The sequence below is a fragment of the Chelonoidis abingdonii genome, chromosome 25 (genome assembly GCF_003597395.2).
Source record: "Chelonoidis abingdonii isolate Lonesome George chromosome 25, CheloAbing_2.0, whole genome shotgun sequence".
Classification (NCBI taxonomy): Eukaryota; Metazoa; Chordata; order Testudines; family Testudinidae; genus Chelonoidis; species Chelonoidis abingdonii.
In genome coordinates this window covers 6959500-7214237 of record NC_133793.1, presented here as the reverse complement: position 1 = coordinate 7214237, position 254738 = coordinate 6959500, and the positions used below count along the sequence as shown (strand labels likewise).

At 47.3% G+C, this 254738-nt stretch overlaps 8 protein-coding genes, 1 long non-coding RNA gene and 1 pseudogene across 19 annotated transcripts; 5 read left to right on the top strand and 5 right to left on the bottom strand.

The window, feature by feature from the left end:
* Nucleotides 1-22478: 22478 nt before the first annotated feature.
* On the top strand, nucleotides 22479-52375 carry FNDC5 (fibronectin type III domain containing 5). Its single transcript, XM_032787765.2, has 6 exons — nucleotides 22479-22746; nucleotides 39467-39582; nucleotides 41056-41254; nucleotides 43901-43990; nucleotides 49454-49587; nucleotides 52163-52375. Exons 1-6 carry the CDS (start codon nucleotides 22650-22652, stop codon nucleotides 52202-52204), a joined length of 678 nt encoding a protein of 225 aa, XP_032643656.1. The 5' UTR covers nucleotides 22479-22649; the 3' UTR covers nucleotides 52205-52375.
* Nucleotides 52376-60471: 8096 nt separating this feature from the next.
* Nucleotides 60472-79705, bottom strand: S100PBP (S100P binding protein). 3 transcript variants are annotated; one of them, XM_032787764.2, is made up of 6 exons: nucleotides 79610-79705; nucleotides 70393-71816; nucleotides 69953-70047; nucleotides 68932-69038; nucleotides 62701-62800; nucleotides 60472-61333 (listed from the first exon to the last, which is right to left on the bottom strand). In XM_032787764.2, exons 2-6 carry the CDS (start codon nucleotides 71656-71658, stop codon nucleotides 61189-61191), a joined length of 1713 nt encoding a protein of 570 aa, XP_032643655.1. In that variant the 5' UTR covers nucleotides 71659-71816; nucleotides 79610-79705; the 3' UTR covers nucleotides 60472-61188. The 3 variants fall into 3 exon arrangements, with proteins under 3 accessions (XP_032643655.1, XP_074916828.1, XP_074916827.1); XM_075060727.1 differs by lacking the exon at nucleotides 79610-79705 and adding an exon at nucleotides 79404-79475; XM_075060726.1 differs by lacking the exon at nucleotides 79610-79705 and adding an exon at nucleotides 72941-73040.
* Nucleotides 79706-79753: 48 nt separating this feature from the next.
* Nucleotides 79754-93555, top strand: YARS1 (tyrosyl-tRNA synthetase 1). 2 transcript variants are annotated; one of them, XM_032787771.2, is made up of 14 exons: nucleotides 79754-79899; nucleotides 84008-84098; nucleotides 84819-84965; nucleotides 85158-85333; nucleotides 85711-85840; nucleotides 86268-86348; nucleotides 86962-87054; nucleotides 87445-87580; nucleotides 87953-88038; nucleotides 89025-89160; nucleotides 89760-89857; nucleotides 91070-91263; nucleotides 91458-91599; nucleotides 92594-93555. In XM_032787771.2, the coding sequence occupies exons 2-14, from the start codon at nucleotides 84042-84044 to the stop codon at nucleotides 92702-92704; spliced, it is 1587 nt and encodes a 528-aa protein (XP_032643662.1). In that variant the 5' UTR covers nucleotides 79754-79899; nucleotides 84008-84041; the 3' UTR covers nucleotides 92705-93555. The 2 variants fall into 2 exon arrangements, with proteins under 2 accessions (XP_032643662.1, XP_032643663.1); XM_032787772.2 differs by having other exon boundaries at nucleotides 79774-79872.
* A 967-nt stretch (nucleotides 93556-94522) lies between these two features.
* On the bottom strand, nucleotides 94523-147533 carry NHSL3 (NHS like 3). 3 transcript variants are annotated; one of them, XM_032787767.2, is made up of 7 exons: nucleotides 147093-147533; nucleotides 105710-105865; nucleotides 105028-105083; nucleotides 102618-102738; nucleotides 101349-101465; nucleotides 97561-100839; nucleotides 94523-96778 (listed from the first exon to the last, which is right to left on the bottom strand). In XM_032787767.2, the coding sequence occupies exons 1-6, from the start codon at nucleotides 147373-147375 to the stop codon at nucleotides 97562-97564; spliced, it is 4011 nt and encodes a 1336-aa protein (XP_032643658.1). In that variant the 5' UTR covers nucleotides 147376-147533; the 3' UTR covers nucleotides 94523-96778; nucleotide 97561. The 3 variants fall into 3 exon arrangements, with proteins under 3 accessions (XP_032643658.1, XP_032643659.1, XP_032643661.1); XM_032787768.2 differs by lacking the exon at nucleotides 147093-147533 and adding an exon at nucleotides 137266-137507; XM_032787770.2 differs by lacking the exon at nucleotides 147093-147533 and adding an exon at nucleotides 111065-111460.
* Nucleotides 147534-147786: 253 nt separating this feature from the next.
* LOC116829132 (uncharacterized) lies at nucleotides 147787-149239 on the top strand. The gene is made up of 2 exons (XR_004374684.1): nucleotides 147787-147906; nucleotides 148977-149239. It is a non-coding gene; the product is annotated as an uncharacterized LOC116829132 (long non-coding RNA).
* A 28407-nt stretch (nucleotides 149240-177646) lies between these two features.
* SYNC (syncoilin, intermediate filament protein) lies at nucleotides 177647-186946 on the top strand. Of its 2 annotated transcripts, none has more exons than XM_075060817.1 (4): nucleotides 177647-177845; nucleotides 180621-181590; nucleotides 184931-185055; nucleotides 186362-186946. In XM_075060817.1, exons 2-4 carry the CDS (start codon nucleotides 180628-180630, stop codon nucleotides 186420-186422), a joined length of 1149 nt encoding a protein of 382 aa, XP_074916918.1. In that variant the 5' UTR covers nucleotides 177647-177845; nucleotides 180621-180627; the 3' UTR covers nucleotides 186423-186946. The 2 variants fall into 2 exon arrangements, with proteins under 2 accessions (XP_074916918.1, XP_032643668.1); XM_032787777.2 differs by lacking the exon at nucleotides 177647-177845 and adding an exon at nucleotides 177890-178178.
* Nucleotides 186947-188076: 1130 nt separating this feature from the next.
* Nucleotides 188077-199207, bottom strand: RBBP4 (RB binding protein 4, chromatin remodeling factor). 3 transcript variants are annotated; one of them, XM_032787773.2, is made up of 12 exons: nucleotides 199059-199207; nucleotides 197658-197805; nucleotides 196777-196922; nucleotides 194191-194364; nucleotides 192829-192944; nucleotides 192543-192703; nucleotides 192312-192438; nucleotides 192111-192188; nucleotides 190757-190833; nucleotides 190595-190652; nucleotides 190383-190493; nucleotides 188077-189187 (listed from the first exon to the last, which is right to left on the bottom strand). In XM_032787773.2, the coding sequence occupies exons 1-12, from the start codon at nucleotides 199192-199194 to the stop codon at nucleotides 189122-189124; spliced, it is 1398 nt and encodes a 465-aa protein (XP_032643664.2). In that variant the 5' UTR covers nucleotides 199195-199207; the 3' UTR covers nucleotides 188077-189121. The 3 variants fall into 3 exon arrangements, with proteins under 3 accessions (XP_032643664.2, XP_032643665.2, XP_032643667.1); XM_032787774.2 differs by having other exon boundaries at nucleotides 197658-197802; nucleotides 199059-199194; XM_032787776.2 differs by lacking the exon at nucleotides 199059-199207 and adding an exon at nucleotides 198495-198720.
* Nucleotides 199208-203378: 4171 nt separating this feature from the next.
* ZBTB8OS (zinc finger and BTB domain containing 8 opposite strand) lies at nucleotides 203379-244580 on the top strand. 2 transcript variants are annotated; one of them, XM_032787780.2, is made up of 8 exons: nucleotides 203379-203506; nucleotides 207243-207267; nucleotides 211459-211580; nucleotides 211846-211928; nucleotides 212331-212383; nucleotides 220920-220960; nucleotides 242884-242991; nucleotides 244513-244580. In XM_032787780.2, the coding sequence occupies exons 1-7, from the start codon at nucleotides 203419-203421 to the stop codon at nucleotides 242970-242972; spliced, it is 501 nt and encodes a 166-aa protein (XP_032643671.1). In that variant the 5' UTR covers nucleotides 203379-203418; the 3' UTR covers nucleotides 242973-242991; nucleotides 244513-244580. The 2 variants fall into 2 exon arrangements, with proteins under 2 accessions (XP_032643671.1, XP_032643672.1); XM_032787781.2 differs by lacking the exons at nucleotides 220920-220960; nucleotides 242884-242991; nucleotides 244513-244580 and adding exons at nucleotides 213961-213997; nucleotides 215096-217410.
* On the bottom strand, nucleotides 222690-231079 carry LOC116829133 (zinc finger and BTB domain-containing protein 8A-like; annotated as a pseudogene).
* Nucleotides 240374-252340, bottom strand: LOC116829134 (zinc finger and BTB domain-containing protein 8A-like). Of its 2 annotated transcripts, XR_004374685.2 has the most exons (5): nucleotides 252071-252165; nucleotides 250068-251033; nucleotides 246876-247045; nucleotides 246099-246264; nucleotides 244687-244772 (listed from the first exon to the last, which is right to left on the bottom strand). XR_004374685.2 is itself a non-coding variant. In XM_032787779.2 (4 exons), exons 2-4 carry the CDS (start codon nucleotides 251002-251004, stop codon nucleotides 244440-244442), a joined length of 1440 nt encoding a protein of 479 aa, XP_032643670.1. In that variant the 5' UTR covers nucleotides 251005-251033; nucleotides 252071-252340; the 3' UTR covers nucleotides 240374-244439. The 2 variants fall into 2 exon arrangements, 1 of the variants encoding a protein (XP_032643670.1); XM_032787779.2 differs by lacking the exon at nucleotides 246099-246264 and having other exon boundaries at nucleotides 240374-244772; nucleotides 252071-252340.
* Between the last annotated feature and the right edge of the window lie 2398 nt (nucleotides 252341-254738).

Genomic DNA, 254738 nt, shown 5'->3' with positions numbered 1-254738 from the left:
TGGCACTCTTGTCAAGGAGCTCCAGGAACCAGGGAAAGCTAATTCACCACTGGAGTCTGGCAGGTGCTGAGTGCCCTCAGCTATCCCAGAACACATGGGGAGCTGCAGGTGCTTGGCACCTGTGAAAGCCAGCCCTAATGAGGCCCAGATCCTCAAAGGTCTTTAGGAGCTGAACTCCCACTGAAATCAAGTTTGGGACCCACAAGCTGAGACACCCAAAATTAGGGGACTTTTTTGAAAATGTTGACCGCAGTGACTTGCTTAAGGACACACAATGCAACAGGACCAGAGCTAGAGCTAGGACCCAGGAGTCCGGTCTCCCAGTCCCCTGACCTGACCCGCATATAGATGACAGGCCAACTGGCCTTCCTAGTGATCTGACAACACCCATATGCCTAGCATCTTTTTGCGTTTGTTTTATATTGACCATAGTTGAAGGAGGCAAGACAGGTTCTGTAGCAAAGTGACAAGACCAATATGAAGAGCAACGTCCATGACGAATGCAAACAGAACATCAAAACAGCCTTAAAGGCCCTACAAAGAGAATAAATGACTCGTGCCCTCTTTAACTGTAGCATACAGAGAAAGCCTCGAAGGGCTTGTCTGCATGGGGAAATTGACCAGCATAGCTATAGCAGAATACTTACTAATTATAATGTTTATAATTAATTATGATTCCGCTATAGCTATGCCAGTCAATTTTCCTATGTAGACAAGTCCTAAGGTTGGAATTTATTAAGTGTTTTTTTCTCCCCATTGTTTTAAATCCCCTTAGAAATGCACATAGCTTGTCCTCCCTGTTTTTCACTGGAGAACCCCTTGGATGTCCAGAGATCTAGAGTAGGCGCTTTCTTGGCCCTCAGTTGAATCTTTTCCATAGTGAACTTTTCTCTCTAGTGTTTGTTAGGTGTTTGACTTAAATATCATCACCTGTACTGCGGTAGTGCCTAGGACCCCTAGTCATGGAGCAAGGCCCCATTGTGCCAAACACTGTACAGACACAGAACAAAGAGATGGCCTCTGCCCTGAAGATCTTACAATCTAAGTATAATAATAGATGATTAATAAAAACAAGCCGGGGGGGGGGGAGGAATCAAAAGCACCTAAGGGATTTAGGCACCTAGTTCTCATGGAAATTAGGCATCTAAATCCAAGTGGCAGGTTTGGAAATATCAGCCTAAAAGCTTTAAATGGTCTGTTTCAGGAGCCATGCTCTCCTGAGGTCAGAATCGCTCTAGTTTGCCAAGGAGCAATGCTGCAAAACAGGGGACCTGGGAGTGGTAACATAAAGCGCAAGCAAAAATCTGTCAGGCCTTTTTTCAAGCCCATAAAGCAGCTCAAAGAGACTAGAGCCATTCCCGCCCCCCCCCCCCCACTTCACAGACCACCTTAAAAAGGAAAATACTTATGAGGGGTTAAAACCCAACCTAGGCTGAGGGGCGGCGGGCGGGCGCACTTGATGTGGGTAAGGGCAAGGATGGCCGAGGATTTTAAAATAGATTGGGAGAGATTAGTATCATCTCATCTGTGACTAAAAGCAACCTGAAGGGCTGGAGTTGCTAATGATAGTGCTGGGGAGTCTCATGCCATGTGGATTAGGTTTGCACTTGAAAATTGGTCTAAGAATCTGCTAGGCCTTTGGAAGGAGTGTCTGCTGCTTGGCCGGAGGTGAGGAATAAGACCTGCACGGACTGAGTGTGGCTCCCCAAGAAGGTGATTCCCCCACCCTCTGTAATAATCTTCATATCTGTTTTAATCCACGGTTGCATGAGTGACAGAGCCACTGCTGACGCAGAATGATTTGAAAGCAACCCATTTCCAATTCAAAACCCTTCCCTAAAACCATGCTAATCCCCTGCGCTGGAATGGATTTCAGGAGGGAGATGGAGCTTTCTGCCAGGAGGATAATACGGGATGCGGGACGCAAAGACTCAGATACACAGGACTTTATTGTTCCATAAAATGCTAAGTGATTTACACAGCTCCCTGGGCACTGAAGCCGAGACGCTCGGATACAGCATGCCCCCTCCTCCCCCATGTCCACTTTCTGCTCTGCCTCTCTTTACTGCAAGGCTGTCTGGGAAAAATCAGGCCTCGGCTCTGCTCTCAGTTTCCTCAGAGTACAATTCCACATTGTCAACTGGGCCCCATCTGTGTGAGGGTCCTCCCAGCAGCGCCCTGTCAAGGTGTGTCCGCTTGCTCAGAGAGCAGCTGACACCTGCTGGCCCTGGCAGGCTGCTTGGGAACCCAGCAAAGCTTGAAATCAGGTCTCTCAGTTTTCAGCAGGTGCTGGCCAATTGTGGCCCGAGTCAACGTCCAGCAGGGAGTTCAGGCTTGGGGCTTCTCTGGTGGGGAGGGGACATTAACAGAGACACCATGAGGGAGGCCCAGCGCTGGGCTGCAGCCTCCATGTTCTGCTCAGGCTCAGCCCAGTCCAGATGCCTGATCCTGTCACTTCTGCTTTTTCCTGCCTGTCCATCTCCTGGGAGACTCTCTCCTTCGGGCTTGTTTTGCCCTGGCGACTGCAGGAGGGAGGCGAGGCACCTGGCAGAGCCCTGGGGGATGCTGAGGCTTCTCCCTCTCCCCCTCACCAGGGAAATCTGCAGGTAGTTCCTCAGTTGCCATGGTAACAGTGAAGCATTTGAGGCAGGGAGTGGCTTTGCTCCAGATTCTCCCCAGCAGCGAGAATTTCTGAAGGGGCAGCTCTCCGGCGTCTTTGCCAATGCAAAGGCATCTCCGGGCTGCACAGTGCACATCAGTGAACCTGGGTGAGCCAGGAGGCCGAGGCACGAACCTGAACACAGGGAGCAGAATAGTGCACACACACAAAAAGCCCATGTATAGGTGTGCATGTGCAGTGGCAGCTTAGCCAATGGGCCTATGGGGCCTTGCCCTGGGGCCCTGGCCAATTGGGGGGCCCTGGAAAAATGGGCACCCCACCCCCAGTAGACATGTGCTGGGGCAGGACAAGGCAAGCCCCCACACCCTGGCCCCTCTCCGCTCCCCAGCAGCAGCACCAGGTAGATGGGCGGGGGGAGCCCCAGCACCCGGACCCCAGCTGCGGCCTCGGGACTGGATGAGCTCTGGCTCCCTGCCATGGCCTCAGGGCTGGGGGCACTCTCACTCCTTGCTGTGGCCCTGGGGCCCTGGCGGGGAGTACAGAGCTTTTCCAGTCTTAGGGCTGCAGTTGGAGGGCAGAAAGGAGCAAATGGGGGTCACAGTGGGGGGTGGAATGGGGCAAGACTGTGGGTGGAACAGAGATGAGGCCATGAGGGGGAACGGGCAGAATGAGGTGAGGCTGTGGGCGGGGCCACAGGCAGAAGGGGCGGAACAGGGGCAAGACCACAGGCGGAAGGTGTGGGGATGGGGCCCTCCACTTGCTCTGCCCCAGGGCCCCATGAAACCTTAGCCCGCCTCTGCACGTGTGTGTGCACGGATCCATGTGCAGGAGTGCATGTGTGTGCATGCACTGTGTGTCTCTATGTTTGTGAGAAAGGTTGCGTGGTCTAAAGAACTGAGCATGGGGCTGGGAGCCAGGAATTCCTGACTTGAAGCTGAGATCCAGGTCTACCAGCTATGAGACACTGACTCCCCATAAAGTTATTGGGAACAGCAGGAACTCAATACATGTGCAAATCAGACCAGCAGTGGATAGGCCTGTGTGTACCTGCAATGTCCTGCCTGTGCAGGTGAACAGAGCTCCAGGCATGTCACATTTGCCGAATGTGTTCTTAACAGGAGCAGTTTTACAGGAGGGTGATCTTGTGAGCATCACGTGCCCCGGCAGTTGGTTGTGTGTGCAGCAGTACTAATGATAGGTGTGTGTGGCAGGTGCCAGTGAATAGGAGTGTGTGCAGCCCCAACAGACACAATGAATAGGTGTGTGGAGCAGATACTAGTGAATAGGTGTGTGTGGCAGATGCTAGTGAATAGGAGTGTGTGCAGCCCCAACAGACACTAATGAATAGGCATGTGGCAGGTACTAGTGAATAGGTGTGTGTGGCAGGCGCTAGTGAATAGGCCTGTGCTTGTATTTCACTGTATGAAGCTTGAAAAACCCTGCAAGAACCAGTCTTAGTAAGAGATCCACCAGTCCCCTGTGACTCCTCTGGCTGTTCCCAGGGGAGACAGACTAGCCTTTTGTCTTTGAAACAGAAGATAGGAAAATTGTGTAGAATCCCTGGGGGTGATCTCGCTGATCAGGCCTGAGAGACCCCTATACTCCCACCCCAGAACCCCTCCACCCCCAGCCCCTCTCCCAAATCCCCCCCTTTTTTCTTCATGTGCTTTTGCTCCACTGCACACGGCCCCACGAAGCCCAGAGACTCTGTCGAGGTAAACGGAACTCCGATGCCGGGTTGTGTAGAATGCAGCCTGCCCTGGAGGGAGACGGGGGCCGACAAGGAGAGGGGCTAGTGGAAGAGCGAGGGATTAAATGCAAATGCCCAGATAATGAGGATCTCTGGGAAAAAGCCCATTTGTATAATTTAAATCTCTAATGAGGCTTCCTGGAATACAAAGCCCTTTGTGATGTCCCTGTTCTCATCAGTAATGGAAGCTGTACTCCCAGTAAATCTAGATTTAGCACTGGAGGGAAGAGAGGGCCATTTAATAATGAACAATTCCACCCCCCACCCCCGACACACTTTGGAGCATTAAAAGTGCTTAAAGCTCACCTTGTGGGGAAGGCCGAGGTCAGACAAAGACAGGATGCTGGATGTGGAGATAGGAATCCTTCCAACCGCCGCAGGAGAACCCCCTTGCTTCCCAGCTTGGAAAGCCCCAGGTTAAAGGGAGGACTGAGTCATTAATACATCTGGGGAGGAAATCAGAGAGCCCAGTTCTAAAAGGGTGCAAGAGCCTGAGTATATGTATCTACAGATGTGTGTATGCATGTTTACACATGTGGGCATGTACTCCTGTGGGTATTTATATGAACATGCCTGCTGGCGCCTGTGCATGTGCATTCATGCATACAACAGCACATGCCACACACCCCCGCACACACATCTTGCTTTTAGAATGTGAAGGGACTTTGCATAGACTTTGATTGTATCCTGGGTTCCTGTCCCACTTGCAAACACTTACAACTCACCAGGGGAAATCCTGGCCTTGCGGAAGTCCCTGGGAATGTTGGCAATGGGGCCACGGTGTGGAACTGGAAAGCCAATCAATGGAAGTTGCCACAATCCCCTCTCAGGTACCGAAAGCCCAAGGTGCGTAGGTGATCAGGTGGGCAAGCACACGTGTACAGGTGTACTGCGTGAGTGTGCAAGAGAAGCACGTCTGTGTGTCTGTCTGTCAAGGTGTGGTGCACTGCAGGAGTCCGCATTTCCCATGCATCACATCAAGCTTCAGCCAGAGCTCCAGGAAGGCCCTTAGAAATGTCTCTCAGCTAAAGGGATAAAGAAGCCGGACACCAATAAGTACATTATGGATGAGGGGGGAGATGAAGCCATTTTGGCACAGATCCGTGGGGAGCTAGGTGCCTAAATACCTTTAAAGATCTGGGCCTTTCTGCCTAGCAGTCCAAGCTGTTTCCTAAAGCAGCCTCGTGCCAAAATGCAGCCTCCACTCTGCAACGCACCAGCTAACGGTGCCGCTTGAATCTGCATTCTGCTGGGCAGACGTGAGCGGCTCCACTTCACAGGGCCTGGTGTATTTCCTGAGCCCCTGCCAAAGGGCGTTAGGGTCCCATCCCCCCAGCTGTAATATGGGCATAGCTCTGGATAAGGACTCTAGCAAAAGAAAAACACGGTGAGATAACAACACAAGGCAAGTGGGCTCAGAGGAAGGAAGGCGTGGGATGCTGCCTTGGAAGCGCGCCTCGCCTGCATCTGTTGTGCCGACATAGGGAGCCTGCTGTAGATTGCCCCAGACACGCCGGATTCTGAGGCCCTGTTGTTCATAGATGGTGATTCGGAGGTTCAGCCGTCCTCCCCAATCTTGTCTCAGTGCCTGGGGTGGGCTGGCCAGGGAGGATGTGGTATGATCCTTTCATGCTGCCTACTGCAATAGCCCATTGAATCTGCCCTGCCCCATAACAGGGTGGCCTAGAGGGGCTGTGGGCAGATATCATGATTGTCTGGGTCACAGCAGGGATGTGGAACAGGTGAAGAGGAGACCAGCTCACCCCAGAGAACCCATCCACGTCCAGTACATGCTCAGAGGAGTCTCGGGAGTCCAGGAAATGTTCTGTGGGTGCATCGAAGCGCTGATCAATAAAGCTCAGGCAGGGAGTTCACTAGCTAGACTCAGGGCCACAGTCTGAGACCAATGGCGGCTACTTTAGTAGCTTTGGGGGTGTAAAGGCACCAAAGCAGCCCTCCGAGGAATTCCCCCAAGGAAACAAGGTGGTGTAGGGGCAGCGTAGGCAGCCCGATCCCACCATCCTGCGCAGCTACTGGAGTGGAACATGGAGCGGGGCGTGCTGAGAGCAGGGGGGAGGCAAGGCTGGAGGCTATTCCAAGCTACAGAGACACAGCACAGAATCTGGCCCTCAGAGCCTGGGTTGAAAGAGCTCCTTGTAGCTATTTTCATAGCAGTTGCCTCTGTTCCCCTCTCCCAAGCTTGTCTGTGCAGGAACCAGGGATATGGGGAGACAATAGGGAAGGTGCCCTCCAACGCCACTGGAACATGCGGGACTGGGAGCGGGACAGAATGGGGAAAGGACTATTTTTTGTTGGAAATTAGAGGCTGATCATCTAAAGCCGAGACACTCATCACCTCTCGCCGATTGATCCTGCTTATGTCAATAGTGCAGAGTTCAACTGAGTTCAGAGGCTGAGAAACCTGTGCTGGCAGTTGCCCAGATGCTGGCTTGGCTGCAGTGGCACAGTGCGGGCTGTGGTCCCAGGAGATTTCAGGGGCTCTGCTCCCCTCCCAAAGAGAGCAGAACTGGTCCGGCAAGGGCAGGGGAGTTCTTATCCCAAATGTGAATGCCGCCCATCCCCTTTAAAAACACCCAGCCCAGGTTGGGACAGAAGCGAGTCCGCAACACGTTACAGCAGGATGAGTGTGACATGCAGATGCTGCATGAGAAAGCTCTGCAGGGAGGCATGGGCACAGACAGCCCTCCAGAGTCCAAACTGAGCCCTGAGCCCAGCGTTGGGAGGGGCCCAGCGCTGGGAGGGCCCCACTCAGCATGGAGGCTAGCCCATTGCGCTTGCACATTTTTTCTTTTGTGTAATTTTTTTAACTTATTTTTTTGGAAAGAAGAACCTCATAAATAGAAGCAGAAGAAAATACACAGCCCGGGCCTGACACGTGGCTGTGAGCTCCAGAGTCACTCCTGATTACAGCGGTGTAACTCCAGAGACGTGACTCCCAATTGACACTGCTGTAGCACATCTGCTTTGCGCTGGTGCACGTGGCTACCCCAGGAGGGGAACCAGGTCCCAGTACTTCCTGGTGCTCACACAGCAGGGGGGACAGGTGCTGGCCGAATGCCTCGGAGAGGTAGGTTAGTGAATCCTGATGATCCCAGGGAGAGACCCTGTCCTCTCCTGATGTGGAGCTACGTAGGCTCCAATATTCATCCTCTCCTGCCCCCTGCCCCCTGCCCCCTAGGGAATGGATTCTCTGCATGCTCAGTGAACTGTGCCTGCAGCACCTGCCATTGCCTTAAGGAAGATTGCTTCTCAGCTTCCCGTTCCTTGCCCTGGGAGCAGCTGCATGTTCCCAGGAGCCTGCACGGAAATAAAGTAACCTGGACAAGGCTCCTGGCCCCCTTACACTCTCAGAAGAAAGCACGGAGGGTTAAATGCAGCCACTGCCTCAGTAGCTGTGAGCTCAGGGTTCCTCCTTCTGGCAGCTCAGGGAACCTCAAGGGTTTGGGGCTTGTGTTTGCAAGAAGATGGAGTCCCTGCTTGTCTCCTTTCCGCTCCGGCCATGGTCCCAGCTGGGCGCTGGGGTGGGGCTGAGGGCACAGAGCTCACTGTGTTGCAAAAGGAGCGTGCTGTGGCTGTTATCAAGCTGGGCTGCAGGGTGGAGGAGCTCAGACCCCTAGTGCCCTGATTGCCAGTAACTTCAATGGGATTTGGGAGTGGCCAGCCACTCTGAAAACCATCCCACTGCTCAAGAACATTACTTGGGAAGGGGCCTGGGTTGGGGGCACTGTTAGCTTACTCTGAGGTGCACAACTGAGCCCCTAGAAAGCCTTTCTCCCTTTATTTTCGCCTTGCTCATACGGACTGAAGACATGATTGTTCCTCCCCCTTCCCTGTGTAAGTGCTGATACCGCCTGCAGAGCAAACCTTCTGCAGGCTCCTCTCCCTGCTCCCAGAAGAGAGCTGGGGCCCGACCCTGCTCTCACTCACCCCAGTCTAAATCCGAAGTCTCCCCGCTGCAGTGAGCCGAGCTACATCGGGGAAAGGGATGGGGGAGACAGGCCTGTGGTGTCAGCTCTAGGGCGCTTGTGGCCTGTGAGTCAGATTTACCCCTGCAGGCCTTGGGTCCTGGCAGCAGGATGCCCACTGCAAGGAAGCTATGGCAGAAAGAAGCAGCTGCAATGGGGCCTGCAGGTATCCAGCCCAGCCCCAAAGGGGGTGTGGTGGGGGGCATGGCTAGGTCATTCCATCTATCGTCTTGGCAGCCTCCCTTCGTGGATCCCCTGGAGAACTGCTCTCCCCAGCTGAACTGTGCTGCCTCCATGAGCACAAACTGATGGCATATCAACTACTGCTCAGGACGCACCTGGCTCCCCCGGGGCTGTTCTAACACTTGTCCCTGGCAAAGAGCAAAGCAAGGGGAAGCATTGGGTGCAGGAGAGGGACACGGGAGGCGACGGTGGGACACTCAGCAGCTGCAGTGATGCCAGACTCCCCTCAGCAAGGCAACCCATGCGGCATAAGGATGAATCTGAACATCCTTGTTTCGCTCTCAAGATGGACCAGGCTTTAAGGGGCACGTTTTCAGGGGCCTGCATTAGCTGTGCCCGCAGGCTTGGCTGCCATATCGCTTTGCCTGTCCTAAAAGCAAAGAGCGGCCTCAAGCCCCTGCTTATTGGGCTCTCCATGTGCCTCCCTTGGCAGAAGTATTAGCATGGTTGGGTCTATGAGGTGTGTGCCCGGCTGGGATCAGTGCCCCTTTGCTGGCTCCAGCTGGCATAGCTGGGATTGGAGGGATGTGGTACATTTTACATTTGCTCAGCGTCTGTGCAGCTGCAGCCCGAGCGCTAGGCTGCAGGGGCATGGCTGGCGCAAACTGTGTTCACAGGGCTTCCTGCACATGTGCAGTGGTGAATGAAAACCATTAGTTACTCATCAGGGGGCAGCCGTGTTCGTCTGTATCCACAAAAACAACAAGGAGGCCGGTGGCGCCTTAAAGATGAACAGATTTATTTGGGCATAAGCTTTCCTGAAGAAGTGGGTTTTTTGCCCACCAAAGCTGATGCCCAAATAAATCTGTTAGTCTTCCAGGTGCCACCGGACCCCTTGTCGTTTTCGTTGAGTGAAAACCATCTAAGCAAACTTGGCATGAGAGCTGCAATAACACAATAGTGACAGCAGATGGCAGCAAATTCCTACCACTCATTCCGGCTAGGCAGGGCTCTGGAACAAAGGCAGGTGCTGCACCCACAGGTGTTTTAACCCCACAGTCCCCCCTGCTCACTCCCGAGGCTGGAGGGAGTCGAGGCCCCATCTCGACTATTCCAGGTGCCACACAGAGACCCATTGCCCAGGTAGGAAGGACAGGAGTCAGCCAGGACAAGGCACCCCCTTCCCTCCCACGAGCAGCACTTGCTGGGGGAAGGGGAAGGCCTCACATCAGCAACCATCACACGATCACAGTGTTAGCCCAGGGGAGGGCGCATGGCCTGGGACATTAGTGGGCCGCTCTGGGTGCCAGGAGTCCTGGGTTCTAGTCCCAGCTCTGCTGCTGCCTCACTGCGTGACCTTACCCCCTCCTATCCCACTCTATAAAATGGGGTTAATGATCCTGAGCTGCCTACTTGAGGGGTTCTGATGCTGGGTTCAGCCATGTCTGTGGAGGGGGTTGAGATCCTCCCCAGGAGGTGCTGCACAAGAGACAGGTATTGGTATAGCTTTGGACAGTCTCTGCACTGCCTCTCTGCTGAGCTGCATCACTTGGTTGCATGTGTGCACATAGTCAGGGGAAGTGACCAGCGTGCCAAGTTCTGACGCACTCGCCCAGGGTGCCTCCCACATCCACATTCCAGTCACTGTCGCCATGCTGAAAATGCACATGCTGAATGGAGCAGGAGGCAGCACACGAGGGAGGAGCAAATTAACCTTGGAAGGTTTTGGCCAGGGAGAGGATCAGGGATTTGCTGGCTGCCAATCCCTCCACACATTCTAGTGGGGCTCACTGTGGAGTCTTGGGGACCTTTTACTGGGGAAGGCTGTGAGGGTTCGTGGTACAAACAAATTATCCACCTCACTATGCTTTATCCAGCTGGAAGGTGGACACACTGTACCCCAGCTAGCAAAGACCACTGGCTTCTGTTCTGATGCAGCCCCAGTCAAGCAGTGTCTGTGCAGAAGAGGGAAAGCTTTTTTCCGCTCCCACTCCGTGTCAGATCTGTGTTAACGACAAAGCCACTCTTGGACTGCCAGCGTCTCCTTGGCTGTCTCCCCTCTGGCCCTGTCTCCCTCTGGCTGGGGCAGCTGCTGGCACTCTTTGGTACTGGGTCCCAGGAGTTCAGACGTGTGTCTGTCCACACTGCAGTTCAGCTCAAGGCATCCAACCCACGGCTGACGTAGACATCAGAGGCTGCAGCACTGACCATCCTGTTACCTCACGTCTGCCTTGCTTAGGTCAATGCACTTCACACCCTCCCAGAATCTTGCCCAGCTGCTGTGTCCCTGGTGCCCTCCACCTCTCAGAAATACCAACGCTCCCGATCCAAAGAGTAATGAACAGCCAGAGGCAGCAGCAGCTGCAAGGACCAAAGCACTGAAAGGCCCCTGGAGTAGAGTCTCTCTGGCAAATGATAACTGTCAATGCATTATCGACTGACCTTTGCAACTGGTAAAACAATAAAAGCAGAGGCTTTAAAGCCATCAAGTGAAACACAGCTCGCTCCAGATGGCAGGAGTCTGGCTATGTGAGTGGCTGTGTGTCCGCATGAGTCCATCAAACCCCAAAAGCCCCAACACAGCTGCCCTCTGGGGACAGCGGGGGTGGGGGGGTACAGCAACAGGAAAATTCCCCTCCTGGCTAGAATTGAGCCCAGCTCCCTCCTCAGCTGGCCTTATTCCGCCCACATCCTGTCACAGCCATCTCTGGCCCCAGCACTCAGCTAAGACCTGCTTCCCTTGAGCTGCTTCAGTGTCTGCCCTGCTTTCCACCTGCCAGAGGCTGTAGCACAGACACCAAGTCATAGCCTGGGACATCCTGTAGCCAGTACCGTTTACTGGGGTTTGTGTGACTGGCCCAGAGCAGGGTTTGAACCAGAGCCCTTCAGCGCTAAAACCATGAGCCTCTCCTGCTAGAGGGTGAAGGCCCAAAACCTGAGGTGTTTAGGCACCTCACACCTATTGAAAGAAATGGAAGCTCTGTATCGATCCTGACAGCAGCTACTCCCCTCCGGCAGGGTAAAGATTGCCAAGCCCATTTTTCTTTAACCTCTTGCCTTCTGATGCACTCCAATTTCCTGCATCCTTGGATAAAGAGCTCGTCCCTTGGCTCCTCACCTCTGCTGGCTCAATCACCCGGACTATCCCAAACCCCTTGTGCCTCACTGTGGGTTTCCTCATTTGCCCAAACCCTTGTACAAATCACAATGTTGGGTGGAGGTTTTAGCACAGACCCCTGTGCTTCTTCACCTCATCTCCTTCCCGGTGGAGTTGTCCACCTGGGGCTCCCTTTCGTCTGCTTCTGTTAGAACCAGCTTCCTTTGGGACTGAGCATGCCCAGACGCCTGGGACAGGAGTTTGTCTCACACTGAGTCTTGGGGCTTGCAGTCTGGGGATGTCTTTGCTGGGTTCCCCAAACAGGCCTGAACTGGCCCGGAGGTTTGCCAGGAGCTCAGTGGCTCCCTTGCTAACCTCTTGTAGGGCTGGTTGGAGATGTGTTGTCCAGCCCTCCTGCTTTGTCTGTCCTAGGAGTCTCAAATTCTTTTTTTTTAGAGCTCCCTTGTTATCCCAACACTCCTCCTCTCTCAGGCCCAGGAAAGCTGATCCCCGCCTGATCCTACAGAGAGACGGTGTAGGGCGGAGGGAGCTCAGGGACTGGCGAAGGAAAGGACAGCTGAGCAGCTTGCAAGGGATTGTCTCATCCAGGAGGCCCCATGGCATTCCAAGGGAAGGGGCAGCAGCAGTGTCTGGTGTCACTTTCCTTTCTGAGCAGTGGCAGCTGGGCTTTGCAGGGGGCGGGGAGGAATGTCCACAGGGGTGGAGTCGTGCTTCCCGCAGTGCCGCTGGCCCCTGGATGAGAGGAAATGCAGCTCAGGATAGAGACCAGCAGCTCTGGGTGCGACAGGGGGACCCTGCCAGCGAAAGAGGGAGGCAGAGGCTGTTCTCCACCTGGAAGGCAGAAGAGCCACCAGCTCAATCTAGGCTCAGCAGTGTTGAAAGCAGGTGTGTGAAGAGGCAGGGAGGTGAGTCTGGGCTGGGAGCTCTGGGGCCTCCTTTCTCTCTGCCCTTTGCCTGCATATGCTTCCCACAACCAGGGGAAGGAGATGAACAGAGGAACCCCAGGAGCCAGGGGGACCTCTCCTGTAAAGTCCCATCTCTTCTTCTCTAGCACCAATGAGGTGTGTGGGGCTAAAAGAGAAAACACTGGGCCATGTGCAGGGCTGGGGTAAATCTGGAGTGACTCTACTGAAGTCTTTAGAGTCTAACAGGCCAGAGCTGGAACTGGCCCAGCCTCTCTGCCCAAGGAACTTTGGCTGCTTTAGACTCATCCTCATCCCCAAAGCTAGTGCCATAAACATAAAGGGAAATCCCCAGGCAGCTGAAATATCAGAGGAATAAAGCCACCCCATGGCCCACCTCTTCCCCAGCACTCCACCTCCACTCCCAATACCCACTTGTAGAAGGTGGGAAGGACCTCCGAGGACAGTTCTCCAAGGGCTTTGGAAGGGCAGAGATGTCTCCAACAGCTGGTAGATCAGGGAGCAGCTGTCATGCACAGCCACTCTCCACCTGTGGCAGGGACTCCTGGCCAAGCAGCCTGGGCTCTCTGAGTCCTCTAGCTGGAATGAATGAATGAAGGAATGAATGAATGAATGAATGGGGATAGCTCTTTCTTGTCAGGGCTCTGTGGAAGCTCATTCTCTTCCAGATCTAGGTCCTGATAAGTGTTGCTCAAAGCCATGTGCATGTGGATCCACAGGGTGCCCATGTGGTGTATGTGTGTGTGCATGTAGGAGGTATGTGTGTATACACCGGATGTGCCTGGGAGGGTGTTTATACAGGGCGTGCAAATGTAGGATTGTGGGGAAGGTGAAGAGAGATTCTTTCTTTCTCTGGGCTGTTTGAGTTGGACGTTCTACTGAGTCTTTAGGATTAAGTATGACTGAAGGGGAAAAGGCCCAAGTATTTAATTTTCCCTGTGTCAGACACTTGTTAATTACTTCTGTTTCTCCTTCCAATTATCATAAAACTGCCAGGAGACGAGTGGGAACTGCCAGTTGTGTGCATCAGTCCTGTTCACTCCACTCCACGGTAGATGCAGCCTTCAAGTCTCGATTAATTGTGTCTCACTGCATTGTGAGACAGAGCTATCAGTCCTGGGGCTGCAGGCTCCTTCCTCTGTGGTTAGGGAAGGGAGACAGGAGGAGGTGGGGGCGGCTGAGCCTGCTGCTGTGTGTTCAGAGCATCTTCGTTAGATTGTCGTGAATTCTCATAAGCCCCCTCAGGCTGAACTCAGCCTTCACGCAGATGGGGAGGGAGCATGTGTGTCTCTGGAGCTGCATCATGTTTGTGTCAGCATCCTCCCTGTGCCTGCGCCAGCCAATTGCATAGTTAAGAAATGATGCTAAACCCACATTCCTTTCGCCAACGTCCCTCCAGGTTTGATATTTTTCTCATTCAATTTCTGGAGCTGGATTTAGCGCTCACCAAAGTGAAGGGCTACCAGACCTGCGCTGGTTCTAGCCAGGGAGAGCACAGCTGCTGTGCAAGACTCCTCCAAGTGCTCTGCTAACACAGCTCCATCCTGACTTGCACTTCCTACTGCTCTTCTAGTCTTGAATCTCCTACATGTGGCATGGACAGTGCCCCTAAGTCCCAGCCAGCAGCACCCTGTGATATTCCAGCCCTGGGTTCACACCCACAGTTCTGCCAATGCCCAGCATCCCAACCTACAGCAGCGTCTGCTGTCCCTCTCGCTTTGTTTTGTGATGTGGATAAATACCCAGGAGGATGGTTTAGGATGAGGCATTCACACCCTTTGGGCTAATCAGGATTTGAACGTAGGTTCCCAGAGACGAGAGAGAGAGCAGTAACTGTGCCATCTACATGCACTTCATCCATTTCTTTAATGCTCCGTGTGTGAGGCAGCCTGGGCCAAAAAGGGAAGGATCCTAATTGTCTTAGACTGTAAAAATGATTTACTCTCACTTTTTAATGTCATAATGAAGTGGCCTTGGCACTCAAGTTCTGCCTGTGCTGCTCCCAGCAGATACAGTGCAGCCCAGCCCCCTTGGAGGAGCTGGAGGGAGCAGATCTAGGCTCACCAGCTGCCCTGGGACCAGATGGAGCCATGCTCTAGGGGCACGTCTGGGAAGGCCCTGGTTTACAGAGGTGCTAAGCTCTTACAGCTCTCCACTGGAATTGTGGATAGGCTGCACCCAGGGCCGGTGCAAGGATGTTTCGCACCCTAGGCGAAACTTCCGCCTTACGCCCTCCTCTGTCCCTGAGCTCCCGCCCTGAGGTGCCCCCCTCACAGCAGCTCCCTCCTTCTGCCCTGAGGCGCACCCCCTGTGGCAGCCCCCCACCCTCCACCCTGAGGCACCCCCCTGCGCCCCAGCTCACCCCTGCCCTGCCTCACCCCGAGCACGCCGTCACTGCTTCACTTCTCCTGCCTCCCAGGCTTGTGGCGCCAATCAGCTGGGGCGGGGAGTTCCCCTGCGTTCCTCTCCTTACTTGCTGCAGGCGGCCTTCCCCGCGCGCCCCTGCCCCAGCTCCCTCCACCTAAATGTCGGCGGCGACCAGGGAGGCTGAAGATCTGTCCGCTGCAGTCACTGCCGAAGAAAATGACGCCTCCCAAATCCTAGCGCCCTAGGCGACCACCTAGGTCACCTAAATGGTTGCACCAGCCCTGGCTGCACCTCTGTGATTTGGATCCAATGACAAATTCCAGGGAGTTAGGTCGTCAATAGCTTCCACCCCCTTTGGGAGATGTGGTTCCCAAGAATGAGACTGAGAATCAGAAGATTTGGGATCAGGTCCCAGCTCTGCCATGCTGACTCAGGGCATGCCTTCAGGCAAGTCCTTGTGCCTTTCTATGGCTCAGTTTCCCCATTTGTACAAGGGGGACAATCTAACCTACCTCCAGGGGTGTTCTTGGGGCTGATCTATGGTGTCTGCAAAGCACGTTAAGACCTTTGGATGTAGTCTGAGGGAGAAGAACCAAGTATTATCCTTGGTCTCCTGCTCTGTCCTATACACACTCACATGATTCCTAATGACACAGCCCAGAGCTGTCTGTGCAGTGACGGAGCTGCAGGTCAGCAGATCTGCTTGTTTCCTCTGGAGAAACTCACTGAGATCAATTATAGAATCAGTCCCACAGGGAGAGGGTTCAGAAGGTTTCCACAAGGAGCTTCCCACACCCGCACAAAAAAGGTGACATAGAAGAAGCATAAAGTCCACCACTCATCCCTTGTGATCCCCACACCAGTTGCTGAGAAATCTGTTCCTGCCTGTCAGTAAGTGATCCAGGACTTGGTGGGGTGGGGCAGGGGAAGGGGTGGAGAAAGCCCTGGAGCGGATCAAATTAATCCCTGACTTCAATTAATCACCTTCTTCCCTGAATTTATACCCCTGAGGGTTTCAGTGGAGTTACACCACAGATGAGTTTGACCTATTTGAGCCTCTCTGTTTCTGAATCACTGGGGGAAAGGGTGTTCTGCTCTGCGGATCAGAGGCAACAGACTCCAATTGGGGACCAGCAGGGAAAGAGACATTTGACGGAGCCTTTGAGCAGCCAGGGAACAGCTTCTTGGGAGGTGTCTGCCAGACAGAGGGGGGCTCCATGGTTGGGCCTTAGGGACAGCAAGAATTCAGGGAAGGATCAGTGCTGATCTTCCTGCAAATGGGTCATTTTAACCATGCAACAGCTGAGCTGGTTCTCACCAGAAGCTTTAGCAGCTGCCATTTGGAGTCCTTCTTGCCAGACTGATGTGTCAGCTTCTTTGCCAGCTCTTCATCTCAGCCCCTCTGCAGCTCTCTGTTAACATGGGCAGGAAGGGCAGGGCTAGTCCCTCCATCTGCCTGAGAAGGCAGATCTGGGCTGCTACTATGTGCATGTGTTGCTAGTTTCCTGCAAACACATCTTCCTGGAGGATCTCCATCTCTCTGCCTCTCGGAGACTATCCGTGGGAGCCCTGACATGAGCTGTTCCTCCTGGCTGCCTGGCTTTGGGCACTGGGCACACCTCCCCACAGAGCTCAGGTCACATACCCTGAGGCCCCCAAACATCTACTCTTCCGCCCATGCAGCTGGAAAGGCTGGATTCCTGTCTGCCAATGAGCTGTTCTCATTCAAAACGACCTATGAGCCTCCGCTATACCCTCACTGCTGGGGAATCTAGTAAACTCGGCACGTGGATTACGTGGCCAGATTTGCCAAGCCTCACTCTCACCGATTGGTGCTCAAGGCCCATATTCCACAAGGCACTTAAGTCTGTGCCTATCTCTTAAGTGCCTGAGCACCTAAAGTTAAGCACATGCTTAAATACCTTCCTGAACTAGGGCCTAAGGGAGGGCCCATGCTCTCGGTCCCATCCCTACAATCACAGTGAGGCTTGCAGCGCTGTTACTGGCCCTGTGGTTTTACACTATCATCCATGCACAATGATGCAGATCACAAGGCAGAAGGAAGGAGCAGCCTGTGTTTACAAGGTAAGGTCCTTCTTTTGGTGGCGCAATTTGGGGTTGTTATATTTCTCCTCCTGAGCTGTGGCAATAAGTAGCCGCAGCCCTTCCAAACCCCGATGCCAACCTGGCTTGAATCCTCATGAACTCACCTTTTGGAATCAGTCATTGGCCTTCCTGGTCCTGTGCACTTGTGAATCTTCCATGCCTTGATGTGCCAGACTGAGCCCTGCTCACTCGTCACTAGGTAAACAACAGAGTTATAAGCTTCCATTCGGCTCAGCTGTCATATAAAAGCTTTGTCTGACAATCACAGGAATCCAAAAGATACATCTTGCAGTTAATACCGGATTTACAATTCTACCTAAAGAGAGGCGGTGGGCGGGCCACTGAAGTGCTTCTGTCAGAAATATTGGACGTACATTGTGCTGGGTGACCTAAATTGGTTTTAAGTTTTAATTGTCAGCTATAGGTGGGGGTGGTTTTAATTAAGCTTTCAGTCTTTCCTATGACACATTGAAATGTGAGGTAGTAAGTGGCTTGGCTTCTGGCTACTTCTGGGGTGGATAATGGGGATGGGAGCATAAAGTGGTGTTCACAAGTGGCACTGGTGTAGGCACTTTTTCTCTAGTCAGGCTGCTGTCCACATGAGCGAGATCTGGGGAGGTGCAAGATTATGAGTTTTACAAAGATCTCGGTAGAATTAGATTTAAATAAATGTGTAGTGTAATGAATGTGTGTGTGTGCGCGTGTGCATGCACACCACTAACCACAACTGGATAGAATCCAAACTGTGCAGCTGTGTGTCATAGGCTCTGCATTGCTAACAGAGAGTGGAGGTTCTCCTTTAGCTTGTTTGTCAGGTGCCTGTCCTTTCAGTGCAGGGTGAAGGCACTGAGCACTATTCCTAGCAATCGCTCTCCAGTTCCCAGCAGTCATGGTGCACAGCATCGTGACAGTTCTGACATTCCTAAGCAGCTGTGGATTTGTTGGGACGTATGTTTAACGTACCATCAATGATCATGTCGGGTGCCTTATCTCTATCAGGGGCAAGGATTGGAGCAGGTGGAATTCAGAGGCCAGTGGTACTACCAAGGTCACACTGTAATTAATCTATAAGGAGCAGGTAACCTTTGGGAACCACTTTGTAATAAAAAATCTCCTCTTAGAGACTGAACTTGCCAGGGGCTAAGTGCCCTCAACCCCTATTGACTTCAGCAGGGGCTGAAGCCCCCAGAGGCCCTGAAAGAGTAACAATGGACATATAGCACATCCAGACTGAATGTAGCACCCAGTCAGGAATTGACCCTCAGGCATATCTTACATTCATTCATTCTCTTCCACCATCCCTTCCTTGCTTTCCTTAATGCCTTCTCTTTGTCTGGAGCGCTGAAAGTTTAATCTGTTATCAGCCAGGAGATGAAAGGCATAATTGCAGTGCAATCAGCTGCAGAGCTTCTGAAAGGAGCCGAGCACCTCTGCACAGCTGTGAATCAGACTGGAGTGTGTGGAGGGAGATACGTTTTCTTGCAGAGATTAAGGGCTCTTCTGGGATATGATCCTTCACAAACCTTCCAGGTGGAAAGAGACTCACTCATGCAGAACCCAGCTCCCAAAGGAGGAGGGGCTGGGAGTGTTGCTGATTGTCGGGGTACAGTGCTAATGAATGAATGCAGGCTCAAAGCTTGGAGTAGGCGTCGGAAATAATCATTTACAGTTGAGGAAGGATGGTCTGATGGCCTGGGATAGGAGATCTGGGTTTGTTCCCTGGCTCTGCCAGAGTCTTTGTGCAAATCACTTAATCTCTCTGTGTTTTGGTTTCCCATCTGTAGGAAGGGGATGACTTTTCCTTTTCTTTCTGGAGACTGTAAGCTCTTTGAAGCAGGGACTGTCACTTACTAAGTGCATGTACAGTGTCGAGCATAATGTGCTCAGTCAGGGCATCTAGATGCTACTGCATTACAAATAACAAATACTAATCCAATATGGCGAATTGCAATACTGTGCTATTTGCTGTAGCATCTTTCACAGACATGTAGTCCCTAGTACAATTCTCACCTCCATTCTGAAAGGATGCAGAGGGAGGAAAGCAGCAGAGACCATGGCGCATTTGCTTTCTTAGGGCCAAGTTTGCTTGTCACTGGGGAACTCCATTGCACGGGCGTAAGTGAGAATCGCTACTGGCCCATGAGGTGAACGTCATCTAACAGAGAGATCTAGACTGACAATTTGCCGGGAGCCTGAGAGGCACATTTAATTTGCAACAGTGTCAAGATATTGTAGTTACTGGTGCTATATTTACCAACCTTAGACAGACAGACAGGAAGCAGCTGATTGCAGCTGTCCAAAGATGTGGTCCACAGAACCTGCAAGTCCCAGCATGCAGTGCAGTCTGGCTACTGCCCAAGATGGAGCATTGCATGGTGGGACCTGTAGTCTCTGCAAGCTGCAACTCTGCATTGAAAATTAATCTGGTCAGAGGGCTACTCTGGGTAACTCCATGAGCAGCATTAGACCATGTGTTGGCCACCCCACTTATAATCACTTGCCCACACAGGCATGACAACATTATGCCGGGGTCTGAAAGCCTGCAGGTCCACATGAATATGAACAGAACGTCTGCTCCTCTTTCTAGGATGCCAGCTGCTATAGGCTCTAACAGGGTGACCAGACAGCAAATGTGAAAAATCAGGATGGGGGTACAGGGTGGGGGTAATAGGAGCCTATATACGAAAAAGACCCCAAAATTGGGACTGTCCCTATAAAATTGGGACATCTGGTCACCCTAGGCTCTAAATCTTGTCTTCAGTTGGGCTCAACATATGAGGTTAACAGAGTCTGAAGGATTCATTTTTGTCAACCTCCTGAGGTTGCTACAGTACCTGCCATAACTGCCAAGAGCTGAGTCTGCCTATTCAGTGACATATTGCTGACAGGCTCTATACAAGTTTGGAAAATTGCCTCTGCTCCTTTCAACTAGTTACCATAAATCAGAACGCTGCCAGCTTCATTAACCTAAATGCACATTTAATTCTAGTGTCACATCCAATACTCGTAAGCTCTGAATTTGAAGTGCAGCTAATTGTATTGGCTAAATTAATCCTTGATAATAAAATGTCACCACCACTGAGCACCAATAGTCACTCGGGGCTAGGGCATCTTATAGCTAACCATTGGGGGCACAGGAGCCAGCCAGAAAATCCCATTGCAATAACTTGTGCCGCAATAGGCCAAATGCAATTCTGGTGCAACTCTACTGGAGTCTGTGGAGTTTCACCAGGAATGGATTTGGAATTCATCATTGTTATTTGGGTTAGAGTAGTGCCCACAGGCCTGAATCGAGATTGGGGCCCCATTGTGCTAGGTGATGTACATACACAGAGTAAGAGACATCCCCTACACCAAAGGACTTCCTGTCTGAACAGGGAAGAAGACAAAGGGTGGGAGGAGAAACAGAGGCACACAGAGAAGGAGTGACTTGCCCAAGTTCACACAGCAGGTGAATGGCAGAGCTTGAAATAGAAGAACCCTAGTCTGGTGCCCAATCCACAAGACCACGGTACATGAAATAAATATGTGAAATGAAGCTCGCGAGAAGGACTGGCACAGTCATGCCAGTGTGTGTGTGATGGTGGGGGGATGGTATCCATTTGACTTACTCAGCTCAGCTCCATAGCTGATTCTGCACCCAGCCATCTCCGCAGTACCCTCACAAATGATCCCCCAAAGCACTAGGAGAAGAGTACCTCAAGCTTACATGCCAGCTGGGATCTGGCTAAACAAGTGTACTTATTCTGGCCAACAGGGGAGAGAAAGAAAGACCAGCTGGTCTATCTTCGCTTGCAGTTCTCAGGTAGATGTTCCACTCCCCTGCTCTGGACCACGGCTTTAGGGATCTGCTGGGGGAAGGTCACGTTTACTCTACAGAGAGTTTGCTGGAGTTAGTCTTGATTGTGCTCCAGGATTTTGCTGCTGGGATGGCGAGAATAGTCATCATAAAGTTTTCATAAGCCCAGACGTTTCTGGTAGAATCACAGTTTTCTGGACTAAATTCAAGTGGAGGGGACTCAGCGGTTGAGTATTTTCCTCATTACAAATTCAGATTGCACCAACTGTCCTCAGAAAAGGGGAAAAGACCAGGAAATGATCGAGGTAAATCTATAATAATTCTTACTGCATTCCAAACCATAGGCAGGGGTCACCTTACCCACCTCTTAAATGCAACTACCCCTGGGGTGAAACACTGCATCTGCTTAACTATGCACAGCAGTTTAAGATGGGAAATGAATATCCCACCTGAATGACACTGCAGGGGAACAATTAAGAAGACAGAAGGTAGTGACCCCAAACTGAATTTGGCCAGGACACCAGGATTAACCGCCCCCTTCTTGGTTAGGACCTTGGTTTTTATATCTCATGCACTGAGGGACCTTGCCAAAGGCTTCCTGAAAGTGCATGTGCACTGTATTCATTGGTTCACCCTTGTCCACATGCTTGTTGAGCCCCTCAAAGAATTCTAATAGATTGGCGAGGCACGATTTCCCTTTACACAAGCCATGTGAACTTCTCCCCAAGGCAGCATGTTCAGCTAGGTGTCTGGCCATTCTGTTCTTTACAGCTCCAACCAATTCATCTGGTAATGAAGCTGGGCTGGCCTGTCATTGTCCGAATCCTCCAGAGGCTTTATAAAAAATCCTGTTACATTAGCTACCGGCCAGTCCTCTGGTACAGAGGCTGATTTAAGCCATAGGTTACATACCACAGTTAGTAGCAGGAGCTTTCTGGATAATTTTCCAGACCCTCTGAACACTGGTCTTTCTTGGACTGGAGCATCGCGCTGTCCCCAGCCCCAGAATTAGGTGCAGCCTGGAGAGGAGGCTGCCAAGCAGCCAGCGCCTGGGGATTAATCCCCGGGTTGTGCTGGGCTGTGACTACACAAGGAACCCTCCGGCTCGGCTCGCTCCCATCGCATCGGCCTGCGGGGGACCAGGCTGCGAGCCCCCAGGGGGGCCAGTCTACGAGCCCCCAGGGGGGCCGGGCTGCGAGCCCATTTTGCCCAGGCTGTTTCTGGTTCCTGCCTCCGAGCCTGCGGAGCGGCTGCGGGGCAGGGGCGGCGGCGCCCCCGGAGCTGGCCGGCGGGTCCGAGCAGGGACTGGCAGGCGGGGGGCTGGGAGGTGCCCGTCTCCCCTGCCTGGGAGGGGCGGGCAGGTTGCTGATGACGCGCTGACGGGGCTGGGAGCGGGTTGGGGGGGAGTTTTTTCCCATGAATGGAGCTGGCGGCCGGGGCAAGTCCCCCCGCTGCAGCAGCGGCTCGCGGCGCGTAGCAGCCCCATGGAGCTCAGCCCCTCCGCTCTTCTCTCCCCGCAGCCCGGCCGCAGCCCCGCCGACCTGCCCCGGGAGCCGGAGGGCAGGAGCCGGCCCTGAGCGGCGGAGCAGCGAGGCAGCCCCCTCCCGCCCCGGGCGGAGCGATGGATCGTGGAGCCGCAGCGCCGGGGAACTGTCCGCGGTCCTGAGATGCCCGCGCCGGGTCCCTGTCTGCGGGAAGAGGCGCTGGGCTCCCGCTGCCCCCCCTGAAGCGGTGCGGCAGGGTCTGTGCCCCCTGCGCTGGAGCCCGGGGCCTGAGCCGTCGGCACAGGAATGCAGGATGCACCCGCTCTGGAGGATGGATCACTGTTTCATCTACATCAACGCAGCCTTGCTGTTTTATTTTAGCTATGCCAGCCTGTTCCTCGTGGAGGCAGGTAAGGAGCAGACAATACCTGGCAGGAGAGCCTGGATGGTTAGCGGGGCTCAGTGGATTCTCCACATTTTATCTGTGCATGCTGGAAATTGCAAAGCTTACCCCCATGGCCCTTTGCAAAGCTCTCCCCCCAAGCAGGTGTCATTTCGCGGCAGAGAGATGCTCATAAACTTCCAGGTGCTCCAGGGTTCTCCTGAGCGTTAACGCATTTGAGAGACACCGTTCTGGTGTCGTGACTCAGTGTCCTGTAATGGGAGTTGGCTGGGGAGAGGTCTGGGTCACTGAAGTGTAACTTCACTGCTTTCCAAACACAGCGCAGGCAATCGAGGAACTCCTGGCCTTCTCCTGCCAACCTGGACAGAGGAAGAGGGTCCTCCGCGGTGTGTGTGGGGGAAAGAGGGTTGGGGCTGGAGGGGAGGGGATGCTGGGTAGACTCACTAAAAAGATGATTTAGTAATAACATAGGAGAAAATGAAGCAGTGTCTAGAGTCTGCAGAGTGTCTGTGTATCCCGTGTGGGCGGCAGGAGGTATGCCCTGTCATCTGCTCTGAGCACTAGAGATCAAGGACTATATCTGTCTTAATGGGAAACAATTTTCATTTATCACTAACTCTGACTCCTCCCCACCCCATCTAAGTAAGGGCTGAGGGCTAGTGATTTTAGAGGCCCGACTTGTGACACCGTAAAGGAGCCTGGTTTTTAGTCAAGTGCTGAGCCACCTGGTTTCTGAAGACCAAGGCCCTTTAAGGTGTCTCAAGTTGGGCACCCAAAGTCACTAGTCTCTTGAAAATGTAGGTCAGAGTAATAACCATATGGCATAAAGCAGTCAAGAGAGAAGTGCATAAAGTCTGACCCATTCTTTGGACACTCACAGCTGAGGACATTGCCATGGCAGAGAGTGTTATCTCCCTTAAGAAAGGTGCCTTCTCCAAATAACAGCCTGAACCACAACAGAAAAGGTAAAACCAGGTCCACCTTGTTCATGTCATGCTCCGTTAACTGTAGCTCCTTCCCTTTTCCCTTCCCCTCTAAACCTACCAGCCTATTCAAGGAGCCCTGAAGACACTCCGGCTCCTGGAAGCCGGATGGGCTTTAAGAGAATGAGAATAGCTGTTTTGGCTACTTGCTGCGGTACATTGTGCCTTGACCACACAATAACCAGGCCCCTTTTATCTGAAGTGCTTTTAGAGGCTGTTTTCTTTGGGATGTTGAGGAAGAAGCTTTCTGAAAGGAAGAGATCACCACATCATTAGTTCTAATTTTTTTTAAGAGGGCTGATGTGTCCTCAGATACGCTCCCCTTCTCTGCAGAGTTTTCCCTGTGTTTTCACCCCATAAACAGGCCTATAGGTGTCATTTTACTCTGGACCCTCACATGTACTGCCCACATGCCACACAGTTACATTTTAAAACAATCGTTACCAGTCCAGACACAATCAAAGGACTCTGTTAACTCATACAAAGGACTGTCGCACTCACTCATTCCATTGCAGGTAATATGGCTTTGGCAAAACAGCTGCCTTGATTTACAAAATGCTGATTGCAAGAAGATCTTGCACTCCAGTATTCTGTACACATTTGTTGGTGACACCCAGTTCCAGGAAGTGAAAATGCCTGTATCCAATCCAGACTGGTTAGTGGCTGTAGTTCTGAGAGTCCTTGTCCTATTTGTGCTGGGACAGAAGTGACCTCAAAAATATGTCTTTGGTTTTGATGCAATTGTCCTTGGCCATTGTTCATGTTGCCAGAAGACATTGCAATCCTGAAGTTATCACTCTGCAAATCAGAGGCTGGGTGACATGGTGGGATTTTTTAAAAATATTCCTAAAAGAATGAAACAATGGGGAAAATTCACACAGCACAATGAAGGCATTTAAAATTGAAATATCCTTCCCAGCTTCTTGTAAACTAGGACAATCTCCTCTCCTTCTTCCTATCCTTGAGCCACCTGAGTCAGCCAACTGGGAATAAACAAGGGGTTTTGTCCGGTTATAATGTTTTTTTGGCTTGTTTGTTTTAACTGTCAGTTGTTGTCATTGTTTTGTGTATTGTAAAGTGCCTAGGAGTCACTGGCAGAGGGGGTAGGTATACGAAGATAGCAGCATGATCTCGTGGGTAAAGCACAGACCTGGAAAGCAGAAGATCTGGGTTCTATTTCCAGCTTTCTGACCTTGAGCAAGTAACTTCACCTCTGTGACTTCTATTGATATGGCCCCTGTCCTCACAGTATCTGAGCCCTTCCCAGACATTATTGGGTTTCTTTTAACACCATCCTCATTTTGCAGAAAGGAAGCTGAGGCCACAAAGAGATTAAGAGATTTACCCAAGGTCACACAGAGAGTCTGCAACAGCTAGGAATTGAACTTTGGTTTCCCAAGCCATAACCACAAGATCATCCTTCCTCACCAGTCTTGGCTTCTCCATCTGTAAAATGGGGATATTTCCTTGCCTCACAGGAGAGTCCTAAAGATAAACCTATTAGTGTCTGCAAAGTGCTTTGAGATCCTCAGATCAAAGGTATGAGAGAAAGTTAGAGTGTTAATATATTTATTAATGGGTTAGGAGTTTACTCAGTCAAGTGAGCATATGGATTCTAACATTCCTCAGAAAATACAGCCCCTGTGAAATCCTATGTGTTCTTCAGCAAAAAGAAAGAGGTGGGTGTGGGTGTGCATGCCTGTGTGAAAAAAGAGAGACTTTTATTACATTACAGGGATTTTGTTTCTCTAAATTAGTATAAATACCTCACTCCCTCAGATGGGCAGGAACGGGAACGGATTGGCACAATCCTTCATGGCAATGCCAGGCCCTGCCAATGGATGTAGACACAAAAACAATCTGTCCTTGGGGTGCAGGTTCACGCAGACAATTTAAAAACACTCTTTTTTGACAAAGGACTGGAGAATAGTATTGGAAACATCCCCTACTACTTTAGCAATCAAGGGTAGTGTGGCATGGTCTGGAGCAGGGGCCCTGTAATGCATGCATAGGTGTGTCTGTGTAGGGGATTCTTTGCATGTGGCATTCTGCAAATCAGATCTATTTTGTTGCATGATCAGAAAGCTACAGCAAGAGGAGAAATGCAGAGATGACTGGAAAAAGAGGAATAGTATTGAAAAGGAAAGGCAGATGTGTAAAATAGTCTCTGAACTGTAATGCTGTTGGACAGCTGTGAGGTTCAGGCCAGCAGTTGCATTAGCAAAGCCCTTCAACTAATTTCTATAGCTGTCTGCACAGGGGGATCACTGAGAAAATATTTAAGTCATTTAGTGGGTCTGAAATATTCTTTAGCTTTATAAGAGCGCTCAACTTTGAGCCTGAATGGCCTGCTCTGCCTGGCCTGTTAGTCCCTGAGCTGCCATCGGCCTGTTCCTCATCACTCAGAGGTAATGAAAGAGGGAAGTGAGCTGTGCAGAACATGGAGTCACAGGGCTGCCATTATGGACTGCCAGAGCAGCCAGGGGATGCTATGCAAAGATGATAAAAGGCTTCAAAATAGGCCAAGGCCATTACAACTTCCTAGTGCAAACAGCTCTCCTGCCATCTGCTAGACACAGTGCATTTCAAGTCTGGTTTATCCCTAGGAGGAAGAGGAGGAAGACACAACACTTCCATGGGGCTACACAGAGCCACCCTGCAGTGTAACTAAGGGCCTGCTCCTACTGAAGTCAATAGCAAAACTTTCATTGACTTCAATGGGAGCTGGACAGGGCCCCAAGTCCTGTAAATTCAGGGAGCCGGGCTCTCTTTGCCATCCACTTCCCCTGTCAAAGAAAATCTGGCTGGATTCTGCACACTGTACCTGCTTCAAGGCAGCTCAGTGTTCTCAACATCCACAGACACCTATAGTGCCCTTCAGCTATTCCTAAAAGCTTTTAGTCTGCCCTCAGCTTCTCCCATGCATCCCCACTGACTACAAGGGGGCAGAAAATATGCAACTGAGGGCAGGTGTGGATCTTGATAACCGGCCCCGATCCTCTGAGGTGCTGAGCACTCTGAACACCCGCTGAAGCCAATGGGAGCCAAGGGCACGCAGCACCTTGCAGGTTCTGGCCCATTGTCAGAACCTTAAGTGAGCAGTGAAAGGAGGAATGCACTAGAAAGCAGTTGGCAGTCTGACACGTCAGATTACAGATAGCAAAGCGACCCACCTGAGTCTGCCCCCATCTCACTGCTGCCTTGGCATTTCCTGGCCAGCTGATGGACTCCATAAGTACTCTATTGATTTCTACATTTGGCATGAATGAGATTTAATTGAAGTGCAGCGATTTCTAACCTCAGCCTCTAAGCAGGGAACATATTATTTGAAGCAACCAAGGTTTTCATATGTTCCAAGCACCACCTCTTTCTGAGAACATACATGTGACAAATGGGGATTCATTCCACAGACAGACAGGCTCCGTTCACACCCATTTTAACCCCTCTCACACACACACACACACACACACACACACACACACACACACACACACACACACACACACACACACACACACACACACACACGATATCACTGCTTGCATAAGCAGCCCTCAATGGAGTTGCATCCACTTTGGTGCTGAATTTGACCCAGTACTTTTACTACTGGTTGTCAAGTAAAAACCTCCTATTTCATGAAGTACCCAGAAGCCAAATTAATGCCTGACACAAGAATAATTCAGTTAAAAGAATAAATTTACTGAGAACCAAAGCGTGCAAATTTTATCTGCTTAGTGAAGCCATGAGTGTCTGAGAGAGGAACAAACCTGTTTCAGATCTATATAGAAAAGATCCCTATCGTGCATCAGATACTGACATCAAGTAGCTGCAGAATAACCATTCATTACTCTGTGTAGGTACAAGGGGGGAGGATCCCAGAGCTTGGGCTCCAGCTCAACCCTGAATTTCTACACCGCAATTTTATAGCCCTGCAGTCCAAGTCCCATGAGCTCAAGTCAGCCCACATGGACCAGCCATGGGTGTTTAATTACAGTATAGACATACCCTGTGTGGTCTTGGGCTAATCATTTAACCTGCCCGTGTCTTTATTTCTCCATCTGTCAAACCACAATTGTAAGTCTTTCCTACTTCCCAGGCCTAGTTATTGTTCGTACAAGTGATTAGAAAGTGGACTGTGCCATTTGCATAAGTGCTCACTGTTGTTGGGCTGGAACACTGAATTGTGACGTCATGAAAATATGCTGAAAAATGCCAGTTGGCTCCTTCTTAGCAAATCAAAGCTGAAAGAACAGACGCGTAGAAGCTAGAGGCAGAGAAATCCTGCCCCAGTTCACAGCTTTGAGGATCAGGGCAGCAGTGTTCCCTAGAGTGCATCTTTTAGTGCCTTGTCCAGTTTAGCTGTAAATGTTAGTTGATTAGGTTAGTTCACTTACAGTGATCTGGGAATTACTGTTATTTCTTTCTTTGTTTGTTTGTTTGTTATCGTTTGTATTGCAGTAGCACTCAGGACCCCCAGTTATGGGCCAGGGCCCCATTGTGCTAGTTGCTGGACAAACTCATCTGTATAAATACTGCAGGTGGTGTCAATTTTAGGGCAATTCTGCATTGCTTGCTCACTCGGAGCTACTGCCAAAGTCAAGTTAGGTGTGCAACGAATGCAGGATGGGCTCTTTATTGGGAATTATGCAGGTGCTTTGAGAGAATATGCCACAAACTGACAACCTGAACCCTGAGGCTGAGATTTTCAAAGCTGCCTAAGGAATCAGGATGCTCATTTCCCATTCAAATGAATGGGACCAGGTATCCAAATCCCCTAGGTATCTTTGAACATCTCAGCCTTGTAGTACAGAGGACCCACTTCCATTCTTTGTTGTGCAGTAGCAGCACAGAGTGTTTGCTATGCTGGCCAGGTGATTTGTATTTTAAGTGCTAAGATACAAATCTTCTATCACAGGTATATTAAAAAACAAACAAACAAACAAACAAACAAACAAACAACACCTAACTAGCTCTTATGGGGGCAAAAAAGTATGTGAAAGAAGCAACAGGAGTAACATTAGCCAAACACTACATTCGAGCACAAGCTTTCATGCTTGTCATGTAAATCTTTGCCCTTCTGTACTGGATTTCAAATAATCTTTTGGCACCACCCCCTTGGGAGGCAGGTATATTATCCCCATTTTACAGATGGGGAAACAGAAGCACACAGTCACAATGCAGTGCTGCTGGCCTTGATCATTGGGTGGAGGTTGGTGCAAGGAGGCTGGTGTTTCGGGGATTGGGAGCACTGCTGCATTGGGGCAGGGTTCCAATCCCAGAAATAGCGTGGTGAAGTATGGGTAACCAGTGCCGGTTGTGCTGCACAATGTGGCTCTGCGTGCGGGAAGATGATGCTCATCAAGGAACTGTGAGTTGAGGGCTGGGGCGTGCTGGGCAGGTGGAGAGGAGCAAGCTCCTGACTCTACTCCCCAGCTGGGGTAAGTCTCTGACCCCACTCCCTGGCAGCAGCTCAAGGGCCAGATTAAAAGTTCTGATGGGCCAGACACAGCTTTCAGGCTTGTCCACCCCTGTGCTATTCTGTCGTTTGAACCCACTGCCTCTTGTCCTGCCCTCTGTTGCAAGAGAGAACAACTTTTCTCCATCTTTTTTATGGCAGCTATTCAAGTATTTGAAGACTGCTGTCATGTCCCTCTTAATCTCCTCTTTTCCAAACTAAACATACCCAGTTCCTTCAGCCTTTGCTCACATGGCTTGTGTTCCATCCCTCTGATCATCTTTGTCACTCGTCTCTGGATCCTTTCCAGTTCCTCTGCATCCTTTCTATACATTGGTGACCAAAACTGGACACAGTATTCCAGCTAAGGCCTAACCTAATCAAAGAGGAGCTGCTGCAGGTTGGAGTCTAGAGAATCCAGGGCTGGCATCCAACTGCTAAAATATGTGGTGGAAACTGACCCTGTGCATGTTATTAAAAAAGTGAGATATGGAGTTAATTAGAGACATGCTACTCCTTTCCAACCACGTAAATATTAAAGGGCAGTGGAGTCCCTTGTGTATCAGTGAGGGCTGGCAATTCTACCACTATAATCAGCTTTTTCTGTATCAGTGTCTTGGTTATCATGTGCTTACTTGTCCCCTAGTCTCTAAGTGTAAAAGAGCAAGTAGTTTATTACATTCTCCAGCTTGCTAAGAACACTTCTTCCATGTTACGTAGGCGCAGAAAGAAAGGGGCCATAAACCAGAACTTTTTACCTGAAACATGCTGAGTGTGTGGGCTCTGGATTAAATTGGCCCCTGGATCTGGCCCTCAGATTGCAAAATTAAAACCCAGATCATCCCCATTTCTTCCTGTCTCTAGGATTTAATCAGGTTAGGAGCTTATAAACAAATACGGGAGCATAACGAGAGGAAACATTAGGCTAGGGCCCAACCCTTCAGTCATGATCAATGCTCACTTCAAAGAAGGATCTGCTTGATTGCACTCTGCAAGCCAGATGCTGGGGAAGAGCGTCTCCTGTGACTAAGCCACTCAGTTCAGGAGATTGTGGGGCATCAGGGACTGGTGGTGGCATCAGCCCTGCGGTGAGTTAATGCAGCTAAGAAGCTACTCTAATTTATACATCAGCTGAAGATCAGCTCCGCCAGCTCCTCCCACCAGTGCAACTCTCATCTGGCCAGTTATAGCCGGAATCCAGCTCCTTTGTGCTGTCTGAATGGCACAAAATGACCTAGTCCAAACTGAGAATCTGGCCCAATGCCTTCACACATACACTCACAGCCCCCCATAGAGTTGGTGAGTGGGGCCTGTGGCGTTTGGACCATGACTGTAGCATTTTGTAAGGGGGTGGGTGGTTTGCAGGGAATAATTGACTCCTTTCTAGCTCTAAAGAATCACCAGTTGGGCTTTTTGTTCTCTCATGTGACTCAGAGCCTGAATGGCAGAGGTGGACAGGTCCATGCTCCTTCCCACTCCCTTGCAGGCTTCCATCATTAAAACACTCAAAAAAGCTGAAGACTGCTTCAGCCCTTGCTAAATACCCCATAAAGTTGACAAGCAATTATACCTGCTGAAGAAAATCCCACTGTGAGAGCAAAGAAAGGGCTCTGAGACGGAACTAAAGCAATTCCTTTCACACACCTCTCTCTGCGTGGGAGAGAAAGGACCCCCACAGAAGATTTAACAACAGCTCTTTCCGCTGCAGGTCATGTTCTTATGCCACTTGCTTCTGCTGTAAAGGTCATGGCACAGGGAACAAAAAGCCATGGTGATTTAATCCTGACATTTACCACTTCCCCTAGGAAAGAACATGCAGCTGGTAGGTCCTGCTTGGGCTCAAGGATGTGTTGAAGGGACCAGGTATTGATGGGAAGGACTGATCCATTTCAGAGCCTTGCCTGTGGCTTAGGTTCCTGGTCCTCTTGCTGGAGGCTGTGAAGAATTTAAGTCTTTCACAGCATTAAAGAAGCTCCCTGCAGAATAGGAACTAAGCAATTCAGAAATTACCCAGTGCAAGTCATGTTAGAGTGGGAAGAGAGTTCACTCTGCTCCATCTGCTTCCGAGGACAGTCACAGACCTAGTTGCAGCTTCAGAAAAAGCTGAGATCAAAGCAAACAGATTGCTTGGGAGATTTCTCACCTTTGCACCCCAAACCAGGGGAGACTAAACTTAGAAATGGGCTCTAATACTGTATCCGCCTTCTGAACAGATGACTCAGCCAGTGGAAGTGACCTCAAAGGATGTGATATTACCACAGATCCTCACTTCCATTGTTTAATTACTTCTTCCTGCAGCTTTCATGGCAAGGGGACACAAAATTGGCTTGTACTCTCAACTGCACAGTAAAGGCTCACTGCTAAAACAGGGGGGAATTGCTAACTGAGAGTGGCTTCCAAAGAAAGATCTGCAACAGCAAGAGTTGTGGTTCAAGCAGAGGAGCCAAGAATTCCTGAGCAAAGTGAACCCCTAACACTGACTCTCTTTGTGTCCTTGGGCACCTTATTTAATGCCTGCCTCAGTTTGTCCATCTGTGCAAAGGGAATGAAATACCTACATACTATCCAAGGGACAGTAAGGGACTGATTAGTTTATTTCTGTTTAACTGTGTTGGAGCCTATTCCCTTCTCCAGGTGGATCCTATAGGAGCCGGTAAACAGTTTGAGCCTGCCTTCCCTTAGAGAGGCTAGTGCTGCACAGTGTGTGAGCTCTTCTATTCACACATGCACACACGGCTTTTGTGACTCTTGTAGTAAGGCTATGAATTCCCAAGAGCAGACATCCCTATTCCAAAAACTCCCGTTACAGAAAGCAAGTGTGAGCTTTAAGAAATGAACCCCTGTGTCTTCTGGCTAGACCGCAATTCTTATTTTGTACATTTCTGACCCAGCATCTAAAGAGTCCAACATACCACATCTGATCTTTGATCAAAAAGTGCCTTGTGTCTCCCTTGCAAGGAAGCTACTGGAGGGAGACATAGGGCTGGATTTTCAAAAGGAGCTTAGGAACGTAGGTTCCATTGAGTTACAGTGAGACTTGTGCTTCTAAGTCACTTGGGAGCTGTTCAAAACCCCACTCTAAGACTTTAGCAGCCAGGACTCAAGGAACGTTAGCTGGCATTAAGGAGGGGTGATACCGCAGAAAGCTGCTGATGCATCGCAGTGCATACATTGAGAGGGAATGGAAACTGATCAAAGCTGAAGACAAAGGGATCAGACTCTGAGGGGGAGATCCTTCAGGAACTTGGGCTGAAGTAGGCAAAAGACATCACCCCTCTTAGGGCAGAGAGAAGGCAGAAGAGTGTTTGGGAGACCTGTAGCTGAGGCCAGGCCAGAAGTGGATACCTGATTGGGCTCCCAGCTTACATGGCTGGGCAGCAGGCACAGGGCTTTGGGTGGCTCTGGTACCTTTCTTAAGCAATTATCCAGGGGACCAAGAAAAATCTGTTTGATGGAGCAGAATTGCACTCACTGTATCCAAGGCTACTCTAGGCCAGACTGTAAGGCAGGATGCTGGCTAACAAGGATGGTCTCTTGTATTGGCTTCACTGTATCATTTATAAATAGGGCATTAGGTACAGTTAAAGTATTAGAGATCCATAAGCTATTAAGTACAGACCATATACTGTACATAGCACTAAATATACATATTATATAATATATAGAGATGACATTAAATATAGATCAGATATACTAGATAGGAGGTATGAGGTAGGCATAGTCAATCAGATATAGGTCAGGTACTATATTGGGTATTCTGCTCAAAGGGTATTGAATATAGATCCGATAGTGATGATATATAGGGTATTAGGTATAGATCAGATATTGATTAGGCATAGGAATACCTCTAGGTACAGATACATAGATAGATATGAGCTAGTAGGCATAGTGTGGGTACCACTCTAGCACTGGGTATGGATTGGCAGGGTAGTCTACAGACTGCTCATGGTGTAGTTTTTAGTCAATCTCCCTAATTAATAGATGTGCTGGGTGATTACTGGTTGACACCAGCAAGGGCTATGATATCAACCCCTGTGCAACAGCAACCCAACAGGCAGGGAGGGAGCTTCCCATCCTGCAGGAGCCGCTGGCAGTAAGGTGAGAGGCCAGCAACAAATTAGTCCAAAGACACAAATGTTTTCTCTCTCTTTAAAGAAAAAAAGCTGCTTAATAATCAGCAGAGCATTTAATGAGAGGCAAAAAGGAGTTCTCAGCATTAAGAGCATATTCATGGTAATCTTCACCGCTTGTGCCTCCTTGTTGCGTGGAGAAGGCTATGCCCTGCGTTCTCCAAAACAGCCCAGAGTATGCAGCTGTGAGGCATGGCTGTGACACACAGCGCCTGGGGTATGCAGGGCAAGGGTCCACCTTGTGAAAGCTCCCTGCTGAAAGGAAACAAGAGCGATCATGGTTTGTTTCACAGCAGCCATTGCCCATGAGAAACCGGCATGATTTTATTTTAACTAAACAAATGGGCACAAAAAGGAGAACATCTTTTCATGTGCATGCATGTCGCTAACTCAAACTCCACCAAACAGATGCTCTTTCAGTTTTGAGAGAGGAATTTGCTCCAGTGGGGTTATGGCCTACGAGTCGGAATGAAGTTAAACAGCTAAATCACAAACCCTGGAACATATGGTCTATTATTGACTAAAAGGCTGATGCAGCCATCTCTAGTGCATCAGGAATTAATGTGCCTGGGGAGGGCTGCGTGACTGTTGCATAGAATGTTCCCCAGATATCCTGCCTGCATGTTGAAATGAGTTCAGATGAACATTACCCTCTCTGCCTCTGGGGTCACTTTCTGGTCATGGTTTGAGTTTTACTGACATAAGCATTCACAGAAAGCAAAATTCAGAGCTGCATGCACTGTATCAGGGAATTCAACATTTGGATTTGTCCACCTAAGCATTCGTGCTGAAGATGCTCATACAGAGCCAGTCAGAGAACAGAAACTGGATCTCATCTATCTAAACACAACACAACTGGAATTCCAAAGAAAGTGTGATTGACCCAGAGAGTAAGAAAGTTTATGGAATAAATCCAACAGCAAATAGGTTCAAGGAAATCACAATCTCATCCTGGATCTTCCAGGACCTTCGTTGCAAATTATTCACTCAGCTCTGTCTGTGGAGAACTTACTTGCCTCACTTCACATTTCTGCAAATGGCCTCACATCACTTTTCTACTGGATTAACTCCATGATTTCAATGGCGTGCATCTTGATTTACAGGGGGGTAAAGGGAGAGCACTGGGCCCACTGCATTTGATTTTAGTGCATCTCCCTTTACCATCCATCTCTTGGGGTTTCTATTGTGCAGATGGAGGTAGTGAAGTATCCTTAATCCCCCTCCTCTCTCTCCTGGTCTGTATTGTGACTCCTGCTTTATAGGCTCCCATCTCTGTGGAAACGTTTGGGCTGCAACCTTGCAGTGCACTTCGCTGTCACGTCACAGCCTCGCAGTCTTATTTAACCTGCTCATGTTGAAGGTGTTTGCTCTGCTTCTCCGTATCTGCTGGCACTTCCCACCTCCCCCACATTTTATGGCATCGGAAAATTTAGGCATTTTTGATATTGTCCTTTCCTCAAGGTCATTAATATCCCTGCTAAACCAAAGGGATTCAGATGCCAGTATTGGTGCCACCCACATATTCCTTCTCCCCATCCTGAATGCTCTTTTACCCACACGCTCTGTTTCCTGGTAATTCACTTGTTTCAATAACCTTCCCAATCCCAGGCTGTATAGATCACCGCACGTAGCATCTCTCAACAACATCTGGGAAAGCACAACAGGCAGGGATTTAGCTGCATGGCTGTACTCTAGAAGGGGGCAGACACCTCACTCAAAGCACCATTACTATGCTGCAGTCAGAGCCTGTTTTGTCTGCTGCACCCTTCTCCCTCCCACCTCTCAGCTCAGTCATAGCCTCAATACACTCTAGCAAATTCATCAGGTGTAACTCACAGACCTTCCCTGTATGAAGCTCTTCAAACTACCCCTTACTAAAATAAGACCCTACTCTGATTTGCAGTTGGGTTTTTAAAGGGGGTTTAAGTAATAGTGGAAAGTGCTGGACTGACAACCCTGGAGACCAAAAAGTCTTCTCTTGCTGCCTCAGCTGAGTCCAGAAGGGACTGTGCTAGGGGTGAGAAAGCAGCACTGGCCAGTGACCCATCCTGTACTTGACCTCCCTGATGAGGCTGCCACCAGGGGCTCATTTACTGACCGTAATGAAAGGGATTTTTTTTTTTTTGGCTGCTGGGATTACAAATGCATTTCACATGGGCCACAAAAGAGATGACAACAATTTCTGATTGATGCTGACCTGATCGAATAAAGGATCTTCCCTCTGCAAACTCTTTGAGCCACCGATCATTAGTTACTGCTCCATTTCAAGCCACTGCCCAGCCTTTTGTGAGATTCCAACAATCTGGGCCAGGGACTTTCTTATTGCCCTTTTTGCTTCCTGAAGGACTGTGGGCTGGAACCCACCTGGGGCTGATGCCTTCTCTAGACCTTCCCATTTCTAATTGCCTGGTTACTGATTTCTGGAGCTTTTGAAGCACGATCACACCTGTTGGCAATGGAAGCACCCAGGTCTTGACTGAGAGTGTTGTTTGGAAGGGGGCACAGGGTCTTTGCTTTCCTGTTAGTTCGAAGCCAGGAGGGTTGGTTGGAAGTTCAGCCAGTCCCTCCCTTTGAAGAGCTCTGACCAGTCAGCCTGTCAGCTCATCAGCCTCACAAATGTGGTCATTTAAAATAAACAAATCAAAGGAAATCTAACTTCTGTTCACTCTGGCCTTGTGGCACCACCAGGGAGCTTGTAAAGCATCAGCATTTCAAAGCAGCAGGGAAATAAAAATAAAAGAAACACACACACCCAGGGCTGGTGCAAGGATATTTTGCACCCTAAGCGAAACTTCCACCTTTCACCCACCCCTCCCCCCACAACATTGCTTATTATAAACTTTCAAAAATGAATGCTTCATAATGTGGCATTGTTCATTAGAATAAATACATGTTTGGCTTGAAAAAATATTAATTTCACTATTTAGTCTACATATTTAATGACAATAAATTGCCTTAGGTCTCCTGCACATAGCTAGAGTCCCTCCTGCCACCCCACCCCACCCCATGGATCTGGAAAGGGCTGTTTTGGGGATCAGAGCACAGAGCTGAGAGTTGGGATCTGGCTGCTATTCTCCACCCTGGCACCAACTCACTGGATGACTTCAGGCAAGTTACTTCCCCATTCTGGGCTTCAGCTCCCCCCAGCACTAACGTGTGAAATGGTTCCTTGCTCCTGGGCTGGAAAGTCTAATGCAGGCAGGAGGGGGTGAACTGTCTTCCCCACAGGTGTGAAGTGAGGTCAAAGTTCCAGCCTTTCTCATGACTCTCCTGGTTGCTTTACTCTGCCTCACGTCAATCACTGCTGAAGCCCCTTACTCAGAGAGCTCTGGCCCAGGCCAGAGGCGTCAGTGTCATTCTGGGCCTGATTTTCAGAGATGCTGAGCACCTGCAGTTCCCTCATGTCTGTGGGAACTCCAGGGTTCTCAGTACTTCTGAAACTCAGGGCAATTTATTTCAAATGCTGGGCCAGGACTGAGCCTGCAAAGGCAGGTTCATATACACCCCTCAGTCCACAGCAGATCTCCAGTCAATAAAAATACAAGCAATCAGGAGAATGATGAGAGGCAGTTGGCCCAATGCTGGGAGTGGGGAGGATATGGCCCTAATGTGGTCACTAAACTTCTACCTAGTAAAGTTATTGGTGCATCTTCTGTCATTCAGTGGGAGAACAAAAAGCTCTTGGGTGCTGCAGCCTGCCCAGGGTTCAGCTGCACTTAACCTGAGTTGCTCGCCCACTTGCAGTGGCTGTGCACCAGGCAACTAGTCACCCATGTTACATGAAAATCTGGCTCTGACAGTGTCGTAATTAGACTTAACAGTTACTGCTGCATTTCCTAGACCTGTTGTCCCAGGCTGACTGCAGACTCAGGCAGACAGAACTGTGTCAGCTAGATGCCCATCACCTTTGGAAGATTTTCCTTATAGCCATAAGGGCTCGAGACAGCCGTGTTTCTTCACTGAAAGCTTGCAGTGTGCTGCCCCTGAATCCCAAATTAATACCTTGTGTGGGCAGGTGCACAGCTCAGGGCTTGAAGGCCTCTGGTCTAATGGTCTGAACCAGCGCAGAACTAGGAGTGTCAATCTTCTGTGTTCAAAGCAGGACTCCGACAATGACTCCCCGGGTGACCTTGGGCAAGTCACGTCCCTGTTCTCTGCCTCAGTTTCCCCCAAAATGGGGCTCTATTTATCTGCTCCACAAGGCTGCAGGGATGGATGGGGATGAAGCCTTGGAAGGTGGCATGTTCTGAGGACGGGTACACTTTTGGAGCTCTTTAACCATGTATCCTCTGCCAGGGCCATGTTCCACTCCTGCAGGTGGACCAGTGGCCATGGTCTCCTCCTTCCTTTCCCCCACTCCTCCCCCGCCCACCCCGCTGCTGCATTGCTGTCAATACGGCCAGCTGCAGGAGGGCTGATGTCACTCACTCCGATCTACAGCTGGCAGCCCTTGGCCAGCAGCACTGCTGCAGCAGGGGTTCTGGGACTGCCAGAGCCGGAGGGAGCAGGCTAGGGAGTGATGCGGCAGCCTGGGGGCTCGGGGAGGAGGCGTGCAGGGCACGGGCGGGCAGTGATGTGGGGCGCAGCAGAGGGAAGCGGCAGGGCCTGCAGTTGCAGAGGATGCCCACAGAGGTAGGTGCTAATGCGGCTGTGAGTGGCCAGTCCCCCCACTGGGAGCAATAGTGTAAAATAAAATTTTGGGGCACTGCTTTTTGGTGCCCCCAAATCTTGGCGCCCTAGGCGACCACTTAGTTCGCCTAGTGGTTACACCGGCCCTGCACCCCCCCTCTTCACTGCATGTGGGTTTCAAATCCCCAAGGGCGTTAACTAGGGCACCAGTGTTACCAGAGATTCTTTCAACCCAAAGCTCTTGGTAATTTTTACTCTGTGTGAGGTGGTGTCAGGAAATAAATCAGGGGAGACACAACCATCTGACTGATAGATGGCTGGCACAAACAGGACAACTCAAGAGTGCTTTCACCTAAAGCTAAACTTTACTTAGTTTCAAGCACTTACACATGTCCGCAATGGTTAATAAAACACCCTCAACCCTTGATCGTTACCAAAGCTGAGTGTGGCTCTTGAGTGACACAGCGGCAGGCTTCCGGTGGCCAAATCTTCCGTCTGCCGGTGGGGACCGCAAGATGTATCCAGACGGAGAGACCAAAAAGAGCCCAAAAGAGTCCCCAAACGAGTCCAACTATCTCAAGCTTTTTCCCTTATTTATACATTAGTAATAGAATGACATGTCCTTTAAAGAAAACTTGTTAACCGAGCAGTTCCAATGGGCAAGCAAGAGGCTCCTTCTGATTATTGATTAACCAGGTGTGGGTTTTTCCAGAGTTTCCAGCCTTGAGACCCCAATAGACATTCCTGGGGCACATCCTGCTCTTTTAAAATACATGTATCAGCAACTTCAACACAATTCTTATCAGGAAGGATGGGGGGTCAAGTTGTCCTTTCTGTGGCACCCCAAAATCCCCCCCCCCCCCACATCCTGGCTTGGTCAAGCTTAGACTGCTGAATGGCCAATTTACAGCTTGCTGACTAGGCTGCCTTTAACAATAAGCCACAGTGATTTCAGGGACTTTACTGGTTTGCCAAAGTCTCCCCATACACCAGCACTCCAGGACTTCCAACTACAGGCTACTCTTGGTGATGTGCTGAGTACCCAGTCAGGGTCCTGTTTGCCTTTCACTCTCACTGCAGTCTGGGCAAGCTCTAATGGAGAAAGCAGGGGTGTGTGTGATAGACTAGCTAGATGAAGAGTATGTGATGGTGTTGTGTGGCATAAAAGCTTTTTCAGCATGAGTTTGGGATGCAGTGTCTAAAGGGTTAAATATTTTATATGCAGGTTTAATGTTACTCTAAATCATCCAACGGGTCTGGAGAATTTAATGGCCACCAAAAACATGGTGTATCTGTGTCTCAAAGTTTCACACGCCTAGAGTCAGTACATAGATGAAGGGCATCTGCAGCCTCCAAACTCTCCTAGCTAAGGGGCAGTGGCTGACTTGGGTTAAATCCTGTTTCCTCTTATTGCAGGAAACCATGTCTGATGCCTTACAGGAATCAATTGCTCCTCTCTAGCTCCTTCTCTGTCTCCTGCCTGCACCAGTGACTTTGCCATAGTAAAGCTTGTGTTTTGTCTCCTTGCAGACAGCCCGTCCGCTCCAGTCAATGTCACAGTCAAACATCTGAAGGCCAACTCGGCTGTTGTGACCTGGGATGTTCTGGAGGATGAAGTTGTTATTGGATTTGCAATCTCCCAGCAGGTATCCTCACCGTATGGCCCCCTCATCTCCACATGTGCTGGGTCCCCCTCAGCTCTACCCCACCTGCTTTGGGCCTTAGGAGCAGGGAAGAAAGGGCAAACTCTGGATTTATCATGGTGCAGCCCGCCCCACCTGCAGCTCTCACAAGGCTCTTGCAGAGCTCTGACACAGAATCAGCCTCTTCCTTCACCTTAACCCATTTCCATGGGTTTGGATTTAGGACATGCCCCAAATGTATAATCCTGGGGACAGAGAAGAACTGCACACTGGCAGGAGAGTAGACAAGTTAGCATCAGCCAGGATGATTACACCCAGGCATAGGGGTGACCGTGCAATGCAATTCATGGTCTTCACCGCAAAGGGGCTGAGCGGGGGAATTGATCTATCAGCGAAATGCCTCCAGGGGATTCAATGGTTCGGGAGACTGGAGATGGGTAGGGGAGTCCTCCAAAGTAGCCCATCTCCACCTCATGCCTTACCCAGCTCCTAGTTACATCTCATGGCAGGGAAAGCAGTTATAGCTATGCACACAAATCTGCTCAGGGCCAGAGGCTGCCCCCAGTCATGTCCCTGGGAGTTTTGCTGCTGACTTCAGTGAGAGCAGAAGCAGGCCAGAACGATTTAATGCCTTCACGCTTCCAGGGCCCAAAGGTGACTAGGCAGAAAATGCAACCTGACAGAGCTAGCATCAGCCTCAAATCTCGGCAATAACTCTGCCCAGTGGGTAAGTGCCAACAGAGAGAGAACAATGAGAAGCTTCTGCATGGGGAAGATGAGAGCACATCTCTTTAAAGCCAGCATTGGGAGGTTGCCATTTCATTCACAGAGGATGAGATTCATGTAGAGGCCAGCACAAAACATTGGCACCACGTCATCTCTGAGGAGCCGGGGACACCAGAGGTGCCGAGGCCTTGTGCTGGGCTCTGCACAGGATGAATTTCACCCAGAAGCTCCAGATGCTTTGAGTGGAATTTGTGGCTCCTGCTCTGTTGTGACGTTATACAAGCTGAAGCTAGTGAGCGAGCTCCTGGGAGATGGCACGTGTTACCAGGTGATACGGGCCTTGCACACCCATGCCCTTAGGGTACGGATAAATACTAGAGAGATCCAGAGTCTGAACCATTCATCCAACTGGCTCTGAACCTCAAGGGAAATGGAACCAGTCCCTCTCCACCAAGCCTTTACCAGGTCACCTTCTCTACAAGGAGCTGGAGTTGGGGGAGCGAGTGGCTGTCACCTGCACTCGCTTGCATAAAAGCAGCTGTAGCTGGTCTCACTGCTTGAGAAGCCTGTGATCAGATTAGAGCACACGTCTTTCCTCCCACACACGGGCTAGGGGGACTTTAAGTGGCAGCACTAAGGTGCTGTCAGGGGCCCTGGGGAGCAGTGGAAAGCGTCTATGTAGCAAGGCGTCCATCACCCAGACAGAACCCTCCCTCTGAGCTCCTGTGCTTTCCTGCCTTGGGCTTGCAGAAGAAGGATGTGCGGATGCTGCGCTTCATCCAAGAGGTGAACACCACCACCCGCTCATGCGCCCTCTGGGACCTGGAGGAGGACACTGAGTATATTGTGCATGTCCAGTCCATCAGCATCCAAGGCCAGAGTCCAGCCAGTGAACCTGTTCTCTTCAAGACCCCCAGGGAAGCCGAGAAGCTGGCCTCAAAGAATAAAGGCAAGTGTGGGCGAGTTTTTACATGGCCCTTTGGGCTGCCCCAGATGCAGGGCAGTGTTGCCCAGCAAAGTGGGACACGGTGCCTGGTGCATTCAAAAATAAGACTAGCCGAGCTAAATGCAGGCAGGGCTAAATTCACTTGTTGCAGTCCCATTATAGTCAGTGGGATCAGACCCGTGTAACTACACACAGGAGTGGGCATGGAGGATGTGCAGACGTAACACATCAGCAAAGTGTATCGTGTCCTGGGACTCTCTTAGCCTGCATGTTACACACAGGTTCTAGAATTTCTGTTTACATTCTCCATGGGTGGTTGTTACTGGCCCACAGAAACATTTATGAGACCAAGGCTAAGGCTCAGGAGTTGGGAGTTCTTGGATGGTGGAAATACTGTGACAAGACCTGATCTCTGGTCGGTTCAGCTCCCTGAGGCAAAAACAGAACGTCAGTGAAAAACACCAATACACAGATGAGACCTTGGCCTAATCCTCAGCTGGTGAAAGTTGGTGTGGGTCTGCTGACTTGAAGCTATGCTGGTTTTCACCAGTGGAGGACCTGGCCCTCATTGTTTATTCAGGCTCTGCACAAATGCTGGGGAACAAACAAAAAACCGAACAATTCACGGGTGCCCATGTTAGTGAAAGTGCCTGAAGATGACATGAGGGGATCAGACACAGAAGTGCTCCTGGCCTCACCTGCCCCCTGAAGTTGCTGGCAGCTTCTGCTCATCTCTCACTCTCTCCCCATGACTGAGGTGGGGTCAGACTGGAAACTGGATGTAGAGGGAAAATCCTCCTTCTTTCATCCCACTGCCCCAGGCCATTCAGTCCCCTGTACCTGTAAGGCCAAATTCTGAGGTCAGACTGGGTCTACAGGGAGTGATGGCAATTTTATACCTTCAGATGGCTCCCTAAATGTGCATGTTACACCAATTTATGCTCCTTCAGACTCAGCCCCTCCCACTGGTGTGCAATTCACCCCCCCTTTACATCACCTCTGAGTCAATGCACTGGGTCTCGCTGAATGTGAATGAGAGTCTAGGAGAGGCTTAGCTGGTGTAACTCATGTCAAGAAGCCAGAAGTGAGGTGCACAGCATGGAAAGCAACTGACAGGGCAGAATAAGGATGTGTAAATTAAAGGAGGCCCCTTTCTTATTGCATCTTCCAGCTGCTGGGCAAGCAGGTTCCCTCAGCCTAGACTTCCTTAAACTCACACCAGTAAGTGGGATAAGCAGCACTAAGAGAGTTTAAATGAGTGTAGAGGAATCTAAGGCATACCAGCTACACATCTCAGACTGCAGTGTCAAGACTCGGATACTCCCTAATGGTAAAGACACAAGAATCCTTGCTGGTAACGTGACTTTTGTATATCACATTAACCACAGCAAGACTGGCCTGTTTAAGTAAAATTATGAACCCCAGTAGAACTCCAGCCGCTAGTGCTCCTAGCACCTGAATCTCCATTGCTCTTTCCTCAGGGGATAGCTTAGAGGCAGAGGGAATGAGGACTGTTCTCAGGACTAGTGTCTGGCAGGAGCATGCCAATCAGCCCAGCAAATGAAGAGTGCCAGGGGAAATTCTTGGTCAGACTCTGCACGCAGTTTGGGATAGAACTCCTGGGGATCCATGCCAGGGATGCTACAGCAGCATTAAGATGAGGCTGTGAGAGACTCACTAAACCTCCCTGCACTTGGATTCTAAGAGACACCAATGGATATTCTGCTTTTTTAAAATCTGAAATGTTTCTGCCAAATCAGTTACGGCCAGTCAGGGAAATGCTTTTTAATTTGTCTCTTCTGAGCAGACATCCAGCCAAAATCAGATGGTGCTAAGGCAGGTCAAAGAGATGTTCTGCAGCAGCAAAGCACTCTAAAGAACAGGGGACAGGGAGGAGCAGGAGTCCAGGTTATAAAGGGTTACTAGATGATTAGGTTAGGCCATATTGTATTGCAGGGTTCTCATCCACGGTTCCTAGGATGCTGTGAGTTCTTGACTCTTTCAGCTGAAATGATTTGGAGCCTGTCAATAGTGAATTGCTGTTCATTTGAAAACACTGAGAAGAGCATTGTCTGCTTCCCAGGAGATCTGAACTGCAATCTTCTTGGTCCTCCGAGGCCAGGGCTGTACATTATGGCTTGTGAAGAGGTACTATTCATTCCTGCATCCCGCAGCTCTGCTGAAAAAGATTATGCCAACCCTGCATACTACAGGACATAAATCCTGAGCCGGGCGGGCAGGAATTCTGCACAGAATAGTGATGCGATGGCTAGAATAGGCCATGTGGAGATACTCCGGTGATGGGTGCTACAGAAAACTCTAACAGAGAGAGAAAGGAACGGGGATGCTAGCAGCTGACTGAGGCATGATGACTCTGGACAATTCATGCTACTTTTGAACCTTGTGCACTCACCGTCCAAGGCTGGGGCACATAGTAAAATGGGTGTCCAGTGAGAGACTTTAATGTGGTCAGCTGGGGTTTACATTTCCAAATCTTCCAAGGGGTTTTCAGATCTGCAGCCACCCAGCTTTGCTCACTAAATATCAGTGAGTTTAGGGGGAGGGGAAGGAGCATGTGAAAGGAGCAGGCAGAGTCTGACTGAACTCATTACACAAATGGAACTCATTGTCTCTCTCTCCCCTGTGCAGATGAGGTGACGATGAAGGAGATGGGGAAGAACCAGCAGCTGCAAGCTGGGGAAATTCTCATCATTGTCGTGGTGTTATTCATGTGGGCAGGTTGGTAGCAGTCCCTATGATGAAGGCATGTAATGTCCCAGAGTCATGTGTGGGTTTGTGTGAGAATATACACCCATGATGGCCAGGAAGAGATATGCAGTAATCCCTACCCTTGCCCCTGTATACAGCATTGCACATTTGGATACAAGTGCATTTCACCTTCCTCTGTAGCATCAGGTATTGGCGACTGCTGGAGGCAGGAACTGGACTGGCTGAAGTAGTCTCATTTAGTACAGTAGGAGGTAGTATAATGGATTTAATGAACCAATTGTCTGATCTGCTGTGGTAAATCCTATATTCTCAATCCTTCCAGAAAAAACTTGATGGTAATCCCCTTAACCCCACACCAGAATCCAGCCCCTTCTGTTTCATTAACAGAATGCAGCCCAAGTGAAGTGTGCCACTGTCACTATATCTGGCCCATTACATGCCTGCAGGTCACACACAAGCCAGTAATTCTTCTGAAGAGGTGCGGCGATATTCTAAAGACAAACATCACAAATCAAGAGTGAGTTTAAACCTCCTGTCTCCCTCTCAAGCATCCGTCATCCTCTATTTACTAAAACCCATGTTTGAGATCTATTACGATTGAACTGTTAAAAGAACAAATGATCTGGAGCAGCCAAACATAAAATATCAGGTCAGCAATGAACCTGAATCCTCTTAAAATCTGGTATAAGAAAAAGAATTGTTTACAGAGCAAATTTCCCACACATCTGAGAGCAAAACTGGTCAACTCTGTACTATTATTGATGAGGCTATGGAAAGGATGAAGACTCTGTGAGCAACAATCTGCAAAGGTCTATGAGTGGTATAGGATGAAACTGTACAAGGAAATGCCCCAGTCTGGAGGGAGGGAGGGGGAGAGAGAGAGAGAGAGAGAGAGAGAGAGAGAGAGAAGAGAAAGTGAGAGTGTGTGTTGTGTGTGTGTGTGTGTGTGTGTGTGTGTGTGTGTGTGTGTGTGTGTGTGTGTTGTGTGTGTGTGTGTGGTGTGGTGTGGTTGTGTGTGTGTGAGAGAGAGAGAGAGAGAGAGAGAGAGAGAGAGAGAGAGAGAGAGCGTCCAACTACAGCTTCAGTGACATCACCCTAAATTAGATGATTTAATGTCCTTCTGGCCTTAAAATGTATGAACCTATGGGTGGACGGGCCAAGGCAAGGGAGGAAAAGGGTAAATTCGTAGCAACGACAAGTAAGCTAAATGCCAAAAGTAGCTGCTGAGTGCTCAGCACTTTTGAAGTCCAGCCATGTTTTTGCCCAAAACGTGACTTAGGAACCTAAACCATTTTTGAAATTGTGGCTTGATCTTGCAGACCTCATGCAACCAAAAATCCCATTGATTCAATGGGGCTTTCCTGCATCAGGGCTACAGGTTCAGGGCCCATATGATTTAAAAGGCAGTACTGTAGGGTCAATCAACAGCTGTGGCGAAGAGTGCTTGGTGCTGTGGCAGAATGGAGCAAAGATCCCCTCTGCACTTTTTCAATCCTGGAGCACTTTGCAATGGGATTGGGCCTAGAAGAGTGCCCAGCATGATTTCTTAGACAATAGTGGCTTGGAAGGGGCTGCTAACAGGTGGGCGTCATAAACTATAGAAACAAGGGAAACTATCTGTCAGGAACAACCTCTCAGCTGCTCAACATGCATGACCAACCACCTAATCATCCCAGCCAGGGCTTGTCAAGCCAGGCCTTAAAACCTCTTAAGGATAGAGATTCCACATGCCCTAGGTAACCCATTCAGTGCTTCATCACCCTCCTACTGAAATAGTTTTCCTAATATCCAACCTAGACCTCCCCACTGCAACTTGAGACCATTGATCCTTGTTCTGCATCTGCCACCACTGAGACCGCTGAGCTTCATCCTCTTTGGAACCCCCCTTCAGGTAGTTGATGGCTGCTATCAAATCTCCCCTCACTCTTCTCTTCTGCAGACTAAATAAGCCCAGTTTCCTCATCCTCTCCTCATAAATCATGTGCCCCAGCCCCCTAATCATTTTCATTGCCCTCCGCTTGACTGTTTCCAATTCGACCCCACCCTCCCTGTAGTGGAGGGCCCAAAACTGGATGCAATACTCCAGATGTGGCCTCACCAGTGCTAAATAGAGGGGAATAATCACTTCCCTCGATCTGCTGGCAATGTTCCTACTAATGCAGTCCAATATGCCGTTAGCCTTCTTGGCAACAAGTGCATACTCTTGACTCATATCCAGCTTCTCATCCACTGTAATCCTCAGGTCTTTTTCTGCAGAACTGCTGCTTAGCCAGTCTGTCTCCAGCCTGTAGCAATGCATGTGATTCTTCTGTCCTAAGTGCACGACTCCACACTTGTCCTTGTTGAACCTCATCAGATTTCTTTTGGCCCAATCCTCCAATTTGACTAGGTCACTCTGGACCTTATCCCTACCCTCCAGCGTATCTACCTCTCTCTGCAGCTTAGTGTCATCTGCAAACTCCACTCTGGCATCAAAATCCTTCCATACAATTTAAAAAAATAAATAAACCACCCAGGGACATCAGGAAAGCAAAGAATTCCCCATTATGAGTTTGAGATCAGATCTTCTGCTGGTGTACACTGGCATAACCCCTCTGAGCTGCATCAGTTTATACCAGAGGAGGACCAGGCCCATCTGTTTTAATCTAGCAAATGTATGAAGAGAGTGCACCCTTACTCCTTTGATCAGCCTGGAGCTTTCAGCATTCTCAGCAGCCAGCACTATGGCTTGCCCAGGTTGGGATCAGGGTGCCATGAGTTAACGGAAAAGAAAGTTTGTGCTTATTTGTTTTCTGTATAGAGCGCCAGCTTCCTCTGGCCTCCGTTCAGCAGCTGCCTCTGCTGCTGCTGCAACATAAAACATTCATGAAACAGCACAATGTTTTACTCGTGAGCCGCACAGTCACATTGGTTGGGGGAAGATATTTCAGGTGAAACAAGGGAACTGGCATGCAAGGAAATTTACGGTAAAGTAGATTATATAACCCATAAAGTACAGTCGGTATTTACTCCCATTGTCCTGATAATAGGAACATTCTACATAGTTGTGTGTGCAGAAAAACTGCAACTGTTGGAAAGAAGCCAACCAAAGCTAGAGATGTGTGGTTGAGGAGACAATCCCCAGCTATCTTTCAAGAAGATGCCAGGGGGCTCACAGGAGAGGGTAAAATGTTTCTCTCTTTTGCTTAGGTGTTAGAGCAATGTGGGATAGTTCTGTCCCTTAACTGTTGGAGGCTGGAGACTTTCCCTATGAAATATGGATTCTGGACAATAGGTTCATTTTTCAGCTGTGCCTGAGCTCCAATCAGTCAGGGACTGTGAGAACTGAAACCCCTTCACCCTAGCCATGCCATCAACATGCTCCCTATGCCCATAGCTGTAAAAGGGGGTGGCATAGTCTGCTATGTCAGCTCTGTGCCACCCTTGGATTTCCTCATGCTGGGTGAATCCTTGGCTGACTGCTGAAGCTGACTTTACAGTCCCTTTGCATGACTTGAGCAGGATCTGGAATGCTGCCTGGCTTTTGTAAGACTAACCACCTTAACATTCTTATAATTTTATGTAAAGCCCTGAAGATTGATAGGGTTTGAAGGGTTAAATCATGTCCTCAAGAGACTGTGGGCCTAAATCTCTGTGGTGTAAATTGCTGACTTCAGTGCTGCTGTGTCAAATTTACACCAGCAGAGGAGCTGGCCCAGGCCCATTTATGCTAAACTCAACTGAGATGAGATTCCTCTTTCCCGCCCCCAAGATGAAATTGGGTCACAAATCTGAGATCTGACAACAAATTTTGGTTAATAATCATTTAAATAAAAAGGCAGGGGTCTTAATGGTGTCCTGTCTTGTTCCCCTGGATTCTTTCCAACTGTAAGTGAACCCAGAGGGACTAGCAGCAACCAGATAAGATTCATATATAATTTTTTCCACTGGAAAAATCTTGAGTTTACCATGCATTGGTACCTGCTTTCCACAGGGCTAGATTGGGTTCCACTCATTGTCTCCAATCCCTGATCCTTTAAAATAGTTAGATAAAGAAGTTACTGTCTCTGCACATTAAGAACTAAATCTCCTGCCCTGGAAGAAACATTTGGGGAGTAAAATAATTAAGTAAGATAGCTAAAAAGGTTTAATCTAGACAAGTAATTAAGCTTCATCTTCCAAAACTCAGCTCATAATGTGAGCATAGAATTGTCCAACATCCTGAAAGAGGCTTTTAAATTCCCTTTCTAGACAAAATGACTGCCATTTACCAGACGTGGGTGGGTGAAAAAAATCTCAGTGGAGCTGATGAACTATTTACAAAGTTTCATTCTGACTATGACTTTTCCCAGCCCTGTGGCAGAGCCATCTGAGACTCAAGTACGGAATTATTGGTGAATGGAAACTACAGTTAATCTGTGTACATACATGTTCACTTTATACACTAAGCTTCTCTGAGGGCCCAGTGCAGTGGCCATGACTTGGTGTCAAGACCTGGGTTCTAGTACTGGCTTTGCCTCACTTTGCCTACATTTCTCATCTGAAAATGAGAATGATGATACTTTTATGCAACCGTCAGGATGTCTTCCCATGGCTGAGAATTTGCTTGCATGCAAGAAAGAACTTGTATAACAGCACTACCTGGCGACAACTCCCATAACAACACCTATCACTGTTAAGTGCTTTGAGATTGACAGATGAAAAACTCTATATACATGCAGAGTATTACTGTTATGTGAGTTGGATCCTTTTCCAGTAGGCAAGAAGCAATGGCCTTATCACTTGTCCTTCCTGCCACCTCTGTTACTTTCCACTGGAAACCGGCAGGCAGAAAGGTGGTTATTTGATCAGAACATAACACAAAAGCCGCTGTGAAAGACATTTTCACTCTCTTCATTTGTCATGGCTGCCCCTGCTTTGGTCTCCACACACCTAAATGTGTGGGAGGACATTTCCGTTGGCAGCTCATCCTGCTGTAGCTGTCATATATTTGCAGATGTTGTCCTGCTGAACAGGAGACCCTGGTTTGTTTCATCTGCAGGCAGACACAGGTCATTCATTACATTCTCCAGCTCAACTGCACCCCTCTTTGCTTCAGAAAAAGAAAGCTTTGAGGGCGCATTTCCAACTAATGGGAATTCCAATATGCCCCTGTGCTTGCAAAGCAAACGTCACACTAAACCTCCCAACATGGTCTGTGTAAACTGCTATCCAAAGGGGAAAGCTTAAAACATTTGTCCTGTTTAATGAGAGGGAAGTGGGAGTACAAGTTATCTCCTGACCTTGTCTGACTGGGTTAGAGTGGAATTTGGCACTGTGAAGGAAGCAGCCAGAGCCTGACTAGTCATATTAGAAAAGGATCTTTGGGACTTGGTATCAATGCTGCTGAGGTCTCTGCCACATGGTGCACAGCAGCAGGCTAGTGGGCTCTGATCGTTGCCGGTTCCAAGGGCTTGGCTCATTCATGTGACCTCTAACACTTTTTCCTGCTAGGAGTGATCGCCCTGTTTTGCAGGCAGTATGACATCATCAAAGATAATGAACCAAATAACAACAAAGAAAAAGCCAAGAGTGCGTCTGAGAGCAGCACTCCCGAGCACCAGAGCGGAGGGCTCCTGCGCAGCAAGGTAAGACGCTGTTGGCACACAGTGGGGGATGAGGCAGCCAATCAATTTCCAGCTGGGCTTCTGCTGAATTAACCTGAAAACCAACCTTCTGTTAAGGATCCCAGCTATAACATTCTCTCTGTTGGGCCAATGTGCAGAAGTGGGTCTCCCTTATGATAAGGGAAACAGCATGGGTTGAAAGTACAGCTGCAAGTCAGGATCCTGGGTTTCATTCCCAACTCTAGCACTCACTAGGTGGCCTTGGCCAAATCACAATCTCAGTGCCTCAGTTTCCCCTTCAGTGAAATTAGGGTAATAATATCAACCCACATTTGTAAAATATTTTGAGATCTTTGGATGAAAAGTGCTGTATTTGGGTGATGGACTATAATCTGAAAGGGGGGAGTCAACATTGCTGTTCAGAACCCCACAGCAGTGATTACAGGTCAGACTGCTAGTGGCAGGGGGATCTTATGGCTGTTCTCAGATAACAGCTTATCAGTTGTTTAAGAGAAGGAGCTGCTATGAGGTTTAAGATACATTGTGGCAAATGACATCAATAATGTAGCTAGAGCTGGGCAAATAATTTGCACCAAATCATTTATTCAATTAATTTAACTTTTTTTCCTGTGTCCAAATTGCTCAGGAACTGATCCTAATTGTCTTTCATTTATTTATTATTTGAAATTATTCACTAGTTCCTATTCCTGATCATTTTTGAGCAGTTCATTGTGTGCATTCAGAGTTTGAGCTGTGTTAGTTACTTCTGATTGGGCACATGGGTCAATATGAGATATTCCCTATTCCCTCATTGGATGGATGAAACTCTGTAGAAGCAGGCATGAATATGGATAGTTACGAATTCAAAACTCTGAACAAATATTCTACAGCAGCTATCCCACGAACATTTCTGACACTTGGATGAATAAAGACACTTGCTAGGATGTTGTCAGAAAGTGGATGCAGAAGTGGCTTGAATGCAGCCAACAAGAATTGGAATTTTAAGAGAATTTTAGCACAGCAGGGACTGTCTTCTTGGTGTGTTTGTAAAGCACCTTGCACAGTGGGGTCCTGATCCATAGCTAAGGCTCATAGGCACTACCGCAATACAAATAGTAATTCAAAATTTTATTTTTCTTTTACTATTCACCCAACTCTAAGCACGACCCTGATTTCCCATGAGATATAATCAAATCTGAAGCTTATCTTTTTATATTTATTGGCACCGCTGTTGAAAACAACTTACATTTTACACCACAATATGAAGAGGCCTGTGTCAAAAGGAGCTGTTCCTGATAATTCTTTGAAACAGGTTATGCAGAACCTCACCAGGATCAATTAAGTATGACATGAGCAAACCCTAGAGACTGAGGATAACTTAACAAGCAACAGGTCAAGGTTCTGATCCCGCAGCTGTGCGGGGCTCACACAGCAATACTGCAATCAGTGTGGTTCTGTGTGGGCAGAGGAATCCCTCCTCAGCCAGTAACTGGCAGGATCAGGGCTGAACAAAACAATAGCAGGGCTCTCTCTGTGAGCTGCCAGTTTAAACATGCCACTTTCTTCCAGATTCAAATGCTTCCCTCCACTTTAATTTCTATAGTCCTAGATATCCAGGATGACTGATGGGGATACCCATGGTTTGGAAAGTGAGCAGCAGCTCCGTGTTTAATTCCAGAGAGATAAGGAAAGGGCTAGGGATGCAACCAAGCTGCCTAACATTTTCGGTCCCCTTGGCTCTACGAATTTTGGTGACACTTTGTTTCCAGCTCTGGCAGACTGCCCTTCTTGCTGATGAACTGGTACGGTTTAGGAAAAGGTGCTCAATATTTTGTTAACTCTGCTGTTGTTGGCATTACTCCCGTCACGGTTCCTTCACCCTGCCCAGCGCAGGGGCAATTTACAACAGAGTGACAGCCTTAGCTCTATGTTTCACGATCCTTCTGTATCCACCCGCAATCCCTTGGGATCAAACATTTGCCCCAGCAGCACTGAGCAGGCAGTAGACCCAGCTAGCTGGTGTGGATTTTGCAGTTGTGAACCCTTGGCTTTCCCTGGATAGGCTGTGCACCATAACTGGGCAGCAGGCTGCCCAAAGAAATAGGATAAAATTCTAATCTCCATTTGCTAGAGTAACACTGGTGTAAACTTCATTGATAGCATCTGAATTTGAGGTTCCATGCAGTTTATCTATTTCAGAAACAATGCTCATTCTACTGAGTCACACCAAGATCATAACATACCCCTGGACTGGGCTGGTTTATCATTGTTCTACCCCTTGTGTAATCATTTACCTTTGTGCAAAGTGGGAGGAAATGCTAACAAAGCAGAATCATAACATTTTGCACGGGTGTAAACAAGGTGCAGACTGATGATAAATTGGGCCTCTAAAGTCCAGAGTCAAGTACGCAGACTGTTTCTTTGCCCAGCAGTTGTAGCCAATGTTAACACCAGCCCCAACCCTAACCCATTTTCATTATGCAGCAGGCGACAGGACCATTTACAAATTCACCACTGCACAGAACAAATCTCTGAGGGCTTTTCTTGAGCATTCTCTACATTTCTCCCTCTTTTCCCTCTTCTCCCCATCTTCTAGTTTCCAAAAAACAAGCCTTCAGTGAATATAATCGAAGCATGACGGCCTGCCATCCGATAGATGGACTCCATTTCTCGCTCTCCCTCTCTGCTTCTGAGCCCTGATGACTGGGGAAGTGAAATACTGTTGGAGTGGTTTGGAGAGACCTACTGGTTGTCAAGTTCTGGCATAAATCTCCTTGCCCTTGCTCTGCAAAAGACAACTGGAGAGAAAGAAAAAAATCCTGAATTAAAAAAAAAAACCCACGTAAGCTACTGTCTGAGAAGGAAAAGCTTCTGTGAAACTGATGCCTCAGGCAATTCTGTATCGGACTCACAATTCACCCAGGCTGTAACAAATCCTAACAGACTCATCTTCCACCCTCCTGCCTCCTCCCTCTCCTGGAGCGATTTGTCTCTCTTTAGAGATCACAAAAATTTAATTGTATTTTGCTTCACTGTTGCCACGTGTTGACAGCATCAACATGGGCTCAGGCTGCATTTGCCATTTCTCTTCAGAGAAACGAGAAAGAAAAACTAGATAGTGGCAGAGAAAAGGACTGTAGCTGCTGTGTACTCTAATTTCACTCCGTAGCACTCATGTTTGGTGTGTAATACATTTTACAGGTGGGATTTTTTTGTATGTTTGTTTTTAACAAAGGCATATTATAGTTTCCATCTGAATGGTCACTACTTTGCTGGCTGCTCTCCAGTTGAGATCTGCAGCACTTGTCTCTATTTTTGCCATCTCTCCTGTTCTCCAATGCTGTAATCCATCCTAGGTAAGCAGGGTGGAATTCAAAACACCGTGGGGCACAGATCAACAGAGACAAGAAGCCGACCGTTTTGATTCCAGGAGAACTTGGACCATTTCTTCATGATATTTACGATTGGGCCTGACTGATTCCACCTATAGTGTAACAAATGGCCCTTACAAAATGTAGTGTTAGTGGAAAAAACACCAAAAACAAAGTCATGATGATAATGGTTGCTATGCAAGGATACCAGGTTTCTAGTGCTGACAGCTATCCCATTCACTTCCGAAGGATCCCTGCCCAATGATGGGCAAGGACACTCCTTAAATAGTTACTTCCTTTACTGGGATTCCAGTGAGTGGATCTGTTCTCCTTCCACTTCATGTCTCCACTATTCATCATGACCCTGTGTTGCCAGGTGTCTGTTAAGAGTCCCTCCTCACTCCTCCACAAACGTGGGGAGGGAAGGGAGGAGTCTCCTCTAGTTTACTAACTGCTTTATGTTCATAGGTTGACAAGTTGCCTGTGACTTGCAGTGTTTTGAGACTGGTAGGGGAGAGGTCAGCAAATGGAAGAGATTTCCTATCAGAGCTTTGCCAGCACGCTTTTATATGTTTTTGTTTAATTACTCTACAAGGCCATTCCATACATGCTGGGGGATAACATGGGATCCTAATCACTCCATCAAATATTAAGATGGGTTGGCCCAAATGGGATTTAAATCCTCCCATTGCAAACAAATTTGCATTCAAGCAAGATAATGATTCAAAAACCACTGCAAAGAAACAGGCTGGCAGTCACTGTGTTCAGACATCTTCCCCCTTTGATATTCATTAGCCTCTCTCAAGTAGTCAATCCAGGAGAAAGGCACTGGGAGGTCTGCATACAGAGGCATTTTATAGACAAGGGCTTCCCCACTGCCAGTTTCAGGGAGGGGGGCCAGCCCAACTCAGTTTTCTAAATTGGATCCTTAGCCAAAAGCTACTCCCCACCACCAAGAGGGAGAGGTCAATACCTCTGATACAGCTGGAGCAATAGCCACTTTTTAATGTACAATAAAAGATTCAAGGCACATCTTTCCTTGTAAATACCCAAGTTTAGCGATGATTCCTCTTGGTCTACACTGGCGCAAAATGCATGAAATAGAAGGTGGGGACCTTCTACCCAGATCTGAGGGATCATGAATTTAGGTGTTGTCTCTCTCTTCCTAGTTGCAGGCACCAGTAAAGGTTCAATGGGGGGGGTTAACTTTCATTAGGCTGTGGGCTAAGATGAGCAAGAAGCTACAACGTAAGTAGAGCCACAGCCCTACTTAGTCAGTAGATGTCTACAGGAATGTCTCAGGCTCAGTACGCATCTTATGAGAAAGAAACGTCATTCAGAATCCATAGCCTATCTATAAAGGAAGACTTAGAACAGATGGTATGGCATGTACAAAATGATAAGAGATGTTCTGTCATAATCTTGGGGCAGACAAGCAAACAAGGCCCTAAACTCTAACCTAGCTGCTGCTGCAGAAAGTCAGCCTGGGTAAATTATCAGGGTGATGTTTTTTATACAAAAATGTTTCTGGGAATGCAGAGAACATTCCCCATTTTTGAAAGTAAGTGTTATTGTTTCCTAGTGACAGGTTTTTAAGCTATTTCTATTGCAACAGTGATGTGCTTGTTGTTCGTTAGAGATGAAGAAATTAAAATGTGAGGCATAGATGCTTGTTCACAGTTCAGTATTCAAGCCATGATATGGCAGCTGGCAAAAGGAGTGTATCATTATGCTCCATAACTGCAGGTTTTAAAGGTAAGGTAATAATGCTATTAGCGAGAAAAACAAATGTAGGCTAGGAAGCAAATCCACTCGTACTAGAAAGGAATTCCAAGCCATCAAATGCAGCTGACTCCCTTAGTTCCTGAAAACATTTGCATTATCAACTGAAAGTATATTCTTATTAAATCCCTTATCTAAAGTGGTGCTACATAAGGAAAGGAGAGAGATATAGAGACACATAGGCCCTTTTGAAAATTTTACTCATTTTCAAAAGCAACTTAGGTGCTTAGAAGCCCAAGTCTCATTCAATATAGTTTAGGCTCCTAAGCACTTGTCACTGTTGAAAATGGAACGCAGGCATCTAAGTCACTCAGGCACTATTGAAAATTTTACCCTTAATCAGAAAAAAGGCAGTGCATTAAGAAACAAAACAAGCATTTAAAAAAAAAAAAAGGTGTATGCTCTACAATCACCTTAAAGGATGCCCAGATTTTCCAGTGTGATTTTGCTTGCTAAGTGTAGTTTTTGCTGTATACTAAGGAGCAAGCAGGAGTGCACTAGAGTGAAGGGATTCCAAAGAGCCCCGGAATAAGTGATTTTCCACTGAACATAAAAAACAAAACAAAGCAAACATCTAAATGGCTCTGCTGATGGTGTGCAGTCGCTGGAGACCAATTCAACTGATTTCCAGGAACCAACTACGCATAGTCAATGTGCACAATAAAGGAATAAGAGAAAAGTACCTCCGGGCCAGCGTATGTCTAAAGTTAAGCACCACTTACTTTATTTCTTAAAAGCACTATAATCCTGTGCTTATAGGCACTAATTTAGTCAATATATTCCTCCCCCACATAAGGGTTTAGTGAAACTGTACCACAGAGGGCGATGTGGAGTAAACAATTCAAAACAGGGCGTCCTTCCAATTCACAATCATAACTGCCATCAACTTCTCAGTCACTTCCCCCGTACGCTAAGAAACAGCACAAACTCTGTTCCCTCATTCTTTTAAGAAAAATTAGAACATTTATGCATTTTAAACAGACAGTTAATTAGAGGAGAACACATCTACATGCCTGAAAGTGTTTGTAGAATCTCAATTGCTAACAATTTACTGGAGGAGATATGAATGGGGAGAAAACAGATTTTAATTCTAGTATTTGCCTAATATATTAAAAATCATGTCATTCAAAAGTGTATATCACAGCAGCACACGCATTTCAGAGATATAAGATATGGGCAGTTGTATGCTTCATCAGATTTCAGTTCCTAGCAGACAGAGGGAATGGAGTTCATTCTGCATGTTATGCCATATGTAATTTCCTCCAGATTGGGATAGTAAGCCTTATTGCCAATGTCCTAAACTATTATTGATTTACCTGTATAGAGACCACTAACAGACTCGCAAACTACTACATGTGGTGAATCTTGTTTGTTAAAGCAACATTCTGATCAACAAAATCACTATGTTAAAAAGTCGTCTACTTTCTCCATGGATCTCCCCCTGCTGTGAATTCAGTCATATCCACTGACCATACAGACTAAAATAAGCATTTCCCTACTTTTTAGTCCTCTTAGCCCACCCGCCTATGAGAAAGTGAGCTGGACTCCATTCTGGCTCATGCATCACCATCAGTTCTGTTTAACTAAGTTCCAACTGCAGAACCTTTATAATTAGTGACAGAGCCAGGAGAGGCACAGCTTGAATTTCGGATCCCAGATGGAGTCACAGGGCTGGCAGCTAGAACAGCCATCTTTTTCCTTTCAAGCTGAAGGAGTCTGATGTGGAGCCACAGAGAGAGACAATAATGACGGAACCTCGTGATGCCATTTTTCACTTTTCAGCATCTCACTGTCCTTTTAAACTGATAAGGAGAAACTCACTTGATGCAACCAATTGCTAAACATAATGTATTTATATCAACAATACCCCTTTCTCAGCTGGTGTAACTGACATTACAGTACATGCCCTTAAATCAGATCAGATTCCCTTGACTTTTAAACTAGAGGGAAGTGAGTGGTTAAAGGAGGGAGTTTATCAACTTTTACACCAGGTTCTAGTACACATTTTATTTCTGTCCTTTTAAAATTACACTGCAGCAAAAAGATTTGGCAGGAAGATCCGATCAACTGCTGAGAGAGGAGAACAGCTAGAACTTGTAGTTCATTAGCTTTGGGGGCCATTATTGTCTTGCTGTTGCTATAAAGAGTGCAATACAATGGTGAATGCTCTTACTAGAACTGAAGTTGTAAAACATTTATTCACAGGGCTCAGATCTTCCTTTGGGAGGAGGGAGTGTCTAGCACAATGGACTACTCCATTCCTCATTGAGGCTACTGGGCACTACCACAGTGGAAATAAAAGATAATAATAAGGCCCCTATCTATATTCCAGAAGTGAATATGTAATTTGTCCTGCCATGAGCATTACAAATACTATCTCTCTTTTTCTGCCCTTGCAGCACCTCTGAGGTACAGTTATGAAGAATTAAATCTTTAGCAATAAAACTGTCTGTGAACCTGGAGTCTGTAGAAAATGCAAAGCTGCCCTGTGGCAGCTCCAATGTGTGTGGGAGAAACATTAAGATCACAAAACACAGATTCAGAAGGATGTCCTCACATCCGCCTACTCTTCTCCAGCCCAGCAGAGCCAGCCCTAGACACAGCACATATTATACAGACACCACCATCCTCTCAAGTGAAAGATCTTACAATACGTTTCTTGTTCAGAGCCATTTCATGGTCTCGGCACGGCTAACTGGTAATAGAATAACTTCTTTAAGAAAAGGCTAATACAAATAGTCTCCTGACTGCTGTGTATAGTTTAATAGCTGCTTTACAAGAGAAACATAAAATCTAAGAGGGCAAGCATGAAAAATCTTTTTGGAAATCTTCATGCATAAAGGAGTACAGCTTCTAAGCATCCACTGTCTAATAGAACTGCTTGCTTGTATCCTTCCCACCCCCTGCCCCAGCTCTGAAGTGCCAAGGCTGATTGTTAGTGCCTATCAATCACTCGTTGAGATAGGACTGAAGCATCCTGGCTGTGCCAGTCTCAGCCTGACTCCTACAACATCGGCTAACCCAATGCTACTTCTTAGCTTTTTGGGGGAAGTATCATTAGCTGATGTGCCTTTGGCAGGGGAATGGGCTCTGTAATTTAACTCATATTACTATGGACACTACTTCCTCTTGCTTTCTTTTCCAAACACCGTAGAAAAAGATTAATCCAAGAGCCCTCCGCCTTCTTTATTATACAAGGAATAGGAACAGGTAGGCTTTAGCAACAAAATCCTCAGCAAAGGGATGTCTTTTAGGACCACACACAAATAACTCCCTTTTGAGATGCACAGCCAAAAAAATACATGGGGGACTCACTGGCTTACAAGACAATGGCCACTGTAAGAATGGTGCTAACAATCTCACCTCTCTGGTCAGTAGCTGCCAAGCGATACGACTTTCCCATTCTATGCAAGGCTCCCAACAAGTAGGATTTAGAGTGCTAAATTCACAAGAGATGTTATTTTGGTTTTGGGATACTTCTGATTGGAGAGATTTTCTAAAAGATGCGTGTTTCAGCTGTTGTCATAGCCTAAAAAACTGGGCACACTCCCACCTCAGCCTTTACAGAGTAGTGGCAAATTGACACACCCTTATAATAGCCTTCCTGGGACTCCATGGTGGCAGGCAAAATGTTCTCTTTGATTAACAAATGCAGTATATAGAAGTCAGAGCAGCGAGCTAGGAGTCAGGCAGACCTGGGTCCCAGTCCTAGCTCCACTGTTGACTCACTGTGTGTCTCTGGGCAAGTTACTTAACCTCTCTGTGCCACAGTCACTTCACTTATAAAACGATGATTAATAAGGTGAGTGAACTGTTAAGCCCCTAGAGATCCAAAATTGAAAGGTGCTACACAAGGGTAAAATATAGTACATGAACACAGAGAGAGAGACACTGAAAAAGAAAACCTGGGCATAGTGCTATTTTTTTTAAATTACATTAGCAAAAGCTGCCATGAGACAATCTGATAAACGGGGAAAGACTGAGATTTGCCAAATGGTTCTGACTTGTTCAATGCTTTGCTCTGGTCATTTTTCCTGTCAGCTGACAGAGAAAATCAGGGCGTGAAGTTGACTGCAGGTTGCTATTACTCCATGCACTGTACTCAAGAAATATTTTGTCAACCACTGTTGATGGATTGCTTTATAAATGCTTTACATAGAGCATTTAGGGGAAACAGTTATACAGTCTGTGCTTAATGGTCCTTTAATACAGTAGAAAAGAACTACTGTAACACACAAAGCTACCATGGACTGTATTGATACTTTCTCATTTAAAATGTATTCATAAATTCTAGTTCATTCAGCACCTTCCATGTAACTAAAAGAAAACAAACCTGCCTGAAGCAAACACTCATGGCTGGACAAAAATTGGTTAAGGGATGTGGAACAGAAGTGTACTCCTGCATATCTGAGGTGATCTCTTCCATTAGGAGTTTTTATAAAAAGGATGGTCACCCATGCACAACAGTCAAGTTTTTGTTTAGAGGGGTAAGTAACTAGCAAGAACAAGAGCAGCAAGCATAGGTGGAGGTTTAAAGACAGTCTGAGTATGTGTTTGAGGCTATAAAGTCCGCTGACAGAATCTAACATTGCAGTGGTCGAGTTGCCCTTCTCAGGGAAGTTGATTTTAGCTATAAGGGAACTACTTTTCCTCCTCCTCCTAGTTAAGCTGCCAAAGCTACAGAGAACTATGGGATATGCCTAGTAACAATGGGATTCCTATGTGTGTACTTACTACCACACAACTGACAAATTATGGAATAAGTCCCATTCCTCAATCCACAGCTACTACAAGACAGGTCTTTTGTGGAGGAATGGCGATAAGTGATGCTAGCTAAGCCTGGGCCCCTCCTTAGACCCAATATACCATACTGAGACAACAAATAAGGCAATATGAAGTCCTGCTCCTGAGGCACAGAGAGCTGCTCTGCCAGCTGCTCCACATTTGTTTGTTAAGCTTTTTAAAGTCCCTGAAGTAGTTTGTATGAGATACGTGTCACTTTAAATTTCTATAAATACCTAGATGGAAATAATAAATGTATTCAGTTCAATAAATGATCTTCATTTTTCACTTGTTGATGTTACAGTATGTTGTTGCGCTGCCCCACGGACTAGCTTAGAACTACACAATGCAAAGCAATAAGCAACTCTGCTATTTACACTGAGACAGCTGATGTGCCAAGAGCAGGTAAGGAGGCCATTGTTAATCATTCACTCCACCTCATCCTACAAGGAAGGAAGGTGCCAGTCCAGCAGCCCTTTGTTCTGGCACTTGCTAGATAGGGTGGTCATGAAAGCTTCATCTTTCTCCACTGCAGTGACTCAGGCTATCTTGGTTAACTTGCCTTTAACAAAAATAAAAAGCCTCCTTGAAGAATTTGTTAATCGTAAGGGGACATGAGACCAGAACATACCCACTTAACTGTTGATGGGGTCCAAGAAAGGCCTTGTGCAGCAGAAGACCCAATACAAACTCACCAGAAAATAGGTAGGTGACTAAGGAAGCATTCACATCAAGGCTGCTATTACACATATGGAGGAAGCTACACGTTCTCTCCTTGCTGTTTGTTCAGATCTCTCTACTGTCTTCACTTCAGACCAGCTCTCCAACTAGAGCAAGTTGGCTCCTTTAGTTACAGTTGCTGTTATTCCTGAAACATGGGTAGGAAACTACATGACAAGAAAGGGCAGAAGACAGGAAAGGGTCTGCTCACACACCCAAGCACACTGGGTAGCATCAAAACCAAGAGACATTTAGAAAGTGCAAATTATTTATAAACAAAGTGCAAATCTACATGTAACATTTTATAAAGAAAAGCTTATAACTGAAGATGACAAACAAGGGAGGCAAGTAAATCTGAGGAATGGGGAAAACAGGCTGTTCTCCAACTGGCTCTTAATTTATGCCAACTTGATGTGTCAACCCAGAACACTGCCTTTGTCAACCTTCATAAAAAGGACATCGACCACACAGGTGATTCCAACATTAATGGTGTCCAAAGGGAACCTAGCAGTTGCTCTAAAAAAAAAAAAAAAAAGACTTAAAAGCTTTGTTCTGAGCTCAGGCTCTGGCAAAAAGATTTCCATTCTAAATTGCATCATCCGGCTCCCGTAGCTGAAGCATTATATCCGTTAGATTTCTTGTTAGGTGTGACTTCCTTTTGAACAGTGGGGATACCTTTGCTTGTCAGCTGCTCTCTGGAAAGCTTGCTTTTGTTTCAAAGGAAAATACTGATAAAAAATGCTACAAAGTTACCTGTACCAAACAGATCACATATTTAACCTGTATTTAAAAGGAGGTTCTGAAGGTCTCCAAAACAAAGACAGAAAATCCTCAAACTGGCCTTATTAAAAAACAACAATCCATAGGTCAAACAATCAAGAGACAAACAGCTAAGCTACAGGACAGTTAAAAACTAACTTTAAATGGAGAAAAAAAAACAGAGCACACTCCCTCAGTAACAAGTAGCTCAGACATTGGAGGATGCTGTGACAGAGCTACGCTGGAAGTGATCAGGAATGTCCTGGAAGCGACGGTGGTGGGCCAAGTTCCGGCTCACCCATTGCTTAAGGCTGCACTTTTGGGTGGGTTTTTTGGAGAACCTTGGGTATTTTCTGCAAGAACAGAAGGGGAATAAAGGTAACAGAATAATTAAGGCAAATATGGTGTGTTGAAGCATGCATACAAGAGCAGCAGGAACAGTGGCTAATTTGCAAATGCCTTCCCTTGTCCCATGGCACTTGCAGTCTGCAGACACTTGTCTATTGCCAAAATTTTTAAAAGAAAGTTATCTTGCCACGCTGCCATGGTGAGTACAGTAGTAGAGTACAAGAAGATTCCTTCTAGAAGCATTATCTAGTGCTTTCTGTTACCCTCCTTGCTGAGATCTGTGTCTCCATGGCCTGCCAGAGAAGTCTGAAGGTTGCTCAGTTGATGACAGTTAAATGAGAAGTAAATTCCCACAGAAGGAGCTGTTGTCATGCAACTATTGCCATTTCTTGGATCTAGCATATTCTGAAAAAGCTGCTGGCTTTGTTCAAACAAAAACCCTCAAAAATACTTCCTACAATGGCTTAAAATAAAACAATCAAAAAAATTCCCACTACCCAATTCCATTTTCCTTAACTTGTTTGCAACACACTTTCAGATGCAGGAAAACAAAGCTTTTCCATATTAGCTGTCAGATGCTGCCTTCCCCCTTCTGCACATAGAGTTGGCTCCTCTTGAGTCTTTTCATTTGGCCTGGGCACATATATCAACATGGCTAGGAAATTATATTTATTAACTGCAGAGCCATCTGGGGAACCAAGAGATATAGGGTGGGGTCACACTTACAAAAAAATTAACTATCAATATAGTTATTTAGGAGAAGGAGCATCTGTCTGCCTCCGAAAATTCACACCAACAGCTTTTCACTTCTACAACAGTGGTTCAGCACAAGTTATCGTGATTAAAAAGGCCTAAAACAGCAAAGTGGCCTGGCAGTTTCAGTCCTGAAAGACACATGTCCATATTACAGGTCATCATCACAACTCACTCCTGTGTTGGAAGCCTCTCTGAAGAGTTGGAGATGAAGTGGGGGAGAACCTCCTCTAGGGAGGACAAAATTCAAAATAAGTGTTACACTGGCAAGATAACACAGAAACAGTGTTACCAGACACTTGTGCTGTCACCTTGAAGTTTTGTTTCCAACAGTGTCAGTCAGGCACTTCTGGTGAGCATTACATTCTGAATAGATATTTAGAATCCAGGAGACCTTCCGTCTCAAGTTATAACAATTTCAAACAAAGGTCAGTGTTCAGGCCTTAGCTACTGCATATTCTTACAGTGAATTTAAAAAAAAAAAAAAAGAGACCAAACAAAACACCTCCAACAAAAATAACGTCCTGAACAAGTTACTTTGTATAGCCTGTTTCGTTTCCCATTGCAAAAGGGGCTTTCCTCTGTTCCCGCCCCTCCTTACAAACATTTGATACCATACCTCATGGTGAGGTCTGATGGATGCTGCCATCTGCGGTCCTGGGTTCGGTACTCCCTGCTGGCAACCTTATTCATCAGAGCGTACAACTCATTTAATGCATCTGCAATTCAGCAAAGAAAGTAGTTAATGGGAGATCAAGCATGTTACATGAGGCTGGAAAAAAAGGCAGCAGCAGCATGGGAACTCTGGCCCCAGCTCTTAACGTTGCTCCTGGTCCTCAAGACAGATCTTACACCAACGGAGAAACAAACAGAGTCTACCAAAAAGACAAGAGGTCTACACATGTCTGTTTTCAGGGACACTTATGCAACATTTCCCTGGAAGCAGAGAAGCAGCAGACACCTGCTACTGACATGAGTAGGATATTACTTGCTATGCTGCTTTCCAGGTAGTGGACTCAGCTCCTCAGTGCAGCGATGGCCCACTGCAAGGATCCATTTGCACATATCTATAATCAGAGTGTGGCAAGAGACACCCTTGTCCACAGTCACATCTGAAAAGGATGTAACATTATTGCTCAGACAGCAGTGTTACCTACTGCACAAAACAAGCCCTTTCAGTAGTTCTCCAAAGGCCTCCCATCATGAATCCTTGGCAAGAGAATGCAACGGATGGTTTGGCAAGATACACGAGTGTGTGTGTGTCCAGGTCACAAGATAGCTCAGACCATATCTGCAATGCTTGTACGCTTGCCCACCCCACACTTCAGTATCTGGTAATGCAGGCTGAGACTACATACTACTCACTACCTGTGATGCACACTACAGCAGAAGCTCATTGTTATGATGTTGCTACCAACAGAAAACAGTGCCCCTCCTCAACCAACATGAACGCAGGTATTTTTCCATCTTGCTACTGCAGTCATGTTGCTACCACTAGAAGGGGTTCTACATGAGACTTCTTCATTCCACAGGAAGTGATGGCCTACTGAGTGCATCTGTGTAGACTGGCCGCACCTCTCCTTCACCCACTGGAGCATCAGCTTCTGTTTGAAGTGATCAGTTCCAAGTCTGACCAGAGGCCATTCAATTTTACAGCACACTTCCTAAAGATGACTCTATGAAAGTCCACGGTCTGTGTTCAGCCATTACTGTTTAGGGAGAAACGCAAACCGCCAAGAGGGCTAACAACATGAAGATACCCACCATGAACATGTTGCAGAGCTGTTCAGTCCAGACAGCAACTCATCCTTTCAATCCATTTAGATTAGATTACAAGTCACTGGAAGATTTGTGGTTTCTTCTAGTTTATCTATCTTTAGCAACTTCCCACTAGTTCTTACTCTTTTTACACCGGGGCCCCTGACTGAATTTCAGTCATGCCCTCTTTGGGCCATCCCCCACCCCCTCAAACCTTTTGCCAGTAGGGCTGATGTAACTTAGATCTCTTTTCTGTTCTCAGCTGCTGGGGACAGAGCGCAGAGGCACTCTGGCCAGATCTCCTTACCCGTTGAAAGCCCTAGTACGTTGGGGCAGTAACAGAAAACTGGTGTAGAGCTGTTAAGGCTTCTGTACACCAGACAGAGATTAGGGGAATGCAATAGTCTGTTCAGCTGGCTTTCCTTCTGCTTTACCCCAGCGTGATGTAAAGCCAGAAGAAAAGGTCAGAATCAGGACCGCAGTTTTATTTATAAGACAGAAATTGGTGATTGATCTTTTCCATAAGGTTTTTCTGTCCATCCCTAACTCCCTCAGGACCAGTGCAGGGTTTTTCCCTACAGCGGAGCATCTCAAAAGTGTCATAGCATGGGGCACATTTTAAAATGTTTTATGGACATTTCTTCCACCCATTTACAAAAACATATGCTACTTCTCTTTCCACTGGCAATCACAGCAATTGTTTCCCTAGAAGAGTAACATTAAGCAGCCACTTAAGTTTTGTAGCTTCTTTTAGCTGCTGAAAATGAGAGCCAACACCATGTAATTTGCCAATTCTCCAGACTACCAATGGTTCTTAGATCACAATGGAGAACCAATGCTGTACAGCAGAAATAATCCCTTGCACCTCTTTAGCAGCATCTGGTTTCCTTGGAATTTCTGGACTCTTCAAATAGTTGGCGCTTCTAGCACTATTTAATCCAATGATCTCAGAGTGCTTCAGAGAAAGCAATAAAAATTGTCATCACTATCTACAGACAGAGAAAAAGGAAGGGAGGCATAGAGACAAAGTGACTTGCCATGGTCAGTCTGCATGAGAGTCAAGAATAAAACTTGGATCTCAACTCCCAGGTCTGTTCCCTGACCGCAGGGTTATTGTCCTTCACCTACAGATATATTCCCATCCCCATCCTCCCAAAATAGCAAAACAGAGAGAAGCAATACATTTACATTCAGATTTTCGTAAGAGCTGAGCTCTCAGATACTAAGAATCTCCAACTGTTCTCAGTGGAGCTTCTGGACGTTGAGCTCTTTTGAAAGTCTGGTCACTAGTCTTAAACTTCCCTTTAGAAAAAATATCCAGCCCCCTTATTTGTTGCATTTGGCTTTCCACTAGAGAAGCTTCAGCTTTCACACTGACGTTGGCTTGGGAGAGGGGAGAGGAGGGATGGAGGTGATGCTACCATTGAACAGCTGACTCCCAGAAGCTGCCCCTACCCCAAACACAATCTAAGTCTCACTGCGAGTAGGCACTTTTCCCAACCTGCTGTACAAACAGAGCCCATACGCTCTAAAGTCCAAACTCATCCTGCTTCCCAGGATTTGAATTTATTATGGGTTTGGGTGGGGTTCATTTGTTTGAAAGAACCAGTTCAAGCCTTCTTCCCAGATGTGGTTGTGATTAGGATTCCTCCTTCAGGAATGCTCAGCCCACACCATAGATCCTCTCCCTAGAAGACCACTCCCCCATACTTTATATCCAAGAGCATCAGTGAAATCAGAAGAACCCACTTAACCTCTGCCATTAGATCCCCTGTATTACTTAATCCTCCTTGTCTGCAACACTATTTAATAAAGATAGTTAACCTTCATAAATTAAAGGAATTAAATAAAATCAGGTCCTAACAGTTCCCTATGGCACTTCACAAGTTGCTTCCTCTCTCTCTGCCCCAGAGGATCCAGCTTCATCATGTCTTTGCCAGGCTGCCAATGGCATGATCGAGTTGGGAAGCATTACAATGCAAATTATGCATTTCCAGAGAGGAGATAAACAGGTCACCTCCAAGTGGAGGCAGCCCTGTATATCTAACATGCTGTGTCAATCTGTCCTTGGACAGAACTCCTGGTACAGTTTTACTAGCAGAGGAGCTCTTAAGGAAAGAAGCTATTAGATACCCAAACTGGAAGAGCTAGTATTGCTTTCCAGGTATCAAACAGCTCACAAGTGTGAAGAGTGTCCACATGATGCCATGAAAGCTGTCTGAGCAGCAGGTGGTGCAAGCACTATTCAATATGCAAAATTACGTCATCAATACACTGCAAAGGCACATTTACTGAACAATGTTGCGAAAAGCAAGAGAAGGATATATAGAGGGAGAGGAAAAAAAAAACAACTCACCACTAAATTTGTTCTTCACCTGCCCTTAAAAAAAAAAAAAAAAAAAGGAGTGTGGTTTCTCTCTCTTCTAGACCAAGATGAAGTAACAATACTGGGTGAACATTCAATGCCAAGAGCCACTATAGTCACTTCCAGTTATGAAAATAGGGAACCTCATCACTAGTGACAAATGATTCCGGACCAAACAGAATCCACAATGAGGCTCTCATCAAGAAGGATGGATTCTATTTATGGTTGAATGAAGAGCAATATGAAGTTTGAATACTAAGCTAGTGGTCAGCTGGCAAATTTCTTTGTGGTCAATTACGGACAGTTGCAGCCAGTCATTTGGAAACAGATGTTCAAATCACATCACAATTGTACATCCGCTAGAACACAGCGTCTGCAGCATTTAGATTCATGTGGAAAGCTGGAAACAAATCTATTTCATAGGAAATATTCTGTTCCCTAGTTTTTGGAGGAGATGCATACACTCAAAGCCACAGGTTTATTCTGCACTGGGTCAGTTCACTTTGCCAGACAGGGAAAAGTTAGCTCAGAAAATGGACTCCTTCCAAACTATCCAATATCTATAAAGACTGAATGGTTGGCAGTTAGTGCAGCTGTTACCTCTAAGTGGTTTAGCCCACAAAAGCCACCAACATGAGCATAGAAAAGTTGTATTTGTATAATACTGTGCTAGGTGCTATAAAGACAGGTAAAAAGACAAGGTCCCTGCCCCAAACTAGCTTACAATCAGAACAGGCAACATACGAATGACAGACAAGGGATATGCTACAACAGAGAAGTGTGGGGGAGATTATGCAGAAGAGTGTGAACAATGAAGTTAAATGCTATGCTACAAAAGTACAAGTGACAGCCTACAATACAAAAAAAGCTTAACCAAAGTGGTGGCATAACAAGGTATTACTTTCAGTCACCTGTTTTGTTACCCCTTCCCAGCAAGAGGCAGTGGAAAGGCACAGATCTGGTGGGCTTTCTGGCCTAGATTCCTGGAAGAATTACTCACAGCTACAATACGTGTGCTGTGGCTCCTTGACAAGGTTTGATTATAAATTCTCACTGGGATAATAGGTGCATGGAGAAAGGCACCGCTCAGAATCAAACCCAATCAACTGAGAAGGTTCTTACGTGACCCAACTGGAAAAAATCCTCCTACCTGTCACACTACATTCCAAGCCAAAAGTTATTTGGAACAATATAGACACTTCCACTAAGAAGCAAAAAGATTAGGTGCATCACACACAACATTCTTCCTCAGTGAAATGGATCTTCCATTTCACCCACCAGCCTTGTTCATCAGGCTCCTGCCTGATTTCCTACGACTCAGAACATATGCCTTGCATTTTTAATTTGAAAGGAGGAGAAAACGGGTCATAATTAGCTTTCCTCGCATAGTCCCCTCTGCATTACTTATGCTATATTCATACACTGGAAAGCACCCATGTGGCTAGGCAGCTGTTTGCACTGCCCAGAGAAGTGGCAGCTCCATGTGAGCAGTGGCACAACTATCAGTTTCTTGAAACTCTCAAGAAAGGAAAGTTACCAAACCCATGAAAAGCCTGACAAATGAACACAGTTTGAAACCATCTTTGTAAGCCACTAGGGCCATCTTTAACCTCTGGAGTTTCTCAGTTCCACCCACAATTCCTTCAGGTGCAGCTCTTCATCTAATATTCAAGTTTGCTCTTTACGTGGAGATCCTTCTTTACCCTCTGTCAGCAATAGCTTTCGTACGACCCATCTGAGAGGGGCACAGCCTAAGCGGCTTGGAAGATATTAGCAGGAATTTCAAGTCTTACTACTTGGACTTAAGTTAAAGGTTTCACAATTTTAAGTTCTATGCTGCCAGCTGGAAAGAATGGCCTCCCATCCCTAAGCACCACCAGAGACAAGAACCCATGTCAACCTCTCCCATATTGCATTTTATAGTCAATTTATAAGTGCAATGCCCTCACTGCCCAAAGTGCCAGTTTTTGACAGTGTACCTGCATCTACCACACAATTTGAGCATGTGCATCAAACTCCTTGTCTATCCCAGCTTCTGATGTAGTCTCAAAACAGGGGTGGTTACATATTGAACCCTAAGTTCCCTCTAAGCTGCATGGTCACGCAGCAGCCTATTAAGCATCGCGCAGGTGCTCAGGGAAAGAGATGCCGCTCCCCCAGCCCCAACCCAGCCCATGCCCAGATCTGCCACGGCTGGAGGAGAGGCGCCAGGGCCTGTGGCCCCAGCCTTAGATTTGCCATGGCGAGGAGAGGCACCTCTCCTCCCAGCCCAGGTGCTGCTGTGAGGAGTCCTTTCTCCCCACCGTAGCCCCAGGGCAGCCTGCACTCCAAACCCCTCATCCCCAGCCCCACTCCACAGCCCGCACCCCTAGCTGGAGCCCTCACACTCAGCCTCCACTCCAATCCTCTGCCTCAGCACTGAGCCCTGTCCCACACTCTGAACCCCTCAGCCCCATCCCCACCACACGAATTTTGTTGTGCGCACCAATATGGAAATGATGTGTGACACATCACCTCCATATTGGTGCACATAAAATTCTGCACAACCGTGGGAAAAATCAGAGGGAACACTGATTGGATTCCATAGTCTCCATAAGCGGAGCAGGCGACATTATTCTTATTGCTGCCTAAAAAATGATACCATCTGAAACAACTTTGCTGAATGCAAACTAACAAATTTGGCCCCGTCTGTGCCTTCGCCACTTCCCAACCGTAACTGCAGGTTACCTGGTGTAGGATCCATGGAATTCTTTACATGGGCACGCACACATTGGATATAAATACGCTTCTTCTGCTCAAGTTCTGCTTCGGAAATGCATATCCGTTGTTTTGGTCTTTAAGAAAAAGCAAGTTAATTTTTCTGAAGCACCTGTCAAGCAAGGCTCCATGGAACAAACAGCACCATGATTCCCTGTGTGGCAAATACAGCCAGAACTTCCTTATAGCACTATTCTTTTGGACACACTAGTTGTAAGGGGGAGATCTGGCAAGCCGCTCCTAGGAGCAGGACAGCTGACGAGTCTGCTCTCAGCCTGTGGGAGGACAGGATGTTTGTCCCCCATTAGCAGTGAAACTATGGAAAGTTGAGGAATGACAATGGCAGAAATCACCATTGCGAGTGAGATGAAGAGGTGAAGCAGGTAGAGGGTAGAAATAGCAAATCTAGGGGTAAGAAAAAATTATGTTGGCATCTTCCCCCATCTCACAGACTGCCTGCTTTAAAGAGACAAGGTGGGTGAGGTAATATCTTTTTATTGGACCAACTTCTGCTAAATAAAAAAATATTACCTCGCCAACCTTGTCTCGAATTTCCTGGGACCAACAGGGCTATGACAGCATTGCATACTGCCTGCTTGGACAGTTAACATGCTCTGTCTTTGGCCAGTTGTATTGTTGCTGCCATCTGCTGGAAACCAAAGGGATAAAGGGGAACAGTGAACACACCAGGTGTTCTCACACATTCATAATATGAACTACATCCTAATAGTGCCTCAGACACCGCCTCTCAGACTCAAAACAGCTTGGATTCCCTCCCCTCCCATTCACAAGTAACCCTTGTGACAACTACAGCAATCGCTTACATGGAAAATATTACCTAACAGGGCATTAAATAAATTTACTTGCAATTTAGCAAGTGGAAATGAGAAAAGTTATTACCATGAGAGCAGCCAGCTCTTCAGACCCCCAGCAAGTGCTCCATAAACCAGTATGAGAACTGTTGAGCTAAACTGTGCATAAAAGATGTTACCTTTCTTCCACCTGTGGCACAGGAATGACTTTGCCTAGCTTCTTCCCACAGGTACTGTCTTCCCCACAGTTCCGGTTTAAGGCTACAGAGTTTAACTGGAGAGAGGAGGAGAAAGAGGATTAGCCTGACAAAAGACACTCCTGTGTCCATTAAGATGCATTATTTTCCTATAGAAAAGCTTACTTATTGTGCAAGGCTGCAAATCCATGTATGCACCCTGATATTGCTACTGACAACTGAACTATAATGTTTAAATAAAAACCATGTCTGACCCATCCATCCTACTGTCCATTTGTTCTGCTTCATAAGCTTATGGCTTTGTTGAAAGACAAACACATTTCACTTCTAACATTTTAAACAAATTAAAAAACATTTTCTATTAAAAACATTTAGGCAAGACTGCTTTATAAGAGTAAAGAGACAGAGGTATGTGTTGTTACTTTAGGATTGTCTGACAATTCTTCAACAGATGTGGATTCCTGGCTCAAATCTTCCTTCTGAGAGCCAAAGGTCCCCGATAATCCATTGTCTGTTCCTTTGGAAGGGTCCTGATTTAAGATGACATTAGAGGTTTTCGGATGCAGTAGCAGTACAGGTGCTGGATTCTCCATTTTATCCTTACTTTGACCACAGGCAGGGTCAGGAGAGTACGTGGAAGTTTTAATGTGTGCATCATAGAAGGGAGATGATTCTTTGATTTCTGATGGCAGCTTTTTCACACTATCCAGGTCTCTATTGTGGTGCTCTTTAGAAGCCAGGCACTCAAGAGACTCTTCAACAACCAAGCTATTAGAACTGATTTCATCACACTCTGTACTTTGCTTGCTTGCATTTTGTAGATGGTCATCTCTCAATACTTGTGAAGCTTTTTTGCTGGTTTCCTCCAAGCCATCATCCCCTTTTGGCTGATCTACTGAATCTGCATCAGTTGGGGAAAGATTGAGAGGCCCTTGAAGATCACAGTCAAATAGCGTACAAGTGACTTGATTTGATTTCAAGCAGTCCACATTCAAGCATCCTTTACCCTCAGGATTAGCTGTTTCATCCTCAAGAATTTGAAAATATCCAGGATTAACTGAAGAGCCAGTCTGAGAGAGAGACTCATTACTTACTAACTCATCTATGGTCCTGAATGATGTCTCTGTGTCTTCAGGGGGAAATGATGCCAAACTACAGTTGCTACTCACTTCCTTCTCACTTTGTCCCCGTACATCTTGATTCACTAAAGCACTCTCTCCAGTGGAGTTCTGGTCATCTCCTAAGCAATCATCTGCTAACATTTCCCTACATTCTTCCTCAGTGTAATTGAAGGGAGAGTTCCCTTGTTCATCATCTGAGGGTTCCAGCAAAGAGTCATCTGGCTCACTATCATCAAAACATCTGGCTGTATTCACAGAAAGGGCTACTACACTCTCTTCTGGAAGACTAACTCTGATGACAATGTTCTCCAGCTCAATATCATCCAGACAGCCTGAGGAGCCTAGGAAGCAGGCAGAATCTGGGGAGCACAGCGGTAGTTTCTTTGAAGGACATGGAGTGCTACAATAATTACTCAAGTGGCGCCGTTTCTTAGCATCTGATTGCAGGGGCTCATCCTCCTCCAGTAAGTCTAAGGGCCTTTTAGCCCTGGGGATTGTGTCATTAACAAGAGTCACTTTATGATTATATACACCAAGCCCAAAGGAATGTGGAGAGCTGTCTTCCATGATGCTGTTGGTCTCTGTTTTTAAGTGACCTCACTGCTTCTGCTTCGCCACTTGAAGCAAGGGCAGAACAGGTACCAGTGTTGCTGAGCCTCTAATCAGCCTATAATGTGTTTCACTCTTCTAGAAAGTCAGTCAGTCACAGGATGGATCCCACTTGCCTGCAAAGAGAGAACAATGTAAGTGAACTAAAGGAGTGTCTCTCACCTGTTCCCATCTCAGCTAATCTTACTTCCTTCTTAGTCCCCTCTGTCCTTCTCTGGAAAAAGTGATGTACACCTCTTTGGCAAGTTAAGTGTGGGATTTTCACTTGGTCCAAGACAGCTTACACTTGTCCTGTGACTGATCCATTTTAGAAATACTAGTCACTTTGAAATCTAGGGCATTCGGCTGCCTAACTTTTAAGGAAGAAAGTGTTGTATATATTTTGCCTCTGTTGTTTCTTTTAAATTTATTCCTGCTGACGCAGCAGCAAGAGAAGAGCCTATGAGCATCCACTCTTGGAGCAAGTGGCCCAATGTCTGAAGAAACCTGGCCTCCACTCCCGGCTATTCTGACTTAAATAAATGTTATTAAAGGTTATAACAGAGTGAGTTTGCTCAAGCTATTCAAATATCAGCTAGAGAATTAGAGCCAGTAAGCCAGACATGCTAATGAGAAATCCCCGACATAGAGAGGGCTCACAAGTCAGAGGTCTAATTTCAATAGCTATATTAGCCAGTACTAATGGAGTCTAATCATGACTACAGAGACCACTGGATGCTGTTTTCTTTGAAGCTGTTGACATGAATCAGTATAAGACACCCCAAAAAAGACTGTACAAAGAAATATTGTATGTTTTCATAGCACCTTTCATCCAAGGATCATAGAGCAGTTTGCATATTAAATGAAGCCTCAAACCTTTCCTCCCTCTCCAGTGAGATAGCATTATAACATTTTTAAATAAGAAAACAGTAACAAAAAGTTTAAATAATATAATATTATAATGTTACCTGATCCTTTTAATAGGTAGTAATACTTGTTCAGTTGACCAGAAGGTACTAAGGTTCTGGTCACAGAATCAGGCTACACAGAACTAAAACCAATGAGTTCAGTATCTTGTCAGGAATCTCAAGGGGTATAGCCAGGACACTCACACTGAGGTCAAAGCAAAGCAGTGATTTTTTATTTGGATCAGTAATAAAGCCAGAAAAGCTCTGAGCCACATAATCAGACAGGAATAATCCAGTATGGGGGATATCTGCGATATCATTCTTTGTATATGCTCTTAGATTTGCATACTTACACCCTTCTTTAAGACAAAGGACCAGCCCTGCCTCTGACATGCCAAATGAGTCTTATAGTCCAGCTTTCTCAATGCCACGATGGATGGTAGACAATGTTGCCTGATTTAAGAAGGTTAATATTCTTATTTTAAGATAATATGGGTTATAGGCTTACCAATTAATCTGATCAGAAGATAATAAGGTTCTTGCCCCAGAATTAGGCTACACAGAGTATGCAAGGACACTTGGGATGTATGACAAGGATGCTCACACTGAGACAAATGTAGCCTTAAAGACTTTTATTGCGATAAATGGAATAGTAATCAAATGGTAAAATAATCAGAGTTACAAAGGCAATGATATTATCTAGAGATACATGTGGTATTATGCACTATAAAGCTTTTGATTAGTATACTCACACCCTTCCTTGATAACCTGATATGAGAGAAAGGACTAGCCTTGCCTCTGGTATGCCAAGAGAGTTCAGGTCCAGGTTCCTCAATTCTTGAGTGGGAGATGGAAAGCTTAGGAGAAGCCAAAGAGCTAAGAGCTATAGAAGACTAAAGAAGCTAACTTAGAGTTTTACTTAACTCACTGACTTAATTCTTAATTGTAAGTTCTAACAGACTAATAAACAAAAGGATAATTAACTATGAATGAAGAAACTTCCTTGGCATACTGGGTCACCCCTCTTACAGAACTTGAACACTTGAGCCCTCCTTCTATGTCCAAACTTAGTTTCCTCACCCACAAAATGCCAGGGTACACTTGCCCCACAGGCTGGTGTGTTCATATATACTGATGACATACACATATATATTGGGGTAGGCATCCTATGGCACATGTGCTGAAGGCGGTACGCAAGCTGATTTTCAGTGGCACTCACACTACCTGGGTTCTGGCCACCAGTCTGGGGGGCTCTGCATTTTAATTTAATTTTAAATAAAGCTTCTTAAACATTTAAAAAACCTTATTTACTTTACATACAACAATAGTTTAGTTATATATTACAGACTTACAGAAAAAGACCTTCTAAAAACGTTACAGTAGTGTTACTGGCACGCGAAACCTTAAATCAGAGTGAATAAATGAAGACTTGGCACATCACTTCTGAAAGGTTGCGGACCCCTGATATATATCAATGACATTAAGTCATTCTCACATTTGTTATTTCCGTCCTACCCGGTTATTTTCAAGTTCTTTGTGGTGTACCAGTTAAGTTTCAAGAGGATATGAACTTAGGTAGCTCCCCTATACCAACCTGCTTCAATGCATCCTTTATCTATGTTAAAGATCGCAACTATATATGGATCTTACGGTTTAGCTCATCACCACATATCTAGGTGAAAGGTCTCAAACATATGCATGGCAACTTTGCCTTAGCTCAGCATACAGGATGTGGCCTGTAGGTCCTTTGTGTTACAGTCAAAAATACTCTTAATATAAATCTATAAACCTAGTATAATAAAACAAATAATCAAACCCATAAGAAAATAAGAAAACCATAAGAAAAGATATATAGGCAAGCAAGCAGATATAGAGGCAAGCTAGCCCTATAGGTTACAACAAACAATAGAGCTGAAGGATCAAATGATGGAAAAATGCACTAATTCAACATGCTAGTTTGCCCTATGCTAATGATCAGCCTTCCATGCCCAAGTCTAACTTCCTCACCCTCAAGATATTGGGGTGTACTTCTCCTATAGGTTAGCATATGAATACATAGTAATGCCATTTAGCTCACTGTCATATCCGTCACTTCTTGCTCAAGCAGGTTGCCGGTTATCATTTCCATGTTCCTTTGGTTACCATTTACCATTTGTCACAGACTCACAGATCGGGCCCACGCTTGGCCCCGTGCAATCCATGGGGGCTGCCCCTTTCAGTGAGACAGCCCTTCTCAGGGGTCCACTCTCTCTCAGGGTCAGGCCCCTCCACCTCCTGGATCCGCACCTCTCTGAGCCTTAGCACACCTGTTTCTTGCTGTGGGTCCCCTCAGGGAGTCCACTCGCTCTGGACCCCCAGAGCCTCCACTCCCAAAGGGGTTGATGCAACCCTATTCTCTAGACTCCCAGCCAGCGTAAAACAGGAGGGTTTATTGAGCACTGAACACAGCTCAGGAAACCCTCAGGGTCTCAGGCCTGGCCTCTCTCAGCACATCACATCCCAGTCTCCCTGCATCCATGTGGGCCCTGCCTGCTCTCCCTCTCCAGCCCCAAGCGCCACTGCTTCCCAGCTGGGCATCTGACATCAATGGCCCCAAGCCCTGCCTCTGTCCATTGTCTTCTCTCCAGGTAAACAGGGTTCTAAACCGGGTCCTCAGGACCTCCTCTCCTCGCTTCTGTCCTCTGACTGGAACTGGCTGGTTAGGTCACTGGGGTCCTCTCTTCACAGCCCATTGTCCTCCCACTGGCCAGAACTGGCTGTGACTCCTGAGCTAGACCTCTGGGTCACCGATCGCTGGGGTCTCCATCCTGCAGGCCATTGGCCGGGGTCTCAAGTCCCCTCACTGGTCCTCTGTAACAAACTCCCTCTCCCGTCACCTCGTTAAACCAGTAACACCCATGGAAACTGAGTCCCACCCCTCTGCATGCAAACCACTGGAAAACCACAGGAAAACAAGAAACTCCCCCACTTCATCATACCATTAGATTTCAATTCCTGCCACGAAGCAACTTATTCCTAGTTCCCCAAAATCTAAGGGTAACCCATCAGGCCATTTATCTGTGCCAAAGGTGGCAGGCCTACTATACTTATGCTAACTTTTTTAAGCTAATATCTTACAGGCTTAATATCTCCTTGTCCCAGAGCTGTGTTGGTTCTGCAGGACTAACTGAAGTAAAACAAATAAACTTGTTAGTAAAGTAGACCTGACTGAATACCCACAGGAAGTGGGTACTGAGTTGAGTCTACTGAGTTAAGAAGAGGAGTCAATTTTCAGAGTAGAACAGTGTTTTTAAATTGTATATAGAGCAATGTTTCAAGACATAATCTCTCTAGGTGCTAGTAAAGCAAGAAATAGGTACAGATATGGACTGGAATATCTCATTTTAGTAGCTCTGTAAAGTGAAATCCTACTCCTTTACATCAAAGCTATACGCAGTTCAGACCCTTACATCCCTTGCCTAAACTTCAGTTCTATTCACACCTTCTTACTGGGCTATTTCCTCCCTAAATACCTATTTGCCTTTGGAACCTTGATTTTTAAATGTTCCCAATTAATATTAAATTGTCAAAGATAAGGATACAATAAACCAAACTTAGTTTCCAGGTTTGAGGCTCTAGGCTGGGTACAGACAATTTAATTTAGCAGTAGACCCAGGATGACACTTTTAACAATAATTTATTGTTCAATTATTAGTTAAGCAAACAGACATACAATTCCCATTTACACAGGTACTACAATTATACTCACATTCAAAGATGGAATGGTGTATGAGCTGATCAGTCTACTGACAACAAAATGAAGTATAGCTTTCTCATCAGGTAGCCTAACTGTATGCTATTGGTGTTCATTGCTCCCCCAAGTTAGCAAGGCTACTCCTTTTGTAACCTATAAAAATACTAATTCACATTAAACCCATTACCATAGTCACATTCTGCCACCTCTTTATTGGCTCTTTACATTACAAATTATTTAAATTAACACCTGCACCAATTTCCTTTCCATGCTATCAGAATAGATAGCATTTTAATAACCCATTCCAAATTCTAAAAAACACCCATTAAAAACGGCTGCTAAAACCAGTTATAACCGCAACATAACCCTAGGTCATGTCCTTGGTACCTTCCATTTTCCCATCATACTATCTCCAACTTATCTCTAACTTTTACTCACACTAACAAGGAGTTTTTCATACTCCTCCATATTTAGCCCAATTTCTTTTTCTTTTTTTTTTTAACCTAGCACATTTTCTAGACTACATCTTCTCCCTTTTTAGTTTTCCTTTCACCCGAACAGCACCTACTTCATCATCACTCATTTTTGTTGTGCCTTTCCTCTGACGTTTTCCAATTAAACACCTGGTTTTCCACCTTTCCTGCCAGCTTTATCCTCATTTCTAAAAGCAGCCTCAAGGTATAAATATCACATCCATGTTTATTTTCTGTTTCTAGAGTCCACCCAAGGGAACACTTCTCTCTTACATTACCCAACCCATTTCTTATGCAGAAATTCACATACATACATACATACATAAAGGACACCCCCATCCCCCTACACACAACCAGTTTCCACACACATCCAGTGCTGGTATAACTAGGCAATTGCTGGTTTGAACATCTATCACCCCAGCTCCCTCTTCACCCCTTTAAAGAGAAATCTGTATCTCCGACACTAATATCAGGGGATGGGGAAATTCCTCTGCTACTCCATTTTGGGGACTCTCTCATTAGGCAGGGAATTCAGGAGAATGTTCAGTTCTCTACCCTCCCTTCCTCTCTAAGTGTATGTGGCAGTTAGTGCCAGAGGCTGAACCACACATGATGGATAACAGCCCACTGGAGGAGGGCATTAGTGGGCTGATCACTTACCTGCTTAGGTGGGCAGTGCTTCGCAGCCTCATAGGCCATCTCTGCTGTGACGGGCAACTCCCCACTTACAAGGTAGCAGGAGAGGAGTTTTTCTTCAAGCCAGACCCTGTCTGGGAGCAGAGGTCTCTAAAGGAATAGGCATTTAGTGCCCATAGCTCACATTCTATTTGGGGGCAATCAGGAAGGGGGAGGGAGTATCAGGAGGCAGTACCCCCCAGTCAGAGCCCTTTAGAGGTGGGCTCTAACTGGGGAGTGGGCCAGTTGTAGCCTTATTAATGGATTGGTGGTTAATCAATTTACATCAATCACTTAGACCACAATGGTCAATGAAGGTTTGGTCTCCTGAGGGCTACAGCATCAGGAATATTATCATCAGTATCATTAGAATAAAAGACGCTAGAAGAACATAGAAACAACTGCAATTTATTACAAGTCCCTTTATTAACAAGTCCACTAAGCAGATGAACAATCCCACAAACATTAAAATACGACAGAGAAAAAGTGTGAAGCATTTAGCCCTGTGACTAGCAACAACCACTACCACCACCACCAGCAGTAGTTGCCATCCTAGCATCTCTCCACTTCTTTGGCTCACCTTTTATGCTTACACACACTAAGGCTCATACATATGCATAAGGGTTCCAACCCCTTTTTCCCTCATCCATACTTCCACATCCCACTAATTTAGGGGCACCTCATTTCTCATTGGCTATCCCTTAGTTCCCCTTACTCTCATTATGCATTTCTGTAAACTAGTTTGCATGGTAACCTGCAGAATTTCTCACAATGTTACAATTGGGTGCCTCACAGTCTAGACAAGTACACTGTGGTATATTTTCCCTAACAACACCCACTGACACATTCTTTACAGTAACCTTGTAATTTCACTGGTACAGGGTTATTCCTGGGTCACCTACTTACACCAACCCTTCTAAGGCCTGAGGACTAATATGGCTAAGTGAAATGTGACAGGCCTCAACTTGTAGGCCCTGTGACCCCACATTAATTTTTATAATTTCAATCTTAAATATCATTAATATCTATTATTCTTGGCTGCACCCTCCCACCCAAAGTTCACCTCAGTAAGGTCTCCCTCTCCCCCATTACAGCCTATCCGGAGGGGGTAGTTGTGATTAGGAACCCCCATCACATCCCACCTGCGAGGGGTCAGCTGGGATCAGGGTTAGGGCCCCCCTGCAGGTCACATCCCACTCCTGCGGGAAGCCAGAGGGTCCTGCACCCCAACTTCACAGTCAGACGTGACTCTCAGTCAGCAGGTAAAACAGAAAGTTTATTACTCGACAGGAACACAGTGCAGAACAGAACTTGTTAGCACAGAAATCAGTGATTTTCGGAGAGGGGAGCCCACAGAAAGGACTCTGGTCCTCCCCCTGCACCCCACGACAGCCGAGAGGAACTCGCTTCCAGTTGCCTGGCCCCTCTCTCTGCACAGCTCTACAATGTCTTTCTTAAGGAGATGGGAACAGCATGGAGATGGCATATAGCCAAGTGGTCAGGGACTCACGGGCCTGTGCTCTCTCAGCTCCCCACGGTCCCTGGGAGGAACCCCTTCAGTACGACAGCCCTTCTTTGGGGGTCCACTCGCTTTTGGGGTTAAGCTGTAGGCTCCTCTGCCTCCTGGAACCAGTCACAGCCCACCTGGGGGCAGGGGGAGGTAAGCAATTGGGGTCTGGGCCCTGCCCAGTCACAGCCCACGGTGGGGGGGGGGGAGGGTGATTGGGGTCAGGACCCCGCCCAGTCACAGCCCACCTGGGGGAGGGCAGTGAGAGTCAGGGCCCCCACATCACGGCCCACACAGGGAGAAGGGCAGTTGGGGTCAAGACCCCCGCATCACAGCCCACGTGGGGGAGAAGATGCGGTCAGCCCCCCCCACCACAGCCCACGTGGGGGAGGGGCAGTTGGAATCAAGCCCCCCCCGTCACAGCCCACGGGTGGGGGGAAGTAGGAGTCAAGGCCCCCTTGTCACAGCCCACGGGTGGGGGGAAGTTGCGGTCACGCCCCCCATCACAGCCCACGTGGGGGAGGGGCAGTTCGAGTCAAGCCCCCCCTCGTCACAGCCCACGCGGGGGGGAAGTTGGGGTCCGGCCCCCCCCCCATCAGAACTCGCCCTCCCCCGGTGGGGGAGACTCACTCACCCGCCGCCATTCCGGACGCGACCCGGGGGCTCGAGTCGCGACTAACTAACGCGAGCTCCTTGGCGAGCGGGGGGCGGGAGGGGCATCACAGGCTCCGCCCCCGCCCGCCGCGAGGCCACGCCCCCATCGACGTGCTCTGGGCTCGACTCCCCCGCCCTGTCCCTGCGGCGGAAGCGGGGTCCGGCCGGGGCGGCTGAGGCGTCGCGCGAAGCTGATGCAACCCGGCGCCGGCGACTGGAGCAGGGCAGCGGGGCGCCTCGCGGGTGAGCAGCGGAGCGCGTCGGGTCACGGTAAGGGCGGGGTCACACGGGGGCTCCCCAAGCCCCCCCATAGAGCCCCCGCCCGTGGGGGGTCCCCCCGGCCCACCCCTTCCCGGCGTAGCGGCCTGGCTGCCCCCCCCGTGGGGACCCCCTCGCGCCAGGCCCTGCCCCGCTGGCGGGCTCGGCGGGAGGGGCTCTGCGAGTTAGTGGACCCCTCCCACTTCGGGACCAGCTGCCGGAGCTGCCAGGGGGGCGCGCTCACTGGCCTGGGGGAGCATGGGAGCGCTCCGCCACAGCCGTTATTATGGCGGAGACAACATGATCCAGGACCACAGGACAAGGCAGGAAGAACCCCCCCCCCCCCCATCTTTCGGAGCCGTGGTTTCCAGCGTGACCAGAGGGCAACTGTGAAAAATCGGGACGGGGCTGGGGGGTAATAGGAGCCTATATAAGAAAAAGGCCCCCAAATCGGGACTGTCCCTATAAAATCGGGACATCTGGTCACCCTGAGCCTGGGTGACAAACACAAGACATTGGGATTACGCTCATAGGAGCGTAAATTTCAACCTCGGTGGTGGTACTGAAAATCCGGAGGGATGAATCAAGCTACTGGCATGTTTAGTATCCATGGTAGTAACCTATTTAGGAAGGCTGGAAAGGGAGGGGCACTCCATGTCAGTAATGGCATCAGCTGTTTCCGAGTCCCTGGTAACTCAGAGGAAAATTATCTTAAATGCTCATGGATCAGTGTTCTATCAGATAAAACACAAGGTGGGATATTAGTTGATGTTTGCTACCGACCACCAAATAGCCCAAGGGAACAGGAGGACAGCCATATCTATAATATGTGTGTGTTGGGGGGAAAGCTGTGTGATCACAGACTCATATGGGGGATTTCAGTTTGAGTGACATATGGAGAGGTCTCATGCTACTAGTATTAAAGCATCGTTGGAATTTCTAAACACTATATATGACAATTTTAATAACTCAAAAAGTGTTGAAGCCAACACAGAGGAATTCTTTATTAGATCTTGCTTTACCAGATGTAGTAGAAACATAGGCCCTTGTATCAGAGGCCTGGTATAAGGCAAGACCTGCTCACAGAGTCTGGCAAGAACAGGGCTGATATTGCAGAAATACATATTCCTAAAAAGTGCTAGTCACAGAGTATTCACACAAACACATTCCGATATCAAGTAGTACCAGAACATTCCGACGCCAGGGAGGTACAAAAACATTCCCCAAGGATAACAGGAACACACTGACCCCCCTAAAAGATAAGGTCAGGATGACAGTACGTAACTTGTTTATATCAGGGTAAAAGATGTATCTCAGGAGTATCTTTGGCCAGTTGAGGGAGGAATGGAAAGCCCTGCCACTGAGTGAGCTGCGTCCATTGTCATGGGCTTACATGTCTTAGTATCCTTGTAGAGTCCGCCAGGTGCTATTACTGTGCTTCGCCTGGCACCTTCATAAACATTAACAGATCTTGTGTGTCATTGAGCGGTTCGTTCAAGGTCTGTTGTGCTGGCTGGCTGCGCACAGCTGGGGCAGCACACAGAAAGAACACACATGTAGCCAAACATCTGACCACACCAGATAAAGCTGTGAACAGATTTAGTTTTGATCACAGAACTAAAAAGTAATGGTGGCTTAAGTACAAGCAATATTGACTTGATCACATTTATAATGTGCAAGTAGAATAAAGTCCAAACCAGTAATATATATACTTGGTACTTTAACAGGACCAATATCACAAAGCTGAAAACAATTATGAGCCAAATCGTCTGTAAGGAAGAATTTAATCAGAAAAAAGTGAATGATAATTGGGAATCATATAAGAACACCTTACCAGATGTCCAAAAATCCATATTCTAGAAAGAAGGCCATAATGGGTTAAAAACAAAATCTTGGTTTAGAGGAGAAGTAAAGGCAGGTGTTTAAAAAAATATAGAAGAAGGGAAGTTGATAGTAATGAATATAATTCAGAAGTTGGGAACTGTACAAAATTGATTAGGAAAGTAAAGGGATACAAGGAGAAATCCATGACTAGCCGAGTTAAGGACAATAAGGAGACATTTTTAAAATATATTAGGAACAAAAAGAATCCTGACAATGGTATTGGTCCATTACTAGATGGAAATGGTAGAATTATCAATAATAATACAGAAAAGGCAAAAATGTTCAATAAATATTCCTGTTTTGGGGGGAGGGAGACAGAAACAGATGCTTATGCTCTCATCTGGTGATGCTAACACTCTTCGCATTCCATTAGTTTCTGTGGAGGATAGACACTTTTAAATCTGCATGTCCCAATATCTTGCATCCAAGAACTTCCTGAGGGTCTCCCTGGACTGTTCATGTTGATTTTTAATAAGTCTTGGGGCATTGGGGAAGTTCCAGAAGACAGAAAGAAATCTAATGTTGTGCCAGTTTTTAAAAAGAGTAAATGGGATGACCTGGGTAATTGTAGGCTTGTCAGCCTGACCTTGATCCTGGCAAGGTAATGGAGTGGCTGACACATTATTCTCCTTTAATTCATTATTGAGTGAGTCATGTAATTAATGTAAAGCAACAATGGATTTATGGAAAATAGAGCCTGTCAAAATAACTTGATATCTTTTTTTAATGAGATTACATGTTTGGTTGACAAAGGTAATAGTGTTGACACAGGATACTTAGACTTCTGTAAGGTGTTTGACTTAGCACCCTACGATATTTTGAATTAAAAAAATTAGAATGATATAAAGTTAGTGTGGCACACATTAAATGGAGTAAAAACTTGCTAACTGATGGTTTCAAAATATAATTATAAACGGGGAATCATCATCAAAGGAGTGTGTTTCCAGTAGGGTCCCTCAGGGATTGGTTCTTGGCCTTATGCTATTTAACATTTTTATCAATGAAACAACACACAAATTGGGGAGCAGGTAAATAGTGAAGAGGGCAGGTCACTGATTCAGAGCAATCTGGATTGCTTGGTAAACTGGGCACAAGCAAACAATGTGTGTTTTAATGCGGCTAAATGTAAATGTCTACATCTAGGAACAAAGAGTGTAGGCCACATTCCAGGATGGAAAACTCTATCCCAGGAAGCAATGACTCTGAAAGAGATTTGAGGGTCACGGTGGATAATCAGCTAGATATGAGCTCCTAGTGTGAAGCTGTGGCCAAAAGAGCTGATGCAATCCTGGGATGCATAAACAGGGGACTCTCAAGTAGGAGTGGAGGGGTTATTTTGCATCTGTATTTGGCATTGATGCGACCGCTGCTGGAATACTGTGCCCAGGTCTGGTGTCCGTGATTCAAGAAGGATGTTGATAAATTGGAGAAGGTTCAGGAAAGAGCCACAAGAATGATTAAAGGGTTAATGATAGACTCAAGGAGCTCCATATACTTAGCTTAACAAAGAGCAGGTTATGGGAAGACTTGATCACAATCTGTAATTATCTACATGGGGAACAAATGTTTAATAATGGGCTCGTCAGTCTAACATGATCCAATGGCTGGAAGCTGAAACTAGACAAATTCAGACTGGAAATAAGGTGTAAATTGTTAACAGTGAGAGTAATTAACCATTGGAACGTTTCACCCAGGGTCGTGATTGATTCTCCATCGCTGACAAATTTTTAAATCAAGCTTGGGTGTTTTCTAAAAGCTTTGCTCTAGGTATGATTTTGGGGAAGTTCTGTGGGCTGTACTGTATAGGGGATCAGACTAGATGACCTTGGAATCTATGGTTTCAAACCGATGGCTGGGGAGTGAAAGTCTCTGTGCCCCACTATCCAACCCTGCCTGCCCCCGCTCTGTGAGTGGGGAGGGGGGAGAGATGCCTCCCTGCCAGGGTCAGAAGGTGGTTATAGATATTTAACAGAGTCTGAACCGCCCCAGGGCAGGTGCCTTGCCCATGCCCTCTAGTGAGCTGTGCCAAGAGACCAGCAAGGGAAGTGAGCCCCACACAGCTTCCCCTCCCACTACACAAGGACATCAGGGTGTGTGCCTCTCCCTGTGTGCAGGGGCAGTGGGATCTGTGCCCTGGCTGAGCGGGAAACCACACTAGGAGTCCTCCCCCTATGACTATCAGGAGGGTTCCCCTCCCTCCCTTTCCTCCTGTGACATGTCTTCTGTTTAATCACAGTTTGTAACAGCTTGACTGGTCAAAGGCTGACGCAATGGGGGACGAGCTGACTCCGAGGGAGAAATGCCACCTGATCACCCGGAACCTACAGGTACCTCTGGAGTGGGGGCCTTCTCTGCCCAGTTACTGAGACAAGAAATACAAAGGGATATGTGCCTCGCTCTACTTATCTAATGATTATTACTTGTGTTACGGTAATGCCAAGGATCCCACTGCACCAGGGGCTGTACACAAAGCCAGTCCTTGCCCCAGAAAGCTCCCAGTCTAAGAAGTGTCCTGAGGATTGGGGTGCGCCTTGTGCACCCCTCCGTAGATGATTGTGGAGTTGCTGTTGTAACTGCGCTTCTGGGCTTGGTTCCTGCCTCTGCCGTACTGTGACCTTGAGAAGCCCCTTAACCTCTTTGTGCCTCCATTTCTCCAGCTGCAGTATAGGGAGAATAGTGAGCTGCCTTACAGAGGTTTTTCTTTATCTCTTGGCTCTTCCATAATGCTCATCAAGTGCCTCACAGTCACTAATGGATTTATCAACTCAGCAGCTCAGTGAGATCGATAAAGATCATTGTCCCTATTCTGGAGAGGGGAAACTGAGGCACGGAGAAACTAAACAACTCGCCCAAGGCTAGAGAGAGCCAGGTATAAAACCTAGATCCCCTGATCCAGAGTTTTAACCGGATGACCATCCTTCCTCTCTTGGAGTTACGAGCCCAGTGTATTGCGTTCCTTCTCCCATGGCTGGCATGGTCTCTGCTGGGTCAGTAGGCATGCTGAGTCTGTTGTGCTGTGTAACATGCAGCCTCTGGTTTCCTCGCAGGAGGTTCTCGGGGAGGATAAGCTGATGACCATCCTGAAAGAGCGAGATCTGAAGGTGTACTGGGGGACAGCCACGACAGGCAAGCCTCATGTAGCCTACTTCGTACCAATGTCCAAGATTGCAGACTTCCTGAAGGCTGGATGTGAGGTACCTGCTCTACCCTAGATGCTGAGACCTTGGGGAGGACAAAGAGAGAGAAGGGAAGCTTCAGACCCAAAGAGGTCAGGAGCATGGGATACCTTCAACTCCGTGCTGGGTGGCAGAAAGGAACCTGTAACACCTCTTATCTGTGTAACACCCAGCGTGACGTGCCCAACTCCCCCTCCCGTTCTGTGCCAGGTGACGATCCTGTTCGCTGACCTCCATGCGTACCTAGACAACATGAAGGCGCCGTGGGAGCTGCTGGAGCTGCGCACGCAATACTACGAGACCGTGATCAAGGCCATGCTGGAGAGCATCGGCGTGCCTCTCGACAAGCTGAAATTCGTCCGGGGCACTGACTACCAGCTCAGCAAGTGAGCTTGCGGCAGCCTGCTCCTCTCACAGGGAGTGTTCCCTCCATTGCCTGGGGGTGGGATTTGATGGCTACTATGAGAGAGAGGGGACAAGCGGCATGGAAGGAGTGAGCCTCGGCTATCTCACGTGCTGACCAGCTCCACAAAGGAATCCGGGGGTGGGGGAGACAAGTGGGATATTGAGCCAGCTGGGGGATCTGGCTGTTCTGAGCCAGTGTCATTCAGGAAAGGGGGTTTGGGGGGTAAGATAGCTACACACCTGATTTCTCTCCGCTGCCGCCAGTGTCCCCCTTTGCGTGCGGTGGCTATAGAAGAGGAAGGTTTGAAGCTTCCATTTGTCTGGCTTCAGCAGCAGCATCGACCTGTTCTCCCCGCAGGGAATACACATTGGACGTCTACAGGCTCTCCTCTCTAGTCACGCAGCACGATGCCAAGAAAGCTGGAGCAGAGGTGGTGAAGCAAGTGGAGCATCCCTTGCTGAGCGGTCTGCTCTACCCAGGACTGCAGGTACCTTTCGGGAGGGGGGCAGACACCCTGAAGGAACCCATTCCCATCCCTGGAAGGCTGCAATGCATGCACCAAGCTGATGGCAGTCCCCCTCCCCCTACTGCTGATTAGGGCAGATTTTCTTTCACGCTAATCAGCATGAGTATCTGATGTGCAGCCCAAATCTCGAGGACTTCACCTGGTGTCGGTGCAGTGCATGGATATAATGGAGGTTTGGCTGGTTGTTTTCACTGGTGTTTGTACCAGTTGCACAATATCCCTACGTATCCAGGATGGGTGTGGGATTCCACTTTCATGTGGAGCTGGAATTCCCAGCCCTGAGAGCTGGGTGGATTTCTAGGGTGTGAATGCTAAAAGTCTGATGTCAGCTGGGGTGTGGGAGTCCTCGTGCTGCAGCGTCATGCTCGTGGGTGTGTTCTCCCCACAGGCCCTGGATGAGGAGTACTTGAAGGTTGATGCTCAGTTTGGAGGAGTGGATCAGAGGAAGATTTTCACCTTTGCAGAAAAGGTTAGAACTGGGGAGTGTTTTGAACTTCCAGAAACGCAAGAGGGTCCCCCAGGTGGCTGGTTCCAGGTCTCTTTGAGCAGGGGTTGGACTAGATGACCTCCTTAGGTCCCTTCCAACCCTGATAATCTATGACTCTGTGAACTCTGCCTGCAGCTGGATGGCCAGCATTGTCTAATGCAGAGTATCTGTGAGGTCACCCAGACCTCTCTTCAGATTCCTGCTGCTGCCCATTGGTGCTCCGTGGCTGCTGATGTAGCTGTTCACAGGGATGCACTGTCAGGTCAATGTTTGCAGCTGGGGCCTTGCCGCATGCACGAGTGACAGTGACATGGCTTTTCCTTCCCTCTCAGTGTCTAATGGTGCCTGCCGCTCGCTCCCCCCTGCAGTTTGCCCACTGGCGTGTGCTGGGAGTGGGTCTGGGCTGATTGAAGAATGGAGCCTCCTCCAAGCAGAGGGGCTTGGGATTCAGCAACATGTTTTGAGCCCAACTTTCTGCATTGGGGGATGTCTTGAGCCCAGATGCTAGGGAGGAAGAATGCACTGGGGAGTGATGGTGAAAGCTGCTCCTCAGATGAGGATGCTTAAAGACTTTTAATTCCTTTTCCTTCCCTAGTACCTGCCCTCCTTGGGCTATGCCAAGCGCCTCCATTTGATGAACCCAATGGTTCCGGGGCTGACAGGCACCAAGATGAGCTCTTCAGAAGAGGTAGGTTGATGAACCACATCAGTCTGTGCAGCATTCTGCAGGGCGAGGAGTCTAACCCTTTAGGGCTGGTAGGAACCCCATTGGCTGAGAAAGGAGCCCTCCTCTCTTCTTACTGTTGGTGGTGGCTTGAGAGAGGTGGTACCAACTCCAGCACACCCTGCCTCTTCTAGGGCGGAGGTAGGGAAAGATGCTGAGAGCCCCAGAACAGAGACAGGCGCCCTCAGGTTCACTGAAGGTAGCTTGGCTGCAGAGCTCTGAACCTTACAACTGGGCTAAAGTAACACTCCTCTGCATCCAGGGTGATACTAAATTAGTGCAGGATCCTGAGTGGCTGCACTGCCTGCTTCTGGTTTCAGCTCACAGGTCTCCTCTTCTCCTCCCATGTCCTAGGAATCGAAGATCGACCTTCTGGATCGGAAGGAGGACGTGAAGAAGAAACTGAAGAAGGCATTTTGTGAGCCGGGAAACGTGGAGAGCAACGGCATTCTGTCATTCATCAAGCACGTCCTCTTCTCACTCAAGTCAGGTGACTGTCTCCATGCCCTGGAGAGGTGTGTGGCGGGAGTGTCTTTCATCAGAGCCCTTGCTGGGCCACGGCTGCTTAAATGTAGGCAAGAGGCAGGAAAGTGAGCATGTGTTTCTCTGCATCCTAATGCAAGGCACCCATTTGTGTGCTCCAGAACCTGGCACTGCCTCCACTTCTCCGAGAGCCAGAAAGGAGACACCATCCACTTATAGCAACGACATGACCTTTTCTGGTCCCTGCTGCGATACCCCTCATCAGTTGTTGGGGGGAGGTGAGGAGGGGGCGTTATTAGAGTTGCCAGTGGGGACAGTGCTTCAGCAATTTGTCTTCAGCTCGGTTAATCTGACCTTCTAAACCCTCCTTGTGTCACAGAGTTTGTGATATTGAGAGAGACAAAATGGGGAGGAAACAAAACCTACATGACTTACGAAGAGCTGGAAAAGGACTTTGCAACTGAGGTAACGCAGGGCAGGGGGTTGCTATCCACCTCCTCATGCCCACACTGCTTTGTGCATGGAAAAACTCCTGGAGCATGCAGAGAGGCCCAGGCTGTTTCCTCTGTCACAGGCTTTGAGTAGTGGGGAAAATGTTGATCTCTTGCACCACATGTAAGTCTGTAGGGTTGCATGGGGCATCAGTGAGGGCAGATTCTGGGCCAGTGAGTGTGGTGGTGCAGGTGCTATGATGATATGAGTCAGCTACACCCAGGAGCAGCCAGACAATCAGTGGCTAGTGCAGTATCCCCTGTCTGTAAGTCTAGTTGTTAATGATCTTCCATTTCTGGCAGTACCTTTCCTCTCTCTGAAGCCTCCAAATTTATCAATACACAGATCACCCACAGGGAAATGCAGCCATCTCTGGGTGGGAAAACATTGGCTGTTCAGTGGTGCAAAGCAGCACTGCCCAACAATTTAGGATAACAAGTGGAGAAGAATCTGGTTCCGGTTTAAGCCTCAGGGAAGTTTGAGGGAGATAGAATGTCATTATCAAAGCTAGAATTTGACCAGGGTGGTGGGGTAATGTCCCTGCTCTTTGCTGGCAGGGGAGGGGAAAATACCATGAGATCTCTAACTACAATGGTGAGGACTTCAGTTTTACATTTCCAGTGCCACAGCACCTCCTAGCACCACAAAGGAGCATTGGGTGTGGCCCTGACTCCCAGGAGAGCATGGCTGAGTCACCAACCCCATATCATGCAGCTTCCAGCTATTCCTCTGGGGGACGGGTCTCCCATCCAGCTAGTGACTCAGCCCTGTCCTTTTTAGGATGTGATCCCATTAACTCTCACAGCATAAGTCACTGGCTGACTCACCTTACAGCTTTCAAAGACACATTTGTCTAAATGGGCACAGTCATACAAAACTGCTCCTCCCTTCCAGTCCACTTCTCCCCATACCCCAGAGAAAATCTCCTCCACAAACCCTTTTCTTTATTCACGTGGCAGGTTGTGCACCCGGGGGACCTGAAGAGCTCAGTGGAAGTGGCTCTGAACAAGCTGCTTGACCCCATTAGAGAGAAGTTCAACACCCCAGAACTGAAGAAATTGACCAGCACAGCATATCCTGACCTGTCTAAATCCAGTAAGCGAATGCCATGAGCTTCCAAGGGAGGGGAATCCTTGTTACGAAGGCCTGGGCTAGGGAGATGAGTCCTCCTGGTGGAGCTAAGAACAAACAGAAAAAATTCTGGAACTTGAATTCTGCCAGCAATGACCACGGGTGGCTCAGAGTCTGGGTGATACAGGCCTTGGTCTCACCGCCTGATGCAGCTCTTCTTCCTGCCTCTCTTTGGCCACCATCTGTCACATCTGACTTGGCTTGCCCCCAGCAACAAGGGCTGATGAAAGAATGACCTATGGCCATGTGCCTACCCCAGAAACTACAGATCCCAGCATGCAGTGGTCCATTTCTATTGGAGCTGAAGTCAAGCTGGAACAGTACATGCTGGGATCTGTGGTCCGCACAGGCTGTATTAGAGATGAGGGTGGCTGCAATTTGCTTGATTTGTATGTGAATTGGTTGCTGCTGGCAAACTAGAAACAGTGACCCTTGTCTGAGAAGAGTTCAGGTTCTCCTAGTTCCTGCACCCCTCCCACAAATGCACCTTCCCTTGTGGCTGGGCACAACTCTTCTCAGGGCAGGCTGGTTTTACTCACTCACTCTTTCTTTTGCACATGCAGAGGCCTCAGTGAAAAACTCCACCAAGATTTCGAACCCTGAGGATGTGGTCCCGTCCCAACTGGACATCCGTGTTGGCAAAGTGATCAGCGTGGAAAAGGTACCAATGCTGTAGCAAGGATCCTGTGACAGGAGAGCAGGGATGGCAAAGAAAGTGGGGGCAAACAGTGGTTTGCAAGGAAAGTAAATCCTTCCAGGCTTGTCAGAACGGGTTTGCTCTGCAGGAGCAGCACCTTGCAGCAATTCTTCCCTGAGGTTTCTGAGAGTCCTGTGCCTGGCAAGTCCCCATACAGGAGGGACTGGGCTTGGGAAGCAATGAGATTAGTAACTGGGTCCTGTCCACCAGGAGTCCTGATCCCAATATGGCATCTCTGGGCTGCTTGGTACCAGAATAGGGGGCAGTGGGTTGGTAACATATTAGATGGCAGTTTTTTTCCACAGAGCTGTTTAATTATCAAGGCTTAATGAGCTCACCAGGTGCTGGGAAATAGGCCTTACCTTTCATCAGTGATGGTCATGCTCTGGAACGCAGCTGAGCGAGGCAGGTGGGGATCTAGAAATGATCACTGATGTCTCTGAATTGGAGGAGTGTTGGAACAAAGATGGTGCTGGGGGTGAGACCTGCCACCAGACAGCACGCTCCTCCCTTAACAGCTCTGTACTATTAACACAGGAAGGTTAACCTGGGGAACTCACTTCTGCAAGACCTTTGAGGCGAATAACTTAGTTTAAACAAAAAGATCAGATGCTTTAATGAATGAAAACCTTTTTGCAGTCACACAGCACAGGACTAATCAAAGCAAATTACCGGGGCCAGTGATCATGATGCTTCAGTGCCTTGGATGATCACCTGCTGGGGTCAGGAAGAAATTTTCTGCTCCCCAAAACTCTTCATTAGTGAGATAGTATTGTAGAGAGGGGACTTATCCCCAAAAGCAGTCAGCATCAGTCCCTGTTAAGGTCCTGGACTAGATGAGCTAGACAGGTGTTACATGCTCCCATTAATCTCATCTGATGGTGAGCAGCTATCAAGGAAATTGCCCCAGGGGAAATTCTCCCTCTTGGACCTGTCAGTTGCCTCTTCCTAGCCTGAGATGAGCGGGCAGGAATGGGGATAAGGATTTGGATCATCCAAAAGTGGAGGCTGCTCTGGGGGCCTTGTTTCCTCATGGAGTGACTCAAGCACTCATTTGGAGTGCATATGTAAACCACATGAGCACCTTCCTGGCCATGGGTGCTCTCAGCCTCCATTCCCGAGGGATGACCGTTCCCAGCTGCTCAGCTGTACCTGCATTGGCATTTGCATTGGCAGCACCCTGATGCCGACAGCCTGTACCTGGAGAAGATTGACGTGGGTGAGCCCGAACCCCGGACGGTGATCAGCGGCCTGGTGCAGTTTGTGCCGAAGGAGCAGCTGCAGGATAGGATGGTGGTGCTGCTGTGCAACCTGAAGCCCCAGAAGATGAGGGGAGTGGAGTCCCAGGGCATGCTGCTGTGTGCTTCCAGGTGAGGGGAGGCAGGGATAATGAGGCTGGATTTCAACTTGTTTCCCATATGGGGCAGGAGGGGAGAATACAGCCTAGTCCCCCATCACCACTCACAACATCCAGGCTGCCTGTTGACCCCTGGCTCTTTGCTCTCCTACGGGGAGAACAGGCCCCTTCTTTGAGGTGCTAGCTGGTCTCCCTGTTTCTCCGCAGTGTGGGAGAGCCCCGTCAAGTGGAGCCCCTGGACCCTCCAGCAGGTTCCTGCCCAGGGGAGCGTGTCTATGTGGAAGGCTGCGAGAGCGGGCAGCCTGATGACGAGCTCAAACCCAAGAAGAGAATCTTTGAGAAGTTGCAGGTAAGCGGGGGAAGCTTCTTGCCCACGATGGGACTGGCTGCTGCTGGGGACAGGGCCCATCTCTACAGTCGGAGCCCTCTCCTCACCCAGGTAGCCTACAGCAGCCCTCTCACAGCTTCAGGCTCTCACAGCACTTTATGGCCCCTGTGAGAGATGGGGATGTCGCCCCTCTTTCCAGGTGGGGAGACTGAGTTACTTTCATGCAGTGTGCCTCATGTGAGGGCACACAGAGGGCAGAGCAGAGCCTAGAACTGGAGTCTCCAGTCCTGTGCTCTATCCCCCCTGCCTGGAGAGAAGATGAACACAACTGGCACAACACTGTCTAATCCTGGCTAGCCAGGCATCTGCCAGCTGTCAGTTAACTGGCAGTGGGGCTGGGGTGATTGTACTCCCTGGGGAGGCCAAGAAGGCAGCTATTGGCAGAGACCTGTTTAGACCCAGTCCATCTCAGTGGGGTCTTGTTACCTAGGAGCTGGCAGGCTGTTGCCACTTAAGGCCAGTGTCCAGTGGTCAGAGAGGGTGAGTGGGAGTCAGGACTCCTGGGTTCTGTTTTCTGCTCTGCCACTTACTTGCTGCATGGCTTTGGGCAAGTCACATTCCTGGTGTGTACCTCAGTTTCCCCAATGTAAAATGAGGAGTGGGATATCCTGTAGAGAGGTAAGGAGGCTACTCGCATTGCTGGGAAAGCACTCAAAGATCATTTAGTGAAAACAGTGCCTGTGCCCCCACTTTGCTTCACCATTGGTGCCTAAAGTGAGGGTTAAGGGCCCCTTTTGCCCTTAATGAGTTACGTGGCAGCATTCCCTGTTAGACATTAGCTGGCATCCCTTCCTGGGGCCTGGCAGGAGCAGTGTGCCTGTGCCCAGGGATTTGGGAGGTTGTGGGGGCCTCAAACAAGGATTCCTAGCCCCAAGGCCACATACTGCAGGTGTGATCGGGATGAACAGGCATTGGCTAGCCAGTCTGACACGTCACCCCATCTGCCTCTCCCCAGGCTGACTTCCGGATCTCTGAGGACTTTGTTGCCCAGTGGAAGCAGAAGAATTTCATGACCAGGCTGGGGAATGTCTCGTGTAAAACCCTGAAGGGTGGGAACATCAGTTAACAAGTGCCAGCCCGTCCCCCTTGTCCTCTCCTCACCTGTTGCCATCCACTGCTCCATTTTGGGTTCTGTTCCCCCAACCTCCACCATGATCGCCGCAGGGCCACGCTCACCCCACTGCAGCATGCATCTAAGTGAGGGAGATTCAGCCCAAAGCTCCTGGGGCTCGAGGCTGAATGTGCGAAATGTGGTAGCCGGTTCACACCTTGCAACTGAACTTGGGTAGGTTTTGGTGGAGAACTGACCTCCAGAAGCAGCCTGTTTCCCTTCGAGCTGCTGTTGACCTGCTCCCACCCAGCTGATCTCTGGAGAAGGCCAAGCATGACTCAGGGACCATGTAGCTCCTGAGCACCCAGCAGGAGCTAGCGCTGCAACCTGTTGTCTGTCTCCCCTGTGAGTCCTCTTACGTGCAGCTCTCCTGAAATGTCCGAAGCCGGGGTAAAGTTATGATTTGTAAAAGCACAGGCTGGGTGGATTCCAGCCTCTTTGAAGGTTGCACTAGAGCTGGCTGGAAGCTGCTGCCATTGGAAAGCTCTGCTCATTTTAAATGCAAGTATTCCAGGGAAGAATAGTCGTTCAAACCTGTGTAGTTTGTAACGGGGAAGAGGGACTGCGGGACATCCTATGTAAAGACAGTCACCCTACATCTGCCTCAGCCCCCCCATGCGATCTGTGCAGGGCTTGAACTGCGAAGATGAGGGGGCTGGGCCTCTGGAGGGCACGCAAGGCTCTCCAGACAGGCAGGGCTGCTCTGCAAGCCTAGGGACAGGGTTGTGGAGCTCAGCCCATGGACCTGCAGGTGGGATCCTCTCCCTTTAGTATTGAATCTGAAGTCAATAAAGTGTGAAACTGCCTGAGGCGTGTGTGATGGGGACTGTCTTGCTGGAGCCAACAGCCGGATCTTTGAATGTGCGGGCAGGATTAACTGTGCTGAGCACCCCTGCCAGCCTCACTCCTGCATGTAGAGCTGGGTGAAGGTGCCAGCCCAGGAGCTCTGAGTCCTCCCTCCTGAAAGGTCTGGCACACGCAGGGACCTGCCTCTAGGAGCAGGAGGGGAGTTCTAGTCACTTCTTTCCCTCTGTTGAGCCATAGCCCAGTTGCAGCTGTGCTGGTTTCTTAGTGCTGTGGATATCTGTCCTGTTGCACTCACTGACTTTCCCCAGGCTCCCCTCACCGAGTACCACCTTTCAGATCTAGCACCTGTTACTGAGCCCTGAGTAGATTTGGTTGCCTGTGGAGATGCTAGAGCCTTTATCAGCAGTAGAGGCTGCTCCTACTTTCACATGGTGATAGGGGAACTGTGAAAGCAACAGCATGACTACAGGTGGATCTTAAGGTCCCTTATCCAGTGCAGAGCAGAAGGGGTAGCCATGTGAATGGCTGCAGCACCTCCACGATGAGCATGGATTGGGCAATTTGTCCCTCTGAACAGGTTTCAGCAGTGAGGGGGTTAACCCCTTGGACAGCTGGGAGGGGCAAGGCAGTTGTCTCCTGCCAGCTGCTTGATCCCTGCTTCAGGTGAGGTTAAACATCCCTCTGCTCTATCTCTGGGTTTTACACTGCCACCCTGCAGCGGGGGTACCTGGGCTCCTTCCATGTCAAAGCAATAGCTGAGGCCCTAGTGGACTCCAGTGAGGTTCTGGCACGTCTCCCTTGTTAGGGTGAAAAACTAAACAGCTTGTGTGTCTGTCTGGGTGACTCATCTGTTCAGGCTTGGGGGGAAGAGGGAGTTGTGTAAATAGAGGGTCTCACTGTTGTCACTCCAGCCATCCTCCAGGAGGGAAACCCCCAGCTGGTAGCCAAGAAGCAAAGGAGACAGCCAGTTTCAATCATCATCTTTAACCAAAGACACAGAGTTTGTAACGGTTACTCTGCATCTTCTCAAGGCAGATGGTTTTTACAATCAAGGAAATCAAAGCATGACCCCACATTTAAAGAAACAGAAATCAAGGTGCCTGGCTCTAGGGACCAGGGATGAATGTAAAACTCAGGCTTAAAGGATCCAGTGTCACTCCCTGCTACAGGGCATCTGAAAAGCTGCTCACCTCTCCTCCCTCCCCAGGGCTGTCCCTGTACACACAGGGCCTGGCTGGGATGAGAGCACAGCCCTGAAATTACAGAGCATGAGGGGAGTGGAATCTCTCAGGGTGGAGGTTATGGAACTTGGAGAGGCCCCTAAGGCCTGGCCTCAGAGTCCAGATTCTCCTCCTTGAGATCCAGAAGGCTGGCACTGTGGGGGGAGGCCCTTCCTCCTGTCCCAGACAGGTCCTGGCTGGTTACAGCTCAGGGATAAGCACATGCAATGACTGATTCCTCCCCAGACTCACAGGGCAGCAGCCTGGGGCTTGTGCTTTCAAACAGCCCAAAGGAAAAGGGGCTGAACGCTCACCTCAGGGGCCACTTGTGGCTAATAGCAGCTTTGCTGGGCCCTGAGGCAGGGGCACTGCAGGCTGCCTGCCCGATTAACCACTTGCTTGGCTGCCAGGTGGCTATAAATCCCTTTCCAGCTCCTCAGCCCTAACACTGTAGCTTGGGCCTCAGCAGCGTGTAACATGAAGCAGCGTGAGCCTGATTTGTTCAGCACCCTCAGAACTGGCAGAGGGATCCTCCTAAGCCCTGCTTCTCCCCACCCCCAAAAAGAACTTCCCAAGGAACCCTTGCTGGCCTGCCCCTTCCCCCATTCTCAGAGCCCAGCACCACCAAGGGATGGCCCTGCCAGTAGAGCCAGTCAGGCAGGGCCCCCCCATAACACACTAGGGTCCTAGTACTGCCTTTGGGTAGCTCCCTTGCCCAGCTAGGGGGAGGCTTTTCTGGCAGGGGGCAGTTCCTTGTGGTGTTTATGCACTACCACTGGCACCAGGGAATGAGAGCGTCTCCCCTGCCTGAGCAGTAGCGGTGGGGAGCCCTGGCGGCCTGGCTCGGGCAGTGCTTCCCCTCTGGCACCCTGGCCTTGCCTGCCCACTGTCCTGTAACAGCCCTAGAGAGATGGGACAGCAGGCAGCCTGAGGCAGGAGGGAGCTGGGCCTCAGCTACCTGGCTTGTCTGCTGTAACAGCTCTGAACCCCATTTCCCTTCCACTCTCAGTCAGGGCCTATTCAGCACAGACTCACCCCCACCCCCCACATTGCCACTGAAGTGGTCCTTGAGCCTGGGGTGGGCACCCAGCAAGACAGGCATTTACTGCACCTAGGCCAAGCTGCTGCCAGCCTCCATGTGCCTCAGGCCTGGTGCTGTGCCTTTCCAAAGCCAGCCGGGGGCATATCTAGCACTACACTGCATGTCCTGGAACACCAGAGAAGCAAAGCCAGCAGAGGAATTCCTTGGCCAGCCAACCATGTGTCAGCCATCAGGTGTGTAGCATTCAGGACAATCCCATGCAGCAAAGCCAGCAGAGGAATTCCTTGGCCAGCCAACCATGTGTCAGCCATCAGGTGTGTAGCATTCAGGATGATCCCATGCAGCAAAGCCGGCAGAGAAACTCCTTGGCTGGCCAGCCATGCGTCAGCTATCAAGTCCATTGCCTTCAGGATGTGCCTTCAGCTTCTTTTTAAGAAGTGCTTTAATTTTGTGCCGTCTCAGGTGCAGAGAATAGAGCTGATCCTCCGCGCGTGAAAAAACAAGCCCACAGCCAGGCCAACTCCCTGCCCATGCTGCCCCCTGTCCTGCCAAGAGGCCATGCTTCAGGTGGTGCAGCATAGTCTTATAAAAACACCGCCCCACGTTTCTCGCAGCGGCTTCTCTGCAGCCTTCCCTCCTGCACAAACAAAACCAGCAAATCCAACAGGTGAAGGGCGAGGTGCTGGACCCCAGGACAGGGCTTAGAGGTTTTTTTTGTTTGTTTTTTTAAATGCAAAATAAAGCTGTATTATTGAAGAAAGTGAAACCAACACCAGTTTTTGCATAAATATCATCAAGGCCATCAGAGGCTAAGGCTGTTTGCTTCCTTTTATTCAGTCAGTCGTGCCAGCTCCACGCTCATCCTTCCACCTGCTCAGGTCCCTGAGAGAGATTTGTATTCCTGTAGGTCGGGGCACAAGCACAGCAGCTTCATCCTTCAGGCTGTCTCTTCCCGTTTGTCTGCAGGAAAAGGAGAGCGATTCCCGTTAGGTTATCCTGAGCCCAGCACAGTACCGGCTGACCCACTGGGCAGTGAGCGTCACAGGCTCCCCTCTGGCTGAGCCACGGAACATATGTGCCTGTTACAGAGCTGGGGGCTCTAGCCCATGCTGCTAGCTCTGGAAGCCCCAGGTTTGATCTTGGTGTCAGCCATCACTTGACACTCACTGCTGGTTTCTAAAGCTGTAGAGCCTGAACTGATACAGCCTGGGCTCGTGCAAACCCCTCAGCCACTGTTGAACGCCCGAAGAGGTGAAGTTACCTCCCAGCACATCAGCCTGTTTCCGAGCAGCTTTGAGCCAGTTGTTTCTGGACTAACTGATGTTTAGGCAGAAGGATGGGGTCAAACAGCTGGCGCTAGTGGGGATCCTAACAGGGCTACGTTTGTTCCTCGTCTCTCTTTGATTCAGGCCTTAGGAGACAGGTCAGTCACGATTCTCCCCACCATCCCTGCCTAGCACTAAGCTGTTCTCTAGAGGGTTCTGTCATCATCTTCTGTCTGTTTTCTAGCCCTGTTCCTGCCGGTAGAGAGAGAGGGTGAGTGCAGGGCAGCAGAAGAGTTATGCCAGAGGAGAGCTACAGTGGGGGGCATGGGGGCTGCAGGTCAGGAGTGAGGTGCACTGGCAGGGCTGCAGGTCAGGAATGGGGTGCACTGGCAGAGGTGAGAAGCTGCCTGGCACCTACAGTACCCTGTTACACCCTGTGTTTTCTATCGGGAACTACCCCCCGCAATCCCTCTGTACCTTATGCAGGGGGATTCTGCGATGGTGTCGCTGGGCCTGCCAGGTGCCCGCCTCTGCTGCTGTCGGCTCGGGGGGCCGCGTTCACAGACAGTTCGCTCTTAGTCCTGTTCTCTTCTGCCAAGGGAGCCTTTGCTTTATTGTCTAGTAGGGAACAGTTCAGCACTTCCTCCCCCTGCGGCTTTGGACTCACAGGTGACTGAGGCTGCCCCATGCCAAGCGAAGGCTTCCTGGCTATGGGTGGTGGGATCTTGCTGGACTTCCTCTGTGCTTGTGGCTTGCCAGGGGGCACCTGGCCTTGCTGGGTCATTGCTGGGACTGTGGAGCGCTGCCCGGCGAAATTCATCAGCTCAGCTACCAAGTTCCTCTTCAGGTCGGCCTGGGCCTCCGGGGAAGATGGGGTCTCTATGACCAGCTTCTTGGAGCTCTTGGCGAAGATGAAGCTGGCGGTGGAGGCAGGTGATTTGTGGATGGGGGACACCTGGCCATCCTTGGCATCCCCAGTAGTGTGCTCCGAGCTAGAGGCTGCGTGGCCTGGGAGAGTCAGCTTGTTGCTGTTGGTCCGGTCCACCAGTCTGGAGGTTGGGGCGTCTCTGGAGGACAAGGTGGAAGTCTTCAGCCGTACAGCATTTTGCAGTTGGTTCAAAGGCACGGTGTCTTTGGAAGAAGGGGACTGCCGGAGGGACAGGGACTTGCGGATGGGTTTCTGGGGGACCTGCTGAGGCTGCTTCCCTACGCCATCAGCGCCCTGTCCGTTCTGGCCAGGCGTCTGCTTGCCCAGGCCAGCCGGCGCATGCCCATCCACGTTGACCGAGCGCAGGCGCACCATCTGCAGCAGGGAGGGAGTGACAATGGGGAGGTTAGCGTCTTCCTTTGGCATGGGGTTGCTCTTACTGCGAGTGACAGGCTCCTTCTTAGGATCCAATTGGGAGCCATTCGTTGTCTTCTTAAGGCTTGCTTGAGGCTGGAGAGCTGTGGGCGGGGCTGGAGCCGCAGGTGCGGGAGGTGGGGCTGCAGGCACCGCAGGATTGGCCTGGCCAGACTGCAAGTCAGGCGTTGCTCTGGCTGATGGGGACATGGCGGTGGGTGTGGGCAACTCCGCGGCGGGAGCTGGCAGTGCTGACCCAGCCAAGGGGCCCTGTTGCTGCTGAGTCCTTGAGGACACTTTGGCGGAGATTGCAAGTGAGGCTGCCCCTGGACCATCCCCTCTGGGTGCTGCATTGGGGCTGGCTGGCTGCTCTGAGCCCACAGGCTCTGGCTGGGCTGCAACAGAGGAAGTCCCTGCGGTTCTGGTGACAGGGAGCGGCTCTGGCAGGGTGGAGAAGCCGGCCTCATCTGGAGGAGGGAAGTCCGCCATGGACAGATCCTGTTCGTCCAGCGCTGGGGGGGGAGGTGGGGGCCACGAAGGGTCCTGAGGCGCCTCCTGGATAATCTCTGAGTGGGGGGCCTCTGGTCTTGTCTCAGCCTTCTTCACTGGTGGTGGAGGAGGATGGTAGGGAGGTGGAGGAGATGGAGGGGGTGACCTGCTGCTGGGCTTCGGAAGCGCCGAGGGCTTCTGGCTGGCCGTGCTTCGGGCAGGGGAGGAGACAGTGGAGCTGACAGAAGGCGCTGCCTGCTGAGGCTTGGTGGGCGGGGGGGAGATAGGGGCCGGGACCTTGGGGTGAGGAGGAATAATAAACCTGTCCATTCTACTCTGCCAGGAAAGGGCCGGGCCAGCTGGGGGTGCCACAGTCTCTTCAGGGGCTGGGTCAGAGGTGGAGGAGGACAAGGATGTCAGTGAGGAGGAGATGGACAGCGCAGGAGACTGCAGCGAGCAGACCCTCTCCGGTTTCTTTGGCTGGGGCCTCCTCTTTCCTGGAGACGAGGCGTGAGGGCCAAGCCCTTTGGTGGGGAGGGTGGGGGTGCCGCTCTGACTCGAGTAGCCACTGGAGGGTGACATGGTGCGCTTGAATCCCTCGGGGGAGCTCTGCCTGGGGGTGGCCTGCTGCTCCCTGAGGATGACGGCCACCCCCTCCACCTCCCTCCGGAGCTTCTCCCCCGGCACTGGGCTGCACCGGGACACGTCGGGGGAGCTGGTGTCGGCCGAGTAGGCCAGGCTGTCGGAGCGGATGCTGCTGGTCTCGCTCAGCGAGCAGGGCGAGAACACCTCGTCCTCACCCAGGGGGCTCTGGCTCTCCAGATGTGGTGTCCACGGCTCATGCTGGGGTCTGGGATCTGGCCTGGGGGGCAGGCCGAGCACCTTCTGCCCCCCCTCGCCCGCTGCCTGCTGGTGCTGCTGCGCCTTTTGGTGTAGGGAGTGGGTCCTCCTAGGGGGCGCAGGCGGCTTCTTCATCTTCCTGAGGGATACGCTGCGTGTGGAAGAGCGGTCGCTCCTCACGCTCACGGTGTCCGAGCCATCCGCCATGCTGCTGGTGCTGTAGGCAGGTGAGGCCCTGCCGCTGCTGCCCCCCGGCCCCACCGCCAGCAGGCCATGGGCCGTGTAGACAGGCCTGGCCTGGGAACAGGAGTTGGTGCAGCTCGCAGCGCTATAGACACTAAGCTGGTCTGTGTCAGACCGGCCTGCTGTATCTGCCTCGCTGGGTGGCCCAGCCTCGCCCTTACGGCTGTTGGAGCCGCCCTGTGAGGAGATGGTGGAGCTGTCGGATACGATGGTCTCCGTGGACTGGGAGTGGCTCCAGTTGTCGCTCGAGGAGGAGTGCTCCCGGCTGCGGGCGCTGGGCTCCGAGAAGCGGGTGAGGGAGCGGACTGAGGCCGGGCTGGAGGAAACCAGGCTGCAGCGGCTCAGTGTCCGCACGCTGCTCCTGCTCAGCGCGATGACGTCCACCATGGGGGGCAGGACGGCGTTGGGAATGATCTTGGACATGTAGGTGGCCTGGGGGGAAATGGACATAACAGGGCCAAAAAGCTCCGGGGGAGGGCTGGGGTTGGTGGTCATTCCCGGCACAGCCAGTGACTTCGGCCTTAGCAAGGGAGACAGCTTGGCTGCCGTCCTCCTCCCCAGCAGTGTGTCGTCGTAGTAGACACAGTTGATGTGCCTCTGGATGGCTGCGTCTGACTCTGCCTCCTCCAGGGCTTGCAGGGATACACGGGCGCCGCCCTTGGGGGCCGGTGGGGGCTGCAGGTTTCCATTGATGGTGGGGATGTGGATCATGCCACCGTCTGCCTCGCCGCCATTAACCAAGGTGGGGGGTGCCAGGCTGTGGGGGCTCCCAGCCTGTCTGGGGCCATCTTGGGGGGAAACGCTGCCAGGGCGTTTCCTCAGCTCGTGACTGTTTCTCAGACCTGAGGGTGGATAGGAGCAAAATCCGGTATCATTATGAACCGAACCCAGCGGGCAGGCAGCCCTCACTAACTGCATACAGGGGTTACTACGGGCTGGCAAGACTCACTTAAATCAACGCTGGCCACGGCCGGGGGCTTGGTGCAGCTCAGTCCAGCCCATTCTCTCCCTGTGACACTCAGTAGCTCAGACTCCTGAGGGCTGTAATACCATGGTCTGAGTCTGGCTGTCAGAGTGTAAAGTGGCTGGATGGGGTGATGACATCCTGGGTAGCAGAGGTCAGACTAGGGGCTCTGGTGGTCCCTTTTGTCTTATGCTCTGATCCTCCCTGCGGCTCCTTGGACACTTCACTGCTAAAGGGGTGGCACAGGGACCTCCAGGAACAAGCCAGCTCCTAGCCTGAGCCCAGAGCCGAAGTCTCAGCAAGGAGAGAACTCTGGCTCACTGATGCACACGGAGCGGCCGCTGATCCCGAGCTCTCCCTCCAGCAAGGCCCATCCACCCTCCTTACCCAGCTCCTTCTGGACATGCTGGGGGATGCCCAGCACCGTCGTCCTCCTCTCCTTCCTCCTCTTCCCTGCCTTTTCCGAGGCTTTGGGGAAGGAGTCGTGAGGCCGGAAGGTGGAACCTGAAACACAGTTAAGATGAAATAAAGTCCCAGGCTGACAAGCGGGGACCAGCCGCTGGGACGTTGCCTGCGCAGGGTATGCGCCTCTGTAGGAACAGAGGCCCATATCAGACCTACGGAAACAATGGTTTTAAATTGAGGTTGGATTTTACCATGAGTGAGAGGCCCCAGGTCTGTGACCAAAAAGACAGAGACCATGGGAAAGGGGAACTGTTTGTGGTAAACTTGTAGCGACCCTGGAAATACCAGTTATCTTATTTAAGGGTTGGGCCAAGCACCAGAAATAAAGAAAACATGGGTAATTGGGCACCAGGTGCAGTGAGTAATTGGTAGAAAATGCTTAGTCCAGTAGCTAGGGGAAAACATGGCAAAGTGAGATAAGGAAACCTTGGAGAAAGCAGAGTGCAGCTCTCAGCTGAGTTTAGCAAAGGTCCAATAACCAGCAATGCCGTTGCTTGTTTGTTATAGAGCACAAAATGTCCCATATTCTAGGGCTGCTTTGTCCGAGCTCCTATTACCCCTCTGGAGCCATGCCATGATGGGAAGGTATCTCCCAGGTCTGAACCGGTTTTTGGCCAATGCTTACAGCTGGACTGTAGCTGGGTATCGAATATAAGGCCGTATACGCTTATACTGATGCTTTGGATGTAATCAACACCAAGTAGCCGTTGGGGCCAACAATGAAATGCCTGCATGGAAACTGGGTCCTGGTAAACCTTGACAAAGCTACAAGGGAAATGATCTCCCACTGCCTCGCCCACCATTCTGGTGTCTATCTACAAGGATTTCTCCCTGCCACTGCCCTAGAGCACAATCCAGCCCCAGTGCTGGGGAGCCAGGCTCAGGACAACCAGTGGAGCCCTGACAGCCGTGTGAGCGTACACTGAACATCTGCACTATCTATTGTGAGCGGCAGCTGCTTGGAAGAGTACCTACCCCTCCCTGCCAGCGGTCCTGCCCTAACCCCAGAACAGTCCCTCTCCCCCATCTCAGCTGCAAGCTCTGGCCCAAAGGACAGGCTTGATGTCCCTTGTGGAATCACCCAGCAGTCCTCAGGCCACCCAAACCCCAGCTCACGAGGCTCAGCTGGATTCTCACACCATCCAGATGGCTCACCCTCCCCAAAACTCCCATCTCGCCCGCGGCTGGTACCTTTCCTCTGGATCATCTCTGAGCGGATGGAGAGTGTGTCCTCGGAGGCATTCTCTGTTGTGCACGACTGGGTCCTGCTTCGGAAGGAAATCTCATTGTTCTCCGCAGAGGTGTGGGAAGACTGCATGGCGAGGAGAATGGGTTCAAATAAGTCCCGAGCCTTATAGAATCAGATGAGTCCCTCCTTCTGCAAGCCGCTCCCCAGCATCAGAGTCCCCCAACAGGGTCCCTTCTCAGCCAGAAAGCAACTCAGCAGCTCCGCACTTTGAAGACACAAAACTTCTCGGAGGCCCAGTGCTATGAGTCAGCCCCATCTGCATGCAGGCAGAACCCCCTCAACTAGGAGACGGGACCAGAGAGTGCAGACAGGAAAGCCCCCTGTCCTAAGGTGTGTTCAGCCAGCCCCTGGGCCCCCTTGACAGAGAAAACCCAGCCAGAAGGAATGAATGCCCTGCAGTCACCTGACCTGGCACCAGATGGCGCTGCCTACTTCACCTACCGGTGAAAATGAGCCCTTAGCAGCAGTGGCCAGCTGCAGTTGTCTGACTGAGGATGTACTGATTGCAGCTGAAATTAACCTGGCTCCCAAGCAAGTGCAGCCAAACGCAGCGTAACCCTGGTGTGAACCAGGATGAGAGTTCCACGCAGCCCTCGGCACCGCTGCATGTGTCTACACGCGCCCTGAGCTTCCAGGATTTCATCTCATTCTCCCAAGGGAGAGGAGTGCCGCTCGAACATGCCAGATGGGAACGAGGGAGAAGCCTGTAGATGATTAGGAAGGGCACTGGGAGGGATGCAAACAATCACACAGTGGTGGGGCTGCAATTTGCTCAGCGGGACCCCCGAGCCCCCTCCATGGGTGAAACAGCAGCACAAAATCCCAGCTGGCAAATGGGCAACTGTGTTTGCCAGCACCACCCTGCAGTTTATTTCTGCTGCCTCTCTCTGAAAACCAGCACCCTGTCCATCTTCCCCATCTCTCCTCTGTGCCTCCTCTCTCCCCCATCTACACACTTACAGCTGTTAAGGCTGCTAGCTCGCGGCCCAGCGTCACGCTGCTCCTTTGCTAGAGCTCTGTCCAGTCTAATTTTCAACGTTGCCAGCTCTGGGCTTCCCCCATATTCCCTTGAGAAAGCCCAGCAGACCCTATCAGTGGGGAATACGTCCTGACATCCAACCTACATTTTCCTTGCTTGATATTATGGCAACCGAATCAATGGTCTGCAGCTGGGGTGTCTGCAGCCAACATGAATAGTCTTGTGGTTCAAGCATTAGACTAGGAGTCACAAGATCTGGGCTCCATCCCCAGTGACTTGTTGGGAGGCCTTGGCCAAGTCACTTAGCTGCTTGCTGCCTCAGTTTCCCCATTTTTGCAAAGCAGAGATGATAATCCCTGTCTCACAAGGCATAGCGAGCATTATGCTGCTGAAGACAAAGCCTTAGAGGGTATCCTCCGCTTAGCCTCAGCCCATTTAGATGAACCATGCCAGCCTATGAATCATGGTTGCTGCTCTTCTCTGAATTCCCTCTAACATTTGATACTGAGGAGTTCAGAACCTGCCCCACAGGGCTCTAGATGAGGCACTGTGTAGGACAGAGGTCTCAGGTTTGCCTTCCCCAGTGGCTCTGTCTGCCCTACTGAGTTACAGAGGCAAAAAACCAGACAGTCAGCTGTTTGAGCAAATACACACAGTGAGGCTCTAGGGGAGAGAAGGGCGTGGGGGCGGGGGGGTCAGAGGCCCAGAGACTGGCCTAAACCAAGCTTTGGCTAAAGGGATGGACATTTCTCGGCTGTTAGAGACTAGGGAAGATCTGTGGACATGAGCCGAGTGGGTCACAGTCAGGCAGGCCCTCCCCACCGCTCGTTACTGCCAAGATAAACCTAAGGGAATAACTGCAGTGAAGGGAATAGCATGTGCCAGGACACCAGCTCCATGTGACTGCTTGTTTGCAGGGCCTGCCTTTCCCCAGCACAATCAGCAGCACCGGGCTCCCTTCTCCCTGATCCGTTGCAGAACCACCTAAGAACCACATGGCCCTATCAGCTTATACGTCCTGCTGCTTCTTAGTGTCACAGCATCTGATTTCATCTCTCAGCTCCTCGTATTCCCCCAGAGTTTCCCTTCCCTGGCCATCATCCCTGATAAGCTGCTTGCCAGGATGCTCCTTCACAGCCTGGTTCCTTTAGATCCAGCGTGAGCAAAAAGGTGCCCGAGAATGTCTCAGGGATGCCCAGGCCTTCCCCATGACGGGGGCGTGGGAGCAGCCAGGAACATTCACCGCCCAACGCTGTACCAGCCCCACTGCAGGGGCAATGACTGCCATGTGCATCAGCAGAGTGTGCTGCATGCCAACCAGCACTCTAGCCCAGAGAGCCACAGGCGGGGGGGCGGTGAGGGCAGTCACCCACCTGGATGCTGTTGCTGTCTCCCTGGTCCCAGCCGCTTCTGGTCTGTTTTTGTTTTTCTGGAAGAGCAAAGAGGGAAAAAAATTCCTAAGGAAAATGTCAGAGAGGAGTTGTCCCATCGAACTGCGGGCTGGCAGAACCGCTGTGCTTGGAGGCATGGCCTGGGGGCACAGGAACGGAGAAGCCCAGAGCAGGGCTGGGGGACAGCAGGTGATGTGGCCTGTGTGTCCTGCAGATCAATATGCTCCCTCCCCCTTATGCCCCCTGCCTCAACCACTCCACCTTCTCTGCCAGCCCCACAATGACTGGACTTCTAGTCAGACACAAAAACAGCCCACCCACAGCCCCCTGCTTGTCCGACCGACGAGCAGGGGCAGCGTGGATGGTTGCAGGCTGGTGGAATATATATACTGTGTGAGAGTGTTACATTCGGGGGGGGAGTGTCAGATTTATGCAACCCCCTCCTGCTCTGGCTTTTCCTCCCCTTCAGTATGCCGGCTGCACCAGTGCTGCCTCCTCTGACACTTGCCTCCCACCAAGACACGTGCCCCGTTTGTATCCCCAGGGAGCACCAGGCCTGCCCCATCCCCTGGGAGACCCTCTCCCCTGGATGCATGCTCAGGGGAAAGCAGGAGCAGAGCAGAGTGCCTGTAGTGGACAAGCAGCCCCGTGGGATGGTGCGTACCTTGGTGCTGCAGAGATTTGAGCCCTGCCTGAGCCTGGTTGTGCAGCTCTTCCAGGTGCGGCGGACGGCTGCTGGGGAAGAAGACATTGTCGGGCTGCTCCTCTCCCGCCTTGTACTGGACATTCAGCCTCTTGTTGTTCTCAGCCTTGGCAGAGCCTGGGAAGGCAAAAGGAATCAGCCTAGCACCCCCACATCCCAGCCCCTGCCGTGGGGGCTCCTGGCGCCCTCCAGTGGGACGGGGAGGAGACAGCAAGAGGCCGCTCCCGGCCTAGGCTCCCCCTCCACACCAGTGCTGAGCAGCCCTCACACTCACAGCTTCCTGGTGTGGTGGCTTCATCGAGGGACAAATATTTGTTCCTATCCTCGCTCCCGGTTGACTGACTGTGAGCGAGATGGAAGCAGAGCAGTGCAGCCACCTGGCCTGCAGGAATCCTGGTGCCCAGGTGCGTGAGGGAGAGGGCACTGGGCCCAGCTGGGGTATGGAGGGGCATTGACACGTTATCATTTGGGCTGCATGAGGGTCAGGAATGGTGAAGGGCAGCTCTGGGCGTCTGGCTTCCAGCCCTGCTAAAGCCATGGGAAATTCCCCTTGGTTGTGTGGCTCCCATCAACAGCTTGCACAGATAGCAGGTGTTCCGGGGGTGGGAGGGGAGAGTGCATTACAGAAAGTAGGGGGAGCCTGAACAGAAGCAGATGTGTAAATGGGGGGACCCTGGGGGACTTCTGGGGAAGCAGCACATGTGAGTTCCCTGCACTCACTGGAGGCCTAGGCTGTCTCGCTCTCACCTGGTCCTGCTCACACATACACCCAGCCACACCAGTGGGATGCCAACGATTCCTGCTTCACCCCCAGGGCTCTACCCAGCGCCCATCAAGCCATGCGAGCCCCTCACCACCTGGCCGCAGGTAGGGAGGGGCCACCCCATCCTGTACAGACAGGAGCTGAGGCCCAGGGTGGATTCAGTGCATTATACAGCAACAAGTGCCTGCTCGGTGCCCTAGTCACTGGACCGTCCTTCCTAAGCATTAAGAGGATCTCCATCGCCCTTGGGGGCAGGGCCAGGGTTAACTAGCTTTCCCTGACGAAGCTAGGGGCAAAGCTGAGGGCCTGGCCCTGCTGGGGAAGGTCAGTGCTCAGGGCAGGTCTACACTTAAGCTGCCGCTGCGCCACTGTTGCATATTAGTGAAGACACTACTATGGTGCAGTAGCTATGCCGACGGGAGAGGCGGTAGCTATGCCGACGGGAGAGGCCCTCCCATCGCCCTTGCGCTGCCCACACCAGGGGTTAGGTCGGTATAAGTGCAGTGCTTCCGGGGGTGGATTTTTCACACCCCTGAGCGACATAGTTATACTGATGTACGTTTATAGTGTAGACCTGGCCGCAGTCTCTGCTCTAGGAACCCTCCCCTTGGCATCCCCTCTGCTGGAGTCTGTATCCCCATGGCCTGGCATTTCTGACTCTGTGATGCTAGTAGGAATCAACAAGCCAGCTAGGCGAGTCCAGGGCTTTTGCATTTCCTGTATCTATTGCAGCAGAATCCTTCACAGTCAGCTCCTCTTACAGCCCTGCGCTGGCAGAGGTGACCTAATACCTTCCCCACCAGCCCCTGGCTTTGGCAGCGGGAGGCTGCAGGTCTGACTCTGCTCTTTTGGAAGTGGATCCTGTGCCTTTAAAAAGAATGCACTGAATAAGTGAAAGCTCCCCAGGGTGTATCACATGACTGATACCAGAAATATCTGTGCACCTTGCACATAAACCAAATGAGCCAGCAGTTCAGGGCAGCTTAAAGGGACAGGCCACACCAGCCCTGGGGAGAGCCCTCCATAGAGCCCCAAAGCCTCCAACTTCACTTCAGGGACTAAGGAGCCAACCCTAACCCAATGGGAGCAGAGGGTGCCCAGTGCCTGGCAGGATGGGACCAGGGGGCTGTTCGGCACAATCTCAGAGCAAGAGGGTAATTGCCGGCTGATTTACTTCTGCCCTAGTGATCAAAATACCTTGAGAAACAGTCAGGCCCTTAAATACATCCTTAATAATAGTACTGACATGCTGTTTATAGCGCAACTTCGAGCCAATATACGACTAATACGTTGTCCTTATTATACAGCTCCTTTCATCTGAGGATCCCAAAGCACATTACAAACACGAATTAAGCATCATAATTGACTCTCTTCCCCAGGAAGTTGCTATATATTGTAATAAACTTGCGTTTGGGGGCATCACTGTCTTCCACTAGGGTGGAATCAGAATAGCTCAACTGAGTCATAGCCCACAGGTGGATAATAACTAAGAGAGAATCTCCTTACATTCAAGTGGCAGGGGCCTGTGGACTTGAAATGAAACAGGAGGACCAATTTTCTATCCCCACAGTTTCTGTGAAGTTCTGAGCAGCTGCAGGGCTTAACACAGGATTCAGAGTTGTCATTAACTGGCTACAGTGGGATTTAGTCCCAGATAATTATCCCCATTTCACAGATGGGGAAACTGAGGCACAAATCACTTGCCCAGAGTCACACAGTGAGTCAGTGGAAGAGCCAGAAACAGAGCCCAGGGCTTTGAGTCCTAACCCCCTGCTCCAGTCACTGGGCATTTACACAGATTTTGTACCAGTATGACTGACAGGGGTGTGATTTTTTATCAGTAGTTATGCCAATGCAAGCCCTAGTGTGAAGGCAATTTTACCAGTATAGCTGTTCCCGTACACGGTAAAAGCACCTTCATACCCGTAGATCTGCATTCACCCTAGAGGGTTGGTATTCCTGCAACTATCCCGCTATGGCTACAGCAGTATGACTTGCATGCATAGACAAGGCTTTATTTATCCACACCAGAAATTTGTATTCATTTCTTCTGCCCACAGACCAGCAGGAAGGAGGAAGCACTGGCTTCAGAGTATTCTCCATGGGCTTCCCACAGCCAGCCGAGATGAAGGAGGGAAAGGGTTGGTGACCAGGACAATAACTGAGACCTACCAAATTTTGTGGTTGGAGATCAGATCCCACCCCAGCCACATACCTTCCAAACTGGCTCTCTCTTTCCCATTCCACAAGGCCTTCCTCCCACATTCCCCCTTCTGTCCACGATCTCACGCTTTCCCTCAGCTTTGCACCTCTTCTCTCCAGGCATGTAGCACTTATACCTTCGAACCGTACTTCAGCCTCAGACCCCGTCACAGGGAGGGGAGGGTTATTATCCCAAGCCACAGAAAGGTGAAGGGACGTCCCAATGTCATCTTCAGAGCAAAACTCCCTTTTTGGAAGAGATGCTCTGGTCGAACACAGGTTACAGGGCCTAACGCAGAGGGACTTGGGGAAAGTTCTCTGGCCTGTGCTCCACAGGGGGCCAGACAACATGATCTCATGGTCCTTCTGGCCTTGGAATCAATTCATCTCTGAATGAGGTGTCCCAGCCAATCAGTGGCAGAGCTGGAAAAAGAACCCAGGAGTCCAGGCTGGTTCTTACCCAGGTTATTGCCTTACTTCACCCCACTAGTTACTAGTGCACTGAAGCCTTCCACATGCCGACCCCAGGCTGCCCTGGAACACCTCACCCCCACCTGCCTTTTCTCTGCTTAGCAACAAATCAATAAAGTGCTTTCCATGCTGGGGAGGTTTCATCCTCACTTGCCTGAGAAGGACAAAGCTGGGGGTGCAGACCCCGCGCCCAACCGTCTACCGGTATCTTTGTCCAGGGAAAGTGAGTTTGTACATTGGACGCAGGTTTGCCACCAGCAAAGGAGATAAGTGGCAGGGGAGGGGGTGGGAGTCTGAAGTGAAACAAGTAAATAAAGTAGAAAATTCTCCTCCCACCTCAGCATTTACACCCCTTACAGCACTCCAACCAGGCATCTCAAAGCCCCTCAAACACAGGAATTAATTGATCCCCACAATCCCCTTCTGAGGCAGGGAAGTATTTACCCAATTTTTTAAAATGGGGAAACTGAGGCACAGAGGGAGGCTGCGACTGGCGCACGGTCACCCAGCCAGTCGTCCTAACTTCCAGTCCCCTCCTTTATTTCTTAGGCCACACTTCCTACCCCATTCCAGTGAAATCATCTCCTTCCCTGTGGTAGCAAGCGAGATTCTCATCTCAAAGCCTCCATGCACACTGCTGCTCAGTGGACTGAGGCATCAGCAGCTGGCTCTCACTAGCTGCCCCGGGCTCCAGGATCTAAGTAACCTGCCCTGGATGAGTTCTGCGGAGGGGTGGTCATGCTTCCTACTGTCTACCCTGGGAGACAGGCGAGTGCTGAGTCAGCTCAGCAGGCTCTCCCCTTCAGCCTACGTTTCCTGCCCATTATGGCTCATCTCATTCTAGCTGCCCTGCAGCAGTGGAGAGAAAAACAACTTTGTGCTGAAGAAAGGATGGGAGAGGATGAGTAGCTGACAGAGGCCGTGGAATCACCACAGAGGCACCAACTGTTGCCCTGCACACACTTCCCAGTGTCGTCTTCGCCAATTGCCCAGTTAGCAGGCCACACACACACACAGGGCCTCTAGCCCAAACAGCGAGAGAACCACCCCTCCTCCACAGCATCTCTGCCACTGCTGCACACACCCCATGTATGCACTCACATTAAAAGCCAGGCAAATGAAATACCGACTGCTTCAGCAGCTCCAGATCTGCACAATGGGGAAAGGATACAGGACAATAGACAGGATTCCACCCTGCTAAGCCGCACAGAAAAAGAGATTCTCTCCCAGCCAGGCAGCATCTACAGCCAGCCAGCCGCAGGGTCAGACATGGGCAGAAACAGCAGAGCCAAAGCATCCGGGATAAGTTGTGATGGAGACTACAAAGCACATGCAACCCAGTTTATGGGACCCAGGAGCTCTCTCTCTCACCCCACCAGGGCCAATGCCTTCATCCAGAACCCTGGTCCACCCCCATAGGAGCGTGCATACCCCAACCAAGCCCTTTACGGATGTGATTTCAACACGATCACTCCCCCAGCCTGGACACGCTCTGCAAGTCATCTTCAGGCAGGAAGCAGCTCACTGGTTTATTCCGTTAACTTCCTAACAAGTAGGGTGACCAGACAGCAAGTGTGAAAAATTGGGACGGGGATGGAGGGTAATAGGTGCCTATATAAGATAAAGCTCCATATATCGCGACTGTCCCTATAAAATTGGGACATCTGGTCACCCTACTAACAAGAGCAGCCGCTGCTGCGGTGACCTTTCCCTGCCCAACCCAGAGAGGCAGCCAGCTAGAACAGGATCCTTCTCGCACCACGCCAGGGAGCCACCCCAGCCCCACAACACAAGGGGGGCAGGGAGACTTCATGCTTGGAGGTCACCAGTGGCCAGGGTTGCAGAAGGACAAGGGATCGTCCCACCGAGGCTGTACTCACCTTTCTTCTTAAACAGAGTCAGGAGCGAGGGGAGGTTTCTGCCAAGGAAAACCACCATCCTGGCAGCTGGCAGGCTCTTGTGCCAAGGGACCCTCCAGAGATGGGGCTACACAGCCAAGAACTCCTGCCACACTAGGGTCCCAGCTCAGGCTGCTGCCTTTATCCAGCTGCCTCCCAGCATTCAGCATCCCCGGCGCTTTCTGCTGCCTCTCTCCTTCACGCTCATCTGTGCCTCTGGATCCAGCAGAACGATGCACAAAACCAGCTGCACGGAGACGCTGCTGGTGCGGCAGCCTCCATACAGAGAGCAGGGCTGGAGAACTGTGAACTCAAGGACAGGGAAAGGAGCAGGGCGCGGTGGGGGGAGGGATCTCATCTCCCTGGGTCTCTGCATCTCCTTGGAGGCCAGCAGGGGAGTGAATACCAGCCCCCAGCTGTTCCAACTGCACTGTTCATTCACTGAAAAAGAAAAGCAGCCCCTCCCCTGCACCCCCTCCTCCCCTCCAGGCCCAGTGTCTGTCCCCGAGCACAGATGCTGCATCCAGAGTGGGAAGAGTTCAGAAAACGCTTCCCACCCACCCAGGAAACTAAATCCAGAGCAGCTGCCTGGAGTGATACACCCCAGCAGGAACAAGCCTGTATGGGCCACAGGGCAAAGGCAAGAGGGAGCCACGGGGGTTGATCCCAGCTCCCACCTAGAGGAGCCTGGGAAACCCAGGGGAGCCATTGGCCTGTGCCTGTGGAAATTCCGGTGAGCCCTTTCACTGGGCCCTGCTGGACGGAGCAGACCTCTTGCTCTCTTCCAAACCCGAGTTGGCAGCTGTCAGGAGCTCACAAATTTTCAGCTGGAACTTCCAATCTGGCATCCAGGGTAGCAGGGGCTTTTCCTGGACTGAGGGCGAACCTTTGGGACAGACCAGGGCGATGAGGCAGAGACAGCTCAGGAGTAACTATCCCCAGGCTTGGATGGACAGACGGACACACACACACAGTCAGCAGGGGGATGGACGGTTGTTCCCAGAGCACTAGGCAGTTTCACCCTGGTTGGCACGATCATCCCCTCCCCCCAGCTCTCTGATGCCACTGAGGGAGAGGGACAATACAGAAAAGCGACCCCAAAGCAGATCTAAACGACTAGCTGAGGAGGGATGAGAGTGGCCCAGGCAGCACCTTCCCCATGTGCCGAGTCAGCAGAGCAGCCTCCCTTCGGATACTGGGCCGAATTCTCTTTGACTGTGGAGGGGGGTGTGCAGGAGACCTCATCACCCAGCTGAGTAGGACATCCCTCCATCTCACTCCTGCACATGGAGACATTCACCCAGGGCCTGTCCCACCCAAATGACTGGCGGGACTTCAGGGAGGGCACGACCCATGAACACACCGGCCTGGGAGCTGTCCTTGCCTGGACACATGTGGGGACAAGGAGTCTAGAAGGCTCTGCTGGAGAGGGACCTGGGGAATTAGCAGCAACCAGCTAGCAGCCCCACGGTCTGATAACCATTCCCCCGCCAAACCCATGGGTCGCAGACCCCGTGGGTACTACGGAAACACCCTATGCGGGGGGGAGCCTGTTTAGTGACTAGACTCCTGGATTCTATTCCTGGCTCTGCCACTGACTCCCCGGGACTCTGGGTGAGTCACAGCCCCATGTTATGCCTCAGTTTCCCCATCTGGAAATTGATGCTGACATGTCTCCTCTCAGAATTAATGAAGGCTTGCAAAGTGGTAGAGACGTGCGAAGGGTCACTAACATAGATACGTGGAGCTAAGGCCAGGGCTACACTAGAAAGCTTTGTTAGCAGGGTTATACTGGTAAGCCCTCCAAGCGAAGACACAGCTTATACCGGCAAAAGCATGCTTCTGCTGGCATAGCTTATATTGGTTCCCTGAGTGACATGTTCTGTACCCACCAAAGCACTTTTGTGCGAATATAACTGTGCCTACACTGGGATCTTGGACAGTTTAGAAACGCCGTACAAAAACCAACCACCACGCAGCTGACACGGCTAGATCAGCAAACATTTCTTGTGTGGACCTGGCCTGAGCCTCACGGCCCCCTGAGAGGCAGATCAGGATTATCCTCATTTTCCAGAGCGGGAAACTGAGGCATAGCAAGGGGCTGTAATTTGGCCAGGGGGTGACACGGAGCCTGGCAGAGCCAGGAATAGAACCCAGAGGTCTTGGCAACCAATCCAGACCACACTCCCTCCCTCCCTCCCCACACCTCCCCCTACAATGGTGCATGCCCCTCACTTGTCAGCATTCCCCAGCATTCATCTTGGCCCCTCTCCAGCACTGGGATCCCTTCCTCTCAAGCTCTGGTCCCCTCCATTCCATGGGCATCACTGAGTTCATTCCTGCTGGCTGGCATGGCCCTCCCCTTACCGCTCTTCTGGGGAGCTGAACCTCTGCCTCTCACTTCTGAATATTCATCAGGACTCTGGAGAGAGGCTCCCTGGAAAGGGCAGGCCAGCACCATCTGGCATGCGGGGAGGTCCGGGTCTGTTGCACAACCCAAGGAAAAGTGCAAGAGGCTGGCTGCAGCTGCAGTGCGGAGAGACAGAAGGGGAGTCTGCTAATTCTCCCTTGCAGTGTCCCTCATCCAGGGAGAAACAATGCCTGGCAGGGTGCAGGGAGGACATCAGGCAGCTGGGATCAGAGATCGCTGAGGAGGAGGGAGCCAGAGGGCCAGGCACCAGGGATGGGAGACTAGGAGGTGGGAGAGGAGCCCAGGGCAGAAAGGGAGCACAGGGCTCTCTGTGCCCCTTCTCTCCCCCAGGATACCCTACATCCCTATCCTGCACAGGCTTCAGCTCCAGTCCCACTGGAGAGTCAACCTCAGCCCCAGTTCTGAGGCTCATTTTGTAAGTCCTGGTACGTAAGATGTCTCTGCACCCTAGGGTGACCGCTCCCTGCTGCCCACAGCCCTTAGACACAGGGCTCAGAGGGCCTTCCCTGCAGACCTTACAGACATGCTCCTGTGGGATTTCTAGGCGCTACCAGATGGGTCAGGCACATGTCCCAGACCGGAAGCACATAGGGCTGTTTGTACACGTATCACCGATGGCTCCATCCTGTTCAGTGTTCAGAGGAAGGATAGAGGTTGTGTCCTTGAGGTAACTACATTAACAGTGTGGCTGCTTCACTCTATATTCCAGCCAGAGCCCCTAATCTGCGTGATGAGTCCATATGTCCAACTTACAGTACATGCTCCAGCAGGATCACAACATAGGGAGCGAAGGACGTGCCCCAAAGTTGTCAGGAGCAGGGGATGGAGCTGAAACTTCACCCAGAAGGCACTGGGCCAAGGTAGGAAGAGACACCTGTTACCCAGGAGGTGGGGATTCCTATTGCCTTGGGGTTAGCTCACATAGCCAGGGTAACGAGAGAGGCAGCATTAACTAGTGGTTTGAGAATGGGGCAGGGAATTAGGGTCAGGTTCCCGAGTCCTACCCCTGGCTCTGCTGCCAACCTGCAGCACGACCTTGGGCAAGTCACCTAACCACTCTGTGCCTTGGTTTCCCATGTGTAAAATGGGAGGTGATGACAGTAATCAGTGACCCCCAGGGCAGTAGGATTGACTGATGTTCACACAATGTAAAGTGCCAAGTATCAGCACATTCATGTTCCCTAGGAACGTGTTGTCAATATGCTGCACACCACGGCCACTGGGAACCTCATGCCCATGGAAACCAAACCCCTACAATGAGCTAAAGAATCTCCATCAGCTGTTGACAGTATAGGCCTATGACACGCAGTGGAGCAGTCTGGATTACATCCACTACCAGAAGACAATGGCATGTACAAATAAGCCAGTGCATCACACTACTGTTACTACAAGGGCTTCACTCCTGTTTACTGGTTTAATTCCCTGTCCTTCCAAGTGAATCTGAATCTAAAGCACCTCTGAGGCCTAGTAGGACAGGCAATGTACCCTAGTAGATAGAACTGGGACCCAAGAGACCTGGGTTCTATTCTTGGCTCTGCCACTGGTCTGGTCACTTCCCCTCTCTGTGCCTTGGTTTCCCCATCAGGAAAGTGGGGATAATGACGCCGACCTCCTTTGTAAAGTACTCGAGATCTGCTGATGAACAGTGCTATGAGAGCTGTGCATTATTGAAATGAACTGCGCATCCCCAGAAAATGGAACTCCCTGCGAGTTGATAGTTTTAAGTGAAAGGTCCATGCCAACACACATTCCAGTTGTCGACCCCCCGCCCCCCCCACACACACACACAAAGTTTGGTTATTTTAAAACATGCAAAAACACCATTCTGTCTTGGGGACAGCACCTTCTGCTGCACAGCCCTTGCCAGATGCAGGTGGCAGGCAGACAGTGCCGGGAAGGGGAGCGCGATGATTACAGGGCTCAAGGAAGGGCTAATCTCTTAGAAAGCATGTGGAATTCTTTTGATTTCTCCCCTAGCTGTAATGGGATTGCAGACGGCCAATGAGAACAGAGCACTGGCATCTCCTCCAGAGCATCAGGAACAGCAGGATGCACTCAGATCACTGCACTGGGGGGGGCTGGGTTCTCCCTTGGCAGTGTTCAAAGTGGAGTAGGAGGGGTATATTTCCCTGCCTTTGCAGGGAATCACCCCTGGCCTCTTTGGATCTCCCTAAACCATCCCAGCCAGGAGGCCTCTGATCTCTGGTTCATGATGGTGCTTTGCACCAAGTGGCAGGCAGTTTCCAAATATTTTTTTCTGCAGGAGGAGATTCCCCAAACTCTTGCTTCGCTTCCCCTCCAGGGAGAAGACCCTCCAACACCTCCCATTTCCCCACTCCTGCCAGTTCCTGAGTCCAAACACACTCTCTGGAGTGTGCCATTTAATTATCCTGGTGAGACACAGCTGCAGACTGAAAGGAGTTACCCACAGCAGATGCAGAGCTCTGCACCGGAATCCATGTGTAGGTGGACAGTGGGAACAGGCAGCTCTCCCATCCCCCAGCCTCCTACAGCCCTTAGCTTTTCTGCTCTGCGGGGCAGGGTCTGTGTTTCCCTCCCATATGGACAGCACCTTGCACATTGTGCTACCAGCAAGCACACAGCCAGAGCTACCCCCCAGCCAAGCAGCATCTTGCATAGAAAAACTTCCCCAACTTCCCTCTAGGCAGAACCCATGCTGGTGCTGGTACATTGCATTGCACTCTCCAACAAGTTTCCCTCTCTCTGAGCTCGCTATGCCCTCCGCCCCACTCCTGTCAAAGCCAGACACCCTGGAACATCAGCGTGTGCAGGATTGGGCCCTGTTAAACAAACATTTGCACAAAGGGGCAGCGTTAGCTGCGGGTTGATGAAGCCTGGTTGTTTTCACAGCCCAAGTGGAATGCACTCTAATTAAAAGGGCTGATAATGCACAAAGCGAGGAGCCACGTGCGGCACTGAACGCTGCCCTGCTCCTCTCCTTATGCTGCTGTTGCAACACATCATGAGCCATGATGTTAGCCACGGCAAACAGCGGGCACTGCTGCCAAAGAAGATCCTGCCCCTGGTACCGTCCAGCGCTGCAGGGAAGCAGAGGGCCATCCCTGCTTGGGAAAAGGGCCTCCTGTCCCATTGAGCCACAGCGGAAGAGTTCAGCTCACCCTGCACCGACTGAACGGGAGAACCAACTCACCGGCTGGCTGCCACGCCAGGGAGCAACTTTGACCACCACAGCCCACTGAGAACACGTTCCACTTTAGGGTCCAACCCACTCTCCCTCGCTAGGGCAGGAAGGAGCTGCATGATTCACAAACCCATCCCAGTGTTTACCACCTCAACGACAAAGCCATTGAATAGTCTCTCGCACTCCCAGATAGGCCCCCAGTCCAGCAAGGCACTTAAGCACATGCTCACATGAGCAGTTCCCTCCCTTTGATTCAGGGGCATGCCCACAAGTGCTGTGTTGAATGGGGTCTGTCACTCCTAGAGGGCTATTCCGCCATGCACATACACAGACCATGGACATTGATCTTAAGTTTAGGCAGCCCCATTCATGCACAGGGATCCATGGTGCTCTGCAAACATTACTCGACACGTTGTAGGAATCCCATCCCTGATCACGGCAACGCAGCCAGCTCTAGAGCGGAGCATGGTAGCTGCAGGCACAGCAACACAAGTGACCAGCAGCAGCTTAGGGCAGGAGGTGAAGGAGAGGTCTGTAACCACTTGAAATTGCGCAGGCAGGATATAATTATCCAAATTGCAATGGGGCCAGGACACCGGCGCCAACGCTCTTTCCCTCATAGGCAGAGCCATGAGATCGCTAATAACCACAAAAGGTCAGGCCCTTGTTTTATTGGACAGGGGGTGCTCAAAGCATGGGTTTCTGGTTCTCCCTTGGTACCTTACGTGGCTGCTAGAGTCTAATATGGCCATGGCTGCCCTTTCTACAGCACCCAGTACTCCATTCCAGAGAAACAAGGGTTGTAGGTATGGCCCTACCAGCGTACTGTATTTACGTACAGCTCAGCTGGAAATACTGCAGGGTAGAATCCCAGCTCCACAATACACACACGGGCTCAGGCTCACCTAGGAAATGGACCAACAAGACGGAGAAGCAGCAGCAGAAACTCAGCTGAAAGGGAAGGCAGACAGAAAGAAGTCTGAGCCTTTAGTGGAAGCTGCTGATTTTCACAGCTGAGGAATTTAATCCAGCTGCAGCCTGCGCTGGTAACAACATGTCCAGATGTAACTGGCATCTCACTCTCCATATGTCCTTGGTGAATTGCCCTGGATTTGCTCATCCCAGCCAGTACACACCGGGCTGGATACACTAAGCAAGAGAACCATGTGTCTGGTTCGCATGAGCTCCCAGACTGGAAGCAAAGGAGCAGAAAGAGAAATCCTTCTGGATGAGGAAACCTTGGCCTCCCCATGCTGGGAGGTATCTCGGGCACAGCCTCCTTAGAGTGGATTCAGAGGCCATTAGCTCGGGCAAACAACTACAAACTGCAGCGAGAGCTTGGCTTGAGAAGGACTTTGGGATCTGGCCCCACCCCAAAGTAAAGAGACAGAAGCACTCCTCTGGGGACAACCACCATGGGGAGGGTGTGAAGAGAGCACCAATAAGCTGCTTTTAAAAGCCAACTTTGCAACAACTCTGATACACTCGGCCACAAACCCTAATATTCCCTCCTAGCCTGGGACTTTGGCTCTCGCTTCTGAACCAACGGAAGTGCAGACCCAAACGTAAAGATTCAAGAGATTACAACATCTTGGATCTCAGCTGCCCATACAGGCCCCAAACATCGCCATTCACCCATCCACAGGCCACAGAGCCCCCCGTGCCTATGCACCCTTCCGAGCTGCACCTTTACATCTCGAAGGCCTCTACTGTCTAGTATGGCAGGCAGCCATTTTGTGTTCAGTCCAGTGCAGATGGTCACAAAGGCGCACACACACATTGGGCTCTCTCCTGGAGCCTTTGCTTTTGTTCTTTCTTGTTTGTGGTTATGCTTCATCTAAAACAAAAGATATTCAGGCTGAAGGTCTGTGTTTGGTCTTTGTGTTTGGAAAACGTAACACTCCAGTTAATACATTCTCAACCCTACCTCTGTGTTCACTAAGGCTTTGCCCAGGAGTACAGCTTCAGAAAAACTGGGAAAAGCTTCAGTATTGCTTTTAAAAAGAGGTTATGTAAAAAAATAACCCAAAATATTAAAGGCGGGAAATTTTGCCTAAATCCCCATAATAGCCGGGAAGAGATCACACAGAAATGATTGGTTTGGACTGCTGACAGGAGGAAAAGAGTCATCTATTCCTCTAGCTCTTCTCGGACAGAAAGCACTTTACTGACTGTACCAACAACCACAATTCCACCCATCCCTGAAATGCAGCTGCTTCTGGGGTGGAGTGTGGCAGCTGGTCCACAGCTAACAGTAACACAACAATACAGTTTAGGGCCTGAAGTAAAGAGGAATCCTGTATCGAGTTGAAATGGTAGGGGGAATTTGATTTTCATAGCTACACAGCATGCACAACTTCAGCAGCAGGACACTACCATGTGCACATGCCACTCACAGGCATCCAAACGCCTGCCAGGAGCCCTGCACTGACTCTAACCTTAAGCAATTCCTGAACGCAAATTGCACTGAAGAATATAGAGGGAATTCTGCTTCCCAGCCATCTCTCCCTTGTGGCACAGGCTCAGATGGAGGGAAAGGCCTAGGCTACAATGCAGGGCTAAGACAGTGCAGAGCAGAGGCTGCAGGTTGGTTTGAGAGGCGTCCAGATGACCCCACTGACGGGGGTGCCCAACGCTAGTCAGTGCCATGTTGTCACAATGAGACAGAGACGGATCTGCAGCTGAGTCGCTATTCAGTGCAAATCAATTGGTGCGGACACCGAGCTTGCAAAAGCAGCCGCCAGCACCGTGGAGCCTGACCCAAACACATCAGCCTCCACCTCTGCTCTGTTCACGCCGACTGGGGCAGAGGCAGCTGCATTCCAGCTCCTACCAGGCCTGGAGTAAAGCAAAAGAGTGCCATGGATTCTAGCCACTGCAGCTCCAGCCGACAGCAGCGGGGTATAGGGGTGCACCCACACAGCAGGATGAAGAGACCTCTCCAGGTCTCCGCTGATCACCCCTGGGGATGGAGCATCCCAGCCTTTCACTTCCAGGAGCCTAAACTCATGAGAGAGTTGGGACTTGGCAGGGTCTGCTCCAGAGACACCCGGAGCCAGGACAGATAGGGGGCTGCAGGTCAGAACTGAAGCACCCTGGCAGGGCGCTATGGAGAGCAGGGCTGGAACAGGAGAAGGTGCTGATCAAAACTGAAGGCCATTGGCAGAGCTGTGGCTGCAGGAGGGATCCAAGACTGAAGTAGGTGCGGGTTAAGATTGAGGAGCCTCTGCAGAACTGTGAGGGGGCCCGGCCTGGAACAGCAAAGGGTGATGAGTCAGGAGCAGGCACTGCTCGGGGAGGTGGGGAGGGGCTCGCTCCACCCAGTCCCACAGCTCCATGGTGGAAGCCGGAGGTTGCCTGCCCGGAGTTTGCATATCTTGGGACAGTGCTACTAGCCCAGAGTAACTAAACACAAGGGCTCGCTCGGTGTTTCTCTAGCGAGAGGGGCCCTTCAGCAAGGCAGCCCCACACTCTGCGTTTTATGGCAGAGCTAGGCCTGAGCTCTCTGTGCTCTGCAGCTTTCAGTGGACTCAGCTTTTGGAGGAGCCTGCAAACATCCATTTCAGTCACCTCCACAGCAATGCCTCAACTTGCCTGCTCCCTCTGCAAAGGATCCTGCAGCAGGAGGCAGGGAAACACCCAGTTCAGTCAGCCCCCTTCCACCACCACTGACTCACAGGAGAAAAATGAGAAGCAGGGGTTGTAGGAGAGGCTAGACAAAGGGGGTGGAGATGGGGAGCAGCAAGGAGCAGAGAAATTAAAGGAGAGGAAAGGCCAGTTTATCTTTCTCTGCAATGCTCAGTCCTAGGAGCCTTGGGGCTCGCCACACACAACTGGGTCTCTCCCTTCAATCTCACCACCATCACCCCCAGTCCAGGACACGAGATGATGCACGCAACCTGCAGGACCTCCAGATAGGCTGTTGCTCACACACAATCCCTAATGGGCTTGTTTCTGAAGCATGCATCAGGATACTGACCAAGGACATGCAGATGTGCTCACATGTACAACCAGCCAGGGTGGGTGCATTTGTCTGTCTTCCTCCTGCAGCCTCCTTGCTGCAACTGAATTGGTGATCCCCTTTGGATCCTGCAGAAACCCAGCTGTAAATCTGAATAAAGCTAAAGAAATGGAAATCTTCTAGAGAAATGTGTCTGTCTGGCCTAGGGGCTACACTGGAGGTGTTTGCTACAAGAGAAAAGGAATAGCTCCAATAAAGAGTGTCTTAGAGCAGGGCTTTCAGCAAAACGCTGCTCTGTGCAATTTCATCTATTTCCAGCTCACGTACTGACCTGCACGTGGTCTTGGAGAAGTCACCCTCTGTACCTCAGTTTCCCCTTCTGTAAAATGGGGATATCATCATTTCCCTCCAGGAATACTGTAGCATCTTTTGAGGATCTTTCACAAGTTACAACAGAGGCAAGGTGAGCAAGCCCCTGTTCAGGACCTGGAACTTGTGCTGCCACCTGCTCCAAGCCCTTTCCTGGCAAAGGGCAAAACTGAGGCTCACATCACAACCCAGGTCTCTCTCTCTCTCAGAATGGTGACCATCACCATCTGGTCCCAAGCCATGTGCATTTACATAGGGCGACTGTAAAGCTAATTAGCTAAAGTTTCCAAGTGCTTCTCTGAACATCCCCATAGCCGTGTATTTTACATTACAAGAGGGATCCCAAAGCCCTTAGCCTATATAGCACCCAAAATGCAGCCACTTCTTGGGTAGAGGAGGCAGCCAGCTGGAGGGCTTGTGGAAAGCATGCTGCACAGCAGTGATGGAGGGGGCAGATTTTGGCCATGGATAAACACCATGGGATCTAACGTGAGTCGTTAAATGTCTCAGAGGCTACGTCTTCACTACCCGCCGTATCGGTGGGTAGCAATCGATTGCTCGGGGATCAATATATCGCGTCTCATCTAGATGCGATATATCGATCCCCAAACACGCTTATATCGATTCCGGAACTCCACCAACCTGAACGGAGTTGCGGAATCAACAGGGGGAGCCGCGGACATCAATCCCGCGCCGTGAGGACAGTGAGTTATTCGATCTTAGATACTTTGACTTCAGCTACGTTATTCACGTAGCTGAAGTTGCGTATCTAAGATCGATTTTCCCCTGTAGTGTAGACCAGCCCAGAGCCTGGCTCACAGCAAATGGTCTGGACTCCACCTATTTCTAGCAGGAGAAGGGCAGAGATACCCCTGCTGAGACTTGAAACCGTGCCACCAGGGTATCCCACCCCCGTGTTTGTCCAATACCCTGTTTCGAAGCAGCTCAAGCAATCTTCTGTGAAACCCTCTCCTCCCTTCTGCACTGGGCACAGCAGAAAGGGCAGATCCCATTACGAGAAGCTGGCCAAAGGCTCCAAAGAGACTGAGGGGGTTCTGTGAGCTTCATCCTCATGGCTCCTTGCATGGCACTTGCTCGCTAGGAAGGGCCCACACTGCACAAAGATTAAGATCCCAGCATTGTGCCTCTCATTAGAGCAGTTAAATAACCAGTTAGGTAGCTTGGGCAGAGTTAGCTGCCCTAACAAGCTCCTTCCACACTGGGAATGACGCTGATTCTTTCAGGCAACACACATGCTGAGTCTGCTCACCTCTCACTTGTACACATTATCTCCTCTAGGGGTGATCCATTCACCTACGATTCATATTCTGGGATAACATGGGCCAGCCGCCCCCGAGAGCGCCTCCACTTCCTCACCTGTCGCACCTTCACTTTTCTACCTGCCCCTGCTCACCGCCTCACGCAAACACACTCTCTCCTCTTCAGCACACACCAGTCACTCCAAGGCAACTTTCAGAAGGACATCACTTACTTGAAAAGATTTTCATATCCTTATCTAGCAAGGTGGTCTAATAGCTGGAGCAAGGATAGGCCTGGGAGCCAGGACTCCTGGGTTCTATTACCTGTCGCCTCATTTCACTTAGGCCTAAATGTTCAAAAACAACTGCTAATTTTGAGTGTCCACCAGAGACATCTCGGGCCTACTATGCAGAGGTGCTGACTGCTCTCAGATCCCATTGGCTGCAATGGGCAGTGAAGGAGGCTATTTTACAATGACCTGTGGCCAGGGTGGATAAAAAGCAATGATTTTTTTAAAAATATATTTAAAAAAAATCAGATTTTTTAAATTTAAATGAGATTTTTTTTATAAAAATTATTTTTGAGGAAAAAAAACCTATCTAAAGATAGTTTTAATTAAGATACATTATAGCTCAAAGATATCTCATCATGGAATAGGGATTATAAAGTCTAATTCTATAGTATGAGACAATATATTCATGTAATGTTTAAGAAAAGTTTTGTAAATGAGTTCCAATAATTCAAAGATTAGGGGCCCAATCTTATGGGGTTCCACAGGCTTCTGTATAGATTATTTAGGTTAATCTTTCTATCTATGCAATTTGACTCAGTGCTCAGTCTAGAAGATACTATCAGAGATGCTTAGTTTTGCATTTCTCAAACTGTGGATTTGTGTCTCCAGAGATAACATGCTTGTTAACAGCAAAAACGTTTTAAAATAAATAAATAAATATATAGAGGTGAGAAATAACAGACCTTAACCTTATTGGCCCTCTGCAAATTTGTATACACAGAGTCAATCCCTTACCTCTTTCTAAAAATGCAAAGTTTCAAAAAGTTCAACAAATAGAAGATTGCTGGGGGCGGAAAAGATTTGGACAAGGAGAAGAAGTCTAGACAAAAATGTGAGAAGGCAGGGACAGGAAGTAGAAACAAAAGTGAAACTGTTTGAGCAGCATATTCAAGAAATCTTGAGGTCTCTCTGAGTGTAGCCTTCATTGATTTGAGATCTACCATACCATTCTCTCACTAGAAGGGAAAACCTATCATGGAAGCAGGCGTAAAAGAGACCCAGTCTGGGAATAAGAACCATTCAAGAAATATATGTTTACTGATGTTGTTTTAAAGAAAGTCACACCAGTGAACTGGTGGAGGTCACTTAAGCACTTGGATTCAGAGACTATTTAAGTGATAATCTCACTTTTAACAGCAGTAGCTTCTTCTGTCGGTGTAGAAAGAATATTTTCTTCCTTTGGACTAATTCATTTCAAATTGAGAAATAGTTTGGGACCTGAAAAAGCAGGAACACTTGTTTTTCTTTTCCAGATTATGAACAAACAGGAAAGTGAAGGTGAAGATGACTGAGTTAGCTGCAGAAGCCAATATTTTAAGTTTCTCATGTTGACCTGACTGACACAGTCAATTTAATTTTGGGGGTTTGTTTTTAAATATTTCATTTAACTATTTTAATTAAAACAATTTTAACAAAAACAAACCTGATAATAAAAAACTTGAATGTTTAACTAAATTCAAAAATTCATATGCTTGTTTTGTTAAATTATTATATGTTTGCTGTCGAAGAAAAAAATCCAGAATACATAACGTTGTTGTTTTAGTTAAATAAAACAATTTTAATGTCTATTTGCTGATGTTCTCCTCCTAATACAGCATGGCAAGAAAAACCTCCAATTAATGTTGAATTGGAGATCGTTCATCTCCCAATGACATCATAAATATCTGCTTCAATTACCTTTGGTAAATGAAATAACCAAGCAATCATTCATTTTCTGATATAGCTGTAAAACTAATCTGAAAAGTTTTCAAGATAAATCACTTTAAAAATGTATAGTGTGTACCTTCTAAAAAATGAAACCTACATCTACTCTGAGTTGTGAGGAATGTGTGTTAAGGTTATAACAACCAACAAGAATGCACTTTCATGTAGAAATCCATGATTAAATCGAGTCTTCCTGACTAGTGGTTTAAATCAAATCCACCCTGCCTGTGGCACAGTCCTGCCATGCTAGCCAGTTTTTACTCAGTTCCTACTTAGGCTTCAACAAGAGTAAAAACCAAGTAAGGAGCCCAGGTTCCTAGGTTAGGAGCACAAGGCTTAGCGCAATATCAGAACTAAGGGGATGAATGACAAACATATTTTCCCCTCTTTTTAAAAATTCTCTTCTATTTGCTAAAGGAAGTTGTCTGGAATCCAAGCCCTTGTTGTTCTGCGAGTCTTGTATCCAGATTTGCATCTCTCTGGTACACAGCAATAACAGACTCTTTCAAGGCCAGAGGAAAAGTGCAACAATATTTCTGATGGCATAGTAGCAGCACCCCTTGCAGTTACAGAGACTACTGGCAGTCCCTTTCCAAACCCATTACTTACCAGGGGTTACAACCTGTCTTAAACGTCTCGTTGGGCTGAGAGGTTCACACCTCAGCCCAGGAAATCTTCTCACAAGGAATAAATAATCCAGGTTCCCATTTCTAACCCCACATTAGGATTCAACATGCAGAGGGAAATATAAAGCTATTGCAACACATACACCCGCTCTGGATATGGCCCTAAGTGGAAAAACAATCTGGGTATTTTGTTTTCTCCAAGCAGTTCCTCCTGCACACATGGAAAGCTACAGCCTTGGCCCATTAGATTGTAACCAGGCAAAGATCCAAAAAGGAATAAGCCTTGATGCAATCCACTATAGGAATTACTATATTGGAAAAGACTGGTGGTCCATCCAGTATAGCAACCTGCCTCCAGCAATGGCTTGTACTAGCTGCTTTAAAAGAAGGGAACACACCTTTTTGTGCAACACTGACGACTCAGAGAAAATTCCTTCCTGACCCCAGTTAGTGAGTAATATGTGCCCTGAAGCCTGAGGATTAGTGGCCCCTTGGAATTTCATCCAATTGCAGATGTCATTCTTATCACAATATTTAGCAATTCTCTGCCAGTCCCCCTGGAAGGCTCTAAAAGCACTTTACTAATATTTAGGGATAAATCCTCACAACATATCTGAGAAGTATGTAGTCACATTATTATACCCAATTTACCGAATGAGATGGAGACAAGAACAGAGATGCTAAGTCACTTGCTCAAAGTCACACAAACGTCAGAACCCTGGTTTCCTGAAGTCCAGTTGCATGCTCTGGCCCCTTGGAATTTCATCCAATTGCAGATGTCATTCTTATCACAATATTTAGCAATTCTCTGCCAGTCCCCCTGGAAGGCTCTAAAAGCACTTTACTAATATTTAGGGATAAATCCTCACAACATATCTGAGAAGTATGTAGTCACATTATTATACCCAATTTACCGAATGAGATGGAGACAAGAACAGAGATGCTAAGTCACTTGCTCAAAGTCACACAAACGTCAGAACCCTGGTTTCCTGAAGTCCAGTTGCATGCTCTGGCCACTAGACAATGCTGCCCTCCCTGTGAGTATTTCTACATTGTACTGTGAACTTTCACAAGTTAATTACATGCTGAATAAAACAAGTCCATGACCACAGCAGCAATAAGAAGTAATGGCTTCTGCCAGCTCTACAGTCTGCACATGAGGCCTGGCATCAATGCACATTAAAAGCAGGAAATGTTGAGGAACAGAAGCCTGAGGAGGTTGTGAAGGCTAGGACTATAACAGGGTTTAAAAGAGAACTAGATAAATTCATGGAGGTTAAGTCCATTAATGGCTATTAGCCAGGATGGGTAAGGAATGGTGTCCCAAGCCTCTGTTTGTCAGAGGGTGGAGATGGATGGCAGGAGAGAGATCACTTGATCACTTAGATTCACTCCCTCTGTGACACCTGCCACTGGCCACTGTCGGCAGACAGGGTACTGGGCTGGATGGACCTTTGGTCTGACCCAGTCTGGCCGTTTTTATGTTCTAAATGTAACTCCAGGGCCTGATCCTACAGTCCTTACTCAGGCAAAGCTCCAGTGGGAGTCAGGATCAGGCCCCAAGGGAAGGCCAAGCACCTGCAGCAACTCAACGACTCAGCCTTTCAGCTTTAGGGGCACACATTCCACATCACTCCAGCACTGGGTTTAGAACAGCAGTAATATCTTGGTCTCTGCTCCCCTTAATATAGCTATTCCATTCCATCAATAACCTCAGCCTCATTCCTCCTCCTTACAATCCCCACCCCTCTGCCTGCCCTCCTGAGAAAAGCCACCTAACAGGTTTAAAGGTAAATACAGATTTCCTCAGGAGCTAGAACCAAGCAGGAGGAACCCAGGCCCTGGAGAGCAGAGCGGTGCAGACAATAAGGAGACTGAAGAGGTGGCAATCAGCAAGCAGACCACTAAAGACTGGGATCTTGTCAACAGCCGTACAGGGTCGGCTCAGGTCAGAGAACAGATGGGGCTGAGACGGCCAAGGAAAACCCAGGGTGTTGCACAAAGTATTGCAAGTGACTGAGCATGCTGAGTCAGGATTGAACCAAGGCACCAGCATGGTGCCAGACGACACTGTGTTGCTGGAGGTGCTGACGAGGTCATGTCCCCCAGAGATAGGAGAGATTCCATAATACTTTTTTCTACAGGTGTAGGTACATGTGGCCAACACACCAAGGCTAATGCCTGCTGCGTACCTATATACCTCTTTAATTTTCAGTTGGCTGCATTGTTCTTCTTCACTTCCTGTCCTAAACTTCTGAAGTGTTGGCAGCACACTGCTGTGCTCTACCCATAACTGGCTGCATTTCAGCTCCAGGTCAGCCAAGTCATATATTGTATTTGGAGGAATTAAAGCTGCTCTGTAAATATCAAATACTAATGTGAAACCTCAGTGATTTGATTTCCTGATGCTGATTCACACAGGGAGGGAGGGAAGCAGATTACTGACATGAGCACACGACCTAGCACATCCTTCCGTGTGCAGGTATTTTACCATGCAGCCAGCAGCAACCACACGTGCTCCCTATGCATTGAGCCAACATGCAATCAGGACTCCATCCCTCACCCCCTTGCACACCCTGCTGCCCTTCACAGATGCACCCATGCCCACATGTCCTGCCACACAGAAAGGCCCTGTTATAGGCACATCAACCCCATCCCACATGTTCTCACGCTGGGTCAGATATTGCAGAGTTTGGGATGCGGGGGGATTGTTATTTGAGGCGGTGGCTCCTGCTCTCTCTTACCCAAGAGGAACAAGATCTATGATGCCAGCTTTACAGCCCTCCTCAGCAGCTTCACCCAGGCTCTAGCCTTCTCCCAGTAGAGAACAAGAGCCTTCACCATTGCAGCAGCCTGCTGCTGTCCCTGCTAGCAAAAGAGAGAGGACAGAGACAGTGGAGAAGTGCAAGAACAGGCCTGTCTCTATTAGGGTTGCCAATTTTGGTTGGACGTATTCCTGGAAGTTTCATCACATGACATAAGCTTTAATTAAAGATTAATCTTTAATTCCTGGAGACTCCAAGACAATCCTGGAGGGTTGGCAACCCTAGTCTCAACCCATTTCTCCTTATGGAACCAGCTGGTGGTAGGACAGGAAGTGGGAGCGAAGCAGAGGGAGGAAGTGAGGGAGGCTAGCAAAATGGGAAGCTGCCATGCACAGCACAGAGGGGCTGCTTCCACCACAGACTTCCCACAGGAGAAGCTCTGTGAAGCTGTTAAATGGAAAGAACGAGGAGGTGCTCCCCGGGCAGGACCCAGCCTGTCAGAGCTAGATCCTGGAGATGGCTCTACTGCGAGAGGGGCCCCATTCATCATCACCATCTCTGCAAATCTAGCCCAAGAACATGAGCTGGCATGGGGGAGGAGAAGTGGTTTTAGCCAGTGTTAGCCGAGTTCCTGACCAGCCAGCATGGCAGGCCAGGTGTCTCCCCGCAGCGAGCCCCAGGATTCTAGTGCCCAGAGGGAGCGCCTGTACTTATGACAAACACATTCCCTGGTGGCTGAGGGTTGGGCCCCCTCTTATTGAGTTGCAGTTTATCCACAGACCCAGCCCAGATTCTGCGATTGTCTCTCACTGGCTTAGTGCACCTGGCTGTGTTAACACAGTTGGCTAGGCTAGAAAATCACCATATCTGGGCTGGCTTCCTCAATAAACCGTAAGCATCTGGCCTTCCAGACCCAGACCATACAACGGTCCCCTCACAAACATCCAACCAGGGAGCACCATGCCCTTCTTCTCCAAGGCTGGGAAAGGATCTGACCATAAGCATCACACAGCTCCTCCTTAATGTGGGCTACCAAAGGGCAACACTGAACAGCCCCATGGATAACGGAGAAGCTGCTGGCATGGGCTACTGGGGTCGTGGCAGCAGGAATCCACCTCATTTCTCCAAACCCTGCAGCCTGGGGGATTTTTGAAGGTAGCGTAGCCTCCGGGGAACACAGACCCAGCCATTGGGCTGAGCCATTTCGAAGGAAATTATTTCTGTGCTGGTGAAAGGGGTTGGACCGGCAGCCCTACAGACTGAACTCCTCCAGCCACACAGTGGCTGCAGCTGCATTACCTACCCAGGAGGCAAGGGAGGGAAGAGGCTGGTTCTGTGTCTGTGACCCATTCAGCCCTGGCCTCTCTACACAGACTGCAGTGCCCAACCTGATGTTGGTTCCCTATGAGAAAGAGACTGAGCCCACTAAGCTGTGATGGTCAATCTGTTCACTTGCTTTTACAAAGCAGAGTTACTAGCTACCTGCTTCACATGCTCAGCTGTCTCCACCCTGCAGGGTTCAGGACACTGCCCCAAATGTGTGCGAGAAGGGTCACAAGGGGTCACAGACCTGGCAAACAAAATAATTAACCATTGAGCCACGTCGCTGAGGGGCACACTCCTCAGCGCTGTCTGACCAAAGCTGCTACTCCCAGATGACAATAGAAGATTCAGTTCTTTCAGCCTATTTTAAACACCGGGGACCCCAACAAGCAGCGTGGGGCAATCACCCGTAGCCTCAGCACTGGGCCCTTCCTCCAGAGTCTGCTGTGCTGCAGGGTGGGGAAGGCTCAGCTGTGGATGGTGACAAGAAGGAACCGGTGTGAACGCGAACCCGGCGCTGGTGACAGCGGCGACCCAGCAGCAGCTGGCTCCACTGGCCATCTTGTTTCTGCTGGGTGCAGCTTGGCCAGAAGCCACGTTCCGCTGCCATGACTCAGCGAGCACCTGGTGTGCCCCTGCCAATAAAGATGAGATAAAGAACTCTGGTCTCCATGGAGTTCAAGGACTGCAAAGGCCCTTTCAGAGGGAGCAAGGGGATAAGGTGCTGCAAACCCTGTGGGGCAAGGAGTGGGATTCAACCCATTGCAGAGAGGGCAGAGTTTGATCCAGCATGGGCAGGGGAGGGGGGTTGTTTCCATGGAAACCCAAGAGTTTGTAATTTTTTGGGTATGGCCAGCCCGGGGTGGGGCTGGGTTATGAGAACACAGCGTCCAACGACAAACATGGTGTCAGGTAGGGGAGAGAAGGATCAGGTTACAGGTGACCGGCAGGGCAGGTACAGCCCAAGGAATCCACCCAAAGGGATGCCTGCCCCCATCTCCTGGGAGGGAGAGGGAGGATCCAGGGCTCCTGATTCAGCCTCAGCCTCATCTTGAATGACCCCATCTACTGCCCACCTTTCCCTGCGTTGTAGGAATTCCCCTGCGGTTGCCCCTGCCCATGGGGATCAGAGGGAAATAGATGCCCTGCGGGGGAAGTGTTCATGGCAGCCTCTGCTGCTTCTGCCCCAGGCTCTACAGCAGGATCACACCTGGGCCCGCACGACACCTGCCCTGAGCATTGGCACACAACAAAGTGAAACTGACTAGCTTCTCCCAACAGCTTCCTTCTGGCCCTGGCTTGGCATCACAAGCGCTGTGCTCAGGAGCAGGCAGCACTGGTATCCATCCAGGGGGAGAGAAGGAAACCAGAAGGGGAGGAGGGAGGAAGGGCAAGGAGGAGAGAGAGAAATCAGGAGAGAAAAGGTGAAGAGAGAAGAAAACCCATGGAAAGGAAGAGGGATGCACCAAAGTGCAAGAAGGGAGTGGGAGCTGCATTGGTTGGCGCAGCAGCTGCATGGATTGGGGACTGAATTTGGACCCTCTGTCCACAGACTCACAGGGGCTGTGAGCCTGAAGAAGTGAGAACCACTCAGCATTTGCCAGTGCAGCACCTGCCTCTGCCCAGCTGCAATATCTGCAGCCATAATCGTGGAGGAAGCAGTGTCCGGGTCTCCTGCGGTGGGGAATGAGAAGAGAGGAAGATGGGAACGTCCTGTCCCAAGCACCCTCCCTGCCCGAAGGGAAGAGAAATGGCTGAGCCAAAGAGGGAACGAAGCACAAGGCTGGGGGAGGGGGACAATGGCAGAGATACAGGGCTAGCGGGATGGAAGGCGGTTTAGATGTTTAATGTTGAGGGGAAGATTCTCTCCAATTTATTTGGCTACTGGTCCAATCTTCAGTGGTAATTAGCCAACCTGGTAACTGAAACCCAGATCCATCTCCCTTCCCCCATTTGAAAGACCACAAATGAGACTGGAGGGGGTAAAGGGGGGGGAGGAATTCCCTGACCACTCAAACAGAGAATGTGTTTAACCCCCTATCCAGGGAAGAGAGGAATCTACCCTCTGCACTCATGTAGTCCCCACGTCGGTGTGTGTCCACTGCTCCCCAACAGGGCTGAATCCTTGGCCCCAGAGACCGCACCCTCCCTCTGCAGAAGGAGAGAGGGTGCCTCAGCAACCTGGCCTGCTCCCTCTGGGTCTTCCTCGTGCTGCTCCCCAAACACACCCTGCCCCCAGCCTATTGATCCCAGCCACACGCGCTGCAAAATGCTGAAGCAACACAATGCAAATTCTTTCGCCTCGTGGCCTCTGTTCCGTTCCCATGGAGCCGAGGCAGAGAACAAACAGAACTCATTCTATGTTTTCTCGGCACCTTCTGCCCGATGCCCTTCCCCCTCTTCTTCCTCCCCACCCCTATTCACTCTCCTTCTCCTCTCATCCCCGCATTTGTAATATCCCCATCACTGTAACAGCTTGCTCCCCTTTTCTGGTGACCCAAAGGGACGCCAGCAGAAAAGCTCGTGTTCACGGTCCTGCTGCACCAGCTAAGTGAAACCCTGTTCATGCACACTTTCTCCCACACCCAGCAGGATCTTAGCCAGACATTAACGGAGTGCCCATGACCGCAGCACCTAGGCACCAGAAGAGGAGCTGGCTCCCCTAGAAGCATCACACAGAGCCCCCCAGTGGGAGCATGTCTGATATTCTCAGCTAGGAAGGTAGCAAGGTGACAGATCGCTCACCAGCCTCATGCTCCAGGCCCAGGGATCCAGCTAGGAAGAACTTGAGTCCAGCGAGGGAAGGGATCTGCCTGGAAATTGGTCAGCCTTCATATCCCAGGGGAGTGAGGGGGCCAAAGTTGGTGGTGGACGTTCCCATGTGGGTTGGTTTCTCCCCTCACGGCTCCAAGACTATCCTGGTCCAGTGCCCTTTCAAGAACTGCTGCTCACTTGGAGAGGGGTCGGGTTCACATCACAGCCCTCTGCCCCACTCAGTCACCAAGAAATAATGAAGGTCCCAAGCCAGGCAAGAGAGAGATCCAAGAGGGGCAGAAAGTTTTCCCCCAGAAAGGCCTGACCACCCACCCCATACAGCCAGGTCCAACCACCTTCCCCATACCCATCCCCAGGCCACAGACTGCAAGGCCCTGACACCCCTCTCCCTGCCTTCCCCAAGTCTCACACCAGCTGGCCAGGCTCTTGCCTCCACTCCCCCAGACCAGTTTTATGCCTTGTAAATCTGATTTCCAGATCCTCCCATACTAATGGGAAAACTGGAACCCACTCCTGGTACCTACAATCCCATCCACACCAGTTGACCAGTCCAGTACCACTCAACTTCGCTCTGCATTCATTATTCTGGATGAACCCAGCCAACAGCCCCGCGCAACTCCACACTGCTGTCTGCACCAGGCACTCCCCCAAGTCAGTTACCTACAGAGACCTGCTCGTGGGCCAATCCTCACTTCCAACACTGGACAAGGAGGGCAGCCCTGGCACAGAAAGAGTTTGTCACAATCCTTCCACATTGCAAAGCTTTGTGGGATCATCCCACAGCCAGTCCCAGCCTCCCAGCATTCCCCCTGCAACCTGCACTGCGGAGTTACAATGGCAAGTGGAAACTGGGATGTGCCAGACCCAGGCAAATTCAGATGGTGCGAATGACCGACTGGTGAATGGGTGTTAGAGTCAGTGCTGCGGATGTGTTAGTTTGACCCCCAAGTCCCAGAATTCCAATGGATTCTGGTAGTATCCCACAATGCACTGTGAGGAAAAAAAAAACCAGAATGCACAGAGCCTAGGGGAGGAACATTGCACCATAAGCTATCTGTCCAGAATGTTGTGCGGTTATTTCCAAAAAGCTCAGTGCTGTGTGGATGCAATGATTCACAGGGGAAATGGCTTAAGCCAGCATAAACAAAGAGGTGTGGGTGCCCCCTCTTTTGGGAGAGTTACATCTGTAAAGTTACAGCAGAAAAGCATATACTGAAAAAACCTTCTCAGATAAACAAGCCCTTCCACCTTGCGGGGCCAGATGAGAGGGGTGCAGCAGAGAAAGCAGCTCACAGGAGGGGTAAAGCTAAAACACGAGAGGGGCTGCACTTCAACTGTTAAAAATTTTAATTGATCAGCGAGGGTAATTAACCATGGAAAAACTTCCCAGGGGTGGTGGTGGATTCTCCATCACTTGAAATTTTTAAATCAAGATGGGATGCTCTATTGCAAACTGGAATTAATTCAGGGAAGTCATATGACCCTTCTGGCTTTATAATCTATGATCTTTACACTTACTTCTAGCCACTCAGAATAGAAATCACCCCACAAGAAATGTCCCCTTACTAACGAGTAACCCTCCACTTTTGCACGTTACTGCCAGATTTGGCTTGCAGCCTCTCAGAAGAGAAATACAGGACAATGGAAATACAGCCCAGCCAGCTGAAAACAGCCTGACGAAGAAGAATATCCATTCTGTTAGTCAGTGTAGTTTAGAGTGGTGTTTCTCAACCTCTTCCATGGTGTAACCCTGTCTTACAACAGAAAATAGTTTAGGGAGTCCGCAGGCAGCCACAAAGAAGGGAAGCTATTTGAGAATTCACAATCTAGAGGACAATGCACAACACCAGCAACTCCTGGATTCCAGTCCTGGCTTTGCCACTGACTCCATGTATGACCTTGGGCTGCTCACTTGATCTCTCTGTGCCTCAGTTTCCCCATCTGCAAGACACCAATTTTTCTCCCCTGTGAGTTTGAGAGTTACTGAGTCACTGCTCTATGATGCGAGGAAGTGCTAAGAACTGTTATTCCTCTGGCCTGCCTTTGCTCCCCCAGGTGGCTCCTGGCCCCTCTCTGCGTTCCTTCAAGGTGAGCTCCAAAGAGAAACGATGCTGGGGCTTCTGCTCTTTTTTTGCTTCTTTATGAATGACCATCGAGGGGGAAGGCAGACTCTTTGGGGGTTGTTTGCTTTGGTTAAGACCCATTTAACTTCAACCAATAATTAATGGTTTGGAAAAAGGCAGCCTTTGTTACAGATTCAACAACCCTCCCTCTTCAATTAAGGAGTTAAGGCTCCAGATCAACTTCCCTGAGGCCGCCCAGAGGTGTCCCTGCTAAACCTGACTTGACCTTCCTGATATTTCTAAGGTACAAGCCAAAAACCTCACAAGTCTTCGTTCTCCACAAAGCAGCAGGAAAGGGCACCTCCCCGTTCTTTCTGAGCCCTTTGCAGGTCACCTTTAAGCCATGCCCAGTGGGTAGTTTTGCTTTGTTTTGTCACTCCCATAGCCTGCGCTGAAGGTTTTGAATCCAGGCCCAGTGCATGTTTACCTTGCGGACAGTCTGGCTAGTCCATTCCAGCCACACCTGTGCAACATGCTGACAGTAAAGAAAGAATGAAGCAGAGGGATCAAGTGTTGTCAGACAGTGTGTGATTCCAGCAGGGCCTATCAGCAGGAGCCCCCTTGCCATCCGTGTCTCCCGTAGGGGCAATCCCTCCAAAACACTCTGTCTGAACCAGCAAAGCATTCAGGTGTGAGCAGGGTAGGGTAACACACCCAGACACTGGCTAGAAAATTCACCCACATGGCCAATAGGGGAGACACTCCCCTTCTGGATACATCTTGGGGAATGTTTATGTACATGGGGGAATCCAAACTCTCTCCCTACAAAGACGTTGTAGGGTACAACTGGTGCTCTCTGAGCAACCAGAGCTTTGCCTGGGAGAACTCGATCCTCTGAGCGAAGCAGAGAAATGACAGATGGAAAAGACATACTAGATCCCATCTATGCCCTCTTCCCCTCTTCTCAGCTAATAGAAGGACTGGTCCCAAGAATCACTGCTCTGATGTTTTAACAAAATCTAGTTTTAAAATGCCCCAGTCAGAAGAAGGTTTCTAATCAGAAAAGGGAGGTTCTGGAACAAACCTCCCAATGGGAGTGGGGGGCAAACAACCTGACTAGTTTTAAAGAGGAGCACGATGAGATTATGAACGGGATGACATGATGGAGTTGCTTGAGGTGGCAGGGGACTGGGCTTGAAGGCGTGAGAGATCCCTCCTAGTCCTATGTTCTTGGGTTTGGCAAAAGCCCCCAAAAGTGGGACACTCTTATCTAACGGATCAGAGTGTGCAGAGAAGTGCACACGCTGGAATGGGGGACCGCTTTGCTCTCATAAAGCACAGAATTTGGGATTCTGGGCAGCTCCCAGAGGGTCCTTCCAAGCCAGGTCTCACTCATTGGCCTCCAGGAGACTGGGGCTGCACTGGTATATTGCAGGCATTGTATATTACTGCTCATTTGCTTGGATCACACTTGGGTATGAAATATAAAAAACAGCAAGTGGGAGAGCAGCTCAGTTTGTCAGTCCTCACACACAGGTCTGTTTGGGCCAGATGGTCTTCCCAGTGGGGACTCTCCCTCTTTCAGTGATCATTGGAAGAGGGATAAAGCCCAACTCCCAGACTTTGCATGTGCACGGCACTTCTCTAGGCAGAGCTCTCCCAGCACTGTAAAGAGTGAGGTCTATCACTGCGAGGCAGCGTCAGAAGCAGCACAAGAAGCCACGTTTCCTGGCTAAGCCCACTCTGATCCATTAGACAAGAGTGCCCCACTTCTGGGGGCTTTTGTCAAACCCAGGAACATAAAACTGGCAGGGACTTCCCACACCTTCAAGCTCAGTCCCCTGCCACCTCAAGCAACTCCATCATGTCATCCCGTTCATAACCTCATCGTGCTCCTCTTTAAAACTAGTCAGGTTGTTTGCCCCCCATGATTCCCTTTTCTGACGGTTAGAAATCATCTTCTGATTTCCAGCCTAGATTCCTACTCAAGCGCAGACTGGCTCCCACCCAGCCGCCCCACCCCACTCTCCTGTTACACACACACACACAGGGCTGAGGGAACAATTGCAAATGTAGCAAAAACTAAAAGAATGGCCAGTTTCAGTGTCTGAACCAGGACAAAACTATCACAAGAACTTTAATTTCATAGATTCCCAGCTTGCTCTAGTTCAGCCACTGAAATGATGGGGGAATCTTAGTGGGGGAGGGGGAAACCCTAGGGGGTCTGGTACCTCTGAAACACATGTTCAACTGGCAAGGAATTAAGTCCCCTGTCTCCCCTGATACCCAAATCCAGCAAGGAGGGAGATGGCCCATTCCCCACCCCTGCCCTCACTCTCTGGAGTTCTTAAACTTTTCACACTCTGAATCCAGGGAACCAGAGCAGAGAAAGGAGTGGAATTTGTACCCCCCACAGCCAGCCAACAACAACAGGGCATTGTTCAGAGTTTTACTTTCTGCCTTTATATTGCAGCCTCCTGCAGTGGAGGTGTCTTCCCAGCATGGAACAAGGGGGAAAGCATAAGTCAAAGGAAAACCCACTCCTTCCCCTCCCCACTCCTCATGGTATGGGCTGGACAGAGACCTCGGGAGAGCAAAAATGGAAATCAGTATTGTGCTTAACCAGGGAGAATGAAAAGTCCAAGTAAGAACACTGTGCCTGTAAACAGCTCATTTACAGCAAGTCACTTTCATACAAAGAGCTCAAGACACTTTGCAGACAGTCATTAAACCCGGTGCAGTTTTACAAATAGGGAAACTGAGGCACGAAGAAAGGAAAGCAACTTGATCAAGACCACACAGCAAGGTAATTGGCAAAGGTGGGAATACAACCCAGGAGTTTTGGTTCCCTGACACCTGCTCTAACCACTGAGACCATCGACTAGCTGAGAAGAGAAAAACAAATCGGTAACTAACTCAGTGGATGTTGATTGCACTGACAATGCTGAAAAGCCTGGGTCTCTGAGAGAGCACGGTGAGAATTTCACCAGACCCAAAGCAGATTAGGATCTTTTCAGCTCCAGCGCTCCGAGACCCAGCCCCGATTCACCGTGGCAGAGTCGGCATGTGCACTTGCAGCAGACTGCAAAGCTCCGGGAACCTCAGACCTGCCCAGGCTCCTTCCAGCCTCACTAAAAGAATCCTTGGGTACCTGCACGAAGCCTCCACATCACGCAACGCCAATACAGACACCGCCTCCTACCCACAGCAGCCGAACCTTGGGTACAAGGGCATGGGTACAAGATTTCTGGGCACAGTCCCTCCTATGTGCTCAATTGCCAGTCCCATAGCCTAGGCGCCCATCCTGCCAGCAACAGGCTGCGTGTGGCTCATGACTGAAGAATACGGTTGTACTGTGTGTGAGCCATACCAGCCTTGCTGGAGCTGCCATCAACAGAGTCCCGCCCTCTCCCCCCCACGCCCTGGCTGGGCCCCTGCCTCAGGCTCCTACCTGTCTTCAGCTTCCCTGTGTGGCCAAAATGCCAGAAGGACCTGGCTTTGGCATTCGGGGGGTTCCTCTTGTGGTGCATGTTGCCCATGGTGCCAGCAAGTGCAGGCGGCACGTTCCCTCCCCCTCTCCTGGGTGGACGAAGCACAGGGCGCTACATGACTGCACCAAACAGGCTTCACCTTGGTCTGCTTCCAGCTCCAGAGAGCCGGCGCTCAGCTCCGGTTCTCATCCCTCCAGCAACCATCAAGCCCCAGCCTTCCACAGGCTGTGCTCTCCCTGAGCCCCGGAGCCAATCAAGGCTGACACAGAGGAGGGGCCTCCAGGAGAATAGCTGGGATGGGTTGTCCTCTCTCACCCTCCCTCGCTCTGCGCCTGCAGCTCCGCTGCCTTCTCTCTCTCTGCCCACACCCCACCCCCGCCCTCGCCCCCTCCCCGTCAGGTTGGTTGTAGAGTCCATGGCTCTGCCAGGGAGTGGGATACAAAGTGGGTGATGGCCAGGATTGGCTTTAGGATTCGATGGGCCCACAGTGAGGTGGCTCCTGGGGATCCTGCCCCCAGGCTCATATTACATCTGGGACCGTTCCCCATGAACGTCTCCTCACCCCCATCAGCCAAGGTGGGTCACCGCTCCTGCAATCACACACCCATCCAGGCCACCCTTACTGCTCTAGCGGAAGCGGCAGCAGAGCCAGGTGAGGGCGATAGCAGAAGAGTCCTCAAAAGCAAGTCACTTAGTCTTTCTGTGCCTCAGTTCCTCATCTGTACAATGGGTGCACAGGAGAGCTGAGATGATAAATACATTAAAGGCCGTGAGGTGCTCTGATACTACAGAGATGGGGGCCACATAAGTATCCAAGATAGGCAAACAGGTCTTATACACAGACTCCCAGCTAGGAGAGCACACGTACAGCCCACTTGCCCTCCACAGTCCACTCTTCACATGAAGCTACAGCAATACAACTCGAGGGGGGATCTGATACAGATTAAATGGATGTCACTTTGTGCATGGACACTTACATCACCGTCTGCCTGGCTTATGTCATACAGTGGTGCAAATTAAAACCACTGATCTAGGTTGACAGTGCAATAAGAGTGGCCACACACACAGCTGCACTGGTTTGAATGAACCGATTCAAGAGTTAACCCGGTGCAACCTCCATGCAGACAAGCCCTGAGACAGGAGATTGTGAAGGGCACTAATCCAGGAAAGCAGCATGTCAGATTCAAGGCCTGGCTGAAATGTAGCTTTCTCCTCTTCTTTGAATTTGAAAATGAGATGGCAGCAGGGCAGGGAGGGGTCAGCTGGTCAGAGTCATGGGAACACGAGATGCACTCCCTAAGAACAACGTTTATGTGATTAATCAGACATTCTGCTAAGGAGGAAGGGCAGCTTTGTGGCTAAGGCACGGGCCTGGGAATCAGGAGCTGTAAGTTACATTCCCAAATCTGCCACAGACACTCTGTGCGACCCTGGGAAAATCCCCATTTCTGAGCCTCAGCTCCCTGCAGTTCAATGGAGATAACTCCTCCTTTCTTCCACACACAGCCTGTCTTGCTGACTTAGACGGAAAGTTCTATGGGGCAAGGACCTCGCACTAGGAGGCAGGGACCTTTAGGTGTTGCTGCTGTAATACAAATCACTAACAGCGGCTGCACCCAAAATGTCAGTCTGTGTGGTGGCAGCTCGACCTTGGAAGGTGATGGAGATGCTGAGTATGTGAGAGGATTGGTGGGCAACAGCTCAGCCTCTGTGATCGCATTGCTCGCTACACCCTAGTTTACAACACAGACTTCTCACCAGATTGCAAGGTCACACCAGCTGAGGAGGAGGCGCTCAGGCTGGAGTCACATGCCTGCACCACATTCTTGAGTCTCCATGATGAAAGGGGAAAGGGCTGCCCTGGCCGCTGCCTCTCCCCTGCAGGTTCGCAGGATCTAAAGGAGGTGTCCTCACACAGTGGCAAAAGACAGGAACCTCTCCACTCCAGACTCCCCGCTCTCCACTCCAGAATCCCCCCCTCTCCTCCACATGACACAGTAGGGAACTCTAGAGCAGAGTGCAAAAAGGACGTTGCATGCAACAGATTTTCCACATGACACATTCGCTCCTCTCTTGCCATGAAAAGGACCAGCTTGACTGGATACAGCCTGAATCTTCCCTTCCTGCTCCGAAGACAGAAACCCTTCAGTACCCAGCCCAGGAACATGTGCTCCCCCATGACCCTGAGCCCTTGGCTCAGACACTACACAGCACCCAGACTTCACTGTCTCTGATCACAGTGAGCAGGGGATCGGCTCAGGACCTGCAGATAAAGCTCTGTGGCACCGAAGGTCCCGCAGGAGTGCAGAAGCCTCAGAACCGGACTGAGCCTGTGTTTGCTGGGATTAAGGACAGTGGGGCCCCTGGGTTGGTCTGGTTTATATGCCACATACAGACAATCTGCTGAGCCCAGGGAGCTGCTGACCTCACTAGTTTCAGACTTTGCTGCCTCTATGGCCTCTTCTATCTCAAATGCATGAGTGTCGCTCTTAGTTACAATCCAGATCAGCCAGGAGCCCCACCAGCTACCCACAGAGAGCAGCTCATTACCCAGCTGCTTACTGTTTGCACTGGAACAGACTCTGTCACAAAATCCATGGCAAAGCCCTCAGCACAGTCACGTCTGCACACTAGCTGCAGCTGGCCACGTACATCTCTGCCTTCTGGACTCAGATTTTACCACATTGCACTCCAGAGTCCTCTCAGAACACACTCCAGCAACCCGGAAGCATCACAGACTCTCCCAGCATGTCATCCACACCAAGGAAGCACACTCGCATTGCTACAAAACCAGGTGACAGCAAAGCCAGCAAGGATGGGGATGCAGCGCAAGGGGCCTTTCTGCTTCTAATATGTGTTGTGGAAAAAACTCCCTAGCTATTCATCAAGGGGACCAGATGGTTCAGAGGGTTTGTGACGAGAGCCTTTCACCACTCAATGACCAGTTCAAACACAGCTTGGGTCCCTAGCAGCCAGTAGTTCCCGCTGACGGCAGTTTAGTGGCCTACGTGAGATGAGTTGATGGTCTCAGTCCAGTTCCTGTAAGCGTCCACATCACAGACCTGACACCAACTGGACACCCTGGGAGATGGCCAAAGGACTGAATGGCTCATGAAGATTGAGCTGCCCTCTTCACCCCCACAGCTGTTTCCTTCCAGTCAGAACTGAAGCCCATTGATTGGGCAACGAGCGGGAAAGCTCGCCCCACCAAGCCTAGGCCAGACCAGTTCTGTGGCTAAACAAACATCTTCAGTTCCCAGGACTGCCAATCTGGCACCTTTCCAATCCAAAACTCTGCATCAAAGTGCACAATTTGAGGTTTCAGTACCAGTCCCCCAACCTATAGGGCTCGCTTCCTTACTATGCCGAGAAAGGTTACAATCTCCACAGTCACTGTAGCCTAGTTTTTGCCCCATTATACCAATGAGTCAAAGTCCTACAGTGAAGGGGACCCTTCTCTCTTGGCAGAAGGAGTAGATAAACCAGCCCTATCATTTTCTACCCTGGATATGCCAATGAACAGACACAGAGCATGATCTGGGCTACATCTCTTAAAGGGGAAATGGAACTCAGAGAGAAAAAAGGTAACACAAAAAATGTTTAAGATCCCAAACCTTTAACAGAAAAAAAATAATCAGAAGGGTTTCCACTCATGTCCTGCAAAGCCCGAATCCAGGCCCGCAGGTTTGTGTGTGTGTCTTGCTATGACTGATGGCAGAACTAGCACCCACAGAGTTGGGTTCCCCCCTGCTCCAGCTGAGGTGTTCAGGTGCCCATCACCGTTAGCAGCAGACACACAAAACCCAACGGCACGAACTCCAGTTTGGCAGGTAGACAGTTTGCTTGGCTCTTCATCTTTCCAAGGTTTCTGTTTCTTTAGGTGCTGGAGTCATATCAATGATCATATTGTCTTATGAAATAAAACCGCCCTTATGAAGAGAAACCCGACTCCAGGGAAACAGTTTTATCGGATCTTATGGAACATTATTTGCTAGAGTAATTCTTCCAGTTGTCTCCAGGTGGAATGGCTGTGGCTGGCAGACACACCTCTCTTTGTTTAGCAGAGAAGCTTACAGTTTCCAGCTCAGACCAGCCAGTGGATTCCTGTTGTTCAGATTTTCTGAAATGTCACTCTCTGCTCTCTGCAGATTAACAAATTCATTACCAAACACACCGAAACAATGCCCCTGAATGAGAGATTCAGAGGCAGCATGCAGGAATGTCCACATGGCTGTAGTGCCTTGCTCATTACAGCAGAACTCTGAACCCTTAGCACTAGGATACAACTGCTGCATCTGCAGAGAACTAGGGTGTCTCTTATATTATAGCAATGGATCTAGGAACCTGCAGCATTCAGATTCAACCTCACTATCTCAGCTATTATCACAGAGCAGCATCCATGGACTTTTAGTCCTGACATAGTGCTGTTAAAGTGAGGAGTCTATATGCTGTTGGGCCAAATCAATACAAAAAAAGTAGTAACTGAAAATGTTTGGTATCTCAGGGGTAGCCGTGTTAGTCTGGATCTGTAAAAAGCGACAAAGATTCCTGTGGCACTTTACAGACTAACTGACGTATTGGAGCATAAACTTTCGTGGATGAATACCCACTTCATCGGATGCATGTAGTGGAAATTTCCAGAGGCGGGTATAAATGTGCAGGTAAGAATCAGTCTAGAGATACCGAGGTTAGTTCAATCAGGGAGAATGAGGCCATCTTCTAGCAGTTGAGATGTGAACACCAAGGGAGGAGAAACTGCTTTTGTAGTTGGCTAGCCATTCCCAGTTTTTGTTTAATCCTGAGCCGATGGTGTCAAATCTGAAAATGAACTGAAGCTCAGCAGTTTCTCTTTGGAGTCTGGTCCTGAAGTTTTTTTGCTGCAGGATGGCTACCTTTAAATCTGCTATTGTGTGTCCAGGGAGACTGAAGTGTTCTCTTACAGGTTTTTGTATGTTGCCATTCCTAATATCTGACTTGTGTCCAATTATCCTTTTACGTAGGGACTGTCCAGTTTGGCCGATGTCCATAGCAGAGGGGCACTGCTGGCACATATATCATTAGTGGACGTGTAGGTGAATGAACCAGTGATGCTGTGGCTGATCTGGTTAGGTCCTGTGATGGCATCACTGGTGTAGACATGTGGGCAGAGTTGGCATCGAGGTTTGTTGTATGGACTGGTTCCTGAGTTAGAGTTACTATGGTGCGGTTTGTTTGGAACATCAACTCCTTCATTCTTAAAACCCTTCAGAAATAATATTGTGAAACCAATATCAACCCCCTAAAAGATGGGCCAAAATCACTAGGACATCATTCCTCAATGACGTTCTAGTCAAATGGTCTTCCTGAAATGTGATGCTGGTGCACGTGCACTTTCACAGCAGTACTAAAGGGACACCTTAACTATTGGGGTGGATTTGCAATCACAATTTTTTTTAAATGCTTTTCTTCTTTCTTGTCCCCATGTGAAAAACCCCACCAACCCCTGGAGAAACTGATTACCCACAGGAAACAGTGACTCTGACTACACCCAAAGTACAGTCAAATGCACAAGGGTTCAGTGGTCAGGACACTAGCATGGCACTTGAGAGCAATTCCTTGCTTCATCCTAGATATCTTGTCACTTCATTTCTCCATGCTTCAGCTTCCCAGCTCAAATCTGGGGATAACAGCACTGTCCTATCACACAGCGGTGTTGTGCCGATGAACACATCAAAGACTGTGAAATGCTCAAACACCACAGTAATGGAGGCCACATAAGTACGTAAGATAGATAGATTAGATGGGATCAACAAACTGAATAAAAAGAAATATCATTGGTTCGTCTCATTTCCCGCGATCTCGGGTGTTATTTGTAACAACAGTAGGTAAATTATTTTCAGACAGAAGTGTGGAGATGGAGTCCCTTTAACTAGACTGCATCCTTCTAACACTGTAGTAATCCTAATGGGTTAACTAGACTCACTGTACCTTTCCATACTCCAGGTGCCAACACAGATTCAGTGATAGGATTTACTTCTTTGAGTAAACAGAAGAGAGGAACTTGGCCAAGCAGCTGCATGGAAGATTTTGCTGTTTAAAAGTAACTGTAGGGGTAATAGTACTTGGTAGGGTCAGGGAGGGGCTCCCACAGCACAAGGCCTGAGCTGGTGAAGCAATCAAACGGCAGCAAACAGAGGAGAATGGGGGAAGGAGGTACCTCAAGCCAGGGAGTCAAACACACGAGGTTGCAGGTTTCAAACAAGCAGAAGGAAATACCTTTCCATGCAACACAGGGTTAGCTTGTGAGCTCCTTGCAACCAGGTATCATTGTAGCCAGAGCACAGCAAGATTCTTTCTTTATTTGGTTAAAGTTTGGACATTTTTATGGATAATTAGAACATCCAGGGATACAAAAGAGAGGATTTAAAACAACAACAAAAAACACACTTTTGCAAGGGATCTAATACACTCCTGCTTCAAGGCACAAGGCCACCTCTGACTCAAGGGGCAAGTGGGGGTGGAGGAAGAAAGTTTTCCCATGGGTAGGTGATCCCAGAACTGCCTACTGCAGAATTAATTTCATCTTTCTCTGATGCAGCTCAGCTGGTACCAGCCAGTCAGAAACAGAATATTTGACTAGACAGATCACTGACTTCTCCATTATGGGACTTCCTACATTTTTACATTCCCATTATTTCAGCGCTCAGGCACCCAGCCCTAGTTTATACCCAAATCGTGAACAGAGACCAAAGCTTAGGAGAACTGGATCCTGACCCAGCCCTGACCCATACCTCCCTCGACTTTACTGGAATGATTTGTTAACTCTTCAGACCCTGTACACTTCTGCTGTTTTCTAACATATGTCTGCACCCCCTCCCCAGGGGAGAAGGGCTCTTATCCCAGCGTGGACACAGGAGGAAATGTTTCCACATGCATCCCAGCCACCCCTTCCATAAACAAATCTAAGTCTTCATAACGGGCAAGGACGTGTGATGCAACGGTGAAGAGATTCACAGCCCTGGGTTGCATCTCTGCTGCAGGACATGGTACTTCCCAGGATTCCAGGCTGGTCTTTGGAAGGGCCTGAAGTACCTCCCGAAACCAGAGAAGTATAAAAAGATCAGCAGACACCACCAACAACCTGTACAATCGGAGCCCTAGAGGCCAACCCAGACCAACCCAACTCCAGACTGTTCCTCCAACAGTCCTGGTCCGTCGCCTCCTGCTTGATAACTGGAAAATTCACAGGCTCAGGCAAAACGTATTACTGATAGGTCCGCCCCTGCCATCAGCTAAAGGCAGACCTAGCCTCCATCCCAGTCAGTATTTCAGGCAGTGGCAGCTGAGTGTTACCTGACTCCAGTCCAGGGCACTGCACCCAGTGCACATAAGAAACTAATCAATAACTTAGCACTTTGATAGCTGTCACTCTTTCCATCTTCAAAGCGCTGCCCAAACATTCACTGAAGAATCCACACAGCAGCCCCTCAGTGACATAGAGTAGCGTTTCCCCCCTCATTTTACGGAGGACTACGACATCGAAAAACAGACCGTGACTTGCCCAAGGTCACATAACAAGTCAGTAATGGAGCCAGGCTGCCTAGTTTGCAGCCCAGTGCTTAGTCCTCTGGTCCATGCTGCCTTCATGGCCACATCATTAGAATGCAAATGACAACACAGCTGGGAAAGGAAGGGTTAAACAGGGTGTGGTCCCTTCATGTTTTGCATTTTGGAAGCAAGCATGTTATTAGAACAGACAGAGTGATTTAATCAGGCACGCAAACTGCAATAATTTCATATGCATGTTGTTTCTACCAATCCACACTTCTCTCCCCGTCACACCAAGAAATGGCTGCACTACGGAAACACGGCAAGGAACTCTAAGCACGGTGTACATGCTCCATGGCACAAACATACACTGCCTGCAGCCTCCCACGCAAAAGGGAGATGGTTTCATACTCTAACCGAGCAGAGTAAGGCATGCAGCTAGTTTACAGGTCTCGGGAAGAGGGGCATTTAAAGCAGTTCGAGTGGGCATGGAACAGATACCCAGTTTACACTTGTCAAAGGGCTGGCCAGCGATGCTGGAAGCATAATGCTGGACTCCTAGTTGGCATTAAAAACACACGGCCAGTGTCCATAAGAGAGGTGCATGCCTAGTGGAATGAAAGCCTTTTGTTCTGATCCTGATCTGGCAATGACTGGTTGTATAGGCCCTCTTTTGAAGGTTAGGTATGGAATTGATGCCAGTATTGGTGGGGCACCAAAGTGAGGAATATCACACTGGGTGGACTATTATATTCAGGTTCTTATGTTTAGCCCATCACCATGGTATCTGAGCACCTAGCATTAAGGGAAAGCTGCAGCCAGACATGTCTGACAGGACGTCCTGGTAGCATCTTACAAGACTGTTTGGTGAAAACTTAGCCACCTTCCAAAGATCTCTTTGAAAGAGCAATGTGCATTTCCAGGGCTGTCCCCTCTTATCACAGCTCTCAGTGTGCTCTTGAAAGCAATAACTGACAGACCAGTAAAACAGCAACTGAATGTTGATAAAAACAGCAACTCCCCACATTATGGATACCTGCAAATTAAACTAATTAATGCGCGGCAATGGAGTCAGGATGGTAATACTGGACAATGAATCATGGTGTGAGGCATGCCTCTGGGTGGATTACCACAGGAATCTGGATCCCCTTTTCCAAAACACCAGGCAGAAGTAGGGTGACCAGACAGCACATGTGAAAAATCAGGATGGGGGGGCGGGGGGTAATAGGAGCCTATATAAGAAAAAGGCCCAAAAATCAGGACAGTCCCTATAAAATTGGGACATCTGGTCACCCTAGGCAGAAGAGACTTCATTTTGATGTCCTAACAGGTGGGTGGAGATACTAGTATACACAGGGTCCCTAACACCACATCCCAGCACTGGTAGAATATCTCCAGGTTAGAAGGGACAACACCTCGAGCAGTACTTCACTCTTACTACTTGTATGCCAGGCCATATGCAAATGAAGAAAAGCCATGTTAAAAAGAACAGGACCTCCAGCAATAGAGCATCACCTAGCCGTGAGGGCTGGTAGTGTGTGTATAATCCTGGGATGGAGGGCCGAGCTCCTCATAGCATGGCACTACATAACATCACACACAGGAGCAGTGGAGGGCCTGAGCATAGTATGGGTTCAGCAGCTGTGCCCTCTCCGAGGGATCGTATCCCGCCCTGCAGACGGACAGAGTTGTTGATCTAACAGGCTGTTGCCATTTTCAGCTATGATATTACATCCAGGCTTTGAAGGCCTGCCTCCAGCAGCAGAGCACCATTACCGCTACCCTGAAGTAGTGGGGAGGAATTACATCCAGGTTACTAAGGCCAGCACCTCGGCCTGGCTGGGGATGTTGGCAGTAGGCCACCAGCAAGAGGCCACACCTGGAGCAGCGAAGCTCCTGCAAACACCATGCTGAGGAGGAGGAGGAATCTGGATTTGCTCCAAGTTTCTTCCAGTCTATGTGACCTTCTGACTCAGCAGAGGGAGAACATACCCAGTGAACCGGCAACATCCCTTAGGGCAGGAATGAGATTACACAGGGCGCCTGGCATTCCCGATTACAGGGAACCAGAACGGGCCTGCTGCAATAGCCATAACAAGCGCGAGGGCAACCAGCTGCTACTTCCCTCAAGGCTGGCCACACAGCAGCTCAGGGAGCAGAGGGGAAAGTCTCGGTGGCATGAAGGGAAGGGAGGAGAGACCCAGCCAGCAAACAGCCCCTCACCCAGGATCCCACTCCTCCAGGGCAGCCCCTGCCCTACCTTTGCCCTTCTTGGCTCGCTCCTCCTGCTTCTTTCCCTTAGAGGGCGCCTCCCCCTCCGCGGGGGGCGCCCCATGGTGGGCGTTGGAGCCGCTGCTCTTCTTCCTCCTCCTCTTGCCCCGAAGCCAGCTGAATGCCCAGCGCAGGCTGGAGGAGCCAGACTTGGGCTTCTTCTTCCTCGGGGGCTCCTGCGCGGAAGGCAAGTCCCCTTTCTCCTGCCCGCCGGCGGGGAGCCAGGTGTCCTCAGCCGCCGCAGGTGCCTCCTGCGAGCGCCTCCCGGACATCTCCGGGCAGGGGAGGGTGGGTCGGAGAAAGCCCCGCTTCACGGGGAGAGCTCGCCTTGGCTACGCTCCGCCCGGGGGAGCCACCGCAGGACGCCAGCTCCCCATCCGCGGTGGGGTGAAGCGCCTCCCCTCCCCGTCTCCTGTGCGCCCCAGCCCCCCACTGCCTCTGGATTCCTGGCAGCCGGGCTCCCGCCTCTCCCCTGCCCAGGGCTCCGGGACCCCCCCCGCGCCCCAGCCCAGGCTCCCCGTCCCCCCGGGACTGTTCTCCTGCTCCGGTCCGCTCTGCACAAGGCGCCAAGGAAGCAGCCGGGGAAAGTTTCTCCCGGACGGGCGGGCGTGTGTGGGGCGGGCGGGGCCTGCCGAGCGCGCTGGGGTGTGGAGAGGCTCTGCCCCCGGCCCCTCACTCCGCCTCCTGCCCAGGGCTCCGCGAACGCTCCGCAGAGTGCGCTCCCCACCCCGCGCGGGGCGCACCGGAGAGGGGCCTGGGCTGAACTGCCCATCCCGGCCCGCTGCCAGGGAGCGCGGCGGCAGGTAGCAGCCGGCGGGGGCTAGGGGAATAGGTCGGTGGGACTGGCGGGGGGTGGGCTAGAGGAGGGAGGGGGCTGACCCCAAGGGTAGGGGGTGTGGGGATAGGAAGGGGAGGTGCGTGGGCCAGAGGAGGGCTGTATTGTGGGGGGCAGCGGGGGGCAGGTGAAGGGGGGGTGTTAATCTCCTCCTCCAGGCTGGGGAGGGGCACCATGCTTTCGAGCCAAGCACCCCCTGCTCCGCGGAGGCTCTGAGCCCGGGAGCAGGCTGGGGAGAGAAAGGCCCCATTGTGACTGTCTGATTAGAGGGGAGCGGAGGGGCGAGGATTACACCAGCAGGATGCAGTGCCTGGCTCTGGGCAGGATGTAATTTCCTCCCCCCAGCCCCAGCTTTCTCCCTTCCCTTCTGCCTCCCCACGCGCTTGCCGTGGTGGGGGTTTGGAGGAGGAGGTGTCTGCATTGAGAATAGGCCCGTTTGATTACGGGGTCATCTTTAAACGAAATACTCATCGCTTTTTATTGAACTTTTTCCCTTTGCATTATTAAAATTGGCTCTTGAGCCCAATCACATGGGAGCCTGGGGGCATTTCCAGCATCCCTTGTAAAAACCTAATCTCACATTCTAGCTGTGGTGGGTTTGATCAGTTCTTTTAAATCTAAAACCCCAGCAGTCACAGCATTAAAATGGAAGTGAGTGTGGAGTCTGTTGGTTAGAGCTGGCACTCTGAGCTTACATCTGGAGGACTGGGAGTTAGGACTCCTGGGTTCTACTACTGAGGTCATGGACAGGAGTATAGTCTACAGCAAGAGATTGGGTGTTCCATCTAATCTGCTGCCAATCGGGGATATCAGAGCACTCCAAATCCTTCTGTGATCATGGGCAAGTCTGTACCTCAGTTTCACTATCTGAAAGATGGTGAGTAAAAACATTTTAAGCTTCCCAACGCACCTCACAGGGCTGTACAGGATCTTCAGAAGAGGTTCACGTTATATACAATAACATAAAGTCAGTGCGAGGGAATGAGGAGGGAGAGATTACTTCCAATTTCATGACTGTTCTTTCCCCTTTTATTGCAGGCAGCCTGGTACCACACTGGTGCTTTGAACTGAAGTTCTGAAACTTGATGTATCCTGGAAGCAAAGCACAGTCTTATTGTTTCATGAATAATGACAAAGCTAATAAAGGGGACACTTCCTGAGCATAATTGGGGAACTGATAGCCTGGATGTGAGCAGGGTCATTAACCCTCTGTTGGTCATTCATTCCTAGTAAATGCCTTGTGTCAAACTCCTGGTTGTTGTCTATGTCTCAACTGGAAAATAAACAGATATTGGGTCTTTTATTGTTTGATGCAGTTTTATTAGTCTGTGTTTATAAAACAAGTAAATGTAAGATATACTGTGAGAAGAAAAGTTCCACCTCTCAGGTGCAAAAAGCCCACACTTAGCAGAGCAGAGTTTAGACTGGGAGTGGATGGGTCATTGCACAAACTAAAAACTATTTCCCCATGCTAATTTTTCCTCTACTGTTACTCACACCTTCTTGTCAACTGGTTGAAGTGGGCCATTCTGATTATCAGTACAAAAGTTTTTTTTTCTCCTGCTGATAATAGCCCACCTTAATTGATTAGTCTCATTAGAGTTGGCATGGCAACCCCTGTTTTTTCATGTTCTCTGTATATATATATATCTGCCTTTTGCTACTGTATTTTCTGCTGCATGCATCTGATGAAGTGGGTTTAGGCCCATGAAAGCCTATGCCCAAATAAATGTGTTAGTCTCTAAGGTGCCACAAGGACTTCTCATTCTTTTTGCTGATACAGACTAACACGGCTACCACTCTGATACTTAAATTGTGTATGTCTGTCAGTATTATAAGTGGGTGAATCCAAAGCTGGTGTTCAGATACTGTGGTGATGAGAGCCCTATAAATATTTATGGGAGCTAGTGTTTAATCCCAGACAAATTTACAACTCTTATGCATCTACCTATGCATGAGAAACACAAACATTCCCAGACAGACAAAACATTTAGGGGAAGGGGAATGTCAAAGCAGGCTGCCAAAATAGCTGCAGTATGAGTGTTGTGTATGCGAGCCAGGAGGATTGCTTGCATCATCCTCTGCTCTCAGGATTCCATTCAGCTCCTAATGATGCATCCTGAAGCCACTGAAGGAGCTGTTATGCATCTTGTCAGAGCTATTAGTTGGCAGATCTTTGACATGATACATTGTAATGGCTAGCCACACATCCTGTCAGCCTGCAGCTTGCAATGTTATTGTGTTAAAACAAAGGGGTGGGCTGCAAACCTTGCAAGAAAGCAGAAGCTAATTTTCATTGCATCCGAAGAAGTGGGCTGTAGCCCACGAAAGCTTATGCTCAAATAAATTTGTTAGTCTCTAAGGTGCCATAAGGTGCCACAAGTACTCCTTTTCTTTTTGCGGATACAGACTAATACGGCTGCTACTCTGAAACCTAATTTTCTGTGTTACAATGCTATGTGACAAACAAGTTATCCATGTTTAAATTATTGTGCAGATGTATTTTCAAACTGTGGAGGCTGCCTGATTGCTCTTTAAAATGCAATCTTTCTTAGAGGCTCAAAATGGTCTGCCTAAATACTGATGACTTTTGCCAACGTCTAGAAATGGCTAGAAGGATTTTAAACCTCACCCTCTGGAAAGTAGCACCTGTCTGCTAGCGCATGTTTGTCAAGCCCTGCAAATCTGTAGATATCCGTGGACCATTCTTGCACGTTGCTGATCGGATGCGGACACAAATTTTCTATCCACATATATGTTTACTGTATCTATTTCATTCACATGGTCAGTTCTTAGGCTGTGTATTCTGTGATTTGTGTCTTGCTGCTGCTTAACAAATAAACAAAAAGGCTTCTGGACTGGAAACGTGAATACTGACTCTGTATCCTGGATTTCCTCATGAGCAGGGCTCTGATGCCCCAAACATCAATTTTCTTCCACTCACACTGTCTCTCCCCTTAAACTTCTTCACATCTTTACTTAGATCTACACTATGACTGAAGTAAACTATATTTTCTGATTGCTCCTAGTTTTGGCCCTTTCCTCAGCTTGCCTGTTTACTCCATGGCATGTTTAACGTTATCCAGGGGCTACGGTGTCTTTACCCTCATCCTTCAGTAAGGTCCAATGCTGCACCTATCCCCTTTCATCTCTCCTTCCCTTACACCAAAAGGTCTGTGGCCTAGTTACTGACCCCTGCAACACTTGCAATTTGTTCCACCTTAACTACTGTGGTATGAGTGGCAACCTCATCACTATACCCAGACCACTGCACCATGGCTCCACAAGGATGGATTTCCTGGTGAACCTGGCCCCTCCAAGAGCAGCCCAGTCCCAAAGGAAACAATGATTCTATGTGAAATTCACATTTGAGAGAAGCAGCTGTGAGGGACTCTACCCCCAAAGCTTTTGCTGTGGGCCCATGGGAACAAGCCCCACCTTGCACAGATCTGGGGTGTACAAAGCAGAACAAATGTGGTGTTTGTCATGAAACGTGCATGTGACCAATTTAAAAATAACGACTTTGCAGGGGAAAAGCTAATCCCTAATTAGGGCTTTTTTTTTTTTTAAATACTTTCTGCTGCCGGCTCAAACTGCTAATGACTCATGAGTCTTCCAAAAAGTGATGGTATTTTTCACATCTTTTCCCTCCTGAAGTGGCAACTGAACCAGTTTGAAAATATCTTTGCACTCAGTTATGGGGCGTTGCCCAAATAATTATGAAGAGAGAGGCAATAGAATAACAATTAGCCTGCAGGGAAATCTATCCCATTAGATGTGCTAGAGAGGAAAATGAAGGATGAAAACACCCTTTTTTGGATGATTTCTAGAGGGTGACAAAAATTCCCATGTAGTAACTGCAGCCATTACATCAGTCTTATTTTACAGTTATGGCTTGAATCCTATACTATAATAACTGTACCCAGCCCTGTGATTAGTGCTATTCATTGCTGTGCAAGAGACCAAGTGCTGTAAAGGTGTATTCACTTTGTTCAGGCCTTTCCACAAGGGTCAGCTTGGCTCTCCCCCCCTCTCCCCCAAGCTAGTCTATTGTTAATGTCCTACTCAACATTCTCCGTTTATAGTCATGACACTGGTTAGAGAAGTGAACTATAGGTACTGCGGACCTTCTACTGCTGGAGTAGTCAGCACAACACTACAAGAGGACCACTCTTAATCTCCAAAAGAATGCGGGGGGCAACTGCAGTTCTTCCCGCCCTGCTCTGCAGAGTCCCATGAGGATTATCCTGCCTAGTCATTTGCAGTATTTACAAGCGGTGGCTGGAGAGATGGTGTGATGCTGTGGGTTCCACTGCCAGCAATGTACTCATGATACCCAGCTGTGTAATTCATTTTCTGCAGACACAGCCAAGACCATTGCAAGGGTGTCAGAGTGCCTAGAGGAGATCAGTGTCTGGATAAAAAGCAGCTGGCTCAAACTCAACCTAAGCAAGACCAAAATGATGCCGGTTGGGAGGAGAAAATGTTTCCTGGCACGAGTTAGGACACTGGCCTCCCCTCCCACTAAAGGCATCTGCCCCTTATTTATTACAGCGGTGCAAAGCCTTGAAGTCCTGCTGGACTCATCACTAACCCTGGTTGACCAGGCAGTGGGAACAGCTTCTTCCAGTAGCAGCTTGCTAGAGGATATTGCCCTTCCTCTCAGAGCAGGATCTGGCCACTTCGATGATCCATGCATTCATTACCCCAACTGGATTTCTGTAACTTACTCTATCTGGGGCTGAAAGTAGAAGCAATGCGTAGGCTCCAGTTTGTGCAGAATACAGCAGCCCAACCCCTCAGTGAGACCAGCCCCTGACAGCACATCACTCCTGTGCACCAGTCCCTCCTCCTGGCTCCCAATCAATTCTGCTGACAGTTCAAGGCGATGAGTCTGATTTACAAAACGGTCAGTGGGTCAGAACCCAGCTACATCAATGACCAAATCTCCATCCAAGATCAAAGTACTTCATCTGGGACAAAGCAGCTGACAAAACCCAGGACAAGGAGTGTGAGGGAAAAAGCTAAAGCATTCTTGTCTCTGAGGGCTTGACCGTGGATTGAGCTATTGGAGGACATCAGAACACATTGCAGGATCCTCCTTGGTGACAGAGGTTTCTCACAACAACAGCAAGTTTTCTTTCTTATTAAAACTCCAGACATACCCAAGCCAACTGTCCTTAACCTCGGGACAGGCAAAGAGCAGAATCCTCAGATGCTTTTTACTGGGTTTTGTTCCCTCATTCCCTCTATGCTCCTTTCCCCCATTATATTACCTATTTGAGGTACTACTATGGCCCTCATTATCCCAGTGTCTGAGCCCCTCGCAATCTTTAATAGGTTTATCTTCACAGGACCCACAGTATTATTATCCCCATTTTACAGATGAGGAACCAGAGAGACTGAGTGATCTGCCCAAAGGTTATATAGAGTAAGGTGGAATAAACACTGAAGCTGGGACTCAACTCCCAGGCTAAATCCCCAACCACTGGATCCTATTTCCTTTCCTATCATAGAGCCAGTGCCCCAAAATTAACGCTGATCTTGCCTGCCAATCACATATCTCATGGCCGGAGAGATTAAGGTTGAAAGGAGATATTTGCTGAGTAAGAATTTCCATGAAACATTTGGCCAAAGAGAGGTTTCATTTCTGGCTTGTACTTTGAGCCTTATGGTCAATTTTTAAACTGAGAACGTTGCTCTCTGATGTGTTGGCTGATCTGAGATGTTACGTCAGGAATAAGAGACATGTCTGGTAGTTGCAGAAGCTTGAAAGCTCCTGTTATTTCCTCCCTCTGGTAGGATCATCTTTAAATCAGTAGAGCTTTGCTAGTGAAGAGACAAACATGAAATGGCAGCAACAGGAATGGGAACAATGGGGCAGAATTTTAATGTCTTCACTTTGTGCACGTGCAGCTGAATTTCATACTGATCTGACAGCTCTGGAGCCTCGAGGGGTGAGATTTTTGAAAGTATGTAGGCATCTAAAGATCCAGATGGGCATCTGCAGGGATTGTAAAATGCACCTCGGTGCCTAATTCCCATTAGTTTGCCCAACCTGCTCAGGTGCTTTCGTAATTCTCAGCAGCTGCATATCTGCATCTTTAGGCATTTAGGTACCTTTAAAAATTTGGCCCAAGGCCTCTATCAACAGAACACGCAGAGCACACACAGAGATAACGCAGGCTCCCTTCACTTCCCAAACATTATTCAATCAGTGTACTTAGCCTGTGGGGCTTATGCAGTCCTGCCCCTGGCCTCACTTCTGAGGCTCCTAACAGGGGAAGCCAACTGCAATGGAACAATTCTGCGCGCTCCGTCCCCCCCATTTTTTTTTCCAATTAATGCAAAAATAGGAGGCTAAACCAGTGTCAGGGTGCCCTTGAGCCTCAGGTCCAGATGAGCTGTGCTTGGCCAGGATGGGGGTGCAAAAGTGACTATGTCACCTTATACCCTTTCTCTGATGCTGGGGCCAGTTCATCCCCCAGTATGAGTTAGAGAAGCCTCAGGGCAGCTCTAACTTATGCCAGCTGGTAATGGCCCACAATGGGCTGTTAGATCATATGGCGATCACCAGAGAGCAGCAGTGCTCTTACCACTCCCCTCACTGTCCCCTGTCCCCACATTAGCTGGGCAACTATTTATTTCTCCAGAGTGGTAAAAAGAGGCCACAGCATGAGCCAGATCTGGCCGTGTAGTCCCTCTCCTCCATCTATCTAGATGCTCCCCCTTTATGTGCTTTTAGAAGAGCCCACCCTCAAATTAATCCCATTCAGATGCTGAACTCTCTGTGCCTCTGATTTCCTCCCTCATGTGGACACCGGAGAGGCCATCCTCCCTGGGCCAGCTGTCTCTCCTCTGTCTATTTCAGCCTCATTAATACTCAGTAAAAACCGTTTTTGTAACCTGCACTGAGGCTGCATTACAAGGTCTTTGTTCAGATCAGGAGGCACAGTTGGGCTTGCACTCTGACCTGGGCAGTCACACCTAACTAACCTGCTCAGGACACCTCAGCTTTTCATCTCCTAGGTCAGAGCAAACACCTTGCAGCTATAACTCAGGGAGTCCCTGGAGCTGGAAAAAATCCACCCCAGGGTTCCTGTTCATTTTTACCTGAATTTCTCTCTTCACCCAGCTGTGTGTGGAAACTGTAAATTGATCTGTGCCTGCCCAGACAGGCGCTGGCTCTGGGCTCCTTCACAGCTGGGTGTGCCGGCTGGAACAAAACTGACATGCCACTTCCAGGGCCTTAGAGGTGTTTCTGACACTTCTGTACCTGCTTTGAGAACAAGTTTTTTGCCAAAAGGAACCTGGCAGTGATGGGAGCAGTCCAGTCTGTGCATCTGCTCCAACACAGTGGTCCCAAGAGATGGAAAAACCTAGCCAAGAGCCTTTTAGACAAGCACTCAGGCACCACAGTGGCCATATTAGCTCAGCCCAGACTATCCATGAATCATTGCAACCGTTTGTGAGGAAAAATCTCGAATGGTTAGAGCAAGGGGGTCTGGGTGTCGGATCCCCGGATTCTATGCTCAATTCTGTCCCTGATTTGGACAAGCCACTTACTCGCTCCGTACCTCAGTTTACCCATTTGTTAAATGGAAACAATAATACTTCACAGGAGCATGGAGGTTTAATAATTCATGCTAATCAGTTAACCAGTATAATTTATTAGGGAGAAAAACTCCATTTTCAGTCGGTCACAGATTATTTATTACGTGTGCTGCATTAGTGCCTGGGAACCCCACTCATAGACCAGAACCCCAGGGTGCTAGGTGCGGTACAGACACAAAACAAAAAGATGGACCCTCCCCCAGAGAACTGACAGTCTAAGCCCGGGGAAGTCAAGAGGTAGGCCGGGAGCCAAATCTAGACCACCAGATGCTTTTGAACAGATTGCAAAATCTTTTTATTTATTATCATCTTTACTGTTATTATTTTTGTATTATTTTCTCTGGAGTCTGGAACTTGACTATATACCTTGACCAAGAAACTTAGACCTTGACAAAAAAGAATTGATTACCCCTGACTAAGCAATCACAGATGTGTCAGCTTAGTGCTACAGAACCACTGTCACTTGGGACAAGCTTTACAAACTGCGGTGACAATTCTCCGTGCTGCAAGGCATAGAGACTTTAACGGGGGCAGGAATGGAATACTCCGAGTGAAAGGGACTCCACACTGTAGTAGAGCCAAACTAGTATTGGGGATGGGGAGTGGGGACAGGGAGGGGGAGTGCTTAGACCACTGCTGCTCTCTGGTGAGCTCCATCTGATCTAACAGCCCTTTGTGAGTCATTAACAGCTGGCACAAATTGGAGTTGCCCCAACGCCATTCTAACTTCTGATCTGAATGGCGTTTTCCCAAGCATTCCAAAATCATGAGTCAGGCCCTCACCAAAATCATGTGATTAACTTCAAATTCAGGAGGGTTTTTGAGAGGAGGTAAATAAATTATTTTCCTTTTGCCTTCTGATGTTGGAGCCTTTAGGCTGCGCTTGGGGTCACATTTTCAAGCTTTTCTCTGCAACCACAGGAACTAGAAACTTACAGTTTATTTTATAAATGGAAGCTGAGACTCATGCACTCACCTCACTCCAATAGCAGGGGCCTTAAGGCAAACATCAGATTGTGTGAGATTCATGGTGGCAACACTGCCACCAGCATGGAACATCTGGAGCAGCTGTTTGCTGGCCCAGGGGTGTCAGGAAGGGCGGGGGTAAGCGGACTGCACTGCGCTACAGCTATTCTCGACTTCCCAAGGCCCATGAGACCCTAAATACAGAGGAAGATGCATGGTCCCCAAGTGGCTCCACAACGCAGGGATTGCAAAGGAGAGTTAAAGTCCCCTTTGCCTCACCTACACCCACTTTCTATTCCTGTGCTCAGCTCAGGGACAGACTAAAGAAGAATCGTGGCCTCTCGTTCTTGTTTCAGGAAAGTTGTATGTGGTCTATGTGAGACATCAGCCCCTTGTGGCAGGGACAGTGTCTTTCATTGGGTTTTGTACAGCACCAGGCACACTAGCCGAGATCCCTATGTAATCATCACGCTAAGCACAGAACAGGTATTTTCATTACAATGCTCAAAAAGAAAACACACTGTAACTCGTGATGGACTTACAGGGAGGGGTTCGTCAGGGGTTTGGAATGATAGATAAAAGTTTGCAATTTAGAAAGATGTTTTAGAAAGGAACATTTGAAAAACATCCCATTCAATTGCCATGGGCATTGTCTGTGTTCCTTTGTAAAATAGGGATAATGTCATGGCCCCTCTCTGGTAAGGTGCTTCGGGAGCTCTGGATGAGAAGCACCATATCAGTGCTAAATGTTACTTCCTTCCCCATCTCTAGTGATTGCACCAGGATGTAAGTGCGTAAACAGCAACGTTTTCCTTTCTAATCAGACTGCTCCATTCAGTGATATGCAGGCCAGGGCTGCTGATGCCCCACATTATAGTCAGGTAAGTGACTGTATTGTCACAGCTGCTGAATAGCAGCATGGCTGCAGTTCAAGCCCAGGGAGCAGATTAGAGAAGACACAGCTTCTGTTTACACACAAATAGCATGTACTTCAGTAAATACGGAGAGCAGGAAACACAGAAAAGTACATGACATTTTAGTAGGGCTGTCTGTCCGTCTAAGGCAGTGGTTTTCAACCTTTTTTCATTTGCAGATCCCTTTGGAAATCTCAGATACAGTCTGCGGACCCCAGGTTGAAAACCATTGTTCTATGGTAACGATATCCTTTCACAGACCCCCTTAAACATTGTCTGTGGACCCTCAGGGGTCTGTCTGCAGACCACAGGTTGAAAACCACTGGTCTAAGCATTTCCTGTGTGCCCATCACTATAGCATCTAGATGCTATAGGATCTGATGGGCATGGAATTTGATAACACACTATTGTTGACACGGCAAATGTTTACACTTTGTAACGTTTGCTGCAGCCTAATAGTGAGGGTTTGAATTAGGTTAAGGTGCAGCTCCCAAACGAGGGACGAAGCAGCAGGGCTGCTTAGCACCTGCCCCCAGCTTGCTGTCGTTCAGCCTGCGTGGACATCTGCGCAGCCTGGCCCCGATCCAGGAACATGTGCCTATTCAGGATAGCACCTAAGTATGTGACTAAGCCCCAGTGTCTTCAATGAAACTTAACTGCATGTTTAAAGTAAGAAAGCAATTAAGTGCCTTCCTGAATCAGGACTGGGGTGCGTTGATCAGGCAGCACTTTGTTTCAGCTAGGAGCTGGTCACCCATTGGGACATGGCTTGTGCAAATAACCCTCCCGTGAGCCCTTGGAAGGAACTGTGAGCTTGCCTGAAATTCCTGCAAATCAGAAGTTGCAATACAAAAGAGAGGCAGTTACTGTGATAAGGAGGGCTCAGAATGCTTTGGGAAATGTGTCTGTGAGTATTAATACTGAATGGCAATTAGGAGGACATTGTCAAAACACAGCTCATAATTTTAGAATCAATGCATTGTTGTTACAAACTTCCCCTCAGCAGCATGACCCTGAAAGCTCTTTACTAGCTCCATCCATGCACACGTCTCATGAGCACAGTGGGTTGTCAATAATGTGGGGTTATCATCAAGGGCTGGGCTCTGTCTTCAGCAGTTTGTTCATGTAGGGTTGCTCATGTGTGCTGAGCTGCACGCACACACGTGTTAATTAGTGTAGGGGTGTATGAGATTGCTGGGCTACACACACACGTGCTTACATTTATTATCGTAGGGCTGGTTTTGGGGTTGTAGTACTAGAGACTGCATTGAGGGAGAGATAAAGGGAAAAAACCATCCTTTTGATTTTGGACCTACCAGCTTTAACGTCATCCACTGAATAGAAGTTCAACTCGTGTGTATGGCCGTAGTTGATTTTTGGACATCCCAGCTTTGAAGCAAAACTGTAAGAATTAAAACAGGAGGTAAGTTTCTCTCCCACATGTTTGGGGGTCAAACATTGCCAATTCCCAGCCTCCTGCTCCCTCTTCTTTCTGCAGGACTGGGAGCATCCTCACAATGCAGCTTGGCTTTAACTGTCTGGTGCCTGAACCTGCTTCTGAGAAGTGTGTGGAGGCATCAGGACAAGGGAGCAGTGGGAAGTCAGAGTATTAGTGCCACCAACATGAGCAAAGAGATTGTCTGGAGGATACTTCATGGCACAAGGGAAAGGAACGGGGCTTGCTCTGCCCAGCCTCAGCGTGAGCAAACGTCCACCCAGAAGATGCAGGAGTTCTGTGGTGTAGCCACGATTATCAGTATTTGTATAACACTAGCAGTGAGAGGCCCCCAGCTGATATCAGTGTCCCATTGCATTCGCTGCTGTGTAGACAGAGAGGGAGAGAGAGTCTATACCTCAAAGAGCTTAGAGCATAAATAGAGAAAGGATGGGAGAAGAGGCTTGCCACAGGGTTATCCAGCAGTCTCCTAAGTCCCAACCCACTGTCCTACCCATTGGACCATGCTGCCGCTCTAGCACTAGTAGGGGTCAGCCTCTCCCTGCTGCAGCTTTTTTACTTTTCTTGGAGAAAACAAGGCTCCAACCCTTCACGCCAGATTTCGCTCCTCCACTTTGCCGAGAGTCGAGGCTGAGCTAGAACAGGCTAGAGGAGCTGCAAAGTAGGGTCCCAGCTAGCCCTAGCCCCAGTGCTCTAGGGTTCCCCCCTGAAGTCTTCTCACAGCTCACTCTCTGCCTCAGCCACTCGCTTGGAAAGAGCTTCCCAGTCCAGCCACATGGGTGGCTGAGAACAGCTCACTGCAGGTGGGGGTGGGTGGTGATTTGGCTGAAGGAAGGCTGGGCAAATGCAGCAAAAGGAACTTTTATTTACTCCTCCAAGGAGGGAGGAGGCTGACTCTGCCCCTCTCAACCCCAGATCCCCATTTTACTCTGGGAAGGGGCTGATGCTGTGATTCTTACCCCTCGAGCCCTTCTGTCTCACCCAGGCAGGGGGTTGTCTCTGCCCCTGTAAACCCCAGAACCCCTTTTATCCTCCTCTGAAGCTTTCCCCCTAACCCTAACCTTGAGCCCCCACTCTGCCACGAGGCTGCCTTTGCACTTGGCAACTGCTGTCATGAGAAAGCCCCTTTCTGCATGTCCCTTCCCTTTAAGCCAGTAGGGCCAAAAGAAAGGGCCTAGGCAACTGGGAGAAGCTAAAGAACACCAGCGATCGTAACCTCCCTGTGGGCCCCAGCTCTGGGCGCCTCGTTCCCCACAGTCACTCTATTGTCTGCACACAGACAAGTTCCAAGCTCCTTCAGGAACATGGGAAATAGTGGGCGGCATTGGCCTCTTCCCTTTCATCTTTCACCCCCGCCCCACCAGGGCCAGATGAGTTTTTAGTCTATTTTCTCCTTTTCTCCTTCCTCCTCCTCCTCCTCCCCCATCTCACTAGCTTTCCCCTGGTGTCTCCATCCGCTCGGTCTCTCAGTCCAGGCGCCTGCCTGAGAGCTCTTGATCTGATTCCCACATCGCACAAACAGCATTGGATGTTTTGAACAGGGCTGCAAGTCTCTTTAGTGAAGGGTTGAATGCCAGATCCCCAAGACAGGACAGGAAGCCTCCTGCAGACCAGCTAAAAACAACTCGCCCAGCCAGTGGCAAAGGACTCCTCTGGATTTTTGGCATAATTCAGAACAGCTGCTGGAAATGAATTCCATGATTAAATGTGGAGAGCGAGCTCCTCTGGGAGGGTGGCAGCTCCACTGGAGCAGCACCACAGTGCAGGAGCCAGAGCGTGGTCCCTTAATATCCACATCAGGCTACATTGCCACAGGGGTGTGGAGATGCCCAGGAATGAACATGGACACAACTGTCCTCCCAGCCTGCTACAGAGGATGCAGACCCAAGAACCACTGGTGCAGCTCTCACCACAATTAATCCTATTTACCCCTTTCTGTTGGAGGATCCCAAAGTCTTTTACTGGCATTACGGATTTAATCCCAAACAACCCCTCCAGTGAGAGGGTCAAGCATCACCCTTATTCACAGATGGGGAAACTGAGGCACCGAGCTGGGAAATGACTTGCCCAGGGTCATGCAGTGAGTGAGGGGCAGAGCTGCGAACAGAACCCCTGTTCCCACTTCCCAAGCCAAGGCTGTAACCACAAGGCCCACTCCTCACAAAGGAGTCCTGGGGTGAAGGAACGGGGAGCTGTGCAGCCTTCTCACTCTAGGACAAGGCGTTCCCCTCAGCCCTGGGCTGAACTGACTGAGCAGCGTGGAAACAACACACTCCCTTGTCTCCTAGAATATAACCACTGCCCTGCTCAATGAATTAACCTCAGTTGGATCCAAGCCTCCTGGGAATGGGTTTGCTCTGCTCAGAGGTTCCCAAATACCTTCCTATCTTATCAGTCTGGTTAGCACCTTTCTAGAGCAATCAGGGAGGGCCTGCAGCTCCTGTGATTACCTCCCATCATCCCAACACTGCATTTACATTCCCTTTTCCCTTCCTGCAAATCACATGAAATTACAGCAAATCAACAACACGATAGTGCCCATCACATGCAACCCAACGCACAAACGGATGGGATGACACCCATGAGATAAGGATGAGTCTGTGACACGAAGCAACAAATCCAGGCAAGGTGATGCTTCAGACAAACCCTCCACCCCCAGCAAGAGCCCCCCGAGGGTTCACTTTGATGCATTAGGCAAGGAGCCAGTGCGCTGCCTCCTCACGGCACAGCCTTAATATATTGGACCCAATTCATCCCTGATGTAACAATGAAGGCAATGGAATTACACCAGGAATCAACATGGCCCATATTGCTTTGTACAGGGATCGCCTGGGGGGTTGGGTTAAAGAGTTGAAACTAATTAACTAGTTATAGTACGGACAAGTTATACGTGTGCCAACTGCCTTCTTTCTAATCGTATCTATCGGTCCATGTTTGTTTACAGCGCACCCATCAGGGCCGTAACTCAGCATCAACGGGTACTTACATGTTGGAACATGTGCAAAAGGTGAATTTCAAGATTCATGCACACCACAGGCTCACACAAGGTTGGCACACCCTCTCACTAGAATCCCTGGGGAAGGAGCGATGGGAGTGGGGAACAACACTACTATTTTCTAAAATAGAGACTTTTACAAAACCTTTCTCCTGAACCCTCGGACTTTCCTGTCCTGCAGATCAGTGAGAGGAAGTGTAGCCTCTAGCAGAGTCCACAGCTGAGATTGGTGAGATACTGAGAGCCATGGGCAGAGGGTTTCACAGGCCAGGGGAGGCTGAGCCTCCCCAAAAAGCCCTGTGGGGCCCCACCCACACTCCGCCCCAAGGCCACCTCCTGCCTCCTGGGGCACTCTTCCCCGGAGCTGGAGGGTGGGGTGGCTGGAGCCATGCCACTCACCTGACCGATGCTCCGGGGCTGGGGTGGAGCGACTGGTGGCGGGCCGGGGAACGACTCTGTGCTCCAGTGGGGGATGGGAGTGGGAGGGGTGGGGCCTCAGGCAGAAGGGGCAAGGAGGCTAGCCTCCCTGAGCTGGTGGTTCACATGCTGCTCATGCTGAGAGCTGTAGCAATCACAAGGGTTTGTTTTAAACACAGGAGGTAATCTCTGGGCCAACCAGCAGAAGGCAACATTGGTACAGGGGTAGCAGTCACAGATCACATAGGCCAATCTCTGCAAATCAGGATGATGCAGGCAACAGGAGAGAGGGTCATATATGGGGATGGGAATGGGTCTGTAACAACAGGGGAGAGAAGGCGGGTACCAGACAAGAGTCTGGAACAGAGCAGTGAGCAGCTAAAGGCTTTGCTGGGACTGTTCCATTCCTCTTTGCTTCCTCGCCAGCAGAGCGGATGTTGAGATATTGCACTGCACTGGGAGAGCAAAGTCACTCTCACGCCAAGAGAAATACACACAGAATGAGAACAAAGGAGCAAATGAGGGCCACACCCTGGAATTAAGAACAAGGGCTGCACTATTTGAGTCACATCACTCATCTACTCTCCCAGGAGATGTTGGGAGACCTCGGGTATCAGTGCAGGAAAAGAGGCGGCCACACACACAGCCAGAGCTTGGGAAACGCCCAGATGCACACACAGTCAGAGACGCACAAACAGTCATGGAAACACCGGCTGAGCGTCATGGAAACACACACACACACAGAGGCAGGGAGACACAGAGGGTCACAGAGAAGCAAGAAAGATACAGTCAGGGAGACACACATACTCGGTCAAGGAGATGCACAGAATCAGTCAGGAAAGCACACGACCAACCAAGGAGACACACTGAACTAGAAGTAGGAAACAGACACTGACACAGAGTCAGGGAGGTGCACAGGGAAACACACAGAGATGGCCAAGGAGATCCCACAGCGACACACAAAGGGCGCACACAAAGCAAGGAGACACACAGACAGGGCCTCCCACCTACACTGTCAGTATCACACACTGAGTCTGTGCCAGACAAACACACAGAGTCAAGGAGACCCACAGTCAAGATACTCCATGCAGAGTCAGGGGTGCTCTCTCTCTCTCTCTCTCACACACACATACACACACACATACAGTAACGGAGAGCATGGACTCACACATCCATACACACAAGTGTCCAGCACTGGAGCTGTCATGCACTCAGGCGTGCTGATACCAAGTGCCAAGTTGTTATGGCCAGGGGAAGCCATTTAGCTGGCTGAGGTTTTCTCAGCATTGAGTCAGGATTAGCACAAGAATCTTTTTCACCTCTCAGCATCACAGCAAACCTCAGCAAAGTGAAAGCTGCTGCAGAGGACAAAGTCCAGGGGTGCCCCCTTCCTGAAATCTCTCTCCACTAGCAGCCTTGTTCCCAAAAACTGCCCTGACAGCAGTTTAGCTTTACAGGATGTCCATGAGCACCCAGAGAAGCAGCTGCAGTGTGAGAATGATGGTAAGCTCCTTGGAGTAGTAATGTTCCCTTCTTACGTGTCACAAAGAACAAGGTGCACCACAAATACTGCACAGAGTGGGGAGAGGATGGATCAGATCCCCAACATCCCCGTTCTCAGGTTGCCACAAGCCTTTCTGTAGTGCCTGGCTGACAGTCATGGACAAGCCAGGAGCAGAAATGAGTTTCCTGCAAGCAAAGGACTTCACTCTGCTTCCCTAGCCTCCCCTCATCCCATAAGCACTGCTATGCAGTATCCCTTTAAGATTAAAACCACCCTGCCGAGGTGCTGGGATGTCCAAGAGTCAGGGGAAAGGCCAGTGTTTTCAGTTACTGTCTGAGGACATGTTCCGGTTGCTACAGACAGAATGTATTTGCAAGCAAAGGGCTCACACTCAAATGTGTCAGAGCTGCAGCACCTGCCCCAGGTGGAAACTTCATTGAAGAGTGCCCAGGAGCACCTCATCCATTTTCTTTTCTGCGCAGCAGAAGGAGAGGACCCCTCGCCCTCTTTTCTTGGTCTTTGTTGGATGCTTCCCATTCCTACCAACGGCCATAGTCTGCAGAGCCCACCACACTCTGCGCCATTTCCTAGAGGGATCCTGCTGCTAGGACGGGAGCCACTGCCAGCACTCCAGTAGCTAGAGCTCCTACCCCATCCCCCTACAGTGCCTCCTGCTGGAAAAGGATGGGACCTGTGTAGCAGTGAGCACCTCTGGCCAGTATTTAAATACCATCCTTTGACAGCGCCACCTGCTGGAAGAGGTTTTTATTGTAGCAGCTCTAAACCCATCCGGCATGTAGAGTTAAAGACAGTGTCCAGCCCAATGGGAAATCCTGCAGAACACTATTCAGATATCAAGAGCTCACTGGGGGACAAGAAGACCTGGTTAAAGGAGAGCTTCCCTGTAGGAGGAGGAGCAGGCTGCCTCATTCCATCTCTAAAGGCCCAGGCCTGCACCCCCATCTCCCTTCTCACAGGTCAGGGCCATAAAGTGCTAGTAGGGGAAGAGAATGAGGAGGTTATGATGGGGCTGAATGGGAAGGGAGGTGAAGGCCAGCTCATGGCAAATGGGAGCAGAGGCAGGAGCAGGCAATAATGAATGGCAAGGGAGGATGTGAGATCCTGAACGGAGGGGAGCAGGACTTTCATGATCACAAGAGAGGTGGGGGACTGGTGATCATGACAGGAAGGAAAGCCAGGCACTGGCAAATAGGAAGGGTCCAGATGACTGAGAATGAATCTCTTATAAAGCAGTTCCCATCCATTACATAAGAACAGCCATACTGGGTCAGACCAATGGTTCATCTAGGCCAGTATCCTGTCTCTGACAGTGGTTGGTGCCAGATGCTTCAGAGGGAATGAACAGAATGGGGCAATTTATCCAGTGATCCACCCCCTGTCATCCAGGCCCAGCTTCTGGCAGTCAGATGTTACAGGGCAGTCAGAGCATGGTGTTACTTCCCTGACCATCTTGGCTAATAGCCATTGATGGTGTTCTCCATAAGCTTATCTAGTTCTTTATTTAACCCAGTTATACACTGATACCAACATGCTTGAAAAAGGAAGTCAGCATAATTACCCCCTTTTACAGATGAGGAAACTGAGGCACAGGGAAGGAAACTGACTTGCCTAAGTTTTCCCCACAGACCAAACTCTGAGACTCCCTGCAGTAACCACATGGAACATGGGGACCTCTATGCAGTCACTGCCAGTTTAGAGCTACAGTGATTTCCTGGTTACAAGATCCCTGCAGGGGCAGTGTCAATCTGTGGCAACAGAATTATGGCTCCCTGTTCCAGAATAAACTAGTCAACCTAGATTGATGGTTTGATGCCTCTGTATCTAGCTGCTGCCTCTCTGCCAGGTGGCTGAGCTCTGCCAGACTCCTCCCAAGACTGCTCCCAGCTTCCCACCGGGTCGGTGCCAGCATGCGCTCTCTCTGGCCTTGAAAGATTCCAAAGGAATTGCTATCACTTCCTCCTCCAACCGATCGCTCATCCAGCTGCCGGAAACCTTCATTCCTACCAGGCTGCCTTCTTCTGGATGAATTTTAGGACAGGTTTGAAAGCAAGTGCTGGGAAGGTAGAATTCCAGCTGCCATTCCCTGTTCATTTTGGGGTGGGTATGTTCAGCCTGCCCATGTGGCAAAACTTTGCCAGATGTTTCTTAACTCTTGAGTGTGACGTGCCCTGGATGGAGCCTGAAATGAACAGAAAAATGCAAGAGCTGCCTGTGTAGGGAGGCTGATGTGACATGCCAGGCCAAGGAGTCAGGAGGGCAGAGCTTGGGATGCTTGTCTGTTATTCAAGAGTAGCAGAGCCTAAAGATTCATGCTGCTGTTAAAGGGAACCTGCTGTGCAGAGGACACTGCTGCCACTAGCTGCTTATTTGAACTGGCCGGTTATGCTCCTGCACCGTCTGCTTTCTAACAGTACCAGCCAACACACCAGCTTCCGCCCAGCAGCGCCAGGCAGGACATCTGGGCTGCAAGCTTCCTGGCAGTAGTGCCCTATCAGTGCCAGGCAGGAAGATATGAAAAGCAAATATCCCAGAGCAGTGGAAGCCTCATTCCTGCAGTGTCCACAAGCAGCAACAGGGATTGTCTTTTTGTTCTGTGTTTGTACAACACAGCAGGGTCCTAGTCCATGACTAAGGCTCCAGAAGTGACCATAATACATAAAATAATAAATAACAATAACGCTGAAAGTAATGTTTAAAAGCTGGTGAAATTGTAAGTTTCTCCTTCCTCTCCAAAGCCCCACCCCAGCTGTCTTCAAAGAGGAGAGTGTCTTTATCCTGATCTGCTTTCAGAAAGCTTTTCCCCTTTGGACCTGACCAGGCCCTGCCAACAGCCACAGCCCATCCTCTCTGGGATATTTGCTTTGCCTATCGTATAACTCTTTCCCCAGCTTAACCCGTTCCTTGCTTTCTCACAATTTATGTTCAAGCTTTCTCTCTCCATTACTACTTCATCAGGGTTTAGGATGACACTTCAGTGGAGACAGATCAATCCTAATCAAGAGGGATAGATCAGAGGCTGGGAACGTGTTCTCCCCACAGCCAGCACCTTTGACAATGCTCCTTACATTAACTCCGGCAGGGAGAAGCTGAGTCTGAGGTAGCTAGAGCCCCCCACAGCCTGCAGTCCGGCATAGATCTATATAGTGACAGCAGCCACAGAACACTGGGGTGGGATTAGCTGGGGGCACTTTAGCTCTTGCAGCTTCTTGCTGCGAGAAGCTACACCATTTTGCAGAGTGACTGCTCCTGGGGGAGCTGGGAACCCCCTACAGCCAGAACTTTTGATGTAGAATAGGATCGGAAGCGTAGTGACATGCTCTATCTATAGTAAAAGATGGACTGCTTTAACTACACCGGTAGAGGTAAAGTGGCAAACTCTACTTAGTGTGGATGCAGTTATACCAATCTAGCTTATTCCAATTCTGGAGGCAGAATAAGTTATACCAGCATAACTTTTATACCAGTATAACTATGTCTACTCTAGGGCTTTCACTGGTATAACTATATAGGTAAAAATCACCTCCCAACAGGCAAAGTTATACTGGCATAATTTACAAGTGTAGACATACCCTTAGAGCCAGTGCTCTAGCCACTCTTGTTGTGCCTCTAACTAGCTAAAGTACTTTTCTGGCATCTGTCACCATAGTATCTGAGGACCTCACACTCTTTCATGTATTTATCCTCCCCATACTCCTGTGAGGTAGGGCAGTGCTGTTATTGCCATTGTACAGATGAGAAAGGGAGACGCAAAAAGACTAAGAGTGTGTCTACACTAGAAATGCTACAGTGGTGCAGCTTTAGCGCTGTAGTATAGACCTGTTCCTCCATCGCTGTAATAAATCTGCCTTGAGAGAAGATAGCTAGGTTAAGGCAAGATTTCTTCTGTTGACCTAGTGGTGTCTGCACCAGGGATTAGGCCATCTTAATTGTATCACAGAGGGCATGACATTGTCTGCAAACTTTGAAATGCAGACCAGCCTAGGGCACAGATCCTTAAAGGTATTTAGGTGACTAACTTGGGACAAAGATGCCTAAATACCTTTGAAGATCTGGCCCTAAGTGACTTGCCCACGGCCACGAGGGCCTTCTGAATCCCAGGCTAGTATCCTAACCACTGGGAAATCCTTCCTCTCTCCAGCTAAGAAAGGCTATTACTGGAGTATAAAGCCTTGAGTACAGAATACACTTCCTCACAAGATCTTTTACTCGGAATGGATAAGATGTGACAGCTTTCAATGTACTCTGTCCCCAGAAACCCTGCTTCGCCCGTGAACCTATAAAAATGCCTCTTTGCCCCATGTGACATTTTGGGGATCACCCAGACCAGTAAGGGGGTCTGCAACCGCCTGCCTTGTAACTTTGGATGCCTTAAAGCTATGCTGCTATGGCTCAGAGCCCCGACACCAGTAGCCAGCCAACAAGCCTAAGGGCTCACCCTGGCTTCCACAGCCTCATTATCACCACCAGGGTGACCCTAACAGCCTTTCCATTCCAGAGTCTCCCCCAATCCATCTACCCCAAGTTCATAACCACAGTCTGTATACGTAACTCATAATGATCAGATCCCCTCTTCTCCCCTTGGAGTGTCTGACATCAGGAATCATAACATTCAAAAACCAGTAGGACAACACTTCAATCTTTCTGGTCACTCAATAACAGATCTAAAAGTGACAATTCTTCAACAAAAAATTTTCAGAAACAGACTCCAACATGAAGCTGCAGAACTGGAATTAATTTGCAAACTGGACACCATCAGATCAGGACTGCATAAAGACTGCAAGTGGTTGGGTCATTACAAAACCTAAACTAATTTCCCCAATACTGATTTCTTCCTACTGTTACTCACACCTTCTTGTCAACTGTCTGTAATGGGCCAATCTCTTATCACTTCAAAAGTTATTGTTCCTGCCTTGGTATCCTGCTATCAATTGATTTATCTCGTTAGACTGATCTCACTCTTGGTAAAGCAATCCCCATCCTTTCATATATTTATACGTGCTTCTGTATTTTCCACTCCATGCATCTGATGAAGTGGGTTCTAGCTGACGAAAGATTATGCCCAAATAAATTTGTTAGTCTCTAAGGTGCCACAAGGACTCCTCGTTGTTTCTGCTGATACAGACTAACACGGCTACCACTCTGAAACCTGGATCCTGATCGTCACACCTGACACCCTGCTCCCATCGTCTCTCCCATTCCAGCTAGGATGTGGGTGTCAATTTCTAAGCTGGAACTGTTGGTTTTCTGTGGCTAATCCTCCAGTTATACTAATTCTGTGGGCAGGAACCAATAGAAAGCAGAAGGTGGAGGGGTGAAAAAAAATCACCAAAGCAGGGTAATAATGCCAGCCCTTCCAGACTCCTGATCAGAGCTCTCCAGACAGCACCACTGCACAGAATTTGGATACCTCAGGCATGTGCTGCTGCAGCTCAACTGCTTGTTGTAACTTGGTTGTTTACAGACATCTGCTCTGATCAAATTTGAGCCAGATTCCCCCTCCACCTCTCTCCCCTGCGCCCAGAGGACTGAAGAGATGCAACAAAACAGTTGTGTCACTGCAGGAGTCAGTGAAGAAGAAAGTTGGTGAGAGGAGAGCAGCTCTCTGATCCAAGCCATGGCTGCTGTAGGTAATTCAGCAGATGGGATATTCTCTCCTAGTAATAATGCTGCATTGCACCTTGCATCCAATGATACCAAAGCACTTGCACTTCAAACATCTCTGTGTTATATACAGGGAAACTGAGGCACAGAGACCAGAAGTAACTCACCCAAGGTCACACAGCAGTTCAGTGGCCGAGCTGGATGGATTCTATGGCGATGAATGCTATAGAAACCCATAAGGTAGGTAGATAGAACCCAGTAGTCCTGATTTTAGAATATGTATTACGCCACACTGCACCCCCCAAGAATCCCACTTAGTACTTAGCAGTGCCTGTTTGTCCAAGGGGTGGGAAGTAAGGAATCTAGTTCGACGGTTCCTTACTCCTATTTACTCCAGTAGATGGCCAGAGGGTGGGATAAGGCCCACTGGTTTGGAAAATCCCTGCCACAACTGCTAGGCACTTGGAATGTAACAGTCAGGACTGAAAGAGAGTCCAGCTGATGTCTGGTAGCACTTAGGGATTTATGGCTGTTGAGCCCAGTGGTCTGGAACAGGTGGGAGCAGTACAGTGCGTGTCACTCAGCGGGAGCAGAGCTGCAGGGGAAACTGAAGTTAATTTATCAGTGATTAGCTCAAACCTATGTAATTTTTAACTGGAAAACAGAAGGCTCAAGGCCCAGCACTGCCCCTCCCCCTTGGAACTCGGAGTAATATTTAAACCTGCCTCCCGTCTAGGCAAATCACAAATGTAACTCGCCTTCATGGCGGCCTCTGGTGGCCAAAGGGATGAACTTAAACTTCTGCAGAACATCCCAGTACAGTAAATCAATTCATGCCTGTCACCCTGCATCGCCTTGACACACTACATCAAGCGTTGCCAAAGCAGAAAGATCCACCTGTGGAGGACCTGTTCAGGGACACAGAAGGGGAAACCTCCATGGAGAAAGATGCAGGAGCCTGGACATCATGCAAAAGAGCCTTTTAGCAATCCTTCCCCTGGAGTGCTGCCTTCCGTAGAAATATATGCAGGGCTTGAGCAAAGATTCACATTTTCCCCAAAGAATCAGATTCAAAATCCTAAGTGCTCATTTCCAGCCCAGCCCAGGAACTACTAGCAATGTGGATGAGGAGTCAGCGACAATCCACAGGCCCAGTATTGCCAACCTCAAGAGATCAAAAATCATGAGTGACACCTCAAAAAACTCAATTTAAAAAAAAAAATACTTTTTTCCCCAGTCTTTTGATTTTTGAATCCCCACACCCCTGCACCTGGTGTCTGTATGTGACAATCAGTGTTGCCAACACTCCCAAATGTATTGGTTAAGATAATTTGGCCACTGCTATAAGAACTCTCTCCCCCATGTCTGTCTATCCCCTGCCCAGCAATCAATCCTGTCCCCCAGACTTCACCCAGCAGATCAGCCCCTCCACCCCACTGTTTCGGGCCCCCCAGATTCATCTCTGCTCCTCCTGGATTCCTCACCCCACCCTCTGGCCTAGGAGGGTTGCAGTGGGGTGGGGCAGGTGTAGGGCCTCCTCACCTCCCTTTGCCCCTGTGCACTTCTCTCTGGAGGGGTGGGGGGGAAGAAGGAACGAAGAGCTGTAGCACAGGGCCGGGGCAGAGGGAGGTGAAGACCCCCTAGAGCTGGCCCCCTTCCAGCCTGGAAGTGGGGAGAGGACCCCACTGCAGCCTTTCCAAGCCAGGGTGAGAAGAGTGCACTGCCCACAGCAGCTTTTATTGGTTGTTCTTCCTCCGCGAGATAGGAAAGTGGGGTTACAGCCAAAAAGAGGGCTCCAATTCGCTAGGAGGGTTGCATCACCAGGTAACTGGCTCCTGCCTGGGACAAATTTCTGCCAGGATGCCCCGGAGCTGGCAATGCTGCAGGCGAAAGCAATGAAGTTAGGCGGTCTAAAGTCTGGGGAACACAAACCTGAGCAAACTGCAGCACAGACTGTGAGCTGTGTCTCAAGTTTCCATGGGGGAGGTTTAGGTTGGATATTAGGAAAAACTTTTTCAGTAGGAGGGTGGTGAAGCACTGGAATGGGTTACCCAGGGAGGTGGTGGAATCTCCTTCCTTAGAGGTTTTTAAAGTCAGGTTTGACTAAACCCTGGCTGGGATGATTTAGTTGGGCTTGGTCCTGCTTTGATCAGGGGGTTGGACTAGATATCTCCTGAGGTCCCGTCCAACCCTGACGTTCTATGATTCTGTGTGGGGCAGGGAGTATGGGTTTGTGTGTCAGTTACACTGTCCCCAGTGTAGGAATATTGTAGCTGAGAATCATGCCCTGGATATTCCTGTGGAAGTGAACAACACCTAGCACATGGTGGTTTCAGCCAGAATCAGGGCCGGCTCCAGGTACCAGAGCAGGAAGCAGGTGTTTGGGGAGGCCAACGGAAAAGGGCGGCATGTCCGTCTCTTTGGCGGTGGGTCCCTCAGTCCCTCTTGGAGGGAAGGACCCGCCGCCGAATTGCCACCGAAGAATGAAGCAGCGGTAGAAGTGCCAATCACGGCTTTTTGCTTTTTTTTCCTGCCGCTTGGGGCAGCAAAAATGCCGGAGCCGGCCCTGGCCAGACTGCAATAAATAATAATAGCAAGGAATGCAGGATGTGCTGGAGATAGCGAGAGGAAGCAATGGAAGGAAAGACACAGAGGAGAATCGGAAAGTTTTCAAAGATAGAATTGCTACGTCTAAAGGATGGTGGTTCCCAGCTAGGAATAAAAACATCAAGAGCTTTTAAAGAGTCTTTTTGTGAGATATAGAGGAGGATTGGACAAGTGGCAGAATGGAATTAAGGAAGTGGAAGGAAAATGCACAAAAGTGAAGAGTGAGTTTGACTTCAGCAAATGGCATGACAAGGAAAGGACTAATAGGATAAGAACAGGCCACATTAATTCAGAAAGTGAGATCGGAGAGCGAGGTCTGAAAAGGAAGGTGGAAGAGTTGGGAGGAGGAAGCTGTGGACATCTTTTCCCTGAATGTTTAGGCCATTTCTGGAGACAGCACCTTGCAAAAGGCTAATTCAAACAGTTAATGAGCATCTCTGCTTGAGATCATTAGGAACAAGTTTAGCTATCAAACACATACAGCTCACGCACATGGAAGCAGTTGGGAATGGAGGCAGCTAGCTAGTGCAGAGCCACAGAGATCAGTAAATAAGGATCAATTTTTTTTAACGACCTGGAAGAAGGAAAAGTGCACTTGGCTGGTGGAATTTGCTGATGTTAAGGCTGGGAGGGAGCAAGGGAGGTTTCAGTAGAAAGGAAGAGTTCAGTAAATTCCGAATGATTTGGACACTATGGATGATGTTATTCAATATCGAAACAAACATGGCAATGATGCTAGGGACATACAATGGAAGAAAGGGAATAAACCGATCAACGAGATGATGTGCTAGAAAACACTGAGGAGCAGAAGAATCAAGAGGAGTGACACGTGCAATCTTAAAACCTTTGACGCAGGCTGCCAATGCAGTAAAAAAACAAAAGAGATGCTAGGTTACATACAGGGATGTGGAAATGATCATCCCTGCTTGAGGGATTATCCAGGCCTCTCATGGAAAATCCTCTGCCCCTCTGGATACACTGGGGAAAGCAGAGCATAGAAATTGAGACAATTCAGAGAGAAGGGCAATGGTTGTAGTCCAGAGGACAGGAGATCTTTAAAGCTCTGCATTCTTTGTGACAGAAAGCCATCCTGCTCCCATTTAAAATCAATGGGGAAACTCCAATGAGAGCAGGATAGGCCATCAGAGGAGAACTCACTGAGGAGTATGGAATTCTGTGGGGACTAGACATGTTATGTGCTGCGAAATTGTTCAAGCTAGTGTCAGAGACAAGAAGCAGACAGAGGACATGAACTTAAGCTAAGAAAGGAGGACAATGGAAAAGAATTTAGGCAGAATGTCTTTATATGGATAGTACTTATCATATGAGATAAATGGTCCCACCAGGGAGAAAAGAGGAGACACTGATTACACCTCTTTACACTTCTGTGGGGTAAGTATTATCCCTATTACAGAGATGGGTAAAAACTGAGACATAGAGAGTTAAATGCTTTACTCGAGATCTTCCAGTGAGTCAGTAGCAAAGCTAGGTCCAGAACCCAGGAGTCTAGAACCATGTTCCTCTATTCTAACATTTATTAAAAACGCTATCAAGACACTGGATTTGGAGAAGATGTGACATTTTTGAAGAGGGAGAGAGGGAAAAAAAGGGATAAATCAAAGGAAAAAACGTGAATCCCAGCAAAGCGGGAGGGGGACAGACAGACAGAGAGTGAACTAAGTATTATTTCTGTGCTCTGTGGTGCTTAGCTATTTTTAGCAGGTCATCAGGTTCAAAGCAGAAAAATCTGTAACCACAAGAGAACAAGAGGGACAATCAGGGACATTGCAGTTTTTTAAAAAAGCAGGAACATTTAGTCTTTGCAATATGCTCATATGTTTTCTTTTCTCCTTCATGGTTTCAGCAGTGTTCCTGATAAGCCTTCACTGGTGCTGTTTACAGGAGCAAAGTACAGACTATTTTAGTTCACACACACACACTAAAGAGCGTTTTTTCAGATTGCTCCATACAAACAGGAATCCATCCAACCTTCAGACCTGAATTAACCAGGCCAAAGAGAAGGAGATGTGGGGAGTCGTACTTAACCAAATCCAAAAAGGGATATCATTTCTCTGCAGCTGTGAAGGGTCACAATGTTGCTGAGATCTCTTCTCTGGACTTGCTGTAACAAGCTGCATTGTATAAGCAGCCCTGGGCATATCAGATGTAATGCCCCTTCCTCTCCTGGTGACACCCTAGCTGACTGTTGCCTAGCTATACTCACAAACAGATCCCCAGCAGGAGAAGAGCTGCAAACTCACCCCGTCCAGAAGGAAATCACAGCTGAAAGTTTTCACATTCCTCCCTCCCCTTAAATATTTAACGGATAAATCAGAAAGAGGTGTAAACCTGGCACTTCAGAAGCAACCTTTTTTTAATTTCATCCCATACAAGGCTTTTTCTACCCAGCGCACATGACCCACAGGTTTTGTCCCCCTGGCAGCTTTGGACAGTTATATATTTATACACACACACACACACACAACTTGTTCAAGTTAATAGCATTCCTATGCTATTGAGTCAAAAGGCACTCCACAAATAGGGGAGCAGGGAGGGGGTGGGAGGGAAGAAGAGTGGACTGTACTGAAAAAATTATCTTTTTTAACAAAAATATTTGTCACTTAAAGCTGTGTTTCCTTCAGTGCTTATATTGGCAAGCCTGATTTAGCCCTGATTTCACTGGAACTTAGAAACCTGAAGGCAAACAAGGGATGGGTAACCTGATCCTTGCACTAGTGTTTGGCCCAGGGAGGATTAGCAAGACTGGGGAAGCTGAAGCTTGGGACTACGTTGACATTTATGAATGTTTCAAGAGAGTGGTGGGTGTTTCTTGGCAATTCGTAGGTAGATAAGCAGAGCCAGCTCGCAACTGCTGGGGAGGATGTCGAGGACTGAGCACGACCAGGGCTGTTACAGCAACTAGTTTAGTTCCCACCAGAGATTATTGGTGGATTTACAGATTATTTGTATTTTTTGAATGTAAAGGCGCGCAGATCGCAAGGCCCATCAGTACAATAGGAACGGAGGGTTGTCAAGACTTGACAATCTCAGTGAAAGAGGTGTCTGAGAAGTCATTAATAAGGCTGTGAACATTTCACTGAAACACAACAAAGCCCTTCATTGCAAGGAGAGTCTCTAAAAACAGTTTTAAAATTAACCCAAAAAGCGGAAACTCCAAGACTTGTCAGGTCTGCAAATGCAAAGGGTAAACTCTGGCCTCTTGTAGACTTGACTGTATGATATATCTCCCTCCTGGGGCTACTTATACATTGTGACAATCTTTACACATCTATAGTTTTATGTCTTGCCACTCCTTTGTTGATGGTTTTATGGAACAGTCCTTTATGCTGGGAAGATCATCATCACAGGGTTATGCAATCACCATTAGCAAGTAGCTGGCATCTTCTTCCATTTCTGAACTTTCTGCAGCTGGTATAGTGAGCAAGGCCAATGCTGCCTTGAGAACTTGGAGGGGGAGAGAGACAGCTGCCAGGTTAGGTATTGAGGCTAAGATTTACCACCACTGGAAAGGGCATCGGCAGCAGCAGCAGAACCTGGTGGGCAAGCCTGGCTCATCTCCCCTCTGCACTCTCTGCATCGCACTCATAATAGCCACATTTCAGAGGAGACAAAGCATGAGTGGAGCACATTTGTATATTGGTATTAAATGTTAATAAATGGGAATATATTTGAAAGGGTGCAGTCTTGAAACAACAAATCCCCATCTCATTCCAAAGGACAGAGAGAATGTTACTGTCAGAGCAGCACTGCGAGGGTGGGCAGGTTTATTAGTGAAGCACAACTGAGCTCCGTCTTGTGCCAGCTGAGAGGGGAAGACTGACGTGCAGTAGCAAAAGAGAGAGAACTTAATTATTCCTAATAATAAGAGCACCTGGCACTTATATATTCACTTTTCAAATGCAGATCTCAAAGTGCTTTACCAAGGTCATTATGCTAATTCTGTTTACACATGGGGAAAGAGGCGCACAAAGGTAAAGGATAGAAATTTCAGAAGTGTGTAAGTGACTTTGGAGCCTAAGATTATGTCTAAACTAGGATCACTTTACCAGTATAGGAATACAAGTATACTATTCCAGCAAAGCTATCCCAGCTAAGACCTAGTGTGGACACAGCTATACTGTGCTTTATACCAGTGTGGTAAATCCACTCGCCTATGAGCAAAACAAGCTAACCCAATAGAAGTGTAGTTTTCTTAGTATAGCTGTGTGCACACTACAAACTTTTGCCAGCATAGCTCAGTCAGGGAATCTCAGACTCTTGACCAACAGAGCTATGCTGGCAGAAGTCTGTAGTGCAGACATAGGCTATGCCTGCACTAGAAACACTGCAGCTGCACCACTGTAGCACTTTGATGCAGACACCACCACAGCAACAGGAGGGGGAGCTCCATTGCCGTAGTTAATTCACCTCTTGCATAGGCAGCAGCTAGGTTGATGGAAGAATTCTTCTGCTGACATAGTGCTGTCTACACCTGGTGTTGGGTCGGCTTAACTACGTTGCTCAGAGGTATGAATTTTTCACATCCTTGAGTGACGTAGCTGAGTCAACCTAACTTTTAAGTCTAGACCTGGCCAAAGTCTAAGTCTAAGACCTGGTCTAGGCCGAAAACTTAGATCAACCTAGATACGTCACTCAGGGGTGTGAAAAATTCACACTCAGAGATGTAGTTAAGCCAGTCTACGCCCTGGTGTAAAAACCTCCTAGCTACCTCGTCTTGAGGGGCTGGATTAACTACACTCCTTCCACCTCTGTAAGAAATTTCTAGATTACCATGCCACAGTGGCAGAGTGGCAGTGGCGTAACTGTGCCTGTAGCATAGACATAGCCTCATTGTCACAAGGAATTTAGGGACCTAAATCTCACTGAAGGTCAGTGGAATTTAGGCGCTTTTGAAAATTTTACCCAAAGTGACTAGCTCTAAATCAGCTAGTGAGTCTGTGGCAGACATAGGAGTAGAAGCCAGGAACCTGAATTCACAGATCGGTATCCTAGCCACAGCAGTGGGCAGTGCCCCATCCCTAAAGTCCATTTAATCTCAAGTATTTAACAGATTTGCTGTTTTTTGTTGTTTTTTTTTAAATTCTGTAGTATTTTCTATTTCAATCAGCTAAAACTGATCACAGGCCAAGAACTCAGAATGAACATCACAAACCCTTACGCTCCACCCTCCAACTGATCCCACCCATTCCACTCCATCTGCTTTCTCATGTACTGCTCACCAGACAGCTGCCTCTCTGGCTGGACCAGGATGGTAAGGGTATTGTGCCACTCAGGGAGGAGGGCCCAATAAGGACAGGGAAGGGGCGGGCGAAAGGCTGCACAAAGAAAACCATCACTTCAAAATGCTTCTAAAAATCAAAGGAGCACAGCAACCCAGAGCTTGTGCTCAGTCTCGAACAGGGTAACTCTAGCCACCACCTTCCCTGGAAAATGCCTCCCAGGATGGGCATGTTTTAGATCCAGGCTCCCGAGTCCCGGAAGTTGAAGGCAGGTTATGGGCTGGAAGGACCCAACCTCATTTGCTGTAACTTGCGGCCTGCTAAAAATGATCTGGAGCAAGGAGCCAGCTCTCCCTTTCTCCGCCCTCCTCCTCCTCCCTGATCACACTGGGAGGGATCCAGTGTCAGCCTGCAGCTGGCATTGCAGCTGGCTTCCAGGCAAAGAAAGGGAGATTGCTGCTTGGAGGCCAGGGGGCTCTGGTTTCTAACACTTTATTAATAGCAAATACACACTCCCATGCTACAGCCACGTTCAGTCCAGAACACGAGGAACTGGACTCCTGGAGAGAAAGGTGAGAGCTAACAACTGCAAATTGGGGCTGTGCTTTTCCCTTGTCTGGGACCAGATGGGGTAAAGGGGGCAAAAAGGGAGGGGTCTTCCCTGAGCAGAGCCACTTTCACCCTTCTTGCTGGGATTAACCCAGAAAGTCCAGCAGCTCTGCTCAGAATGTAGAGCAGCAGGGCTCCTGCAGGCAGCAGCTTCATTCATTTGACAGAGTTACAAGATCTACCAGGAGTCTGCCTTAGTCAATACATGCAGGTCAGACTACCAGCCATTCTAGTCTGTGCTGAGGAATGTATTGTACTTCACCACGGGACCATAAGGAAGGGGTGTTACGTGCCAGGTAAGAGATTCCTTGTGTGAACTAGAGAGAGAGAGAAGAGGGGTGGTATGGTGAGTGGATGTGAATCTCTAAACCCAGATCTGGAAGGGTGGGACTGCAGTGTGTGGTCTTAGGGAGTTGATCAGTTTCAGGATTAAATCCTGCAACAGCAGGACAGGTGTGCCGGGGTTACTTCCTGATTTTAGTCCCACACATGCAGATGAGCACCAAGGGGTTCAATTAGCCAAGAAGATGATGGTACCAGCTGAAAAGGGGCTCTGCTTTTGTCCTCACCTTTTCACGATCTTTCCCCTTCTCCCTTAGGAAATAAGAGACACTCACCATGCTTCTGAGGCTAGGGATGTGTCATGATTTCAGAAAATTGCCTTATTTGGAAAGAGGGAGCATATCCATGAAACTAATCTGTTCTCATCTTAGAACTGTTTTAGCGAACGGAGGGGAGCGCTGTTATTGTGCCAGCCTACGTGAATTTATTTCTAGGTGACTAGACGTTAGCTCAGATCCATGCTGGCAGCGAGCATGCTTTCTTCCTCTCTAACTCTACTCCAAATTGGGTGTGGTTGCAGCTTCCCCACTGAACCTATTCTAGGGTGTATTTAAAAAAAACAAACAGTGTAACGGTCTTTTTGCAATAGATCATTCTCTCCTCGGGACCCCAAAGCACATGTGTTTAGACTAGTTATGACTGAAGCATTTTGTAACAATAACATGTATTAGGGACTTACATAGTTTATAGTGGATGAATGATCAGCTCACAGCTGCAGAGGCGAATTAAGAATCCCTCCTGGGAAAGCTGAAGCTTCTCTACTCTGTGTTAAATGTTGTATTCCATCCTCAGCCATCTTGGAGAGCCTGGATGTACTCTATCAGCACACTCCCTCCCTCGGAGGCTGTGTCAGCATGGCAGAAAACCAGGCAGGTTTTACTGAAAAATTTACAACTTGGCAGTATAAATTGCTGTTTGCCTGACATTTTGTTGACAAGCTCTCGGTGCATCAGCACCTAGTAAAAACCTTTCGTTTGACTTTCTATCATTCTGAGTAGTAAATTCTCTCCTAAAAATAAGAGAGAGATACAGACTTAGCACATATATTCCAGTCACAGCACATGGGAGAGGTAGGAAGACACATTATTATTTTGTATTACTGCAGCACCTCAGTGTCCTAATCAAGGCTTGTGTACACTTACATTGTACAGCACTCTAACTTGCTGGCTCTGGGGTATGAAAAATCACCCCCTTGACCACAGCAAGTTTGAGCGCTTTAAAGTGATAGTGTGGACAGGCTCCAAGTGTGGGGAGCTGCGCTCCCAGAGCTCGGAGCTATTCCCATCGTGGAGATGGATTACCAGGACCACACTCACACTTCAAAGCGCTGCCGTGGGAGCGTTCCCACAGCAGCACTTTGAAGTTTCTAGTGTAGACATAGCCTGACAGAAATAGTCTGACAAGCAGTAATATGAATCTAGGCATGTTTAATGCACTCATCCCTACAGCATCTAGCTACCAGCTCACATACCAACTACAGAAGAAAAATAGAGATGTGTTTCCACACCAAACCTCTAACAGTGAACACCTTCACTCACATAAACAAAAAAGTTTAGCCGACTCTTGATCTAGGGGTACATATGCCCACAGACATTCCAGTAGGATCCTCTGTGCTTGTGGCGCAAAGCATTGTGAAGAAACAATGAGTAAATGGATCTATTTCCTGTGAGGCAACAAGGAATGATCAGAAACAGTCTTACTACCAGCAGCCAGGAAACAAAAGAATACATCTACCCTGGGATTTACAATGCAAGTCACCATAGTGTCTATGTGCCAGTTTTTCAGCAGAGTCATTCACTGGTCATATCCTGCCATGGGATAACAGTTTGCATCATTAGTGAAGTTCTACTACCTGACCAGTCATGGTACTGCAACTTTGCAATGTGTTGTCCTGGGCTGTTTATTCTGTAACTCCCTGCAATTCCGCTAGATGAAGTGGTTCTACAGTTCTGGGAGGGTGGGTACCACTGGAACTGCAGCTGGTTTTCAAATTACTACTACACCTCTCTTCTTCCCGGTCCATCCGAGCCAATGTCACTTCTTATTTTATTTGTTAAACATCTTATATTTTTAAGGGCAAACTTGTTGTAAGACCATGCACAATGCATCAGTTCCAACCAATACTGAGGCCTTCATGCTTGAAGCGGCTTATGAGTTTGAGAGCACGGTCTCTTGTAAAGAACAGGAAGGGTGTTTTACTTGTGCAAAGGCAGCTAAGAGAAGCAGAGATGGGGCCCTGCAGCAGAAGCAGGTGCTTAGCTTAACACACCATTAATGTTCCTAGTTCGGGGGAACCGGTTTGAGGAACCATTCCTTTAACAGTTTGTCAACGAAAAGGGAAGATTCAAACTCGCAGTGGATGTTGTTCTGATTCACACTTCATCTCTCATTTCCAGGGACCTGATGGCAGATTCAGAACCTCCTTTGGAGCTGCATGTGGACGATTCAGGTACATGCTTAGAGCTCGAGGGAGATGCTACAGATGCCCTGTTGGAGCCTGAAGTGGCACATGTCTCCTTGGAGCTACATATGAATGTCACAAATGTCCCCCTGGAGCTGAACAACACAGACGCACCCTTGGAGCAGCATGTGGATGGTGCACATGCTCCCTTGGACTTAGATGTTGCGGAGTCCCAGAATCTGAGCATTGAGGAGCTGGGAGAGCATTTCCAGGAATGCATTGAAGCCGTGGAGCAGCTGGAGAAGGAGAGGGATAGCCTCATCCAGGAACTCACGCTGCTCCGGGAACCTGCCCTTCAAGAAATCAGACAAGCTCATGAGGAGATACTGGCAGCCTACAGGCTGCAGGCCAAGGTGGAGCTGGAGCGGGACAATCTGAGAAATGAGATCCGACAAGTCAAGCAGAAGCTATTCAAGGTGACCAGAGAGTGTGTGGCTTGCCAGTACCAGCTGGAAACCAGACGGCATGACATGGCCCAGAATGCTGTCTATCGGGCTGAACTGGAAACCAGGGTCAGCCAGCTTTTAGAGGAAATATTGCAGCTGAAAGAGACTTGTGAAAAGCAGAAGGAACAGTTCAGGCAGCGGCTGGAGATGCCCCAGTACCGGGGGGACAGCCATTACTTGCAGGAGAGCCGAAGGCTTTCCATGGAGTTCGAGAGCTTTGTGGCAGAGAGCCGCCAGGCCCTGGAGAAACACTATGAACCGCAGCTCGTGTGCCTTTTAGAAAGGAGAGAAGCCAGTGCTAAGGCTTTGCAACAAACACAGGGAGAGATTCAGGGGCTGAAGGAGACACTGAGACCACTGCAGGGAGAGGCCAGCAGGCTGCAGCTGCAGAACAGAAGTCTGGAAGAACAGATCGTGCTCATTAAGCAAAAACGGGACGAAGAAGTTCTCCAGTACAGGGTATGTTTTACGGGCCTATAAAATAGCTTAAGCACCACTCTAGTCTAGGCCTAGTCTCTGCTGCTTCCATGTAGGTGGTCTGGCCCCTGGATTCAGCAGCTGAATACTACAGTGATTGGTGCTAGACAAGTACCTTACACACAAGAGCTGGGAATCTTACTCTGAAACCTGTGGAAACTAGGATATAGAAGACACTGCACTCAGAGCCTGGCAGGGAATAACAGGGGTAATAGGAAGTCAGACATCCACTTGCTGATACATTTAGTAGCCCAGAAAAGACACGTCCCCTCTCCTTGACGGAGGCAAGGCAAAGCAACGGGAGCTGCTAGGTAGGCAGAAAAGAGAGGTTAGAAATAAAGAGGACACCAAGTGATATTGCTAGGGATTCACCACCATGGGCAGCCAAAGGAAATATTCTTCTAGTTTAACCAGATCGGTTACTGATCTCCTCTTCAAACACGAGGCACCTGGATAACCCCTCCAAATAACAAAGCCAGTCCCTACCTCACATGCTGTGTGAAACACAATGGAGCAGAAATAACTTGAGCTTTGTTACTTCAAAAGCAAATCTTAATTAAGGGCCTAAAGCCCAGCACCATGAGTTAGTTTAAAGTCTGTGAAGTAGTGTAGTGCCAAAGCTGTTGATTTTTATACCTGCAGCAGTTGTCTTATGTATTTGCATTTAAATCGGATGTCAAATACAAGTCCTGCTAAAAGTTTTTTGTTTTTTTTAAAAGCCTCCAAGCTTTGACTGACCTATGAGAGCAATGAAACAGATCCTCTGTATAATTCAGTGAAACTCCATTGACTTCAATGAAGCAACATCAATTAGCACCGCTGGAGGATCTGGCCCTATCTCTCTTTAGATTTGTCCCAAGATGTCTCTGTATACTGGATGCACAGGCATAAAGTGGGACCAACAGGACTACAACAACACTGCATATCCAATATACAGACACACACTAGTTTACAGGTATGTAATACACACACCTGCTGATTTATTTCTGCCTGAGAGACGTACATGTTCAAATACCACAGAGATAAGCACATCATAAACAAAGAGGAAGAGAGATGTATCCAAAGAGTCCAACTTGCAGCACATCACATTTCTGCTTGGGGCTACCTGAGAAGAACGTAATAGTTTCACTTTGTGCTGAATACAGCAGTTCCTCTTATTTCCGAGCAAGCTTCTACGATGACACTAGTGTTCTGAATACCCTGTCTGCGTCTGGGATTAGTTCCAGGTGCTGGTTAGTTTATAAAGCCTTAAATGGTTTATGCCTATTATTTATCTTGTCACCAGGACACTGGGCTGCTAACCTTGTGAGCTTCAGACTGCTGTGTAAGACACATTGGAATTGCCCTCACTGGTGCATCATTGGCAAAGCCAGCGAGTGGATGTCCAATATTATTTTGAAAATAGAAGCTTTTGCTGGCAGCTGGTTTGAGTAACACAAAGCACCAGTTGTGGAGATGTTTGGCACCATTACAAATGCCTAAACCAAATACACTTATTACTAAATTACTGATGTTGATGAGAAGAGCTGTAGCTCTCCCTCTGTTGTTTCAAGTAGGGCTATTTTCCCCTCTAGAGAGAGAAATAATTTTCCTTCAGATTCCCATCCTGCATTAGACCAATGGTCCATCCAGTCTGGTATCCTGTGTCCTCCACTGGCCAACATCAGAAGCTTCAAAGAAAGATTTAAACCTTCATTATGGCTACTTATGCCATCGCCTGCTCGGGGGATGGAAAGGAGAGGGAATTTCTTTCTAATAGTGGTTGGTTTATGCCCTGAAACATGAAGATTTAGGTCTCTTAGATTTTTTTTTTATCCCAGTTGGTGTAATGGCAGATATTACTCAGATAAATGACTCCTCCTCCTCAGAATCTTACTAAGCTCTTTTCCAGCAATATGTTCCACAGTTAAAGTTGTGTAAGTTTCCTTTTCCATTTTAAAATCTGCTGTATTTCCTTTATCCTGTTCTTGTATTATGACAGATAAACAGAAAGCCCCCTAGTTGACCCTTTCTATCCCTCTATCATATTCACCTCTTCTCTAAACATAATAATCCAACTCTAATCTCTCTTCCTATAGAAATTATTTCCGTCTTTAAAAACACTTTCCCTAGTTTTTTCTATTTCTAGAATACACTTTTTGAGACCAAACCTGAACACACAAAATTCAAAGGGGAGAATGTACTGTCAAGGCCTATAATAGCAGACTATTTTCAGCATTGTTCTCTCTGCTTTTCTTAACACAGCTATTAAGAGTCTATGCCATCTAGTAAATGTAGTTGGTGCTCCTTTAAAAGTAAAAGCCTTTCCGAATGCCCTGATACAGCTGTTTCCCTAACATTCTGAGTACCAGTGAAAGCACTGCCTGGCTGACTTCCTCCTGAATTAAGAGTAATAGTTTTACATACTCTGCCCCAGGGCTGGGCTGGCTTCCTTCCTTGCAAGAGGTTATCTATAAAGACAAGAGAAATGTCCAATGTTAAGACTTCTCCCCCATTTTGTAGGGAAAGGAAAAGCAGTGAAATACCTATAGAGTGCACTTAGGTGAAGATGATCCACCACATTTAACCCCATTTAACTTTTCAGCTAAGTTAAAGCAAGCCAAGGCAGTCAGTGGCTTCTAAAACTGGACTTGGATTTCAATCCCTATACCCTTTCTGAACGCTGCTGTTGAAATGATCATGCATGAAGGTAACAGATGCAGCAGGCTCTGTAGGAAGAAGTCAAGCCATCTATGTCCAGATTAGCTCATAGCCTTACATCAACTTTTCATTTTAGATTTCACTTCCCATTTAGCGCTTTGAAAGGCCAGGGGTTGCTGAAAATTGATTCAGATGATCTCCCCCCTCTTTCCACATCACACAAGAACTCAGGGTATACTTTCCCCATTAATTTCCTCTTTACCTCCTGGCAATTTTACATTAAGATAAAAATACAGAGTAGATCTGTCTGAAACACACAATTTTCCTGTTTGTATTACACTTCAGTTATCACTTCTTGAGGCACTATGAGCTGAGAAACATCCCATGTGTACAGATGAGCCTACTGAGCATGCACATTCAGCCAAGAGCAGAATTTCCTCCCTAGGCAAACTAGGTTCCTTATCTACACCAGGGATTAATCAATGGGTGGGACTAGCCATCAGTATAGCTGCGCCAGTGCAAACCCAGAATGTAAACAGGCAGACCTGCTATACGGGTGGCTGCAAGCAGGGTAAATCCTCTCCCTCCCACCTCTTCCCCTGTAGGCAACACTAAGGGCTGGTTAACATTCAATCCCCAGGCACTGCGTTTCATAGTTACACATCATTTTCTTTGTCCACAGGAACAGGTGGAAGAGATGGAAGAGAGGCTAAGGGAGCTGAAAAATGAGGTCCAACTTCAGCAACGTAAGAACCAAGAGTTAGAAGAGCTGAGGACCAGCCTGCACCAGGAGCTATCTATTTACAAGTCAGTTTATTTCTCTTTAGTTTTCAAGGGCAGCTTTAGACATTGGTTGAGTAGGAGCCTAAGGCTCTTAGTTCCTATATAAGCAGGGGGCCAGAGCAGTCCTACTTTGATTGAAAGCACTTACTGTGCAAACTAGGCACAATACCATTAGTGTCAGCCAGAATGAGGAGGGATTGGAACACAAGTATTTACCAGAGAGCAAGATGAGACAGATAGAAATTAAAATGGATAGACCTTTAGCAACACAGAAGAATTGAAGTGAGGACACAATTTTCCTGAAGAAGGCCACAGTTTTGGAAAAGTGGATATTCTCCATCACCACAAGCAAAGGGGAAAATTCCCCTTCTAGCCAAAATACCACTACTGCTAATTTTTTTCTGGGGACGCCTCATCATGTTATGGGAATGCTCCACAACACCAAGAATTTCAAACAAAAATACATTGATTTGCATCAGAACAATCATCGGTCTCACTTTTCAAAGTTTGCACTTTGGAATATCTTACCCATTCCTTGGGCTGTACAGGCTCTGGAGATGTTTTGTAATTTTTTGTTTTTACTGTAGCATGTTTCCCACTTTTTACTTTTGTACAGTTTCAGAAAATATTCCCTCACTCCAGAGAGAGATATCATTCTTCCCTCAGAACAATTAGGAGGGAACTACCCTTTCCTTAAGAGGGAGAAATTCAGGCTCCTAGCCCATTTCATCTCTAGTCCCTCTCCCAAGACTGCCAAAGGAGTTAGTTTTATCCACTCTTCTGAACGGGTATCAGGTAGCAAAGACTTTAGGACACTACAGACGTAGGCCAGATTATTCTAAATCACAGGTTTCAAAGGTCAACATTTTCAAATATGAATGGTCAATCTTGGACTCTTAAATTCGTATCTGCACCTAAATAAAAGTTGCCTAATAGTCAGAATCCCTGAATACTTACACATGCTGCAGGTGTTCACCACTAAAAGTTAGCCCACTTAATATGGATTGAGACATCTAAATAAGAAACCTAAAATGGGGCACCCAAATTTAAAAGCGTGTGTTGTCTGTGGCCTGTCAACTCCATTCCTCTCTCTGCCATAGCAGTAGTTCCTCATTTGTCAAACTCTGTGCTAAGGATAAGTAGATCTGCATTCTGGAGGCAAATCTCACAGTTCTACATGCTTAGTCAACCAACCTGGTTGCTATCCAGTACTATTCCTGCACACCTTGCAGCACTAGGATGTTCTTCATAAATAAAGTCCACCTCCCATAACTCTCTCCATCATTATTTCATAGAATCAGTGGCCTAAATCTACTTTATTCCCTTGCAGGGGCTGCTTAGAAATCTATGGTCATCTTTGCAACTCAGAAGAGAAAGTCAATCAAGACTGATTCATGGATTTTCCTTATTCTATCAGAAAATAAATGCAGAGGCACTAAATGAGGACTGAGGTATCTGCAGTGGACACTTTCATTTCCCGCTCCCTGCTCACCCGTCCTAAATAAGACTAGCAGCTATTTAAAATCAGGAAGACTAGACAATCATTTGTTTGTTTATATTTCTTGAGGTGCTGCTCTGTTGATCTTCTAGCATGGTAGAAAAGAATGAAGCTGCTGTCCTCCAGGAGAGCACAGAAAAGTACACTTGCACTAATAGACGAACATATAAAGAGGAACGATAGATGTATGTTTTGCTGTGTATTTGGAAAGCATATCTGATCTTGCTTTGTAGGTTGACTGTATAAGCCTACACAGAAAGGGTCATATAGAAAGCCAATGTTTTTGTTTCGAAGAACACACTTCAAAGGACTACTGTTGTTGCATGGTAAACAGGATGGCTTCTTTTGTAGCACAAAAGATGACGGTTGTATTGTGACATGTTCTAGTAGGGTCCATAAATTAAGTTCCCATATAAATGGTTTCCACTTTATATAAAAATTTCAGCTTGAAAATAAGGATTCAGGTTTTAAAGGCTGCTTGTATATCCCAAAGCACATTCTGCCTCATGGAAAGGGCAACACACTCATATGATCAAATCCAAGTTTGCAGATGTTTTGTTCACACCTTAATGATCATCATAGCATGTAGACTTAACAGCCTATTAGCAATCGGTAGGGAGTTTAAGACCCAGGCCTGGTCTACACTTAAAATTTAGGCTGACCTATATTGTTCAGTGGTGTGAAACAGTCACTCCTGAGGGTGGCTTAACTATACCTCTAAGCCCTACTGTAGACAGTTTGGTCAACAGAAGAATTATTCCATCAACCTAGTTACTGCCTGTTGGAGGGGTGAATTAGCTACAGCAATAGAGAACCCCCTTCCATCATTGTAGCAAGTATCTACACCATGGCACTACAGCAGCAGCACCACCACAGCATCTGTAGCGTAGACACAGCCCCACTCAAGGCACCTGGGGTGACTGAGACACTGCAGTAACCCCTTTTCAGAATTACACCTAAGTCTGCTTCATTTCTTGAAGGCCAAGCTTTGCCTTAATGTTGAATGAATCAGAGCCACAAAGCCTTATATAAAAAAGGCAATCCATGCTACGTAACCTTGAATTTGATTTCTGACCTCACGGATATCAAGATTTTGGACTCTCCCCGCCCCAGGCTGCCACGCCATTAGAACTTTGTCCTTGAGAGGGAGGAACAGAAGAACTTTCTAAAGGCTAAATTACGGATAGCTCTGTACATGTACTCTAGAAGGAAAGGGCAAGAAAGTACCCTTCATTCCTCCCCTATCACCACAGCCATGTTTTGGCTGAAGGGGGCACAGACAAGATAATATGTGGTACTGCTGCCAATGCTAATAAGCCCCAGAGGTTGCTGTGGAGAAGCCATGGTACTGCCTCCTACGCACCAGCATTCTCCTGGCAGCATTTGTGGGTCACACCTTTTAAAGAACCTCCTAGAAGGTATAATGCTTCCACCCACTACTGCTCAGAAAGCACCTCTATTGTAAAAGGTACAATTTTGCCTTGAGAATGCACTTTTCCTGAAAATAAGCTTTACACACACACACACAAATCAAAAGCTGCACACCATTTATGTAGAAAAACAATTTATTCCATCTGAAGCACTTACACATAATTAGTCATGGAGAGTAACAGCCTACTGGTGGAACAAGTCACCCTAGTGGGAGATGCACAGAAGTTAGTGGTCAAGGACTAACGCATTAAAAAAAAAAAAAAAAAAAAAAAAAAAAAAAAAAGAAAAGCTCATCCACATTTAGTTATTATTTTGTTTTACATATACCAACTACCAATGGTTTTTTCAGATTACTGGGCGTGCCATCTGTGGTACATCAGTCTAGTAAAAACATACAACTTTACAACTTGGTGGTCCCAAGTTTTAAAAACCATTTCACAGAAAGGAAAGAAAATATAATATGAAAAACACAGCTCAAGAACACACAATAGAGCAAACTACATGGGTGATGAACAATGATCTGCAGGAATAGCTACCGTATCCAAGATTCTGTGTTGCCCACCAGAAGGGGAAGGATGGGGGAAGAGAAAGTGAAAACCCAGAATTAAGGAAAGAACTCTAGTTCTGGTTGAAGTCAGAATCTGCACTTGAAAATACTGGCACACAGACTAAAAGGATCCTGACAGTGAGTTTTACCAAAAAGAGGACAACAGATTCTACTCTCCATTTATCAACTGCTCATAGATTAAAACCCCTTGCAACACATGAACTGCATCATCTCAGACACACACTTAGGTGGCTCCATCTTTCAAACCTTGGTTAAAGTTAGCCAGAAAACCTGCAGCTTTAGCATTTAAGCATAAGAATAAGAAAAGTGAGTTTTTTTCCACTTCATGAAGGCATCTTAGGCCAGCTTGATACACAATAAGCTTCTGTAGGAAGTTTAAACAAAGAGCTATAGCACAGTACCAGCTCAGTTGGGCCAAGTCCTTAAGTTAGAGTCCTCACTGTTGAGAGTTAAAAGCATTGTTGATGGTATCTACATAAGGAAGGCTGAACACAACAAAGTCTATGTGTGTCTCAAAACCAGTGTTAAGTCAATATCAGGGCTGGAAGGGAAGAGAGGGAAAGAGGACTAAAAAACAGTAAAAGGTCAGTCATCTAGGACCCTTGACCTTCTGGATCCACACTTCCTTCAGGGTCTTCATCATTATATATGTTCTCAGCCTGCAAGACACATATAGGGGGTGGGGAATTGGAGAAACACTTAACAGGACAAGTATCAGTGAGGTAGCCATATTAGTCTGGAGCTGCAAAAAGCAACAGAGTCCTGTGGCACCTTATAGACTAACAGATGTATTGGAGCATAAGCTTTAGTGAGTGAATACCCACTTCGTCAAACTTATGCTCCAACACATCCGTTAGTCTATAAGGTGCCACAGGACTCTTTGTTGCACTTAACAGGACAACATCCATCTGAGTTAAAAGGATTCAAATCGGACCACTCCCAAGGACTGCAGTTCTAGCAGTTGCTCATCTCCACATACTGAGTGCTCATCCTAGATCCCTCAAGGCCATTTAGCATTTACAGAAGTGTTACTATAAATACGACTGAACCGTCTCGTAATGGTCATGTTTTCCACAGTATTCCCTTAAACAAAAGCTCATTATAAAGACTGTAGTTTGTACATATACACACACACACAATTAGGGACTTGCCTCCTTAACTGTAAGTGAAGATCACTGAGAATCCCACTGTATTTTAAAGTATTACATATATGGAAAAGAACCTTTTTTCCCCTCTTTTTTTAAAAAGGAACACACATACTCTACACTCAGTAAGTGCCTTTCAGAAGATCTCAAAGCACTTCAACACTATCATACCAAAGCCCCTGCGAAGTTGCTATTCCACCCATTTATGGGTAGATAAACAGGAAGTGAAAAAGCAATTGTCAGGGTATACGTCACTTAAAAACACTAGTTTCTTTTCCTATGCTTCTAACTGGAGTTACATAAAATACAAAATTAATTTCCCTATCCTCATTTATTCTATTTACCATTTGTAAGCATTTCACTCACTTTGGACAATGCCCGATCAGATTTCAACTTCTCCTTTGGAACCTACACATTATATTAGTGTGAGAGAGCCAAATACTGGAAGAGAATGTTTATATCCTCCCCAAAACACACATTTTTGGAATTGAGAGACATGATGTAGTTTCTTTAATGTTTGTTGTTTTACAAACAAAACCTAAACCAACTTCAGGTGTTTCCATGCCGCCTTCGCCAAGGCTGCACAACGAGTCTGTATCAGAGCAGGGAATTCCACTCTGCTCAATACATCTGAGATAGTGTCATTTCCCACACAGCCACTAAAACACCTCCCCCCCCCAACACACACACAAACCCCAGAGAAACTTACCATTTGCCAGACTTGCATAATATTGTCTTCTGATACAGAACAAATTACCCAGGGTTCATTGGGATTCCAGGAGAAATCAGATATCTTTGCAGTGTGACCACCATGAATAAACTAGTATTGGGGAAAAAAACCAAAAAAAGACAGAGCATTCAGGTCTATAGTGCAGAGATGGAGAGCAGGTCAGATCCAGTGTTATGGTTTGGGGAACTTACCAACAGCTCCGGTGGGCCATCCTCTGCATCTTCAGGGGACTGCTCTTCTCCAATTTTACTGTAGTAGAAACAAGAGCAAAATGTAAACAGATTTTTCATAGGACACAAGGGAATTGATTCAGGAAAGACAATAGCAAGTAACACTGTCAGTTTAGGACTTACCTCAAGTCCCAGACATTTAGCCTGCGGTCAGTACCACTGGAGGCCAAAATAGTTTCATTATGAGGAGACCACTGAACCTGCACAAGTAAGAGCACACATCAGAAAGGCAATGAATCTTAAGAAGCGATGCGTGAGACAGTTAGTGGAGCGACATCTGCTTTATCTCATGAATGCGATTTTCCAACTTCAAATTGTAAATGCATCAATTCAAAATATGAATTTTCCATTGATAATGCTTTTACATGGAAGAGAGGCTTGTGAACACTCAAGACTGCATGCCTAAAGCATGAATGAGGTGATATGCTCAGACTCCAGGGAGCTGCAACATCCAATCTTCCTTCTCATGTGGGATGCTTACTGAAAAACACACTATCCTCCAAGGGTTACACTTACACAAACCATGCACTCATGTGAAATAGGAGGCAAGATTACATGGAGCACAAAAAAGCAGCGGAAAAGAGGGAAAAGGAATAAATCCCACAATCCTGTTTATACCAGCCCAAATACTAGAGTTACTGCCTCCAACTGGAAAACAAACTATTCCTGGGAATACTACTTAATCTGATAACTGGGCCAGAGGTCGAGGGAAGAGAGTAGGGTTCTAAGTACATATCTTCTAACGGTGCTTGTAAGCGCCATCAAGTGTTCTATTTAGAAGCAGTTATAGTTCCCAATGATAGCAATCTTACCCAACAAACCCCTGCATATTCTTTTCTTTCAAATCACAATCTTCCATTTTGCTGCTCTTGGACAATTATCTTCACCTGCCATCTCTTCTGATGCTGAAGATGCTAGTCTGTCTAAAAAAATGTCCTGCTTTCTCAATTGTTCCCTGTCTCTAGCTGATCCTGAAGAGCCCCATTATTGGTCACCAGTTTTTACTCTATGAAGGTGCAGCTTTCCTTGAGGGACAAATCCAGATGAACATGCTGCAGCCGTTTCAGCACACCACCTTGTTTCTGTCTACCACCATGAATAATTTATTTTTACTCTGTATTGCTAACATTTCACTCTTCTAGTGATAATGAGGAATGGCCATTAAAGCTACCTCTCATCTAACCTGTTCCAGTCTGCCAATCATTTTATTAACTCCCGTAAGGGTCTGGTATTCTCCCACATTTAGAGAGCTCACTCTCTATGGAGCTCCTCACTGCAACTAGTTACTGTAGGGAGAATCACAAAGATGAGCTAAAAACCCGCCACAAGTTTTTAATGCAAATATCCTTAGTACTAAAAACAGTGGAAAGAAAGGAACTAAATGGACGAATTTTAATATTGTGCAAGATGTCAGTGTCCTCTCAACTGCAGGAAACAAAAATCAAAGTAATTCCATAAAAAAAGATTTTTACTGTACCTGAAATATTTCATCTTTATGAGATTCAAAGGAATGCAGCTTCAGTTTTAGGTTTCTCAGATCCCATAAAGCAACAGTCTAGTCAAGAAAATGGAAAAATAAAATTAAGTCAAGAGATACTTTGAGCAGAGTTAGCAATATATAGTTGTGTGAACATGAGCTTAAGGAATGTCATCTGTCCACATTCAAGACAGACCATACCTTATCAGCTGATCCTGTAGCCAGAATAAACTCACTATAGGGATTGAAAGAGAGGCAGTTCACTTCAGCTGTGTGAGCATCCACAGAATGGCTGGGTTTGGAAGTGTTGTTTGACCGGGTGTCCCAACTACAAAGAAAGGAAACGTGATGGGATATAAACTTTTCCTGTCCAACGTCACGAGAAAAGGTGGAACGTCCCCAACTCCACAAATAAAGGTACTACCCACTTACATCATGAGCTTCTGATCATCAGCAACAGATCCAAAAAGAGACTCGTGGAGCAGGTGCCAAGATACATCTTCCACTACTGCTGTATGCCCTGTAAAGATGGTCTTTGCATCCACCACTTTACCTTCCTTCGGAACAGCGCTAATATCCCACAAGCAGATGGTCTTAAAGAAAAAGTGTATCTTTAAGATAGAGGAACTCTCCTCATCTCCCCCCACCCACCCCCAAAAAAGCAATAGTTAATCAACTAAAGCATAGCCGGTATTTTACATACATTTACAATACTCACATGATCATCAGAAGCACTAAGCAAATGCCCACTCAGATTTGGATTCCATGATAGTCCATAGCCTTCCTTTTGGTGCCCACGAAGACGAAGATCAGGGTTACACTCTCCAGAAGGGTCTGCAAAGGTAATGTCAGAAAACTTCAGTTCCTAACAACTCCACTAATGCAAGCCCATCATGGAGCACAAGGACAAGAATTCTACAGTTCTTCCCCAAGCTTTGCTTTCACATTTTAAATAGGATTCCCACTTTAGTCTCTTGATTATTTTCTCCAGCAGTAGGACCGTTTCATTTTTTAAGAAAAGCAGTAGAATGCACCAAGACAATATACAACGCTAAAGCAAAGTGTTAGAACAAATATCTTTTTAGCTGCTGAAAAGGAGGAATTATGTTTCAAACATTTATTACTAGCCATGTTAGTCTGGATCTGTAAAAGCAGCGAAGAATCCTGTGGCACCTATAGACTAACAGACGTTTTGGAGCATGAGCTTTCGTAGGTGAATACCCACTTTACCCACTTCGTCGGATGCATGACAAAGTGAGTATTCACCTACGAAAGCTCATGCTCCAAAATGTCTGTTAGTCTATAGATGCCACAGGATTCTTCGCTGCATTTATTACGGAGGAGCTCCATTCTGGATCAGGGTTCCATTACTCTAAGGTGCTGTAAAAACATAAAGACAGTCTTTGCTCCCTGTCTACAGCCTGTAAGTCAAGAAGTAATTTGTCAGGATGGTGCAATGTAACCCTCAATTACTATTCTGGTAATTCTCCTTATTGCATTAATAGGATCTGTTTTCAATTAAGCTCCCAAAATCCACTCATTTTGTAATTAGCAATGATCTTCCTCTGCTTCTCCCAAGAGAGTCTAAACTAGTTTTTAAGGCTACTCCTCCCCACTTTGCCTACGCTGTTTGCTGATAATTTTACATTGCAGGTAGCCAGGACAGCAGTTCAGCCACCTAGCAAACAAAATAGCTTCCAACTGGCCACTGAGCATCCTCCATTACCACAACAGGTGAACTCCCACCACTGCCTTAGTGAGGAAATGCTAGTGGTGCTCCACTCAGCCAATACATAAATATTTAAAAGTTACATTCTAAACAAGACATGACAAAGCATGCAGTGAGGCAGCCACTGGTGGCACACATCAACTAGTTCCTTGGAGAAGTCTTTTACACAAGAAACAAAAGTTTTTAACTCTTAGAATTAAAACTGACGAGACGTGTCCCACAATACCCTTAAGCTTCTACAACTCCCCCACCTCCCCCCCCCGCCCCCAAAAAGAAAGAAAGAAATTCATAAGGCCTATCCACTAGAATTTTGCTCAACTTTGGACTATGGTAAGAGAGAGCTACAGACACCTGGTTTAGAGGGGTGTTTGGTGTAGTCAAACACCAGGACGTCGCTGGATGGAGTCTTTGTGGCAATGATGCATGGATTTTGGGGCATGTAGCGTGCTCTGTTCACTTCTCCTTCATGGTTGATCTTTATTTCAATTTCAATTTTCCCACTAACAGATCCAAAGCCTCCAAACTCTGGAAATAAGAAACAGATAGCTGTTAATAGTGAACTGAACAGGTCATTCAAATCAGAATACGAGAACTCAACAAGGCCAGAGAAATATTTACATGGATTACAGGACAATACATTGTTCTGAAGCAATATTCACAGAAAAAAAGCCAGGAGAAGCTGGTTTTCAGATACTTCATTTTGAAATGTTTTTGATGTTGTTACATCCATACATCAGGACTCTAAACTAGCTCCCAAACCACCCCCAAGACAGTTTATTACTAGAACCCTCTACTAATTATTTCAGTTAAACTCATGACAAGTGTATTACCGGTGAAGGTGCAAGACTAAGTTTTAAAAGAGCCTGTTCTACAAATAGGTAATGTATGTTGGGAGATGTGTTTAGGAACAGATGTGTTCTAATCAAACAGTTTTGAGTCTTGCCCAGTTAGATGGTACCAAACTTTGTTTAACAAAGCATAATACTGTCCTTTAAGGCCTGGAGCTATAGCACAATATTGTTCAACAGTTCAGCCTGCCTCTGCAGCCAGGACCAATACAGCCTTCAGCCTACCCCCAAGGCTCCCTGAGGAAGCAACAGGACCTTGTAGGAAAAATTTGGCAGGCAACCCAAGGCTAGGAAAGAGAATAGGACCTACCACCATTGATCTGGCAGCAAGGGACCAGAGATGAGAAAGATGTCAGAGTGACAGAATCCCTGGACAGAGTTCCTGACCTCTCTTCCACAGTGTTGGCATCAATCTACCTACCCCTATGAATGGATTCACGGTACATTTCTCTTCCATTTCTGAATGATAATGAAACCACATTGGAATCTGGCCCATGAATGCAAAAAATGAGACTCTCTCTGAAAGTTTAAAAGTTTTAGATAAGAAATTATCAATTCAATAAATCTTATCAACTGAACTCTCAGTAAAATGGCAAGGTTTTCTTTTGTGATGAATGTACTTTACAGTACTGGGACATTAAAAATAACTAACAAGGTTCACATTCCCTGTCAATGTTCTTGTAAAAAATTAAACAAAGTTCTTGTTTATGCTCCACTCATTTACAACTAATAAAAATATGCTTAAAATAGAAGATAAATGGACAACAGATTTCTGTTTTACAGAGTGGAACGGAGGTAGAAAGGTTATATTAAGCAACCTGCCCAAGGCCACAAAAATGAGGCCTTGCCATGGGCATTAGACAAGGCATTCATTAGTGCCACAGCTAGGATTAGGTCAAGCATTCTTGGCTTCTAGTCTAGTGCTCAGTTCAATAGGCCATACTGCCTCGTGGAAGAATGAGTAGTAGCAAGTATATCAGGGTTATAGAAAAAAAGTCAGATGACTAAAAAAATTCAGTGGTAGCCTTTTTGAAGCTGTGTTTAGCATCTGAATATGAAACTGAGAGCAAGTATTGTGCGGTATATTCCTTGAAAGAGGCACTAATGTGAAAGTCATTAAATTAAAACTAAAACCATTTTAGAACCACGATTAAAGGTTTTGGGGTGAAGAGATTTCTACAGACTTCCCATCTCAATTATCTGAATACTTCTTGCAATTTTGTTGTGATTCAATACCCACCATGAAAAACAAAAAGTATTAAGATACCAAGGAGAAAAGATGCAGCACAGAGATTTAACATTTCTGGAAAACAAATACTAAAATAAAGTATTTTATTAGATAGAATCTTGTTCATGAACAATACTGAGAAGTCCAAAGATCAAAATGCCAGTTGCACAATCCTGGCTTCTAGCAAGAAAGTGCACAGCAAACAACTGGATTGGGAATGATCTATGTCATGTAGAACAACTGATTAAACTGACTAAAATAGCCATTCCTTATAACAAGTAGGAACACTGGCAGCCAAACAAGGCTGCAGAAAACACAGGATCCAAACCCAAAGTATTTGGCTATTTAACTGGACAAAGTACAATCATCCTTTTTGTTGTGAAGGGGCTGGCACGTATATTGACAGCAGGATTCAAACTAAAGAGAACTTTTGAAACATTACACCCCCTCTAAGCCCGGGGAAAAGGACCCTTTCACCAGGTTAAGAAAACAGTCACTACAAAGGAATACTTTATGCAATGTAAAAGACAACCTGTAGAATTCAATTGTCTCATAATGGATATACAGTTGCACCCCACCATTTTGCAATAAACCTTTCCCCCTTTCTTTTCATCACTGTTATAAGAAAAAAAGGTTACATTTTACTAAGTGAAAATTAAATTTCATTCAGTGTAGCATATGGGTTACAGAGGTACTGTGTAGAAATCCATGAGAGAGAAGCTGAATCCCTTCCTGGTGATTAAATAGTGTAGGAGTTTTTAATTTTGTATTTGTACTTTATGAACCCAAAGCTAAGAAAAGGCCAAGAGCTAGTGAGAAAAAGATTAGAACTCCACTTTGTTTATCACATTTGTCTCTTACCTCCTTTCTCACTATCATAGTGAGAAGCATCAAACTGTGCATCATCGTTCGGCAGCTGAACACTGGCTATCACAAGATGGTTTTGTTCATCTGAAGTGTGGGTCCCCAGGACTAGTCGATGAATACTGAAATCTTTGCCTTCAGGTCTACAACAAAATGAAATTACATGAGGAATCAAGGGGGAAGAGAGATTCAGTTGTAACCAGCTCATCAGAATGAGCCATCGCCTGGAAGTTATCCCTTACAAAAACAAAAAACCACACACAACACATCCACCCACTTATTTTAGCATTGTCCCTGCCCTCCTACTCAGACAGGAAAACCCCTCACTCCCAACAAGGTTGCTTCCAAATCCTATACTGGAATCCTCACAGCACCAAAGCCTACTTGTTTTATTTGCTCCTCTACAGTGTCCCTGATATACCCCCAAGGAGCTGCTAGTGGAGTAAAACCTTGAGGTTTATTAGCACTTTCTGCAAGCAGCAGATGGAAAATAACCTGGCTCAGAAATTTAGGGGATGACAGTGGTTGTGTGCAGACAAAGAAGCAGGCAATGGACATATATAAACTGTTTACTTTTACTCTGAAGCTTTTGTCGGGTGGAGGGAGAAGAGCAGAAAACAATGGGATATTTTGAATATAGGCAAAAAAAAAAAATCTGTCAGACAGAAGCTCATTTCTAAAATCAAAAAGGAGCAGAGGTATTGGCTAACATTCTGCATGCCATAACAGTCCTCAACTCACTACTGATAAGGCAAGAGCACAAACAGCTGGTCGTGGAAGACAGCAATTATACAGTCTCACAGCAATATGAGATGTGATAACAAATTTGTTCCTCTGTCACCTTTCCCCCCCTCATTCAAATTAAGAGGCTCAATTACCTTGTTACATCAGGAAGCCACTGAGCAGTCAAGCTGGGCCACTCCAGAGCATGGGTCATTACCAGATCATACAGGAAAGGAGTGTTCTTTTTCCAAATTTTATATTCCTCATTGATCACACGCTCCTCCACCGCATCATCAAAGGCTGCTAAAGTTTTGGTTTTTTTAAATGCACAAAATTAACATGGACGAGTACATTTGTAAGCTGGCAACAAGACAATCAGTGGGCATTTAACAACTAGCTACCTACTTTACACTGTCACACTGCTGATACATAGACCATACTTCTACCAAAATGACAACTATTGGATTAAAATAGCACATGCAATCACCTCTCTCTTCAGATAAAGAAGGCTAATCCAGAACCAATACATAAAAATTCATCACACAGATATAGGTAGCAATAAAAATTAAATATGCCTGGAATACAAAGGAGTAGTGCCTAGGCTCAGTTCATACTAGAAATATCCCCAATAAGGCTATGTAGCCCTAAGGCAGCCAATAGATTCCTGTGCATCTCCTCGTGTGACAGGCGAGTTGAATCTAGACTTAGCAACTCACCCTTCACTAAAAATTGTTTTAAAGGTAAGGCATAAAGCTTTGTCATTTAGAATAGCATTTTTCTCTAATGTGTTTTCACTGAACAATACAAACAAAATCTCCCTCCTTTCATACTATCTAGGTTTGAGCAATCCAGGAATCTTATAAAAATGCAAGAGTAGAGATGGGGTTAGAATCTAGACTGTGCAAAGATATTTCCATTTGTGCAGGAGAGGAGTTTTGGGGGGCCCTTGAGAGTTAAACTACTAGGTAAGGGCGATTTGGGGAATCACAAACCAGAAACCTCTGTAGGCAGCCCCTAGGAAGCAGCTGAGTGAGCGCAGTTTGCGTCATCTTGCAGAGGGTGTGGAAGGTCCTGACATTCACAGGGACAGGAACTCAGCAGTGACCGTGCGAGGGCGGTGGTGAACCCCAGAAGGGCACCTCCGAGAGCCCCCCCCATTTGACATCCCCAGACTAGGGGACCCTAGGAGGCGCGCGCCCAACAGCTGACACGCTCGTGCCTCCGAGGGACTGGGCCTACCCCTGCCTGCGACACGGGGCCCGCAGCCTGCCCCCCCCCGGGGACGGACCCCGCCCCCAGACCCAGGGGCCGCCTCCACACCAGCCAGCCTGGGAGCGGGGCCCCGCCCCCAGCCTTCCCGGGAGGGCGGCCTCGCCCCAGGAGACCGGCTCTGTGGGAGACACGGCGGGCGGGGAGGGGGACTGGGAGCAGGGCCCCTCCCCCCGGCGCAGGCTCGCCACAGGCCGGGGAAGGGGCCGAGCGGCCCCCGCCCTAGAGAGGCAGGAGGGGCCCCAGGCCGGCCGGAGCCTGCGCGTCGGCGCCGCGCTCTCGCCTACCCTCCTTGTCCGCCATGGCGTCAGTACAGGCGGTGCGGCCAGCCGGCTCCTCGCCTCCCTCCGTCCCCGCCAGCCGCCGCTCTATTGTTTCCTGCCCCCTGCGCGCGGCTCCAGCGCCGCGCGCCCTTCGCGCCATCAGCCGCCAATCACAGCCTGCTGCCGGGCTCCCGCTACCAATCATAGCGCCGATGAGATCTCGGCAGGGCGGGCCCAGAGGGCTGCGAGCGCGCTCGCCAATCACGTGGGTGGCGAAGGTGCTGCTGAAGTTCCCCTGGGAGCCGCCATTTTCCAATGTAGGGTGGCATGGACCCTGTTCCTCGCTCGGGTCTTCTTAAAGGGCCAGTAACCAGTAAATGGCCACTTGCGTACAGATACCACACACTTGACGAAGCCCTGGCTGGGAAGATTTAGTTGGCGATTGGTCCTCCTGAGGTCCCTTCCAACCCTGATATTCTATGTCTCTATGACTCTCAGCTTCTAGCCCCCTGTCATGCATTATTTGAGGTCATCCTGCGTGGTGAGATCAGCAATTGCACCCATCCCACAGGTGACACTGTGGAGGCCATGAACAGCCCATTCACCAAAACCATCTCCAGAAGAGCCGTCATCCAACCCTATGTCCTGGCACTGCATTATATACTTTTGTCCCATCCCCGATGGCTGTGGTTGTCCCATCTCATCGCACAGGTGTGCCTTCTCTGCCAGCACTATTGGGGTCATTTGAGCGAGTGACTGAAGGGTAAAGCCTGTATGTAATTACTGCCAGTCAATAACCAGCACTAGCACTAAGTGACAAAGTGGGAACTTAAAAAAATTATGAATCCTATGTCTACCTCAGTTTCCCCTATTTGCGTGGCTACCCAGTTGGGGGAAAAGGACTGTGGTTGATTTCAGGGAAGGCTAAGACTATGGCTACACACATTAGACATAGCCGTGTCTACACTGGCGCTTGTGTCAGTGTAATTTATGCTGCTTGGGGGAGGTGGCTTATTCACACCCATGAGTGATATAAACTATACCAACAGAAGTGATAGTGTAGACATAGTCTAAGACATAGCTGTGTCTGTTTTTATAAAGTTTTTGTGTCCGTACATACTGTGTCTGTGTGGGTGTTACTTGAGTGGACTAGATGAGTGCCATTAAAAAGGACTGGCAGAGAATGGAAAATCCAGGAAACAATGGAAAGCCCACTCACCAGGACATTGACACCTAGCAACCAATGACCCAAATGGAGGAGGATGTCCCTGCTTCTCAGTACAGAAGCTGAGTAGAGGCCCAAGCTGGAGAACAAAGGGATGGAGGTGTGAGGTGGGGACATAAGAGTTGGTTCCTGGAAGAAGCTTGGAGCTCTGGTACCTGGGAACTGAGGAATGAAGTCAGAGACAAAGAGTCTGAAAATGGGGTCCAGTACTGCTTGGCTGGTGCTCTGGGCTGACCATAATGGATTATGTTTTAACCTTAATTTCTGTATGCTAACCTAAGGACTGCCTATGCTGTGTTCCAACTGACTAATAAACCCTACTGTATTGAAAATGCTATGTTAGTGTCAGTGTAATTACTTGGTAAAGTGCACTAATTCCTGAAGAGTGTACAAGTTTCTAGCAAGACCCTGTCTCAGTTGGACTTGCGGAACAGAGCTCAGTGTGTAGCAGGAGTGATGAAGCCCCAGAAGTTCAGTCTCAGGAGATGGTAAGGATGCATGGCCTGCCCTGGGAAACAAGTGAGACCTCTTGGTGTCTGGCAGATCAAAGGGATTCCTCCAAGATGCTGTTCCAAAACTGGAAGTGTAGCACTGATCTTGTGGATCCATGATAAGGAGTAATATTGTATCATGTACTGGCTAAAGTGCACCAAGGAGGAATATGCAATGAACAACCACTCATCTATAATACAGGCAGATGGTTCACATACATATTTTAGGTCTCAGTATGCAATGCTGCATGTTGGTCCAAGCAGTTTTTAAATAGTGCAGCACTACACTAGAGAGACTAGAGGCCCCACTATGCAGTGCTCCAAGGTGTTTGAGGTCTCCATACTACATCTAGGAGAGAGCAGAAAAACTGCTCCACTTTATGCAAATTTTTATAAAGTTTGTGTGTCTGTACATAGTGCATCTGAGGGAAGTAAATAGACCTAGGAATAAAAATTTTTGTCTACAAGTCACAGCAATCTATTATCAGATAATAGTAGGGAACACCCTAAAATCCAGACAATTATGGAATTTGAGAAATAAGGTTCATATTCAGCCTTTAATCTACTTCCTAGATTGTTTGTTACTGCCCTTCCTCACCAAAGAGTTTGAACATAACAGACACAATTCATTTTTTTTTGATTATGTGCCCTGCATAAGGGAAAATCTTCGATGTTTCCTGTCTTCTGATGATTTTCTTAGTTCTCTCCATGGCAGCGAGACATAAATGACTATATCCAACCCTAGTCAGTACTTTCCCCTTTCCACTTAGATGTGACAGGGATGGACATTATAGAAAACACTACACTGGATAGACGCAAACTATACTCTGCCCATAATCCCAATTTTAAAAAACTGCCTAGCTGCTGCTAAACACATGTGGCCTAGCAGTGTACACATTAGATTGGGACTCAGGAAATACAGATTCTGTTTCTGACTCTACTAGTGAGCTACTAGGAGACTTTAGATAAATCATTTGCACATCTCTGAGCCTCTATTTCCTCATTTTTTAAAATGGAGATAATGATACTGACCTCCTTTAAAAGCTCCTGATAAAAAGCACTGGGAGAGCTTTTTATTTAGCCCTTCCAAAAAGTCCTTCCCTTCTCCTGAAATTAAAAAGATATACCCTTATTTCACTTCACATATGCCCTTATTTATAGATTTTCCCTCTTATGTTTTCATTCAGAACATTATTAGCCCTGCATTTTCAACCCCAAATATTGAAAAATAATTACCTTGGCCCATAACAATTGAGAGATTGTTTTAAAAATAATATATTTTTTTAATATATTAAATGTTAGGTCCTTTCCCTTGCCTTTTGTCTCTTTAGGGATCCTTGCTTTACATTTTCAAGCTTTTCTCTGCAACTATGAGGACTAGAAATTTACTTCAAAAATTTAACGTTGAAATTATCATGCAATATCATGATTCCAGAACCTGGGCCTTTTAGACACTACACATTGTGAGACCTTCATGATAAAATCACAAGAGCTGGCAACACTGTTTTGAAGCAGTACAATTTCCATCAGCTGTTGAGGATGCTACTTGGATTTAGCTGTAGATAGATCCTTCCACATGCAAGCAATTTAAGGAAAGAGCAAGGCTGGTCACTCTGTGGTGAAGGGGAAGATATAGGCAGGTCCATTTGGGGGATAAATACTTGATTACAGAACCTGCAGTTGATATGCGTTTTCTGGTCCTGAAGTTTATTTCCATTTACCTTTCAAATTAAAACGTGGCTTGAAAGTCTGAAGAAACTGCAAAGAGGCTAATTTTAGGAAACATACTCTTCATTGGGATCTGACAAGCTTGTTCACTCGGGACCAGATCCTATGCAGAGCCCCATTGACTTAAGCATTTGGGTGTGTTTTCAGGATTGGGGCCTAATAAACAGTTGCTGCCCTAAAGAACAGATTTCACTTTTATCTGCTGTAGTAACATGGTTGAGTGCTACGGAGTCTGCATGTGTGCCAGCTGCTGTGGTTTTGGAGGATTTTATAGGGGCTTGTTTTGTAACATGTCTATGTTTAAATTACCATACACGCACTGGGCATCGTTCTGTAAAGTGCTGAATATCCTCAGATGCCATTAACTTCAGGGGGACTGGAAACCATTTGACACTTGCGAGCTCAGTCAGGCCTCCTATACAACTGACTTGTTACTTTGGTTTCAACATCATTCTATTATTTATGGAGCATTGACTGCGTGCTTGGGGCATAAAGAATGACATGATTCCTGCTCCAAGGAGTTTACAGTTTGTGGCCCCAAACCTGCAAAGACTTGTGCACATGCTTGATTTACCCACTGAGCATGTTCACTATTCGTGCAGTGCATACATTTAAACACACATGTAAAATCTTTGCAGAATCAAGGTCTAAGTTTCCCCATGAATGAAGGATTTGGTGGCATGGGAATTCAAAGAGGCACATTTAAAATATCACAGTTTCATAGCCTCCTACAATTGTGGTGCTAGCTAGCTACACTTACTTTCATGAATAAAAGAACTCTTCCAAAATTGCTATTGATTCTTCTCACAGTCTGGCCTGATAAAAAGAGAACTCTCTCTTTAAGCACCAGCATCACGTGCGGGAACTTCCCTGACAGTAGCCTGGAAGGGGGTGGCCATTTTTATAAAGCAGGAAGTGAGTAGTACACCCTAAAGTGATTATGGCAGATAACTACAGGGACTATAATCTGACAGCAGACCAACAGGCTATTAAAGCCAAGTACCCACCCCTCACTAAGAAATATGAGTGTAAGTATTCCTAGCTTTGTCCAGGCATAGTTCATGGGGTGCTGGGGGGGAACTATGGAAAGGTGGGTCCGCTTAATACACTAATGCTGCATGCTGTTTTCACTTACCCACCCACAGTCTGAGTCTGTAGATTAATTGAAGGGGTTGTTTGTTTCTTAATTTGTTGAATTATTTTGTGCCTTTCTGTGATGTAAATAACTATACAATAACTTATTCATAAAAAGCAACCAGAGAAACTCTTCTTCTAAGATGTTTCTTGTCTCTAAACAAATGCTTAAGATTTTTAGCTAGAGAATATATTTTTTCCATCTTCTTCTCTGCTTCTTTTCTGTTTGTTTGGTTTTTTTTTTGCATGATGTGCTTTAATTTGCTGCTTTGAGACTTTTGCCTGGGCTTTTTTCCCCTGTCCCCTCCCCTCCCCAGGAATTCCTTCCTGCCTTGGTTTAATAGCTTTAGGAATTACAGGAAGGACAGCCTGTGTCTAACTGCAGTTTTATTTGGGCAGTGCCCCTTTGGGAGAGTAGTTTGTGTAATTCATTAACATATATTTCAGAACTTGTTCAGCTCTTAAGCCTAGTATAACCCTAATGACAGCAGCATATTCCGCCAGTCAAAATGGAGTCAGTCTTCCTTATGTAATTAGAGATTTTTATTCTCTGGCTGAAATAAGTTAGACTCTGTGGTTGTGTTGGTGGTGGTGGTGGTGTGTGTTTGTTTGTGACAGTTGGTAGGAAAACTAGTCACAAAGCAGGTAAGTGATTATGGAACCAAGAGGATGGTTTTCAGCTGTGATGATCTATAGTCTGTTACTTATTTTCGACCTCAGTTTAGATCTGCCTCCAACAAATGTGGTTATTTCACACACTGTTTGTTTGTTTGTCTTTTTCTTACTGTGTGTTGACTTAAATTCTAGATCCGTAAATTGTAGTTGTATAACATTTCATCTGTGTTAAGGAAATTAATATTACATAATTTAAGATTAATTTTATAGTGTTGGTCCCTGTGCTCCTCATTTTGTAATTCTTCTTAATAGTTTAAAAGCCAATGCCACATATTGGGGTGTTGGCAGCTTAAAAGCTATAAATGAACAAAAAAGGCTTGTGCACTGAGCCTGCAGACACCAGACACATGACACTTTTCAGCCTTGAGGGAAAAGAAGAAACTGTCACAGACATCTAGTCATCATCACTTGTTTGCTGTGTTGGTGCAGTAAACACCTTTAATATCTCACAAGAGCTGGCAGAAATCGGTTTTAGCTAGAGATAGGAGGTATAGACTGTGTTCATCTTTGCTTTGAAATTCTGCTCTATAACTTGTATATGTTTGACAATGCAACAACACTGACACACATTTTCTAGGTTTCCCCTATTGATTTTAATAACTATCGTTTTTCACTCAATCACTAGCTCACTTATTTCTGTCCTCTTAACTTTTTGCTCTCAATTAGATTTTGTCACTGAGGGTCATCGTACTCTTTATTTAAGTGCACTGTCCTCTCTTAAAACCCTTATTGACACACACATCCCAAAATCTAGCTGTAAAAGCCTTTTTTATGAAAGAGGTTTTTCTTAAAATTGACTTTCATAATCTTTAGGGGTAATGATCAGGATTTGAAGCATACTGCACTGACAATAATAAAATGAGGAAACTGTGCCATCTTGGATGTGATCACACAAGCGCTTAATACTTAGCATAAGTCAAGGGGACTACTAAAGGTAGTAAGCACTATTGGTCAGATTTTCAAGAGTGTCCTTCACTCAGCAGCTGTCTCCACTTCTGGGGGCTGTATTTGTAGGATCGGGCCTAATGTCTGCACCTGGCCCTGTGAGTGCGCAGAGCAGGACTCGTTAGCCCTTTCGCTGGACTACTCTTAACATGACTCTGTACAAAGATATCTCTCTGCAGTGGATTGTACAGTCCATGTATATGCTTTTTTGCATCAGTTAGTGGCTGATGACCAATGTTTTGACTGTTCATGTATCTGCTTTAACTGCACAAGTTTGGAAATTTTGTAAAGACCATTTTAAATGTAAACCTAATGCCTTACAAAGTGCAGCTATACTGGGGAGTCCCCACATAACTGAAGGCATTTAGGGCCTGATCCTCTGAGTTGCTGGTGTCAGTGGGAATCAAGTTCTCAGGTGTTGGGGAAGAGTCAATATCTTTTTTGTAAAGAGAAATCGTGCCTCACCAATCTACTAGAATTCTTGAAGGTTTAAAACAAACAAAAGGAAGTATTTCTTCCACAGGTTGCCTGTGCTTTGTGTAAACTCTCTGCCAGAGGATATTGTGAAAATCAAGACTATAACAGGGTTCAAAAGAGAACTAGATAAGTTCATGGAGGATAGGTCCTTCAGTGGCCATTAGCCAGGATGGCAGGGATGGTGTCCCTAGACTCTTGTTTGGCAGAAGCTGGGAATGGGCAACAGGGGATGGATCACTTGATGGTTACCTGTTCTGTTCATTCCCTCTGGGGCACCTGGCATTGGCTGCTGTTAGAAGACAGGATACTGGGCTAGATGGACGTTTGGTTCTGACCCACTATGGCTGTTCTTATTTCTCCCCAACTTCCTATATCGGGTCCTGATCCATCAACATTGTGCCTCAAAATTATAGTGCAGAATACTGTTATTAATTACACCACCACACCTTGTTGCAAGCAGCAAAATACATTCTGTACCGCCTGATGATGATGATGATTTTTTTTTTCTTATTCAGCTCAGTCCCCTCTGGGGTATTATGCATACAGTGGAGGTGGGAGTACATTTAAATTGTAAAATTAACTTGGTTACTTTGTCTGTGCTTGACTCCTACAAGCAAAAGCACAGGGAGACTGAATGTTGCTGAGCTGACCCGAAGAATGGATTAATGTAAGGTAGATAAAAGCTGGAATGGCCTAGAATAGCATTTTAATAAATTGATTTTAAAAAACAGTGGATACAGTCAGACAACCTGGCTGCATGAAGAAAAGACTAATCTATGTACGGGTGTGCTTGTGCTGAGCTGAAGCTGTTAGGAACTTGTAACCACGAAAGCTTTTGCGGGTTTGAAGGACTGACTCTTACCAGAGCCCCTGCTGGAGTAGGGGTGGGGGTCATCTTTGGCAAACTTATTATTGCACATGTAGAATGGTTTTATCATTGTTTTTTCTCTGTAATGCTTTCCTCTTCTAAGTGCTTACTTAGAAAGGGTTGTCAGAACATAACTGTGGGCAATTTAAGCTGGCTATAGTTTCTGGGAAGAGAGCAAATCACAAACCCTGGTCTATTTAGGCAGTCTGGCTTGCTGGTAATAACACAGTATAGGCAGAGAATTGTGCCCCCTGGAAAAAACCTACTCGGGAGAGGGAGAGGGATGTGGGTCTCTCACCAAGAGAGGTGATGTCTGGGTGCTGGAAGCCTAAGAGTGGGTGCCCTTGGTGGGCCACAAAAAGGGAACAGTGTTGCAGCCTGCCCTGAGTTGTACCATGTTATTGGTGGCTTCAGTAGCAAAAAATTGGCTTTTTGTGGTTTTCTTTAAAAACCTGCTCTGTGGACATGTGTTGACCCTGAATTAAGTCTTTTCCAATGTTGTTGTTTGTTGTTCTGATTAACACACTAACTGGAGCTTCAGTGTCAAAACAAGCACAAACTATTGTCTTGTTATTAACAGGACCTGACTTTTTCTTCCATATTATTGCTTCATTTTAAACCACCATGATGATCTCATGATAACTATTCTTTTTTTGCTCCCTCAGATCTTGATCACACCGCTGACGTGCAGTGAGTATTTATAGCTGCAATTTCTACTCTTGGGGGAATTCTGTGCCAAAAAAATAAATTCTGTGTGCAATATTTGAAAATTCTGCAAATTTTGTCAGAATATCCGTACAATCATGCCAGTTTCAATTATTTTGGTAATTTATTTCAAAATATCTGTCAGCAAGTTTGCTTGTAGCAATATAGACCAAAAGAAGGTGGTTGTTGGTTTTTTGGTTGGTTGGTTGGGTTTTTTTTTTTTTTTTTGTTTTTTTTTTTTTGACAAACAGATTCCTTACTAGACATATTAGCACAGAATTTTGAGTAATTAATTCAAATTACAACATGGAATTGTATTTCCTCCACCAGTCAGAAGCAGTGCGAAGGCTTGGGAGTGTTGGGGGTATCAAAGGAGAGATGGAGAGGGAAGAAGTCTGGAGTGAACCTGGAGGGTTGTTAGATGTGGCTGGGAGAAGGATGGAACAGTTTTGTTTTGTGTGTGTGTGTGTCTTTGGTTTTTTTTTTTTTGTTTGTTTGTTTTTTTGGGGGGGGGGGAGGGTGTTAGGGAGTTCGGAAGTCTTCCACATGTAGACCCTTGGTGACGCAAAGCCTCTCCCATTCAGTCAGGCACATCTACCCCTCTCCCCACACCTCCCATTCCCATGGGCACAGGCATCAACTTTCTAATGTGCCAGTGGGTGCTTGACCCTAGCTCCAGCATCAGAGCATTCATGGAGTCAGCACCTATGCCCATGGGTCTCTGTAGCTTCCTTCCCCATCCCTACGTGGCCTTGCATCCCAACTCCCATTCAGCCCCTGGCTCAACACTGTCACCCCACCAGCTCCTGAGCCCAGGCCCCAGTCTGTCTTTCTCCCCTTCCCCTCGCTATTCTGAACCCCAGTCTGACACATACACAGCTGCTGTGTGTGCCCCACTCTCTGTCCTAACCTGGCTCTGCAGGCAGGGTGCAGTGATCAACTTCTCCTAGGAGAATTGTGCACCACGGTGCATGCACAGATTTCCCCCCCACCCCACAGAAAATTAATTCTGCCCCAGAAGTGCTGCAGTTCCGCCTTTCACCCACCAGAGGCCGCTGTGGTGCCAGAACAGCCAACAGCATGAGCGCAGCCAGCTGTTCTGGTGCCACAGCATCCTCTGGTGGGCAAAACCAGAACTGCAGCACTTCTAGAGCAGAATGTGTGCCGGGGGGCGGGATTCTGTGCATGCGGAGTGGCGCAGAATTCCCTCAGGAGTGTATTTCTGTGTGTAACCTTACTAAGATGAATTCTTCTATCACATTTGATTTAAATCAGGAGTAACTGTGAAGTCAGCAGGGTGGCATCTATGTAAACTGTTGTGAGAGGAGAATTGGGACAAATATGCATTCCATAAGCTCAAAAGGGATATATCTAAGTGTGCTGAGGTGCTGGAACTAGGGACCTGGGGGTGCAGCAGCACCCTCTTACTTGAAGTAGTTTCTGTCATGTATAGGGTTGTCATAAATAGATAGGTAAGGTAAGGGTTAAGTTTCTTTTACCTGGAAAGGGTAACCAAACACCTGACCAGAGGACCAATCAGAGAACTGGATTGTTTAAAGTCAGGGGCGGGAATTTGTATACTCGGGGTCTTTGTTGTTTCCTCGGCTATGAGTAAACAAGTTTTCTTCTAACTCCATCTTATCTCAAATATTCTACCAAAAGTCTGTGAGTACAAAGGGAAACAAAGTAATTCGGCTATGAGGAGCTTTGTGTTGTATTTACAGATGTGGATTGCTGGGTCTTTGTTGCTTCCTCGGCTGTGAGGGACAAGCTACCTTGCTGATTCCAATCTTCTTCTCATTCTACTAAGGGGCAGTGAGTACAAACCGGGAACAAAGTAAAATCGGCTATGATATGCTTTGCTTTGTACTTACTGTGTGTGATTGCTGGTCTATTTAAATTGGCTATTTTTTAAATCAGACTGGGGTATTCAGATTTTCTTAAGTAGGAGCCTGTATAAATGTTTATGCAAGTTATTAGTCTGTATTGTCTCTTTTTCTATATAAAGCTTTCTTTTTTTCAAAACTTATGGAAGTTTCTTTTTCTAGTAAGGCAGAGAAAGTGAAACCTCTGTATCAGGTACCTGTCTCCCTCACGGGAAGGCAGGCACGGGGAAAGGCAAAGCCAAGCTGTTGGTATTTTGCATCTCAATTGTCCTGAGGGTAGAGAACGCTTATCTCTTGGGAAGCAGAGGAACCGGTTTCTTGGCAAGCCTGGGAAGGAGGGGGGAAGGGATTTTCTCCCCTGCTTTTAGCATCCAAGGGATTTGGAATCTGGGTGTCCTCCCAAGGAAGGGTTGGGGACACCAGAGAGAGGAAAGGGGGGATCAGGCCCCATCAATTCCTGATCTGGTGGCAGCGAGAATATCCAAGCTGGTAGTGAGCTTGGGGGAGTTTCAGGTAAGCCCCCAGATTTTGGACGCAAAAGTCCAGGTTTGGGACAGGACCAGATTGTGGACGCTAAAGTTCAGGTCTGGGACTGGAGGCTATATTACCACAAGGGTTTAGTTTTGTTCAATGGCTTTCAGCACCCCCGCTATGAAAGTGGTTCCAACACCACTGCTGAGATGCTAGATATTCTTTGTTTCAGTTCAACAATATGGCTTCTCTTGGGAGGACACGGGGGAGGGAGGGAAGGGATATAGTCATCTATTTCTCTTTTTGATAAGCTTGTAACTGGTTCCCTGGGGTACAGCCTGAGACCATGGGACTGCTGTGCCCCCTAAATTCTCCAGCCTGGGCTGTCTGTCATATGCCTTTCTAGTGACCAGCAGCAAACCCCTCCAGGAGCTGTTATCACTCAGCACAACTGCATGTGGAGCCCCACAGCCAGCTAGATTGCATGAATGCTCCCAGAGCCACTCATGAATCGCATCGGGAAAGGCACCAACCAGCACTGAACTTCAGGAATATACCATCTTGCACTGTTGAAGATGGGCAATGCAGATTTATTAATTGGTTCACTGCTTCATTAATGGGAAGTGGATATACACCAGCCTTTGCAAAACCTGAGCAGATTTACCGCACACTTCAGGCAAATTCACTGGTAAAGATAAACAGTTAAACAAATTTATTGACTAGAAAAGATTGACTTTTGCCTATCACTTAAAAATCTGTTAGTTACCAACAAATAAAATATAAGCCTGCAGTCTATTAGACTGGGCAACAACTAGATTAAGTAGTTTTTCTCAGCCCACTGGATATTGCAGTTCGTAGTATGCAGATTTCATCCTTGACATCTGAGCCAATCCCCTCAGTTGGAGTCTTTAAAGTGTCCTTGTTGCTTGCAGCATAGGTGGGTGAAGGAGAAAGGCCAAGCCTGGGCCCCCTGTGTTCAGTTTTATACACTCAGTCCAGGTGCTTGTGGAACACAAGTCCAGGCATGTCTTGGGGTATTGCTGAGTCTCCAGGCAAGGTTGAGCAATTCCCCTGATGTGTCCTGATGCAAATGAGTCATTGAATTGTAGTGCCCTTGCTGGACAATGGTGGTTTGACACCCTGCCCAGGCATTGGTTACTTTCCTTGCTGTTGCCTCTGGGGAGCTAATATCTGGCTGATTACCCATTTTGCAGCATGTTTTAGTGACAACCATACAACACAATTCTCATAACTTCACATACATGAATGATATACATATATGGATAGAGAAATTACTTTCAGCAGATCATAACCTTTCCCCTGATACTTTACGAGGCATGCTTGATATGTAATATCACAATTCTATACAGATGAGGAATATGGGGGTGGGCTGTTACAGGGTGCTCCCCCATGGTACAGAATGTCACACAAGTATGCCTACAGTGCTCCTGAAATAAGTCTAAGCTACATGGAGGTATTTTAATTCTTCACCTCTTTGTCTCTTCTCTTCAAACTCAAATTTTCATGATACCTCTTATTTCCAGGTGGTCTATTTCCATGCATGCCAACTGTCCTTTAGGAAGGACATCACTACTGTTAGTAAAATATTTACTACTTTCCCACTGTCCCTCCAAAAGGAAGCCCCTTTCCTCTTGCAATATTTAAGCTGTGCTTCCCTAATCTTGGGTAATGGCAGGTCTGCACTTCTCTGCATTCACTTTCTTTCCCACTTATACTGGTGTCCCAATCTTTCATCTGCACCCCCCTCCCCCACTTCCTTTGTTACTGTTGTATGATGGAGTGCTGCTGATGTCTGCAGGTTACATGCCTGGGGAGATACTTTGGAAGAGACATTTGAGCAATGTGCTATGGCTATGTTTGGCTACATGACGGATACAGAGACCGTTGAACCCTTGGATACTATCGAAGTGGAGGCAGAAGGTAAGAAGGCAGTGGACCTATTATATGAACTTGTTGAAAGAGAAGTGCATTGAAATATAAAGGTAAGTACTATATCTAAGGAGCCGAGCTCAGTTGGCTCCTTAGATGTAGTACTGGTAATCCAGATTTATACACAGGTAATCTGCATCTGCTAGTACTGTGTCATCAGGAAACTACCTCTTTGATATGGACTAAAATAATGTTTGGGAAGTTCTTGACCGGGCTCCCAGTTGAGTCACTTTCTCTCTCTGCTTCTATCCTGCAGGACATGACCTGCTCTCTCTTCTCTATAATTTCTTGAATGAGTGGCTGTATAAATTCAGTGCTGACCAGTTCTTCGTACCCAGGGTAAGCCTCTTCCGTCTTACAGGACAGGAATATTCCCTACCAACACCTGCCCTATGTATAGCAGTATCTGGGGCAGGAAAGGTGGAGCCAACAAACCACTTAGACCCACCAACATATGGGGGGATTGTAGACACAAGGATAGGGGGAGGCAAGGAATACACTCCTAGTTTAGGTGTTGTAAATGCTAATGAATAGGTGCCATTCTACTGTAATAACTGTTCTATATACATCTGAATTCTGAACACCAGTGTCTCTCTCTGAGGCTGCTCAAACATTGGCTTTAGGTTCCGATGATGATGTGAATATTGGCTTTGTGTGGGGGCATGTTCACTGGGAGTCTTCATTTGGTGGTATAAATCCTCTTAATGGCAACTTTTCCCCCTGTTTCTTTTTTCCTTGCAGGAGGTGAAAGTGCTTTACATTGACCGAATGAGGTACAAAATAAGGTCCATTGGGTGAGTAATCAACACCATCTCATTAAAAGCAAAATTCTGAAAACCAGTGAATGAAGACTAGGAAGGAGCGTGGGGCCTTGGGCGAGTCCCTCTATCTCTGTCTTGTACATAGAATTTAAGTGTCTACCGTGCTCTGTCATGGGGATTAACCAGCCAATGTTTTTGTAGAACTGTATAAATACAACTTGTTCTGATGCATTTCAGACAGTCACTATCAAAGACATGGAAGCAGACCAGAAATACGAATAATCTGAGCCCAGAACTTCAGGGAATTACTTAATACAATGCAGGGGACTGTAGGCAAATCAACGTCTCTCCACTTCCTTCTCCCTGTTTTGTAGGCCTTTACTAGACTAGGATTTAAAGGTGTGATGTTAGACTGAGCTAGCTAGCTCAGTCTAACATCACATCTAAAAGTCTAATTGAGACAAAGCAATTGTACTTCAGAACATGTGAACCTGATGGAGTTTAAACCCTACACTCCCTGCTAGGTTTTATCTTGACCAGTTTAAAGTGTTTGAACTATAGCAGCCTTATTAGGATGTTAGCACGAGGTTAGCTAACACATTTTCCTGGTGTGGATGTGGCCCTAGTCCAGACAAGGCCATAGATGCCTCCTTTCACTCCCACTGGAGAACTTCTATAGCATTTACATTCTGAGGGGGTTGTTGATTCCGTGGATTTATTGGGGGATTAGCTTTTCTGACTGTACACTGTGTATGTACTTGCATGAGGAGACTTGGAAGGACCAGAAAAATTTGAATCCTTCTTTTTAAGAGTGAATCTCTAATGCATAAGTGAAAGGAAAATGGGCTTTGTTTGTTCTCCTCTTCCTCCTATCTAAGTACTTCTCTGGGCCGCTTTATTTTTAGTACCTCACAGGCTTTGACATATTTATCCTCACAAAACCCCTGTGAGGTGTGGAAGTGCTGTCATCCCCATTTTACAGATGGGGGAACTGAGACCGTGGCAGGTTAAGTAATTTGCCCAGCGTCACACAGGAATTCTGTAGTAGAGGCCAGTTTTTATGTCATGGGTTGCTACCTAACCACTGGCTCATGCTTCCTCTCTTCCACCCACATCTCTCCTAGTAACCCTGGCTTATGGGAGTGACCTTTCCAGCAATTGGTTGGAAAAGGCAAATTCCCCTCCATAGGGCACACAGACTCCATCAAGGGATGATGTGCCAGTCTCTCCCCTACAGTGGGAGGTACATGTTTTAACTACTAGAGAGGGTGTAGTGTGGTGTTCCCTGAATTACCTTTTTGTTTGTTTGTTAATAGCTTATAAAATGGTCCAAGAGGCTAGAGCTTGGAACAGGAGGCTTTTTATATATTTAAACAAGCATGGTACCAATAACTAGCATCTGTGCTGGGATAGCTCAGCTCTCTGAGGGAGTAACTATCCCCGCACAACCTCAATAGTTATGCTATGAGAGAACTAATGAAGAGAGTTAATCTGGCATTTACTATAAAGTGGATTTCCTCTAAGTGTCAATGGTAGTTGCTGAATTGAACCAAAGTTTCAACAATCTCTTCATACTTACTTGTGGGGTTTTTGTTTGTTTGTTCCCTAAGGTGGGGGGAAGAGTTCTCTTTATCCAAACATCCTCAGGTATGTAACGATTGTTCTGCATCTTAGTCTCATGGGTATGACAAAGGCTTTTCTCCCAAGTTATTAAGAGAGCCAGTTACAAACTTTTCTGTGTAATTAGATGCCAGTATTGCCTCTGATACCAAAGCCTTGGCTCACTAACTGCCATTTGTGAATGCAGCGATTAGTACTCCTGAAACTGAGCATCTGGGTGATTACTCATGAGCTAGCAGCAGTGATAAGTCAGTTGTCTTGCTGAGCCAATGAAATGCAAACCAATCCAAAGTCAGAGTGCTTACACTAGCATTAATTATTAGGGTGCTCTTTTGTAAATTCTCTAGTTTATTACTGACTCTCTAATATAATCCTTCTTGATTCCCTCCCACATCACCCAAACTGTGGTGTTCTGTTGTGGCTAGGAGATGGGAGTTCATGCTTTGCAGAAAATAACTTTGTTCTACTACCTTCCTATCAGTCACTGACCTAGACCATGACTACATGGTGGTGTCCCAACCTTTGCACTCATAACAAGTGCAGCACAGCTGTGCTTCTGGGGAAGGAGTCTAATATATTTATTTTATTTATATAAACACTACTAAGCAGTTTTCAAACTTTTTAGGCTTTGTCCCCCTTTTGAAATAATGTAGTCTACTGCATGCCCCCATCTGACATAGGCAGGGGAGGGTGTGTGCTATCATGTGCCCTTCCCCATTTTCTGCCTTCCATTTAGCAACAGCTTCTAGAAGTTTTAACAGAGGTCAGTCAGGGGGTGGAGGTGGCATTCCTTACTTGAGCTGCTTGGCATCACTGTCCCAAGCCACCTGGTGTCCCCACTCACTCCTGAACATTCTTCCACACACCTGGAGGGGGTACCACCCCCACAGTTTGAAAATCTCTGTACTAAATAAAATTATCTGCCATTACAGGAGTTTTCTTACGTACCCCCTGACAAGAGCTCGCGTTCCCCTAGGGGTACACATACCCTGTTTGAAAACTATTGTAAACTGAATAGCATTCCCAGGAAGCCTGTGAATATTCATGTATTGCTGTGATTCATGCAGAGCCACTGCTGGGGCTCAGGGCCTACAAACTCTAACTTCCTGTGCCTATTCCCTCCAGGGTACTGAGGTCAAGGCAATAACTTATTCAGCAATGCAGATCCATGAAGAAGAGACTCCAGAAGTGTTTGTCATCATTGACATATGAAACGAGAAGAGAACTGCTGAAAGGAGTGAATACTTGTCATTGCTGGCAAAGATCCCACACAGACTGTCATCTGTCTGGAAATAATGGAAAAATTGGCTATAAATGTATTCTAATACTTGGAGCCAATAAGATGCTCCATCAGCTGGGAGGAGGAATCACAGGGAACAGCCATCCATGATTTTACTCTGAGGATGGTGAACCAGGCTGGGAACTGCAACTCTAGAAAGGAGAGCTAGGTTTCCTCTGGTGAGAAGAAAGGGATTTATAGGGAGTCTCAGTAGCACTGGATACTTTATATCGTGTTGGGTGTGTGTTTGTTTGGTTTTTTTTATTTTATTTTATTTTTTTTAAAGGCCAGCATTGGTACTGGGTTCCTTTTTAATGTAGGTGGGGGAAATCAAAAGGGGGTAATTATTAATTTTTTGTTAGCCAACAATATATTTTATTGAGATAGCAGGAGGGTGAGAAGACTACATTGTAATAGAGCTGCACACTTTTGCCTTCTTTTAGAGAAACTACCTCTCCTTTGTTTTACGCTACTATGATACAGATTTTAATTTGCTCATTCCAAAGTGGCATCTCTATTTCACTTTATTTAAAGCCTCTGAGGGTGTCTACACAGCAAAGTAAAACCCATGGCTGGGCCATGCCAGCAGACTCAGGCTCTGGGTGCGGAGCTGTTTCACTGCCGTGTAGACTTTCAGACTGACGCCCAGGCTCTGGGACCCTCCTACCTCACAAGGTCCCAGAGCTTGAGCCCCAGCTGAACCCTGGAAGTCTACACAGCAGTGAAACAGCCCCATGACCCTGAGTTGGCTGGCACAGGCCAGCCACAGTGGCTAGTTGGGGTGTAGACCTACCCTACTCTGCTGCTAGTCTGGTCTAATTAATAAATTTTAACATGGTAAATCCTTTTCAACATGTCTGTGTTAAAATGACAAGATGCCACTAGGTGGTGCTGGATCTCTGTAGCGTACTGGTGAAATGAAGCGTGTCTCTATGTGAGGGTGTAGTATAGTACTAATGTTTCCTCCTGCCCTTCCCACAAATAGAGGCTGCATTCAGCATTTCTGGTGTAGAAGGGAGCCTACCAGGATCTGCATGTCCCAGAATAATTAGATATTGGAATATGAAGGGCACGTCTCTCCTGTTCCAGTGATGGCAGTCAATAAACTGGCTGCTGCTTCTTTCGTAAGACAAGACCATAGAAACAGTACAGAACATTCCTCCACCATCGGACAATGCATTGTAATGCAGGAGGCAAACTCTGACTGAACACTTTTCCTGCAGAGAAGTGTGTGTAAACTTCACCTTTCTTCATTGTGCTACGCAGTTCTGAGTCCTTGCATGTAAACAGTGCAGAAGGTTCATTTGCCTTTCTTTAAATGGGAAGATATATTTTGGGTTGGCCTTTACCAGCAAGGGATGGTTGTGGGTATGATAGTGGGGAGGAGAAAAAAAATAATTACAGCACATGGAGTTTTTTGGAGGGCAGGCCTGAGTAAACTATATTTGCAGCAACTCTGCCAGAGCTGTGTGAAAGGAGCTTTAGGGCAAACTAGAATTGGGACCTATATCTTTCACAGTAGTGTACAAGTCAACTATGCAAGTGATAGTCCTTTGCTGTTTGAATATTACTGCATATAGGGATGCATGCAGGACAATTACCATCTTTTCAAAATGACAGCTTATGAGCTGTCCTTTATCAGCATAGGGACTGGGATCTTTGAAAAGAGAAGGAGCAAATCACAGACAGGTATCAATAACATCTCTTCTGCAGCTGTCTCTAAGTTTGGCTCAGTATAGCATGTTCAGAACTAGAGTGACCAGACAGCAAGTGTGAAAAATTGGGATGGGGGTTGGTGGTAATAGTTGCCTATATAAGCCAAAGCCCCAGCTATCAGGACTGTCCCTATAAAATTGGGACATTGTCACCCTAATGAACCCCACTGCCCACTACCTCAAAAAGGAAGTATCTATCATACCATAACTAGGAAAGTTTAATATTGTGTTCAGTATCCTTCCCTTGTTCCACTGTATTTTGAGAAAACAATTACAAAGAAAGGGCTACCCACTTCAAGCACCTTTTCTTTTAAAATGTTTTACTTAAGACTGACTTAAAGGGAGGAATGGGTTTTTTTACAATCATGTTACTGTGCATGTGTCCATTTTAAAAATCTCTCTCATTTAGTTTATGTATAGTGCAAAATAAAGTTGACCTAATTGTGCAGGTGTTATAACAATCTACTGAGAGCAGCATCTCCTAGAGGTGAGACAGAGTGGTAGGGTTAATTTTGGTGGTGGAGTAGGGAAAATGCCACCACCAGTTTCCTGCCCTCTCCCTCCAGTTGATCCTCTGCAACTGTTACGCATGAGCAATGACATATTGGCTAAACTGCCCAGGCTGTTGCAAGATGTACAGTTGTGTTGGCTGCCTGCTGCTGCCCTCCACCCCAGAGCTGGCTGCAGAGCTGTCCTGTTTGTCTGGGAAGGGTAGGGTTGTGCATGTGTGAGCCTGACAACTAGTTGAGCTGATGATCATGAGTGGGGTGGGTATGTAATACAGTGTACGATGGGGGGCGGGGGGACAAGCCATGGCTGTGAGGGAAGCTGGGCCTCAGCTGGACGCTACTAGGCCAATGCTGGCTGGTGGGGTGGAGCCAGAGAGTGGGTTGGTCGGGAGGGTTTATAGCAGAAGAGTGGAACCAAAAGACACAGCTGTCTTGAGGGCCAGGGCGTGAACAGGGACAGTCTCCCACCCAAGCCAGCCCCTGTCCCTCCCTCACAGCAACTCATCACCCCATTGGGCAAAAACGGTCTGCCGATCTGTTCAGCCAGTAGCAGCGTGGAGTTGACATGGGGCCAGCGGGAAGCTCTGGAGCTTTGTTTATTCCACAGAGCTGTTTGAGAGCCGGGTCAGGTCCCACCCACGCAAGGCAGCTCATCAGGAAGGAGTTCTATTGGACCAAGTGGCTGTCAATCAGATTAATCTAGTTAGCCCAACTTCCCATTGGCTGTCAGGTGGCTGTATTCAGCCAATGGTGCTTCGAGTTGGGATTCCATCAGGAGAGCAACCTCAGGCGGGTCTGGTTCAGTGCCTGAAGGAGTTTCAGGTGGGGCTGGATGTGGCACATGGGATCGATTTTTGGCATGAGGGGGCGTAGCGTGGTCCCCACTGTGGGGAAAGCTAAGGGGGCAGTGGCAGTGAAAGCATGAGCGGAAGGCCCTGTAGGGAAGGTTGGGGGGGCCCCTCCTGAGGGGGCGGGGTGGCAAGGGCTGGCCCGTGATGGGGCTAGAGGTGAGAATGGGGGAGGTGGGGTGAGGCCACTGGTGCTGGAACAATTTGTATACAGGGGGTGCTGAAAGCCATTGAACAAAACTAAACCCTCATATGACGGAAATCAAAGCCAGGGAGTGCAGCCTCACTTATAGTGCTGGAACTAGGGGTACTATCGCTGTATGACAGTATTTGAGGGGGGCGTCTACTGGCCCTGTAACTAGACAGTGGCCAGTGCCGCTGTGAAGGGCGGTGAGCTAAGCAGAGGGAAGGGGAGAGGGCTGTTGCTGTAAGAAGGGGAGGGTGTCCTAAGAGGAGGCTGGTGGATTTCTCCTACAATACAAAGCACTACCTGTGAGAGGCACAGAGTGGGTAGTGCTTGAGGTCAAGGTGGTAGGGGGAATCAGTATGTTTTAAATTTAAATCATGAGGGGGGAAAATAATGTTCTCTGTAGAGGAAAATGTGAAATGTTAGGGTTTTTTTTGTTTTTCTTTTTCTAAACATGGGTGGGCACTAGGTGGAACCATCTCCTGAAAAAGTTAGAAGAGATTTGAAACTGCTGCCTCTTGCAATCATTCAGCCAGCCCCTGAATGAGGGAACTGGCACTCCCTGGCATCTGTATGAGCCCACCTCACTGCTAAAGTTGAAATGGATTTCCTGTGGAATGGGTCTGCTTGCAAATATGAAAACAAAGGCTTTCCCTCATCACCATATGGGCACCCTCTGCAAATGTCTTTTTCGGTGTATTTTGGGGTTCCTGAACAACATCCCTGGAGTGAAAGCCTCAGTCTGTAAAAATAAATAAATGCAGCACAGCCAATAGGAGTACAAGCTTCTTCCATGTGCCCGGATGATCGCTTAGGCCTATTCCACGGGGACCATCCCAAGGAATGGAGAAGATAGTCCAGCTTCTGTTCCCATTCAGTCTTTAGACTGCTGAAACTATCAACATGGTTGTCAATTCTGATATTTTCCTTTGACATGGACGCATTTTTGCCAACAGCTGGACTGAGCCTCCTTCCTCAAACTCCAAAGATCTGTCCGTGTTTTTTTTTTGTTTTTGTTTTTGGTCACACTCAACCTGTCCTGGCTTTGAAAAAAATCTATACTCTGAAAACATGTTACATTTTTAAATATTTGAAAATGTAAAGTTTTATTTTTTGGGAGAGGTGGAAAGTGCTGACCTCATAGGTGCATATGTGGCTCCCCTGCAGATTAAGGGCTTGTGCTTGTGGGTGAAATTTGACATTTGTTTTATCTTTTTAATATTATAGAACCATCTTTTTCCCATTTATATTTTACTCGTAATGCCAAATTTATTAAAATACATTTGAAAGGAATTCAAATATGTATACAGTACAATATAACAATTTAATTTTTTAAAATATTTTGTTAGTGTTTGTAAAGAATTGAAAGCTATGAAAAATCACTTAAAAATAAAAGTTGATTTTACTAATGACATGACTACACATTTCATTTTGTTAAATACATATTTACATCTACAATCTGGTAGTTAAAAATGAGTAAACTTTTAAAAAATAGTTTAGATGCAAAAGGAATGCTCTATTTAAAAAAAAAAAAAAAAAGTTTCCTGCTCAGACTAGAGAGAGCATAATGTGTCTACAAACATAAACAGGTGTCTCACTTTTTTATTTTGGGGCATACTTTTGATTGTATTGCATTTTTATTTATTTATTTTTAAATATATACATCACCTTTTGGGAAGGCTGCATCTTTGAAAAGAGCATCGTTCATGCATTTACAGAAACTATAGGTTTGATTGATAGATTTCAGCTTGTGCAGAATGCTTGTCTACTTTCTCATACATTAAAACAAGTGTAACCCCGTACTCATCACAGATACTACTAGATCCTCATCTGTTTCAAGGCATAATGGAAAAAATGTCCTCTGAGGCCCCACTCATCCATGCAGTAATTCCATTTACTTACTGCAATGAAATGACCCCATTGACTAATTTGGATCCTTATTTCAAAGCCACCTACTCATTTACTCTGAGCAACCTCACATGCTTTATGTCTCTCTCCCCTTTATTCACTTATCTTACACTGGTCTCCTCTACCCCTCCATAAAATCTAGCCACTTTTGGTATTTGATGATACAGTTTTTTAAAATATGCATACATGTGGTCTATATTACACTATGCGTTGGTGGCACAGGAGCTGCTGCACCCTTGCTGAACAATGGATAAGAAATTTGCTAATGTAGGTAAGAACCACATTTGCAGCTCCTTGGGTTCAGAACAGCCTTATGTGTCTTTTCACCTCAACTTCAGATATTTTCAAGTCTCTTCTGGAAGTATATCTCCATTGTTGATCCCTGTTAAATTATTTTTTCCTCTTTCTGTGCAACTTCCATTTAACTGTAGAAATGTTTTGAGAGTATGTAAAAGATAGTATATAAAATTGTTTGTAATAATGAAAAAATCCTTTGCTTTTAGGAGGTGTGACACTTGCTGGGTAAAGCTTTGGACTTTGGTAGGTAAGAAACAAACCAATTTATATTTTAAATGCTTGTTTAAAGTATATAGGCCTTAATGAATGGACATGCCAAAAACTAGTTTGAATTCTATGTGCACTCCTATTCTAAAGGCTTGTCTATACTACAGGTTATGTAAGTGTAACTTATGTTGCTCAGGGGTGTGAATAAGCCTCCCTACCCCAAGAGTGATGTAGGTTACACTGACTTAAGTGCGAGTGTGGACAGTGGTATGTTGGTGGGAGCAGCTCTCCCCTGTTGGCATAGAGTGTCTTCACCAGATGTGCTGCACTGGCGCAGCTGCAGCCTTCTAGTGTAGATTAGCTTTTAGAGTGTCTGAAGGCCTGTTCAGCCCATTGAAATTTAGCAATCTCATGTCTATTGCAGCTGGAGGCTGAGAGTAGTCATGCCCCATAGGGGCAATTCACTGCCTGATAACCACAGCACAAGTAGGCTCTGGCTATACTCCATCTCTGTCCTGACATTTCCTACACTCGGGGCTATAAGGAAATAGTGGCAGAGCTGTTCTGGGGCAGGCAGGGTGTAATTCTCTAAAGGCCATTTCTGCCAGGTTTGCTGTCACTTTAGGTCACTGGAGCAGTGTGAAGGGGACAGGGATACAGGAGAGAATCGGGCCCATTGTTGCTACTTAGTTTATAACCGTCTATTTCAAAGCTTGTTCAAGAACCTTTTGTTTACCTTTAGTAACTCGTGAAAGTCATTTGTTCTCCTGCAGTTATGTTGGGAGAAAAAGAACTAGAAACTGGGTATGGGAGAGAGCTGTGGCTTCTCTTCATAAGGCTGACATTCTCCACTCATGAGCCTCCCATTCGCCACTGTCAGTGTTTAGTAGTGGTTTTGTTTTTTGGTTTTTGGTTTTTTTTGCATTTCTCTTTTGAAGTATTGTAGCAGTTATCACTAAGAATTCAGTGTTTCTAGGCTCTAAAGGTTTTGCTGAGTCCACATAAGAACATATGTTTGAGCATTCTACAAAGATGGTTCTTAAGGATTAAAAAGACAGATCCAGGACCAGGGAAAGTTGCCTTTCACACAGCTCACCAGTGTAGACTAGGGGCTCAATTCTGTATTGCCATTCACCTTGTGTAGTCCAAATCAAATTCGTAAAGTGTGATCTGTATTTGTTTACAAAAAAAACTTCTAAAACTAGTTAATGAATTGTATTTTAAATTTGTATGTTTTTAGCCCTCAGTCTCAATTGTCACTATACTTAATATACTGTGTTTTTTTTTTGTTTGTTTTGTTACACTGAAAACAGGAAATACTTCCAAATATGCTTGAAGGATTTATGTCACAAGTCCAATTGAAAATAAGACTTCTGTTCCCAAATCATAGGTGCCTGAAAATCTCCCTTATCATGCCTAACCAATCCCCTTGAGTAGTTTAATGCAAGTCCTGAACACGTTTGTTACAAAAATATATAAATAAACCCTTTGTAAAGATTGCACTTCTAATATTAGTCTTATTTCAAAGCAACTCTGTTTATAGGTAGTCTAAATTAAAAAACCTCAGCAGTGTGAATCATGTTGTTCATTTGAGGATGCAAACTCATTCCATCCAAATGTAGGTCACTGAACAGAACAGCTGCTCTATATAGATATTCTTTAAAATGCTTTTTCTTGTAACTAGTAAAATAACTTTGAGAAAATGCTACTCTAATTAATAAACAGACTAGTCAGATTGTAATTACATTTGATATTTGTAATAAAATTTACAAGTAAGCTTCATAAGTGTACATGTCGGCTACATACAGTATTTACAGAAAATATTTAACTACTGGCTTTAAGTGTTTTCATAGTAACTGATTCAGTAGTTCTTGCTTTGATGCAGCTGGCAGAACATTAAACCTATTAAGAGATACCTTTTAGATTACTGGAACATCTTAAACAACTTTGTTCTAACAAAGACTTTGAAATAAAGGAAGTAAACCCAGTTCACGCTTCCATTCAAACAGGAAATTTGAGGTGGTCTTTGGTTTACCATAAAATAAGTCATTAATAGCTCTCCAGATATTCAGTTGTTTCTGGCCAATTTTCAGGGATCTTACACTGTAGCAAAAAAACGTAGCTGGAAAGAAGTTCCTATGTCCAAAACTATGTGCACATTAGATTGTAGGCCTTATTTTGCTCCCACACAGTATTGTTAAAAGATCTATTAATGTCTCTTAATTGGCAAGACATAGTAAGTCAGTGATGAGAAGAGCACTAGTAGATTTCACTTGAAATACAACTATCTAAGATTTGGTTTCACTTCTTCTTCGATCTCATCTGTGCTATCATCATTAACTTGTTGGATGACAAATTTCAGGTTCATCCTCCATCTCTGCATCTGATCTGTGCTCTTCATCCAAGTGCCACCCAGAAATTTTGTCTCCTAGAGAGATAATAAGAGGATGTTCTGCATCTAAGTAGTCATGAATTCTGTCAATACCTGCTTCAACTGGACATTCGTTACATTAGTCTGTAGCGCCTTGTTCCTTGTTGAACCACATGTCCTGTTAGGTCGGTGACATGATTCTTACATTTTCTGCAGATAAGTTTACCAGCTTGATGTATCTAGTGATTTAAAATGGAAGATATCAGCTTTTATCCAAAGAAGGGTTAATATAACTTTATTTTCTTTGAGAAAACAACATCTACAGTAACTTTTATAAACTGAGAAATGCATTAGATCACCCTAAAAATAAGGGGATTATAAGCACAAGACTTCTAGAGCAAGAACTAACAGATCTGCAATGATTTATTTAATAAAGTATCTAGTACAAGTACACTGGATCATTAATTATCTTTGATTAATTTTCATTTTGTAGTTTTAGAACACTCCATCTGCACAATAAATAAAGTATCTGCTTATTAGAAGGGGAAAAGCGTTTTGTTTTTTTTTCCTACCCAGAGCTGTTTATGCAACAAAAGGCACACGTAGGACAGAATGCTCTGCATCTGTGGTACAATCATCTTTTTATTCAAACTGGAAACCAAGTTACTAACTGGTTGCAGGTATTCACATGGGCACTGTGTATCTGTGCACCAAGACAAAGATGGGATCCATTACTTTTTTAAAGTAAGTGCCACACTATTATTTCAGCACTTCAAAGCTGATTTACACTTACATTTTTCAATTCTTAAGTAGATTAAAAGCTAGTTTTTGCTCTCTGCTACTACTTTTGGCTACTTTGTTCACCACCACAACTCAATCTCAGTCATGTGAAGACCATTTTTTTCTGAATTGTACCTGTTGTGCTTTTTATATGGTCCTTTCTTTTAAATGCTGCTTAAGGTTTTTTAGACGTTATATTATACAGTTAATTATTTCTAAATCATATTACTTTACATGTAAAAGGCACTTGTCTTCACAGAAGAGTAAGTCCATAAGTTTTGAGACCAAAGTCCTATTTGTGCACATAACAGGTGCAGCATATGGAGCTATCGTGCAAGTTTCTCTTCACTGTACCAAAAGACCTCATCCATCTTAATATTTAGGGACAAGAGAGAAGTTCAGTCTCTCTAGTCTCTCTCTACCACAAAAGCCATGGTTATGCTATCATCCAAGGTGCTAATTTTAATGATAAATTTGAGGGTTAGTGCTGTGATGTAGACACTTGTCTAGTTCCTAAACTGACTGGTGAGACTGCTAAATTATTTTATACAGGGCACTGTCTAGGGGGGAGGGATAACTCAATAGTTTGAGCATTGGCCTGCTAGAACTAGGATTGTGAGTTCAATCCTTGAGGGGGCCACTTAAGGATCTGGGGCAAAAATCAGTTGTTGATCCTGCTAGTGAAGGCAGGGGCCTGGACTCAATGATAGGGCCACTCAGGGGGCCTGGGGCAAAGCAATTTCAGGAGCCCCTTCAATAAAAAAAGTTGCAATACTATATTCTCATGGGGGGGCCCCTGCAGGGCCCAGGTCAAATTGCCCCACTTCCCCCCGCCCCCACCTCCAAGGGAAGCCCTGGGAAAAATAAACATTTAAAAACCTTCCACATCTCAGCAGAAACCCACTTTTGAGAGAACTTCTTTTCAAGTCACCTTTACAAGGTATCACTGGTTCTCAGCATCAGCTAGTGCTAAAAGGCACTAAAGCTCACTAAAAGGGTTGGACAAATATTTTCGATCAACTTTTTTTGAATCAAAAACTAGGTTTTTAAAAAAGCAGAAAAAAATCACGTCTGCTTTTCTTCAAAATCTGCTGTGGTTTTTTTTAACTGAAAAGCTGAAATTAGCCTGCCAAAACCTAAACAGGGTTTGGGGTTTCAGAAGTATGTGGCCAAATATTTGCTGCTTGCTGTGTTTGTTTAAAGAAATAATAAAAATTCTGCTGCTTAAAAAAAAAAATCCAAAAACTTTTAAACCACTTCAGCTTGTGACCAAACCCCTAAGCCCCTCCAGTCAGAAATTTTTCCACGTTTCTGATACTCTGCTGGCTTCCTTGACTCATCTGTCTCCATAACTTTGGGTTAATATAGCTTAAAACATAAGAACAGCCATACTGCATCAGACCAAAGGTCCATACAGCCCAGTATCCTGTCTACTGACAGTGGCCAATGCCAAGTGCCCCAGAGGGAGTGAACCTAACACATAACGATCATGTGATCTCTCTCCTACCATCCATCTCCATCCTCTGACAAACAGAGGCTAGGGACACCATTCCATACCCATCCTGGCTAACAGCCATTAATGGACTTAACCTCCATGAATGTATCTGTTTCCTAGAGACTGGCTCCATGGGGTCCCTCACAAACTGGAGACGGTTACTGTGGGTTTGTCTGTAGTATAGCTTATATACATACTCCACAAACTGAGCATTTGAGCATGTTCCAGAATCTGGGATGAGCCTATGTTGTGAAAACTGAAATAGCACATGCATGTGAATGGACACAGGGTGCTAAAATTAAATTAACCCAAGGGTTCTCAAACTGGGAGTCAGGACCCCTCAGGGGGTCACAAGGTTCTTATTGGGGGTTGCAAGCTGTCAGCCTCCACCTCAAACCCTGCTTTGCCTCCAGCATTTACAATAGTGTTAAATATATAAAAAGGTGTTTTTAATTTATGGGGGGGGGAGCGCTCAGAGATTTGCTATGTGAAAGGGGTCACCAGTATAAAAGTTTGAGAACCACTGAATTAACCCCTCTGGAGCCTCAGGGAATGCAGGGGAGAGGGACTCTCCCTTAGTAGGGTTGGGAAGGAGGTAGGTTGTGTAGGATATTGCTCTTCTCATGTGATCCCTCCCCCATGAAAAAGATAACAGCTTGGCTCTTTGTGTTTAATAGCTGTCTGCAAGCCTCAAGCTGCTGAATGAGCTTTAGGGTAGGGAAGGCTGTGCCTCCCCAAACAGCCTGGCCCTGGCCCTGCCCCCTATCCAACCCCCACCCACTTCCTGCCCCCTGACTGCCCTTCTCAGAATCCCTAACCCATCCTGCTCCTTGTCCCCTCACTGCCCCCCCAAGACCTCTTTCCCAACCACCACCCCAAGACCCCACCCTCTACTAACCCCCCCCATTTTCTGTCCCCTGACTGCCCTGACTCCTATTCCTCCCTGCTGAGTCCTGACAGACCCCTGGAATGCCCACAATCCAACCCCCGTTCCCTGTCCCCTCACTGCCCCCCCAAGACCTCTTTCCCAACCACCACCCCAAGCCCCCACCCTCTACTAACCCCCCCCATTTTCTGTCCCCTGACTCCTATTCCTCCCCACTGAGTCCTGACAGACCCCTGGAATGCCCACAATCCAACCCCCGTTCCCTGTCCCCTGACCATCCCCCAGAACCTCTGCCCCCCTCCCTGTGTTCTGACTGTCTCTGGGACGCCCTGCCCCTTACCCCCCCACCAGCTCCCTGCCATGCAGCTTACCCTCGCCTCTCCCCTTTCCTGAAGCCTCAGTGTGCCACATCCAGGAGCGGCCCTGGACAGCGCTGCAGCAGTGTGACTCCAGCAGGGCCCCGGAGCTCACAGCCCCGCCCCCTTACCATGCGGCTCTGAGCGGGGCAGAGCTCAGGCCCTGCCTGAGCCACAGCGCTTTAGCTTTGTCCAGAGCAACTCCTGTACGCAGCATGCTGAGGCGCTGGGGGAGGTGGGGCCAGGGCCAGAGCATTCTCTTGGGGGCCCCTGCAGGGTCCGGGGTGTGGGGCAAATTGCTCCACTTGCCCCCCCCCCGGGCAGCCCTGCTCAATGACCTTTCAGGTTCCTTCCAGTTCCATGAGATAGGTATATTTCCATATTTATTTATCTCTGGGGCTGGTTCTGGATAATAAACTGCTGTTGCCAACATAAATTTTATTTTTTGAGAAAACCAGTCTTTAGGCAAATGACATACTATTTGGAAATGGCTACGTAGGTGCTCTAATCTTGTGAATTTTTTCCCACATGCCTCACACGGATAAGGTCGTTCCCCTGTGTGACATCGAAGATGCCGCTTCATGTCTGCTCTCCATTTCACTGTATGGGTGCAGAAGGGGCACTTGAATCTCATCTTAGGTAGATCATCTGTTACAGAGAAAATCCTATCTGTTAGGTAAACATCAATAGCCTCTTCCTTAGACACAGATTAATTGAAGCAAAGTTAGCTTTTCCTATAATCTGTCACTTGAGAGAAAAGAACCCAAACCCCAACCGCAACCCTCCTCCTCTCCTCTCCCAGTTCATAATTTTTCCAACTTAAAAAAAAGTCAAATACTTGGTGAACTGATTTAGATAGTGGATTCTGTCCTAGACAGACTGCCCCTAAACTAGGTTATTTGCATCCATAGAGAAGGTGCCTTAACATGCATAGGTTTTCAGATGCTTGCATATTGGATTCTTGCTTCAGATAATGTTTTGGAAATCAGATGAATATTTGTTTAATTTTAAATAAAGACATCATTCCAAGGCTCAAGGTGACTTAATGTAATTTTATAAAAAAAATACAATTAGATCTCAGCAGCATTAAAATAAATTCCACAGAATTCTGCCAGCCACTTGTTCCTCAAGAAAGCATATTCTAAGCCTTTCCCAAAATCCCCTTAAACAGAGGTCTTTTGCAGTATATCCAGAACATCATCAGATTCAGACTATTTTGGACCAAGTGTGGGGAAGCAAGTTAAGTCTTCACCCTCACAGAGAAAACATTTCTTCTCTTTTATAAGGGGGCGGGGGAGGGGTGTAGCTAAAGTGCCTTTGATGACCACAGTAGTTGCAGTATGGCAGGGAGAGAAAGCCAATCCTTCAGGTAGTAAGTAGGCTGGTACCAGTTAGAACTTACTGAATTTTTTTCAGATGAGTAGATTGTTAAAAAATGTTGTTTCAGTCAACCTGAAATCAACATATTTGACATGAATTCACCAAATAGTTCCTGGGGGTTGGAGGAAAGATTATCATAAATTTTACCCCAGTGGCAAGAGCTCTCTTGACATGTGGGAGACTCACCTTCAATTCCCTCTCTGCCTCACATGGAGAGGGAATCTGCCTGACATTTAAGACAGAAGCAGCTAAATGGCTAATATGGTGCTCTCACTTGGAGCAATGGCAATCCATGCCAATTCAGGAAAAGGCTAAACTCAAGAATCCAGTCTGGTTCTTACTTGTGATGGTGCACCATGCTACTACTAAACTATACTAAGCCATTTTCTAATTTCCTTTAGGCACAGCTGTGATTTAAGCACAGATTTAAGCCTGTCACAGCTATCTTACAGCCACAGCAGTTAATATGGACTTTTAGTCATAAAGACACCATTGTATTTTTTTAAACCAACTTGTTTTTGTTTCCCCTTAAAATCTGTGAATATTTTCAGTATTGTACACATGAATATACAGAACCCTTCTCTTCCTTGTCTCATTGGGTACTCCTTATTTTACTAATGTTTAAGACATTTTCTGCAGTGTAACTCCTTGAGGAACACTTCTGAACCTTCAACAGTTTCAGTAGCTTTTGCCATCAGAATTATTGAAAAGCATAAATTACTGTGAATTGCAAAATTTCTTAAATATATGCAATATGAATGAATATAGACTTCAAATGCTTAATAGTAAATATTTCATTTTGCAGAGCATGGATCATCAATAATGCAATTCTAGCTTAGTGCAAATTTTTGTTAATTTCTTTGGTCACACTGATTGCTTTCTTATACTGTACTTATCTCTACTGTTGATTGCATACAATAAACCTCCTTGAACCCAATCCTGCAAACACTTATGCAACTGAACAGTATCACTGAAGTCAATAAGATTACTCGTGTGTAAGTATATGAAGGATCTAGGTCTAATAACTTAAATCCACAAGCTATTACTGTAGCACCTAGTGGTACCGAGGTTGGGACTCCATTGCACTATAGGTACATTAGCATGAAAGACTGCAAGCTCTTTGGGGCAGGAACTATCTAAATAAACAAGACAGCTAAAGCCCCAGGGTGGGAGAGAGGGGAAGGACAGAGAGATGAAGTAATTTACCTGAGGTGTCACGGCAGATCAGTGGTAGAACCAGATCCTCAGCCTAGTGTAAAATGTCTCATAGCTCCACTGAAGTCACACCGGCTGAGGATCTAGCTCAACTCTTCTGGCTCAGAGTCTAGATGCCCACCCACTAGACTATATTCCTTCTCTCTCTTTATTCCTTAGGTGTTATATTGAATTAAGAAAGTGTAATGAAGCTTAAAGTTTGGGCATATACACATGATTGTGTCTTTCCCAAGGTTTTGCAGACAGCCAGAATCTTTTCCAAGAAAACTCTGAGAAAGGTCTGAAGACAAACACCTTATAAACTTATCTTCTCTTACCTTCATTCCAACCACTCATTACACCTAGAATAGTGGGTGTATAAGTATAAAGTTCATCTGCTTTTAAATCCGTACATACAGGGGAAGTTTCTGAAAGTTCTTGTTCCAGCTGAGTAACAGACCATTTCTTTGGTATCACCTTTGATTCTTGATCACATCGGTACCCAGTATGAGCAGTGTTATTCTCTGTGTCAAACTGAATTTGCTCTTTGGATTGGGAAATGTGGTTAGTCTCTGAAGCACTGCAACTTCCACTGGCCTCATCAGGTTTCTTTGATATATATTTTAGAAAGTCAAGGGATTGTGACAGTCCTAGATGCCTTTGGTGCTTTTTCACTGAGCCAAGCTTTTGGCCTCTTTTGGATAATTTGTGTTTCTTGCTGTTGGACATTCATTTGTGAAGATGAGTGGTTCCTGTTATTGGTCCAGGAATTTTCATTCACCGTGCCTGCCTTTTGATCTGGAATTACGTGAGAACCAATGCGGTTGCTTCTGACTTTCCTCCTTGACCTATAAAAAGATGAGTGGTCAAATCTACTTTTGACCCTTTTGGTTAAAATGGTGAAGTAGTGATCCTTCTCTTTTTCATTAATCTCCAGTGAGGATTTAATGAATGTCTTACATACATTAAGAATATCTGTCATCTGCAGATAACTAGCAGCTGACATTACTTCGATCACATTTTGACCAGTGAGAGACAGTTTTCCTGAATATACGAAGTCCAGAATAACTGTGAAGGTATCAGGAGAGAAGACCTCAAAAGTAGCTGTGGTTGGCTGACTAGTCTCTTTTGAGCTTTGGGAAAGGAGCATTTTGAAATAACCACTAGTGGCAAACAGCACATTTTGATGTGCTTTGAAGACTTTCCCCTCAACCTGGATACAGCAGTCACAGAATAAGTCTTGCTTGCGCTGCTCATTCAGTTGCTGCAGGAGATGAAACTGATGGGAAGATATCTCCATTCCAAAAAAGAAGTAAACAAGAAGCGTTGCTCTACAATAAAGAATAAATTACAATCTTGACATGCTACATATAAACAAAAGTTGCTGAACAATTTCAAAAACATTTTTCTTTAATAAAAGGATCAGCCCGCGTTAGCATAAGGGAGAGGGAAGCGAGACTATTTTGACAGAGCGGATGAGATGCCTCAGTTGGATGCTCCAGCTCAGTGCATTTATATCCTAAAAGTGAGCAAAACTCAATGAAACCTTTCAAAGACCCGTTACAGATTCAGCAACAGGAAAGAACCACCACCCTTTTAACAGATGTATAGTGTTCCTGCCTGAGATAAGGTCCCCGGGCGACCTTTGTCCACCATTGCAGCCTCTGCACAGGAGGACCAGGACGGCAGAGGGAAGCTAGTGCGTCCTGCACAAATCTCAGCGGACACAGAAACTACCGCCCCCGCGCCAACACGACGGCATTGGCGGAGGACGCTGTCAATCACCCTTCGCCAAGTCTGATTTGGCCCCTCGAGCACTGGGAGGCAGGGATGCCCGAGGGCGGGAGAGGTTGGTGCGGGCGGGCTCCCGATACGAGAAATCCCAGCTCGAGGCAGGAGCTGTCGCCCGGCTGGCTCCTAAGTGGGCGAAGCATCCGTGCCGGGGATCAGGCCCCCGGGCCAGGCGGCTTGCGAGGGGGCTGCCCCATCCCGGAGCTCCAGCTCCACCGCCAGCAGCCTCCCGTGTGCGGCTCCGCCCGGGACACGCCGCCCACCGTGGCCCGAGCAGCCCCTGCCTGGGCTCCAGCCTCCTGCATTTCACACGCGTGTCTCCTTCCCCCTTCGCAGCGGCCTCGCCGCCTCTCGAGCTCCCGCTTCCCACCAGCCCTTTGTTGCCAGCCCCGGCCCGTTCCAGCAGCGCCCGGGCTACAAATGGCGCCCGCTTAGGTCACCCTGCGAGCGCGGCTCGCTCGGGGCTGAAGCTCGGCTCGGGAGAGCGGCTGGGTCCGGATCCCAGCCCGCTTCGGGTCCGCAGAGCCAGCCGCTGTCCCGGCCTTCGGCTCGGTCCGGGCTGGGGCCATTTCAGCCCCCAACGCCCAGTCCGCCCGGCTGCGGAGCCGCCACTTACCGGCGGCGGCTGCTGCGGAGCCGGAGCTGGAGGTCGGTTTGCGATTCCCCGGACTCTAGGTTGAGGCTCTTTGTCACTTTAACGCAATCTGCGGGTCCCGCACGCGACAGAAACAAAAGGTATTTGCTGACGTGGGCGTTGGTCAGAGACGCCCGAGGGCCGGGGACACAGTTAAAGGGGCAACGCACCGATTGTAGCAGGCACAACCCAGCAGCTCCCGCTGTTTGCTCGGCTTGAGCTCACCTTGCTCTGCGCTGTTTTCCTCTTCTCGCACCCGCAATCTCCCCAAGAAGCCTAGTTCACTATTGCCCGCAATAAACTGAGCACGGTCATTGTTTAGCCGTGTGAAAATTGCAACTATCCAGGGGTTTCTTGGGTTGGGAGAGTGTACGGGTCGAATACAGGTTTTTCTAGTTCTCATTTTCGTAAAGGAGGAAGCCTTACATTCAACGCGGGCATGTGAAACCAGTAGCAGAACTAAAGCGGAAGGAGGAGGTCGCTTCTCCCTCTTCCTCCCAAAAGCATTTAGCTGCAGCCTTAATTGTCAAGTCAAGGTATTGGTGGGTAGGGTGACCAGATGTCCCCATTTTATAGGGACAGTCCCGATTTTTGAGTCTTTTTCTTATAGGCTCCTATTACACCCCCCTCCCCGATTTTTCACATTTGCTGTCTGGTCACCCTATTGGTGGGGTGTCCCCTATTCATCAGCTAAGATCATGAGGGAAGGCTGCTGTCAACCCCCTTTCAGTATTTATTTGTATTTTTAGTGGAACAAGATGGATTGAGATGGACATTATGTGGTTTGTGTCTTTGTCCTCCCACTCCCTTGCAGGGTTCTTCCTGGCTCATAAAGGGCTCCCTGCCCCCATCTTATCCCCGGTTTAAAAAAACCCAAGTAAAACAATACTTGATGTAAGGATATGCCTTCTTACTTTGTATTGCATGCATCACTATTTGCATAGTAAAAGATAGTGCTAGTTTGATTTGGGGTATTTCTTTTCTTTTTAAAAAAAACAATACTGGAAACAGTTCTTAGACAAGTAATATGGTATAAAAGCCTCTGCTTATTAGCATAACAATTAGTATGGACAATTGGCATGCATTCACTGTATAAAATAATGACCTAAAATTCTTAATGGAGGAAATTCTTAAGGGGGAGGGAAGAGATTGTATTGAAACACAATTTAGTAGATGAGATTTGGAAGTTTCAGGTTCACAGCTGTACACTTGCTAAAATTATAAAAAGGTCATTTTCATTCTGTCCATAATTTTGGTTTAGCAAATGGGTACTCAGATCATGTGGCCCTTCTTTTGTAGTGTTCCAGTAGCAGTAGCAGTAGTTCTCTGCCCATCTTCCTTGGTCATTCCTGAGATATTCTATATACATTAAGAAATTGACACCTGATCCCCTTTTAAATGCTTCATCTCAGCTGGAATCCCTATAATCTGTTACAGCTTGTTTGAAAGGTATTTAAGTACTGTCCTGACAACTGTCTTTTAGTTCATTTTGTTTATGAACAATGAAAGACACACAAAATAAACTATTTGGGCACTGGATGTATAATCTACATTTCTTTTTAAAACGGTCAGAAATCACACATCTGCCTCCCACTGTATGTAGAACAAAATCATGCAATGTGTTACTGTTGTCTGACCCCAGTAGTCCACTGAAGCCACATGGTTTTAGTTACCTTACTTTGTTGTACCCCAATTTAGTCTTCAAACTCATTACACATATTAAATAAACCCCACAGTCCATCACTTAACTTCTCTGATGCTTATTTGTGGTCTTGTCTAGATTAGGAGAAAAAGGTACCCCCCTCTCCAAATTAAGTTATCTTAATTGAACAAGTTTAAATCAATTGAAAATCCCACTTAATACTAACATAGATACAGTCTAACACCTTTATAGTGATTTTTGCAGGTCAAGATAGAGCCTAAATATTAAAACCTATATTCATATTATGCTGAAAGGTGTTAATGGCTACCTGTGGAGGAGTCTTGGGTCCATAGACCATCTCAGACTTCCCTGAAGCTAATGGGTGTGCCAAGCATTTTCAAGCTCAAAAGGAGGATGGGACAATCAAGCAACTTTATGTAGTAAGAATAGCTACGGGATTTGGAGCTAATTTGTATAGAGTGCTAATCCTGATTGCAAATGCAGGTTCTAGGTGAGGATATCAGCTGCAGGTAGTGTGTGTTGGAGACAAAAAGCCAGACGGGACAAGGAGTTGCAAGCATGACCCTGAACGGAAGCAAAGGGACATGGTTTCTTGGCGACTGTACTCACTGAAATGGCAGACTTGGGGATTTCTGAGAAAAGAAACTGCCTGCTGTGGTTTGTTAGTGTGTTCAGGGAAACAAGACATTATGTACCTTTTTTGCAAAAATAATAGTACACTAAGACTTGTATCTGGCTCATATCACCAATTTCTCATTCTAAAACAACTCTGCAAGTCCCTGAATTTTGGCTAACTGCTCAGTGCAAAGGGAAAACAGTATTAAGTGAGGTTTTCAATAGCTTGACTGAGCTAACTAGATTGAAAAAGCACCATTTTCTCCCAGTCTGGAAAAGGCCTCTCATTCAGTGACCTTAGATAGCAGGTATAATATAATACATTGTAGAGGAGAAGGAATAATAATAAGCAGCTTCTGGGCAGCTAATGCATTCAAAATAACTTTGTTGAACATTCCTCTTATCCTTAGTATGTAAGGAATTCAGCATATCACTATATTCAGTTAGTGTCAGGTTTTGTTTTTTACAACTCATCTTTAAAAGTCAATTTAAGTAAATTACCCTTTGTGGAACTATTAATCTGACTGGAATCGAAGGATGTTAGTTACATAACAATTCGTGAAACATTGGGTTGAAAGGTTGTGTAAGTCCGAAGTATGTTAATTACTTAGAATGATGACAGTTTCTTGTTGATAAGAAAAATCAAGAACAAACATCTCTTCTGAAGCTAGGTGAAAAAAATCATAATGAAGGCTCTATTCTGCATTTGCTTTCTAACATTTTGTAAGTGGTGTCCTGGAAACAATGAAGCTGAGATCTGCATACTAGAAGATCTTCAGAAGTTGAGACTGTTATAGATTTAGCATCCAGCCTGCTTGTGAACCATAGCCACAATACAAATAGCATGATCCTGCTCAGTGCATACTGCAAGATGCTCCAAATTAGTACTCCTGTGTGACTGTGGTTGCGAGCATGCCAAGATAGAAGAGAGATGTGGAGAAATAGGGAAAGAGAGGAAAATAGGAATTAACATACAGACTCTCACCAATAGATAATCTGTCTAGACACTCAAAGTGAGCAGCATCACCAAATGCTTCAGAGGGTGGAGCAAGAAACCCTGTAGTGAACAATTATGAAATAAATTGCTCACAGCTGAAGCTTCTTCCTAACTAATCATTTAGCAATTGGGGCATGCCCTGAAACATGGTATGGGTCTAGCCTTTATAAAAAACTGATAAGAGTATATAGAGGACAATGAGATGTACGTGAGAAAACAGTAGGTTTGTAGTTTTGCCATTGGTATCTACCATTTTTTTCCATTGAGAATTATGTAGAAAGTGTCCATTAACCTACTAAATCAGCATTCATTGCACTGATGGCTATACTTCTCACTTTAAGTAGGATACACTTTTAAGAAGTCAGAGGGAGGCTCACTGTCTAGTTCCTCCTGTGGTTGGTGTTCATTTCCCCCCAATCTTAGGGAATGGACAAGTGATTTGGCTGCTGAGATAAGAAAGACAGAGTTTTAGTGACAGACTTGGCTATGGACTGTATGTGCAGGGAGAAAGACGGGGGGGGGGGGGCGGAAATCAAAGGTGACCTGGAGATTGCAGATTAGGTGACAGGAAGAACTGAGGTGTTGCTCAGGAATGGAGATGGGGTGGGGATGAAGAAAAGATTTAGAATTCAGTTTTGGCAATGAAGTTTGAAAGGAGTGCAGGCCACCTACAATGAAATGCCAGTGAGTGATGAGAGATTGAACAGAGGAAGAAGAGTCTATTTCTCCACACTAGAACAGAGTAATCAGCATACAGAAGAACAGATGAGGTCTCCCGATGACAAGGTGTAGGTGAAAAAGAAGAGAGGGCTCAGGACAAAGCCGTGAGCATCCTCCATAGAGGGCGGTAGGGGGAAGGAAGAGGATTTGCTGAAACAGATGCTGAAGGATTGGTCAAAAAGTAAGAAGAAAACCAGCGTGAGGACAGAATGTCCATGAGAAGAAAGCGATTAACAGTATCAAAAGGGAGTGGAAAAGATCAAGTTGAAACAAGATGGAATAGTGTCATGGAGAATTACTCAAGAAGAGGTCAGTGGAGACTTTGGTGAAAGCAGTTTGAGTGAAGAGGACAGAAGCCCATTTGTAGTGGGTGTAGGAGTTAGTAGTAGGGAGCCAGCTGCAATGGTGGCAGTCTCCTAGTAACATACTAGACACAGCTGATCAGACAGGGGCTGCCTGATTGATAGATTGATGGAGGGGCAGACTTACCTATTGTTGAACTCAGTGACAGCCAGAGATCACTGGCTGCTCAATGCATTCCCTGCCTGCAGCTGCGGTTGGTCATGCTTCCTGTGCCTGCTCCTGCCTCACCTGCTCTTGTGCCCAGTTCAGCCCCTACCTTTCTTCATCCTTGACACCTGTGGTTCTGACCCCTGACTTTGCCTCCTGATCAAGTCTCCAGCTCACCCATTGGCTCAGGCATTTGGCTGGTTCTGATGCTCTGCTTTCAACTCTGCACCCACATGTCCCATGGCCCCAATTCTTGACTCCAGCTCAGCTTTGCTCTAAACTCCAGACTAGCATCCCCCATGGCTCTGACTATTAGGTCTGAACACCCATCTCCCAGCTGTGTCCTTGAGAGTTTGAGAAGCCCAAGAGAGAAAGACCAAAGACTGGGCTTGGCTGTGAGGTTGAACCCCATTAGGACCTCCCTCTTCCTGACAGAGGTAATGGGCACCTTGCAGAGGTTGCAGACCAAGATCATGGCCATGCAGGCACAGATCTTCCTACCCAGGTGCCTTGTGAACCAAAGATTTCTGCTGGTGACCGTGTGAATTTTTGAAGCTTCCTGAGTCAATGCTGGCTCCTGTTCATGCTATGACCCCTGTCATTTCCCACTGACCAGGTACAAGTGGGGCTTATCACCCTGTTAATCAGGGAGGCCCTGGCTTGGGCATCCTCCCGCTCCTGGAGACTTCCAGTACCCTGCTGAAGCAACTTGAGGAATTTATCTGAGCCCTGGTGATTGTTTTCGATGACCTGTATTTTGTCTGCTCTTCGGAGAGCGTGCTTCAGAATCTATGCCAGGTGAATGGCCAGTCATCAGGTTTTCTGTGGAATTCTGGCACTTAGCGGCCGAATTCTGGCACTTAGCAGCCAATGCTAAATGGAAGACAGCATTCTACACTTAATATGGACATTTTGAGTACTTAGATATGCCATTTGGGCTGTGTAACACTCTGGCTACATTTCAGCATTTTGTGTACAAAATTTTCTGGGATGTGCTGGTTTGATTTTGTTCTCTGTTTAGATTATATTCTTCTCTTCTCCAAAAATCAGAAGCTACATGAGGAACATGTTTGCCTTGTCCTTGTCAGACTTCACCAGAATGACTTCTATGCCACACTGAAGAAATGTGAATTTGACAAGGACACTAACAAGTTCCCCAGTTACATAATTTCTCCAGGGAGCCTAACAATGGACCCATGGAAAGTGTCTGCCATCAGTATGTGGAACGCCCCAAAAGGATGTCAAGGAAGTTTAGCAATTTCTTGTATTTGCCAATATTTGTTGGTACTTCATGAAAGGCTTCTCCCAGCTAGCATCAGTGGTAACTGCACTCCTCCAAAAAGTTTTGTTTTGTCTGGTTGGCAGAGATATGATCAGCCTTCAATCAGCTAAATAAAGGTTTGACTTCAGCTCCTGTCCTTGTGTGTTCAGACTCTGTCAAACCTTTTACTGTGGAAGCAGATACCTCAAACTTCGCAATCAGGGCTGTACTTTTGCAAAATGCAGGCTCACATAACCAACTCCATCCTTGTGTATATTATTCCTGTAAACTAACCACTGCTGAAAAACTATGGTATCTGGAACGATTTGCTGCTCACAATCAAAACAGCATTAGAAGAATGGAGAAATCTTTTGGAGTGGGGTTGGTACACAGTCCAGGTCCTTACTGATTCAAAGAACTTAGAGTATCTTTGAATGGCCCATAATCTTAAATCAGTGGCAGATCCATTGGCCACTTTTCTTTACCAGCCTTGATTTCATCATTACCTACCACCCTGGGTCACAAAATGGGAAAGCAGATGCCCTTTCCCACAAGGACGAATACGCCGAACTGAACCCTGCTTCCTGAGCCACTGTGCTACAATCAGCTAATTTTGTGGAACCACAGCCCAGGATTTGCTGTCCCTTATTCAAACACTACTCCCTAAAGACCAGCAAGTGGCCAAAATCTGTCAGAGGGTTGATACCTCTAACACCCTGTGCAACTCAAATTTCCATTTGCACGATGCTCTACTGTATCATGAGAAGTGCTTTTACATTCCAGGTCAACCCAGACTTGAAGTGTTTGAGAATTTGCCAAGGTATACCAGTAGCTGGCCATTTTGGCTTCCATAAGTCTCCAAACTTGGTGGTATGAAGTTTCTGATGGCCGGGGTGAGTTGTGACGTGGAAAAAAAAAAGCCAGCTCCTGCAACCTCTGCTTTCAGAGCAAGTACTCACATGCTAAACTGCTTGTTCTACTCTTGCTTCTGCCCACCCCACCTCAGCCCTGGTGTGTGGTCTCGTTGGACTTCATTGTAGAACAATCTCGCTCTCAAGGTTACACCGTCATCCTGCCTGTAGCTGATCACGCTATTTCTTTTCACTCTCTCCATCACTGAGGAAGCAGCCTTCCCTTTTCCTAAACCATGTTTTTCCATCTCCACAGATTGTCAACTAGAATAGTGTTGGATCGCGGTCCACAACTCACTTGCCAGTTCTGGTGCAAACTCTATACTTCTGGAATTGAACTCTTCGTCTACTCAGCCTACCACCTGCAGACCAACAGCCAGATGGAGCAGTTAAATCAAATCCTCAAGCGATACTGTCCATGCTTCTTTAACTACCGCCAAGAAGACTGAGTCACTTTCCTGCCATATGCCAAAGTTGCTTACAGTAACTCCATCTATACCTCCATCAAACACAGTCCATTTTATACCCATTAGTTTTCACCCTCATCTCAATCTAGTCACTCCTGAAGACTCTCAAGTTCCCACTGCAACAGATCTCATTATCCACTTTCACCAAGTTATCCAGGAACTTACAAAGCATCTGGAAGCTGCCAAGGAAACATATAAACGTCACGCTAACCAAAGCCACCAAGTTGCACGAACACTTACTGTGGGGAAATCTCAAATCCTCCTGCCCATATGCAAAATTAGACTGTCAATACATGGGTTCATTCAAGATTACTGAACAAATAACTGGGTAGCGTGCCGAAGCCAGCTGCCCAAATCTCTGAAAGTCCATCCAGTTTTTCACATGACCCCCTGAAATCTTACACAGAAAATCTTTTCCCTGGCTGCCCCACTCCACTACCCTCTCCCATGGAGGTTCAGGGTCTGAGAAATCCTGGATTCTAAGTGAATCTGAGTTGACTTTACTACCTGGTGGAGTGGGAGGATTATGGCCACAAATAACAATCTTGGGAACCAGAAGGGAATGTCCATGCTCCGGAGCTCATACTCCTGGTGAAAGGCAAGTAGCCAGAAAGACCAGGCCCAAAGGCCCTTGGAAGGCACCTTGGGTGGGGGAAGTACTGTCAGGGAGCCAGTTTCAGCAGGGACAGTCTCCTAACACCACACTGGACACAGCTGATCCTAACAGACTATGTAATTGATGGAGAGGTAGAGCTAATTACTATTTAACCCAGCAGCAGGCAGGGTTTTCTTACTGCTCAGTGCATTCCCTAACTGCAGTTGCGCTTGGTCCTGCTTCCTCTGCCTGCTCCTCTCCCTGCCCTTTTCCATCCTTGACAAGTCTGGGTCCGCTTCCTGACCCATCTCTGGCTCACCCATTGGCTCTGGCATTTGGCTTCTGATCCCCGGCTCTGCCCCTCAGCTCTGCTCTTGCTCTTCCCCTACGTGTCCCATGACACTGAGTCTTGACTCCAACTTGGCTCCATTCTAACCTCTAGGCCTGGCTACCCCCATAGCTCTGACCATTAGGCACGACCGCCCATGTCCCAGTCATGTCCTTGACAGGAGAGGAAGTTAATTCAACAATTGTGAGCAGCCTTCTCAAGGTGTTTAGAGGTGCAGGAAGTCAGCTGACTTATCTGTGGTCTGGCAGAGTACCAAGAAGAGAGTATTACAATCAGTTGATTTCGCCAGATAGGACAGTTCAATACAAAAAGTAACCTATGAAGCCAGCAGGATATCAGCCTCATTTCCATTAAAATTCCCTCAGCCAGGGCTATGGGTTTTTTTTTCTGGGCATAAAGAGAGGGGGCTTCTGGAGAAGAGTTGTAGGACATTACTACCTAACATGCAAAGAAAGTGATTAGAAGCAAAAGGTTTTCATGAGAGGAGATGTTTAAAAAATTAGGACCATTTACATTTAGAAAAGGAACAGAGGGAACATGATAAACTATGTAAAATGATGAATGATAAAGAATGTCAGGCACTTCTGTATACCCTGTTTTGCAGTACAAAAATACGTGAACAATAAATCAAATTAAAAAGGCAAATATAAAACTGATACTTTAAAATACAAAACATGTTTACCTGTTGAAATCACTGCCTCAGGATAGTCTCATAGCTTAATAAAATTTTCAAAATGGATTAAACATGACTAATAAAAAAACATCAGGTTACATTAGCTAGGATAAATGTACAAAACTGTAGAAACATTGTGCGTCAGGACATTGCCAGCCACTAACTGCCCAGCAGTGGGAAAAAATTTCCCTCATGTGAGCAGGTTGCTCCATAACTGCCGATTACAAGGGTTTTGTACTTTCTTCTGAAGCAGCTGCTATTGACCACTCTTAGAAATAGATAAAATGTCCTCCTAATCAAATATCCTGACTCAGACCAGTGTTTCTATGCTCTAAAAAGAAAAATCCCACATACCCAATAGACCAGTGGTTTTCAAACTTTTTTCTAACAACCGAGTTGAAGAAAATTGTTGATGCCCACAACCCAACGGAGCTGGGGATGAGGATTTGGGAGGGGCTCGGAGTTGGGGCAGGGGTGGAGGAGACAGTCAGGGCATTGGGATGGGGATTCAGGCTCTGGGGTGGGGCTGGGGAGGAGGGTTTGGGGTGCAGGAAGGGGCTCCAGGTTTGGAGGGCCTCAGGGTGGGGCAGGGGATTGGGGTATGTAGTTACATCAGGCAGCTCCTGGTCAGCGATGGCACTAAGGCAGGCTTCCTGCTTATCCTGGCACTGCAGACCACACTGAGTCTCAGAAACGGCCAGCATCAGGTCAGGCTTCTAGGCAGAGGTACGCAAGCGGCTCTGCATGGCTCTTGCCTGCAGGCACCTCCCCCTCCCTCTCCAGCTTCCATTGGCTGGGCCAGTGCTCAGGGCAGGGGCAGAGCCACATGGTCCCCCTGCCTATGAGCTGGACCTGCTGCTGGGTGCTTCCAGGGCGCAGCATGGTGTCAAAATAGGTAGGGACTTTTAACGGCCAAGTCGGCAGTGCTGAATAGAGCCACTGTGACCCAGTACTGGGTTGCGACCCGCAGTTTGAAAACCACTGCAATAGGCTACATATTAGATGTCATCCTCAGCAGATGTAGCCCAGGTTATATGGGTGATCCCAAAGCCCTCTCCTGCTGTGATCGCTCAATATTCTGGCACAGTGGAATTTATTACTACCTGGAATTTATTGTGGCTTGAACTGATTGAACAGTTTTCCCTCTGACCTCTAAATCAGGTTTCTGTTAGCAAATTACTAAATGAACTGCTCTCTGAAGCTATTCAGTCTCTCTATACATATTCCTTTGTTAGGTCTGAAAGTTAGTTCAGGTTGGTCATGCAATGTTTTACAAAGTTTTAATTGTAGTGTATTATGAGTTCTGGCAGAAATGGAAGAACTCTGCTTGGATTTCTTGCCTCTGCCAGCCACTACAGGAGTTTTGTCAAGGTGGAAAACTTCAAGAGTTTTCTGTGCAGTTTCAGAGCAAACCCCTTGTGCAAATTTCTGCGTGAAAAGGAACATAAAACAAATTTTGAAAGGTGATAGCAGGGGGAAATCTGGAATAATTAAAATTAAAATCTGCTATTGGAGTCCCGAAGCAATCTCCTTTCACTTCCCTGTTTTATCTGAGTCCACCTCTGGTCATCCCATTCTTCCATATGAAAAAGAATGGACAAGACTTTCTCTGCAGACAGTTAACACTGTTTCTGAGGCAGACAAAGGTAAAAGAGGGTATTCCTCTCCCTAGAATATGAACATGCTACTCCTGGACTGCCCTCGGCCTCTGCCAGTGTAGAAATTTAGGACCCAGACTATGATCTCCAGGAAGGCATTGCCCAGGTTTTCATTTAACATTCCCGCTAGCCATCAACATCCCAAAAAGAAAATGATGCTCTCTCAGGTAATGCAGATATTAAGATTATGCATCTTTACATAAGTGGATTTCAAGTAGTGCTTTTTAAAAATGTAAATGGGTAGAGAGGTTACAATAGTACACATTTGTAATGTTGCTGTAGTTAATCCAGATGTCAGGCAAGCATGCTTATTGATATAGTGCAAAGAGATAGTAAATTGCAGGTTGTATCAGAGAAAAATTCAGTCAAGGAAGATTTATGGAAAACAGAAATTTAGGGCATAATCCTGCACCCACTGAAATAAATGATAACACCAGTAATTTCCATGAGGGCAGGATGAAACTTTTAATAATTATGTCCAATTATCTTTAAATTATTTCTGTCCAAGATTGTAGAAGAGCACATTAGTAGCAGGCGTGTGTTTGTTTCACATTTGCAGTGTTGGTTAACTCACTACATCAGAGAGTAAAAGTGGCTTATTTTTTCTCAGCAGCATTTTCTGGTTGGCACTAATCACCTCTTGTATTCTAATTGCAGGCAAAGTAACCAATTGTATGTATGGTTTTCAGTGTATACTGTTCACTGAGAAAGCTCAGAAAAAGAAGACCACAAGGTTCTCCTGGTGACTGAATGACTTTGGGAACAGTAAGTACGTGGGGACCCTTTTACCTTAAACTCACCAGTTCAAATTGAGTACAGATCACTATAGACGAAAATATTCAGTGGCTTAGATTAAAATTAGTTGGTATTAGTTCAGTTTCTAATTACCAGGTGTACAGGTTAGTTAGCTGTGACACCATTGTTGATAATGTAATGAGGGGACAAGGAAGGAACTAGCATGAAGGCTAAAACAACCCTTTTCACCCCAAAGGTGTTTCCTTTACAGTAGTTTTGGGAAGCTTGAACTGCTATTGATAGTGCAGTACCTGTTCTAATAACTAACAAATCTGAGTCATGGTGAACAAGGAAATATCTTTTATTGGACACATTTCTGTTGGTGAGAGTAACAAGTTTTTGAGCAACACAGAGCTGTTATTCAGGTCAGAGCTCTGTGGCTTGAAAGATTGTCTCTCTCACCAACGTAAATTGGTCCAATAAAAGATATTACTTCACTCACCTTGTCTTTCTAAATATCCTGGGACTGACACAGCTACACTACATACAATTCTCAGTCATGTCAGTTTGGCACTTTTGAGAAGTACAAAAATGCATTACTTTAAAAAATTGCTTTCCTTCGGTAGTTAACAAAAGACTGAGTGCATTCTGACGGGAAGAATGAGTATTCCCGATTTTCAGAGTGAATAAGACATTGAGCGGTATCAATTAATGATTTATCTCAGATATCACTTGATTTGTGATGCATTGACTAGAAGTTATATCCATTTGTTTATTTTCTGGGGAAAAGTTTTCCTGAATGAATGGTCTGCTACTGTTTTTTTTTTTTTTTTTTTTTCTTATTAGAAGAAGTTTTACAAAAAAGTGCTTTTCCAGATATGTGCTATCACATCTAAAACATTTTATATACAATATTTCTGAAAACTTTTCCTAGCTTCTCTAAACTTGATATCAAGAAATTATTAAATTCCATGGAAGGGCACCCTCATTTCTGTATTTTAAAGAAGATTGTTTATGTTCTATACTGGGCTACCTTGTTATATTTAGCTGTCACCAGGTGATACTGGATATAAACTCCGCTCTCCCCCACCCCCCACCACCTATAAAAGTTTAAAATAGGGTAATTTACAGTGAAGTGTGAAGTTTTAAAGTGTTTTCCCCCCCCCCACACACACACAGTGAAAAAGGTTTGAGAAGGGAACTACTGTCTGCTATAAAGTTATCGTAGTAGTTCAGTTTCATTGTTCATCCATTATTCCATCTCAAGATGGATTCTTTCTAATGAAGCAAAATATCGATACTTTGCGTAACAAAATTCAAAATGGACTCAATGGCATGTCCATAAATGCATGCAAGTTCATAAGAAGCCAATATAGGAGATCTTCGTATATTAATAACAGGCTGGTTGGGAGCTAATGATCAAGACACTGGAAGTCAATGTAAGAGGGGAGATTTACTAATTCTCAGTTCACTCACAACTACCTAATATTTGGCTTTACTTCCTGTTCTTCTGCTTCATCTTCACTATCATCAACCTGTTGGATGACCAAGTCAGTAGACCCATCCTCCACAATCTCCACATCAGATCTGTTGTCTTCACTGTAGTGCCACCTGGAATCTTTATCCCCTTCTTGTGGAAATTCAAGCTGTGGTTCAGCCTCCAAGTCAATGCGGATGCTGTCTATACCAGCTTCAGCCAGACACTCATTACAGAGTCTGTAACGTCTTGTCCCCTCTTGCACCACTTGTCCCGTCAGCTCAGTCACATGGCGCTTACACTTTCTGCAGATTGGCTTACAGGCCTGATGAATCTGTGAAAATTGAAGTGGATAAAAGCTGATATTTTCCTCAGAGTAGGAGAGCCAAACAATTTTTGTTTTGTGAGGAGGCAGTCAAATATCATTTGACAACTTTGTGCTTCACAGGTATATAAAGAAAGAAATTAATTTAGGCTGATTTAAACAAACCTACTGGGCAGCCCAAAAGGAGATTTCACAGGAGAGCTGAAAGCCCTATGTTGTGATCTCAACAGTACAGAGCACTTGCCTTTTTTGAAAAGTTCTGTCTCTGTTTAAAGTTTATAATTCTGTCCTCGAGGACAGGCCTGGTTGGGAAGTTAAACTTTTAATGTTAAAAATCCAGGCAGCTTAGCAAAATTCTAACCACCCCTGTGAACTGAGTTCTGGCTTCATTATGTCATAACTGGGAATTAAAAAAAAATAAAAAAAGGCAACAAAAAATTGTGATTTGTTAATGAAGTAGTATGACAGATATGTGCTCATTCAACAATTTGATATTTCAATTTCCTATACAAAAGTTACCAAATAAAAATATGAAGAGAAAAAGCATACAGGCTTGTGTGTATGTATACCAGAGTTTTCTGTCACAGATCACCTACTTTCATCTTTCTGTAATTGGCCTAAAGATCTATAGATTATCAACATACATAATTTTCAACCTGTCAGGGTCCAAAAACATGAACCCAATATGTGACACAAAATAATTATTCATTCATTAAGATGGATGTAGGATTAATTCCTTAAGTGTAAATAGCAAGTTTAATTATTTATTTTTCCGATTAACTTTTTGACAATATAAATGAGAAGATGGCAAATGTGTTTGGAAAACAGTTAGCTTTGGGCCTGAATTGAGGTGAGTTGACAGTTAATGAAATCCTCTGGTTTGAGTGGTAGTCTTTTTTTGGGGGAGGGCGGGGGAAGGAGTAGAAAGAAGGTCACTGTGTCTAGTCCTCAGTGCTACCTTTATGTGATTTGCTAATACTCACTGTACGTATATGCATATAAGCATGGATACCCATGTTAAAAAATAGTCTAATACACAGCTATTTCAGTCTTAAATAAATTGTTTGATGTATGTACATTAAAATGTACACCATATACTGTAGTAAGGCTTTTTAATCTATGGTAAAGGCCTACAGGACAATTGTAAAAAGGAAACAAGTACATGATTTTAATTTTCATTATGAAACCATTAAAATGATAGAACAGGAATAGCTTAAAATATCAAAAGGATTATAGTGCTTTCACACCACAGTATATCCCTCTCTAAAGAGCTTGCTCTCTGGGATAACTTAAGATATTCCCCTCACCCTGTGTCTTCACTCCTACTTTTCCCACCTGTTACCACATGCAGCTCCTCCTCTCAGCCAGTGGCGCAGCTGCAGTTGCTCTAGGTCCTCCAATTACCCTGCCAGATCCCTTTTCTACTTCTCTGTTGAATGCATCCCTTTTCAGGTATTACAGCTTATCTCCCCAGTACCACCAGTTTTACCTGATTCCTGAACTTATTTTAAAAGAAAAAAAAAAAAAAACAACACAATTAAATAGGTATTAAAGGAACAAAACCAAAATTTAAGAGCGCTACACTTGTGTGCAAGTCTACCTGCTACTGTACTAATATTTAAACTGAAAATACAGAATTTTTCTTTACTTTATGTATTGTCAAATTGGTTAGTCAGTTTGTTTCCTCATTTATACGAGTTTTTCACAGAGCAACAGGGAAGAGGGAGAAGTGATTTTTAAAACAAAGAAATTGATGGGGCAAGAGTAGTGCCAAAAACTACTTTCAACTCCTTTTGAGTGACATTCACTCATCTCCAAAGGGCTCACACAAGGCCTATGCCCTATTCTGAGGTCTTGAATTTTATATAGCCCTTTTGCAGGCCCTCTAAACAAGGATGATTAAATTTCCAAGAGGATTAAATTTCAAGTCGACATGTTTATAAACCACTAGAGTGCCGTTTTATATTAACCTTGCTTTAAGAAAACTGGCATAATCATGCCAAGCAGATTGAGTAACTTAAAATAATATGCAGCCATACTACATTATATTCCAAGACATACACTTGTACACACATTAAATGAAACCATGCAGTCTTTGTCTAAAATACATACTGTTCGAAAATGGCTACTTAGATGGTCTAGCCTGCTAAATCTTTTCCCACATGCCTCACATGGATAAGGTCGTTCTCCTGTATGGCAACGAAGGTGGCGCTTTAGGTCTGCTTTTCGCTTCACCACATGAGTGCAGAATGGGCACTTGAATCTCATCCTGGGCAGATCATCTGTTACAAAACAATCCTATTAAATATCTGAAAAAGTCATAACAGGTCCAATAATGTGACAAATTCTAAAAGACACTTTGTCTAATTTATAAATTATGCTGACTATGAAAATCAGCAGAGCTATCAGAATGAAAACAACACACAGTTCTGCAAGAGTGAATTAACATCACAAATCTTTCAAAGTCAACCCTTCAGTTCCACAGGATGTCATCATTTTTTCATGTTAAATATATAGCAGTAGAATAAAAGAAAAGGTCTTGACAATTGGCTCTACTAAAATGGATAAGAATAAAAACAAAGGATATTGACCTAACTTGCAGGATGAAACTAGGGAGTCACTGAAGTTTATTTTGAAGGGTTAGTGTTTATAAGCCAGTCTGGACAAACACTTTGATTATAGTAACAATACAGTTTGATAAGATAGCTATTTAAGCCATTCAAAATTACTACTTTTGTAATGTTAGTGTCTGAAAGATTAGTGTTTCTACTAGTTAATACTGTACAGCTCCACTGCCAGCAGATCAAGGCAGAAGAACTGAGGCGTAAATATACAAAGTTATTTTATTTTTGAGGCATGAAACAAGTTGAAATGCCAAAGCACTAACTAACAAAAAATGTCAGGGAGTTGACCTAAAAATTGAAAAAAAAAATAAAAAAATAAAGTATATATATCAATGGCAAACAACTACATAGCACTTTCATAATGGTTTTCACCAGTAAACAAACATTATTATCCCCATTTTACAGATAAACAGCTTTAGGCCCCAATCCTTCAAAAAGACTTTTTTATACTTAATAGGACTATCCACATGTTTAGAGTTAATTGACTTCAGTATTTACAGGATTGGGACCTAAATGGTTTGCCCAAGATCATACAGCAAGTCAGCAGTACATCCGGAAATAGAACACAGGTATCTTTCCTCCTATTGCTATGCCCTTCCACCACATTATAACGTTGTCATCACCATGACCTCCCTCTCTTCCTCCACAGGCTATTTAAAAAAAGCATGATGGGGGCAGGGAGAGTGTTCCTTGACTGGTGATGTGCAATTAAGAGTAAAACAGTTTTGAGGAACAAGATTCCCTACTATTAGCATAGAACTTGGGCATGAGTAAACTTGCCTATAGCTTGATTTGAGTGCAAGGTTAAACTGTAAACAAGGGTGTGACAAGCTATGTGCTGGAGATGGTGTTTTTGGGCTAGTTGCGATAAGTGGGAACATGGTGAACTGATAAGCTTGAAATGTAAGTCAGGTGAGGATGTAAGCGATTGGTCTTTACACAATCTGCAACATGATTGGTCCTTACTTGATCCGTACACTATGTAAACCAATTAGATTCAAGAAGCATAAATGTTAGTAGATAGGAAACTGTGTACTGTGTGATACGATGTAGAATTGTGGTATAATCCTGTACCTAAAACCCCTGGGTCTGGGCCTGGGCCTGGCTAGCGTGGGCATAGAGCTGTTACATCCTAAAAGTAATCTGAGTGACCAGCTAGAGTCAAACTGAGATTTTGGATCCCAAAAAACTGGATGAAGTTTTCTTCTAGAATTGGATCAGTTGTTCTGGATAAGTCAAGTGGAAGAGGTCTCGGAGGGAATCCCAACATCTACTTCTGCTCTATTGCTTCTTTGTTCCTAAGATTCATGCCAGTGCCTTCCCAGAATGTGAAACAGGATAAAAAACTGCATTCTGATACCCTTCACTTCCACAGGAATCTTTGGTTGGTAAATCTTAAGTGATCATGTATCTGATCTCTAGTGTTTGGTTGTCTGCCACTTAAAACTTGAATTTTGTAAAGATATGTATTCTCTGGAAGACTTTACCTGTATCGCCCAATAGTTGGCAGAACATTATAGTTATTGTGCATTACTAATTGTGACCAAAGGAAGAGGTGATAAAGCAAAAACTCACAAGAGAGTACAATTATTAGAGTATAATTTCAAAAGATATTTTGGGAACATGGATATAGGAGAAGTTTTAATCAACAGAATTAAATTTAAAAAGAAAAAAAAAAAAAAAAAGTCACAGAAGGTTTGAGACCTGAAAAGGCTGGCTTGATTTAGCTGCCAGTCTCTGCCAAAATTTTAATACTTCTATAAGAACTTAAGACTTTGATCCTACATACCTTTCCTAGGAAAAAAACAAAACAACAATCCACTTTGGTTCCAGCTCTAACTAGTAGTCTCTGTGATATTCTCTCTAAAAAGAGAGCTTGGGCTAAAATCAGCTACTGAGAGCGTACTTTCACAAACAGCTCATAGTTCATGAGTTAGAACCTTACCTTGCTCCACATTAACTGTAAAACCCCAGGAAAGAGAGATCTGGGTATCATTGTGGACTGCTCAGGGATGCTGCATACTGAGCAGAAGTCAACAGTAAAGCAACAGGTATTAGAATGTAAAAGGAATGGATTAAAAACTAATGTAAAAAGATAATACTGTCAGGTGGTACACCCTCACTAGGAAATAGTGTGTTCCATTCTCGTCACCATATCTCAAGAAAGATGTAGCAAAAATAAAGGGAATATAAGTCAACAGCTCTACAGATTTACCCTAGCTGAGAACCTATCCCAAGGTCCCTAATAGTTTGCTGCATACCTTTGATACATGACTTTTGTTTCTGTGTCTACCAAAGGGCACTGGAGTTAATGCAACAGAATTACAGTGGGAGAGGAAAAGTAGTGAGAGCTCTAATTCTGTGAAACTCACCCCATTTTGGAATCCTTCCAAAGCTTGAAACCAATTCAAAAGTTAGTGACTTAAAGGTACCGTACATAGCCATAATGGAGTAGTACCACATAGGGAATATTCCTTTCCAATCTTGCTTTTCTAGGCAATGCAGCTGAATGTATTCCCTCCCCCCTGCCTTTTGGGTGCAGTCATACCTATTTCCCTATTGATAGAGCTGGTGATATAATAGATTGTTATATAAATTTTCTATTGTAACTTTCATAAGTAAAGATTCAACAACATTTTTGAAAGAACTGAGGGGAGAGGTATAAATGACCAACTCTTACCTTCAGCCCAGCTTCCCATTACACCTAAAATTGAGGGCATGTTGCCATATTGCTCATCTGCTTTTGAGGACTTTGACTTGCTAGAAGAATGGGGTGATTCATGGTCTTGCTGTGCCACACCCAAGCTCCTTGGCATCACGTCAGACCCCTGACCATACTGATACCCAGCATGGGCAGAGTCAATTTCTGTGTCAATTTGGACTTCCTCCTCAGATTGAGAAACGTGGCTAGGGGGGTCTGAGGATCGGTCTTCAAGCTTGCTTGATTTATAATGGAGAATATCAGAAGATTGTTGCAATCCTAAATGTCTAGTTTTTTTAATGGAATCCTGCCTTTGGTCATGTTTGGCCAGCTGCTGCGCATTTCTTTGAGAAGTTGGATAGTAGCTGAAATTGCTCCAAGCATTTCCACTCATCACACAAGTCCCTTGATCAGGATTTAAGTGAGAATGCGGGGAACTGTTCTCTGTTCTCCAATCAGCACCATACAAGCATGAGCGTTCCACACCATTGGAATTTACATCTTTGTCTGACAGGCTGAAATATCTATCCTTCTCCTTCTCACTGATGTCCAGTGATGACTTAATGAAAGTCTTACAAACACTAATAACATCAGTCATCTGAAGATAACTAGCAGCTGACATGACCTCAATGACATTCTGGCCAGTGAGAGAGAGTTTGCCAGAATACACAAAATCCAGAATAACTGTAAATGTGTCAGGAGAAAATGCCTGGAAGGAAGCTGTGGTTGGCTGATTTGTCTCCTTTGAGCTCTGGGAAAGGAGCATTTTGAAATAACCACTACTGGCAAACAGCACATTTCGATGTGCTTTGAAGACCTTCCCCTCAACCAGAATACAGCAGTCACAGAATAAGTCTTGCTTGCGCTGCTCATTTAGTTGCTGCAGGAGATGAAACTGATGGGAAGATATCTCCATTCCAAAAAAGGGTAACAGGAAGCGTTGCTCTACAGTGAAGAGTAAATTACAATCTTGACAGGCTACATGTAAACCAGAGTTGCTGAACCCAATTCTAAAAGCAGCTTTATTAATTATTATTATTAAATAGAAGGATGCAGTATGCACTGAGACCGTTCGTTCTTTTTCCGGAGGAACAGCCCACCTTAGCACAGGCAGGAGAGGAGCAAAATCAGCACCACTACGGTCACAGCCTCTGGGCGCAGGGGACCCAAGCTGCAGCGAAAAGCCGCCGCACGAACTCGCAATGGACACGAAACCGCCGGCACCACGGCATTGGCAGAGGACGCTGTCACTCAGCCGCGCGGCCGGTCCGAATTGGTCCTTCACCCACCGGGAGTTAGGGACGCCCGACGGCGCGAGACGCGCCCGCCCAGCGAACAAGGGCAGCAGCGCCTAGCGACTAGAGCCCGCAGTACCCTCGGCCGCGGCGGGCCGGCGGGCGGGGCCGGCCGCCTTCCCAGGGGCCGAGGCGCCAGTGCCCGACAGGGGCTCGGGGAAGCCTGCAGCCCCCACCGCGCCGTGGGGCGCAAGCCCGGCAGGAGCCTGCGGGCTGCCCGGGTGGCTGGAGCTCCGACACCCGCTCGCTCCCGGGGGGTTCTCCGCAGGCTCACGCCTCTCCTTTTGTGCGGCTCCCGCAGAGCCCCCGCGAGCCCGCCCGCCCGGCGTTGCCCAGCTGGCTGCGTGCGAGCCCTGCTCCACGGCCGCCTCCTCTCGCCCCGCATCCGCCTCCGAGCTCCCGCTTCCCACCAGCCCTTTGTTGCCATCCGCGGCCCCTCGCAGCCGCGCCTGGGGCTGCAAATGGCGCCCGCTTAGGTCTCTCTGCAAACGCGGCTCGCTCGGGGCTGAAACTCGGCTCTGGAGAGCGCCCGGGAGCGTCCACAGAAGGGCCCCAGCCCCCTTTGGGTCTGAGAGCCAGCGGGAGCCGCTCGCTGCCCCTTGTATTCGGCTCGCTCTGGGGCCATTTCAGCCCCCGAACCCCAGCGCCCAGTCCGGCCTGCCGGCGTGGTGCGGAGCCGCCACTTACCGGCTGGGTTCCGCAGGCTGCAGCTGCTGAGCCGGGGACAGCGGGAGGTGGGTGCGGGATCCCCAAACCTCTGGGCTGGGGCTTTTTGCCGCTTCAATGCAATTTGCGGGTCCCGCCGCCCCAAACCATGGAAGCCCGAACGTGAGAGAAACAAAAGGTATTTGCTGACGTGGGCGTTGGACAGAGACGCCCGAGGGCTGGGGACACAATTAAAGGGGCAACGCACCGATTGCAGGCACAACCCAGCAGCTTCCGCTGCCTGAGCTTCCCTTCCAGTGTGGCGCTTTCCTCGTCTCACACCCGCCGTCCCACATGCTCCCCAGGAGGGAACGTGATGTCCTAGATGCTTCCTTCTCACACCTTTGTGTAGGACAGGGGTTTTGATGCCCAAGATTCATCTGCCACACATCCGCATGTTCCCCTGAGAGAATGTAAGGCTCCTGTCCTGCCTCACACCCACTTTCCCCTCAAATTGTTCTTAACTCCCTCAAGCTTTATGATTTAGGCCCTGATGTCCCATTTCTTTCTCTTCCTGACATACTCTTCAGTAGAGTTTTGAGGCCCTGTCCTTTCTCACCTCCTGCATGCTCTACTTTACATCCTTCCCATACTCCAGACCAGCGGTGGGCAACCTATGGCACGTGTGCCAAAGGCAGCATGCGAGCTGATTTTCAGTGGCACTCACACTGCCTGGGTCCTGGCCACCGGTTGGGGGGGGGGGGGCTCTGCATTTTAATTTAATTTTAAATGAAACTTCTTAAACATTGACAAGCTCCTTTCCTCTACTGGCCATCCTCCCCAGATGTTATTATAACTTATAGAAAGAGACCTTTCTAAAAATATTAAAAATGTATACTGGCACGCGAAACCTTACATTAGAGTGTAAATGAAGACTTGGCACACCACTTCTGAAAGGTTGCTGACCCCTGCTCCAGACACTTTAAGAGATGTTCTGTTCCTTACTTTTCACTCTTAGCTGAGCCCCCAGGGCTGGTGGGATGCCCCAGTCCTGCCACAATAAAAGTTTAACATGATTTTATACATGAGCTGAAAGCACTATCTGCCAGCAGAAGGGCCAGATTTTATATCATTTTGTTTGGCAAAGAAAAGACACACAAACTGTACATATGTTAAATGTATTGGGACATAGCTGTATAATCCTTGTATACAAAATCATATACCTAGTTCTACAGAGCACATTCTCTCTGTATCTGTTTAAAAAACACAACTTGCAGTTGCTGACTCAACCCTTAGGGATACTGCTTTGTGAGTCCCCCTGTATGTGCATGTCAAGGATAGGCAGCTGGTGACAAAGGGAGAAATATTTTTTGTGGTAAAGTAAATTAACACCAAGTACTTAGATTAAAATCGTCTTCACAAATTTCTCTTTGTGCTTTTGCACTGCTTCAGACTGAATTACTGACTAACTGCGTATGATGGGTCAAATCCTACAGTCCTTAGTCAAAACAACTCACATTTATTCAATTTTTTTTTTTTTTTTACCAAATGAGGACTGTAGAATATGGATCTTCTCTGTAGGGTCAAAAATCATCTGCAAGTGCCAAAAAATCAATCTGCAAGTGCCCCCCTCCCAAAAAATATATTCCCAAGAAAACAGTAGTACTAGAAGCTTTAACAGAACTACTGTTCTCCATAACTTCAGTTTCCTGATTCTATAGTGTACCATCATCAATATTTTTATAATACAAATGAAGGAATACCAGATGAGTGTGGGGCATGGTTCAATTTATGTCTAAAAAAGAATGGCATCTATCATATAATAATGAGTGGAAACTACACGGGGGAAATGTTTCATCTAATAACTTTGTTTCACAGATGGCAATGGCATGGGTATGTGACTGATTTGTAATAGATTTATAATATTTTCTCCTTTGATGTTTAATTTTGTATTACTTGCAACTTTATGCATTCTTAAATGCAACATACATTAACAGTGTATCTATTTTATTAGGCAATAATCTTATGAATAAATTATTGCAAAATTAATAAGTATTTTTATTTTCTAAGTATAGACCTGATTCTACAATGACTTGAACACATGCTTAATATGACTTCAGCAGGTCTTGAAGTTAAGCATATGCATAAGTTTTTGTAGAACCAAGGCCTGTGGTTGTCCTAGTAGTCAGACATTCCTGTGAAGCAGTGGCAATAGAGGACATAATCAATGTTCTGGAAGATAATATCCCATCATTTTACTCTGGATAAAATTACAGGAATGTTACCGTGTGTGAATAAGAAGACCCATTTGTATTATAGTAGGAGATTTATTGGATATATGTAGTTATCACATTGTTTAACATAGAACATGCAAGTGAAAAAAGATGCACTAACGTCCAAGGGGGAATTCCCAGTACCATTTAAGTCAAGGGCAAAATTTCCACTGACTTCAATAGGGTCACAATTTCCCTGTTTATTTCTTGCAAAAAGTGACATTCATTTATTGAAATGACAAAAGATGTTACTCAAAAATAATGTTTTTATTGCTATTGGAAAATACAATACCTTAGTGTGTGACTAAAGACAAATCTTTGGCAATTGTTGCTTTTTAAATTAAAGCTTTCTGTATATTTATTTTTACTTAAAGATATTGGCTGAAATCCTGCTGCGTTAAAATCAATGGTAAAATCCCATTGATTTCAGTGTGGCC

Bases quoted from the DNA above. Each gene is read 5' to 3' on its own strand.
- NHSL3 (XM_032787767.2), bottom strand. From the start codon at position 147,375: ATGTCCGGGAGGCGCTCGCAGGAGGCACCTGCGGCGGCTGAGGACACC. The intron at 105,866-147,092 runs GTAGGGCAGGGG...TTGCCTTCCCAG, and splicing joins GCGAGCCAAGAAGGGCAAAG to GCTCTGCCAAGGCTGAGAAC. The intron at 100,840-101,348 runs GTAAGGAGGGTG...ATCCACCCTCAG, and splicing joins GCATGTCCAGAAGGAGCTGG to GTCTGAGAAACAGTCACGAG.
- ZBTB8OS (XM_032787780.2), top strand. From the start codon at position 203,419: ATGGCAGATAACTACAGGGACTATAATCTGACAGCAGACCAACAGGCT. The intron at 207,268-211,458 runs GTGAGTATTTAT...TGATGTCTGCAG, and splicing joins GATCACACCGCTGACGTGCA to GTTACATGCCTGGGGAGATA. The intron at 211,929-212,330 runs GTAAGCCTCTTC...TTTTCCTTGCAG, and splicing joins ACCAGTTCTTCGTACCCAGG to GAGGTGAAAGTGCTTTACAT.
- LOC116829134 (XM_032787779.2), bottom strand. From the start codon at position 251,004: ATGGAGATATCTTCCCATCAGTTTCATCTCCTGCAGCAACTAAATGAG. The intron at 247,046-250,067 runs GTAAGAGTTGGT...GTTTTGTAACAG, and splicing joins AATGGGAAGCTGGGCTGAAG to ATGATCTGCCCAGGATGAGA. The intron at 244,773-246,875 runs GTATGTATTTTA...CAATTTTCACAG, and splicing joins TAAGTAGCCATTTTCGAACA to ATTCATCAGGCCTGTAAGCC.
- YARS1 (XM_032787771.2), top strand. From the start codon at position 84,042: ATGGGGGACGAGCTGACTCCGAGGGAGAAATGCCACCTGATCACCCGG. The intron at 86,349-86,961 runs GTTAGAACTGGG...TTCCTTCCCTAG, and splicing joins TTTTCACCTTTGCAGAAAAG to TACCTGCCCTCCTTGGGCTA. The intron at 89,858-91,069 runs GTACCAATGCTG...TTGCATTGGCAG, and splicing joins AAGTGATCAGCGTGGAAAAG to CACCCTGATGCCGACAGCCT.
- FNDC5 (XM_032787765.2), top strand. From the start codon at position 22,650: ATGCACCCGCTCTGGAGGATGGATCACTGTTTCATCTACATCAACGCA. The intron at 41,255-43,900 runs GCAAGTGTGGGC...TCCCCTGTGCAG, and splicing joins GCTGGCCTCAAAGAATAAAG to ATGAGGTGACGATGAAGGAG. The intron at 43,991-49,453 runs GTTGGTAGCAGT...TTTTCCTGCTAG, and splicing joins GGTGTTATTCATGTGGGCAG to GAGTGATCGCCCTGTTTTGC.
- S100PBP (XM_032787764.2), bottom strand. From the start codon at position 71,658: ATGGAAGACAGCTCTCCACATTCCTTTGGGCTTGGTGTATATAATCAT. The intron at 62,801-68,931 runs GTAACCTGCAGT...GCTGAATTGCAG, and splicing joins TTCCATGGATCCTACACCAG to ATGCATTAAATGAGTTGTAC. The intron at 61,334-62,700 runs GTATGGTATCAA...CTGTTCTTGCAG, and splicing joins CCATCAGACCTCACCATGAG to AAAATACCCAAGGTTCTCCA.
- RBBP4 (XM_032787773.2), bottom strand. From the start codon at position 199,194: ATGGCGCGAAGGGCGCGCGGCGCTGGAGCCGCGCGCAGGGGGCAGGAA. The intron at 192,945-194,190 runs GTGTCTGTAGCT...TTACCTTTGCAG, and splicing joins CAAACACCCCTCTAAACCAG to ACCCTTCTGGAGAGTGTAAC. The intron at 192,704-192,828 runs GTGAGTATTGTA...TTTTTCTTTAAG, and splicing joins TTAGTGCTTCTGATGATCAT to ACCATCTGCTTGTGGGATAT.
- SYNC (XM_032787777.2), top strand. From the start codon at position 178,129: ATGTATTGTACTTCACCACGGGACCATAAGGAAGGGGTGTTACGTGCC. The intron at 178,179-180,620 runs GTAAGAGATTCC...TCTCATTTCCAG, and splicing joins GAAGGGGTGTTACGTGCCAG to GGACCTGATGGCAGATTCAG. The intron at 181,591-184,930 runs GTATGTTTTACG...CTTTGTCCACAG, and splicing joins AAGAAGTTCTCCAGTACAGG to GAACAGGTGGAAGAGATGGA.